The sequence below is a fragment of the Toxotes jaculatrix genome, chromosome 15 (assembly GCF_017976425.1).
Source record: "Toxotes jaculatrix isolate fToxJac2 chromosome 15, fToxJac2.pri, whole genome shotgun sequence".
In the NCBI taxonomy this organism is placed as follows: Eukaryota; Metazoa; Chordata; class Actinopteri; family Toxotidae; genus Toxotes; species Toxotes jaculatrix.
Genome location: NC_054408.1, coordinates 14,672,531 through 14,960,888, shown reverse-complemented (window position 1 = coordinate 14,960,888; position 288,358 = coordinate 14,672,531). Strand labels below are relative to the sequence as shown.

General features: G+C 40.6%; 14 protein-coding genes and 1 non-coding gene across 19 annotated transcripts; 6 read left to right on the top strand and 9 right to left on the bottom strand.

Annotated features, from left to right (window-relative positions):
• Positions 1 to 12,234: 12,234 nt before the first annotated feature.
• On the bottom strand, positions 12,235 to 12,307 carry trnal-cag. The gene has a single exon. It is a non-coding gene; the product is annotated as a tRNA-Leu (tRNA).
• A 22,146-nt stretch (positions 12,308 to 34,453) lies between these two features.
• vwc2l (von Willebrand factor C domain containing 2 like) lies at positions 34,454 to 50,076 on the top strand. The gene is given in 5 exon segments (XM_041057728.1): positions 34,454 to 34,750; positions 34,752 to 34,815; positions 34,818 to 34,870; positions 44,815 to 44,944; positions 49,925 to 50,076. Coding segments are annotated over 5 exon segments (696 nt in total).
• Positions 50,077 to 53,968: 3,892 nt separating this feature from the next.
• Positions 53,969 to 76,380, bottom strand: bard1 (BRCA1 associated RING domain 1). Of its 2 annotated transcripts, XM_041057900.1 has the most exons (12): positions 76,374 to 76,380; positions 76,198 to 76,290; positions 75,281 to 75,337; positions 74,353 to 74,501; positions 72,780 to 73,858; positions 72,130 to 72,210; positions 70,097 to 70,269; positions 64,767 to 64,893; positions 64,541 to 64,673; positions 62,447 to 62,539; positions 58,091 to 58,188; positions 53,969 to 56,192 (listed from the first exon to the last, which is right to left on the bottom strand). In XM_041057900.1, the coding sequence occupies exons 2-12, from the start codon at positions 76,287 to 76,289 to the stop codon at positions 55,845 to 55,847; spliced, it is 2,430 nt and encodes an 809-aa protein (XP_040913834.1). In that variant the 5' UTR covers position 76,290; positions 76,374 to 76,380; the 3' UTR covers positions 53,969 to 55,844. The 2 variants fall into 2 exon arrangements, with proteins under 2 accessions (XP_040913834.1, XP_040913835.1); XM_041057901.1 differs by lacking the exons at positions 53,969 to 56,192; positions 76,374 to 76,380 and adding an exon at positions 56,868 to 56,942 and having other exon boundaries at positions 76,198 to 76,362.
• Positions 76,381 to 77,104: 724 nt separating this feature from the next.
• On the bottom strand, positions 77,105 to 137,911 carry abca12 (ATP-binding cassette, sub-family A (ABC1), member 12). Its single transcript, XM_041057858.1, has 71 exons — positions 137,681 to 137,911; positions 137,079 to 137,156; positions 136,792 to 136,885; positions 134,426 to 134,564; positions 133,243 to 133,373; positions 132,859 to 132,923; positions 132,203 to 132,373; positions 131,839 to 132,032; positions 131,076 to 131,194; positions 130,615 to 130,715; positions 129,943 to 130,089; positions 128,809 to 128,975; positions 128,234 to 128,367; positions 127,521 to 127,651; positions 126,920 to 127,084; positions 125,940 to 126,148; positions 125,401 to 125,534; positions 124,940 to 125,054; positions 122,143 to 124,773; positions 121,309 to 121,421; positions 121,024 to 121,091; positions 120,436 to 120,587; positions 120,108 to 120,238; positions 119,713 to 119,855; positions 118,317 to 118,484; positions 117,866 to 118,083; positions 116,070 to 117,017; positions 115,832 to 115,938; positions 114,151 to 114,257; positions 113,135 to 113,334; positions 112,625 to 112,701; positions 111,311 to 111,441; positions 110,056 to 110,223; positions 108,587 to 108,751; positions 108,090 to 108,285; positions 107,521 to 107,660; positions 106,852 to 106,971; positions 106,578 to 106,668; positions 105,997 to 106,176; positions 105,278 to 105,626; positions 104,226 to 104,340; positions 103,573 to 103,902; positions 102,922 to 102,991; positions 102,696 to 102,830; positions 102,250 to 102,411; positions 101,834 to 102,017; positions 100,906 to 101,124; positions 99,943 to 100,139; positions 97,851 to 98,008; positions 96,719 to 96,952; positions 96,335 to 96,473; positions 95,810 to 96,056; positions 94,723 to 94,812; positions 93,692 to 93,779; positions 93,459 to 93,586; positions 93,025 to 93,112; positions 92,569 to 92,677; positions 90,673 to 90,727; positions 88,323 to 88,500; positions 87,872 to 87,987; positions 86,085 to 86,247; positions 85,588 to 85,841; positions 84,928 to 85,132; positions 84,619 to 84,728; positions 83,818 to 83,968; positions 80,928 to 81,062; positions 80,215 to 80,318; positions 79,878 to 79,970; positions 79,569 to 79,674; positions 78,458 to 78,595; positions 77,105 to 77,981 (listed from the first exon to the last, which is right to left on the bottom strand). The coding sequence occupies exons 2-71, from the start codon at positions 137,142 to 137,144 to the stop codon at positions 77,877 to 77,879; spliced, it is 13,491 nt and encodes a 4,496-aa protein (XP_040913792.1). The 5' UTR covers positions 137,145 to 137,156; positions 137,681 to 137,911; the 3' UTR covers positions 77,105 to 77,876.
• A 1,922-nt stretch (positions 137,912 to 139,833) lies between these two features.
• Positions 139,834 to 145,917, bottom strand: pofut2 (protein O-fucosyltransferase 2). The gene is made up of 9 exons (XM_041057863.1): positions 145,730 to 145,917; positions 144,732 to 144,985; positions 144,296 to 144,440; positions 143,495 to 143,605; positions 142,678 to 142,744; positions 142,403 to 142,528; positions 141,758 to 141,938; positions 141,456 to 141,579; positions 139,834 to 140,569 (listed from the first exon to the last, which is right to left on the bottom strand). Exons 1-9 carry the CDS (start codon positions 145,903 to 145,905, stop codon positions 140,416 to 140,418), a joined length of 1,338 nt encoding a protein of 445 aa, XP_040913797.1. The 5' UTR covers positions 145,906 to 145,917; the 3' UTR covers positions 139,834 to 140,415.
• A 924-nt stretch (positions 145,918 to 146,841) lies between these two features.
• On the bottom strand, positions 146,842 to 149,660 carry LOC121194809 (trans-1,2-dihydrobenzene-1,2-diol dehydrogenase-like). Its single transcript, XM_041057868.1, has 7 exons — positions 149,480 to 149,660; positions 148,892 to 149,003; positions 148,516 to 148,679; positions 148,174 to 148,426; positions 147,848 to 147,972; positions 147,550 to 147,700; positions 146,842 to 147,202 (listed from the first exon to the last, which is right to left on the bottom strand). The coding sequence occupies exons 1-7, from the start codon at positions 149,567 to 149,569 to the stop codon at positions 147,093 to 147,095; spliced, it is 1,005 nt and encodes a 334-aa protein (XP_040913802.1). The 5' UTR covers positions 149,570 to 149,660; the 3' UTR covers positions 146,842 to 147,092.
• Positions 149,661 to 150,179: 519 nt separating this feature from the next.
• Positions 150,180 to 156,949, bottom strand: LOC121194805 (tubulin alpha chain-like). 2 transcript variants are annotated; one of them, XM_041057861.1, is made up of 4 exons: positions 156,889 to 156,949; positions 152,155 to 152,377; positions 151,532 to 151,680; positions 150,180 to 151,439 (listed from the first exon to the last, which is right to left on the bottom strand). In XM_041057861.1, the coding sequence occupies exons 2-4, from the start codon at positions 152,333 to 152,335 to the stop codon at positions 150,465 to 150,467; spliced, it is 1,305 nt and encodes a 434-aa protein (XP_040913795.1). In that variant the 5' UTR covers positions 152,336 to 152,377; positions 156,889 to 156,949; the 3' UTR covers positions 150,180 to 150,464. The 2 variants fall into 2 exon arrangements, with proteins under 2 accessions (XP_040913795.1, XP_040913794.1); XM_041057860.1 differs by lacking the exon at positions 156,889 to 156,949 and adding an exon at positions 156,493 to 156,786.
• A 2,422-nt stretch (positions 156,950 to 159,371) lies between these two features.
• On the top strand, positions 159,372 to 162,325 carry LOC121194806 (tubulin alpha chain-like). The gene is made up of 4 exons (XM_041057862.1): positions 159,372 to 159,469; positions 159,726 to 159,948; positions 160,234 to 160,382; positions 160,496 to 162,325. The coding sequence occupies exons 1-4, from the start codon at positions 159,467 to 159,469 to the stop codon at positions 161,468 to 161,470; spliced, it is 1,350 nt and encodes a 449-aa protein (XP_040913796.1). The 5' UTR covers positions 159,372 to 159,466; the 3' UTR covers positions 161,471 to 162,325.
• Positions 162,326 to 162,861: 536 nt separating this feature from the next.
• Positions 162,862 to 166,111, top strand: LOC121194804 (tubulin alpha chain). Its single transcript, XM_041057859.1, has 4 exons — positions 162,862 to 162,957; positions 164,247 to 164,469; positions 164,704 to 164,852; positions 165,008 to 166,111. Exons 1-4 carry the CDS (start codon positions 162,955 to 162,957, stop codon positions 165,983 to 165,985), a joined length of 1,353 nt encoding a protein of 450 aa, XP_040913793.1. The 5' UTR covers positions 162,862 to 162,954; the 3' UTR covers positions 165,986 to 166,111.
• A 1,443-nt stretch (positions 166,112 to 167,554) lies between these two features.
• dnajb2 (DnaJ heat shock protein family (Hsp40) member B2) lies at positions 167,555 to 177,146 on the top strand. 3 transcript variants are annotated; one of them, XM_041057867.1, is made up of 11 exons: positions 167,555 to 167,823; positions 169,509 to 169,592; positions 170,154 to 170,263; positions 170,480 to 170,533; positions 170,915 to 171,031; positions 171,401 to 171,475; positions 171,706 to 171,838; positions 172,519 to 172,589; positions 173,014 to 173,304; positions 176,640 to 176,704; positions 176,885 to 177,146. In XM_041057867.1, the coding sequence occupies exons 2-10, from the start codon at positions 169,528 to 169,530 to the stop codon at positions 176,666 to 176,668; spliced, it is 945 nt and encodes a 314-aa protein (XP_040913801.1). In that variant the 5' UTR covers positions 167,555 to 167,823; positions 169,509 to 169,527; the 3' UTR covers positions 176,669 to 176,704; positions 176,885 to 177,146. The 3 variants fall into 3 exon arrangements, with proteins under 3 accessions (XP_040913801.1, XP_040913800.1, XP_040913799.1); XM_041057866.1 differs by lacking the exons at positions 176,640 to 176,704; positions 176,885 to 177,146 and adding an exon at positions 173,679 to 176,107 and having other exon boundaries at positions 173,014 to 173,641; XM_041057865.1 differs by lacking the exons at positions 176,640 to 176,704; positions 176,885 to 177,146 and having other exon boundaries at positions 173,014 to 176,107.
• Positions 177,147 to 178,616: 1,470 nt separating this feature from the next.
• ptprna (protein tyrosine phosphatase receptor type Na) lies at positions 178,617 to 195,006 on the bottom strand. Its single transcript, XM_041057274.1, has 24 exons — positions 194,826 to 195,006; positions 191,562 to 191,612; positions 187,974 to 188,084; positions 187,328 to 187,445; positions 187,069 to 187,216; positions 186,668 to 186,869; positions 186,383 to 186,535; positions 186,070 to 186,195; positions 185,919 to 185,953; positions 185,551 to 185,810; positions 185,277 to 185,363; positions 185,059 to 185,138; positions 184,783 to 184,847; positions 182,981 to 183,190; positions 182,362 to 182,628; positions 182,102 to 182,249; positions 181,757 to 181,830; positions 181,483 to 181,560; positions 181,140 to 181,259; positions 180,432 to 180,598; positions 179,624 to 179,677; positions 179,420 to 179,484; positions 178,849 to 178,922; positions 178,617 to 178,729 (listed from the first exon to the last, which is right to left on the bottom strand). Exons 1-24 carry the CDS (start codon positions 194,899 to 194,901, stop codon positions 178,658 to 178,660), a joined length of 2,841 nt encoding a protein of 946 aa, XP_040913208.1. The 5' UTR covers positions 194,902 to 195,006; the 3' UTR covers positions 178,617 to 178,657.
• A 6,471-nt stretch (positions 195,007 to 201,477) lies between these two features.
• Positions 201,478 to 208,790, top strand: desma (desmin a). Its single transcript, XM_041056912.1, has 10 exons — positions 201,478 to 202,156; positions 204,262 to 204,322; positions 204,599 to 204,694; positions 205,664 to 205,825; positions 205,921 to 206,046; positions 206,253 to 206,363; positions 206,687 to 206,796; positions 206,982 to 207,034; positions 207,682 to 207,773; positions 208,599 to 208,790. The coding sequence occupies exons 1-10, from the start codon at positions 201,576 to 201,578 to the stop codon at positions 208,638 to 208,640; spliced, it is 1,434 nt and encodes a 477-aa protein (XP_040912846.1). The 5' UTR covers positions 201,478 to 201,575; the 3' UTR covers positions 208,641 to 208,790.
• A 5,030-nt stretch (positions 208,791 to 213,820) lies between these two features.
• On the bottom strand, positions 213,821 to 227,231 carry tmem198a (transmembrane protein 198a). Its single transcript, XM_041057476.1, has 6 exons — positions 227,093 to 227,231; positions 222,389 to 222,627; positions 221,543 to 221,755; positions 219,642 to 219,765; positions 215,226 to 215,527; positions 213,821 to 214,438 (listed from the first exon to the last, which is right to left on the bottom strand). The coding sequence occupies exons 1-6, from the start codon at positions 227,229 to 227,231 to the stop codon at positions 214,286 to 214,288; spliced, it is 1,170 nt and encodes a 389-aa protein (XP_040913410.1). The 3' UTR covers positions 213,821 to 214,285.
• Positions 227,232 to 251,323: 24,092 nt separating this feature from the next.
• LOC121194382 (myc box-dependent-interacting protein 1) lies at positions 251,324 to 268,230 on the top strand. Its single transcript, XM_041057250.1, has 19 exons — positions 251,324 to 251,410; positions 252,281 to 252,361; positions 252,645 to 252,699; positions 252,855 to 252,949; positions 253,701 to 253,796; positions 253,945 to 254,055; positions 254,213 to 254,305; positions 254,684 to 254,769; positions 254,938 to 255,013; positions 255,471 to 255,526; positions 257,929 to 257,998; positions 258,508 to 258,630; positions 260,226 to 260,309; positions 261,979 to 261,999; positions 264,004 to 264,381; positions 264,938 to 264,997; positions 265,337 to 265,411; positions 265,488 to 265,589; positions 265,666 to 268,230. The coding sequence occupies exons 1-19, from the start codon at positions 251,324 to 251,326 to the stop codon at positions 265,765 to 265,767; spliced, it is 1,851 nt and encodes a 616-aa protein (XP_040913184.1). The 3' UTR covers positions 265,768 to 268,230.
• A 558-nt stretch (positions 268,231 to 268,788) lies between these two features.
• Positions 268,789 to 275,864, bottom strand: LOC121194933 (indian hedgehog B protein-like). Its single transcript, XM_041058087.1, has 4 exons — positions 274,972 to 275,864; positions 273,384 to 273,541; positions 272,919 to 273,022; positions 268,789 to 271,145 (listed from the first exon to the last, which is right to left on the bottom strand). Exons 1-4 carry the CDS (start codon positions 275,275 to 275,277, stop codon positions 270,400 to 270,402), a joined length of 1,314 nt encoding a protein of 437 aa, XP_040914021.1. The 5' UTR covers positions 275,278 to 275,864; the 3' UTR covers positions 268,789 to 270,399.
• Positions 275,865 to 288,358: the final 12,494 nt, after the last annotated feature.

Here is a 288,358-nt window from a genome sequence, read left to right as displayed (position 1 = left end):
TGGAGGTCTTGAGGACTGCAGGGGGTGACAGCTACTTGATGGGAGACATCACCTCAACTCCTGAAATATAATGGAAGAATACAAATGCGATACACCCTTGGATCTACAGTATATAGAAGTTTGAGGGAAAATTCTTCTCCCTGTTGTTAAACAAAGGAACTGTTGGTCAATTTTTGAGGCGTTCTGGAGTCTGTTTTGCTGTTTGACAACTGTACAAAGTGACATGATATTAGCGCTTGAATATTGTATAGTAGCAGCTTTCAAAAATGTAACACATGAGATGCACAGATATAAATTTCTCCATCATCAAAATGCAAATGAGGAAAATGTAAGCTAGCCAAAAGAGAATTTGTCTGAAATAACCAGTAAAATGTCCTCCAAATTAAATATTCACTGTTTGTCCATGTCCTCTCGAACAATACATGTAGCCTATCAACAATAAAACACTGTTTTTCTGTGCCTTCCAGAAAAATAATCAATTTTATGATCTGACAGTTCTATGATTATGGTGAGGTTAAGTTTCAGCACAAAAACAACTTGGTAAGATTGCAGGAAAGATCATGGCTTGGGTTAAAATAACTGTTTTGTTAAAGTTATCAAAACCTCATCATTGAGGTTACACTAAAAAAAACACCTGGTTATGAATAGGGAACAATCATGGTCAGGATTAAGAGTCACCAGCATAGCAAACGGGAAATAATCAGTGTTCTCCTGCATTTAAGTCCCACATTTTGTTGTCCCAGCCATACAGCCTGACCTCCTCCCCCTGTGGACTTCTTAGCTCTGTGACAATGTCGCTCAATTTCCTCCTTTGCTTCTAATGGACAAGAGTCATAAGTCCTATGGCTACTAGAAATATTTTTCACTTGAACATAAATATATCCTTTTGGGACATTTACTGTTATTGGTTACTGTTATTATGTCAACCTTGGAAAGAGATTGAAGCAAAAGAAATCTTTAAGTCCCCCTCCACTCGGTAATGTGTTTTGCTAGTTGTTACGTCAATTGGATGTTTGAGCTTCTCTGTGGAGAATGAGCTGAACACTGGGCTGTATATCTGCTGGAAAAGAAAGGTTTCTCTGTGCTCTCACCTTAAAATCTGAATTGAAGATGTCTACACAACTGTGTGACATCACAACCACCTTGAAAGCCAATCATGGTCCAATGTGCAAGAGTAACATTGAAATTTCAAATTTCCAGACCAATAGATGTAATTGTAAGCCAATAGATGTAACAGGTAATTTCTCTTTTTTGTTTGTTTTTTTTTTTTTTTTGGTGTACAAAATATCTCAGACAGTATTTTTACATGTGTTAAATTTGTCTTAAGGGGCTCCTTAAGAATGGCCTGACTGTTCATGAGGTCTCTAGTGACTAATGTTACAAGTGCCAAAGTGAAAAGCGCAGCGTACTTATATAGTACAGTAAAAAAAAATCATAAGGTGAATAGTTAAACATAGGAGACGCCTGGGATGAACAGAGACAGAGGTTTGTGTCACAGCTCCTACTAACAGTCAGTGTTGGTTTTGCTGACATTAACCAAGTAAGTTTCTGAAAATTAGTTCTCGACCACTGAGCCTCTCAGATAATAAATTATTCCTGATGTACAGTATAATATTAATACTTTTTTGAACACTTGGATCACATAGGTCAATTTGGAAAGCTAACAAATTAATGAATAAAACAACAGTTGTGGTATATTACTGGCATGCACTCAAAGTGTTCTGGAATATGTTGGAAATTTGACAGTCAAATCAAAAAGGGATGCTTAAGTAGAAATTAGTACAAAAAAAAAGCAAATTACAAACCTTGATCGTATAATAAACCCTTAAATGTATGAAATGTTGTTTACTGGAGAACACTGCATTTACATTTAAGCTCAATAATAATTGAGTCATATTTTCATATATGAAAGTTCCTTCTACTCACCTAAGGCAAAAATTAATTCTGCTGCAGTCCTGCGTAAAGACCACTTGATTAAAAACAGTGAAACAGTGAAGTAGTGAATCTCTGGCTTTCAAAACTTCAGATTGGAATTTGAGGGTAGTCCCTCCCGCAGCTAAACCTGCATTCACACCTGTAGAAATGGTAGAAAAAAATAATAGAAAGTATTTTTCTATCTGACTTTCTGTTTTTATGTCAATGACAGACGCCCATGCCTTATAGGTTGTAGGCTGCAGTCAGATGTTGCTTCAGGCACATATGATGATTCTTAAAGCTTATATTAGGTCCAAAAAGTAATCTTCTCTTCTGGATCCTAGTTTTTTGTTCAGTTTGTTTGTTCTTCCATCACTTCAATGTGTGAACTAAATGTCCTACTTTTATCACACCAGTTCAGTTTTAGCCTCAACATGAACGCAGCGTCCCTCATTAATCATTTAGGGGAGGCAATTTGCACAGCACCTGTCCCAAGCAGGAGGCTATTAAGGTCCTCAGTCAAAGAAGAACCAAAGCCCTAATGGTTGAAGAGGAAAGCTCATTTACAAAATATTGCTTTCTTTGGACTGCTTGAGGAGTGAGCTAAGCTACGGGGCAGGTTACTTCTAAAAGAGTGTGGATGCATTCAGTCATCCCCTCAGACATGGTAGCCTTAGGTGAAGTGTTTGCTTAGTCAAGGCACACTGATTGGGATTAATGCTTGTCTTGCTTCTTTTCCATTGCCTCAAAGTATTTATTGGAAAGGCCCTCACACGAAAGAACTGAACCTCTGTTCGCCTAAATCAACACAAATCCTTGTTTTGGTAATGCTAGGCAGTATTTCAGTCCACCAAACTTTCAGGGTGGCAGTTCTTAAAAGACAAAGCTTGGTCCAGCATTTTCCCAGCCACCTCACTGCAGTCTCCACACCCTTTTGTTGCAGAATGCCAAGTTCAAGGATCAAGGTACTGCATTCGGAATTATGGTTCTGTGATGCCAACCCCCTAAGGGCTGTCCAGAGTGTGTCTCCTCTGGTCAGAGTATGTAGGCAGCTCTGTGCTCACTACAGTCCAACAGTTCCATACCCTCTCTGTCCTTCACTTTCTGAGCTTTGAGCCTTTCAGTGGTGCTCATAATGGCAAACACTGTAGCAGTATCCAAGAGACATCCTCCAGACAACCTCCCTCGAGGACCCAGTCAGTAAATCATATAACAGGGCTGCACTCTCAAGAGACAAAGTTCAGTTTGAACTAGCTGCACTGAGATGGTCAAGATACAATCACGGATGGGTTTTGTAAATGAAAAATGAACACATCCGACGCTAAAGTGTTTTCCAAGCAAAATATGAAAAAAGAAAAAAACTAAACCTTTTATCTGCAATTTATTTCTCACCTCTCCTCCAAGGTTAGTGTCACATACTTGTTATGACAGAAAGCTTCTCAGCCTTCTCAGACAAATCTGATCAATGGCTCTTTTCTGACACATTCAGTTCAGAGACAACTATCTACAATTTAAAGAATGTGTTGTGGATAACAGTCTTCAAGAGCCCCTGACAATGTAACCAGTAATATTTTCCCATTCTAAATTTTAAAGCAAGAAGTACACGGAGATGGTTCTACTCAACCGATAATCAAAATATGACCAGAAGTCTCCTTTTAATAGTCTGAAACTTGGATTTTATCATTATTATTATTATTATTATTATTATTATTATTATTATTATTATTATTATTGCAGGGCTATATTAGACTGCATTAGTTTTAGCTAGGTGTACCCAATAAACTGACAACTGTGTATATAATCCCAAAGGTATTTTATTAATACTTTATATATACTAAATAATTATACTGTAATTTATTCTCTATAATCTAGAGGATTACCACTTAGTAAAAAAAAAAAAACTAAATAAATAAAATACAAAATAGGAATAATAATAGTAACACTACAATGATGTAATACCTGATGGAATAATGTCTTTATTCTTTTATAAAAGGGATGAAGACTGGTGTATTAACCGGGTGTTACATGTGGTGATTTGTACTGTTTGAATATCACTGGTGCTCAGCAAGACAACAACAGAAAACTGAGAAACTTTCTGAGCTCCTCTCTTCCTCCAGGCTAACCTACCATATTGACATATGACATGATTTTTCATGCGCTATTAATTACACAGGCAATTAGTACTCATTTTTACAGACTACCCAAAACCCCCACTCAACAGTAAGAGGATAACAATGTAGGAGTCATTATTCCACAGCATTCCAAGCTTTGCAATAGCAAAAAGGAATGCTCTAAAAAGAGTTATAAAACAGGGCACTTGGTGAATGGATAATAAATCTGAACTAAAGACTTAAAAAGACAGAAAACCCCATGAAAGAATTCTGTAAGGTTCCCTGCAGTATCTCGCTGATTGCAAAGTAATGGACTTTTTTCAAACTTTCTTTGTGTTGCACAAAAACAAAATCTCACATAGCCATGCTGGCTTTGAGGTCTTCCAGCACAGACAAATGGAGCGGGTTATCGAGAGTTGCATGGCGCTCTGCATAGTGTTCCAAAGGGCATCTCATGACAAGGTCAACTTAATGCAGTTTCGTTGTTATTTGAGAGTCATGTCACTTGTACACTTACTTCATATGACCAAACCCTTTTCTGACATCTGCATATGCTGCTGAGTGCTCCATTGACATTAATATACAATGCAGACAACAGTCCAAACTGAGCTTTTGTTAGGCATTAACAGTTTATGCAGAAATGACGGTGTCACATTTTCAGGGATGTCCCTGTCGGCAGAGCGGGACGTATCATCTCCCTGGCAGACAGGAGCCGGACAGAGCCCAGAGGAAGGGGAATACTAATTCACCAGCCAATGCGCTGCCAAGCTGTCATTAATCTCCATGCAGCTCTAATGCTTTGGTATTAAACATTTATTCCATTTGCATACAAATCAGAATCCCAAAGAAATCTAATGTCAAAGCCAAAGCTGGGGTAAAAAACTTTTCTTAAAATATCCTTGTGGAACTGATGTGTCAATTCAGGCAATGGTTGGGAATGAGGTCAGTGCCTTCTCTTGTTATGTGAGACCCCTAACCTCCCTCCGCCCAACCACTGACAGATAATTGACGAGCGGGGCTTAAAAATAATCACGCTGAAATAAAGAATTCTGCATATATATGTATAATGGGATTCATGATGTGCTGCAGATTTAGAGAAATATTTATGTCACTTTTTTAATGTCCAGTAGTATTACCAATATTATCATTATCATTTTTTATAGGTTAATGCACGTGTACAATACCTATATGTGAAGCTGCTCATCAGTTCAGTGGATTTCATTGTCTTGGATTCTCATCCACCCATCGCATTCCATTTTATTATTTAGTATATCGTATAAGTACAAGTGTAGTGAAATCCTCCCTTTGGAGACCTTTCAGCAACGCAGAGATGGATGTGTGAAAGGCAGTGAGTGCCTTTGGCAAAGTCAAGAGGTAGACTGTGGGTTTGTGGTCCTGACAAGCTCCACAGGTCTTTCAAGTATGTTCACAGCTCAGGTCAACCATAGGTTTCCATAGAGGTTGGCCTGTAAGCAGTGGCCAGGCCAAAGGAGATAAGGGTGACAAACATGGAGGCCACCATGGGAGGAAAAATGCACAAACACAGCAGGCCAAACAGAGGGCAAAAAGGCTGTGATATTCCTGTGCTGTGCTGAAATGCAGGGGCAGTGACCCTTATGAATTGGATATGCTGCTCTCCAAAGCTTTACAAAAAATGAAGTTCTTTTGGCTGGGTGAGCAGGTAAAATGATGAAAAAATATTGTGTTTGCTGGATGTCCTTTAGCTACAACTCTGCAGCGGCTCAAACAAAGTAATAACTTTTTGGATACACCAGCAGCCTCCTCTAGTTCCAATAAGACAATAAATTATATTTTAAATTCAAACATCTAAGATAGAATAAAAAGACATTTTTCCAACAACTATTAGGACCACTTAAATAACTGCCGAAATTAGGTAGCTACAAGACTTTAAAAACATAAAAACAAGTGAGAGGTCTTCCTGTGGCATTTCCCAAACTCAGCACGTGACAGTGAAAGGCCCTCATGTTTATAAAGAAACAAAAATCTGTACCTACTGCTGTTATCATAAATCCTTACCACACATATCCACACATACCCACACCGAGAGACAGAGAGAGAGAGAGAGAGAGAGAGAGAGAGAGAGAGAGAGAGAGAGAGAGAGAGAGAGAGAGAGAGAGAGAGAGAGAAAATCTTTTATGTAGTCCTGCAATGGTTAAAAAAAAAATTAAATTGATTTTGGGGACATCTGGACACAAACCTGCTCCCTTGGGGTCCAAGGCTTTTGAATCCATCCACCCTAAACTACATAACTACATAACATTTGAACATAACTCATCAGAGAAAGCATTAAATATACGACAGTTAGTGGGATCTTCTTTTTTTTTTTTTTTTTCTCATGGCTGCGTACCTCTGCCAGTTATTTCAGATGGTACATTTGGTACATTAATGGGAGTTGATCCTCATTTGAGTGAAGAGTGTAAGGATGGAGGATGTAGTTTGCTGTACAGATTGTGAAGCCCCTTTAGGCAGTGGTTCACAATATATCACTATGGGTGATATCGGGATACATAAACAAAACTGATTTGACTTGACTTTGTTAACCTTTGTTGTTCTTGTTCTGCTCTGTCTACTGTATGAGTGTTTAAGTTCACTGCAAGAAACAAAAAACAGAGTCAAATTCCTGCTGTGGTCACATGCTTAGCCAATAAAGCTGATCCTAACAGAACACACAGCTGTAGCCATGACAGCAGACAATACCTCAAATGTGGATGTCACTGCAAAGAAGCTACGAATTTGAAAATGTAGATGCTTCAAACACAACTTCAACGCTGCAGCAGAGAAGATCTCTTCAATCACCACTGTTTCAAGGTGGGTACCCAAGATTCAATCCAATTCAGTATCCAATCAGAAAAAATGTGAAATATGGTCCCAATCTCTCCTTCTGTTCCTCAGGTTTGACGTTGAACAATGGCCAGAAAAGGGCTTTTGCTGAACTTTGTGATGTCACAGTCACAGCAACCTAACACGTTCACCAGAGGGAATGGACAACCTAAAAACATAATGCCTACGGCCACAGCTGTCGCCAGTGTGGAGACACGAAGAAAAAAATGACCTCGGAAGTCTGCTGTGCCAAAATCAGCCAATAATTTACCTTCATCAGAAATGTCAAGGTTTTGCCAACATGATCAACACAAAGAAATTTAAAAAAAACAAGTAAACAAAGGTGAATGGATCACTCAGTACTTCAAAGAGAAACGATTAACTTAGCATTCATATCCCCTTTTCTGTTGCACTGGGCCAGTACACTTGGCTGCTGTAAAGGATTTTTCAAGGATTTTAGAATTGAAGAAAAACAAAGTCCTACAGTTTCTACACACCCTGTGGCTAAATCATCGGCTGGCTTAGCAAGCTTTGATAGCTGAGGTAAAGCTGAATACACAAGCAGAACCCTAAAAAGGTACACACTTGAAGTGATTTTTTACACTGACATGGTTTGACTATTGCAATACAAGTTGAAACTTCTGCAATACAGAGGGCAGTGGTTGAGGGTAGTCCCACCTCACCAACTTCAGTCGCCCAATAATAAATAATACCGCATACATACATACTGTACATCATGGTAATCAAGTGGTTTGTCAGCTACAATTCCAGCAACAGCTCCTTTGACTTTATCCTCAGCCTGTTTTATTGTAATTTTTCTCATTAATATGCCTGGTTAAACAGTGTACAAAATGTTTGTGCTTGGTTAGGTGCTTTATATGGTGTCTTTAAACTGTCGGCCATGAATCCTTGCGATATAACTGTAGCCCACCTACTCAGTTTTCTTTTTTCATTTTACAATATGTTGCTGCATACCTGTCCAACACTAACTGTAGGGCTGTAATCTGCAAGTACTTATGATCAGTTAATCATTTCAGTCATTTTCAAACAAAAATAGTGAAATGATGATTTCACCTCTCATTCGCTTTGCAACAACTATAGCCCCATTAGTCGCCAAGCGTATTGCAATATGAGCAAACAGCCTCCCATATCACAATATGTACACTGTAATAGGAGAAATAAATATTTATTACAAAACCTGATGGTTCATACTTTTAAATTCCCCTTATGATATTAACACAGAAAAAAAAGTCTGGGTATTCCAAATTATATTTTTAACTTATTTTATGGTACAATATCATTGGTGCAAATGATGGAGCTCATCTGAATCCTGGTAAAACAATATGCTTCATTATCCTCCCAAAGTATTAAGCTGCAGGATACATAAAGCTGATACATTTTTTTTAAAAAGTAAATAACCAAAACCCCACCAACTTGTATGTGTGTCGTATCATGACAACAGCAGAAAAGACAATCAATCTGGAGAAGACAGAAGTGCAATTATTTACACTAACAGGCCCCAAAAATTTGTGTAGCTTAACCAAACTGCAGCAACAAGTTTCACCAAGGTCCAAAGGCAACAAGAATTAATATCCACAGGCTAACAAACACTGAGTCTACTGTCTCAATCTACTGTATGTGGACAAATCTGACAAATCCTGCCGCTCCTAAGTGGTCTCTTCAACATTTTCCATTGTACAGGTTGCAGTTCAGCATGTACACAAAGTATCAAAGGCAGCAATAAGACACAGTATCAGCAATAGCAAAGCCAAGTCAAGTCAAGTACATGGGTTTGTACAGGTTTGTAGGACTGAACGGTCTCGAGCCAGCGAGAGAACATACAGCTCCAGAAAGCCCAGATAGGGAAAACATGTTATAGTCACCTCCCGCACTGTACAAGGTAGTAAAAATAGTAGTAAACTTGGTCAAACAACACTCAAGTGAGTTTGTTACACTGTTTAAGGCTGTGTATGCTTCTATTTAGACAGCTGACAGTTTGGTGACACAAAGAAAGGCAAAGCTTTTGTCACATCTTTGCCATGACTCTGTCTCCTGGAGGCTGCACGTATCAGTGTAAACTAGCTTCATAATAAACTCACAAAAATATCCACAGAAAATATTGGCCAGCACTAGTCAGTACTTACTGTTCCTTGGAAACTGGGCAAGCCGTTATCCAACAGTTCACCAAATCCTTCCTCCAGCATTATCCAGTCAGTGCGGTGAAGAGACACGTCCTGAGGCTGAATATGTGTCTAGTACAGGCTCCTCCAGCTAGTCCATACACTATACAGAAATCCACAAACAAGTAACAAAGTCTTATTTCTTTTTAACTATAAATATACATATGAATTAGGTGTACAGACAGTGCCCATACTCACTTAGAAACTCGCTGCAAAATGCGTTTCCCACGCAGTTTCTTATCATCCCAGCTGGTGAAGGCCTCAGCTCACTGCAGCAGTTCCACCCAATTAAGTGAAATAACCGACAGAAAATAGCTCTAAACAAATCTCATTTTCACATTTTACAGGGTTACAAAAAACTTCTGACTTATAAGTTAATTAACAAACAGCAATTTGATAGAGTTAACTAAACTTAAAACTTGTTTGAATTCGCGTGTTTTACTTGTTTCCTTAATTTGTCTTGTTCGCTTTAGCCCCGCCCATTCAAGTGTGCAGTGGATTGGAATACTCATCCCTGATTGGCTAATACACACGACTGGCACCTGGCTACAACAGACAAATTGGCCACGACAGGTTCAAGGACTGTGCCAACGGGGGGTATTTCAATAACTGTACAAAACTATACCTTTGAAATTTACCCTTCAGGTTAAGAGCAAACAATCTTAAAAGGGAATGCTAAAATCTCATGTTTTTAACTTTGTTTTTTATTCCCATCATGTCATAGTGAGACACAATTGCATTTTTTTCTTTTTATGAATGATATTTTCATTACCTTCCCTGCACTATTATTTAAGCCACTGATTGTTTTTATAAAGCTGTCTAATTTCCTCAAGAACAAGTCCCCTGACGACATTAGATTTTTAAATGCTTTTAAAAAAAAACATGAATGGCAGCAATTTCATCCTTAGCTCCCTCTCATTATTGTTTTAATCAGATGTGATAATGAAGGGAGTAGACAGGGTGCAGCAAGTCATGGAAATAATTTAGTGAACTTCCCAACAGCAGTATTGCCCTCTGTGTTTAACCTGTCTAAAACAAATTTTGGGTACAAAAAGATTATAGGCTTGGATGAACACATTTGGAGCTTATGAAAGAGATTCCATTTAGCAACCAGCATGAAAAATATCATTTTCTTAACAGTAAATTTCACTGTTTCAGGTGTTGCAGATCTTTTCTTAGTGGGTCAGAAAATGTCTACTGGAGGAACAAAATACAGAAGTATTAAACAGCTCTCTATTCATTTTATACACATTCATTTTGATCATTTGAAATTTAAACTTAATTCTCAATAGTACAGAAATCTCTGATATGAAAACATCATAAATAATGCTACGGTTTGAAATAAACGTCCGCATTTGTTGCCCAGTTTTAATTTTCTTTTCAGATTTTGCTTCAGGGTAAAGTAAATGCACACACGTAGGGTAGCCTACCATGAATTCATAAATCTGAAGCACTCAGAAGTTTCTTGATGATGCATGTAATTTTTAAAATTAAAAGAACAGAGCATTTTGAATAACCTTAGGCTCAATATTTTATTCATCCAAATATGTATGCCTGCGATTGTTTGGGCATAATGTATGCATGAGGTTCTTTGGCTGGACCAGAATACAAAATATTGGAATACTAGAAACACAAAGGTCTTCTGTGAAAATCACAGTGGGATGGAGCAGTTGCAGACACACAGTGATGAGACTTCTAATAAGGGCTGCATGAAGTCAGTGCCTCACTCTCTGCTGAGATGTCGCATGATAAGACAAAGTGGCTTTGACACAAAATAAACAAGGTGATTTTCTCTGACTCTGTTTTCATCTGTAGACAATTTATCTTCAAATCAGGTCTGACTTCACTGAAAGAAGCTGACTTATGAGACATAATATATTTAAAGACATTTAATTCAAAAGGTGATGTATATAAATGCAGGATTAAGCATGAAGAATGCACAGTGTATGGGTTGGACACCTAACACTGCCACTTTGAAATAACACAGACAGTCTGAAAATTCAGCTAATATTATGGACCTGAACCTGTTCATTTGAGGGCTATGAATGTAGCCAGTTTTGACCCATTTGACAGATGCTCACTCTGTGAAAGTAAAATTAATATGAATTGTTTATCATTTATTCATTTATGTTCTTTGCTTTGTGGAAAAGAGTAGCTGAGGGATGTTAAAGTGAAACCAGATGGTCTGTGTGGAGGCTCCTTTTCCTGGAATTGTAATATGTCCTCCTGTGCATGCACGGTTCACGGTTCTTGCCAACTGGTTAAACTTGGTTGTTTTTGGGCAGATGGCCAATCACATTCTGGTCTCGTGTTTCCAAAAAAAACCTATGAAGAGTGAGATGCTGTTTTCCCCTTTGAGACTCTTCTCTGTGACTGTGATGATGTTAATCCTCAACCCATCAGTGTTTTATGTTCAGAGTGTTTTACAGGAAATTTTTCCACAGCACCAGCCAGCAGGCATGGTACCTGGCTGGAGCTCAGCTGAGCCACTCTTTCCACTTGGCCATCAGAGCCTAGAAGCATTGTGACAATCCAATTATTTCGCAAAGTGCAACACACGCCTGATAAGCGTTAAGGCAGGAACTCACCCAGTGCTCGTACACGTGAGGAGGCTTCAGGATGCTTCTTAAGAAAGGGTATAGGCATACATTTTCACAAACACCATCACCTGACTATTTCTTTTGCAGTCAGCCAACAGCTCAACCATTAGAAAAGAAAAACTCACAGTTTGATGCAAAGGTCTCTGATTGGGAAGATTTCCTACTGTGTGGTGGTTTTCACAGGTGCATCCCTAAAAGTGAAAATGTAGAATTAAGGCAGCTGGAGAGGGATGCAGTGATGCAGTGATGCATGTCCTCCAAGACTTGGATGTGTTGTGCAGACAGACAACCAAGCACTGACATTCCTATTTTAACAGGTATGCTGAGGTATGGGGTTGATTGCTGATCGCTTTTCTATCATGACACCCACTCGCAAAGAGAGAATACAGCTATTGTTGGTCCTTGTGACTCACATGTCCAGACGTACACTGCTGGTTACCATGTTCTGTTCTGAATGGCCATGTCATGTCATCATCTGCCGCTTATCTGGGTCCAGGCCCAGGTCGCGGGGGCAACTCCCGCCCAGTCCACAATGCACCGAAGTCCTACAGCACCTCCCACTGGTGGTAAGCCCAAGGGAGGTGGTGCTGTCCGGAGTGGGGCTCAAACCCACGACCCAGAGAGACTGAGTCTCGTGCTCTACCAACTGAGCTAACCGGGCGCTGTTCTGAATGGCCTTGAAAAATTTGGCTCTGAAAACGTTCCAGCTGAGCATGCAGACTCAGTCCACCACCTCTGCTTATGACATAAGGTGGACAGGTTTTCAGAAATAGTGCAAGAACTGGGAGCTGACTAAAAGCTGACAATCCTCAAGGCTGGTTATAGTCCTCCTGCACTTATGTGTTCAGGTAGACAAGTTCAGTGGGTGAATGTTTTGGAGTGAATGAAGCTGTTCTGGCTGCAATTTAAATACCAAAATGCTTTTTGTAGCTTAGTGTTGCTGTAACTAAAAGAATAAAATACAAAATATGTAAGCACTGTGTTTTGCAAAAAGCATTATATAAGCTGCCAAACCAATGGACCACTGACACTGAGTGCAGCTCTTAGTGATGTGCTTTCAAGCACCAGATAAAAAGGAATGATTTCAGAGCTTTAAAACTCTCTTTTAAACCTTCACAGTATGGACTCTGTGATATGTTATTAGATTACACATTACAGCACCCTCATATGGTTTGCATATGCTGCATTGGCATTTAATGAATGTAATTATAACTTAGGTCTGGTATAAAGAAGGCATTGTGCACCATCTATTTATAACTGGGCAGTCCTGCTGACAGAATTGCAGGAGTGTGATTGGCATCTATTCATTTCCTCCAAACTGGGAACAGGCTAAATCAGAGTCAATCATTGACCCTTTCAGACAGATACCAAGGACTGAATGATGCAGAGGATTAGCTGTCGCTGCCATTGCCTTGTTTACTTCCTGCAATCGCAAGCCAGAAAATGGCTGCATAAATTGCACAAAAGCATTAATCACACCATACAATTTTCTCTCCTACTGTAACTCCTTCCCATACAGAGGCTTTCATTTCCTGTTCAATCTCTTGACAGAAATCCAATCAACAGTGGATCATAATTTATTCACACTTGGGAGTGAGAGAATCCACTTCAAGTATATGAAGACATCTCATTATATTTAACACAATACACACAAGTGAGACAAAGCCCATAGTATTGTCTGAGCAGGTAACAGGAAGGGATTGCATTTTCAACTTGAATGACAGAGAAAATGGAAAAAATGGAAAAGAAAAGATATAATTCTTAAGTAAATATTCATTAGTTTTCCTTCTGATAAAAAAAAGAAAGAAAAAGAGATTGTCGGTCTTTCTTTTGGTATTCATCACAGGGACAACCAATAAGTTTCTTACTGACAGCTGTGTTAGCTGCGGTTTCATTAATGTAACCATGATAATCCACTGAATGGCTCATCTCTCCAGTCTGGATTTTGTGTAATGTTTGCTGTGTGGATTCATCATCATGTTTATGACCTCTTATTGCTTTTGTTCCAGCTCCTAAGTTCTTTTCAAAAGAAAATGTACAATTTTCGCTGACCAGGGGTCAGGGTTGACCAGGGGTGTTCACACCACAGTTCAAGGTTTCATGACTGCTGTCCACCATAGTGTGTTTTTTTTTCTCCTTTTTCTGTTGCTATGACATTATACAACATTGATATTACTCAAAGCAGATTTTTTTCAAGTTAAACAGTATAAACAATTAACAGTCTCCTAGAAAAACTTTGCTTGTTTTTGTTTGTATGTTTTTGTATTTAAGCAAAAGAGGTTTGGGAACAGAGGACTGGGTATTTAGCAGCAATGGCCCCGAGCAAAGCTAAGAATGAGGCGTTAGCAAGGTAGCCGTGCAGGCAGCCAGTTGTAATTGATGGTCTTTTAAGCTGTTTAACAATGCAAGCTGTCTGATTAAAAAAAGGCAGAATATGTAGGGGTGGTTGTTTGACACATCTATTGTCAGTTTTAGACCAAAATGCACAGCATCGTTAACTGCATGTTACCTGCCTGGATTTGTTAAAGCCTCTCTTTAACCTAAAACTACTTTGTTTTTCAGTTGCTACATGATATTCATATAATATAATTTTAGTGCTAAAATACATATTACACAAAGTAGCAACATTGTTGTTATTCATGGTGGGCAACTTAACCCGAGGCCACTATGGTGTCCTAAAAAAAACAACCATTAAAAAAACTAAGCAGATATCTCTGTTGAGGCTGTACGATCCACTAATTCAAATGTTGGAATTTTTCAATTTGCATCTGGATCCACATGTAGGACAAACTGTCCCCAGTGCACTTCTGGGAGTCTTCAGACTGTATTGATGCTCTTTGTTTCTATTTCTTGAATCTTGTTTTCCCCCTACAGAATATTAATTAGAAGACAACAGCTTTGCAATACAAAAATCCAGTTCTCAAGCCTTTAAACATCTCTCATGCCAACATTTCAGAAGAATTCCATTTAAGCCGCTGGTGATCCTAATCCTATCTAAGCATCATATTCCTTTGTACACAGATTTAATAGATTAGTGTCCTCTAATCTTGAAAAGTACAGAGCCATTACCACGTGTTGCCAGATAGAATGTACATCTTCCTGTGGAAAACCAGTTTGTGGTGAAGTGCTACACTGAAAAATATTTGAAAAGTTAAATATTACTTAACACATAAACTTAAAGTTGGTGAACATGTTTTTTTTTTTTAAGTGGAGGCTAGAAGGCACTCTGTCGAACATTAAGATTTCAAATGTCATAACCTGCATCCTTCTAAGCAAAATACACACTTAATGCATGCTGCTAAATCAAGCAAATCATTGTGCATAAGCTGAGTATAAGCTAAGAAAGTTGTTTGCTTTTTTATCTTTCTTCCCTCTGGTTAGAGTCTGGGTTGTTCATCAGCATGAGTAATGATCTCGTACGTGTTTGATAAGTGTGTTTACTGCACCTCTGGAATTAAAAAATCAACTGATGCATGAAATAAACAAAAGACGGACTATGATATTGCTTCTCTTTCCTACCAATTACCAGGCAGTGAAATGTAGCATTCATAATCACATAGATGCCAACACACATCACTAACCTTCCATGACTTGAACTCCCCACAGCTTGTCAGATGTTTAAGATTCAACAGATTCATTTACTCATGTATGAGATATGGAGACTCTGGTCAGGTGTGTCAGATGGACACCAATGAGTTTCTGATCAGCTGTATGCACGGCACTACACTGTAAAGCTTCCTGCAGTATATCAAAACTATATCACTGTACCCACTATATTCAAAACCTATATGATCATTTTGAAAAACATATATCAGAACCATTGTCATATGTTTCAAACTTTATCCAGTCAGGTAGTCTCATTGAGGTGGAGAACAAGAAACATTCACCATCAACCACAAAATTCAGACAATTAACACAGAGACAGACGACTACACTCGACAGGGAACTGGTAAAAACAATTACATGGAAAGCCTAGTTTGATTTTTATTTGGGCAAAGGTAAAATGGGAATCTTGAACGTGAGTCTGCTGTCAAGCCAAATTTCTGAAGTATTTGTTCAAGTCAGTAAGAGTGATATGATATGTGATATTGCCTGCCATTGAAATTTTATTGGTAGGATAGTCAGAGCCAGTGGCGACCATGGGAAACACACTGTAGCTGGTTTTATCTGTATTTAAAACATGGCTGAGATTAAGTCCAGTGCACATAAATTGCATCATCTGCATAAAGTAGATGTTGAAGAACTGATTAAGTTGAATAGTGTTATTTATGTATACTTTAAATAGTACTGGACCAAGAACAAACCCTTGAAGCATCCCATTATTGATGTATGACTGCTTGACAACAGACTGCAGTTTGTATGTAGGATATTTTGATTGTTTTTGATTTAATTGTTTAATAGGACTTTTATAGGATCAATAATCAATAATAGTAAAAGCAAGATACATGCAGAATCACAAGTGCAATGCACTGCTTTTTTTTCAGTGGAGAGTAATAGATGGGGTTCCATTCAGTATAATTCAGTTAATTATGATCCAGTTACTTTAATAATCAACACTTTTCCAATCACATCTGCAGAAGAAAGAGGACAAGTCTCATTGCACTGCCAACAATATAAGTTTATTGTGCAATGCGTAGCAGTGCCTCCACAATTGAATTGTGTCTCTCCTTTGAGCTATGACATAAAGAGAAAGGAGACTGAAAACAGTTTAAACTCACACCTCTATTGATTTATCCTTTACTGCTTGAGATTTATGAATTATTGTAAATCTGATGGTGTCTCTCATAATACTGCCACAGGCTTTTTAAATCAAGCTGACAGGCTTATTATTGAGCTCCAGCAGAGAGGGCAGCGTAGCATGGAGGAATGTACCATCCCTGATCCAGGAGGAGACAATATTACCCCACATTCCCTGGTGGTGAGAAGTTGTTGCACCAGAACTACATCCCCAGACAATTGCCATAGCACTCTCCATCACTCATACCAATGAAATAGCATCAGCCTAACAATAATGGAATCTAGAGCCACTCAAACTGTAGATCACTCCCACACATTTAGTTGATATTGCATGACTTCTCTAACACACTAATGAATATTATAACAGCGATGTCACACTTACAGTAGGCCCTGCATGCTTAGGAAGGTGTCAGATGATAATCTATATTGATTCAAGTAATGCATTAATAATAGATGCAAGCCATAAGGGAAACAATGTAATAGGAAATGCATGAGGTTACGACCACTTTTCTGCTCGCAAGGAGTAACAAACTGAAAATAACATTGCAAAAGTGTCTCCTAAAAGCAGCACTGTACAGAAAAAAAAAGACTTACTATTGTAAGTCAAAGTCAGTAAGTCAATTGATTTTTTTGCTTTTTGTTTTATTTTCTTTTTTGGTATCCTTTACTGACTGAGATAATAAAAAAAAAAAAAAATACAAATAATAACAACAAAAATGAATGCACACATGAAAAAAACTCTTGGGAATGGGATGGGAATGAGAATGAATGCTGTCACAAGTGCATCCAATCACTGTCCATGTTTGCATCTCGTTACACTTGAAAAAGCCCCATGCAATATAAGTGCTCGTCTTAACTCAGAAGAACAGCCTAAGCTGCACGCCTCATGAATAAAACTGCAGTCTTTAAAATGTCCTTCTCTCGCTACTCTCTGTCCTTCCGCTCTGTATTTTATGAAGTATTTTTTAAACCTCCATTACACTTGAAGTAGAGGGAACATGTCTTGGTTTCTGATGCACCAAATCTACCTGATATACTGTATCTCTGTTTTATCTATGGCGCTATTAAAAATGAAAGATTTGTCTGTATTATTGTGAGCTGCCACTCAGTTTTATCAGAACTAGTCAGCTGCCCTCACAACACTGCACACCATCTATGCTGTTTGATAATAAATGTTGGGGGGTTTTTTTTTTTTTTTTTTTTTTTTTGGCAGTTCTAATTTATGTGCTCAGACTGAGATAACACAGATTCAGACTGTCTGTTATTCATATTCCAATATGGGAAACACTGCAGATAAGATAAGGGAGTATGGAGAGAACAACATTAAACAATATGGACACGACCCACATTCCCTTATTTTCCAACATGAGATGATAATGCCTAACATGACATGCTTGTGACTTTTCAATCACTCCTAAAAACATTAAAAAAAACATGCTCAGCTACACAAAAACATGATGAATCCTTACTGCTGGAAACATTCATCCGCTTTGAGGTAAGTGTGGCATTTTTGATTAACGCCGAGGTGTTTTTGGCTCTGTGGTGTCAGTGCGTAGTACTTTGGCTTGAACTATTAGTAGATTAGGTTACAACTGTATATCTGCAGAGGGTCTCTCCATTGCACAGTCTGCATGACAGGCTACAAAACTGTCAGACAGAGATACTCTGTGTGAAGCCTGTGTGGTTTCCTGTAAATGGATAAATGGGCATGCAAATCAATCATTTGTCATGCTGATAATGTCATGATGAAATTTCTTCTCCGGCTTTGTCATTTAATTTTACTGAAACATTCTTAGAGATTCTGATTCTCAAGATGTACTAACAATTTCAGCTGGCTGTATTGCAAATGAAATGCGTTTCTTGTCTTGTCTTGTGATTCATTTGTTGAATGTTTGAATTCATACTTTTTTGGTGGTAGTCTGCCACTGCCTCAACATCTATATCTATCTATATCTATATCTATATCTATATCTATAGCTCTATATCTATATGTGTAAATCTAACAACTATAGGATGGATTGCCATGAATGTTTTCGCATTGACATTCATGGTCCCACCACGAGGCTGACATTTTTCTCTTTTAGTGAAAGGTCTTGACAACTATGAGATGGATTACAGTGTAATTTGGTAAACACATTCATGTCCTCCTTTGGATGAGCTGTAATCCCTTTGGTGATTTTCTGACTTTTCATCCACTTCCTTCATTAGGTCATTTTTAATTTGTCTAATACTTTGGTTAACAACCCATCAGCCTCAGCGGCACTTTGTGTTCAGTGTGAATGTTATACTAAGACAGTGAACGCTCTAAAGATTATACCTACATGTTTGCCTGCTAATTGTAAGCATTTAACATCCAAGTACAGCCTCACAGAGCTGTTAGCGTGACTGTGGACTCTTAGTCTTGTTTTCTTCACTGGCAGGTTAAGTAACACTTCACAGTAATGACAATAATTCAACATGCATCACATTTAGTACTATTTTAAATCGCATAAATTAATCCCTGTGGTTACTATGGCTCTGTTGATTTATATACACAGTGACACAGACTAGGTGTTGAGCAGTTTCTTTGCAATTTACCTAAGGAGGAGACATAAGTTCATCCTGAAAGCTCAGTGAGTCAAACACTACATACTAAAAACACTAGTCACAGCTGTAATTTTTAATAAGGTATGATTGTGATGACTTTTAGAAAAAGGCTGTTATTGTCCATCAGTAATTACTCTGTCCTTTTTCTTTTTTTCTTTTTTTTTTTCCCTGGGTCAGCCACAACTCTGGGGCGTAGAGCAGGGGTAAATGCTGATGGGACCAAAGTTGCCACAATCCCATTTGAGCAGTCACTGGTACTTTGCCTTAAATGCTTTTCAATCTGCTGGAGATCACATTAAGCGGTTCCTTCTTATCGACTCATCTAAAGAGTTTATGTCTTCATTTAATTAAGGACAGTGCTTCCTTAATAGCTCAATGCTTAGACTGAGTTATTTCATAAGTGTGTAGCTTGGCTAACAGTCCACTGTGTGCTAGTCCACTGTCATCTTAAAATTATTTTTTAATACCACCTGGGTCCGTCTTGCGTCGTGGTCAACTTTGGTTATTGGCAAAAGAGACATAGAAAGGGTCACAGTCAAGAAGATAATCAGTGTTATCATAATCTTAGTCAGTACATAGAGGGTTCATAACAACTCTATCTGAATTTTCAGTAGTTCTGTCCTGAATTTTCTCCATATGTACTGTAGGCTTACAGTGGTGAGTGTCAGTTTCTTAATATATTGTATCCCCTACCTGGGAGACTTAGTGAATTTGACAGGATCACAGTTCAGGCAGATATGAGATGAGTCCAAGGTGTCTACTGCCAAGGCCTGCCAGCTCAGCCTGTTTCCATGCTGCTGTGTGTGTGTGTGTCACGAGGGCAAGCCTCCTATTTAGACAAGGGAATGAAAGATGGGGCTGAGATGTATTATGCATGTGAATGCAGGGGAGGCAGGCATCTGCACTAACAAGCCAAGTCACTTTCACAGGGCAACACACTGGCCTGTCTTCTCTCTTCACAAATATAGACTGAACTATCGTAACAGAGTTGTTTACCAAGGAACTCTGCATTGAACTAACTTAATGTATTTGCTATAGCAACAGTTTGCAATTTATGAGGTTATTATACAAAAGTCATCAATAAATTCAAAAACAAAGAACTCAACTTGGTTCAGAACAGCTCTTGCATTTGTTGTTCTGGACAGAAGATTTCAGGTCTTCAATCATGTTGTTTGGAATTTCAGGAGAAAACAGCATGTGTTCCAAACATCACCACTCATGCACATGCAGCAGCAGTGAGGCACCATGCAAGGTGATGTCCTGAGCCAACTGGGGTTCTCTGACATGCCCAAGGACACTTTGACACATGGCCAGGAGGAGCCCAGAATCAAACCTCAGACTTGCTATTAGTGCTCAACCCGCTTGTTGAGCAGAAAGCCTTTCATTGTTTTTATTATTTTTATTGTCATTGTACACATATTGATACATTACATATTTTCCTCAGACACTTGTACTTTTGTTTGACAGTACACAGAGTAGAAAGATAGAAAACAGGGGGAGGGAAGTCAGTGACTTGCAACAAAATGCCCTTCCTGGATTCAAACTTTGGATTGTGGTTATGTTGTATGTGTGACCAGGATGTTTTTTTTTTGTTAATTTTCTTGTGTTTACAGGCTGCATGTGATCTTTTCCTATTAATTTTGTTAGTTAGTTTTGAAGTTGCTGAGTAAAGCTAAAGGCCTTTTGGAGAGAGAGAAGGTATGAACCTGAGGCCAGTCCATTTAATGATAAACAATTACCGGCCGCTAAATTATCTTGCTGAAATCTTCAAACCTCCCACAATTTATATAATAAAACTGATTCCATGGATGAGATTGTTGCCAAAGAGCTTGTACATGTTAATATAAAACATCTGCATTTTTCTCACTTGTCTGTACTCACCCTTGGTTAGCTTCCATCAATAAACTATTTCTGAAATCCTTCCAGCTGGGCACCTTTGCAACATGTGAAGTGGAAAGCCACCACTCAGCAGGTTTTCCCTCAAATGAATTAGAGGAGCTCCTGGTGTCAGCCAGTCAGAGCCCACCACTGTGACTGTTCTGCCTGTGAGGACTTGGTTGGTCATCACATTTATAGAATAAATAGCCCTTCAGCTGAACTGGCATTTACTTGCAGAATGGGCCACGTCCCAAAGACGGTTGTTGAGAGTAAAAATAGCAATAAACCAGCCAGTGTGTCATTAAGGGATTGTTCAGAAGTGGAGCCAATCTTCTCTTTCTGTTTGTTGTTTTGATGAGCCTGTTGCTTGTGTTGTCCGCTCACTCTGCTCTGTGACTGCAGATCAGCCTCTGTTAAACCATGCTCTCACTTTGGTCATCCCCACATGTTTGAACAGTACATTTGATCTCAAAAACACAGCAAACCTATACCGCAGGGATGTAAGATGGCATACCTAAAAATCTATGTCACAGCAAGCCTCCGTAGGGAGAAAACATATCATCTTTATTCTTTCTGTTGTCATGGATACAGAGGCTCCTAAATATTTCACTCCCCCCCCCCCCCCCCCCCCCCCCCCAAATGGTGTATACTTAATTATTAAACAGAAAAGACAAATAGTTTATTATCAGCTCTTTATTTTAATTTTCACAAGAAGTTGTTCATCTTTGGGTGTTGTGAATTTATGGAACATGGTACATGACACAGGCATATACATAAGCGTGTTGTGGGAATAATTTTCTTCTGGTCCCAGGTTGGTAGGTAGACCCGCATTATATATTTTTTTACACCAAATTGTTATTGTTAAATGATGATGTGTTGCATTTAATTTAACAACTGCTCCCTCATGTGCATTTGCAATTTTTTTATTTCTATTTTCTTTTAATGTTGGCTGTTGTTGTACTGATATTCCTCTCAAAACATTTCTGTGGAGAAAAACTGATCATTTCATTACTAGTATACAGAAGGGACACTGACTTATTTCATTAGGGTAATAAAGTTGTGAATAATTAATCAGCCAGTCTGGCTTTTGTAACAGGCAGGCTCGTTTCAACCAACTTCAAAACATTAGACTGGCCCTATTCACAGGCAGACATCATATTAGAACCCTGTTAATAGTTCTGCATCAAATTATTCAGAGCAAACACAAGAGCTGGGGAATGCCAAAATAGGAATTAAGAATTAATTTGTAGGATAATTGTGAAGCAAATTAAGGCATGTCTACCCCAAAACAAAATTCACATTTGCTCTTCCTCTGATCTGAGGGCAGTATCCCAATTGCCCAGAGTGATAAAGTTTATGACTGACAGAAACATAACAGACTCTCTGATAGTACAATGGTGATTATTAGGGATACTTGGGAATATTTTCTGTTGAGCATTTTCCAGACTAGTGAACGTAGCATTGACTGAGAAACAGTCTCAGAGATTCCTCAGAGCTCACATAACCACAGATGAAGATCAAATGTATTTTGAGGTGGACTCCCCAGTTAATATTCTTGATTTAAGAGGTGTTTCTTACATGTTATTAGTATTCATGTCATGCAAAAAAGATACACCACAGGAGACAGCATTAAGAACACGTTGTACAGCCGTGTGAAAAATTAAATTCCATGTCCACTCTATTAGCTTTTACATTAATGAGTGCACACACATTTATTGAGCAAACAACATCAGTCAACAGTATCTGTGTTTCTGTGCTGTGGGGTAAGATGACTGGAACATGTATTTTGTGAACTGTGTATGGATAATTAGGAACGGTTGCCTTTGAATGAACAAAATCGGGAATCTGGAAGAAGACGTCTTCTAAACTCTGATTCATTGTAAATGAGCAAATGAGCAGGCAAAGTTTAAACTGCTGAAAGCTACATCTGAGGCCCCTGTGTGGAATCCAAAAGGTCAAGAATACACCAGACCATCTCACAGTGCCCTCTCACCTCAAGTAAAGAAAGAATTCCTGGATTGATATTCAGTAGCATAGTAGAGGGTGAAGGAGGTGAAGTAGTGTGGGGTAAGCTACAAAGGAACACAGTGGTAACTGTGAAGTAATGCCCGTACATTATGCACTGATGCAATGAAATTGCATGCTGATTATTTTACTCCTAAAATACATACATGTATACATACATTACACACATGCATACATGTCTCTGAACAGTCCTCAGGGAAAGCAAGGGGAAAATACATTTACAAATACGTGTTCTTTCAGCTTTCCTATCATTTTAATCTAGTGTGAATATATATCCATATTTTGCCATGATTATTCCCCTCTACCACTTTTAATATTGATAATACCAACTTTGGTGTAATACATGAATCTACAATTACATATGTGATTCAAAGGTATCTTAACCACACCAAAGTGTGTGAATTTTTTCAACAGATCGCAGCTTCGGCTCCCTTGCTAAGCAAAGTACATTAGGTTTTTAGCATGAACTTTAGCTTTAGTTTAGCCGGTGTTATTTTAATTCTCCATCATGATTGGATTAAGCAGCTGCTTACAAGAAGAGACTTTATGGTCATGGTGGCAGCAATGTTCAGCAGTGGAGCAGAAATTAAGATTAGAGAGTACTTAGATTAAGATTAAGGTACTTTATTAATCCCCGTGGGGGAAATTCGTTTGTAAGCAGCAGTCACAAGGAGCAATAAATACACTCTATAAAGTAAAAATAAACTTGATGAAAAAATGGACTTGAACTCGCTGTGGGGTTGAAAATGTAAAGAAGTGAATTAACAAATCTACAGTATGGGCTATAAGATTAACAAATTACTGACACTATCCTTCCTAACTAACTTTGTATATTGACACTGTGCCACAGTGACAGCAGCAGGTTGTTCTGTCTGTATTATGTATAACATACAGCAGTGAAGACCAGTCCACCATTAACTCGTATAATAACAGATAAATGAGGCTGCCTGTTGACCTTGTTCATTATGTAAATAGTGTATGCTGTGCCTGGGGAAAATCTATTTGTCACAGTTTGCTCTCTAGTTCTTGCCATCGTTCTACTCACTGAACAATTAGTCAACAAGTCAGGAATCAGTGGGTGTGTATGTTTGGGAAGTACTTTCATAAGTGGATAAGGGCATGAATATTAATAGCATCCCAGATGCCAGGGCTTGCTGCACCTTACATGCACTTAACAGTTAAATGCGTTTGCATTTCATTTGCAGGCCTATTCAAAATGCACTGTCTCTGTGTCTCTTGTGGTGGAACACCTGGTCTTATTAGTATAGTGCACAAATCCACATTCTGCCATCTGCAGCAGTGATGTCAGCACCTCAGTGGGTAACTATTCCCACTTCTACATCTCTGAGAATCAGTGATGTTAGATGGAAGAAAGAAGCCTGATGAAGAAGGGAATGAGTAGAATGAGAAATAGAGAAGATGAAAATCCCTGTGGTGAGAGGGGTTTGATTTTGCTGGAAGCCAGCGTTCCCATGAGAAACAGTCTCTGAGCAGCAGAGATGGAGAGGATGGAGAGGGGCCATGTGCAGTAACTCTTCTGTATGCTACTGGCTAATTATCAACCCAACAAGGAAGAGCCAGCTGTTCACATCCACCACACACCATTAGACTAATATCTCACATTAGCATGAGGAATATTCGCCTGCTGTCTTAGAAAAGGAAAGCATTCATTAAAAAATGACTAACTAAATTGATTACATATCTTGAGGTGGAGCTAAGGTACGATATGTTTACTCATGTTTAAAAAAAAAATTGAATCAAAGTGCTATCCTGAATATACAGTACTTATCTGTGATCCACACATGATGAATAGGGTTGCCAAATACTTATAATAATAATAATAATCCTGTAAACTGCATTTCATGAATATTAGCGTTAATAATCCTTTTTGTGGGTGATATATAACTGAATAAAAGCTTTTAAACACTGGAGCTGGAACAATAACTGTGAACTGTAATTGACAATTTCATCATTTCTGCATTTAAACTTACAACGTAACTTAAAGTTATGGCTTATGTTGTCATCGCACTTAAAGGGCCAATGTCGGGTGGTTCATTACCTTCAGAAACCTCCTCCCTCCATTTCTGTAACATCCTAAAAACAAATGATCTGACATTCACACCCACTTCATGTAGTGACTGGTCAGCTGTGTGGAGGTGAGGAAGAAGCAAAGGAATAAACTTTTTTTCCTTTGTTACACACCTAATTCTGTCACTTTTCATGCAAACAACTGAGTGCAGCACTATAAATGTCTCTCTGGAGACACTGGCTGAAAATGTGCACTGGCTTTACACTCTCCCTTCGAGTGTAGCCATTCGGATCAGCTATAAACACTTGATTTACAACGTGTTCACACCTCAAGAACTACTTCTGAATGAGTGTAATCCGACTGGTTCACTCTTGGAACTTCCCAATTAGGCAGGGGGAGCTAGTGCACACAATGACCTGAACTCTGGTTAATGTTTCTCTTGGAAAATTGAATAACCAGTGAGATTTATGGTCTTTGGTGAAGGTCAGCACCAACCTGTTGGTTTTTTTTTTTTCTTAATTCAACATCCATTGATTAAAATAAGTCCCTCTTTTTGTCAGTGCAGATGGCTTTTCAACCATGAACCGATACATCACAATAGATTGATTTTTGCATTTACATTGCTGGGAAATAGTCTATATGTAGCCCCTACGTCTAGCCATTAACTTTTGTTTGTTCAGTATTGGTCCACTAACAAAAACCATGTCTAATGCTGTCATCTTAATAGAGGACACATATGGACCTTAACATTGATCAAATGTTCTGTCACTGAGAGGTTACTGACAATCTAATGACAACCTATATGATATAGGATTAAAGAAAAACATGCAACAAAATATAATTGTGTTAAATAGTAGCTGATAAGGCAGTTAACCAGGATAAGAAGGTCTTCAAGTTGAGGCCATTTATAGTAAAAATACATGGAACAGATAAGTGTAGACTTTACATTTGATGTATTAATTTTTGCATTCAGCATGTTTTGTTAATGAGTTTTGGCTTTTATCTATCTGTGACTGCTGCTCTGTTGCCACAGCAGCTGCAGCAGCATGGTGTGCTGCTCCTCGACTTTGGTCGACTTTACTGAGGTTAAAACAGGTTGAAGAATTTTCTCTCTTCAAGCACAGCATCATCATACAGCATACCTGTTCCTATAGGAACAAACATGACAACATGGGGGAGAATTACAGAGGTAGCAGCCCCTGATCATTGTCATCCTAGGGAATTATGGTTATGTTTACTGTGTGAAACCCACTGTTTCTTGCTAACTGCTCATCCTCAGACAGGCTGTAAATCTATGATTACACCAGTGTGGCTATCTTAGTGAAAAAGTGAATGTAAGCAGGCTCAAAACATTAACACAGAACAGTATTTCTATTGACTGAGTAAGTTTTTTGTTACAATATTTGGGCATAATTATCTCTAAATAAAGATCTAACAGAAGTTCCTCCTTTATCTTACAATCGGTGATCAGGGTGCATTTATATGATTGCTTTATTCATATATGCTTTTGTCCAGATCAGCTATTTCAACCTCAAATGCACAAGATCTTTTTCACAGCATGCTAAAGCATGCCTCAGTAATCATGATACAAACTGGATCTGGGATTTGTGGCATGAGCTTACTATGACTTCCTGTTCATTCTCTGCAGATTGTATCAGATTCCATGGTCACAGATATTAAATGTGCCACCTCCACAGGAAGTGAGTAATCAAAATTTTCCTCATTAAAGGCATTATAAGTTTTTGTAACAAAAACCGGTGAAAATTCTGTCTGAGTCAGCAAAGGCCATAATTTAGTGGTTAACATCCCCAGGGGTTGGTGTAATTGTAGATGATTACCCTTGAATACATTCAGCTCCTGACAGACACTCTTTGACAGCCTTTGTGTCTAATGTCAATCAATCTAATTGGTCACCAAATGCTGGGAAGCACTACACCTCCCTGGTGCTTTATAAGTATTGTGAAATGTGAGGAAGTTTGTGCTGTAACGCACCATGTCACTGTGTAAAGCCAACTCAGAGCAGTCAGAACCAGTAATTATTTAGCAGCAGTGGTGCTCAGACTGCACAGTAAGTGGATATGGGTGTCATCTGTGCAAAGAGTTTAAATGATTGTCTCAGATGATTAGAGTGATGCTACACCCACTCCCCATTTAAGTATCATGAAGGAACGTGTGCAAAGTGAAAGAGGGCTGAATGTGAAATTTAATGACAGTACTATGGGTCGGCCAAAGGGTTTGTCCTATCAGCTCTGCAAGGTGCGGATAAATACTTTACAACAATACAATATACAATATATAACATTACCAAGCAAAACTTAAACACGGTCATAGTGACCTTGACCTTTGAACTCAAACCTCCAAAATCTACTCACTTCACTTTTGAGTGACAGTGAACATTTGTGCAAAGTTTGAAAGCCATCCCTCAAACTGTTCTTACAATATTGCATTACCATGAAAAGCATAAATATGGTCATAGTGACTTTGCCCTTTGACCACTAAACTCCTTTTGGATCTGCCTTAAGTCACAGCCAGAGTTTGACAGAGAGACCTCAAAGCATTCTTGATATATTGCGTGTAGAAGAATTTATGTCGGACGGAAGGATGGACGGACAACCCGAAAACATAATGCCTCCGGCCTTGTTGCGGAGACATGAAAATCATGACGCCATGTCCGGGCTTCCTCTGTTCCACTAGATTCTGTTACTCAATGCAATCACTACATTCAACACTTCTCTTATCTGTCTTCCTGAAAAATTAAAGCATCTTCCAGGGGTTTTCTGTCCATGTTCTCAGACAAATCAGCATCAGCACAGAAAAGTGGTGACTGCTTTTTACAGGCAGCCTAAAATCTCTCATAATCAAATTACTCATGATGCACACTGGTATTGTCGGGTATTCAATTCATTCATTCATTCACTCATTTATTCATAAAACTTAGTCTCATTTTACACAGTAATATCCACTATACTGCATTTGATTCATATGCCAAATTGTCCCTCCAGGCCCTCTCTCCACTTCAACTCTATTTGCATGTCTAAAGCAGCAGAGTCATTAAGAGGCAACCAACCGCAGCGACACAGTCTCAGAGCTCAGTACCTCCCCGGAGCTGCTGAAGCATCGTCAGCCTTTGGAGAAAGCGAATCAGAGAGTCTCTACAGGTCCCCTATGGGAGGAGAAGAGAGCTCTTATTCTAACTCGGTGGAAAATGCCAGCACCCACAGGGGCACTGTTACACACAGCTGGGATAATAAGTGTCACAGGGAGACCCACGATCCACCAGCAAACTGAGACCAGAGCACAGATTTCTTCCCCATTCACCATTGCCACCAAGCTGACTCATCCCAAGAAGCCACTGAAACTCTTTCCTCTTGCTTTAGAAGGACTATTTGAATGCCTGAGTCAGTGTGCCATGTAATACAGGATGTGGTTTATAGGACCACAGGGGATGGTGGATGGGGTGAAACAGTGTGGGGCTATGAGACGTACTCTCTTGAAGGCAGGCTGGAATTGAACACTTAACGCATACAATCTATGCAGCACACAGGCTACAAAAAGCCTCCAGTTTGAAGTTAATACATTGTTTCATGCTTATTCTTATTCCATACTTGTTCCATGCTGTCTGACAATATTATACTGTATTTTCTGTATCTATATACGTTTAAATGTGCAAAGAAATTCTTAGAAAATGGAAATGATCTAAAAGTTTTGTGGCATCATTTCATATATATTTCTACCAGATTCTGCCTGACAGAGTTTGTATATTTAGAAACTTGGGGATCAAGAATTCTTTTCATTCTGTGAATACCTTTACAAGTGTCTGATGGTCCATTATTCAGCTTCTGCATATTGATGTTATACTTTATGTACCATGAGAGGAACGTTTCTCAGAAATCATTACGTTTTAAATGCGAATACATTCAAAATGATAAGAAGACCAAAAATAATTTTACTGTCTCAAAGCAGTCTGCAGAACTTTTTTTTTTTTGAGTGTGTGTGGATGAGCCAGAGACACATGAATTCACATTGTTATGGAGTCAAATCAGCAGGGGATTGCAAGAGCTCAAGTCAAGGATTAAATTTGTCACAGTAAAATTGTACTACTAGTGTTAATTTAATGGCAAAAACAGAACACTTAGCAAGTGCTGCCTTGTTAAATGTAAAATTCCCTGCCAAAGACATTAGCACAAAGCCTTTATTAAGCATAACCACTATTTCCATGGAAGAGGAAAAATGTATGCTTCACCCACACAAAAGTCTCGATTCACCTGAGGCCCCCCCTCCCCTCCTACTATCTGTTTCTTCTCTTTCTTCTCTCTCTCTCTCTCTCTCTCTCTCTCTCTCTCTCTCTCTCTCTCTCTCTCTCTCTCTCTCACTGGCTTCAGCTCACTCTGCTTTCTCCCTCTCTGGCATTCAGTTTAATAAGTTAGCATGAATGGCTGTGACCAAATATAATGCCAGAGACCTGCTAGCAGGCTATAAATGTAGCCCTAATGGCTAAACCATTATAACATTTGGTACAGACTCTGCTGTCGTGAATGTATTGCTGCAGGAAAACGGAGGTGGTGGAAGGCTGGGGAGGCAGGGGGTCGGGGGGGAGGGGAGGGGGGGGGGGGGGGGTGAAGAGCTCCCTGTCCATTAGCTGATTGAATTGGAACCCAGTCCTGTATGCTGGGAATTGTTTGCCCCACATCAAACACAACTGAAATGGAAACAACACTGTTAGTAGACTCAGGAAAATGTCATGTGAGAGTACTGTCCCACCAACCAGACAACTTCACCACCCTGCAATAGCACAGGGGTAGTCTGTTAATAGAAGCGGTTGCTTGAGTACATCTCTCAGTACTTGTTGTTTTGTATTATCCACCCCATGTTTTTCGTGAGCCAGAGTGAAGGCCTAATGGACCATGGCGTGCTGGAGTAGCTGGTCGGCTGTCTTAGACAACACATCTCACATTAGGATCCAACATTTACTCAAGTGCAATGTCAGATTTAATAAATGATATACTTGTTCTGGCTCCATTGCAGAGGGTGGTGTGAGAAGAGGGAGGAAGATGAGAGGCTTTACGAACCATAAGTGTTCCTTTTCTCTGTAACCAGGTCAACGGCCAAGATGTTTCTCTGCAGAGAGAGTGTGTGTGTGTGTGTGTGTGTGTGTGTGTGTGTGGGGCGGGGGGTTGTGTAGGGAGTTTGTGGTGCATAGTTAAAGACACACTCTAGTACATCCTGGAAAATGCACGGTTTTATCTTGGATAAAACTTGCATGTTAGGACGAAGTCTTGGAGAAAGACATGCATTTAGAAACCATGAGGGATTCATTGGTTTTATTAACAGTTTCCTACTCTGGCACAGAATACATCTGTCTGTGCAGGAGGCATGATATGAAGGGGGAAGGACATCAGAAAAGGGTACCAAGCCTTGCTAGAGTGACACGGGAAAAACACAGCCCACATATTAAGTTAAATGTAAATGTGAAATTATGACAGAACAGCTGTCAGTGTTAGAGGCGATTAAGAGAAACACAAACACTGTATGAAAATGCAATGAAAATATGCCTTTCTTGATTCTGCAGTCAGTCAAGGAGAAAAGTTAAGAGTGTAACCTCAGTTTGCCCTCTTGTGTTTGCCTGTTAAATGTTTCAGCTGACACAGTAATTATACACTTTGCGTGTGTTACCAAGAGTTTGACAAACCCCCCCGATTGCCACAGGTTTTGTTGTGATTGCAGCTTTGCCAGCATCCGCATTTCAAACACCTGCCATCTTTTAGAGATAACGAACCCCCGCGTGATCCCTGTCAGTGGCTCTGGCTGTACTGTACTGAATTAGATTATTATTTATTTATTTATTTATTTATTTGTTGCCTTTAGATTCCCTGAGATCAGGAAATTAATTGGTGGAGTTTAGGTGACACGAGCTGGCTGCTCTCTAGATAGAGTGTTAGCTGTGGAGGTTGAATGCCATCAAGCTTGAGCTTGATGTTGAATTTACCTGACAAATGTTACCACAGAGCAGGTTTGCTGTTTGCAGCCCAGGACCATGCTCAGAGGAGAATAGACCCAAGATATATCCATGCATGACTTGCTAAATTTGGGATATCTACTTGAAGTTCACACAATTCACACCTTAGCTGTCTCAAACCTTTAAAGGCCTTCCCTAGTTTCTCATTATGTCCATCTCCTCCTCTATTATTAGTGAAGATAGCGAAGGGAAATCGACATGGAATGATTGGTTTTAACTCCTTTTTTTTTTCATTAAATGTGCAAATATGAGATGATGTTTAGCACAGAGCCAGAGTTTGAACACACCTTCTCATTCAATGGTTTTTCTTTATTTTTATTACTTTCTACATTGTAGGTTCATACTGAAGACATCAAAACTCTGAAGGAACACATATGGAATTATGTTGTCAACAAAAAAGTGTTCAGCCAACCAGAATATGTTTTATATTTTAGATTCTTCAAAGCAGCCACCTTTTGCTTCGATGACAGCTTTGCACACTCTTGGCATTCTCTCAATCACTTTCATGAGGTAGTCATATATATATATATATATATATATATATATATATATATATATATATATATATATATATATATATATATATATATATATATATATATATATATAGATATATATATATATAGATATATATATATATATATATAGATAGATATATATAGATAGATATAGATAGATAGATAGATATAGATATAGCTATATATATAGATATATATAACAGATAGCAGTCTAAATCTTTTTTAAAGCTTGTTTTCAGTCAGGTAGAAAGTGGTGGAGTGATTACATGGGAATTCATTTTGGTTTGGAGTTGACCTCCCATGATGGGTTAAGCATGCAGCAGATGTGCAGAAGATGTATCATTTCTAATACTTTATGGCAGTAGAGTTTTGGACTGAGTTACCCTGGGGACTGACAGGTGTTTCAAGCGAAAAAATTCCTATAAAATAGGAGCTTTTAATCATCAGATCAAGGCCATGGACACATATTTGAACAAGACAGGCCATAGGGCTGCCCGTTGATAAGATGTGTGTGATCCCTCATGGGTATAACTAATTAAGTGAAGGTCTTTTGGGTCCCATTCAGTCATCTGTGCTCAGACTGAATGGCAGTGGCCCCCTATGGGCTGCCATCTGTAAAACAAAGCCGATGCTGCTCTGCAAAGCCATACTGTTTTTTTCTGTTGTTGTAGGGGCTGAGAAGTCAGACTCCCTTTTTGCATTGCAGCACTGAATACAAATAGGGTTTCTGTAAACCGTGTGCTGCAAATAATGAGTGACTCAGGGAAACTCGCTGCAGGTCATGTGTGAAGACACTCTGGCACGCACAGGCACACTTGCGCACGCACGCAGACACACATGCACGGAAGGATGATGACACAAACATGCACACAGAGACGTCAGTTCACACTCACCCACATCTGGCAAATCTAACCTACCTCCTCAACTTACCAGCTGCCCCTGCAGGAACCTTTCTGACTACTGACCACTTATCACGTCGTTTGACTTGATTTTAGCCTTTGACTCCTGCAGGACCAGTTCAGGAAACCCAGTCGGAGTTGTTCTGGGATTCGTGAGATGTGAGCGTTGTTGTGTCTGTGAGTGACAGTGTGGGGAAACCGTGGGGAAGCGGGTGTGTGTGTGTGTGTGTGCGCGCACGTGGGGGAGGAGGAGGAGGAAGGGGGGCGCTCTGCTCTGCTCAGTGTAGGACGCAGGAGACAGTCGCTCTCCGAGGTGCTGAAAGTCGGAGCGCTCCCTCCTCAGTCTCGCCTGCTGACGACGAATGCGACCTCTGGCGAAAACCGACAATCGCCTGATGACCGGCTTCAAAGCCTGATGGTTTTCATTTCTTTCTAACACTCCTTAACTTATACCCATCGGGATTTTTTTTTTTTTTTCATGCAACCGCTGGATGTATTGGCTCCACACATATGTGCAACAAGGCTGACTGCTGCCTTTGATTCACCTGCACCGTTGGGAAATATTGAATTGACTCCGGATTCTCAGGGAACGCTACAGAGGATTTTTTTTTCTCGCTGTGCTTCTTTTTTTTTTTTTTTTGTCTCTGTTTTCTCTCTGCGCACCGCATGCCTTTGGACGTGAACTGCGATATTATCTCAAAAAGGTGAGTCCAATGAGGATAAAGATGAAGCAGACATACTTTTACGCGGATTTCGCTTTCTTTGCACTGGAAAAGAGGGAACCATATCTCCAAATGGCTGATTTCTAATTGCTTTTAAACCCATCATCACTACCGAGGGGGGGCGGGGGGGAGGAGGGAGGAGGATTATAGTGTCTTGTGGAGCCTGGTGAATTTTTACCCTGTGGATAAAAGTGAAGTTTCCGAAAGGCTAAACGACTATCTATAATCGACTCTAGCCCTCTATGTGTTGGGCACTCTGGCTTCGGACTATTTTGGATATCAAGCTATTTCAACGCGGTGAGTTTTTTTTTTCTGCCGTTTCATTAACAACCCTGTGGTCTCAGGCATTTCAATTGATCTGTCAAGACAAGCAGCACTTAGAAATCAAACCGTATATGTCTATCTTCAGCTATATGTTGCTTAACTGCCTGGATTTTTGCTCTGTGTTTGCCCCCCCACCAAAGGGTAATGGATTTTGGGTTGAATCATTGCGCATTTAACAATGATTCGGGACATTTACATGTTGCTTGGCTGATTTAATAAGAACAGGTTACTGTTTATCAAATGTCAAAGCGGTGATTTGTATAATTACTGGCTTCAAGGGACTCTGATACAGACTAATAGCTACCTGTTGTCTATGGTCGGTCCCATGGAGTTTGAAATTGTACAAAGACAGCTAATAGGTTGGGTTTGTATTGGATGTGGGGAAGAATACAGTGAAGAACACACTCCACCCACTTCAGATAATGGATGTTTTAACCTTTTCCTCCGTTGCTGGACGTTCAGCTATTTGCTGAGATTGTGCACGAAGAAGATCATTTGTAGGCTGAGCACCACCACCACACACACACGCACGCACGCACGCACGCACACACACACACACACACACACACACACACATTAACACACACACACCAGGGCATATATACAGTAGACTGCATACTTCTTATGTTAACAAATGTTTTTTTTTTCTTTTAATTTTCATTCAAGAGTAATGACATTAGCCTGTTGAGTAAGCCCCATTAGAGAATCCCTCTCGTCTCTGGAGATGGAAAAGGTTAACAATTAAATAAACTTGAATGATCCTAAAGAGAATGACAGCCTAAAGGGAACTGGTTGCAGCAGCAGGACACAGCAAATTAAATATAAATAGGCCTAAGGAGAAAAGACAAAGTCCTGGGAAGGTGGGGTTTTGTAGTTTTTGAGGATGTGCGGAAACTGCAGCAGAAGAATCACCATCAATCACATCATCTCTTTCTTTTTTTTTTTTTCACTGCAGGCCTATTTCCTCAAGTGATGATGATGATGATGATGATGATGACGACGATAATGAAGCGCAGGACGGACCCGGAGAGGATACCGGGAGCCTAGGGATGACATCCACACTATCTTGTTGAATGTGGATATCGATACCGCGGCGAAGGATGGGCCCTCTCCTCCTCTCGACCGCCTTCGTCTTCCTGTTGGCCCTGAGCGCCGCGTCTCCGGCCTCGGTGGGAAACCCCGAGGATTACGCCGCGGACGAGGCGGAGCGGACCGCCGGTGAAAACATCGTCTTCGATGACTACCGGGGGAAAGGATGCGTGGACGACAGTGGCTTCGTCTACAAACTCGGGGAGCGCTTCTACCCGGGACACTCGAACTGTCCGTGCGTGTGCACGGAGGACGGGCCCGTGTGCGACCAGCCCGAGTGCCGCCAAACTGCATCCCAAGTGCACCAAAGTGGAACACAATGGATGCTGCCCCGAGTGCAAGGAGGTTAAAACTTTTGCGAGTACCGGGGGAAAACGTATAAAATCCTGGAAGAATTCAAGGTAAGACCTGACTTGTAAGATAAGGTCCCAACATAGTGAGGTGATTTTAAATAACCTTAGTTTATTGCTTACATTTTTTTTCATTTGATGAACAGGTTCAGGTGGGTCAACTTATAATAACCCAAGTCATGGCAAAAGTCTAGCAAAAATAAAACCAACATTCCCAACATGCACTGATTTTCCAGTCTCATAGGAGGAGCGTTTATGATTTTTTTTATGGTACAGTGATGGTGAAATAGTTTTATTAGAGCACATCTCAACTCCTTTGGGGGCTGATAGTGCCCAACTGATGCTAATGAATTGGTTTCATTTTGCCAGTCAGTCTCAATCAATCTACGATTAGTCATTCTGATTAAAGTCTGGATGTCACTACAGCAACCATCTTACATGGCGGTTTGTCTGGTCTATTTGTATACAATCATATGAACTTTGCATTTTCACGGTCAAGTGATACAGATGAATGAGGTCAAACACAAAGCAGAATCTAATGTAATGACGGGCATGTTCCTATGTCTCATAGGAACAAAAGGCCAGGACTACAGAAGTAGATCAAACACCCTCACCCTGCTTTTGGTCTTGCAATGTGTTGAGAGCAATCGTCTTTGAGATACGTACTATTTAAAATTGCAAAAAATACAGCACAGCAGTAGCATTGACCAGGGTGTGGGTCAGTGACGCTCTCAGTTAGTGTGAGTGTATAGCGGCTTTTGGCATACTGTAAAAGCATCATGAAATGTGTTTATTGGCCAAGGGCACAAAGATGGCTGCCTCCCAGAGTGATGTCACCCCCCCCCCCCCCCCCCCCCCCCCCCCCCCCCCCCCCACCCCCCCAACTCCCTGCAATCATCAACTGAACATTTACCCAGCATTACTAAACTGAAGGATACTATAACAGTATTTTAATGCTCTGATTTGTGGACACTGAGTCATGGCTGGCAGATCCAGTTTTCCTGTGTCTCCTACAAAGGGAGCACTGTTTCTAGTCATACAGACCAGTGTCTCAGCGGCTGTTATGGAGCATGACAGTACTGCCTGATTAGAAATGACACTACGAGCATGACAGCTACAGTCTGTGTTTAAACTGTTGCTGCCCGTGAGGAAACCTCCTCATTCAAATTCCTCACAAGTGGATTTAGGCTGTAAGTGATTGAAATATAATATGACACAATGCTCCCTAAACAATGGTATAGCTCTAATGTTAATTGTGGCATTTGTCTGTGCAAATGCATACATTGGTTAACTGGCTAGGAATAGTACATTAACATAATAGTACATATAACTGTATCACCCAAATGCAATAAATGCCAAATGGAAAACTTCATTATGATTTGTGTCTGCTGTAGTGATTTGACCAACATGTAGTGAGCCCAGTATTTGCCGGGAGAGATGAGCCAGCACACTGGGGTTATGTGGTGACAACAATACATCCAGCTGCATGGCCTATTTCTTTTTTTTTCTTCTTTCTTTCTTTTTTCTTTTCTTTCTTTTTTTTTTTTAACCTCAGATTCATTCAGACGTTGATTTCTGTGAATAGACAAATTCATACACAGCCACCAATTTTTCCAGTATTAAAAAAATAATGAAGAAAAGACAAGTGACATCTCTGTGAGTAATAGGTTCTTCCAATCAGGTGTAGAAAGGATTTACATTGATATGTCAGTGAACAAGAGCAGATTTCATAGTTGTGCAGCCAACTTGAAATGATACCTGTTCTAAGCAAAGCCTACTTGTTAACCTGTAAAGTGTTGCCAGACCCCAATAAGAGAAGCAGCAATTGTCAGCTATAAATATTATGCAAAAACAGGCACTCCAGAACTAAATGAATACTCTGAACTAACCTTTCAAAAGCTCCAAAATTAACTAGCACAATCACCAGCTGATTAAGCAAAGTGTTCAGCACTATTGGGCAACTGCTATGGAGATACCAGAAAGCAAACAAAATGTAAACCCAAATAATAAAGAAAGAAAACAGCAATCTCAGTTATTTATTCAGGAGACCATTTAATGGCTTTGACAAAACTTGTCCCATTTTTACAAAAGTTTCACCTTCAAACAAGACAAAATTTGTCTTTGAGCTAGCTGAATTTGTCTAATCACTCTGCTTTTTGCTCTGTTTTTGGTCTCTCGCAACTTTAGAGAAATACTATGTATCTCTTTAGCAGCTAAATGCTCTGCTACGTTCAGCAGCGATTCACTAAATGATTTGTCTGCTGTTTTGTGTTGGACAGGCAGTATACTGTTCATTTAAAGGAGAGTTTTCACTATACACTGCTGCCTGACGCAGCTTGATATGAGGTTAATGAGCACTGACAGTGAGCCAGAACAGTAAAGTTCTGCAGAGTGTAAAACCAAAACAATTAGCTGAAAGATGCTAAAACGTTCAGAGGAGCTGAGAGATTGAATTTTCTATAGTTATGTATAATTAGACATCTGACCCACTATTCTTTACAACTTATGCTGTATCGTTCCATAAGAATATAATTTGCAACAAAATCTAAACAGTCATCACAAACTCATCTTTTAATATTGAAACCCTCCTTGCAGTTTTGACTGACATAACTTAAAGTTTCATTTTGGGTTTAACCATCCTCCAGTGATTCCACAAACGTAAGGGGAATCCAAAGTAAATTGTGCTTTACAAGAAAAAAATCACACCTGATTAAATTATCATCAGTATGAATAAAATTTGTATCTGCATTGTCTGTTTCTCTTTACCTGCCATGCAAGGCTCCCTCAGAATGTCACTGTGTAATTAGCAGTATGTTTGTTTCAGCTTGGATTCATAATGACTTCAAGGCGAGGCAAAGAAAACCTCTGCTGGGAGATGCTGCAACATGTCACACCTGTGAATATTAGCATGTCATGGCGCTGAAGCAAATTGAAGAAGGCAGGGGGCTGCACAGTCAGTTAAGCCAAATAACATGAAGACAAGTGTCCTTAGTAACCATTCTGCTACAGTTTATCTGTGGAAATGCAATTTTCGAGAAATCAGACAGAATTAAAAAAACCACAACAGGAAAATAAAGTGACTCGTGATTACCCATCACTTAATGGAAAAACCTTTTTAGGTGCTCTTCATTTTGACTTGCATTAATTTGACTCTAGTACATTCAGCTAGATGAAGGGAGAGTAACAGCATTGTGGTTTTCCAATGTTAACAGGGATTTTTTATGCCTCTAGGGGCCATTATAGTAGTCCTAAAACAATTAGTTGATTAACTGATTAGTCAATCAACACAAAAGTGAATACTCACTTTAGATATGAAATTAATAATTTGGGTCCTTCATCAAGGAAAAATATTAATTATTCCTGGTTCCGACCAGTCAGATTGCTTCCTCTTATGCTTTGTATCATTGTAAATTGAAAATCATTGTCATCATAATTAAAAAGACAAACCAGTATAATTGTTAGCCACAGCCCTACATTATGTATTGGCACATCAGCATGAAAGTGACATAGTGTTCCTGTTAATAATAGGTGTGTGGGATCAGCCTATGTACTGAATGGTGTGTTAGAATGTCAAACAGCATCAAGCTCAGTCCTGCATTGGGATGCAAGCCGACAGATTTTTGTAAGGGCTGCTGTGTGTGCATAAGCCATGCAGTTTAATGTGAGATCAAGTCCATCAATAGTGCACCTCACCCTCATACTAACCTTGACTAGTGGCCCTGGAGAGGGAAGGACATCTCTTCATACTTGAGGGGGAGAAAAAAAAAAGAACATTCATTTGTTCTTGCTGCTTATCTTGGTAAAAATGACACGACAGAAATATCTTTGGTGCAGGATAACCACCCTTGTCCATCTAAGACCACACAAGTAACTCTAACGTCTTAGTCCACATCCAGTGTGGAGCTTGAGTCTTTTCAGTGAGGACATGAAAGCCTCGGAACCCTGCAGTGTTCAAGGAAATCAAAGGCCGTCAGTATCCGGGATACAGACCCCTGTTTCGAGATGCCGACAGGTTAACCTTTGGTGTGGGCCTCATTGGCATTTCCTTTGCAGTAATCATGCTGCACAGGGCAGACGACTGCAATTATATTCAGTAACAGGTGATGGACAAGAAGTGCAGAGACGCTGCATCTCGGAAAGATAACAAAAGAGATGTGGTCAGTTTAGAGCTTCTGGGATGCTCGGATGTCTAAGTTTGAATTGAATTAATGTAGCCATTCATAGTTTGGCATCAGCTAACACTTAATTAATTTTACAGTTTCATTATGCTGAAAATCCCATCATGCAATAGGTCGGTCATTACATGCAAGTGGTAATGGGCATTCATTCAACATAAAGCAGCTGACTGCAGTGCAATGTCAGTCAGTCATTTGTTGAATCTAATGCTAGTATAACTCATGCATGAGCAACCTGACAAATAAGTCATAAGTGCATTTCCTAGCACCAATTGGTCCACTTAAATATTTACTTTTAGCAACATAGTGTTTAACGCTGCTGTAGGTTTTGCAGGTGCAGATTTACTACCAGTGGGTGTATTTTCTACTATTTTGTTTTGTTGCCCTGTAAGAGAGTCATGCCACTCACCCTTAGTAGGTGTTTCACCTACAGGGTTCCCCATCAGATGAGGAGGGGACCAGCCCGCCCAGCATGGCTGCCGGCGTGCCTTTGGCCTCAGCGCAGCTGCAATCAAGAACCAGGAGATATAGGGTGAGTTCAGATCCCAGATCGTCAGGCTAGGGCTGGGATGTGAACTCAAATGTGAACAATCCCGTCCGTGCTTCCTGCGATCCCCCCTCGGGAAGAAACACAGAACTGAGAAAGGGGGGGAGGGGCTCCAACATTTTCAGTGATAAAGGTACACACAGGAGATTTCAGCTAAAAGATCTATCTATCTTTTCCATTTAGAAACAACCAATGTTAATTGATTAATTTCCAAGTAATATAACTGCTAAAACACGCAGCCTTACTTTATTTCTACTTACCTTTCCTTAAATCCCCATGAGACCGGTACTAATCTATCCAGTGCACCACAGTTAAGGAGTAGGGCTTCAGTGTTAAGGCAATTTAATTTTCAGTGGGAAAAAAAAAAAATTTTTTACTTTATGCACCTGTAACAGATACAAATCATAGAATATACAGGTTTTTTGTCATTTTTCTTATTCTTAACTTTTAATTGTCTTCTCAGTACAACAAACGTCTATGCAGAACTTGTTGTAGCTTAATTACAAAAAACGCATTGTGAAAGCAATAATTGATTTAAAACAGCACAGACCCACAGCCTACACATCGCACACAACAGTAATTAGTGACTCTGCTTTTCAGCATTGACACCTGTGAGAAAAAAAAAACTGCCATAAAAGCTCTAAAAATGATTGCTCCAATTGATTTTCCTATCCAATTTGCCAGAAGCAACAGGGGTGCTAATTATAAGAAATAATTAAGTGCAAACAATTAGGCCACAAAGAATTTTCAAACATGCTTTTTTTTTTTTTTTTCTGGGTTGAACTTGCACTTAAAGTCCTTTTTAGCATACAACCTCTCACAGTCTTACCTCCTCTCACTCTCTCTCTGTATTCCCTGAGCACCAGTAAAATATTGCAGCATGCAGTGTGACTGTCAATCCATTCCCGTCCCTCCTATTAACCGCATGGGTGGATTTTCTGTGACCCTGTTGTCCAGCCTCAAAGTTCTTTTTATTACCATTTGCCCCAGCTGAAGGTTATTTGACTATTCATTGCTTCCCTGCCCCTTCTCCGTTTGTCTCAGCGTGGGAATGAAAGGCATGACAGCCAATTCATTCCAATACCCAGCCCCCAGAAAAATATGGGGGGGACAACGGGGGACTCTTCTTCACCAAAACATGTGGCAACAAGTCCAAATTCAGTACTGGCACTCCATTTTGTTTTGTGAGCCTGGGCTAAGGCATGACTGATCCTCTTCACAGTAGACCTCACACAAAAGGACGCACTGCAAGCACCAGGCGCCGCTGAATACATTGAAGGAATCCGCAATGTGTCCGATTTTTAATATACTCCTTCAATGGCAGGTTTCTACCTGAGCTGCTTTGCTGGTCATTGTGGCAATTTAACCTGCAGAGAAATGCCACTTCAGCTTTGAAATGATTTATTTTTTAAAGGCCAGTGTGTGTGATGTGAATAAACACCACTGTCTCTCACAGCCAGTCCTCTTGTTTGTACATTAACACCACGTGGATGAAGTGGCACCTATGAGATCAGGACACAGCAGTGGATGACTCTCAGTATTGCATACAGTATGTCAAAATGCCAGCTGCCCATTACGTGTCACATCTGTAGTACTAAAAATGAATGTGAGCCAGAAACAATAAAAACAAAGTTTCGGCTTTGGTTGTTTCCTTAAATCAAATGATTGAATGATTGAATGAATTTTCTATTGCTACAATTAACCAACAGCCACTATTAGTGACAATGCATTTTCTAAGAAAAACAAATGAAAGGTTTAGATTTGGTCATGCATCACTAATGTGGACCTTAAGGACTACTATAAGATGTCTAATCATCTCCCTCTCTATCCTCTAAAGATAGTAATATGCCTTATGGGGGGGAAAGAGATACTGTATCTGTGCCAGATGCAGACACTAGTGAAACTGTGTCTAATTGTCCCCATTTTAATGTTTTAGAGTAATTTCCTTGCTGTATGTTTGGCAGCTGATCAAATATGAATCAAAATTGGTGTTAGCTGGATACTTACCATCCACTTAACTAATTGTCCTGCTCCTACAGTGAATTCATGTTTGTGCAGTGCCTTTACTTATAATTAGATACTTCTAACTGGCACTTAATCGACCAACCACTGCTACAGGTTCTGTAAAGGAGAGGCATGTAACGTTGGTAGCCTGTTGCTTTCATTACCAGTAACATTGCATTCACAAACTGCTGGATGCATGTTTCTGTGTTAATTCTGTTTGGTAAGACGCTATTACTATGTGTGTATGCATACAGAGAACATGCAAAACATGGTTATTCAAATCCTCTGATGTATTATTTCAACAGTGTGCAGGTTTCTGACTGTCTGCGTCAGTGCAGGTCTGTCTGACTCCTCAACATGCAGCCACTCTCATTTCTGCACAAACTGAGCTCTTTCAGCGTTTAAGAATAAGCCCATTTTAGTTTCTGTGCTGCCAGGACTCTGCTGCAATCTGGTCTCAGTTTCTCCATCTTATCAGCAGTAATAAACTACAAGAGCAGCAATCCAATTTATCCTCCGCATTCAGACTTTCTTGCTAGACTTTCACTTTCAGTTTAGCATATCATCAGTTTTTTTGTGTGTGTGTGTTACGGACTAACAACAACTAAATAACTCAAGTTGAGGATATGTTTTCACATATGGTGCACTACGATCCGGAGGATGGATAAGGTGTTTGCATGGCCTCGTATCTCAGTAACTATCGCAACTGTTGTGCTCCTTTTCCAGGTTTCTCAAACCAGAACATCATGTTTACATGGACAAACACATATTAAGGATTTCCCCATAAACCGTGCTAGTGTGCATGTAAACACACTAAGTGAACCTCCATTTAAAGGCTGCAATAAACACACAGTATGCATCTCATTATTGCAAACTACTGTTGCTTCAATTCCCTGATGAGACATATTTGGTATTACCTAATGTAATTGCCTCAACCTGGGTTCCTGCTGCCGGCAGTGTCAATGTAAAGTAAGGTGTAATTGCTTTTATTTGTTGTCCAAGGTTCAGCCTAGAAAGCTCACAGCTAACAAAAGCTCATCTTTACGTATGTAATTTCTGGTCGTAAGACCAAGCGAAATATCTCTGTTAGAGAAACTCGTAGAATCATACACCTGACTCATTACATCATGAATCCAGATCGTATGTGTCAGACGCAGCCCTCTATGCTCCACTACTGACGCTGAATCCCACCGTGCCAGCCCCCACAGGTTAAGCCTGTCAGGTTGACAAAGTGTAGCGCAGGTTCCTTATGTATGCGACGCCGTCTTTCTGTTTAATTGGTACATTTCTGCATGAGCCCTCAAACTGACAGAAGGGCGGATAAATCTGTGGGTGCTTAACTTTGTGAAAAAGAAACCTTTTTGCGGGTGTGAGCAGACTGATGTTGATTAGTTGTGTGGGTCAGATATGAAATGTCGAGATGTCATCTATATGGGTATTTCTTATTTCTTCTAAAGGCCCTAACACTGCCCTTTATAAACGCCCGCCATATCTGATCCTAATTTTTAATCTCACTGAACAGTTGTCTGACATATTAGATGAGGTTTATCTAATAAACAGTTGAGGCAGCTGTAAACATTTTCTATCGCATGGAGGGAAACTGGAATAACAGGAAGAAAGAGCTTTCAGTTCATGCCTGAATCTTCGCTGATCTGACCCTTAAAGGAGCTTTTGGAGATCTCATTCTACATACGCAGATTCCTGTTTTAAGAACAGGAACTATGGGCCACAATCAAAAAATAGGTCATGCACTCATTTTCCTTGGTACTGTTTAGCCATCTCCATCTCTAAATGTTCCTCATATCCAATTTGTGGCTGCAGTGCATCCAGACTGCCATGAATTCTAATAAAGATACGAGCCTGACACTTGCCAGTTTGTGCCACTTAATGCATCCTGGCAAAAGTAGCTGATAAAAGTCACATTGAGGCATCCAGTATAACCACAGTTCTTCCACGTATCTCTACACAAACTGGATTATGAACAGTAAAATTACATTGTTGTTATTAACATAGTTCAATTTGTCACTAACAGATGGAAATATAGCAAACTTGCTTGAACAAATATATTTGGGATAGCTGATGGCATACATTTTTTTTTTTTGGGGGGGGGGGGGGGGGGGGGGGGTGACTTAGCTTTAGCTTGCTTTCTTGCTAGGCCTTAGATGAGAAGATTAACACCACTTCCATGTCTGTGTGGTAAATTTGTAGCCATAGCCAGCTAGCCTGGCTCTGTCTACGGGTAGCAAAATCCACCCACCAGCACATCTTACACTCACTAATAAGCACATTATACAGGAGCTTGTTTCCTTAATGCAAACAAAAACCAAAGTGTGAAAACAAAAGCAACATATTTACCAGTCAGACAGGAGAGCTAATCTACTCATTTAACTCTCAGCAGGAAAGTGAATAAGTGTATTTCTCAAAATGCCAAACTAATCCATTAAAAAAAAAAAAAAAAATGCATACAGTACATGTCAATATTAGATCCAGACTGCTGCAATTTGGAAAAGTTTTGAGAAGAAAGAATCTACAGATTCATTGACCCATCTACCAAATAATTAAATAAAAATAAATATTTTATCTTAAACCCTCTGAGGTTAGCAACAGAGTACTAAGTTACTGGAAGAGCAGACCCAGCAGCCCCGGCGCAGGGAGGCCCTCACAAGACTGTTTACTGTGATGAGCTGAAAGAAAATCTAATATGATGAACAGTTGACCTTTCATGATTTGGAAACAGTTTGTATTTTTCCACTCCATGTAATTGCATTACAGTTCATTTTCCGGTCAACAGACTTTGTAAAGATAGAGTTAAGAAAGAGGCAGTAGCAAAGAGAGCTGCATAGCACTGATTTACATGTTGCAGAGGTGGTAAGATAAGCCTCTGAACCGTTTCCTGAGGCAGGCTGTAGCAGAATGCAGCAAAATACTAAATATCATGAACACCACTTTATAGACTCCCTTATTTCTAGTAATTTTTTTCTAGTAATTTTATTCAAAGTCAGCTACAGGCTCTTGTTTGTTGGCTTTGTGAATAATTTATTAACCCGTTTCTTTGTTTGTTAAGACAGTATGAGATGCATATAATACAAGTATTTTTAATTGGAAAACCTCAGCAAATATGCAAATAGGAGCAGACTGTTTTCTTCAACTGACCAGTAATAAGTCATGTACAGTGCCCACACACACACACATGCACACACACACAAAGGTGAAACCTACTGAATCATCTAACCTAGATTCTCTGTTTTTCTTCCCCTCTGTGCCCACAGCCGTCACCCTGTGAATGGTGCCGCTGCGAACCAAATAACGAGGTGCACTGTGTGGTGTCCGACTGCGCCGTCCCAGAGTGCGTCAACCCCGTGTATGAGCCGGAGCAGTGCTGCCCCATCTGTAAAAACGGTAAACACTCATCTCCTCTGGAATTCAACACACACTCCTCAGAAGTCATTAAATTTTCATTAAACCAATGATGGCAAGTTTATCTGTGGTATCACCATTTGATGGCCGCGCCTTTAGAGGATGAGGAAGTAATTGATGTTTTATGAATTAAAATTATTACCTTGGGCCCGTTGTACACTAATGAGCAGTACTAGTTTTAATTATAAATGACACACTAAGCAGAGTAAACATTAGCCCATTGATTAAAGGCATGGTAGGAGGGACTAATGGGTCCTCGGAGAGCCTTTTATCTCCCAGTGCCCTGGTGCCCTTGTCACACACAGCCAATCCCTAAATTAGAATTATAGGTTTCCAATGGTTCATTGGCTATTTACAAGGCGGGATGGGAGATGTCCCTTTGCCAGCACCAATCCTGAGGGACAGATGGGGCTTTATGACAAAAGTACAGTAACTGCTCTTCTGCAATGTGATCCTGGCTGGGATCATCAACAGCAAAGAGTGCCTGCAGGTCCATATTAAGCGTACAGACAAAACAAAGTGCTGCATTGTCTAATCAAAGATTTTTATTTTGTGATTTTATTATACTCGCACACACTCATCTAAGCTTCAGATAATTAGAGAGCTGGAAGAGGTGGCAAAGAAAGTTTTCTTCGACTCAGCTGAGATCCTGATAAACAATAAGATTTACTCTCATGATTATATGCCTTGGTTATTGCATTTAGTCTCCTCATTATGTAAAGGGCCATGCCAAAAATGGAGGAACTATTTATCCCTTTTGAAAGAAGGCAAAACACGTTTCCTGAAATATTTTTCTTTTTCTTTTAAAGCAGTGGTTGACCTATAAATGTGAGGAGAGTTTAGTTTGAGGGAGATACTAAATGGCCATTTCACCACAACTACCCACGGCTTTTTTTTTTTCACACTTCCTCTCATTTTCTCTTCATCCCCCTTGCTTTCTTTCTTTTATTTCAACACACACACATACACACAAAAATCCACCCACATTAACAAGGCTGCAGAAGCTGCTAGGAGAGAGCTAATCCAGGCTGACAGGACACAGTGACACCCTTGGCATTTCAGGGTAGGCCTGCCTTTTCTAGGCTCCCCAAGGGCGCATGGTCAGGCCCTTACAGCCAGATAAGTCTCTATGGGAATGGATGGCTGAGGACTGTGGGGAGAGGACAATGAATGCTGTTTAATTCCCAAGGGACAGGAGACTGTAAAAGGAAGACATTCACTTATATGTACCAGTTAGACAAGCAATGAGTTGGAGACAGACATTTGGGGTTTTTTTTTTTACCTTACCTGCTGCAAATATTGCTGTTAAATAATTTTGTGAAACTAGTGCAATGGTTTTAAAACATCAGTGTGTTTTGTGCACTAAATACATTCTTCTACAAGGGAAGGATAACAAGAAAGATTTACCAATAACAACAGTTTGCCATCACATATGATGGATACTTAATTTATAATGAAAAGTTTTTTTCTTATTTTACTCTCATTTAAGTCTGTGAGACTGAACTTTGAGCTAAAGGCTAACATCCCCATGCTAACATGCAAACGATAACAATGCTAACATGATCCTAAAGCTGAAATAGTTTCTTGCATTGTGGACAGCATTTGCTAGTTTTATTGCCACATCTGCCTCTTATGGTGAAGCCAAAGCCCAAAAGATGTATTTCAGAGATGCAGACTTCGTAAAACTTTATGCGACGGTCTATTTCTAGAGGCAAAGAAGTATATTGTGTATGGATTACTGTGTCTGCTAGGTTAACTTGTTGTTGTGGTCGACGGGGCCGTTTGAGGGATTTGCAGACAAACTCCACTGCGTAGGAAGTTTAGCTGTAGTAGCTTCACACTGCTTTTGCACTGTTCTAGCACAGGTGAAAGGTCTGGCTGAACCCACTCATTCTTATATAGTTAAAGAACAGCTTTTGGGCTGTTTAAATTTCAAAAACAACAGAATTTTCCAGGGCGGGCCTAAGCCTATGCTAAGGGCTAAAATGCTACTGAGGAATGTTTTGGACATTCTAATTAGCTCCCATTAATGACTGATTAATCACTAATTTGATGATTTGTAGGTTAAAATACATTTAGATATCTGGGTTAAATTAGGGCTAGATGTGGTTGGTGATTAATTAAAATGTTTCAGATAGAGAAGGCAGGTCTGAACATTTCAACATCTAAAAAAACTTTTATAATCTTTCTGTGTATTTTAAGCTGCAAATCTCCAAATCGTTGGTTACGGCTTCTACCTTTTTGTCAAAGCTTCCCACTTTAAGCATGCAGCTTTTTAGTTTCTTGCTGCTTCTTGGCGTCTCTCCCTGAAAACAGCAACAGAGAGCAGAAGGCAGCACAATGGAGTAGTCAGCCAGTGGGAGAGCTTATCCATGAGCTTCACATTCAATGAGTCTGACTGATTCAGCTGTAATCGTTATCATGAATTATATACTGTAAATGCATCAGGGGATACATGTAATTGTGTAATTCTCATGATTAAAATGATAGTAAGAAGTAGTCTGAAAATGGGCAGTGTCTTCTCAGTACAATTGGATTAAACCATTTACAGATCTGCCACGTCTTATCGGTCTGAAGGCTGTTAATGTGATTTTTTGACAGACGTATCATTGAGTAGCACTGCCACAGAGCTGGCTACAGTTGGGTAACATATTCAGATTGACATATTCTGTGGACAAGCTGCAGTTTCTTTTTTTTTTTCTTTTTCTTATGAACTGCAGGTTTTTGGCAGGTGAATGTGTATGAAAGCATTTCTTACCTTCAGGCAAGAATCCTGTTTGAGCCAAATAGACAGTAATGAGTCCTCATATGCATTCACTCCTTAATCTGTAGTCAGGGAGAGAATGATGTGCTGAGACACTTTTGACACAGGACAAACATTTTCTGACTTCACTGAATTTTATTGGCCATGAATTGATCACAAGCTCAGACAGGTGACCGTGTGTCCTTCGAGCAGTGACAGGTAGCTGAAACTGTGTCCTTGTGGCTCCAAATCTATCTGGCTATAAACAATCGCACTTGGCAACAGCGCCAGTCACCCTCTACCCTCATCAACCTCTACTGAGTTTGTCCTGTAACCTGTGCCAGCTGTCCAGAGGCAGATCAATGAGAGTTAAGACTTGGCAAGCGCTCTCAGTGTCTCCTCTAAGCTCAGATCAAAGGGCTTTTATCAGGTCCGAATAAAGCAAGGGACTCATCTACGCTGATGCAAAGTATGGGGATACTAGGTAGCAGCTTCCTTTGTCAGTGTCACATGGATGTTTATGGCCTCCTGTGCCTTATTTTCACTCAGGCCACATTGGAAGTCATTGCCAACCCTCTATGGTTATTAAAACGCTTGGTTAAGGTTAGGTAAAAGTCATGGGCTTGGTCAAACATATTAAAAGCCGGCACGCCACATTTCATGCTTTGAATTTAGTGTGACTTTCTCAATATTTAACCAAGACCATGATGTTTACCTAACCTTAATCAAGTGCTCTAAGCTGCCTAAACATGACCATTAAAACGTTAACAGACCTGTTGCACAGGAGACATTTTGATATGTCTTAGCATTAAAAGGAGACATTAACGACAGCTCTCTTCTATTCAAGTGTCTCTACAAGCCATGATAGTGAGACAGTGAGCCAGTGTGCACAGTACCAGTACCCTGAAAATGAGACAGCTAAATGGAATTCAGCCATTGTGTATTTTCTTTTATTAATTACACCTTTGCTTTTCCTACTGTGAAATGTCAAAATGTCTTCCGTGAAAAAAGGCTTCTAGTGTGTCCAAGTGGAGAGGTTGAGCAGATTTGCATGCAGCTGGTCCGTGTCTCCAACATATTCAGTGTAAGTGGGTTCTTCAGGCCGACTAACCATACTGTTTCACATTTACGTTGCTAGCATTAAGTTAGCCCATACTAAATCAAATTCACTGGGACACTAAGATGTCCATGAATATTAGCCGTGAAAGCTACTGTATCTTCAAGAGTTATGAGACATATGAGTTTTTTATGACTACTCATAGAGGAGTCTTGAATCGGGCAGGTTTTACAGAGCTGAATACTGAGAGCAATCCAAAGTCACCGTCACACCAATTGAGCTGCTGATTGCTTCATTTAAATGATTAAAACTGGGGCAAATTCCTGGCACCTTCTGGCTCTTCTGTCTCAAGAGGCAGAGGAAAAGATACACAGCCTCAAATCACCCCGAGGCAGGGAGAAACAAATTAGATATAATAATTTCAGGTGGTGTTTACCAATAATGAATGCACTGCATTCTCTCAAAGGTAGCAGCATTTTTGGCTTCCTCGAGTACCTATCCTAAAATGTACCCCTCTAATCTGACTCTCTATCTGCTGAGATTATCAAATACGTGGGTATGAGGTGTTCCAGTATTACACAATCAAACATGTTTTGGAATTAAATAAATCTTATCAACGAAAAGGGATCCATGCAAATAAATCCTACAGTCTTATAAGGATAAATCAGATGTCAAAATTAATCTGAGTACTTTATTGTTTTGGAAGTCGTACAGTGTCTGCGTGTGGAAAGAAACTGTAAGGAATTGCTAAGGAGTTCTGTGGCCTTTTCATGCAGACTGAAGTGATTAACACCATCCTCCCTACTGCCTCTCAAAGCAGCTTTCTCTCTCTCTTCCTCTGTCTCTCTGTACTCTAGCCTCTCTGTACTGCCAAGCCAGCGCCTGGCAGGCTTCTCTGCTTGCGGTGCATTAGGATGCAAAGCGCTCCATGTCGAGGGAGAAGGGGAGACTAACAAAAGCGCTTTAGTGTTGCAAAAACAAGCCCATCGGTGCATGCCCGTGAAAAGATCTGTACGTCTGCTCCTGACTCCCCTAACTCCCTGCTGCTCTCTGCATCACTCCACCACCCCTCCGAAAAAGAGAAGCTCTCAGGAGAGCCACATCCATTTCTTGTCGTTCTAATTCCTTCTTTCCTGTCTTTCTCTCGCTTCCCATGCGGCAGGTCCAAATTGCTTTGCTGGAACAACGATCATCCCAGCCGGAATTGAAGTAAAGGTGGACGACTGTACCATCTGCCGCTGCCACAACGGAGACTGGTGGAAGCCGGCACAGTGCTTGCGGCGGGAGTGCCTCAACGGCCAGTCGTTGTCATAGAGAGACTCCACCGGGGATGGTGGAAAAGCTCAGGCAAGGCCCTGCCTACTGCACCATTTTGTATGATTGCCAGGGCAGGAGCACAATTCCTAAGTTACCTGAGACAGCATAGTATCGAGGAGATGCTCTCACAAGCTTCACACAAATACAAATTTAGCCACTGAGAAGAAGACGGAACTCAAGGCTGTTTCCGCCCTCCAGTTTTAATCGTCCTATATATTTTCAGAAGTTGACTTGCTTGACTTGCTGCTCTCACACAAGAAGTTTCTAAGCTCCTGGAACTCTTTCCTATCCAGTGTCGATGATGAATTGCTCATGTTGATTTCTGTATGTATGTCATCTGCTTGTCTGTCTGTCACAATCCACGCAGGTGTTGTAAAATTCCAACAGCAGGAAAAGCAAAACCGTAAGCACACTTAACAGCGCTTTTTTCCTCCCTTTGTCATATGAGATTTGACACCGGTGAAAGCACTGCAACGGTGTGTTTGAGTTTCACAATTTCACACTAAGAGCTTGTTTACAAAACGCACATCACACATAAATGTTTGTGTCTTCATAAGACTTTTTATCACTATGGCAGGAAGTCACCTTTAACACTTAGATGACGCTACTCTCAATTTTATAAACCGCTATAAAACCCCCCAAAACCGTGATTTTGAGACACATCTCTATATAGTAGCAGCACAGGTGAGGTAAGCTAAGGCTCTGTGGAATTAGCAGAAGCAAAGATGTTCGCCGGCTATGAGAATCAGTTTTTTTCAAAAGTACCCAGAGGGGTAAATTAAATATTCCTCAATACTGAATCAAAACAACAACTTTGCGCAGCCCCATCCGGCTTAATTGTCATTATTGTTTTCTCTCAGAGGTCCATATCCTCCAAAATATTCCCACTAACTGTTTGAACTTGTTATCAAAGCAATTAGCCAGCCAAAAGCAGCCTTCTTTAATTTCCCTTAATCAAGGAGTATTCTGTGATAAATCATCCAGCTGGGTGCTTGGCGCTGCCACAGCCTGCATGCTGGGCACACTCGACAAGAACCAGCAGACAAAGGGAGGGGATGTGCATGTCTAAATGCTTTTAAGTAGCATTCACATGCACATTGTCCATGTGAGCGTACACAAGCACCCAATTCATCCACAATCTCATAGGCACAGTATGTTAATCTGCACCCAGTGAAGCACTTAAACCTAGAAGGCTTGTTAAGATAGGACATGGTTACATTATCCCACTGCTATAGATTATCTAATCAATTTTCAGTTCCTCCCCTCTCTGATATGTTAGAATAGCTCCTCCAGTGTGGTGTGACTATGGCCACGGCTATAAGATCGAGACAAATTAATGTATTGTTTTGATATTTTCCCCCAGACCACAGTGGTCCTCAAGTGGTCCAGTCTGAAAGAAAACTCACCCAACCAGGGCCAAAACGTGATGTTTTTTTTTTCTTTTTTTTTTAAGATGATAAATACCAGCTATTAATTCAAAGGTGAATTCCAGGAAACTCGTGCCATTCATCACCAGAATTTATTCCATTTCTAGAAAATCCGTTCCTGTTAACCTTTTAGACCCTATTTCTGGGTGGTGATGGATGGGCTGCTTAATAGCAGCTCCCAGCACTCTGTAATGAGACAGAAATGAACATAGGATAAAAACCGATGACTAAAGAGCTATATTACCTTAAAAAAGGCACTAAAACTAATTTTTTGGAAGAATCTCACAGTCCGTAAAGTCTGCTGCACGGTCTTAAACTGTAGCACATGGGTGGTGGAGGAATCACAAGAACTGAAAAGGATGTGGGTGGAGTCCAATCTAAAGGTGCAACAATGAAGCTCGAGTCATTTTTATCATTAAGCTACAGTGATTTAGTGTCTTTTCAGTGTGAAGAGACAGACCTCATCTATCTAGCTTGAGGTCTGCAGACTCATAAAACAAAACTGACATCTATGGTTTATCAATCACAGCCTCATTGCTCCAGACATTTTAGGATTAATAAAGGAGCTTCATTCGTCTTAATTACTTTAAATGCCACATAATTATTCAGCCCATACATATATCCCTAAAATATATTGGAATTACTTTACTGGGTAGCAACAGAGAAAGACTGAAGTGAGTGTGCCAGTTGACAGGGCTCAGAGGCATTGCTGCCACCACCGATGCCTTATTGCTACTGTTGCAGATAAAATTCACAAAAGCATGGCCTTTGGCTTCATGCTGCATGGAGAGCCCTGACTGCTTTAAGTGCTACTTTGTTTGCACTTCTCTGTGCAATGGTTTACCGTTATGTATTAACTAAAACTAGTCATTGTTTTACCCTTTGACATTCCAGTAACAGCCAGCAGGGTGAATCGGTAGGAGCACGAGGACATGGACAGATCAATCACAGATTAAAAAAAATAAATGCAAATACAAATAAAAATAAAAATAGGGATTTGAATTCACAGATGGCTCTAAAAAGACGCTGTTTTTTTTTGACAGAAGTAAAAAGAGAGGCAGCAAAAATGGCAGATAGAGGTAACCAGGCAACTTGATCCTTGCGACACTGCAACACATTGTACTGCGTAATTGTTCTGACACAGCTTCCTCCCAAGCTTCTGTGCTACACTGGATTTTGGTAAGCTGCTCATCTCCTTAATTTTTTGAGCTGTTTCCATCACATCCATGGATGTGAAGGTAGGAGTGCAGAGGGTGAGGCGGTTGGTGTCAACAGAGAGTCAAACCATCCAGATCAAGACCACGCTCGACTGTTCTTCTGCACAGAAGAGCTGGGTTGTGATTCAGGCTGCTGGTGGGAAGAAAAAAAAAAGAAGAGGGAGATATGAAATAAGCTAATCATATATTCAGAGCAGGTAGTACAGTCAAAGAAAACTGGAAGAATTTTTCACTCCAACAAATGAGATGCAGGCACGCAGCAGGACTCTGGTGCGTATGTTGCTCTGCACTGTAAGTCGTTTGATTCTTTAATCATTTGTAATGAAAATTTCTTTTATTCCTTAGAACTAAAGAGGATCAGTCCGGATCCATGTGGATTAACATACAGTAGTTGCCTGTGTGCGTCATTTGATAGAGCAGGGTGTATTTTAAAAACACAAGAGGCGTTCATGCGGCACACATGCACTATATGCATCTCAGAGAGAACCTCTGCCTGGGCAAACCAGGGGAAATTACATTTCTCCTTGCATATACGTGAAGCTGCACTGTTTCAAGGACGAATCAGCAGCGCAGTCTGTCTTTGTTCATTTCCTGCCAAGAAACTTGAGTCTTTATGTCGGTCTGTGAATGTCTACTCAAATGACCCCATCGGTCTTCTCATCATTCAAACCACAGGCTTGTACATGGGCATTTTGTAAAGGTGAACCATTTGCTCTTTCCATGAGACACCGACCTACTGTAGCTGGAAACTATGAAAGATTGTTTTTTTTTCTCCTTTATGTTTTTTTTTTTCTTTTCAGCAACAGAACTGTTACATAAAGTGTGCCTGAAAACCAACACAGTACTATCTGGAATAGGAAGAGAGAAACACTGTTATTATACAATCAATTGTATTAGTTTCTGGGGCACCAAGGGTCTGTTCATGCGACACTCAAATTTCTATAACAGATTTGAAATTTGAGTTTAAAAATCAAAAGCATCTTTGATTGTATATGAATACATGCTTGCACAGATTCACCCTAAACTGTACAAGAAACAAAGGGTCCAAATTTCAAAACAACCCTTGGTGCTCCTCATGTTGTTCATATGTAAATATCTTCAAACATATAATGTGTATTCTGAAATCTGAGGTGGAGTAAAAAAAACGAAAAACAAAAAAGACATAAGAAATAAGAAATGTGTATTATTCATTGAGACAAAACTATTTTGTTAAATAGACCTGAAAAGAAGTGTGATTCGGCAAAAAAAAAAAAAAAAGAGTGTGGATTTCTTTTTTCATGTTTATCGCTTTTTGTTCACTCAGGATTATGCTGATGTTTGCAGACACGGGGTCAATTAAGATCGCATGAAAACACACAATTATCTACTGAAAATTGAGCAATCTTTTACTGTGAAAAGCACAGCATTTGTGCGTTGACACCTGAATGTATGGCGGGGACAGAATGCGAAGTGAAATTCAATTGAAACATGATAGTATGCTGCTGAGCCACATTCTGTATATTATAATAACCACGCAAGAAACAACAACAAATAATACACAATATGAAAGTTTACAGCTGACCCAGGGTACTGCACCACTCCGGGTAATCTTTACCATCAAGCAGAACATTTCGGAATAAATAAAAGTACAGGACCTTCCTGGCTCACAGCTCTCTGAGAAAGAAAAAAAGAAGAAGATTCCAGTGCTTAATGGTTTTGTAATCCTCAGTGAGTTCAAGGGCATTACTCACGGGTTCATTCCTCCATTCTATTTCATTACAAGTCAGTCTGGGCTTCTATCTTGTCCACACTGCTAATTGCCTTCTCTCACCTCCCACCGTGGACAAGAAAAGGGAAGCAATTTTATGCAGCACATAGCAATCAATAGCAATTAGGTGCATCCCTGACTAATCCCATTGAATCCCATCTTGGGAGATGGCCAGTAGAAGACCTCTTAAAGCACACATACCTGCAGACCAGCGTTGGTGGTGGGTTATGGACACACACACACAGTTAATGGACACAAAAGAAAAGTTTTGCTTTTTCTTCAGTGCAAGTGCCAGAGCTGTGACAGAACAATGAATTGCTTTGTTTTTCCTATTCTACACTTTATATTGAATGTCCATCGATCTTTTTCAGGGACACACTCCATCCATTTGTAACAAACAGGCCTTTTCAATTGGATAATTAGATAATTATTTCATCCTGGTAAAACCATGCAGATTATGAAATGCGATTCTACTCTAAAACCAATCTCAGATATTGCAGCAGACAACAAATTGATTTAACACCCACATGACTCTGAAAGTCATGCAATACAGAAAGGTGGTTTAAATGTGTTAATGATAAAGAGACAGGTTGTTGATCCATCTGAAGTGATGTGGATGTTGTACTGGAATGTCATATGAAGAGGGAGCAATTTACCAGTCAAACTAATTGCTAACTAACAACTAATTGACCTACGGTCATGAGTTTCCTTCGCTGCATGGCCTGGCTCACCCTTAGAAACAGGGTGAGAAGTTTGGAGCAGATTACTGCTCCTACAAAATTAAAAGGAGTCATAGTTTAGGTGGTTTGGGGCATTTGATTAGGAGGAGTCCCAGACACTGTGACAATGTTCTTTATTCTGCAATGAAGGGAACAAACCTCTATCGTGGCTCAACAGATTCAAGCTATCAGACATCAACTAGCCTAATTACCTTGTCTTTCCATAACACACAAAATCACATTGTTATATGGCTGGTTTATAATTGTGACTGACAAACTTTTTGGCTTGTGACCACTTAAAATGATTCGGGAGTTGTAACTGAGACCCACTGTCACAGGCTGCATAATTGTTAGTTGTCAGAAAAGGTAAGACAATGCAATCTTTTACAAAAACTAACCACTAGGGGGGATCTCACACCCTGGGTGGGAACCATGTGTTTACACTGCATATAACCTGCCCAAGAAAGAAAAGAAACAAAAAACATTTCCAAGTTTAGATTTTAACAGCAACATTATTGTTTTAATTTTTGTTTATGTGTGTTTCATTTCAACTAAATCGTCAGATATTTTAAAAAGCAAAACGCACATTATGAACATGTTAAGATAAGTGACAGTGCAAAATTGTTAATATGTAAACAACAACAAAAAAAAGTGTTTAGACCAAAGTTTGAGGATCCGGCACAGGAAGGAGCTGGAAGGCTGCAATGCAGTCGATTATCCAGGTGGAGGGAGCGGACCATACCTTGCCTCGTCTGACCACTGTCGGCTTGTGAGTTCCCTGGGGGTCAAAGATGATGTACTGGGTGCAGAGGGCCTGGTCGGAGCCTAGCTGGGCGTGGTAGGCCGCAGCGCTCAGGGTTTGCGTCACATCGCTGTCGGGCTTGGGCTGCCGACTCAGGAGCTGACCTCCTCCCTCTCGGAGCAGCCTGGTGAGCTCGTCTTTGGTAGGAGCCTTAAAGGAACCCAGGAGGAAGAAGAAACAGCCGTCGAAGAGTGGTGGGAGCTGCAAAAGACGAAGGATCAGAAAGAAGAAATTCACGTATTAGTGGAAATTTGATGATTCACTCAAGCTCGGCCTAAACTAATATTTCCTTGCGCATCAAAAGCACAAGAAGAGAAAAGACCCGGTGTCTATTATCTTCCTGCATTAAAACATGTTAGTCACTGTGGATAAAACCTCAGTCCTTGTGAGAACAGTGGCAGAAGGATTAAAGTCTCTCCTTTTGTTTATGATGAAGCTAAACGCTGAATAATTTCTTTGCCACTAAATCTAGGCTCTCGTATTACCAAGAGGCTGTGCGGACGCTTTGTATTTACTTCTTTACTGCAAAGCCAGAAGACATTTTTATCAGCGCTGTTCTCCAGACGAACTCAGAACCACTCAGAATTGCTGTTTAAAGCAGCAGTGAATTAGGCCACTGGAGACTGTTCTATTCACAACATCAATGAACTCAACTGTTTTGGGGTGTAAATTGGCTCTCTCAAGAGTTTCCAGTGAGAAAGTTCTTTGACTACACTTTTGGTCTGATTTCACTTTTTTGTGATTAAGATTGATGCTTTTATTGTTTTTCTAGAACAGTTTATTCTTGGACATTTCATTCAGCTCAAGAAGGAAGAAAACAGAACAAACCAACAATGGATACATCTTAAATCTATTGAAGAACATGTGGTTGTTATTCTGTCTGCCCAGAGTTCAAACTATAACAAACACTGCGTTATTCTGCCGTCGTAAGCCTCTCAAGGTGCTTCTACCCTTCAGGAAACAAACAGACAAACACAATATTATCTATAAATACATATATAAATAACACAGTACAGTATTTATGAAATATGTTCTACCTACCTTTGGACGCTTACCACATTAAATCACGGAGGATTTAATCATAATTTTTGACAAGAACCAACAGAAAAAGATTCTATAATCAATTCTATAGTCAAACTATAATCAACTTTCTACAATTTTATCTAAATTAGGTACACTAGATATAAAAAAAAATAAAACAAAAAAAACAACAACAATCATTGACAGCATGAGTTTTCACCCCGTCCAAGTCAGTATTTAGTAGAGGCTCCTTTGGCTGAAAACACAGTCTTGTGCGTGTCTGTGTCAGCTCTGACATCCTGACAATTCAGTGCCGCCATTCTTCTTTGTAAAAAGGCCCAAGCTCTGTCAAGTTTCACGGTGACTGGTGAGCGAGCAGCAATTTTCAAGCCCTGCCACAATTACTTGTTCAGACTGAAGTCATGATTCTGACTTGGGCACTGCAAGGCATTAATGCTGTTGGTTTGAAGCCATTCCTGTGTAGCTGTGGATTCATTTGGAGTTTTTGTCTTTCTGGCAAATAAATCCTCTCTCATATCGCAGTTCTCTTATAGACTGCAGCAAGATTTCCACCAGGATTCTGCTGCATTCATTTTACTCTCTGACCTCACAAAGCTTACAGGGTCTGCTGAAGTGAATCATCCCCTTAACATGATCCCTGCAAACACCAGGCTTAAGGTGGGGATGGTGTGTTTCTGCTGATGTATGTTGTTTGAATGACACCAAACATAGAGTTACATATTGTCCAAAAAAACAAAACAAAAAAAAAAACCTCTCTTCCCTAATTGGTTCTTTTCTATTTGTCTTTCCGCATCTGTTTGTTTATTTCTATCTAGATTAGGTAGATTTAAAGTAATTTAATTTTCTATTGAATAGGGTAAAAAAAAAAGTCCAATCACTTCATGATTCATTGTTTGAAAACACAAAAAAAGTACAAGCGTACTTGTCATGACATCTGTGCTGCTGAACAACAACCATGTGCCACTGCTTGGAAAAACAAATTTTTCCAAAAGACAGAGGGTCTAGACGATCTATATTCATCTTTTTCACATATTTGTTTGTTTATGTGTCTCATTTACCAAGCTGCATCTGTTGATGCGACTGCGCTGGGGGCCTTCTCCCGCTTCGTGCTCAGATTCGGGCATCCACTTGCCTGCCTGCAGGCATGCCTCCACCCCTGGCATCAAAGAGAGAGAGAGAGAGAGAGAGAGAGAGAGAGAGAGAGAGAGAGAGAGAGAGAGAGAGAAGAGAGAGAGAGAGGGAAAAAAAATGAAAGCCACAGCTAATTATGTTGACTTGAAAGAGTGTGACAAGGCAATTGTGAACGGAGGATGACAAAGCTCATGTCTGTTTTATCACAAGTTGGAAGATTTCAAGTATTGGCAAAGCCGCAGTTGTTGACAGCGAAAGATGCCCACAGCATGATGGAGTTAATGATGCAACCCTCGTTTTAAGTATCTCGAGCTTAAGCAGGATTCGAGCAACATCATCTCTTTCTTTCTGTCTCTAGAGGTTTTCCAGAGTCAAATTGGAACCGTGTGACAGCCAGCATCCCAACATTTTTTAAAGAAAAGAACCTTTTGTTCTAAATCCTTAAGAAAAGCATCTCTAAAGACAGAAAAGTTTTTTTCTTTAAGTGTAGCCAGACATGGAGGGTGGAAAAAAAAAATCACACATTTTAATGACCCCGTCACTGTCACAAATAAAAAAATGCTTCTGAACACGACACAGATCACAGTGCTGCTGTTCTCAGTAAGCGTATCATTTGTTTGGGGGGGGGGCTCACATTTTAAAAGTTGCACATCTAAACATACTGAAACTAGATTTGGTTTGGTAAAAACTGGATAAAGGATGTCAAATAGACTGGAGCATAAGGCTTGGCCTAAATAGAGACTTGCAGTACAGTACTTTTCACAACACTTCCAAACCATGACAGATGCAAACAGTCCCACAGGCCTAATACTCATCTGCAAGGTATCTACATTTCGCCGCACCCACATAACCTTGTAATTCATTACATCTTCAGCTGCAGTTTAGTGTTCCACACTGTTGCTTCCAGCTGCAAGATACGGTGACACAAACAGATTAGGGTGTGTGTGTGTGCGTGTGCGTGTGTACAGTCCCTGTCATGAAATAGCAAATTACACACACATACAGACAGACACACAGTCTCCAGAAGATGGGGTGGAGTGTAATTACCTTTCTTCATCCCCCTTAATTACAGTTTTCATTTACTGGGACTGCCAGAGACTTGGGCAGAGGAGAGGGGAGATACTGGGGTTAATCGCTCTGGACGATGGTGCTTAGTAGTGAGGAGTCATTAGCATGTTTGTTAATTACCTTCATATATAAAAAAAAAAAACCCAGAAAACATCTCAAACCCTTTCCTTCCTGAGTCGGTGAATGAGTGAACAGCCAGATGAACCCACTTCCTTGATTAGCCGTTAGACCAGCTGGATCTGTGATCTCATTATGAAGACAATCACTGGACAACTACTGGAGACTAAGGTTTGAGGTAAACAACAGCCACAGCTGAGTCATGGGTTCAGACCCAAGTAGCTGTGTCTCCGGCAGGGCTGTACGTGTTTCAGCAGAGTAAGTCCCTGAGGCTTCCAGCTCGCAGCGGAAAAGAAGCAGCCAGAATTTGTGTATTGGGAGGAAGCACATGGGTGCACACACTCTCCATGGGTCAATAGTGGAAGTAGCAGTGACACAAACCAAAGCGTAGGGAAATAAGGCATTACAAATTGGGATAAAAAGGGAAAAAAGTACAAAAAAAAAAAAATTATATTAAAGGAGCAGTTGAACATTTTGGGAATGAAATATGTCTGTGAACACTTCTAAATCCAGCTTATTTACACAATGTGTTTTGCTTGTTTGACCTATAGAAGAACAGGAACATATAAACATCAGTCCGTGGAGTACATCTGTTCAGTATCCAGCTATAGTGCAGGTTGCTAGACACTGTTAGTGAGCACATGTTCATGTTTCAGTTTCGGTATAGGAAAAAAACATAGTGCTGGCAACCTCACTGTGAGAACAAGAGTGCAGAAAATCGCTGTGTCTGGCTATTGTTCACCAAGAAATACACATTCAGGTGAGTAATTAAAGGGAAACCCAACCTAAAGTGTCTTAGTAAGGTGCTGGGCCACCATGTGCCGCCAGGGCAGCTTCGGTGTCCCTCTGTATTGATTCTTGACGTCTCTGTAACTCTACTGGTGGGATGAAATACCGTTCTTCCAAAAGATACCCCCTCATTTGTTGTTTTGATTATGGTGGTAGAGAGCACTGTCGAACATGGTGTTCAGTTGGGCTGAGATCTGGCGATTCCAGAGGCCATAGAATATGACTGACACCTGAGGAAGAATTGCTCCTGTTTTTCCTTACATATCATGCTAATGCACAAGCATCACATTATCAAATGTGCGCCGTCGACCACAATTTCTGACGTCTTCAGTGACAACTTTCCCATAGATCTAAATGCAGATGTCACTTTAGTCACTATTAAAACACTCGTCAGCTGAACAGTCCTCCCTGCACCAACAATGACACCTCTTTCAGAGTCACTTAGATCTTTTCCTCTTGACTTTTTGATAAAAAATCAGAATCAGCTGGGCCTGCTCAGCATCTTAAATACCACAAAGCATGATTGGATGTTAATCGCTTAATTGTACCATGCACTGCACCTGAGTGGAGATATCTACCTTCGTCATGTTTCTCCACTCATTCATTCAGGTTTTCCTTTGTCTGCCCTGTTCACATTTCTGTTTATGCACAGATGAAATGAAACATGCTTAAATAGTGAGCTTCAGATGTGTTGATTTATTTCCATCTCTTTCTAGCCTCTACTCTAAACTCGACTAAACATGTCCTGTCTCCTGTTCGGACATTGAAATTGATACCCATCCTCTCATCTCACTCTCAGAAATAAAGCCAATAAATGTATTTCCCAAAATGTTGCATAATGGACAAAAGGATTTCAATCAACGTTTGATCTTCAGTGAAAGCTTAGTCGAGGCTTTCAGCTGGAATGGAGCCCCATTAGGCAGGATGAAGTTGATTTTCATGATGGGTTTCAAATGTAACACTGAAGCTGCTTTTCCACGGAAAATGTGTTGCAATGAAACGTAAGACAGATAAAGAGGTAAGCCAGGGCTTGGCCTAGTTGACAGCGATGGCATACAAAGGCAGGTGACAGTGAGAACTCAGCTGTGCTCACACACACACACACACAAGGACAGAAACAGATAGGATGGCACAGTGATTGTCATGAGGGAGACAAGCTGTGTCAAGTGCTCAGCCTGCGTGGAGAAAAGAGAAGGGGAGGGGCACAATATGGTCCAAACACACAAAATCTTATACAGCGAAACAGCCACATACTTCAACACACATATTCAAAGTTGAAATGCCTTACTGGCAGAGACAGAGACAAGTGTGCATGGCATTTTACTCTACACACACACACACAGTGAAGAGATCCCACTGACGGAGACACCAGTCAAGAGCACACCAAGGTACCGGAGAAGTCTTTGACAGCAAGTCTCTTTTTGCTTACCCTGAAGCTGACTTCCTCTGAATATGTGCTTGTTGACTTGGCTCAACGATGCCAGGGAGACCGGCGGAGAATAGCTAAAGTTTTCATCTTGGCATAAATCAAAGAGGGAAAGAGAGCTAGCCATCTTTTCATCGCTAGTGATGCTGAAGCCTTGCGGCGCACTGATTCCCAAGATTCCTTCCCCTTGTCACCCACCTGCTCTATTTGGCTGTCAGACACTGAAGTAGGTGTGTGTGCACACACACAGCAGCAGGCACAAACAATTTATCTAAAAATTACCTGTTGCAAAATGTTCTGTTAATGTTTCCCAAGATATTTCATGCATCGCAGAAAATAAAATTATTGTATCTGTTCCAAACACAGTGCCTGATTTAATCTGAAAGGCTGCAGAAGAGAGAAAGTACGAGATCAAGTACACGTCTCAGACTAGTTTGTTACTGAAGAGGAATTAACAGTGGAGCCTCCCTACCTACATAGCAAAGGGCATATTACCTAATACAACTACAAATGTACAAATGGTTGCCTTTTCTGAGACAGGGGTGTCAGGTAAAATGTTCTCTGGGATTCAGAGAGGAACACAATGTTAGGTAGTCTGAAAAGCCTAAGGAAAATAAATCAGTAATTGACATTTGTGCTCTTTTGTCTAATAATAATAAAAATAATAAAACAACCAAAGCTATTTAAAATACTTTTTAAATACATAAAACTCTTTCTACAGCCATAGGGTGCGTTTGACATTCAGGATATTTTGGATGAAATCTGCCTCAGTATCACTGCAGCAGGAAGTTACCCAGGTTCCAACAGCAACATTGTCTAACATGACATCCAAAAATAGCATCTGCAGAGAACTGCTCCAACCGACGGCTCCCTCCATACTTACAGCTGTATCTGACAACCCAGCAGCCAGAAAGAAGACCCAGGAGGGTGGAGTAGGTGGTGGGCAAGTGTCCTTCTGGCACCACGACATGGCTCACTGGAGGGAGAAGACACACACACACACACACACACACACACACACACACACACACACACACACACACACACACACACACACACACACACACACACACACACACACACAAGCCAAACTGAAAAGGTACAAATGAGTTGTTCTACACATGCACAGATAGCTGCTGACTGCTCCTGTCCTCCTTGAGTCTGTCAGACTGTTCAGCTACACAGTGTGTTGTTGCTGCAAATTCAGACAGCTACATACTCTATATAGATAACACATCTGATCACATTACAACTTTAAGTCTATATTCCACAAGTCAGATACTGTATGTTACTTAAACATACAATTTGAAGACCTGAATCTTTCAACAAGAGACATCCATGCTGAGGCCCAGGCCATGATAAGTTCTTGTAGTAAAGCAAACTAAGCCAGGGCTGATATCAAGATACAAAAAATTTTAAAACAAAAGACAAGATTAAGAGTCTACATTGAGGGTAGGCAAATGCTATGTTAGCATGCTAACATTTGCTAATTAGCATTTGTCAAGTTGAGGATGACGGGAATGTAGTTTTGCCAGTACTTGGTCAGACACTAAAGTGCAAAATTTTGATTTGAAAATTAAAGAAAAACAAAACACCGCAGAGATATACAAGTACAAATACAAGTCAACCTTAGGTGACATGAACATCTATATCTTTCAATACACAATATTCCACTATGTTTATACCCTATACACCCGTGTGTGTGCTAATTCAAAAGACTGTGTCCACATTACATCAGACAACTACTCACGTCTAAAACATAAACTCAATAACTCTTTTGTATTTATATAACTCACTATGACTACAGAGCTTAGTAACAGGATAAAACAGCACAGTTCGACTTAAAGAAGATACTGATCGATGATAGCAGCCAACTAATATTTATGTTTTTGTTTCCTGATCCATCCCATAAATGTATTGCCTTGCTCGCTGTATTAATAATTCACTGGTGTCCATTAATTCACCACAGAAAACAGGTGAGCTTTCTGTAAACCTGTCAAACAGTTCATGGCAACACATCAATAGGCCACGCAACAGCTTATTTCATAAACTGCTTCTGACAGGGACACATAATTATAAGTTTATTAAAATTTAAATACAGGCTTATTGCCTCTTTATTCAACAAGTGGGTGCAGTTGACAAGTGCAAAATGAACATAATTATATCTCCAGGGCAAAACCTTCTTACACTGTGCATTGACCGTGGATTTGTGTGGATTTGTAGCTTTGAATTCAAAATGTAAAAACCATTCTCTGAAAGCACCAACTTTCACCCCTCCGGTCAGAGGAAGGAGAGTTGTGAGAAACGCTTCTGTTTTTCATTAGTGCTTATTCATCACCCTGACAGTACCTCCAAACATTTTATGAGGAATGATTTCAATTACTTTTTTTCTCTCTGGTATTCTCCCAGCCATTACTATGCAACAGTGAAGGAGCTGCTGTATCACAATGATGTATACGGCTCTAAAAGCACTTGTTAGTTACTGTTGAACTTTCATGAGTGATAATGCTCATGCACCCACTGTTGGCTTTTACAATACAAAAGGGTCTATGTTAGGTAGTAAAACTTGGTTCTGTGGGTATAGTAAAGGACCATCCAGTCTCTAAGGTAGTGGACATACTCATACATTATGATTCATGTTGTCATCATTGAGACAACTATGACTACACAACCCATTGGGTGGTTGAGCTTTAGATTTTCCCATCTAATACATCTTTCATTTGAACAGGGCGTCCAAATGATGGTTGATTACTTATCACAGCGTTTGGCAGTGAACAAGCTTACCAGCCATGGTCCCAGTGTACCAGTAATTGGCTGGTAGCTGCTGTTAATTTGCAGTGTTGCCGAGAGCCCATGTGTCACAAATAACAACATTAAAAAGCAATCATATGTGACCATAATCTAAGTGGCTTCGCTTGGAACACTGAGGAAGTTTAAGTAGCCTGAGGAGGTTGTGTCTGAATCACACAAACACTACCTGAGCCAGAAAAGGTGTCAGCCATCCTGCCTCCCAGTAGCTTTCCCAGTTTGGCTAGTCGAAGCTGTGCTTGCGGAGACAGCTTGCTGGCAAGAAACACCACCTTTTCATCCCTCCTCACACAGTCACTCACCTAAGACGGGACAGAAGAGCACAGCTTAGAAATGTCTTGGTCTATGATGCGAGAATGTAAGCATTAACAGTTCTAAGGGACATGTAGACGTACCACAGAGAGACTGGCTGAGGGGCTAAAAGATGTATTGGCACACTGGGTTCCTTCAGAGACTTCCTGGAAAATCTCCAGCATCTCCAGACCCACTGCATAGTCTGCAGGCCGTTTTCCATACAGATTACTGTGAAAGAAGAACATTCAAAAGATGAAGTGTGTCAGTGTTTCATACACATTTGCAGCACCGCAGACCAGCTGGTGACCATATGACAGCTTACTGACAAAAACAAAACAGTTTAGTAATAATATTTACTTAGATTTGTTCAACAGAAGTACATCAACACAACTTAAAAGCAGGTCAAAATGTGCAACAAGGTTTTGTGTTGCACGGTTGTGCATATCTTGTATGTCACAGTAATTATTCATGGCAGGTCTGAGATCTAAAAGCTAAAGTAAGTTAACATTAGTTGTCAGAACTGATGGAAAAACATGCAAATACTTAATTGTTTTTCATTTCTAAAATGTCACTTTATACATTATAACAACAAAACCTAATGCAGACAGAAATCTTATTATTCAAGGACTTTTCAAAAGCCAAATTACACAGTGCTCCAAAAAAAGGTGACGCACTGACAAAATGTTTTCAGATGGCAAACAAAATACTCAAGATTAAAATGAAACAGATTGGCACAAAATTCAGTGCATTAAAACAAAGACACAAGAAGAAAACTCTGATGAGTTCAGGCTAAACTCCCCAGTGAACGCACAGTGTAAGAGGAGATTTAAGAAGACGACACTGACTCAGGTGACATTATTTCCTTGATCATCCCAGAGTCTTGGGGCCCTGACAGCAAAGGCTCTATGTGCTGTAGTTTTAAGGAACTTTGGACCCTGGACTAGAAAAAAAAAGGTCCCTGCCAAAGGATCTCAAACATCAATCCTTTTCCTTTCCTTCGGAGAAAATCATGTTTTGAAGAAAATCATGCCTCACCCTCATAATCTGTATGCTGTTCTGGACAGTGAGCACTTGAGCTATCTACCCTTTCAGAATTGTTTGCTCTGTTCTCATCTCTTTGCAACTTGGCAAGAGACTTAAAAACCTAAATCTAACTAGTTTAATCATTCTTCTAATCTTCATAACCAAACTGCTGCTGTCCTCAACTAACTGCCTATCTGACAAAGCTGTCACACACTGAGACAGTGCTGATATTATCACATTATGAATACAGTCTCCTCCAACCAGACATCCATTCTGTCATATCACTTCATCACAGTTCCTGTAGATTTGGGTTGTTTTTTTTTTATGACTGGCCAAGCAGGACATTAAAAATCAATATTTGCCAGTCCAAAGCTCAGAGAAAAACAATTTGGCAATGTCACACCCCACTTGTTCTGTGAAACTGTGCACCCATGTGTGTCGTTCACTTGTTGGCAGCATAATTGTTTGATATGAGGTTGAGCTGAAATCTGTGCTCTACTTCATTCACAGGTCATCATGTCCATATACAACACACCAGACAAAAAAAAAAATCAGATATCAAAGGGTTGCACAACACCACTGAGAAGTTTTAAGCTGGTGAGAAATCCACATTCCCTTTACAGAATCAGTATAGTAAATTAACTGTGATACACAACACCCTCAGTATGTGTAATGCAGGCTTAGCATCATCTTAAAAGCAGCATTATGCATACAGGCTCACAGTGAGGAAACTGCGACCACTCCCGAGTTGTAGTTCTTGAACTGAAAGAAACAGCTTCAAAGTATGACTCTTTAAGTTTGAGAGAGCTGCAAGAAACAAGGCGCTGGTCACCTTGAGGAAAGAGAGGGAGAGCGGAAAAAAGTCTGAAGAAAAGTGAAGGAGAAGAGGAGACTGAGAGAAGAACCAAGCCCAGCAGGTCGTCTCTAAAAAGATTAGGCGTCAGCAAAGATAACACCTGGGGGACAATTAATAGGTCCACTGGTCCATAAAATATTTCATTTGGATTCATACCCCCAGCCCCATGCACGCACACAAATACAAACAAAGATAAAATGTCCCTAACACTTACACATACATACACACACACACACACACACACACACACAAGCTGGTTTATGCAGATGCACGTGAGAAGAATATGTCAGGAAAAAAAAACGCGTGAAAAATTGCGCAGGAGGTAAAAATCACAAACACTCTCCCACAAGCCTCTGCTTAAGTACACAAGTGGGAGGACGGCGGTGGTGGCTCGAGTGGATACCCACTGTAACCATGACTATTACTCTAACTGGGGGGGGAGGAGATTCAAATATTAATTTCAAGTTCTACACAAATAGAGAAGTGTTGCATACCACCATCCCCTCACACCTAACACAACATCCCTTCTTTACCAATAAACAACATAAGTACACCCACAATAATAATAAGAGCCTTTTATACTACACAATTGTTGTAGACATACCTTAAAGTACTACTACTGTACCTGCTCTATAAAATTAAATTAAATTAAATGTATTTAAATCTCTCTTGTCTTCACGGAGACCCATATGCTAACATTATGAGAAGTCAATTCAAAATTTAAACCATCGCTCAACAGCTTACAGAGCTTTTAAACTATGCCGGCTCAGCAGTAAGTCCTAAAAGGGAGTAATAAGTCTGATGATAGAAACACGTGGCAAGCAACTGATGAGGCAGAGGGCAAAGCCTGAATGCATTTTTAATCAAAAGGTTCATTAGTTACATTTCTTTCTCAAACAATCCGCTCTGATTTTGTCCTGATGATTGGATCAGCTGGGTGATACAGCTTAGGCTGATGATACAGTACATGACTCAGCCCCCGCCTCCATTTAACTCTGTGGAAGTACTGTGTATTGTACTGTAGTTAGTTGTTATGCAGACGCTGTTCTCTGATGCCAAACTGAGTAAAATCGCAAATAATGACTTTGCTTGATGCCCCCAAAAATAGCTTTATTCGAGCCAATAACAGTGTTTCAAACGAACAAAAAGAATAGTCCAGTGAGTAAGGGCCAAAAATGATCAGAGCTGTGCACTTCAACAAGAAGATGAAACTATAAACACTGACAGTATTCATCATGCGGTACATTTTGAAGACTAGAAGAAAGGAGACACGAGTGACATCCACTCACTGGATGGTGAGAGTACTGTCATATCCGTATTATCTTAAAGGTCCCCCGTGGAGTTTTCTGGTGAACAAACAAAATTCTGTGCTTCTCGCTACAACACACTGTGTGTACCACCGAGAGCTAACAAACATTATTTTCTTTCCTTGTGAAACATTTGCAAAAACCCACCTTGTGGCATTTTCAAACCTACATTGTTTACATCCATGTTTATTTGCACAATTCTTCTTCACTGCCTTCGTTGGCACATTGCTGCATTTTTTTGTATGATACCCACCAACTGCGAATCACCGCAATAATGTCTGTCAACCACTGGTTGAAATGTCTAAACCCACACCAAAATATCTAACGTAATGTCTGTGTTTGTGGAACGTTCATTACAAACACTGCACTATAATCCAGTGTAATGGATTCAGTGTGAGGCATGTAGGGGGTGATAAATGACATCTGTATGGATTCAGTGCTTCAGGCTTAGAGCGGTCATTAGAAGTGAGCAAAGAGCAAATTCAAATGTATTGGGCGTCTTGTTTCCCATATCTCACAAACAAGTTAGTTTTCATACCGCACTGACATGACATCTAAAAGCCCGTGGTATGAGTAGGAAAATGGTCTGCAATTAATTATAGTATTCAAGGTATAAAGTGCACGAAATAACACCGTCTCCCAGTTTGTGAACATAACATAGGCTGCCAGCATTTTGCAGACCTCATCTTGTTTGTCCAAATGTGCCGCACCGGTAGGTATTTGTGCTTACAGGCCTGAGACTTCTAGTCAGGAGCCCAGCTGTGTAAGCTGCATAGCTTCTCAGAAAATGCTTAAACCTGTTGTTTTTTTGAGATAACAGGGAGTGGTCGCTTGTATAAAACATTTTAGTATTCATTTAAGAATTTGCCTCTAGTAAGACTTCCTTCGGTATTTCTGATACTGCTCAGCAAGTCAAAAACTTGAGCTGGATAGAGCTGGACGACTTGACAGATGACAGGACCAAAACAATCGGGGAAAAAAACGCAGTCTAATCATTCAGCCGAGGTGTACACAAAAACAAACATGACAAAGATCTGCAAAACCTGTATTTCAATACCCCAAATTGTGTGCCAATCATTCTGTTAGGAACTGCTTTGCCTCTTTTGTGTGTGTGTGTGTGTGTTTGTGGTAAGGGGGAGGCTGGGGCAAGGATTGGATTTTTCTTGCAGAGCCCTGACAAACTGTCCCAGTCACTGTCTCCTTTTTTTTGCCTTGCAGACCAGTAATAAAGGTAAAGAGGAGAAAATGTAAGACACTGCAGCTGGGACCCATCAAATCAAAGAGGCAAATAAAATGAAATGAAGACAAAGGATGGAAATGGCCATTTGCGACTCTGCGACCATTAGTATCTCACGCAATGAAGGACAAATGATCACAAAGAGAGTGCTAACTTACCAACACACTGACCCTGATCAGCCACTCTATTGATTGCACTGATTAACCAGCATTTTCTCCCGCATCATGGACATCATGCTACATATTTACCCTGCCCCCACAGGCCAGAAACGCTGATACAGCATCAACTGATTGGCCAACAACTAATCAGCATCAGTCGATTTTCTTACATCTATGCACCTTCGAACTGCACTGACACAGGCCCTTTCTTAATTATATAGAGCTGAATGCCTGGTACAATGACTGGTAAACAGGCACTCAATTATTTATTCAAGAAGTGGAAAATAAGCTCCAGTCCAGAATAAAAGAACCGCCTCTATGACGTGGGTTTTTTGTTTGACGCAAATCCTTATAAAACAGTCACTATTTGAACAATTACAAAGAAACATGCAGAATATATAACAAGTTTATGTGTCATGTTTTCATTTGGTGGCTGCTGCATCCTACATGGTAGTGATCAAAACTAAAGCTTGTGGTTTTTTATGTACTCAGGTTTTAAAGTGGCAAGGGCCAGAACTGTCATTCAGTGCCAGGTTAAAAGTTCTGTTCCTGTATTGATCATAATAATTATAAAACCTTGTTTTCAGTTCAGCCCTTCAGCTCAGGATCTTCAAAAAACAACCAAAGCCAAGCAAAATGCACCGTCACAGAGTGACCCACATTCCCTGTACAGGTCTGACCCTGATGTTGTGGTTGCATCTGGTCCATGCGACATGGAGCACAAGTCTGTTTGCAGTACTGTATGTAGTGTGCAAGTTCTTTAAAAAAAAAAAAAAAAAAGCTGTAACGTAGCATTTCACCTGCAAAACCAATAAACTTCAAGTATGAGAAAACACTTAAAGCAGCTTACAGTACGTTCTGTGAGGCTCCACGCTGCAGTAGCAATTTGACAACGGCTGGGTGTCCGTTCCTCACAGCATCATGGAGTGGAGAGTCGTTTTCATAGCCAGGTGTGTTCAGCAGGGCTCCCCTTGAGACCAACACCTCCACAACTGCCACGTGACCCAGGTTACACGCTTCGTGCTGGAACGAAAAGCAACAACGTTCACAAGCTATCATGCTCTGCTTTGATGTCCTTTTTCTCTCTTATGCTAAAAAAAAAAGAAAACCCTCATTCTTAGTATGGATTCTAAACTCACATCTATTTTCAACCACTGTAACATTCATCCTTTTTCCAGATAATGCCGTTTTAGTGGGGGAGATGCTTCAAAGAGTTCAAAAGAATTTGATTATCAGTATGGCAATGTTTTTGATCCCGTGTGTATTTCTTCCTTGTGTATAATTTATAAAGGTAGTCAAACAATTTCAGAACTGCCAATCAGATATTCCAGTTTAATCATGCTTCATTAGTTATGTAGAAAAGACCTCACCCTGAGCAAAGTTGTCAGAGGAGAACATTTAAATATTATTGTGCTCTACTTCTCAACTTTTCTAAAGTTGATATGAATGAGTTAAAAGAGCTGTAGTCCTTTAAATAAGCTGGGGAACTGCAAATTTTATTTGGAAACCAGTTTTTGTTTCAGTTCAGTTTAATTTAGCTCAAGTAGCCTAAGCAGCACCCAGTATTCTTTGTAGCCAAGAGCTGTGTGGACTTATTCCCTCTCAGAAACTGTGTAAAGAAACACAACATGAATCAGCAAATATTAAGAAGTATATGCAGCTGTTTTGTATTGTGATTATTTGTCTAGTAATTAAAACTTGCCTCTCCCCATATTTCAAGCCCATACAAACTAAGAATGGGGTTTTGTGACGACTGTTTCATGTACTGTTGGGATACTACCACCACTACTGCTTTCTTTACTGACCATCTGTAGCAGAATAATGTTTATTGTGCTCACAGTTAGGAACCAAAATCCATGGATTTGTGAAGTACATAACAAAATCTGTCTTTTTCACAAATTGCACACACAAATGCTTAAGGCTCCTTAAACTTTGTAACCCTAACATCATAGATAGTAACCCTAACTTCATTGATAGTGAATCCATGAAAAAAAAACACATCAGGGAGGTCTAGATGATTGTAGCATGTCAAGTCAGTCAGCTCCTCTGCCTTTTTTTAGATACATGCAATCAGTCAAATTTTTAAAATCTCAAACTAAGCTCATTGGTAGCAATTTGAAAGATCAGCTGCAAACTGTCAAAACTCAAATTGAAAACTCAAGTATGAGTGGGGCATCTTGACAGCAAGTGGCCATGTGAAGTGCTGCAATAAGACAGTGGCAAACACTCATGGTCGTTCTCTGGAAAAAAAAAAAAAAAAAAAAAAAGAGTTGCTCTTGCAACATTTCACAGTGCTTCATGTGGACGAAACTTTAGGCTACATTATTAGAAGAGCACGGACTATATGTTTTGAGGTCAGGTAGGGTGCATAAAAAACAGGATTAGAAGCCTTTATTTCTGGTATGATATAGTTTACCAGCTAAAATAAAGTCAAAGCAGACTGTTGCTATCTGACCACTACAGATTTTTAATTCTTTATTTTTACTGATCAAACAGACTGACTTAAACATGTTTTTGGTTGCGGCAGAAGAAAGGCCCTGTGTATAAAAAAAAAAAAAAGCACAAACCCCGACTCACACAACAGAAACAGGTGTTCGATGCATGCATGCATTCTCATAACAACATAATACACACCTAATGTGCCTGTTTGTTTACCAGAGAAGATATAAACAGTAAATGGCGAGATGTAAATTTTGCAAGAGTTGTCCAGAGAAGTAAAACTACAGCACCACTGATCTCTTTCATCAAAGTGTAGAAAGAACTACTGTAGTCTAACAAACGTGTTGCTGATGAAACATTTTGTCACTGAGAGTTCCTCCACAAAACAAGTAAAGCTTTCAGATGTATCATTTGTTGTATGAGTATTAGTTGTATTAGTCTTACCAGAGGTGTCCACCCAGCATTATCCTTCAGGTTAGGGTCAGCCCCCTGATCCAGCAGTTCTTTGACAGCCTCTACATCTCCCTGCAGCACCCAGAGAGAACAACAAACCTGAGGTCAGAATCGCAGCCCTGTAAATGCAACCCCTCAAATACAGCAGCTGATCCCAGCGTTACCAAAGCCCCGGTGTTTATCAATCACACTCCACAGTGGGCCATTGATCACCTTGTCTGAGATCCAGAGGGGGATTACGGCGATGTTTACAAGGATTACTGTAAGACAGTTTATTCTCAACAGACCGGAACACGGCTGTCTGATCATCTGAAGACAAGCATGTTCAGCTGGGGAAGGGGGAGGGGGTGGGGGGGTATTTGAACCAGCAGATTTGTGCTGGATACAATTTGAAAGAAATTAAAGAAAAATAAGGAACATGAAAAGCCAAGTGTGCACCTTGCACCGAAGACATTGGGGGTATTTTTATTTTGAGGGACAGCCTAATTTCATTTTATTTAATTTGGATTTGACTTATTTATATTTGTTTATAATTAAAATACCTAATTAATTTAGTAATGTAGTTTAATGTAGTTTTGTAGAATTAAATGAAAGCAAATGGAGTAAAGAAAAAAAGGTCAAATATTCAAAAACCTCTCTACCTTTATAGCAGCTAGATGCAGAGGGGTCTCTCCCTTGTGATTCCTCTTCATAACCGCAGGGCTTCCTGGACTGGGCCGTCCAACAGGTGTACCGTGAGTACAGGGAGAGTTTCTACCAACAGTGGTTAAGGCAGAGGGGCTGTCTCCTTGCTCTTCTCTGGAGATTTTGGAGCTCTTTCCACACCTGGGGCTAGTGCTCTTTCCACATCTGGGGCTGGTCAAAGATGGAGGGTTAAGGACAACTGGCGACATCTGACCCAGCGATTTTCTCCTCCGGCCTGGGGAAGCCCGGGGCCTTTTTGGTGTAGTCTCCAAGTTGCCAGTTTTCTCCAAAACCCTGGTTCTTTTTGAGGAATGCTTTGGGGGAGAAACATTGTCCTGTTTTTCATGATCATCAGTTGGGTTGAGGTCGTTTGTAGACAAAGTGTCTTGCTGGATGGCACTGTCCGACATGCTCTGACCACCTGTGGCTTGGTAATTTGCGTCAGTGATGTTGCCTCCTGAGAGGCTCTCCCTTGTGGCACTCCTGCCAGGGCTGAGTTCATTAGTACTGCCCTGAGGCACATCAGGCTGAGGCTCGGCAGAGGTGACGGGAGGGCTTAGGAAGGAAACCCTTTTACTGGACCTCCTACCCCCTTCAGCACAGGGCTGCTCCTTTTCCTTTAAGGCATCTACCTCCTCGGTGATCCCCCACTGCTGATTTATGGCCTCAAGCCTCCTCTGCTTCATCTTCTCCTTGGTCTGCTTTCGTGTGGTCCTACTGGCAGCATTTTTCTTGGCTGACTTCTTCTTCCTGTTTCTGCTTTCACTGATGCATCTTTGAGAAGAAGAAGAGCCAGAGTCTTGGGAGGACGAGGTGAAACTGAAAACTGACAAGTCTTGGCTCTGAGCAGTAACGGTGTCTGGCTGTGCTGTAGCTGTTTCTCCAGAAGACCTGCTCTCTGGTACAGTGACCTCTGAAGGCTTCTCCACCATGCAGCGTACCTTGCGGCTGCGGGGGCTGAACCAGATCTTGAAGTTCTTCTTGTGTTTAAGGACAGGGCTCTGTGGTTGTGTCTGAACCTCAGAGACAGAGGAGTCTGCAGTGAATCAATGAAAAAAAAAAAAAAAACATGTTTAACAAAACAAAAACTTCCCCTCCAATGCATACTGAAACTTTTTTTCATTCTGAACTGCTATCAAAAAGGCTCTTTGTAATAACTACCTATTGAGATGAAGAAAAGAACACCACCAGTTAATAACACTGACATTTGACAGAGGCAGAAAAATCCCCAATCAACTGTTAACCATTCGACACAAGAGTTGTAAAGAAAGAAAGAAAGAAAATAAACCACAGGAACAATCCACTAATACTGCCATTCAGAGATTACATTGGTGGAAGAAAACGTTAAAAGTTTCTGTCAAAAACTGATAAAAGGAGGTGTGGGCAGATGATGATGATTGTGTGTGTGTGTGTCTGTGTGTGTGCTGGGGGGGGGGGGGGCAGGTAATGAATAAGACACATGAATTTAAGAAGATAACTAATTAAAAACTAATTATGCTTTCAAGCTGCAATGTAACAGCTACCATCTACCTGGTTGTTCTGTGGGATTGAGCAGGGACTCCAAACCACAGAAGAGCTGTGTGATGCTGCTCAGCTGCCTGTTGATTTGGATGTCCTTTACCCATGCAGGGCTGTGACACACCACGCAGCCATCTCCTGCCCGGGGGCCAGCACAGGACCTGAGCAATAAATATTTCTCAGATTAGGTAGCTACTTCACTGTTCAATAAAAAAAGGAATACAATGAGATTATCGATTTACTTTTTAAGACCATTCAGTCATGAAGCAAAGGCATAAACTGAGGTTGTAATTTACGCCTATGGGGACATTAATCCCCTTCAACTTTGTGGACACTTTCAGCAATGTAAACTATGTATTGCAAGCAACCCGTGCCATTGCCATGGATATGCAGTATTTTAACTAATTACCACTTATACAAATTGTGCCATGAAATTGTTTTATTTTCCATGTCCCTCATATGTATGAAATACCTGTTACTGTTAAATCTGTTACTCATTATAAACAATAACATGAGGGCTAAAACTATTACTGATTTCTTATAATAACTCATTGGCTGACTGTCTGAACAGAATATTAATCTGTTAATCCCATATACTTATAATTATATAATTACTCAATTTAATCTATTTTTTTAATATATGGGACATAAAATCCAGCAATAGACCCTTCTCACTGTGGGCATTTTGATTTGTTATAGCAGGAGAATCATACTGCAGGTTTTAAATACGAATAATTAATTATGGCTCCATTCCATTTCGGTGTGCCAGAGAAGCAGCATGCACAGTATCAGAACCCTGGCAGTAGCAAACCTAAATGTGATGAGCCATCATTTGAATTATTATTTACACCTGTGTTTGACAAATAAGAGTCCACCATGATACAGGTCTACAGTTAATGAGCATGTCAGGGTAAAATACATTTAGGTGATGTTACAGTACCTGCACAGCATATGCTCACAGACTCCTAGACACACAGGTTCCTTCATTAAATCTGAGCTGAAAAACAGGACAAAACTTTTAAAAGTGGTCAGTACAGTCAGAGTAGGTCACCTCCATCACAATGAGTATCAGCGCCATCGAGGAGTGTGAGCTCAGTCCACTGCTGTGACCGTACGTGTGTGTGCGCTAAGGTAAGAATGGGTATCTGACAGTGTTATATGCCATTTACAGGTGGCATATAACAAGAATGAAAAGTCTACTGTAAGTTGTGAAACTCTAAAGCCATCTCCCAAAACAAAGAGCCCAGTCGCGTCTGCCTGAAGAGAGCAGGAGTGAGGAGAGTGAACCTCTCGATCCATCATACTATCGAGTATCCCGAGCAGCTGCACTGCAGCCTAATCTGGTAACTGCACTGAGAGATCTCAGACCCTGCACAGAGTATATTTACCATAACCCCTTCATCTCAACCCCCTGGCACAGTGAAGGACCCCTTCTCCACCTACAGACGCTTCATCAAAACCCACCAGGCGGCGACAAGAGGTTAGCTTTAACTTCGAGAGTTAATCATAGCGAGGCAGCATTAGCGTTTTATTCAGACGCCTGGTATTTTCCAGTGGCTTTGCTTTTCTTGCAAAAAAAATGCTTACGTCTCCACGTAATTTCTATCACCTGCTAAAACAGGTGCTGTTGAAAACAGCTGTTGCTAACAACTATAACATAAGTGAGCTAACTATTCATAGTCGATGCATCTTCCTGTAGCGTTTCCAAATAAACCCAGTTCAGTTTGACAAAAAGTGTGAACGGCAGCAGTTATAAAGTTTATATATTCTTCAGTACTACCGTTAGGTGACTGAGGACGCTCCTCCATTACACAGCCAGTCTCACTACTCGCTTCGATAACCGCAACATTAACTTACCATTTGGAGCAAAGAAGCAGTCGTCGAAAGTTCGCGACCGCCTCTTTAATGTTCTTCCACTCGTTTGTCTGCACCGGGCCACCATTATCCATTCTAAAGACAAATTTTGTTTATTTTCTGCCTCTTCAGTTTTAACTTTGTTTGCGAATCAAGGCCGCAAAACAAACCGTACTTACTTCCTTGTTACTTGCATCTCCCGCCAAAAGGAAGGAAGTCATGGTTGCCATAACGACAGTGGTGACGTAGTTTCGTCCCTCCCCCGAAGTATGGTGGTAGGTGGTTTTTTATTTATTTATTTATTTATTTTGCTTTTAACGACATTTAACGTGCAGCGAATGTTTCTTGAACTGAACTGTACACAAATACACAATTAAACATAAGAAGATAACAACTAGTACCAATTGTTTATTTAGTATCTCTTGAATTCTTAATCTCTGTTGCTTCTATTTATTGTAGGTGTTTTGCCATTTAACATCTGATACTTTTGTAATTGCTAGTGTGCTTTATCAGTCCAAAGTAAGGATTGTAAAGATGCATTTGTTTAATGCATTAACCAAATGCTACTGCAATTAACTGAAGATACATTTGTGTGCAGACAAATGAGCTTGAATCAAAAAGTGCAAAAAAAACCCCCCATATCCTCTCTTTTTAAATTCATAATGTGTACTTCACTGTAGCTGGATTTCCTAGGCCTCTCCAAGGAATATTAGCAAGGTTTGAGAACATGTTTGCATGCATTTGTTTTTTCATAATTTCTATTTTAGCTCACCCTATATATCCATTTTCTCCACAATTAAACAATGAGAATGGAATAAGACTGAAATCAACTGGTGGCTTATGTCATGCCAGCAAAATCAAAGACCCTTACACACAAACAAGCACATACAATAGGCAAATGAACAACAGCTGCATTTGAAAAATAGCTTTATTAGAATTATATAAAAATGATACATTCAAGACCATTTGGAACTGGTTCATGAGTAGGAAAGAGTACATTAAATATTCAGTTTATTCATTCTACTAGTTAGATATGCCTTTAGAGGAAGTGTTAATGAGTAGGGGGAAAGTGCATATTGAGGATTTTCTTCTTTGTGTGGAAAAAAATATATATTTGTTAAATTTCATCCAGTAGGCGTGATGACATGTCCCTCAGATTTTTAAAAAATATATTTTTTGAGACACATTGTGTATTTAGTGTGAGCACTCTAAGATGATGTAAAATCAAATGAAAATGATTAAAAACATAAAACATAAAATACATACTGTTTTTGATTTGCTGTGGTATAACATATAGTGACCCACCCACAGAGAGAAATCAATAGCCAATAAGATTCATTTTTTCCTTCATAAATAATAGGATCTTGAGGTAAACGTACATGTGCTGTCATGTTAACAGCAAGATAAAGGAATCATAAGACTTCAGTTGTGCAAATGTGAATGTGCTCTTTTGTTTTTTCGTTCAGAGTTTAATTTGGTGATACGAAAGAAAGTTACCCTTCATATCATTTGTCAAGAGACGTTAAAGAAATAACAAGCATAAGCCAATGTTTTTTTTCCACACACACATGCACACACTCACACAGACATATATATTAAGGGCAGATTTATTATTAACAGATACTGTACTGTGTTTCATTTCATAGTGGACAAAGGTGATAAAGAAAAGATGGCAGCCAGCTCTATGTTTGTACTGCCTTAATGAAACCAAGGTCATCAGTCTCATCTTCACTGTGAATTGGTATGGTTTCCATGCCAGTTGTTCCCATGGCAAAGTTGATGAAGACCTGTGGACATACAGCAATAATATAAGAGCCATGCAAGTAACAAAGGCACTTATTCTTCTCTGAGTACCATAAATTTTAGCAAATGTTAAACTGCTGGACGGTCCACCCCCCTCTCTTTCTTCTACCTATGGTATCTTCCAATCCCAGAGCCCCAGAAGGGTAGAGTGGTTGAAGAATATCAGCACTGGCTGCATATAAAGCTCATGGATTCTCTCCCTAACTCATACTCCATTTATTTTCCCTCAGGCATACCCTCTGTCAGTTTCCCTCTGCCTCTTTTAAACTTTCTCTCCTCAGTCTTTCACTCCCACTCAGTTTTCTTCTGTCCCTGCCTCCCCTCCCACCCTCTCTCTTCGTCTCTCATCTCCTGTCCCTTTTTTTTCCTCTTCTGTCTCTTGCTACCATCTACCCACCCATACAAAACCTCATACTAGTTTTCTTGGTCTCTCTGTTTGTGTCCTGTCTATTTTTCTCACCTCATCCAGTGTGGTCTGGCTCACAGAGAAGTGTTTGATCTGCAGAGCATTCTTGTTGGACTCCAGCTGGTCGAAGATGTCAGCCACCCCTCCTGGAGCAACTGGTACATGGTACTCCAACATAGTAGAGTGCTGGTCCTATGTGTTGGGAAAGAATACACAAGTAGAGGGGTAAATATTCTATACACAATTTATAAATACAGTGAAAATATAATATCCTAATGAGTTTCTTTCTACCCTTAGTTGAACAAATCAAGGGAATTTTCAATAAGATTTTGCCCACATGGGTAGTGAGGTATTAATGTCAATACCTCATAGTGCATTTTATATAGATTCTTTAAAACTGCTCTACCCAATATTGTCATATTAACAATGTTCCAAAGCATTTGTAGCTGCAGTTGATAGCTGTGAATGAATGAATGAATGAATAAATAAATAAATAAATAAATAAATAACCCTCTGATAAGCCTACAGCACACACCCTGTCCAATACCAAACAACTAAGGAGGAACATTTAACAGCTAAAGAGCCAGATATTTCCCTCAGGAGTTGATAGAAACAAAAACAGAGCCAAAGGAAGAGTGAATATTGGACTTAGATTTGTCGAGTTGATAGAAACGCCTCCAAATTAATGTTAATCCCTGTCTGTTGGATGCGTAAATAGGAAACAGTGTGCTAGCATGTTGACCTTAACAACTTTACAAGATGATAATATGTCAGTGTTGTGTTTCCAGCATTTTTTCACTGCCCTTAAGTGGCCCAAAAAAATCTATTCATGCTGCTTCAAAGCCAGGAATTGTGGCCAGCTCATGTGAGGGCACACTACTGGGATTTGACAGTACAGCTAGGTCTGTTGATATTTTACACAAATTAGTCAGACTCACTGTAAGTGAGAAAGAAATAATGCCATCCAAAAGCTTATTTTAGAAGCATATAACCAGAAAACATCACACGTTAATGCCTCCTATACTCTTTAGCAAGAAACATTCACAAATACTCACAACAAATTCTACAAAGTTCTATTGCAGCATCCCATTGCAAGGTATACTTAGTATTTTCTCTCTTCTCTTCCAAGTACTCTTGGCTACTTCAGATAGCTGACAAAGCTCACCTTGAGATAAGTGCTGGGGAATCTGCCCTGCATGAAGCCAGTGATTGCCTCTGCATCACAGGAGGCCTCGGCCAAGTACATCTTCACAGTGAACCCGCTGCCGAACCTGCTCAAAGGAGATTTTATGAGCAGAGCACTGTGTTATTACAAGTCCGAGGGATGGGGGTGGGGGTGGGGGCGCACTGTTCTTACAAGTAAAACTGAGCATTCAGTTGCACAAAGGACCATAGGGGGAAGAATAAGAGGCCAGGGAGGCAGAGTCGGGAGAGCAGTAATGGCTGGATTGGAGAATGAGCAGAGGTCACTAACCTGTTCTTAATGTGCTGCAGGGAGCCCAGGCATCGGAACTGACCTTTCACCATGATGGCAAGACGGCTGCACAGTGCCTCACATTCCTCCATGCTGTGAAACAGAGATAAAAGGTCACACAAGGATCCTTTGAGCATAGAGTAATTAGCAATGCCTGCTGTCACACATACTGTGAATACAAAATACATTTAGTAGTTATGGGATAGAATGCCGAATGTCTCCTTACTTTTTACCCAACTGTAGCCCAGTCCCAAGTAATTTGTGTAATTTAGCCATGTATTCATCAAATAATTCAAGATACACTTTATTAGGTGTACGAATGTGATTCTCTCCTAACCTGTGGGAGGTGAGGACCACAGCACATTTTCCCTTGACTTCTTCAGAGATGATTTTCCACAGGTGACGCTTGGTGCGAGGGTCCATGCCAGAGCTTGGCTCATCCTGTGGAGAGAGGAAGAATGAGAAGAGGGTAGCAGGGTGTGTGAAAGAAGGAGAGGAAGTTTGAAATCAAGATAGAGAGATCAAGGGAAAAAGGGAAGTGAAGGCGAAGGCATTGTGTTGTAAACAGTGTGCAGCACACATGGGGAGAGAATGACAAACCAAGGGCAGGGGGAACAAGAAAGAGTAAGCACAAATGCATAACTGCAATATCAGATGGGAGATGGGAGGCCCAGTGTTACGGACAAAGCAAAAAAGGGGAAGATTAAGAAGAAAAAAAATGAATACAAGGGCAAGAGGCAGAGGGGAAAATCCAAGTAAGAATGGGAAATGAGGAAGTCACAAGGAGGAAAGGAAAAGTATGGAAAGATTTGAAGGCAGGAAGAAGGAGAGAAAGGGAAAAGAAGATTCGATCGACTACCCATTGGGTAAGCCTGAGCAAGCAAACTCATTAACTATATGAGCTCTGTCAAGTCTAGTCTGTTAATATCGTCGTAACATCAATGATGCATTCAGACACAGGCGTGTTCAGTTAGTTGAATATTTGTTGTCTGGTGGCCAGGTAGGGAATTAAGTGGGTAGCTACAGCGGCATGAACAGGTGTGTCCTCACCAGGAGCAGGATTTGCGGATGCCCAATGAGAGCCAGCGCCGTGGAGAGCTTCCTGCGGGTGCCACAACTGTAACCGTCAGTAGTGATGTTTCTGTGGCTGTTCAGATGCAGCCTCCTCAGTAGGTAGTTCACCACCTTCAAGAAAAAAAAAATTACAGGGATTATGCATGAGATAAACAAGATGAAAAAACAAAGTTTTCAATGCACTAATTTTCATGTTTACTGGCCAATTACAATGTAGCCAAGCAGCATATTTCTCCTTTTAAAGTGAGACTATGTAACATTTGCTGAGCAACAGTCACTGAAGCCGTAAATGGCAAATACAGGATAATGGTGAATACCAAAACAGTTTAACAGAGGCACAGAGAGGAGTCATTAAGTCAGCGAGCTGATTCAATAAGAGGAAGAATGTGTTTTTTAAATGTGAGTTTTCAAAGCAGCATCAGCCATTCATCATAGCCTGGGCAACCAAGTTAACACATCTTGTTAGCTCTATAACATGCTAGTGGATAAATACCAAAAAAAAAAAAAAAAAGTTTAAGCTCTGCAATATAAACACATCAAAAGCCAACCCCAGCAGTCGGCCATTTTAAAACCACTTAGGATAACAAGGTTAATGTACAAAGATAGATGATTGGGTGTAACAAGGATTATTGTAAATTATAGAAAAAACATAATAACATTTATTAACATAACATAATATTTCCTTTTTCTTTTTGTTCCTCCAAGTAGGTTTATATGCGGAGAAAGCCAAAGGGAAACTGCACCACGTTTCTGCTGCAAACTGATAATCGATGTTGTAGATGTGCAATGGATTAACTGTCATCCACTACGTGTCAATAGGTGTAATGATTGCTCTGCATGGTTGTGTGAAGATCGAGGAATATTGGACAATTCCACAGACCCGCATGCTGTTTCCTAGTTTCGCGAACACTAGGATGAAGTCAACCACCCATCTGTGGCTCCAGCAGACCTAAACGACACGGGACCTTTACAAGAAGCTGATTATCCATCCCTTTAATCCATCAACTGGACGCCTTCTCTCTGGAGGAAAAGTCCAATATCCCACTACACACACAATTCAGAACCTGATCACAGCGGGAAAAGGTGGATTTACAGAAAGCTTATTCTGAGGGCAAAAACTGGTCGGCCTCCTTCCTGGCTGCTTGATATTCATGTTCATTTCTGTTATTCCCCCCTCCTTTTCTGTCCAGTACAGCGGCACAGCAAATAACTGAGGTATCTGTCTATCCGACTCCCATGCATATTTAATTTTGTTTGTACAACAAGGATGACTTTACTTGGAGAGTTTACTTTATCTAAACTCAATCCTGTCCTGAGGCTGCAACTTTCCAGAACAGCAACTGACACAGCATAATTCTGTGCCCATCAGTTTATCCTGTGTGTTAAACCACATTGACAGCAAGAAAAGAAAAACCTTTAATGGCTCATAACAATTTCAGTCACTTAAAAATCTCTATGCTTGCCTATTAATCACATGAAATAGTGTGCTGTAAATACTGGTCCATTTTCCAATAGCTTGGAGGTGATTTCCCATCGGTAAGCTTTAGCCTTTTTCCCCCCATCAGCTGGCAAGTTTGGAAACCAGATCAATGAAGCAAGCCAATGCAATAGATGGCTCAGTTCACTTAGATTCTTTGCTTTCTCCCTGTAAGAGGATTTGCCCTCACTGTTGATTTATCTGTACGATTCTAAGTTCACCGATCCAGGTTATCAGAGCACTGTGTGGGATGTTACATACTTTAGACAAATACACAGTATCAACAGCTAAATTTGAACGATTAGCACTGGAAGCGCAGCATATTCCTGACTGGCTCAGATCAAAGCGTGTTGTTTTTTTATGTTCTCTCATAAAAGCCCCTTTCTATCACCTTTGATGTAACAGCTCATTAAGCCTGACAAAACCATGTCAATGCGAAATGACCCCATTAAGGCTTGTCTCATTATCCACAGCTCGGGCACTGTCAGTGGGAGACAACATAAGAGGAACTCTATATATAACCTCATCTTTGTGAATTATCCCAATACTGATGCTGTGGCCATTATAACCATTGTTGTCACTTCCCTCACCAGAGAAGATGAGCTGTAACAATAGCAACCATGACAATTAGGACCAGGCAGACCCATTTCAGTGCCTCGCTGTCTGCGTAAGTGTGTGCGTGTGTGTGTCTGTGTGCATACTTGCTAATATATGTGTGCATTTCTGTTCTGAACAGGACTGTGACTGTCAGAGACAATCAATATTTTTCTACTTCTACATCCTAAGTTGTAAAACAGTAAACAGAGAGAAACAGATAAATGTTTTCCCCGCAAAAAGACTTTAAGATTTGTCATTTTTTCACCTACCTCAGAGCTGTTTCTTTTCTTTTTGTAAAATAAATAAATAAATAAATATAAAAAGATGGAAAATCAGAAATCACATCATCTTTTGATTGGTTGCTCTGCAGATTCCTCTCATGTCAGCAGCAGCGAAAGACAGGCACACTCAGTAATCACCACAGAAACAAGACTGATTAGTTCTCAGAAAGATAAATGGGAAGAATGGGGGCTAAAGTGACATGTCAAATTAGATCCTCTCATCATCAAAGTAAATTTGTCTTCACTGAAGCATATAGCATCAGCTTAATTCTGAAGTTTGGATTGCATGAGCTGACAACAAAAGCTTTTCCATTTTGCCCCAGATGGTACAGCTTTCAGCACACGTCACTCAACACTTCACACCCTCTGATTTAGTATGCATCAACAGTTCAACAGTCCTGCAGAGGGAGTGCATCTTTGAATTTATATCTGATCTTGTGTCATTTCATGCATGCTGTTGTCACTGCCCGAAGCTCTGAAAGGCACCACAGAGTCTGCAGCTCCTCCTTACCCCTTCTATCTCCCTCTTTGAGATGCCTCGAATGCGACCGTAGAAGTATAAGTGCTCCTCTCCAGTGAGCAGGTTGTCCAGTGCATCCACCTGGGGACAGTAGCCGATGTTAATTCCCTTGTTACGGCACTCCATGATGTCTACCAACCGCCTGGGGAAAAAAAACACAAAGAAAGACAGATTCTCTTAAATGGCATCCATCATACTTTGTCGTAGAGATGGACATGTGAGGTGCTTCAGAGGACCTGTTGTCTGTAGTGTGCTGTGTTGGGAATTCCCACGATATAGCTTAACAACAGAACAGGAATTGGGAGCCTGGATCATGAGTATGGTTTCCCGTTATACTTTTATAGGGAAGCTTCAGATACAGGGGTAAGATACAGCTGCTCCTTTCTAAATCCCAAACCATTATGTTTTTTGGCTGAAGCAAAGCAATAATATCCCTCATTTGTGGATATTTGTGTTTTTCAAATTTAATCCAGCCCAAATTCATTTGGCAGTGCAGCTTGGGCACCTTGTAAAAATTAAATCAAAGCAATGGGTTTGCTTCTGCCTTGTCCTCTATAGAGATTATCACAGATCCCATTGAGTTTGCAGGACTATGCTTTGTGTCAGAGTCAGTGTTTTTCTGACTAACATTATTTTACATCTGCCTGACACCTCCGTGCCTTCAGTGTTTTCATATGATCCATGTGTGACAAAAAGCTAAGGAAAGCATTCGAAAGCACACGTTTGAAATGCAAACGTGGTTTTTGTCATGTTTGCATGTAATGTGAACAAATAAATGAATGTACGGCTTACCCGTCCCGGTCCCTGATCTGTGCTGTGCCGTCGGTGGGGCTAACATCTCCAGTCAGCATCTTGAAGGTGGTAGTTTTACCTGCTCCGTTCACTCCCAGCAGACCAAAGCACTGTAAACAATCACTCACTTCTTATTAACCCTGAAGCATTCAACCACTATACAGTCTTATGATACAATAATTAGATAGATGTTCGTGTCAATATTAAGATATTTAGTCAGTAATTACACAATGCCCCTTTTATCATCCTATCATTTATATATATATAACTGTTTATTTCAGTCCCATTAGTAATCCATATTAGGCTTACCTCTCCTGCAGGGATGCCCACAGAGAGTCTCTTGACAGCATGGACCTTCTTCTTTAGGTGTTGATAGACCTTAGTGAGCTGGTTGACCTGCAGTATGTCTGAGCTGGCTGCTCCACTGGACACCCGTAGGTGCTCAGCTGCCACATCCTCATCTTCGTCCTCACAAGCCACCTGTGGCACCGTCTTTCTTCCACAAATCAGATGCCTGCAAAGGGAAAAGTAACAGTTGTTCAAATGAATGTGAGCAACTGGCAGAGACACAGAAAACGCCCCCTTAGATCTGAGTTTGACTGAAACACGGTGACAGTTTTTCAACATAAATCGTTCAGGCTTCTGATATCTTTGGGGCTTATTAAAATGTATTGCTTTTATTTCTCAAAAAAAAAAATGGATATTCATCTTTGTTCATTTTGAACTTTCAAAAATGAACTGCAATTTCACTTTTTTTTCCTTTAATTACTTAAAGTGGCTCTGAAGCATATTCAACCACTCATTTGCATATTTCCTGCATTTTTATCTCGGTTTCATACTCTGGGCCACATGAGTGCTAATTCCACATTCTGTACATGCAGTACATTCTCAATCCAATTACAAGGCTGGATGTGTACACGGGAGTTCCTGATTTCATCATCAACCGTCTCTGGCTTCAGTTTTCCTCACCTGACTTTACGCATAAGAAACTTGTTGAGCAGGAGGCGCAGGGTGAAGAAGACCACGCCTTGGATGAAGGAGGAGATGAACATCCAGCCCAGGGCGTCTGTGGAGAACGGGTTCTGATAGGCGTCAATGCCGTAGCCACTGAGGATCTGAACCTCTATGTTCATCCTAGCCAGCTGCATCAGCCCGTTTCCAAAGTTGAACTGGGGGAAGATGAGGAAGGCTTGGCTCAGCCTATTGAAGATGTCCTTGATGATCTGCGGGAGGAAAGGACAGAACAGAGCGCACTGAGAAACTGTACTATAATCCTCACTTTCCTGTCATTGGATAAGTGAGGTATGCCTGCCCATCTCACTCCTCTGCAACTCAATATCACCAGAACTACAGAGGCTGACAAGATTTCATTCCACATTTAATGAACAGTCGCACATTTAAGTGTGCACTGAAATAATAATTAGTTGCTAACAAACAGTATCTTGAACCAAGCAGTTTGTGCTGACCTCAGGGTTTCGCATTGAAATCTGGCCCAGAAAGTAGAGAATGGAGGTGGACATGATTGTGTTGACACTGATGAACAGGTTGATGCACACATAGGTGATGAAGGCCATTTCTGCATCCTTGAAGACACTTGATAACAGATACATCCAGGGGAAGGTAGCAAACCTGAGAAATTGACAAAGACAGGATACTTGAAACGAAAGCATCAAATAAAAATAACTCCAAGCGTACGCCTTATAAATAGCCCTGCTGTGATCTTGCTGGGTTGATTTCAAATACAGAATACACACAAAGACAAGCACACTAAGTGGATATCGAAAATTTATACACTCCTTCTCACAAAAGCACCTCCTAAAATGACAGGACCTTGCTTTTTTTTTTTTACTGAAATGGTTTAGGCCTTTAACAAGCTAAACAGAGTAGCTGTGAGATGAAAATAGGAACCAAAGAATACTGGAAAGGAAAGGAGGAAAAATACCATGCAATGACAAGGGTAAACATTCAGTCATGACGCCAAAATAGAGCAAGATAAATTACTTCTTCCTTTATTCCCCTGCTGGCAGAACATTCTTTTTTTGTTCTCTCTTTTCTCTCACATAATCTGCTTGTTCATTTGATTGGGGTGTCTGGGTCAGAGAGACAGAGAGGAAGAGAAGAAGGGAGAAAGAGATGGAAAAGAAAAAAGTGGGCAGGGAAAAGAAAGAAACAGACACAAACAGATAGAGCCAGACAGAGACAAAGCATCTGAGTGCCGTGCCCAAAAAAAAAAAGGTGCTTGGTAGGCAGACTGTGGGTGCCAAGCCATGACAAGGAACAGAACCAAGAAGGCTGCAGACCAGACCAGGTGGGTGCAGCCTGACAGATGGAGCGCTGTGATTACTCATTGCTTGGGAGGGAGACATCTGTCTGATAAATGAGAAGCAGAGTGCTGACTTGGCCTCCTAAGATCTAGGGCTCAGGACGAGGCCTGCGACAGCAACGGCATACACTGGAGCCAAAAACCTCTGCTACAGCTGGGAAATGATGTAAATAATCCCAGTGATCCACATGCAGGAAACATGACACATCATTGGTTTGACGCTTTTCCAAAAACGTAATCTCACAGTCACGTTGATTTGAAATCCTCGGTATTTCAAGACGATAACTAGCCTCTTTCTCACACCAAGTCATATTGTATTGTTATTGCTGCAACTCCTGTTGCTTCCTGATCCCTCCCCTCCCTCCCTTCCTCTCTCTAGCATCTTTGGCTTGAATGGGATAAACATGTTGGCAATGATTTTTCTATCAGACTTTCAGTCCTACCACCATCTGTCTTTGCAAGAAATTCTGAAAAATTGAGCTGTGTTGTTTGAAAAACAGCAGCCTCCTTGTGCTCCGTGCTGTAAACCCAACCTGCCGGTACGCAAAGAAACATGCGGCTAGAAAATACAGTGAATGTGTGTGGACATTGCAAAATTGATAAACCTTTGTTTGATCAAAGGATTTTGATGAATCCTTTGCAAGAAACATGTGGTCAGCTCAGCTGAGGTCAGATGATTGACTTGGTCTGTCCAGAACATTTCACTGTTAGGCCATAAAAATTCCTTGAGGACGACCGTCTTATCTGCAGAATGAAGCACCATTCACTGAGCTACAGAGTTTTGAAGAAAAGATTTTTCAGCCTAACGATGGCCTGATGCTTCATCAAATGAAACCAATAAAACGGGTCAGCAGTGTCATGAACAGAACAAGCCAAAAGATCAACAATGTCATAAACTGACAGTAATTTCTCAGTAGATAAGTTACTGACCCGAAGAGCACTAGAAGGAGAGCGATGGCACCCAAATTTTGCCGTTCTGTGAACGCTGGAATCTGGAAGGCTGCAATCACACCAACAGTCAAAGTCACAGGGATCAGATAGATGACCTGTCAAAAAAAAGATAAAACATGATGTAACACCACAAAGGGATATCATTCTCCCAATTTATCATGAATCAGTCTGTTAAAAATATATAAAAGCTTTCATATTTAGTGAATACATTTGTTTTTATTAAGCATGTCTATCTTCTGAAAGGATCTAATGAGTAGGACATGTTTTTCATGTACATTTACAATCTAAAACACAGGGCAGTGATACACCATGACTATGTTTGGTTTTGCTTTTTATTGAGCATAATTGTGATCCACAAGGATTCGACTACATTAACTAAGTTAGTGAGATGTTCATTTGGGTCTGCCGTTAAGCAATAAGATGACGTTACCATGTCATAAAAGAAGTTCACAGCCCAGTAGAAGGGCTCGCTGATGCCGGCAATGTGCTGGAGCCTCTTGGAGCCACTGTGGTGCTCGCTCACTTCATAGATGGCGAAACTGGCTGTTGTGATTGAGTAACCCGTCAGCACACACATAGCCACAAGGATGTGGAGCATTCCCTGAACACTGTGAGGAAAAAAAAATAGGATCATTCAAATGACAGTGACAACACTGACAACATTAATTATCAGGCACATCCATAATCTTCCATGTTTATCATCATTCACCTGCATAAACTCTATTAACGGACAATATATTGTGTTGTGCTCCTGTAGTTTAACTTTTTTTTTTCTGTACTTACTGTAGGAAAGTTCTATAGCAGCTACAGGTTCAGATCCAAGGATTACAAAGCGTGCCAATCAATATACTCTGGTGTGCTGAGTCACTTTGAATGAGGCAACCTGGTGTAATTCTTTTCAGAAAACAATGGTCCTCCTACAAAGTATCATACCGTTGCCTACTGGGACTTGACTCATTTGAACTATTAAAGTGGCTCACAATAAAGTGAATTCCATTAATAACAAACCGCTCTGTTAAAAGAGATGCTTGTGCCTCAGCCCTGACAACATAATGACTGCAAAAGAAACAGATGGCTTTGAGTTGAGAACAACTTCACACTGCTGTTGCTCTATAGTCAGTGAGACGAGTGGCTCTGCTGAGAGGCTGCGGAGCCTATTGTCCAGACAAGACCCCAGACAGCAAGCTGAGGCTGTGATCCTTCAGTTACTCTTAACCCAGTGCACTCATTCAAACTTTCTTGATTCCACTAACTGTTCATCTCCCATGCTCATGTGCCAGCCCTGCATGCTACTTTAGTACTTTTACCTCTCTCCTATGACTTGGACACACCACCACCAAAAAACAAAATACACTCCTCCTCAGTTCCCCTTGTCCCTCTGTCTCCAGCCCCTCTTGTCTTCTCCCTGGCCACGTTTATCGCTTCAATCTCCCCACACCTGCCATTTTCTACCACCCGCCCACCAGATGTTCCCAGACTTCACCTGTGCTTCGCTGTTCACTCACACACCTGTTCCCGTTACCTCATCACCCCAGCCTCTATTAAAACTTGCTGTTGTCACCAGCTCCTTGTTGGTTCGTCTGTTCATCTTCCTATGTATTTTCCTATATGGCTTCTACCTGCGTTTGGTTACCTGTTGCCTGCAACTGTCTGCCTGTCTACCCACCTGTCTGCTTGTCCACCTGTCTACCCGTAAGTCTGGTCTCTTCCACTCCAAACTAACTTCACTGCATCAGCCTGTCTAGCGTGTCTGCATTTGGGTCCTTCTGCCTGTGCTGTTATCAGCAACTGTGACAAAGCTGGCAGAGTGACCGAGTGGGAAGGAGAGAGACCAGCAGAGGAGGACATGAGCCCTGGCTATCCTCTGTAGCAAGGTAGCCAGCAGCAGCAACTACTGAGCGCTTGTTATCAGTATGGCCAAGATAGCCTTAGAATTTTTCCCATGGGCACAGCTACCACACTGTGAGAATCAAGACATTTGGAGTAATAAGCCTGCTGTGTCTTTAACACAGCTCAGGCCAAATCAATACATCTAGTGAGGCAGCAGAATCAGCCAAGATGGAGGGGTAATTGTGCACTTGCAGCTGCTGCAGTATCTTAGCAGGCTAACAGCTAATAAATGCTACGCACAGAAATAAATGTGGAGCATGTGGAGAAAGTGGAGGCCAGTAAACACCAAAATGGTCAGTGAGGTGCTTAGCGGTAATAAGGCTCTGGAGAGGACGGACCTTCTCGAGGCCGCAGCTTTGGCTCAATCCACTCTCAGAATGATTTCATTTGATCCACTGCAGCACACACGTTTGTATACATACATGTGACCACACACAGACCTGCAGTCTGGATCTCTAAAGCAGAATGTGGAGTATTTTAAATAAACCCATTTTGGGAAGTGGGGTAGAAACAATCCACCTCTGTGCCACCTTCAGGGTAAACACTCATTACATTGGGACTCTAATCAATAGTGCAAGCTCAGGGAAATCCATTTAGAAGATCAAATATGGGTAAATACTGCTGTCATGTGCCTCCCTGCCCTGAGTCCACCCTGACTTTAATGTCCTGAATTGAAAAGTAGGATGCTTCCATAATTTATCTTGGACTCAGCCAAACAGCAGTCGATAATATTCATCATGACGTGACTGATTTTGGAATATGTTCACCAATTAGAATGATAATAAGGATTTTATTTATTTATTTATTTATTTATTTTGCAAGAGCAGCCATTGATATTATTGTAAACTGACACTTCAGCAGAAGGAAGAATTTTTAAGAGTTGCCCTTACACTGCATCTTCATCATCCGCCCGACCAAAATACGGGTGGCTGGAGACTGAAATGGCTGTAATAGGAAAAAGCAGAGCATTATGTTAGCAATAGAAAAACAACGGCATACACACTATTTTTCAGCACAAGAGCTAAATGAGCAGTGATATTCTCTTAGCCTGGGACACACTCAGTTGAAAAATACAGTGCAAGATGATTTCATTTGCCAGTGCACACAAAGGAAATTGAATTTTCTTTATCATTTTTTTCAGGGTCTTCTAGATGCTCACAGACACGAACTGCCTCCCCTACATGTCCCTGCTTACATTTCCTGATATAGAAGAGTATGAGTTCACCCAAAGCACAGCAGCGCCGGAGGAGGTTGCAGGTTCAGTGCCTTGCTGAAGGACACTTTGGTGGAATTGATGGGTTTTATCAACTAATCCATGGATGGATTAGTTGATAAAACCCTGGATGTTCCCTAAACTGGTTTGTATCTTTTCCAATGGAAAAACAACTACTGCTGCAACTAACAGTGATATTGATTATCAAAGCATCTTAAATTTCTTGATGAACAGATAAATTAAGTCTGAAAAAAGTCAAAATATTGAAAAAAAAAAAAAAAAAACATCACAATTTGAGTGCCCCAAGTGATGTATCTAAATTGCTAATTTTGTGTGATCAGAAGTCCAAATCCCAAATTTATTATTTATGCTGTCAAAGAGGGCAAAGAAAACCACCAAATACTCACATTTGAGAAGAACCAGTGAATTTCTAGTCATTTTTGCTCAAAAATGACAATTAATTGATTATGAAAGTTGTTCCTGATTTTTTTTTCTTTCCCTTGATTGAATAATAGATGAACTTACTAAATGAGGAAAAATGGGTCATGATTTATAACATTTTTGTAACATTTTAATTCTCACTGCCTCAAGCTAAGGCTGTTTTTCCCTTCATTTTTGAAAGCATTAAATAAGGATTATTTTCTGTTCACATCCTCTAAAGGTGGGCTTATTAAACACTTGTGTATTTTCTCTGGATTATGGGGCAGATAGACTTTCAATTCTGCGTGAAAGAGTGGCATGAAAAAACAGTTTGACGCAGATGTCTGTGGGGTCCCAACCCAGGGTTGATACTGCAGGACACAGTGTCAGGGTTAGGACTTCACGTTTGACAGAGAAATGATCACCTTGAAAAGTAATCTCCCTGGATCTCCACCCCTGACACTGCTGGGAGTTTGCAGGTAACATTTAAATGATTATACTCTACCCTCAAGCACTTTTATCATCGATCGGGGAGGAAATATGTCGTTAGGTGTGTGCACTGTATGTTTTTATGAGCATTTACATTTACATGCGTTTGTGTGTGTGTGTGTGTGTTCACATTTGTGTACTCCTGCCCGCAGGCAGATGGTCAGGGTGATGCTCAGAGCTGAAACAGCACTGAAAACGTGGGCCAGCCTCGTTCTCTTTAGCATAGCTCCCTAGTGAGCAGCATTCATCAGTATTCACAGTGCATAGTGATGTGAGTCTAAGGACACACAGCACCCCCTGGCTTTAATCCAGTGAAATGAACCATGAGTAAACACACTGTTTACAGCCTTCTTTATATTTAGTCTACAAAATGCACTGGGTGTTCAGTCAGTATCACCTTCAACTAATGTGCATCCCGTCTGCACAATCCCAGTCATGTCTTTTTCAAGTGTTTGAGAGTCTGCATGAATTCAACATAATCCCAACAAATATAATGTGTATAGACCTTTTCTAAAATCACTAAAACAATAATAAATAAGAGTAAGCAGAAACAAATGTATCTTACAAAGTCAAAAAAAATTAGATAGCTGTGATCTTTACTTTCATTGCCTTTGTATGTTTAGAGTTCTTGATCAGTTAAACTGAAATCTCAGACTGTGTTTACCGTATTTACGTGGATCCTTGTCTGCTGGAAGATTGGAGCGTAGGATAATGTTGTTGAGGCTGTTTAAGTATGCTGGCATTGTGTGATGGCCCTCAGGATTGAACCAGACCTACACCCATGCAAGCACAAACACAGACAGGAACACACACACACACACAAATGGAAAACAATCACTCACAATGCTACAGATTAGGGTGTGCAAGTCTACTACATCTCTACAAAATGCAGACGTCATCATCTGAGGAAATTTACACACTAAAACAGAGGCACAATTGCTGCAGTAAAGCATATTTATGATGACACTGATGGTATAACAATGCAGCGCCATCTGCGAGCCTTGATCTTGCAGACAAACAACTTTAGTTAGGATGTCATGTTTTCACTTTAAACAACTCATCAGTACAGCAATTAAAGTGATAATGAGACAGGCGGCGGGGAAGCAGGAGAGAACATTACCTTAGACAGACTACGGTTTTTGGGCACTGCTCTTAGGTCCATTTGCAAGTCCGGAGGAAGCTGCATGCCAAAATCAAAGCCACCATATCTGAAAAAACAAATGGGACATATATCGATCAAAACAAAGAGCTCCCAGTGCTGCTGAGAAATTAGACATGACACACTGTGTGTCTTGCTTGAGCCTCAGCAAATATTATTTGCAATCAATAGCCATTACTCTGATGGAATAAAATAAAATAAATAAAAGTCATCATCATCATCATCAAATTAGGCTAATTTATCAAAATGATGTAATAATATGAAATATAATTCTAAAATGGGCAAAAGAGTATCTATTACCACTCAGAGCACAGCTTTATGCAACTATAAATGATGCATGGGCTGAATTCTCAATGTGGCTACATTAAGAAGATGTAAACATAGGCTGCATTCACCTGTTCCTGATGAAGTCATTGGCTGTGGCCACCAGGTAGTTCTCCACATTGATGCCACTGAGGTTGTAGACAATCTGAGACGAAGGGATCTTCTCATGCGGCGGCTGGAAGTTGTCCCCATTACAAATCTGCAGCATATGGAAGAGACAGGGACATCACTCTTGTCCTTCTTCAAAGAATCATGTGCAAACACACACACACACAAACACTGTTCTCTGCGACCCAAGTCTCACCTGTTCCTCACTGGTGCATTTACAGATGCTAAACGGTTTGGAGCTGTTCCCTCTGGAACTCCACTTGTGTGTGTTTCTCGTGCAGACCCTTAAAAAGAAACATTCGCAAAGTGAAATGGTGGGAGTCTGCAGTGCATGATAATGCCACAGGCCTATCCTTACACACACCCAAGAGCCCATCTCGAAACTGAGTTAATGATGTCCTGCACCAATACTAAAAACCTGTCTACACATCATAACAAAAAAGGAAGACAAGGGCAAAATCTGCAAGCATTCACAGAGCATTAAACAAGCTGTTTAATCTGTGCTGTAATATCATATTGTGTGAAATTGTGTGTGCTTCTGTGGTTTGATGTTCAACTCCCCCACATTTTGTTTTCTGCCAAATGTTTTCAGGGACACTTTGTGCAGATCAAAAGCATTTGTAGCAACACACGTCTGCACACTTGCACACTCAAATGCATCCTGTTACTTTAGATATAAATTAGTGGACAACAAAGACCCACGGAGGAAAGTCATGGGACCATACAGTGTTTGTGATTAAGGGGCATCATGAGCTAAACATGCTGGCTCTTTTGAACCATATGTTTTTTTTTTTTTTTGGCAGGGATTTTTAAAATGCCTCTGAGGTCTGGTTTGAGTGCCAACATTGATTTGAGTGCCTGTAAGGGGAAAATCTGTCCTATAAACACTGGGTGTTTATGGAATACAAATGATGCTCTCACATCACAGAGTCCTGCTGCAGGCTTTCAGCCACATACGTTGAGTTGAGAAGCAGAAAAATCAAGAGGAGGGACGTGAGAGAGACCAGAAACAGAGAAGCAGGAACTGGAGGGAGACAGACTAGTAAAATGAAACAAGGTGAGAGAGGAGGCATGAAAAGAATGACAACGAGCGAAATACGAAAACACTGTACCTGCTGAAAAGGATGGAACACTTAGAGAAACCGAGCAAAGGCACCCAGAGTATTGCTCACAAATCTATCACTTTCAGGGAAAAAAACAGCTGGCATTTGAGAAGCGATTACGTACGGGTTATCAGACTTGTCGAGGCAGGCGTTATCGATCCCAGGGAATGACAACATGGTATCCACCAGCTGGCTTGAGTTAGGATTTTGGTTACTGCGGAGACAGAAAACAATAAGTCAACCTCGATTCCAATGTAAGGCAGAAATTTTATAATAACAAAGAAACACAGACAAGAAGTTGGTGTATAAGATGCTAATGTAGCTTCGGCAGACAGACAAATTTGGTTTTATTTATTTCTTCATTCCTGAGTCTGGACATTTGATTTTCCAATTTGCATTTAAGTGGTTTTCTTTTATTTGAGCTCTCCACTGCCTTCAGACACAAGCAGAAGTATACTCATAAATAAATGTACAGATCGCTATGTTTGCATTGTTCATACAGGCAAGTAAGAACACATAGCGCTCTGAGAGAGGTCATAAAATTTGACACTCTAGTGTTAGAATAGCAGTTAAAATAGCAGAAGACTGAAGAATATTTGACCCTCAACTACTTATAGCCTCATTCATCAGCATCTGCCCCTCAGCTCCATCACTGATCTAATCAAAGATAAATAAATAAATAAATATCCTTTTACAATATCTTTTGTATATCAGACTAAAGAGAACTGGGTAGAGTGTTGATACAGTCTTTGATATGGATTGGCACCTAAGCATTTTCTGCCCTGCTGCATATTCCCTTGATCAAACAACAGCACTTCTCAAGAATGAAGACATCCTGACACTCTTAATCTCTCTAACTTTGATCTTACATCTCAGCCATCTTCACCACAATCATCTCTCTCACTCTCGTTCTCCCTCACTCCTCCCTGTCCTTAAGGTCCATCTGCCCTTCAACAAACTACAGCTTCAAATTGGTTTTCTGAACAAGTGAGACATGCCCCCCCTCCCCACACCCACACAAATGACGCAGGAACCCCACGGGTCAGCCAAGTAATGAGATGCATCAACCCTCCATCAAAGTTTCATCAAAATCAGACAGGGGTGTTGCAGTTAGTGCCTCCACGGTTTCAAAACTTGTAACTCGCTGTATTTACTTCTGTGTGCTTCCCTTCTCGATGCCCCCTTTTATTTCCCTTCCTATTAGAACTGACCTGAAGAAGGAGTAGCTTGGTCCGATGTTGTACAGCGCAGGGCTCAGCTCCAGCTCAGGGTAGTGTCGCAGATCGCTTTTGATGGATCCCAGACCCATTGCAAACACCACAAACAGAACAGGAAGCAGGACCTGGGAGATCAGGCCCTTCCAGTCTCTGCGGCTGTGGTGGAACCTCTTGATCAGTATGGCCGACATCTGCTGCCAGGCCAGCGCCATGCCGCACACCATGGATGATCCGGTAAGCTCTAAAAAACATAGGAGGGGAAATGGAGATAAGATTTTTATCATTTTGGTACTAATGTCCTTACTTTTTTTACTGTCTCGCTGACTTTATGATGCCTGCTGTTTCTCTCTAAGGCACACAGAGCTAAAGGTCAACAGGTAGATAGTATCGCAAAAGAAGTCAGCGCAATCCTTCAAGATGGGTGTCCAAACTGCACCTGTAGAACCAGGTTAGCTGGGTAAAATAAAAAGAGAATGCTTCAAAAGGAGAGAAGAAGGATGGAAGAAAGGAGGAACTCACTGATCCTGTCACCAAGGCTTTCACTGGGGTCTGAAGGGAAGCTGTCAATGGAGCCTGTGTCACAAACTGTCTCTGAGATAGACAAGGGGCCGTTGTCAGCCCCATTTTCTGTGTTTCCATGCGTCATCTGGAGGAACACCTACAGAAATAAAAACAAAACGTCAACATCTGTGTTTGTCAGAGAGCTTATCTAATATAATTTTATGGCTTATGACATGTTTACATGTCTGTGTGATAAAAAATTTAGGGGCACTGGCACATTTGCACAGGGAACACTTAAATCTCCCTCATCAGCTGTACATGTTTTCGTTTTTTTCTTCTTCTCTCCTCTTTGACTGCAGTGTAAACCCGTGTTTTCGTGTGGGGGTGTGTGTATGAGCATACCTCCTCTAGGGTGATGTCAGAGATGCCATAGCCCCCTAGCTGCAGGGCCTCTAGGTTAGAGTCCAGCGCGGTCAGGAGGGAGCGGTATGAGGAGGCGTTGGATGACGTGAAGGGGGGCAGTGAGTAGACCAAGTCTCCCCCCTGGGCCTCCTTCAGCCGTGCTTCAGGTATATGGGCTTGGATAAACGCCTTCAGTTCAGCATTGTCAATTTGTTCAGATTCTAGGTTCTGCATCTGCAGATAGAAAAACACACAGAGACACGCTTTATTTTCAACATTACGTAGCTTTACTCTACATTACATAGACTGCAAATCAGCTGCTAGTGACTTTTCTTTGTCTTTTTGCTCTCTGGAAACACATTTTGCCTGATTTTATCTGAGAGGTTGTTCAAATGACTGAGCCCTAACATGGAAACCTGAAACAGACGTACACAGAGAACACAGAGCCTGAAACTAATGCAGGAAACAGCTCAGTTACAGGATACTGAAGGAAACTTTGAGTTTGACCAAACTACAGTGTACGGCTGGGTTAATCAAAAAGCTTCTCACTGTGCGATCTCAGGTGCATCTTGTTGCCAACGCTGACACTGTACAGACGTAATTCATAAAGAACACTTATCTATTTGTCAAGATAAGGGAAAAAAAACTGTTTTCAACTGCTACATTGGGAAAACAGCTGAACAAAAAGTATGCGGAAGTCTGCAGCAGTCAGCACAGCACCATTTGTGTAGGGATTTAGTCTATCTAGCAGTTTTCCAATCAATGTGATACAATTCACACTGTTACAATATGTTGGGGAGATATAACTTAGAATTTATTTACACACAAGTAGCTCTGCCATTGTAATGCACTGTGAAATGTTTATGCTGGCTGTGCATTGTCCAAGATATGAACATCTGGGTAAGAACATCTGGAGATATGTTGTTACTTTCTCCCTTTTAAATGTTCTGGCAACACTTGCCTACTGGGGAAACATGGAATGTTTGACCTGAAAGAATATTTTAAAAAAATGTCTCTTAAAAAGGAAAAAAAAAAACATTTTCATAGTAATTTTGTGTCATTGAAAACAACATGCTGTAATTCTAGTCTACACAGTCAAACATGGGGACTGGATGCATGTGAGGATGGATACCTTCTTGGTGAGGGTGAGTTTGTAGCCCTGACCCAGCTTGTCTTTCAGGTAGAAGGGGGATCCGCAGCATTTTAATCCGCCTCTCTCCAGGAAGGCGATGCAGTCGCTCAGCACTTCAGCCTCATCCAGATGGTGGGTGGACATGATGATGGTGCGCTCTGAGAGGACACAGACATACACACATCTGCATTATTTTCATGTGCATTATTATATCGTTCCCTCATCAAAAACTACAACCAAAATGGCAGCTGCATGGAAATGTGTGACTATTATGGAACTCTATTACATGAAAATCCTGTAATTCTATGTCAGTGAAATGCACACAGTAAGATTATTTTTAATAGCCGAGCTAATCACGGAAGCTTTGTAGGAGTTTCAGGGCTTTGGAAGAGTGAAGGAACAACACACAAGCAATATTTAGATATCTTATGTCAAAATTATTCTGGATTTTCCTCATTTTCCCATCCTAGTGAGTATATTTTGGCCTTTTAAGTGTGGCTGCAGACACAACACACTCTATACACATCCAAATAAACAAACCCAAATCCAGGCATTACAAAAACCTAGCCACGCACAAGCTGTGTGAACACACACACACACAAAAAAAAACATCAGAGAAACAGGCGCACAAAGAGCAAGCGATGCAAAAAGTTTATTTTGAACTAGATTCCCCTGGCACCAAACTCTCACTAACATCTGAGACAGGGCCAATTACACAGGATATTTTCTACATCTACAATTATATGACATTTAGCAGTCTCCCTGCCATTAGTGCTGCTCCCCTTAGACAGCCGAAAGAAAAAGTACGTCGGGATTTATTTTAGATTAATTATATGCTAAACTTGAAGTAAGAAGCCTGAGCAACAGAATGCCCTACGGGATCGGTTCCAGGTTCATTGTTCTATCAGCGACTTTGGTGGAAAACACTAGAGCAAGAGTTTGTATGATCTGTGCTATGTGAATTTTAGGATTTTTATACAAGGATTAGGTTGATAATCTTAATAAAAAATAATTTGTCCATTTCAGTGTTACTCGCTGGCTGGATGTTACACAAGTAAGTAAGAAAGTAAGTAGACTGTAATTTCGAAAGCAGTTTTAAAAGCCAGAGTTGCAAGGTGCTTCACAGGTGCACATACAATACAATAAGACCCCTCAGGAGAGTAATCAAACACAGCAAAATAAAATAAAGTATTAAAAAAAGAACACATAATAATTTCTATTTTTAAAAATACCAGCGAATATAGGTGGCTTTATAAAAGCTTTGTACTTAAGTCAGTGTGATTCAGCCATTACTGGAAAGATACTGTATGTTCTATATGTCTATTGTTTGCCAGAAGCCTTGCTGCCACATTCTCCACCAATTACAGAAAATTACCAACCACTGCATCATTGAAGCAAGAAAAAAAATTATTTGCATTTGACAAGGCAAGGATGTGTGAATAAGTTGGTTGGCTCTGTTTTTCAGAAGCACTAATTTGAAACAGAAATATCTCTGATTTACAAGGGAAATTTCTGAACTCCTAGATTTCTCACTGAATCTGTTAAGTTATTTGTCAGTGGTCCAAGATGAGGGGGTGACACTGTTAGAAATATGATCAGGACCAATTACCCGAACTTCAGTTTTATCAGTATTCAGTTGCAAGACGTTAGAGGCATCTGCTCTTTGAAGGCAGGAAGGCAGCAGTGCAGGGAATCCTCATTGTTAAGATTTTTAGAAATAAACGAGACGAACGACTGGGAATCATCGATGTAATGACTGAAGAATGTTTTGAAGTGGCAAATAATGTGGCCGGGGGTTGCAGGTACAAAGTGAATAAAATCGGGCCAAGTATCAAGCCTTGCGGGACTCTGCATGACGTAAAAGAAGTGAGTACTTCTCTTATTTTGTTCTGTTCTCTTTTTTTCCTCTGCTGCTATTTGTTTCCATTCTATTAAAGGCAACAGTACTGGTATGTGGTTATAGGAATAATAGCAGCCAAGTAGCTGTGGCTTGGGGTTCAGTGGAGGGCTTGTGAACTCAAATGAACAGGAATGAACAACATCCTTTTTTTTTTTAAGTATTCATTGCAGTGTGTGTATCTGAGACACTCACGTTTCTTATGCTGGATAACAATGTCCCAGATGCTACGCCTGGAGCAGGGATCGACTCCTGTGGTGGGCTCATCCAGAACCACCAAGCGAGAGCCCCCTATGAAGGCGATGGAGATTGACAGCTTGCGCTTCATGCCGCCCGACAGGGTGCCCACCCGCTTGTGTCTGTGAGCGTACATGCCTGTCTCCTCTAGGATCCTGGCAGGGGAGCCAATGAAAAGCATTTAACATGGAGCACATGTTTTCTATGCATTACAGCCCAGTTTCTGAGTTATAGTTCCATCCATGCCATCATTTACCCAGGCTTTCTGAACTACAGGAACCAAAGGAGAGGTACAGCTTTTTGCCTTCAGGTTCAGGGTTATTGCTGCTTCTCTTTTCGTGCAGAAACCCTCCAGAAATAGTCTCATGATGCAACTGGGGGTTCAACCCGCAGCTTAATGATGCCACAGAATGAAAAATGATTTTTCTCATGCTTGCTCCCATAAGCTTATCCAAAAAGATACAGAGGAACAAAAGGAGATCAAATAAAATATTATAAAATTCTTATGGAAAATGTGAGCCTGAATCATTTCACAGCTCTTGAGAAGCTAAAGTGAACAATTATTGTGTCCTTACCACAGATTACTGTGGCACCAAGGCTTAGAGGTACCTGTGAATTACAGCAAGTCTAGCCATAAAATCTGTTTGAAAATGACCATATTTGAACATTACATAGACTTTTTTTTTTCCCCTGTATACCCAGTTCCTGGTGCAGAGCACTAGCTAATGTTCAGTATTAAACTCTTGTAGCCTCTGTCTATATTTCCTTTTTATTGGAAGAACCTGCCATCGACTGACCTAAGGACACCCTTCTTCAGCATCGGCCTGACAGATAAAATGGCACCGCCGCATCATGCATGACCCCTGATATCATCTTAAAGACACAATGATTGTGATATATTGAAGGTGATCTCTTGCTTACGTTCGGACTTGCTCATGCAGTTCCCTTCGTGACCAGTGTGGGGCCTTGATCTGGCCGTACAGCAGCAGGTGCTCCTTGGTGGTCATGTGGTCAAAGAGGACATCGTACTGCATGCAGACGCCCAGCTCTTTGCGAACGTCATCAATGTTGGTCTGCATGTCTCTGCCATACACCTCTATTGTGCCAGATGTTGGGGCGAAAAGGCCAGTCAGGAGGGACCTAAACACAGGGCATGATCCTTTATTATGTGAGGCACCAGACTACATACTAGACAGATTTATGAAATGAGATTCTGGTTCATGCAGAATTAGTTATGATCATCTCAGAGCAGTTTTTTTTTTCTTTTTTGTTTTGCTTATTTTATGCTTCCTAATTGGGGAAAGGTTAAAATATAAAATCAAATATGTAGTCAGCCAGGTTTTCAATTTCCTTTGCTTATATTTGCTACCTGGGACGCAAAAGGTTAAAAATGCCCTTTCTTTTTATTCTATTTTCTATTGTTTTATACTTTCTCACCAGCACAGCTTTGCTCTTAAATGCTGATTTGTTGGTCCCAGTAATATTATAGGTCACGAAATTCCTTCTTGGTTTTGGTTGTTTTCGACATTCTTCAATCTTATTCTGCTGCTGCACTTACTGTGCATTTCTCTGGATAAGAGCATCAGCAAAATGAGTCACATTTAAAATGTAAATGTAAGCGCTCCAGTAGATGAAGACCCGTCGGGCTAAGCACTACCACTGTTCACTTGCTGTGCCAGATTTGGACAAAACAATCTCCCCGTCAGCAGCAGACCCTTGAGATGATTAAAGGCACGCACAAATCAAATTTAAACGACACTGCGTACAGTACATGAATGGTCAAAATGCATTTGTATTCATCTTAGGATGCTGATAAAGTGAAATCTGACAAAAAGTGTGCCACACATACATGGTGGTGGTCTTGCCAGCTCCATTGTGACCAAGCAATGAAGTGACATGGCCCTCGTGGAAGGAAACATTAAGGTTTTGAATAGCTACTCGGTCGCCATATATCTTGCTGAGACCGTGGAGGGCAACGCCCACTGGGAACTCTGAGAAATCCTCCCCGGCCTGGGAGGAAAGAGTGCTCTGACCTGAGAAAAACATGGAGACAGAGGCAACCTGTAAATCAACGGGGGACAGGAATTAAATAAAGAGTGAGGGGGAAATATAAATGTAGCGAGACATCCGTGTTAGAAAAAATACATGACAGACCATGAAAGGGAAGACATCATGTTCCTGCTTCAAAACACAACAGCGGAGGAGACAGCATCGCTTATTGTTATCTGCCGCAGGATAATACAATGTCATTTTTTTTTTCTGTACCTTTTCCTTTGTTGTCAGAGAAGACAGGCTGGTTTTTCTGCATGATGTTGGTGAAGAGAAGTCCTTTGCCCGCCTTACTCTTTGGCTTAATGCAACAGCACAGGTCGGCCCAGAAGGAGGCTTTGAAGGGGAAGTACCATGGAGCCGGGATGCCATATTTTCCTGATGGGTGAAAAAAGAAGCAAACAGACTTCTCATCAGTACATGGAACATTATTTAGAGAAATGTTCCAAGCAATTCTTAAACTGCTGCATTCGCTTCGACTTCGACTAGGGGTTTAGCAATGAACACTTGACATTTTTTTAAGATAATCTCACCACTGTGAAAGTATAGAAAGAGTTTCAGTCAATGGTTTGATGATACTTTGATTTATTTACTTCTTGATTTAAGACCAATTTGCTTCCGTTTTTGAGGGTTTCTTTGATTTTTAGTGCTATGGGTTTTACCTGGGAAGACCATGCGGATGTAAGCACCGATGATGAAGTAGAGGATGGAGTCAATGAGCATCAGCCAGCACAGCCAACCGAATGAGGCTGTGTCATCAGCTATGGGTGAGGTGTATGAGTTGCTCCAATGAATTCCTAAGGACAGCAACAGCAGAATAGTTTTATATTGCCTTCCACTGACTCATTTGACTTGTTTGATGGTAGTCAGATGTCTATATGTTCATACCTTCTCCTTGGGACTCGTAGCGAGAGACGTATTGACTGGCGTAACTGAAACAGGTCGGGGAAAACAAGCTCTGTAGTAAAGTGAGAGACAAATTAGACAGGATACAGAAACAGAAGCAGCAAAAAAAAGAAAGTAGAAGAAAAGAATTTAAAAAAATACATCTTTTTTTCCACAAAGCCTTTGTGTAATTCCGCTCGTCTTTCCTCTTGACAACTTTGTATTATATGAAGTGATATATTTCAAAAGGGTTTCTCAACATGATATGAAGAACTTTGTTCAAGGCAAGCAAGGCTTTAGATGTGAGCACTGATGTTACGTTGAATGAAAAAAAGCCTCACAACGGAAAACCACTGAAGGCAAAAGCCAATGTTTATCCAGAAATTCTCATAACAGAACTGGCCTTTTTTTTTTGTTGTTTGGATGTGCTAAGATCAGTAAGATGGATGGCTTTTCTAAGATGGATAGAGTAAATAAAAATTTGGAATAAAATGAAATGACACTATATCTCCTCCCACGCTCCTTATCTCTTCATTCAGTTCTCCGCATCTTTTCTGGGAGCAAATTATGTCCTTAGGCGTTTGGAGTTGTTAGACATATCACAGTAGTTTAATATACATGATGATTGATAAAGGAGGTTGTGAGGTTCCTCACCAGAGCGCTCTTCTGGGAAAAGGTGAGATTCGTCTCCAGGGCCATGACCACGATGAAAGGGAAGAAGGAGAGGATATAGAGGAGGCTGCCACTCAGGCCGGCGATGTAGGTCTTGTCAAAGAAGGAGCTGACCAGGTAACTGAAGGCCAGGATGCTCAAACCATAGTCGCAGAGGTACAAGAAAAGGAGGAAGCCATCACTGTTGGGCAGGATTTTGCCGTACTTCAGCACCAGAGTGAGGATGAAGATGGTCAACACCAGGTAGGCAGCGCATTCCAGGAACCAGGCGAAGAAATGGCTGAGTGGGTTGACTCCCATCATCTTCATGTACTGTGGAACAAGGTAGGATATAAATGGGTGTGAAAACAACAAAGACCGTTTTTGTGCTTTCTTGGTACGAGTGTGTGATCATGTTTACAGCAGTGAAAATAAATGTAACAAAGTCTGGAAGTACAAGGGGAGAGGAAAAGTCGATTTAACATTTGCAGAGAGAAAAGTATTGCTTTTCACACTGTTCATCAGAAATGATTTGTTTTTGTCAATGAGTGATTAACACAACCAGTGGACCCTGTCATAACAAGATGTCATGGAAACCCACAAGTCTGTGTTCAGTGCAGTAACACAGTGGCAGGTTTGGTCATCTTCAGCCTCACCTCATGCAGTCTCAGTTCTCTCTCATGCACCAGTTTTTTCACAAAATCAGCCACGAACAGCACCCAGGCTATCATCAGCATGAGTGGGAAGACAAAAGAGATGGCCTCCAGGTACCTGGAGAATACAGAGACGCCAATTATCAGTCAAATGTATAGAAAACCCTAACGTCCAATCACTGCCAACAACGGGAGATGAAAAGGTCTATCATTCAATCACTGGCTTGACAAAGAGACAGAGAGATGCAGAGTGAAAGAGCAATATTGAGAGAGGACTTGGGGATTTTTGACAGCCATGTTCTGATCCTCGTGTTGTTCAAGCAAAATGAATGCCTCTCTTATTTATTTATTTATTTGTTCATTTTACGTTACAATATCTTGAGCCCAATACATGGGAATTTAGCTGCTCGGAATTTTTAATACTACGCATCCATATTTCAGAGCTATTGTGTCAGAAATTGAGTTGAGTAATAAATCAGAATGACAGAGAGGTGAGGATGATCATATCTTACAGCTGGTCTGAAGGCAGCCAGCCAAAGACAATGACCCGCTGGTGTTTCTTAGATGAGATATCAGCACTGTCTTAAGTCACACTCGAGGGCAAGCACAAACATAGGCATTACGTTCAGGCGTGATTTATTGGGCACAACGTCGTGTATCGAAGCACAAGTTAAATCCACGTTGGCCTGGATATACATTACAGAGATGAGTGGTGTTCTTTATAGATGGATATTAAAGGCCTGAAGGGAGTCTGAGTGAATGTATGTATGGTTTTCAGAAATAAATGCACAACAACAGGGAATAGTTATTCACATGATATGGAGCCAGTTATAATGTGAAAGGTTCCTGTGAATGAACCCAAGTGGCAAATGAATAATGACAGAGCATACATTATTCCACATCAATGCCTGTACGTCCGCTCAGGGACACTGTGTTTCTTTCCACGTTACTATGCATGCATTCATATGGGAGTATGTTCACACTATATGTGTGTGTGCTTGTTTGCATGTATGTACTTGTTTGCCAGTGTGCATCCATGTATTTAGAGGACTCACTCATCACGGAGATGGCACGGATAGGGGAAGGGCTGCAGCTGGACGGCCAGATCTGTGACTCTCTGACCGGTCTGGGTCTCAATAATAGCCCGATCGATGTTTTCCTGGAGGTAGACAAAGCCCCGGTTATAGCGCATCGTCTGCCTGGCCAGGATGTGCGTGTCCTTCACAAAATAGGGGTCCCGGACTCTGTCAGTACGCATGACATTGTCCATGTGCATCCGGATAGTGTAGCTAACTCTGGGAGGCAGGGAAGATGTGGTGGAGGACGAGGAGGAGGAGGAGGACGAAGACCTGGCCTGGCGCTTTCTGGATGAGTCCTCATCTTTGGGGAGCTTGAAGATGACACCTTAAAGACAGATTGCACCATCTCAGTGCGTGAAGTTTGTACTAAAGGGTCAATTTTAAAGATCAGAATAACTTTTTCTAAGTTTCTTGTCCTAGATACATTTGCCCTGAGTCAGATCTCCCAAAACTGTTTTCAACTCAGCTCATTATCAACAGTAAATACACTTTTAGAGAAACCACCATAGAAAAAAAGAAAAACGGGCTGTAGTCCTCTGCTATGTGGACAAACCTAATGTGTAATGCCCATTAGGGGAAAGATTAATCGATACCCTACATCTTTTTCAAATAGTTGTATTACAGTGTACATGATTCAGCTGTCAAGTATGCTCACTTTACACAAAGCTTGTCCATTATACCTCATATTTACTCACTTGCATAGAGATCACGATTTTTGGCAAGTTCCTGAGCGACAGTGTTGAGCTGCTCGGCAGAGTCGTAGCCATGATAACGGTCAAACTTGATACAGGAGGAGAGATTCACCATCAGGGTGGACAAGGTGGTGATCTGATTCAGTATGTGTTTGTTCTTCTCCAGCATCACTGTCATGTTTGCTTTAGAAAAAGAAAGAAAGGACTTAACTAACGACGCGAAGTAAAATTTTAGCGTTGATTGCTGTAAATCCAAATTAAAATAATGATATTTAGTTTGTCTTTTCCTGTTATGTCACATCTTAACTAAGACAGAAACATGGCGTGACAATTCAAGGTAATCTAATTAAGTACCTGTATGTCAAAGTCAGACCTTGTGGAAAAATATGACATGTATAATCACATCAAGGAGAGACACTCTAAGAAAATCATGTTGAAATGAGTGTAATGTGTCCTATAAACCTATGGAGCAGTCCCATTTTCTGGTAGTGTGGATATTTTACAGGCAATAAGTGAGGGAGGAATATAAAGGTAAGCCTGGTATCTGCAGCTTACAAAAGTAAGACCTTCAAATGCTCACTCACAAAAGTTGCTGAGCGTCTCCTTCATTCTGTCGACATTGATGTCTGTCTGCATCTCAATGAAATTCTTCACAAAGGAATTGCCGAGGGAATTCTGACAGGAGGGGAGAGAGAGAGAGAGAGAGAGCGGAAGAGATGATGCACAACATCAAGATTCAGATGCTGAAACTCGTTGAGGACCACTGCAAAGTTTATCTCTAGACTTTCAGACGACAGCAAGCCGGCGGCTACAATAATCAGATATACAGAAGAAGAAGACAGCTCTGAGTTTTCATACCTGCAGCATTGGCAAAGTGTGGCTGAGCATTTCAGCAGACTTTATGATGTAGTTGGAGGATTCAATCCAGTCTTCTGAGTACTTCCGCAGATTTGCAAAATCCTGCAAGGTGGCATTGGCCTGGGCAAGGTGAGGACAAGGACAAGAGCATGTGAAATGGCTGGGTATCAGCAAGATTTCATCACCTGCTGCGTTTGTTTGTGTTTGTGTGGCTGTTTGAAACTGTGAAGGCAGCAGTATACTAAAAACAAAGTCAAGCCTGCACAAAATAGAACCTAAATAGAAGATGGCAGTGCATACAAATATGCATATACTCCCTGAAATGGTTTCGCTTACTACATGCCAGAAAGGCCAGAGGTTACTGTAGTCTAGAAAAGCTAGAAACAGAAGAGACCAAAAAAATATTGAAAATCTGAGGGATTTTGGAGGATTTACAACATAAAGGTCACGGACGCACTAACCCCCAGACACTCTGATTTTGGGTTGTTTGAACTGATAACCAAAAGAAAAGAAACGACAGAGAAATGCCCTCAAGGACAGTCACGATCATTTTCATTTTCTGGTTTCAGGGGTGGCAAGGATCAAACCACCAACCCAGGGATCAGTAGCAAACCCCACCAGAGGAGGTAACTTGCGCATGTGTTAATTTATACCGTATGTACTGTATACCTTCTCCATTATGGCCCTAGTGACAGGGGTATCGGGGGTGTACAGGATTTTTCCCATCAGCATCGGTTTGAGGAAGGCCCAGGCGATGGCTCCTCCTGTGGTATTGACCATGTCCAGGTACATGTTCATACAGAAGGGAGCTACACAAGGAAAAAATGAGAGAAGAATCTTTTTTTTTTTTTGTTCAAATATTTAGACAGTTTGAGGATCATTTTTAAGTTTAAAGGATAAAGCTGTTGTTTTTTGATATTTTCTTACTGTCAACAAATCCCACAAAAAAGACCAAAACCAACAAGCGAAAGTCAGTCTCTAAATGCTTAGCAACTTCCCTGCAGTGTCTGTAGCACTCAACCTTAAGCCCATTCATTCCTAGGACTAATGTTAAGGTTTCAACAACAATTGATGGTAGGGTTGAATAATTTGTTAGTTTTGGTATTTTCATGGGATTTGCTAATAGTAAAAAAAACTGAATATCACCAGCCTTATCCTTTAATCCTTGTGTGAACTGTGAAGTACACAAACAAAGGGGAACAAAGGTAGTAAAATATTAAGCCATCCGCCCAACATACTGGCATTTCGTGGAATCTTGAACCTCTCAATCATCTCCTCCCTCTGGTGGTTATCGGGGGAGGAGGGGCTTGACTCTGATGTGGTGGGGAGCTTGGAGAGTCCAAACAGAGCCAGGATACCATTACTGCACAAAGCTCGAGAGAGGGTGACGAACGTAGCTCGGCTAGAGATGGTGGACCTCCGTCCTCTGGTCATCTAGGGAAAAACAGAGCATGAGACTTTAGATATATTAAACAGATATTTGTATTAAATTAATCATTTGTCATGGAAATGAGAACACCAACTGAAGGCTTTAAAAAGCCTCAGCAAACCACGCAAATGTTGTCTAAACCGGTGCTGTGCATACAGCAGAGGAGAGTTACAGGAGTATTTTAGAGCACCAAAATATTTGCATTCATTGTTTTTGGCAAAGTGTAAACTGAGTGATCACATGAACATAGACACACGCATGAATACATTGTGGGTAATGCACTGTACAGCAGTAAAGAGTACACACTTGGTTAAATTCATTGTTGGCCACCAGGTTGAGGTCTTCGATGGAGAGCAGGTAGCTTTGTAACTGACCAATGGCGGGAATGATCTTGTTCATCATGTCCGTAATAACCTCTGCCATCTGAAGCATGATTCCCACCAGTCTCTGCATTTCTTCAGACAGCACCATCTGAAAGAAATCCACATCCACATCCAGGATCCACATTCAAACACATTTCCGTTGCTCTTTTTTTTTCTTTCTCATCTTTACATTCATCAATGTGTTGACATTTTTCATGTTTCTATAACCGTATGTCCTTTGCCATGTATTGCTTTATATGTCTCACAGATCCTTTTATGTAGCTTGATACGTTGCACGTTATGAACGACAGGAGCAAAGTGCTCTTTCAAAGTAAAAATCATTTGCATGAAAGTGATTAAATGGGGAAGGCCTTTCCTCAAAATGAAAAATGCTCGACTAACTTAATATCCTAAGTTTCTATTACAAAATCATACTTTCACATTTCTGTCTTAATCATCCTGTGGCACTTGTAGTTTTTTCCTTTCTGCTCTTGTATTACTTCATGTTTTCTCTCATTCTGTGTTGAAATAATATGATTGTTTCAGTCGAGGTAACAAGATAAATAGAAGTTGTTTCATCTGATATTTAGCTGATGACTTTAGAGGACATATCAACCAAAGCCAGTCTTTGTTTATCAAATTGTTTTCAGTAGCAGTTCACAGTGCACTGCCACCGATATCTGTAATTTCAGTTATTATGGAAAAATACATACTGCCTTATATTTTACCAGTACCACAGAGGTAGCAAGTAACAAGACACACAATTCATTTGGAATTGTGTTTCTGGCCACTTGATGGATGAATGTCCCTTTAGCTCTATTTTGGCTGCCACCAAATCATAAGGGAAAAATTGCCATAAGGGAACTGAAACAGTAAAGCTGCAGGCTATAAAATCAGAAACATGCTGAAAACATGCTAAAAAGCTCCATAAAGCTGAGGGCAACTAATTTTATGTGGGTTCATCACTTCCAGTAATTCCTTTTACATTCCAGTTAGTCATTTGAATCAAAGAATCACTATGTAAAGGTAAAAAAATAAAAAATATGGATGAGGTTTTTTTGGGGGATAGATAGTGTTTCCTGTCTTAGATCAAACGGAAAAACATCAATTATAGTTTGAAATACATTTTTATAAATGTGTGGCAGAAGGAGCTTTGTCTGGTGAACAAACGCTTTCTTGAACAAAAGCATTTCTCTCTGACTTACATGTTCATCACACAAACAGACCGAATGCATCAAACATGTACTGTGACCGACCAACAGAAACAATTTGCTTGTCCGTTCAGCCGTTACAGAACAATGTGCAATCATCAAAATCAAACATTCTTTTCAAAATGAAGACAGTGAGCTATTACAGTTAACTGCTGAAGAAAGAAAGAAAGCCATGCTGTGTTTCTATGGACAAAAGACTTACCCTGTAGATGACTTTTTCCATGTTGAGATGGCGAGCCATCAGCAGTGAAAAGCTGTACCACTGTTCAACAGACATGGAGCAGAAGGCCTTTAAGACCACATCTGTCTCTGTCATGTTCATGGATGCTTTGGAGCTGCATTGACGCAGATTCACCAACCAGGACAGGATCTGTTCCAAAAGCATCAAGACAGTTATGGAAACAGGTCATACTGGAAACAGGAGCACAGGAGAAAGTACCTCATGCACTAAGCTTCAACGGTAGAGCTTTGAAATTACATCACTGACACCAGATTCCTATAAAGACTACCTGCTTTCATGGTAGCCTTTATATGGTGGCTGTAAGTTCCCATCCAAAAAAAACTATGTGTTAAAAAACTATGTTTGGGGACAGATCTATTTTACATCTCCGAATACAAGAATGGTGGTTAATCAAACATACATCAAAGAAAAGTACAAGCATAAACCAGATCTAATTGTTCTTTAAGCTGGCAATAATGGAAATGTGTTTGTTCCGATTAAGAGAACATTTATGAATCACACACAGGTCAGCTACAACTCCATTTATTTGTAGCAAAGAAAGTGCAGAGAAAAAAATCACATTTAAGTGATTACACATCTGCAGTGCACTAGCAAAGACTTTCAGACGACAACCTCTAATTCCACTAAGTCATGTCTGCTCTAGAGAAATGGTCCATGGAGAGTGGCCAGCCACTGAGTGATTTTGATTAGACCTGTAATTAAGTATCCATTGTACTGTGAAGTCAACAGTTTAATTTCTTTTTTAGCCTGATTGATACGGCATTAAATAGAACAAGCTCACTTTACAAAATGCACCATTAGCTGAAGGTTACAGGCACCCCCCCCCCCCCCCCACCCCAATGAAAGTGAAGCCACATTTACCGTAAGTTGCACCATGTCGCACCACCCTTAAGCAAAGTATATAGGCTACACAAGGCCTCATGAAAAAACAATGCAATGATGCAAGACTACTGTACATGCTAGTTAAAAAAAGGGAAATATGAGACAGTTTTGAGGCTGTAGAAGTTCTTCTCTTTAAGGGACCACGATGGGCCTGCTGAACCTGACAGCCTGCAAACCATGAGACATGAAAACATGGACCTTGTTCCACATTGTTTGCTGAGAAATTTAGGAACATGATTTGTCTGCAGCATTGCAGAGCACTGACCGCATGTTGGCCTGCACACTTACAGTAAGTACTATATGTGGATGCATAATGAGGGTCAGCCTGGCTCACCTCTAAATTGTTGTTTGGTAGAGTGGTTTCCATCAGCACGTACAGAGCTGCTGGATCAAAATCCATGTGTTGCTGAATATCCAGAACAAAGGCGGTTTTATTTCTCAGCATTTCACCGACTGTCACCACTCCTGTGAAGTATAGTCATATAAGTACCAGCAATAAAGCAAATATAGAGTCTGTATATTTAGTTTCAGAATATTTCATAATTTATAATGCAGCCCAGTATCCCAAATGTATTCTCTACCATAGAATGAGGGCTACAGCTGCCTATTCCCATGTAGTTTTCTTTTATTTTATTTTAACTGGTATTTTGCCATTACCAGTTTTATGCAGAAATTGCTCTTTAAAAAGAGCTACACCCGGCTGCCACAGAGAGGACAAGAAACAAACAAAGTGGTAACATCAGACACAAGTGAACAACAGGTGAGATGGAATGAGTCGGTTGTTATGGAAACAAGGTTTGTGATCTGCTTTTTTTTTGTACTCATAGCACACCAGGCAGCACCCTTTTAATACAAAAGTGACCATAGCCTTAAATCAGAATTTCGGAGAGTCATACATCTACAGACAAAAAGAGCTTATGTGTCCATTTCTGTGTAGCAGAAGAAAACAGAAATGAGGGGAATATCTGGTAGGTCTACTCGAAAACAGTGCAGGAATGTATAATATTAGGGATGGGGAAAGAGTTGCTGACAAGACAAAGCCTTTCTGTAAATAGTGCAAGATGACAATGTCCTATACAACAGCAAACACAACCAACATAAGCAGAATCACTACTGCTACCATGAAGACATGACAAAGGAAAGGGACAGGCCAAAAACACAACTGCTCTTCCACAGACCAGACTGAGATCTAAAATTGGAAAGTCAAACCAAATCTCTGTAGAGAGACAAGATATTATGGAAAGCTTAAAAGTGGCTAAACGCATTTTACTAACAGCAGACAGATGGACCTCCCACACTACTCAGAGTTATATCACAATATCAGTGCACATCATGAGGGGGAACGGGGAGATGGCTAGCTAGGTGTTGCAAACTCACACTCTTGCGAACTAATGTTGCAGAGGTCCATAAACTGACTTAAGATGAATGAGAGTTGGACAGGCCGTAACACAACATTGCTATGGTGACAGTATGAGAAATATTACATATAACAGAAATATTGTATATACAGTAGTAAATGTATTTTACCCTTTACCAAACTGGTGCCAGAAAAGGGAAATTAAGGAATAAAGCAAACAAACATCGTCCCATCCATACATCATAATCTGAAAGTAAACAGAAACTGTTCTGACACAGAAGAATGCCTCACCTGGGGAGGTGATGTTAATGTTGAGAGAGCTCAGGCTGCTGGTGTCAAAATCCAAACCTTGACTCAACACAGAGGTCCTGTAATCACATACATTCACCCATGCAAACACACACACACATACAGAAACACAAACTGATAAATGCAATTCAGTCAAGACATTTACTAACTCTGCCCTCGTTTCAATACAATGAAATGCTGCCAGGCGTCCTGCAAGCTAAATGGGCTGAGGTGCAAATTCATTTAAAACAACACAAGGAAACTTCGCCTATTAGGGTCCAAACAACAGCAAGAGGTACATACAGTACAAACATATAATACTATTAAAATCCTGTGGGCTGAGATTTGTAAAGTGCAACAGCCCGAATCACTCCCTGGTACTTTTTTTAGCAAATTATAATATAACGGGGGTAAAGATCTAGACAAAGGTGAGAGCAGCTTTGTGTGAACAAATTGCTGTGAAAGAACTTTCAAAGCAAAAACATTTAAGAAGGATTAAGTCAATGCTTGTACCAGTTTGCCTGAACGTTGTAGGTCCTTGGGTCTCCGAAGAAGGTCTGGAAGATGGCGTCGGTCAGAGTGGTTGTATTCATCATCAGACTCTCAACCAGGATCTGCAGGCTGGGCAGAAAAGTGTGACACAGCTGACCAGGCTCTATGGCGAGGGACCACATCAACAGATGCAAGGACTCTGTACTCTCCAAGGCACACACCTACAACAAATCAGCCACATTAGCACCATAAGGAGTTTCTGGCCAACACATTTGCAGCAAAGACTGGTTGGTTTGTCATAAATTGCAACCCACTATGGCAATTTACTTGATTGTTCATTTTAGGACTTTAGGTTTAGGGTTAAAGCCTGCCAAAAAAAAAATCTGTCTCACTGTGCTTCAAAGAACTCTCCTCCAACTAAAGAATTTGATTAAGCTGGATCTTCTGAAAAGTTTCCTGTAGATTTTTCTGACTTCCAGGCTTTCCCTTCAGGTTTGAGAAAAATGGTAAATACTTTGATGATTTATGATTTGCAGCTTTTTTTGGTATGAGCCCCAAATAATTGTTTTTGGCATTTAATAAAAAAAACAAAAAAACAATACAAAACATCAGCATCACCGTCAGCCTACAAAAATCAATTTTGTTCAAACTGTAACCAAAGTCAGTGGTGTTGTTGTTATTGTTGAATGTTGCCTGTGTTTGTTCAAATTTGTCTGCCAACTGACTATAAGACACTGGGTCAACCACTGTCAAACAACACAGTGTCATAACCACAAGACAGATTGACCTCCCTAATAACACTGGACGCTTTTATCATATTAGTACATATGAACACATATGAGCAGGTCTAAGCCCTGATAACATTGCAATAACATTCGGCAGTATCAAAGCTATTTAAATTTTAAGTATATGTCATTATAAATCTGCTTATTAAAAGATTTTATCTTTCAGTGTTTTCAGAGAATCTGAGGCACTAATATTTTTCCCCATTTTGATGAATGATAAATGTGTAAAAATGGCAGGGTTAATGCAGAGACCTGGGACCTCAGGTGGCCAAGTTGCTCTGTGAATCGTGGGTCTGTCACGCTGATTTGGAAGAGCTCAGTGGCTGTTTGGATGGTCTGCTGCATGAGGATCAGGCTCTCTGTGAAGACAGGAAGAGAGCGGGAGGGGGGATGAGGACGAGAGAGGTTATTAGAGTTAGACAGAAAGATGGGATGGATGCGACGGGAAAGGGAAAAGAGGGCAATAAGGTCTGTAAGGTGACAGAATAACATGACATCCCACTGGGCTTCATTACGACTCACACCATTACGGGCAGCGTCATCAAGCAGCAAGCAGCAAATGATGTGCTTAAAGTGAAGCCCAGTGCGGGACTGATGGGGCCAGAAGGGCCAGCAGTACTAGATGCTGTCGTGCATTAAAACACATCTGACAAGCCCTAAGAAAGGCAGCACCTCAGGTAGCAAGATGTGATGACAGAATATTTAATTAGGCCAAAATTAGACAATGGTGATGTTTAATCTCAGGGTGCTCAACACCTAGAGGCATTTGCAATTACAACAGTTCACTCAGTGTATGTGTGTGTGTGTGTGTGTGTGTGTGTGTGTGTGTGTGTGTGTATGTGTGTATGTGAAGAATATGAGCAGGTTTGCGGAGAAGTTAAGCTGCTGCTGCTTACAAAGTGATTCTATGCGCTAAAAACATTATCACACAAACACAGGCGCCAATCAAAAGGAGGTCATAGATGTCCACTTGTGTGAGTGCGAGGGGAGACATTTAGCGAGGGCGGACAGGATAAGTGATTGAATTCTACTTTGCTAATGAGATTTAAAAAGGTGCTGAGTGGCTTTCTGCTGGAGAAGGGCCATATGGCCCTGGGCTCTTTGGGAGCTCAAGCTAAGCTGGTGTGAAGTCTTATTCCTCATATCTCCAAAATGAATTATGCCGCACTGTAATCATGTATACAATAACAACAGCATTAACAAAACGTTTTATGGTCTTCCCATGGTCTCACAATAGCTATGAAGGTCAGAAAAAAAAAAAAGGTGGCACCATTCCAAACTGTGTGCCTCTTTAATGGCGCAGGACGGCAAGACTGTGATCATACGCGCAGCACATTCAGGAAACATTCAGAGACACTTTTTTTCACACTTTGTTATGTTGCAGCCTTATGCTAAAATTGTTTACCTGACAGTGTAAACGAACATCAACCTGACAAAGTTTTAGAGCATCTGCAGGGAAGAATGGCAGGAAATCCCCAAATCAACAAGGTTTGCAAAGCTTGTCGTGTCATACCCAAAAAAGACTGGAGGCTATAATCGTAAGTACTGAGCAAAAGGTCTGAATACTTATGTCAATGGGATAGTTCAGTTTTTCCTTCTTAATAAATTTTAAAACATTTCTAGTGTAGTGTAGATGATAGATGATGAGGGGGGGAAAATGAATTCAAATGATTTTCGCATGTAAACACAAGCTGCAGCTTCAGTGTGACCTCCACCGTACAGCAACAATTAGACCAAGAATGAGTGGGAGGGAATTCACTGCAGAGTCAGTAGGTAAAGTTAATTTGGAGAAAGGATAAAGCATTATTCATTCGGGGATTCTCCATTTAATTATTGAGTGCACATTTCTCATTATAAAGCTGCCCTGGGTCCAAGAAGCCTCTAAATGTCCAGACTGAGTCAAAGAGACAGTAGATCTGAACTGTAATGTTACCTTGAGATTCACTGGCCAGAACTCTGGTGATATTTTTAAGCACAGAGGAGAATGGAAAGCCATCAGGAAGCATATCAGCAGCGTTCGTCAGGAGATCCATTGATGACCTGGGGAAGATTAAACAAGGGCGGTTTATGAAACAGAGGCCAATGAAGACAAAATAATGGTGAAAAATTGGGCAAAAGGGCAGAGAAAAAGGTGTTATGAGTATATTTGAACCAGTGCAAATAATACTTACATCTGAAATGCACTAGGTAGAGTGAGAAAGGAGAGCACTCCAAGGGCAGCATTTATAGTCTCTTCCCGAGAGGCATTCAAACCCCACGGCATGCCACTTGTAGCTCCCTTCAACACAACACTCAGATCAGGATTGGCAAAGAACATATGGACTGTCTCCATAATTTCTCCTGAGGTTGGAGGGGCAGAGATGGCTTTGAACATGGCAGGGTAGTTGATGTACAACAGATCTATAAAGTCATCCATGGGGTCTCTTGTTGGCATCATAGGGGCCTCGCGTCTGTGTCGGGTCCTCGTCGTGTGGTTACCGCCCATCATCGCTGTCTGAAACATACCCTGATGTTGTTCCATGGGAGCCAGAAGGCCGCCGGTGCTCACCAGCTGCCTCAGCATTGCAATTATGTTTCCAGCGAGATCTTCAAACAGCTCCATGTTTGCTGGCACATCCATATTCATGTTGGTCAGGCTGGACAAGAGAGACCTAAGGATGTCGTATATTTTGGGCAGCACCTGGGTCAGTAGATCCAGTCCAGACGCGTGAGTGGACGCTAACCATGCAGACATCTCAGCCACTTTCTGCATGATCAAGCTTGTGTCGTTGGATGTCAAGAATTGCTCCAAGGCCTGGTAAACCATAGGCGCATCCCCAAATATCTTCAAGTCAGTCATCAGTTTGACGACTTCCTTCATCATGTGAGGAAGAGACGCCACATCGAATCCAGAAAAATTTCCCCACATCATAGGGAAGAGGTCATTCGGGGTGATGTTGGCAGAGGTTAGGAGGATCATTGCTGCTTGTTCAAAGAGGTCCTGGGATGAACTGCTGTTTTGAACAAGATGGAAGTTGTTCACAATGTGGGTCAGTGCTTTTTCTATGCCTCCGATGTAAGGCTGGAGGAATGGGGCCACACTAAGCAGCTCGTCTGAGAGCAATTTGATGGAAGACAAGCTGCAGAGGGGAGAAATTCAGGTTAAGTTCATTCAGGTGTTAGGTCAAGTTCATTCTTCACATTTAGCACCGTGTAAAAAATTTCAACATGAATTAGAGAAGTTTGAGGGCATTGTAAAATTCTGATTCATTTCCTCAAAATAATGATTCCACAGAGCTCTAATTTCTAATATTAGAGGAAGTAAAGTTTCTTCATCATCAAGTTTCTTCGTCATCGTGCTCTATATTTATTATTTCATCCTCAATAACAGACTGTGGAGTCTTTCCACTGTGATCAATGATCTATAACTCATGTAGTCAGACCTGATTGATTCCCTGCGATATGCAGAATGTGATCATTATCACCATGCTCGGCTCATTATTGCAGCTGGGGTATAAAGGGAAATCAATTTTAAGAGGATGCTGCAGTTAACTGAATCATGGTTAAGCCACTATCTGCACAGGCCCGCCTGTTTTCAGCCAGACTCGCATTAAATTAGTCAAGCTGAATGCAAATGTGGTGACTACAGTTTCTTGTGTAATTATGTATGAATCAGACTGGCTTGACTGGTGCACTGTGGTCAACGCAAGTGGAGCCTCTGAGTACATGTACAGGTGAGTCTCTGTCTGAGTCTGAATTCTAACTGAAGTCAATGGAAACGTACAGAACATTTCCACAATCAGACGCTGTTAAACACAATCACATTGTCATGTTCAGTGGGTCTTGAGGCTGCACTTCATTTTGATATGACTGTAAGGCCTCTGTTGGTGGGGGGAAACAAAAGGAAACTATGATGGGTGTTTCATCCCGCAACTTTTGAACGTCACGTCAGCTATGACATAATCTGATTGCAGCTGTAGATAGTCACCTGTTTTGTAACTGCATATCCTGGAGCTGCTTGTACCAGTAAAGCTGTGCCTCAGGGCTCAGAGGCTGGCCTGCCAGCATAGAGAACTGGCTGGAGAAAGCCACGATAAGCTGCTCTGTCACACGTGTTTGGTTAACATCAACTTGGTAGAGAGACTGTATGGCCTTGACAATCCGGGCAGCTGTGGCACTCACAGTCATTGGTCCCACACCCATGTGCTGTGCAGACAACATAAGGCAGACATGGACTGTTAGCAACTGGCAGCTTTCTCTGCGTGTCAACACTGCCACCAAGTGGTGAGACTGTTAACTGTGCTGGAATAAGTATTACATTTCTGGCACACATTGTAATATTTTAGTCTGATCTGACAAACAAATTCAAAATGCAATATCCTTGATATCAAATTAGTTTCTTTGCAATGTCGTATTTAATTTAGCATGCATCTACTCACACTCGTGTTCGGGTGAGAGTAGACTGTCTGAGCTGAAGCATGGGCATCCAAAACAGGCTGCAGGTTGATGTTGCACCACATAGTCATGGCAGCGTGGCTTAACCCTGCTGCTTCTCTTACCGGCTCCCATGCTTTGAGAGCTTCACTGCACTCCAATGTACCATTAGCCTAGAGGGGAAAAATGTCAACAAAAGACAAACAATCTCATTGTGTTTCACATGCATTGTTCAGAGAAAACCAGATGAAAGACAGTTATGGACACAGAACAAAGTGTCTGGGAAACAAAAGCCAGCGACACGAGGGAATTACCATAATCTCTCTGTTCTTTGCAATTTCCAGAAAGCAAAGAAAAGGGCAGAAGTCTCACACAGGTATCATCACTTCTCACACACTGACACACCAGGTACACACCCACACATACTGCACACAATGTATGCGCACAAACACTGGGTCAGCTATAGAATTTCTTTCACATCAGAAATCTCCCTCTAAGGGAGACTTCAATAGTGTTCTGCTACACTATACAGTGTACATTCAGCATGGTGTGGATTAGAGCCCATCTGATACTGGCCTTGTTGGGCTGATAATATCAGTGACTGAGAAAAATGTGTACTGAGGCCTGATAAAACATGATGGTAACTGTGAATGTAATAGTATATTTTGTACAGCACAGAGAGCTGAAGTGAATTAAAAGAGCATTAATACTAAATTTAATGTAATAGTTTGACACTTCAGTAAACACACCCGTTTGCTTTCTTGCCAAGGAATGAGAAGCTCAGCGTCTGAAGAGTAAATAAGCTACTGCACCTCACTGAAAAGTCTCACATGGATCAGTGGGTGAACAAAATATTAGAAGCACCTCTTAATATACCACCATCTATTTTTTGTTTGTTTGTTTGTTTTTTGCATGTCAACACTCATACTGACATATCAGTGATAGGTCAATATTGTCAGATAACGTTCAGTCAACTGCTAGATCTTGATTATGCCATTTAAAGTGTTAGCCAGCCAAGTCATACCAACATGTGATTTATGTCCTGGTATGAGAAAGAGTCTGTCAAAGGTCTTTTGAAGGATAAACAAACACGCACATGCCTATGCAGGCAGGTGGAACAGGAAAGGTGGAGCAGACAGATTCCACACCTACAAAGAACAACATGCCTCCGCTATGCTCTTGCATCCACTGCTATGAATGAATGAGGTGTGACGTCAAGATGAAAGATAGGTTTTGTTAATTGCAATAATGCATGAAGATTTATGCAGCAATGCAGTAGCTCCCTGTCGCTCACAGACACATGCGAACATGACCACAAAAAGCAGAAGCAAATGACTGTGAAGGCACTCAGTGATACGGTTTGTACAAATAATATCTCAGAGAGAACAGAGGCAGTCTAACCTGCTGAGCTGCCTGCACCGTGTGTTCAATGGCAAACTGCATTCTTGCCAAGACCTCAGACACGTTAAAATGACTGGTGTTCACAGACTGTGCCATTTCTCTCATCAGGGTCAGCACAGGCATCTGAAGGTTTAGTATCATCTCTGAGAGGAAGAAGAGACAGAGGGTTTGACCAATATGAGTGGCTTTAGTGAAATGTCACTTATGTAAGTTCAGAAAACAGCAACTAATTATTTCAATAAATCAATGTGTGAAAGGTGTATTTTACTACTGCAGGTACAGTAGGAGCTTTGTTCCCTTTTACTGTTCTACTACAACTGACCACTGAACAGCTTACCCTTGTCCTGGCTATACAAATGTAAGACAATAGCCTTGCTGTGTAGTAGTGTTCTTACCATTCTCTGCTTGCATGTTGTTCACCATGCTTCCGATGCTTTTTTCAAGCAGTGGGATAACAGATGAGACATTGTCCCATAGTTCTGTTCCCTCAAGAGTTGACAGTAGGGTTTCTAGCATCTTTTCAAGTCTGTAACAAAACACAGGGCATTTGGTTTAGGGCAATCAAAGAGGCAACCCAACAGCGGTCTTTATTATGACATAAATAAATGAAGAATTAAAATTCACAATAATTATACAAAGCATACAAATTAATATTAACATGGTCTCTTAATGACACAAATTAATTATTTGTTTGACTCCACTACAAGCAGTGGCTAAACTTACTTATCCCACAGGTCTTGGTCAGCCTTCCCAGTCATCATCTGCTCCAGGAGCAGAGGAAGGTCAGCAAAGTCCTCCAGAGATGAAAAAATTGTGTGATGTGGGCCTGGGCTTCCCATGAAAAGTGGCCAGAGCATGCTCACGAGTTTGTTCATCTGACAATAAAAAAGGGGGAAAAAATGGCAATAATAATTTTTTTTTTTAAAGTTCTATTTTTTTCACACACTGATTTCACACACTGATATATGACCAAGGGTTATGTCGCGTGTGCTCTTTGAGCCATCAAATATGACAAGAATGCTGACACACAACTCTGATAAATGATAAGAGCATATTTTTGTTTTGTTTGTATTCGACGTTTAATGATAATACATTTCATTTTCCCCGTAACTAAAGTACAAGTTGTGGTTTGTGACTTGTGACTATTTTTTTATGTGCATTTTATTTTTAATGTAAGGTAATATTCAACTATTAGATCATACAAATGTCTTATTTCCCACATATTAATTCCCACTAAACTTATTTTAGAAAAAGATAAAACAAATGTGAACAAAAATAATTAACTTTTCACACACACATTTTAAGCCTTACCTGGCTAATTATCATGGGCACATTTTCAATTGATGCACTCTCAAAATTTGCCCAGAGGCTCATGTTGCCTGAAATCACAAGAAATGTTATTGACAAAGTGGATTTCAATTTCACAGTCAAACATATAAACACAGTCCTCTTGGAGGATTGTGCTACAAGCACAACTTGGACCACACAAATCTCTTAGGGTGTCTGGCATCGACGCTTGAATAATGAAGTGCACTCCATCAGAGTTCATCAGGATGCAATATGTTCACCTACAGTGACACTGAGAAGCTGACTTGCCTTGGCCGGACTCCAAGATGAAGTGAGTGATGTTAATAAATACAGAAACGTAGGCCTGGGCTGTGCTGTTTGGCGGCAGAAGGCTCTGGACAGTCTTCATCTCATTCAAAATCCTTAAAAAACAAAGCACATCAATAACTAACATCTGAACATGTCGGACAGACGGTGCAACAGCATGCATTCTGTGCTTCTGTTTGGGTTAAATCATCTGTCTGGACCAGGGGATGTTAATTAAGATCACTGGAATTCACAGGCCTGATGGGTTTCATTATAGTTATCAACTAATACCATTTTTCTGAGATTTGAGATGAATACAATAAATTTCCATAAACTGGATGGTAGGATAGTACACCCAAAGGAATACCAAGAATAACAAGTTGACTTCCTTAATGCAGATTAAAGAATGCTAGTGTTAATGTCTAAAATGTCCTGTATAACCGAGATCATTTTCTTATACTGTACTGTACTGCATATTTAAACCTGTAATAAAATGTTTTTTGTTTGTTTTTTTGTCCAAAGATGCCAAAATGCTCCATAGAGCTGAAGGGTCCTTCATAGTGTTCTGTGGGTTCATCACTACAAGTTACCCTTTTCACATACAAGTAGTCATGGGATGGGATTTTTATTCTGGAGTATCATTTTAGTTATCATTTCAAGCCCAGCGATAACATTAAAATACGAATACTGCACAATAAGTGAGAAAGTATCTGTTGTACAGTGACATTAAAGTGATAGTAACATTTTAAATGGTTTTATTTAATTATTATTAAATATATAAATAATTTTGTTTGTTTGTTTGTTACAGCAAAAAAAAAAAAAAGCAGCATCACTCACAAGTGATTCCAGTTGTCTGGTCCACCAGCTGTGGAGATGCTCTCAAAATATGTGGTTGCTACTTTGAGACCAGAAAGCAGGTACACAGCAAACATTTCTGGCACTGTCTGTTGGACGACGCTCTCAGCTCTCTTGAGGATAAGCAGGGAGATATTACGTGATGAGGCAAAACTCATGTCTGGCTGGACAATGAGCTTTAATGAGTCCTGCAGAATGTCCAAGATGTTCTGCTGTAGAGAAAGTGGCAGGGGGCCTGTGGCTCCACTCAGGAGCGGCATAGCACTTTGGACTGCTTCCAAGATGGCAGCTAAGAAGTGATCACTCTGTAGGCCACCTGGTTGCTCTGCCACCATTAGGGCTTTGTTGAGGGAATGGGTGATATTGCCAATGATAGAGAGGTAGGCAAGTTGATCATCACTGAGAAAATTAACCATCGTTTGCAGCAGGTGCTGGATGTCTGTCACAGGGGTGGATGCATTCATGGAGGAGTTTCCCCATTGGAGCATACTAGTGAGGACCAACGGGACACTGGGTTGCTTCATCCACTTCTGTATGAGGTCAAGGTATAGTTTTATTTGGGACTCAATGGCATTCAGAACAGTTGTGTTGAACATCGGCTCTGAACCTGGGATGTTATTCTGAACCTCTAGGTTGACCTTTATGAAGTCAAATAGGCGCGTGAGAATCTCAGCAATTGTCTGGCCGATTTTACTCAGCCCTGCACCATCTATTGGATACTGGAGGCTTTTTATCAGGACCTCGATCTGGTTACTGACAAACAAAGAGAGATCTGTCTGTGCCAGCTGTAATGTTACCTGCATTTGTGTGAGGTAGAAAAATGGATGGAGGAGCTCTGAGACCGAGCTGTTGCTGGTGATATTTTCTAGCCTTTTCAAGTACCATTGCACAATCTCCAGATATACTTTCTGGGCATACATGGGGTCCATCATTAAGGTGGTGTTAAAATTGTTGGTAAATGGCTCCGTGTTGGCGATTAGTTGTATCAGACCCTCCACCACTCTGATTTCATTCATAATCTCTGGAGTGTTCAGTTGGTTCAGCTGGAGGTTCAACTTGATTTGGGCCAGTGTGCTGTTCAAGGTGTGCACGAGAGCCATGTTTGGATTGGAGCTTAAGTTGAATTGGACGACATCTCTGAAAGTTGCATTGACAATTAATGGGATAAGTGAGAGGATGGGTGTCTCGTTGCGAAGATCAGGCAGGTGTGTCAGGAAACCGCTGATCCCGTTTATCAATCCCATAACACATTGGGCTGTCACCGTTGGGTCATGCTGTGGTTCAAAACACTGGCGGGCATTGATAATCTCCATTATATTAACCATCAGGTCATTTATGTTTGCAGCTCCAGCTTGTGCTGTAAAGTTATTCAGCTCCTCAAGGGTTAGGTTGGACTGTCCCAGAGCATTCTGGACATCAGACACAGAAATATTTGGTGTGGCCATGAGCAGTCTGATGAAATGAAGACTCTGTTTGAATGTTTCCACAATGGCAGCATCATTTGGGGCCAGGAGGAGTGAGACGAACATCGACGCAAGTTCCTCATGTTCCCATTCCTCCAGAGCAGAGCTGGTTAGATCTATTTTGATAGTGACATTACCGTTGGCCGAGAGCATCATGTCTAATATCTGATCCAAGAACGTTAAGATTTCTGAGATTCCAGCCAAACAGTTCTGGCCTGCTGCACATTTGGTCATCTGATACTGCAGAGCTTTGAAATCCTGGAGAAAGTGAGTAGCTTCTTGCTGGGTATTCACTGGCAGGAACGCTACAAATTTCTCAATAACAGCGTTCTGGGCAGCATCTGGTCCAGCCTGAGTCAGGTTCTGAATACTCTCAGGGGTGAGGAGGTTGAGAAAGTCCTTGGAAAGCAGGTGGAGGTCAGTGACTTGTGCTGCACTCAGCTGCCCACTTGGTAACAGGAGATGTTCGATTTTTCGTAGTCTGTACATTGACATCACCAGTTCTTGAAGCTGGCGTATATACCCAAGAATGACAATGGTTGGGTCACCACTGGGGGAATCCATCACCGTCTTCAGTATCTCCATGGCACTAAGGATGGCCTCTACAAGGCCTGCTGAAGTTTGGTTGGTGAAAGGCTGGATGGCTTCTTTGAGACGGGCCACATCATCAGGGTGGAAGTATTCAGAATAGGTAAGCAGACTGTGCCCCATGATGTGGGGGAGAGCCAATGTGAGGTTACCCTCCAAGGAAAGGAAAGTCATTATCAGCTGCTCAAGCTCAGGCATTGTTGGGTCTGTCTCACTGAAGGTAAAAATGTGCTGGTTGAGCCTGCCAAGCTTTGAGGCGACATCAAGCACTGTGGAGACATTAAGGGGGCTGCCGCTAAGGAACAGAGGCAGCATTGGTGCCAGACCTGTGGATTGTAACAGGTTACTGAGGTGGGGAAGCATGACCTCAGGGTTAGAGATGCTGCTGTCAGGAAGGGTGGAGACAGTCTTGAAAAAGAAATCCAGGTTATGCATCAGGTTAATCAGGTAGGCAGACAGTGCATCTCCGCCTTTGATTTCTTGCTTCAAAAATGATGCTGCCTGATGTTTATAGATGTCGCCATAAACATGCTGCAACAGATTCAAAGTTCCTTTCAGACCACTATAGAAAATAGAGAAGAGTGGAAAAGAATATGTCAGAATCTTATGAACTGACTACGAGTTGTGTATAAAAAAGGAATAATAATAAAAATGATACAAATTCTGGTGTTGTAACTCCACATTCAGTGAAACATTATTCAGTGAAACTAACAAACTTCGTGACTTACTTCAACAGGAAGTCTTCGCTTGGTGACATCAGAGTCTGAGTTATTGCTTGAACAAACTGTTGCCAGTTCAGACCAGTATTGCATTGAATGGCTAAGGTGAAGATGTTAACAGAACCTAGAGGGGAAGGTAGATACATAGGGTTAGGGGGTTAGGGTACACACATACTTGAATTGGTTATATTTTTAATTTTTTTAATTTTTACTATGTCAAATTAATCATTACTTGTTTTGGGGTAAACTTGTTTTGGCACCTATAATTTTGAATCTGAGTGCATTTTGCATCTAGCTTAATTAAAAGCATTTTTACGCATCATTTCCATGCTGGATTGTCTTGGTTTACACAGCTGTTAGCTTGGCACAATAAAGGAAGAGAACAGGAGAGGAGAGGAGAAGAGAAGAGAAGAGAAGAGAAGAGAAGAGAAGAGAAGAGAAGAGAAGAGAAGAGAAGAGAAGAGACTCACAGTTTGCAGGCTGAGTTGTAACACCAGGCCTGTAGTTCAGAATCCAGAAAACCATGTGGAAGTAGCTCTTTACTTCGGGCCACAGTTGACTCTTCTCAATCTTTTCTCCCAGATTTACCATGAACATGAAAACACTACAAGAACAGCAAAAGCAAAAGCACAACACTGTTGAATGAACTGATAGCAAAAGCATGAAATGAGACAATGTGCATGTTATCTAAAACATATCATGGTGGAAAATTGAATCTCCTTTTCACCTATTTTTATTCCTTCCACTAAATTCACTGAAAAGGGTGATTTACATAGCATTGACAAACTTCTTTAGTGGAAAATAAACTTGCTGGGCCTGAGTCTTAAATCTTCTAAGTTACAGAAACTTTATTTTGAGACTTTAAAACTGTTCATTTCTAATGGAATATTTTTAGAGTGAGATAACCTGTAATCAGTCCTTTAGATCAAATCAAAAGCAGACATCCAGAGCACACTACCACTTTGGAATGAAGCCCTGTAAGTATATTTAAAAAAAAATATTTCAAGACCTTTGTTGAAGAGTCTCGATGACATTATGAGTACTGTTGTCTGGCATCCAGTTCATCCAGTAGGCTCCACCCAGCTCTGTGACCAATCTGTTCAAAAGCACTCCAAACTGCATACTGTTATTGTTCAGCTTGTGCCACTCAGAGAGGATCATGGGAAGTGTTACGTTGTAGTCTGCCTGGCCTGTGATTGTGCCGTACACCTCTTGTGCCTGTAGAAATATAATGTGAAACAGATTTAAAGACCCCCTGACACCTGAGTTATATTTACTGAATCACACAGTTGGCTTAAAAATACAGTGGTCCCTCGCTATAACGCGGTTCACCTTTCGCGGATTTCTTTAGTGCAATTTTGCATGCTTTATTTTTTTTAACAGCGCCTTGTGTTCTACGTCCTGATTGGCTGTAAACCATTGTCAATCAATCTCCTCCGTGCCGTGTCTCCTATACAGTACAGAATGCGTTCAGCTTGCCAAATTTACATAAATCTTCCAAAAATAAATAATTGTAAAAAATAAAGCTGACTACTTCGCGGATTTCGCCTATTGCGGGTTATTATTAGAACGTAACTCCCGCGATTAACGAGGGACCACTGTAGAAGGAAGTACATTAAAATCAACAATAACAGAGGACAAAAACATATCTGGGTGTTTAACACTCAAAAACTCAACTAACTTTCTTCATCAAGACAGTGTCAGTGAGGTATGATAAGTTTTGATTGACAGCAACCAAACAACCTATCAACTCTGACCAGACTCTGATTCAAATATCACTAAATCCTGAATGGTGCATGGAAGTACCATGTAGTACGGAGGTATACCCAGAAAAAAAAAAATATACAAAAAAGTGAGGAGCCTAGCACGAAGTTGGAGAAGGATTCATAACATCACTTCTATAGTTTGCACACAGTAAGGTAATTTCAGGCAGCAGTTTTTGTTGTCAGAATTGGTACAAATCACTTTCAGATGGAGTTAATCTGTCACCTTCTGAATCAGTGGCAGCCAGTCCGTCAGCAGAGCTTGCTGTAGGGTAGAGCTGTTTTGGCAGATCACTGATCTCCACACGTCGATCTTTATGCTCTCAGTGCTTAAGAGCCATTCAAAGGGACCCAGGAGATCTTCACATGTTAAAGACTCAGATGTCAGACTCTAGAAAAAAAACAAAAAGGCAAAATAAAAGCAACTGATGAGTGTCTGCTACCTTTAATACTTTCTATACATTGATCAAAAGCCTCAAATATGCCATGTCCTGAAGTCATGTTTAATAAATAATACTGAATTTAAAATAAAGCTGTGTGAGTCTGAACAATGCCTGGTTACTCAACATGTCCTTGTTTTGAAAATTTAACCCATGTTTACAATTTACACACCATTTTCTGAGAATTGCGAATGCAACAATACTGGCAGCTATAGCTCCAAAGCTACTGTGAATGAGCTGTCAGAGAACCAGACAGATTTAAAACTGATTTCAAACAGATTTCCAAACAGATCGCCTGAAACTGAATTGCCTGAAACTGCAAAAATAAGATCAAGGTTGTTAAAATAATAAGCCTGTAAGAGATTAATGTGCAAAGGTTTAACATACCTTCATAACCATTTCCGTCACACTGTCCAGGACACGACCAATCCAAACGCTTGCTTCAGACTGGTTTGTTAGCAACATTAAATAAGTCTTTTTGAGCTGACTGGCGTCTTTCAGGACATTGGCCATCATTTCTGCGAACCAACGAGAGTGTTAACAAGTACAGCAGAGGCAAAGCCAGGTCAGTGACATGTTAAGTGATAAAATGGAACTTTGGTTTAATTGTAAAGTCACCCACATGAATAACATGTCTGTTGTACAATACATCCCAGGAAGTTTTATTATTATTATTATTATTATCATTATTATTAAGTGTTATTTAGAATTTTCCTCTGTGTCTGTGTAAGTTTGGGTGTATCTGTTTCCTGCATGGTAACGCCTCTAGTCCTGCTTTAGTTAGTTTTCATTCAGTCTCCTGAGAAAGGGTGTGAAGTGGTTCCATTCACCTTTAGGTTACACAGAATACAGTTTCTCTCTGCTCTGATATCAAGAGTTTGTGTTTACTTTTAGTTTTTTTAGTGTTTTCTATCAAACTCAATTTTGTCCTGACAGACTCTATGCTTGTGACAATACACCGTTAGGAATACGAAAGCAAGTATGTACCGAAGGCAAAAGATAACATACAGTATGTTGAAACCATCACTGTAATGAGACATTTCACATGATTACTCCACCGGGAGAGACCCTGCTGTAAGCAGGATGTTGCGCAGTCTTACCTTCTACAGTGTCTAAGGTCAGTGTTGCTGACATCATGGACTGAAAGCCAGTTCTGAGGATGCTCTGGACAACCATGTCCACCTCAGGCACAATTTTTGTAATCTCCATCACCACTTGACCGACGCTCAGAAACCTGCCAAACCACAAGGCCAAACTCAAGATAAAGCAAAAACTGTTCATATTACAGTGAACGCTAGACTTCAGGGAGAACTGTTGCATTGATTTGTGTACAAGTCTCTTATATTACGCTTTTGGTGTTTAAGGAGAATTTAAGATTTTTGTAAAGTTTGGTTAACTTTAAGTTGGAGAAAGTGGAAGGTGAGAAAGACAGGTAGGAGATAACAAAAAATTGTTTCCAGTATAATCTTCCAAAGAATAAAGCCTCAGATAAGTATAGTTAAATTGATCCAAATTAAAAAAAAAAAAAAAATTTTTGTATCACAAAAAAACATTTTTAGGAAACCCATTTGTTTGCTTCAATCCAGTTTGGTTTTTAGTGTTTAGCCTCTAATGGATTCGTCTCTAATGGATTGGCAGTATGCAAGATATAGACAACAGAGGATACTGTACTTACAGCTCCTCTTCGATATTTTGTGGTTGTGTAACTACGCTACGGCGGCCCCTCGTGATGTTGGAGCCTCCCTGTCCTCCTGGGGATAAACCTCCAATCAGACTGTACAGCACCCCTTTGGCGAATGAAACATCACGTGGAGCCACATGCTTACTCCATGCCAGGAGAGCCTGGGAATAATATAGTTAATGAGGAAAAACAAAGGAAAGAGATGCCAACAAATCAGAGTTGCAAAATGATACTCATCTAAGCCTAATGCATTGTACATTAGAATTCTGTTTTTCTGCTGTACTGCTTTCTTCTTCTGTCATAAGATTCCTTACCCTAACCACGCCTACACATTAACAGACTTTTTGGCATTATGAGATAAACAAAAAAGGTTTAGTTCAATACTCTATGCTATTTGTTGTCTTGCAATATTATGTATTTTGTAATTAAGTAACATTTGTGATACGTACATTAAATGCAAAAAGTCAAGCGTGTTCACTGTTATGATATCATGACTTAGAAATCATCATCCTTTAGATGTTTAATCATCAGGTACGGAAGCAGAAACCTGAGATCAAATAAACCAGTTAATCCCTAGTACTACACTGTACTCCAATTCATTAGCACATATTCACCATGGCACTGAATCTGTATGACACATCCTCATCATTGCTATATGTCAGCATCAGATCACTAATTGATGTCCAGCTGACTGTTTGAGTGAGTACACCAAGTAATGGCATCGTTAGCTAACTGCTTCTGATTGGGAATCATCTAATCAAAACACATCTACCGTGGTGGCAGTGCTAATTGGGTATGCTTGAGGTTTCTGTTCCCCAGGTGCGACCTGGGAGTTGCAGTTGCTTGTTGCCATGGCCATCGGCTTTCTTGTGGCTTCAGACTAATTATTTGGTGTACCCTGAATCTAATTACGGGCGAAGGTGGCACTTGAGAATGTAAATTAGGAGCTAAGACAGAAGAATACATACAAGCAGCATGAGAGACAGTAAGCGTGAGATACAGAGAAAAAGAGCAAAAACAACAGGACACAGGAAAAATCCCACCCACACATATCAAATAGCTGACTCATATCTGATGTCCGTGAGTCTCTCTGTTGATGATAACAACATACATATCATTCAGTCCTACCTGCTTTGCCACTTTATCAGGGCTGATCCAACGCAAGAGCATGTCCACAGTGCCTGTGCTGCACGCTGTTGTTACCCACAATGGGTTACTGCTGTTCTCACACAAGTAGAAATGCACCATGTCCCTGTCCAATGTCAGGAAAATAGCCTAAGAAAGAGAGGACAGTTACAGCATTTATAATGGAACTGTCATCCAACCCTTAATCCAAGTGGTGACTCACTGAAGAAATAAGTACAAATAGTAAAGCTATAGCAAAAGAGTGGTATTACTCTTGTCATCTAACACTCAGCAAGAAAGCAAATAAGTATATTTCCCAAAATGTTAAAACTATCCCTTTAACTTGTAATCTCACAATTCACAGTCCTTGTTTCATATCCAGTTTGTGAAGTCAGACTAAGACTCAAATGTTGCACAAGAGAATTCTGTGCCAGAAGGCAGAATTACACAGGACCGGTTTGGCAACCCTGGAACCAGAGCTGCTGTTTGTTTTATTTTTATTTTTTTAATCTTAAAATTTCCAATATATAATGTGAAATTACACAGATTTCCGCCGGGAGTGCAAACTTTGTGTGGAAAGGCATCTAATTTATCTGTATCTGTATTTATTCTGTGTGATGTTTATTTCTCCGACACACCACATGAGTGTATACGTTGACTTTGGGCAACACGTACCTTATCCAGTGGTATCTGGATGCCTTGTAGAAGAGGTTTCACCATTTCACTAAATGTGACATTCTGCAACGTGACAACCTCTCCGAGGGGAATGGACACATCTAGGCAGAATCAAATCACATGGTCAGATGTAACACCCTAATGGTGTATCAGCACAGAGCTTGACTGCCAACATTTCTCTGGAATATTATTATCAAAAGTTAAAGTTATTGTTACCTTCATTGTTATCCAACATTTTAAGAAATTATATAATAAACATATCAGTAATCAGCAGTTTATTTACCTGCATATATATGTATATGTATATGTATGTGTGTGTGTGTGTGTGTGTGTGTGTGTGTGTGTGTGTGTGTGTGTGTGTGTGTGTGTGTGTTAAAGCCACTTAATTAAAAACACTATAAAAATGACAGGGTCTTTGTGAGTGACACATAGAGTATGTACAGTACAGCTGATGGTGTTACCTTTGCCAGGCCAGTTTTGAACATAGCGGATCACGTTGATGCCTGCACCAAGCAGTGGATGCACGGTGGAAAGTGAGGCACCAGCTTCAGGGAAATTGCTCTGGATGACATGCATAGCGCTGGAGAGAACACGAGGGAAAAACATTTAAATCCCAAAACAAGATAGGACCTGCAGCAAACACCTGACAGCTCTAATGATTAGACAAACACGCACAATTTTCCCTCCTGCTGCTCTAAATGACTGAGTCCCAGATATTGTGGGTTACAAACAGGGCTAGTGCTTGAAAGCTGACACCAATACAGTCACCAAGGGCCAGTTTTATTTGACCGGCTCTGGTCAGCTCTGTAAACAAGTGTATTTATACCAAAACAGTAAATGTTCCCCACATGTTTTTTAAAGGTCAAAAATGTTCAAACCATGACATTACAATTTATCGTTAGTCTTGCTGCTCTTTAGCAGGGAGATTGCCCTCACCTATTCTCTGAAAGTCATCATTAGGAAAACACAGGATTGGGAACGAAAATGAAGAATTAATTACATAAAGTGTGAATAAATTTAATTGTGAAAACAAAATCTTTTGTTTTGGTAATTGGTAGACAGTTTACATTGGCTTCCATTAAATATTCAGTGCGACACAATATAATTGTGCTATTTCTTTTATGAGTTGTTGCTGTTTTTTTTTTAAAAACTATACTAAATAAACACCTTGATACAGCTGCTGTTCACTGACTTTGAATTCCTTCATCATCGAATGTACTTTACCCTTGTATGTTGGTCAGTAGAACCTCTGTGCTGCTCAGCACTTGGTCAACAGAACCATGAGAGAGGAGCTGGGGAACAGCTAGAAGGCTTTCCCACAGTGAGGTCTGATTTTGCAGCTGATCGAACACCAACACCACCATCCCAGCCACCGTCACTATCTCATCTGGTTCTGTCAGCATCAGCTGCGTCAGTATCTGACAACAGGAGGTCATTTCAGAGTTAACAAAGTAATTGTGACAGAACCAGAAATGAAAGAACGAGAAGTTTAAAGTCGGCATCATCGCACTGTGCTGATAAAAGGAAACCTGACACATGCAGGCCAAAACCCACTTTTATGTATACACACACACACACACAACCATACCTGGTTGAGTGTGTCGAGCGAGACTTCAAACACAGTGTTGTTGGACTTGCAGAAAGTGACCACAGCATAGGTGAGGGGGTCGGGGGAGGTTGTGTTTATCATGGGCAGTGTCACAGTGCAGATGACCCTCTTCAACAGGTTCACTGACTCCAGCATTTTGTCCAAGGTCTCCTGCAAAGGATTTGATTTATATGGACTCAGGTTATTACTCAATCAAAAACCCATTAAGTGAAAGTTTTCATTTGAGAAGTCAATTTATATAATAATAGTAGATTTTCTGAATAAAAAAAGGCAGTTGCACCTTCAAATCACCATGTTTACAGTTCCAATATCAACAGTATTAATGAACTATTACAGGAAACAATCACTTACACATGTTTGATTTTATCTCTTGTTACTTTGGGGCAGTTTTAAAGTTGGCATTTTCATTTCATTTCAGAAATAAGAATTACAACACATTTTTTTTATTTTAAATAAACCTTCCAGGGCTTTCTATGAGCCTTTTTGTCAAAGAATAAGCGTTCATCTGCTGTTAACAATGACCCGTAAATAAGAGAACCCACAAGGTTTCAATACCATGACATTTGACCAAGGAAACAATCTCTTCCTTATTCTCAGCTCTTTTGTACCTTTCAATGTGTCGTAATTATACCCACCTGATCTCCCAGAAGAGTGCTGTTCTTGAGAGAGACATTATGAGGGCGTCCTTGGTCAGATGCACCTTTAACAGAAGAACATAATGTTGAAAAACTGCCTGACTGTAGGAGTTACAGCAATACCCAATAACATAGTTACCTCTTAATGCAAACACAAGAGGGACAAAATCCATATTTTTTGGACCAAATGGTCAAAAGAGTTCATGAAGTGTCCACAACATTTTAGGAAATTGCTGCTTATTTCTTTTCTTGCAAAGAGTTAAATGCAAAGATTGACACCTCAAAACAGCTCAACCCAAAGTTCCAAACTATTCCTTTAAAGAAGTTCTATGGGGTCTCCATGTTTAATTTTATTAAACACTGATTAAAAAAAAAAAAACATACCCAAAATATTGTTCAGGACCTCAATCAGTGCTGCAGGATCATTTCTGGAGTCATCGGGGAAAGCAAAGTTGAAAAAATCTCCCCCTTGAACCAAGTTTGCCAGTGGGGAACTCTCCAGCACGGCGGTCGACCTGTCATACAGAGTCAGGTGAGGTAATGAAGACGCAATTTTAAATACAGAAAAAAAAAAATCTAGTTTTAAGGATTTTAAGTATATCTTTCTGAAAAGCTGACACGTCTTCCAAGGCAGTTCATGTCCTTAGCTTGATTTTTATCATTATATATGTTCTGAATAATAAGACTTAAACATCATGTCCATTTGACAAAGGTATAACAACAATTATTTTTGTTAGCATTTTTTTCTTGGTGAAAATGACAAAATTATTGAATTTTCCTATCCACTGCAGTTACACATACATATTTAGCTTCTTATAAAGACAGAAAACTCCAAGAATATTTTTCATTTTCCCAGAAACACCACTGAAAAAACACCATATAAGAAAACCCACTGAGCTACAAAAGTTAGTGGAGCAGAGACCAGCTACACTGGGAGGAGGGACTTTGGTTCTATGCAACCAAACAAAAGCTTGACTAAAATTAGCTGAGAGATTTGCGCAAACCATCATTCATCAGCAGGTGGAAGGTCAGACAAACGGGTTTTTCTATCAGCCACCTTCATTCCTGCCTCTGAACAACAGCATAATAACAAAAGAAAAAAATATATTCTATGGCTTTTCCACTGACTGACGCTGTTTTTGACACTTGAACTGCAACAAAGTAGACAGGGCAGTAGATTAGATATTTTCTAAAAGACTCATGTGTTTTCAAATTGCTGACTGAAAATATGATATTGAATGAATATTGCTTTATAAAACTGTGGTGGTTAATGATTAGGCAAGGGTTAAGTAGTCTTCCCTTCCTCCACAGGGGGATGTCTGTTGGTATATTTCCATGAACACACTGTGATGTTGTTATGCTCAGGTGTGTCCCTCTGTGACTAAAGGGTCTTCTGCACACCTTATACAGCATGTGCATAAACTACATACAGTACTGATGGACTGATTCTGACAGAAATGATTACTTCAGTGATTAGCCTACCCATTTGTTCAAGATGATAATGCATAATTTACAGATAATATAAGACATCAGTATACACTCTGTAGAACCTGATGAACAGGGTTACCTTGCATTCCCTGAAGATTTCTGAGTAGCTGGGTCCACCAGACGTGATTTGTTATGACAGTTGCTGTCTGTGTTGCACATGAGGGTCTGCAGGAAAGGGAAGAAACCTGTGCTGGGCAGGTTTCGGGGTGCCACATAACCTGGAGGAGACATGACAAAGTTGTCACTGTGGTGAGGGTGCTTGAAAATGTCACTTCCATTAAGAACTGCTTCAAAATCCCAGGAGGCCGTGTCCTGAATTATGTTAATTTGGCAAACAACATTCTGTCAGTGGCACCACTTTAAGAGAGTTACAGGTGGAAAACAAGCCCAAATATTACATTCATTTCATTGTCATATCATTGTCATATCATTAACTACATGTAAGCAGTACATAAATATCATTAACACTACATACACTTTTGAACAATAACATTACAGAGAAGCCAAAGAGGAAAAACATGCATCGGAAAAACGCTTAAAAGTTGCATTGTGGGTGGTTTGGTTGGTTGTGTTTTCTTTCAAAATATTTCTATGAATTGGTCCAATTTGTTGTTCATTTCTGTTTGACAAATTGTTGACTATAAAAAGATATCTCTGAGCACAGCATCAGGAACCTGAGCTAATCTCTGTATCGCTGCCAGCAGGTAACTCATTCCATCTTTTGTCGGAAAACAATCTCAGCTATTGTTTAAATCCAGGACAAAGGAAAATTAGACATAAAAAGCAAGATCAGGGTGTAGTCAAACCACTGACTGCGTGATACAGTGTGTCTTTGGTATTCATTATCTCAGAAAGTAATGTTTAATCTTGGCTCAACAGATTTCTCTGAAATTTAATAAAGAGCCCAGAAAACAGCATTTCACTGAGCTTAGTCATGGCAGTCATGGAAATCATTATGAAACCTAGATTGCATAAACTAACTCTGAAGAGCTGAATTACATCAGACCTCACAGTTAACATCTACATTTGCTCAGCCAGTTGTGCAGAATTAATGTATATTTACATAGCTAGAAACTGCAAAACACTGACTCATGAGAGTTAAACAAGAAGAATAAAAAGGCAAGTATTTAAACTGGAATCCAACAAAGGCAGGGACTTTGAATCCATACACTCGAAATGGCACTGCAAGAGGCGCAAAACCAATAATGGGAACAGCTTTGTAATTATTAATTTGCAATGAAAACGCGGAAGGCACTAAAGTAGATCGGGCAGCAAATGTTATGTTTAAGCATTTAAGAGCATTACTACTGTGAAACAGTGGCAAAGTTTTGCTGCTCAGAACAACATGATTCAAGGCCAATGCTGGTCAATCGGTCAGATCAGATACTGAAGATAGTTTTGTCACCTGCTTTAGGTGTGGTCCACAACTGTGCCTGTTTCCAGCATGTATAGAAACAAACAACCCACCAGAAAGCACTTAACAGGGGAGGGAAGGCTCCATTGTTCAGATTCACTGGATAGTTTCAATATTAGTGCTCACTGGGGCTATTACATTACCAGTGAATCCCTGCATCTGTAGAATCTGATCCATCAAAAAAAGACTGAACAAACAAAAGTGGGAGGGTTAACAGGTTACAGCTAAAATCAGGTCTAAGTAACACGGCCCTTCTAACATTTTTCATTTTACTGAAGCTGTTTAAAAAGTAAAACAAAACATTATTACAAACGTTGACAGAAACATAGGAGGATGACATTCTTTTGCTGTGATGTTACAAAAGCTTATCTGAAGAAGAACTAGGCTTACTGGTCAGTGAATGGCTTAGGGTATGTTTTTCCAAACCAACTGGTTGCAAATCCTGCCCCTCCCTCTGTCTAACACTCTCTCTTCAAGCAACCTTTATCCTTAGTAATAGCAAAATAAATAAATGTGCTCTAAGTCAATTAGGTTCAAATAAATAAAGGAGGACAAACACCAAGTCAACAGTGAGGGGACAAGCTCATAACTGAAGGACCATTCGTGTTGAACTTTCCTTTTATTTACTTTGATTGTGAAATTGGAATGTGCGTGGCTCTGCCGTTCTTTAAGATGCCACTCAGAAACACTGCAGTCCGTGTCAAGTAACAATGTGTTAAAGCAAACTTTAGCTAACTGGATCTTCCCCTTTAGTTTTTCTGTTTTAGACTTTCCTTTACTCTTTATGAAACATAAATGAAACATAATCTCAGAATCATTTAAACAGCAGGCAGCCAAAACATCTTAACAGTAATACTTGTGCTCTGTATATAGAGGGAAACTTATAAGATCATTTTTTCATTGTTTTTTTACTGAGTGATGTTAGCTCTAATAAAGAAATTCCTTAGTGGTGAACGGTTATTGAAGTACACATCGTTAACTAAGCATGTACCTGGGTCAAGGCACTTTTTTCTGTGCAGTTTTACACTTACATGTTTCTCTTACTATCGGTGGAAACTGGTTGCGGGTCACAGCAATGATGATGAAGATGATCAGAGGCCAGCTGATGAGAGTCAGGGACCATAACTATAACACAAGATATCATAAAACACTGATAATCCAGAAATATGGAGTGATTGAGTCTGTAAATGCGCAGTTATTTATATCATATATTCCCCACAATCTGTCTTGGGTAGTGGTAAAGCTGATATTGAACAGGATTCTGTGTGCTTACATTCAAAGTAAACAATAGTTTGCACTGCATTTGAAAGTCACTCACCGGCTGTCTGATAACCGTCAGCCCATTCTTCCAGAGAAGAAGTCGCAGCTGTTGAAAGAAGGCCATTGGTCGAGGAGGCTGAAGTGAAGACAAGTTATAAAAACATTTTAAAAACCAGTCTACTGACAATTTTTTTTTTTTTTTTTTAATGACCATACACATAAGAAGGTGAATTTTGTTTCAGGTTTGTATCAGCATGATTCCACCATATAATGAATACATGTTGTTAAGATTTGAAGTTAATGGACAGTCCTTCAAGTGCTTAGAGGACTGGAAATTTGACTCTCTGCAGATGAAGATTGTGTGATTTACTTGAAAACTGAAGAACAACTACTATGAGGACTTAGTGTTTAAGGGACTTTTCCATTAGTTTTACATTACATCACACAAAGCAGTCTGACATTTCACAAATAAAGGACAAATGTTTATTTTTTATCAAACTTTCACTGACATTAAATGTGACTTAACTGTCCACACACATAAAGTTGTGTCTGAATGACTTAAATCTTGATGAAACTAGTTGAAATTTTAAGTCTGAGTATCTCTGCCACATGCACTCTTAATAATAAATTAACAAAGTTGTAACAAACCACCGGACCTACCTGCCTGCGTCTGTCCTCTTAAATGGTCAAATGTATTTTTTTTCTTTTTTTTTTATCTCACAGTAGCTCTCGGTCTTCCATGAAGGACATGTCGCTAGGTGGCCCCTAGCAGGATGCCCTTTCCATCAGTCAGTTATGGGAGTAAAACAAAATAAATTCACACTCAAAATCCTCCAACAGTGACGCCACAGTAACTGCAAAGGCTAAACAACCTTCCCCTTTCTGTCTCCGTGCCTCCTGGCTTATGTGGGTAGCTCCACCTGTGTGTGAGAAGGTAAATCTGTGGAAAAGGGCGTGTACTCTGGCTGCAACCTGTCAGCCCAGAACAAAGGAGAAGCGAATTACTATACATGTACCGGGACTGGATGTGGCTGCAGGGCCTAATCATTTACATAAATCAAACTAGCTTAATCCAATCATTCCGATGGACTTTTATATCAAAATACTATTATACTATACTATATATACAAAATACTGGCATTCTTATTCAGGACTGGATGACTTGGATAAAACAATGAATAAGATAAATCTATGATAAAGACTATGGGCTGCAGGGTTGCAAAATAATTTTACATTACTGTTCTACAAGGGAGAACATGAATTTAGAGGTGATGCAGTAACAGCGAGCACCAGATTACATGCTTCATTACACAAGTTTGTAAGATGTTGTTGGTGAGGTATAGGTCTCCACAGGGATAAGTCACACTGTTATCGTACGGGGGATCCGGAGGGAAAACAATACCATAAACTCTCATGAGTCATAGTCATGAGATTCGCACATCTCATGACTATGTTGAGAGTTATATCGATGCAAAAATAATAATTACTGAAGCTTGGTGTGCCTGAAGCTAAAGTCAGTTTCTCCCTCATCCTTATACAAGCACATACATTACAAGAATGCAGAAATGTAACTGCACATAGAGACAATGCTGAATGGCATGACAGTGTTTTCCATTCAGAGCATGAACTTCCTGACAAAGCATGAGTACACACAAGTCTGTAAAATCTTTTTTTTTTTTATAATATAATATAATAGTATAGTATAATCTGCCACGCAGGCAAAGTAATGTATGTGACTTTCCATTACCAAACACAAATCAGTGGACAGTAGGAAGCCTTGGAGTTAGGCCAGAACAAAGGCACTGGTGACATGTGACACTATTGTATTGTTAAACAAGAAACATCAATAAGAATTACATGATCAAGGTAGACATACTGGCTTTCCATCTTGATCACATGGGAAACAAGTGTCTGGTACTGATAGGCTCGACACAGAGGCACATCTCCTTGGACTTAAGTGAGTCCGTCAGGTTGGAGAGGTTGATCCTGAGGCAAGCATATAATATTATATATATCATTTTCAAATTTCATCTGCTGACTTAACCTGGTTAACATGCACATGCAAGTGTGTGATATTGTTGTGATGGTGGTATAAATAGACCTATAGAAATATAAACAACACAAAGAAGCCTTCACTCATCTATTTTATCTCAAAACTCTCCTTAAAATTGGCTTTTATTCAGCACCAAAATCGAGCAGCTACTGTACAATCCAAGTCATATGACAATACCCATAACAGAAAATTGGCAGAGGAATGCACCTATTTTGATAGGTGCATCATCAGTAATGGAAACACAGGGTGTGTTGTAAGATAACAGCTTCATTGTTAGCTCATGTTGACAGGACTCTGTGGCTCTTTTGTGTCATTCCAGTTCCTTTCATTAGTAGTGTTATAGAGGTAGTATAACACTATAAAGATATATGCCAAATGTACTGTACAGTTTGTGGTTTCAAATGAAAAGTTAGAATGAATCGGGCATCACTGAAATTCAAGCACATGTTTTTCTATTTCAACATCATCAATATTGTAATGCAATCCCATGTAACAAATGTTAAAGCTGGCGCTACAGGAAAATATGACGTAAGGGAAGAAAGTTATTAGACACACTAAAATACAATGACTGTAGATGGGAAATGCACCTCTTTTCAACAAACTGTGAGCTGATAATCATTAGGTTTGGTTTGGAATTTTACTTTAAAGGTACCCTGTGGAGTTTTTAGCCACTTGTAGTGCTATGAAGCTGTGTCTTTGTGAGCGGATCCCCTTTTTGTTTAGACTTTGTACAAAGGCAAAGTGATACGTATGAATGGCTTACTCTTTCTTGCCACCAGTTTAATGAACTGGTACTTTCTTAAATGACTGATTTATCAACAGTTGGCAGTGATAGACTAACAAAAGATGCACTGGACCCTTTTATCAGAAATGCATTGTGGTGTCATTAAAAAAAAAAAATCTTAAGTTATATTCTTAAAAATATAATAAAGTTTAGATGTTCAACATTGGCACTGAACAGCAACCTTTTCATTTCCATCTCATGAAATGTCAAACAGAGAATGCTTTTTTCTCACCAGTTGTGCTAGGGTTAATAATAAATATTAGAAATCATGTAAAATGCCAGAGCGTCACAAAGGAAACCACATTTAACATACCACATAAAAAAAGAAGATTTAATTGTTTAACATTGCAGTAATACATGTTTGGCAACCCATTCTTGGCCTTTTGAGCTTAAGGTTGAATCACAGTGGTCACAGCAGACCTGACTGCACAACTCTGAAACCATAAAAAATACACCATAAAACCTTTAAAATATCTTCCTACTATTTTACATACAAATAAATGTCACTTAATACTGCTTTTTTGGCACTTGTGTGTGTCAGGAAATTCATAGGTCTCATCAATAAACAATTTTCCAGTGCGTGGGCTGTTCGCATTCTTTCTCAGTGTCCCCACAGAAACGACTGTATGTAGCTTTGGGGTCAAAACCCAGGATCTCCCTCTCTTCATGGATCCGGAAAGAAAAGGTGGACACAGATGTTCCAATGAAGAATCTGAAAATAGAAATAAATAAATGAATAGGTATATAAAAACAAAGCAAAAGTAAACTGCAGCAAAGGATGTGCACTTTGGAAAGTTATATGAGCATGTAACATACAGTGGGAGTAGCATATAGTCACCCTGACAAGTTTTTCAAGTTGAAATATTTTCCAAGGGCAGGAGACAAGGCTGAAGGTAAAATACGTAAGGTATTCAGCGTTGAAAATCCTTGCTTCATAGTTGCCCGTGGGACAAAATAAAATGAACTTTTCCAGTCCTTGGTTGACTGTCCTGAGTGTTTACAGTATGTGTGATCAGAAGACATCCTTTACTGTCCCTACTGCTGGGAAAGGTATTTATGGCATACTGATTACAGGTATAAAGAGTCATACTATAGAACACACTGTGAACTGTATGTCTTGTCTCCATGCTGCATGAAATTAAAGACTTGATTCACAACACCCGGTCTGAGTTTTCCCTCTGCAGGATTACACCCTCACATTGTTTTCACATGATTTAAAGATTTTTTTTAAATCAATCTACACACAATATTCCAAAATGATAAAGATATGCTAGCAGCTCTGTGAGGCTGATGGGAATAGCATTAAGTAAAGCAACTGGACAAACCTCATATTTACAAGAAAACTCTAGAGGGCACTTTAATCAGCAAAGACAGACGGCCACTAGTGTGGCTACGTTTATTTTTAGAAACTCCTGATCACACAGGACAGGACAGAATTGTTTAAATGAAAAAGACAGGGCTCTGAATAAATAAATAAAGTCATAAGCATATAAAATATGTGCCATCTTGCTGTCTGATACAAGTAAGCTGACTAATGAACTGCTATGCTAATCACTGTGTAATGAATACATGCAACAAAACCATTAAAACTAATTTACCTTGCATGAGCACATATCCACTGGTCAATGATGGCCACTCCTCCATCTTTAAGGAGCTCTAGGTCCTCTGTGGATGGTTCAAACCGCACCATGTCTGGCAACAACTTTTTTAGCTCCCTCAATTCTACAAGATTCAATAACATAGGATTATAGTATTATTATTATTATTATTATTATTATTATTATTATTATTATTATTATAATCCTACACCTCATTATTATTGTTATTAGTACTATTATTATTTTTTTATTATTATATCTCATTGGGCCAAAAAAAACAGATTTGTGCAGTATGTCATTACCTTCCTCATCCGCATCTGTTGCAACAAACACTTTGTCAAGTTTGTGCTTCTTCATCAAGCTGCGCATTTTTTTGACTGCCCCCTTAAGGCTGGGTACATCCTCTCTGTGACCCCAGATAAAGTCCTTCCTGCGCAGGTGGACCCCCAGATATGGACCACCTTTAGCTGAGCCCAGCTTGGCCTGAGGAGGCAGAGAAACGGCAAACACTGCTCAATTATTGTTTAAGATTTAAAGAGACTCAATCTTCAAAATGCTGAAGTTAATAGTTGTTTTCAGAATTAAGTGATCGCAGTGTTGAGTGTTGAGCTCTGAAATTGGAAACTCTATAAATGCAGACTCAAACTCATAGAGTTTAATGGCAGTTTTCTTACAATACTTGATCATGATTGTGGGGTTTTGTGAAGATGTGCTGGACGTGAAAGGATTATACCGACTGATATGATATATTGTGGTAATAACCTAAAAAAATACAAACTGTAAAATAAATCAAGAACTCAATTAATGATGCAATTGCAGTTAAAGCATATAGTACAATACCTATATGATAAACACATAGTAACTGGCACAGTCAGAGGAAATGGATCGCTTTTCCAGAGAATCAGTGCAACCACATCGTTATGCCATAGTCAGACACACTGACTCACTTTCATGCGAGTCCAGTCCTCACTGTACATGGTGTGGTCTCTGTCATCTGTAGAGTTCAGGTACTTTGCTCTGAAGTCATCTCCGATGAGTCGCAAGTGCTTGGCGAAAACCATGCTGCGGCGAGTCTAAGTAAAGAACAGACAATTGCCGAGTCCTACGTCAGTTTAAAGATGGTGTGAATCAAACTGCTGGCTGAGAAGTGGAAAAATCCAACATCAGGTGTGACACCAACATTTCAAATAAAGGTATGATAATAACTCATTCGTTGACTTACATCCCAATAATCCTTTCCAGCATAGTGATCATGAAGGAGCGTCTCCGCTCGGTCAAGCATTACTGATCTGCAAAAAAGCAAGAGCACACAAATGAGTTTATCCCTGTAAGTGTTACCGAGATCTGATACCACAACCTGAAGTGATACCACACTTAAATAACAATGAAGTCAGATCATCGTTCAGCTTTTCATGAACTGTCAGGTGAACTGTTTTATTAGAGCATTCTAAGCTTAATGTTTAGGCTGCTGTAACTAAAGACTGATTATTTTAGACTCAAGTGTCATTCACTGTCATTACATCACTAAATTTACCTGTAGACATATAAAACATTTTTTTTAAATCTCATGCCTCCTTCAACCTTGCAAGGAGAAAGTAAAATTAAATTTTTATTAAAATAAACTCTGTTTTCAAAAAGATATGAAAAAAAGGATACAGAGATTTGTTAGACAATTGTGGTACAATATACAGGAAAGATATCTAATTACTATAAATAAATCCAGATTTGAATTTATGTGTGTCTGAAACTTTACATTTTAGGATCACTAACAAAAGTCTGCCAAATCTTTCAGAAGTTCCCAAGAGTAACTGTGCCAGCCAAAATATTTAGTTAAGTTAAACTTTATTTGCAAATGAGATCAAGTTTGATTATAACCATCAAGATCAACAGAACTGAATACAACTGCACAATTCAGAAAAAAATCTATTGATTTATCTCCCACAGACAGACATTTTACCAGCTATTGGTGCTTGTTAAGACACTGTTTGTATGTGCATAGGCAGTGCATTTTATTTCAACATGTTGCTCTGTAGACTCACGTCACTGTGATGTTTTTCTGAAGAACTGGGGCCATGATGGAGGCATGGCCTTGGGCTGATATGCATGTCACATTTCGAGCTCTTGTTTCCTCATAGCCCCAAAACCAGCCCCTTACAAAACACACACACACACACACACACACACACACACACACACACAGACAAAATAAATTAGACAGTTGATGATGAATGGGAAGGAGAGAGATGTGTGAGCAGGAAGGTAGTGGTAGATATTATTAATAACTGCAAATGTGAGCCACCACTGTCTGAAGGTCTATTTAGCTACCATAATTGCAATTCAATTTCTTTGGCAATAAAGTGTATTTAATCTCCTTCATGTAAAAACAATAAATTGTATTTTGTCTGAGTTTCCAAAGAAACTTGTGACAGAAAACATTAGACCCATGGCAACTAAAGCAGAATATTGTCAAAACAGACTACTGATATGAAATGGGATGAAAACCCAGTCTCTTGTTTCAAACTCAAACAATCTTCCAGGGGTGTCCAAACTGTTCCACAAAGGGCCATGTGGCTGCAGGTTTTTGTTCCAACCAATGAAGAGCACATAGTTTGACCAATCAGCTGTCTGAAGACTGAGATCAGTTGATTAAATGAGTCAAGTCTGGTGTGCTGCTGCTTGGTTTGAACAAAAACCTGCAGCCACACGGCCCTTTGTGGAACAGTTTGGACACCCCTGCTTTACACACATCCACCACACAGACTTCAACACGCTTGGTTTAACTTTTTAAACTTTTGTGCTTTAAAATAATAATGTGAGTTTTGCGCATTGTGTTGAATTACCTGTAGTAGTCCTGTTTGTCTTTGGAGTACATCAACTTCTCAATGCATGGGCGCTCATCAACTTTTTCCTCCCATTTTCCATCTGTCCATCCCTCAGCATAGTTCTGGAGTACTAGAACCTGGTCTATGAATGGGCCTCCATTCTCTGGAGAGGAATAATAAAAGACAGGAATAATAAACAGAGGAATAAAACACAATGACTGAGTGTTTGGCTTTAACAAACCTAATACACTGTGAAGGAGCACTCTGTTTAACAGCTGATTAAAAAATGGAACTGAACCAAACTGTGAAATAGAACCACTGGTGTAAAAAGACCAAAATATGTTCAGCTTATTTAAAATCATATACAGATAATTAGGTTTCATTAGGCTCACAGGCCAGACAACTCTTTTAATGAATGTAACCCTATCCTGGGTCACCAAAATAAAAAGCTCACCAGCGATGAATTCCTCATACTCAATGACAGGCACATTAGCCTGCAGGCTGGTGAGGCTGAAGAACTCTCCCCAAGGAATGCGGATCTGGTGGATGTTGGGGCTCTGCCAGTGGTAGAGGCGACCCCATGGAGGAAGCACCAACACCCAGTCATCCCCCTCCTTCCTTAAAGTCTTCACCAGGGAGGCCATGCGGATATACACATCTCTCCGCAGGTTAAAACCCTCAGGGGGGTTCACGTCATACAACAAATACCTACAATGCCCAGAGAGGACAGGAGATCTTGAATTCAAGAAGCTCTAAATGAAAAAAGGCAACATCTTCAGGCACTCAGTGAATGAGAATTAGAGTGAAGAATAGTCTTCATCAAACCTGCCAAATACAGCGGAAAGGCAACTTTGATCCCATTTAAAATGTCAAACATTGTTATAGCAAACAGTATTAGCAAAAACAGATACGTGAACCCATGCATAGGTATAACTATCAGTAGGTAACCCATCACCTTATGTCAAACCTCGAAATCTCATTCAGTACTGGCATCATTATGAGACACATTTACATATCAGTGTTGCAGTTAGCAACAACGTTATTGCTACGTGCGCAGTAATAGAGTGGACTAAATAATTGAAGACTGTGATTCTATAAAGCACCATTTATGCGCCGAACTTCACTACAATACAATAGTGTTTTGCAAATCCTGTTTGGGTATAAGTTTTCAAAGGGAGTGTGGTTCTTATACGCAAGAATTCATTAAATCGCCAGCTTTTAGAATGGAGTCCGGTACACCTTTGCGTCTCATCAAAATTGCAGCACTTAATACAGCCGGTCACGTTTGGAAAACCGGAACGAAATATAGCCTTAATAAGAGAAGAGTGTAACTACAAGCTGTGTTACTGTAAAAAATAAACATGTTGTTACAGTTGAACAAAAATCAGTAAATGTTAGTAATTTTACGTTAGCATGACTAGCTAATGGTAACGTGTACGTGTGTAAACTCACCGTAGATCCCTGGCGGCAGCGACGGGTACAGTAGCCGTGTGGCTTGCACTGAACACACTGTCAGTGTTTACTGTTTCAAATGTTGCAAAAGCTACGAATATAGACAAACAGAATGTGGTAAAAGAATAGATTGAAACAATGAATATCACTGGTTTATGCACTAGTCTGTGCGCCATGTTTTCCTCAGAGCCACGCACTTCCGGAAGGGTAAAAAGCGTCTGTGCTGTTGCCGAGCAACCAACGATTTAAAGGCTTAAAAAAAAAAAGCAAGCATAATTAGTGACTTTTGTGACTTTTGTGAGTTGGGACATGACGTGCCAGCCGATGCCCAGGCCCTCATGAAGAGCCTGGGTACAAGTAAGTAGCTTTGTGCTTTTTATTCCCATCTGTGTCTCCTGCTGAGCACCTTGCCATCTGAAGGAGGTCTGTTTGTCTGACCTGCATCTCCTGAGGTTTCCCCCACTGAGGACTTTTCCAAGCTTTTGAACCTTTGATATTGTGGGTCTTAAAAGATGAAAAAATACTAATTCTGTATCTGAAATCTTTCATTTAAGCACATAAGCTGTGTCATATTAACCTGATCTGATATAGTTATGCAGTCACTAGTATACATAAAGCTTCTTCTCATATATACATTTTTTACAAATCTGTGAATGGAGCCTCTTATCATACTTCGACATGTTAAAAACTGACAGCATTCGGCTTAGAACATCATGTCCACAGAACTGAAGGGAGTTTTTAAATTTTAAATTACAAAGATGTGATAGGAAGCTGCACCTCCCTAGAATTCATGACCAGGGGCTCCTCAATCAGCAATTAATTAGATGCAGAGGTAGCCACAGTTTAACAAATGAGCAAAACAATAAAAACCAAAAGGTAATTTCACTCATTACCTCATACATTTCAGGATGTACAGGAACATTTCTGCACCACCTGCTCAGTAATGCTAACAAAAGTACAGTGGATGAGTTGTCCAAACCAATTCAAACCTAGCCATTAAAATGATCAAAGAAGTGCAATATTTAACCACATTTCTTACTAAGATGCATATTCTAAAAAAATCACAACCCAGCAGTTGGACTCTTTTCACTTGAGTTTAATTGCTTAAGTAGCATCCAAGACTCAAAACTGAAAAATGAAATATGCACAAAAAACCTAAAACTGAAAAAAACAAATATCAAAACATTAAATGAAAGAGGTTGGTATTACAGTAGTAATAGGTTGTTTTCAGAGAAGATAACTTGACATGTAACCGAAGGAAAAGTGCAGATGTAAAAAATACAGTCTGTAAATACAGACACATTCCAACATTCTGCATGTTGAGGTAAAGGTCTGCTCACTGGTTGTCACTAAGAGCATATCACTAGATATTGTCCTGGTCATATGTCACCCCCAGTTGTCTTCTGGCGTCGTCTATAACTTCTGCTAACAGGCTGGAGTGAGCCCATGGCATCCCTGGACTCTCCTTTAGTCCTACAGGGGAACAAGAAGATAATCAAGACACCACAACAATCTCAGCCTGAGTCATGTCACTTTTGTAACAAATAATATGAGTGTCTTGCAAGGTATTTTTACATTATATTATTAGCACAGCACTGACAAAGAAGCTAATTACACTTTTTCACACTGAATAGTTTGTCACTGAAGGTACACTGAATTGTTGATCAGTCAAATAAGCTATTTTAATCTGAAGTATTACATTCACATTTGTACATACTGTTAAAAAGGACCGAATATGTTAAATAAAACATATCAGTTAAATATAGATCACTTGTAAATGCTACAGCTGTTCTACTTTCATGCATCAGTGCATGTTGTACCTTTCAGCAGACAGCGGCGGACCTCCTCAGCCTCATATCGTAGACCAGCACTGTTGGTGAAGTTTAGTGGCATGCCAGCCTCTGGCAGGGGGAATTGCATCTCTTTCCCATTTACCTCCAATGTTGTGGGGCACCACATATGGTGGGGTACCTTAGGTGGGAAGTAGTGACTTGTTACTCACCTTACATAAAGTGTTAGACATTATCATATCAACATACCTGCATTTTTTGATCAATTAGGTATTTTTGTGGGGATAAGTTTCTTTTTTTTCTTAATGCACATTGTGTTTGCTGTTACCTTAATGGTGCCTTTGGTCCCAGTGATAACCGCGTCACAGGTCAGCATCATGGTGATGGAACAAGTGCAGATGGCTAGTCTGTTTCCTGAGAACTTCAGGACCAAAACTGTAGTTCCATCAACACCTGGACAGTGTAGATAGAGCTTTGAATTTACTGGGTTCTTTAATGTCTTGTCATTTCCTTGATAAAAGACTCTGGACTCTATGTAAGAGTAAGTATCAGGATTTTACATTGGTGAATATTTAGAGTATTAGTATTTATACTGTATATAGTCATCATTCCAGGAATATTTGCTTGGTAAACTGACTTTCTTGAGATAATCACCTGTGTCTATGCAATGCCCTGTGGCTTGGATGGACTCAGGTCTCTCGCCATTAAAAACCATGAAGATAAACTGCAGACAGTAGATACCCAGGTCCAGCAGTGCCCCCCCTCCAAGCTTCTTCTCAGCCAGGCGGGGGATGTGAGTGAGCGGAGCCCCCAGATCAGCCCTCACCATCTGAACTTCACCTACTTCCCCTTGATGCAACAGTTTCTTCACCTCCAGGGATACGGGAAAAAAACGTGTCCAAATTGCCTGGAAGGAAGACATGGGGATTGACTGGACAGATAAAAGGTAAATGTGATTTTGGTGGAAAGGGGATATATTTTCATGCTATATGTTACCTCCATGAGAAAGACACTGTTGTCTCGCGCTGCCGTGATGAGTTCCTGCACCTCCCCTGAATTCATGGCCAGGGGCTTCTCAATGAGCACATGCTTTTTAGACTTCATGAAGAGCCTGCCAGTGCTTAGGTGGTAAGGATGGATGGTGCCAACGTACACCACATCTAGAGACACAGACGCACAAAGAGACTAGTGTTTAGAAACATTATTTAATATTTCACTTGTATCCAAGTCTGTAATGCAGAGTCCACTACAGATTAACAATCCCGTAGCAGGTAGAGATTCAGTGACAGGTCTAGAGACACTTCAGCTGAGTAGAATTTGTTAATTCGCTTTGGACCCAAACATTATGTCATATGCTGACAGAGGAACCCACCAATGTCTGGATCTTTTGCCAACTCCTCATAACTTCCATATGATCTAGGGATATTGTGCTTTTTGGCAAACTCTTGAGCATCCTGCAGCTTCCTGGCTGCAACAGCTACAATCTGAGGATAAAAAACAGTTTTGTTACAATAACATTGAGGATTAAATTAACATTTAATTGTTTGTATTGGCTGAATATTTACTAAAATTGAAATATCAGTGAGCAATATGAGCAGAAATCTGTCACTTAATGAAACGCTGGCATCATCTCACAAGTACAATACATTGCTTTATGGGGCTCAATTGTACCTTAGCGGTTGTAATGAGGGAGGGGGCAGCTGATTATTATGGGCGTACATGTCAAAGTTCGGAACAGCTGTTGAAGCTTATGTCCTACATAGTTATATGGCTGTTTTCATACATGTGTGTGTTTTATGTCTAATTTATTAATTTACACTATTTTTAGGATACGCCATGTACAAAGGGGTTGATACATATCTGAACGCAGAACTTGTAACTTCCTTTGTTAAATTTTCACCTTATGCAACGTTTTGGTTGATCTGATTTGCTGAAATAAAAAAGGCAAGGCAAAAGTTACCTCGTGGTCCTCGGGATTCAGGGTCCGTAAAGCGACCGAGAAGTCGTGACTAATTTTACCTGCACTGCATATTCCCCAGCGTGTTGCCATTGCAAGTCGCTGTCGGTTTTATTCACAGCGTAAGTAAACTGGGGCTGGCTCTGCTGTTGTATGTTACACAACCATAGTGTCGTCGACTTGATCTCTGCCCCCGGAAAAACTTTCCAGCTGCTAGATGCGCAACAACCTCCGCTAGGGGGCGCATCTTTACTGGATATGCAGATTATTTGAGAGACAGAGAAGACAAAGCCTTTAAGTTTTCATATGCAGCCGATAGATGAGCTGACAAAGTAATTTTTCAGGTTGAAAATTTATGAACAGCCCTGAATGAAGCCATGAAAAGTTCCTTCTCAGTGGAAGTAATAAAAATGGCTCCATAAACTGGATTTGACTGGACCATTAAACTACATATTATATAATTTTAAAAATTAATTATATAATATTCAGAAAGGGTTTGATGAAGCAGTGACACAGTAGCTCAGTTTTACCTGTTTGTTATAGAAGGAAGTGAGACTGGATTTAAGAGGGTGCAATATCTAATAGAAATGAGCTGATGATCGCCCAAATTATATATAGCCTATATTAAAAAAACAAACAAAAAACAAAACAGTTCCATGCTTCATAGAAACAGGGTCAAAGAATAAGAAAGCAGAAGGCAATATATTTGCAGGGAAGATTTATTGAGCATCATTTCATTTTGATAAAACAAATAAACCAGTAGAAATTGACACAAAAGCTGTCAAAAGTAAAAATTTTCCTGGCAAAAGAAAGAAATAACTTCAGACCTTAAGGCTGAAGGTAGAAGTTAAAATTAAAAAAAGGTAAATAAAATCAAGTATTTCTGAATTTGAAACCAACACACAAAACAATGTGTTCTATTTTTTTCTGTTTGATAAATAACTAATTTTGTCCCTGAAAACAGTTGGCAAATGACAGCAAAATCTGTCTAATATTCCTCTCCTTCCTCATCCTCTTCAAATGAGTCAATGCCGACCTCTTCATAATCCTTCTCCAGGGCAGCCATATCTTCTCTGGCCTCTGAGAACTCTCCCTCTTCCATGCCCTCCCCAACATACCAGTGGACAAAGGCCCTCTTGGCATACATGAGGTCAAACTTGTGGTCCAGACGGGCCCAGGCCTCAGCAATGGCTGTGGTGTTGCTCAGCATGCACACAGCCCTCTGCACCTTGGCCAGGTCTCCACCAGGAACCACAGTTGGAGGCTGATAGTTAATGCCCACCTTGAAGCCTGTGGGACACCAGTCCACAAACTGGATGGTGCGTTTGGTCTTGATGGCTGCGATGGCCACGTTGACATCTTTGGGCACCACATCACCACGATACAGCAGACAGCAGGCCATGTATTTACCATGACGTGGGTCACACTTCACCATCTGATTGGCTGGCTCAAAGCAGGCGTTGGTGATCTCAGCCACAGACAGCTGCTCATGGTAGGCTTTCTCAGCGGAAATGACCGGGGCATAAGTGGCCAGAGGGAAGTGGATACGGGGGTAGGGCACCAAGTTGGTCTGGAACTCTGTCAGGTCAACATTCAGGGCTCCATCGAAGCGAAGTGATGCTGTGATAGATGAAACTATTTGGCTGATAAGGCGGTTTAGGTTGGTATACGATGGGCGTTCAATATCAAGGTTTCTACGGCAGATGTCATAGATGGCCTCGTTGTCCACCATGAAGGCACAGTCAGAGTGCTCCAGAGTGGTGTGGGTGGTCAGGATGGAGTTGTAAGGCTCCACAACTGCAGTGGAAACCTGGGGGGCTGGGTAGATGGCAAACTCAAGCTTAGACTTTTTGCCAAAGTCAACAGAAAGTCTCTCCATCAGCAGGGAGGTGAAACCTGAGCCGGTGCCTCCACCGAAAGAGTGGAAGACCAGGAAGCCTTGGAGGCCAGTGCACTGATCAGCCTACAGATACAAAGAAATGATGACACTCAAGTAAAAAATACTGAGTCACCTTTATATAATTTCAATACACACACATATGCATATATCCTTACCAGTTTGCGGATCCTGTCCAGAACAGAGTCAATGATCTCCTTGCCGATGGTGTAGTGTCCACGAGCGTAGTTGTTGGCTGCATCTTCCTTTCCTGAGATCAGCTGCTCAGGGTGAAAAAGCTGGCGGTACGTTCCTGTGCGCACCTCATCTGGAAAATTTTAGACAAAAGCAAGAATAATGAAAACTTATTCATCTGATATACTAAGCGCCATTAGTTAAGAAAGAATTTCATCAGGCCACTAAGACACCTCTCTTCTTTAAGGTATTACATCCTGAAATGTAAAGGGAACATTTGGAAAATATATTTTTCAAATACTTCAGTCAGTAAAGTTAGCTTTATAATGACAATTACTGTTCCTAAAACACATACTTACACTGTGGCATCTGCTTTCATGATTGTAAATTTTGTGTTTATAATATTTACTGTTGATGTTAAAACATTTATGAATTATAAGCTTAAAATTGTATTCATGCAAAGTTTGTAGGCCGATCAGTTCAGGAAAGTTGAGCTTTAAAAATTTAATGGACTGAGTTTTAGGACCTTTAGGAAGGCTATTGACAACTGATGACTGATGATGAAGAGGATTTTCTCTCTGTTTTCACTTCAAATCACATTACTGACCAATGACAGTGGGCTCCAGGTCGACAAAGATCGCTCTGGGGACATACTTCCCAGCCCCAGTCTCACTGAAGAAGGTGGTAAAGGAGTCGTCGTGGCCTCCTACTGGCTTGTGGCTGGGCATCTGGCCGTCAGGCTGGATGCCGTGCTCCAGACAGTAGAGCTCCCAGCAGGTGTTCCCCATCTGAACACCAGCCTGGCCTACGTGGACAGAAATGCATTCACGCTAGAAAAGAAGAAGAGGAGAGGTTGAATAAGGGGCAGAAAAAATCCAGAGGAATGGAAGGAGGCAATGCAAGGATGGGAAGGGATTGTATACTATAAGCAATTATGTGCTATTCTTTTCCACTGAGTTAAGGGAAATCTAAACTGTTATGACTCCAGACTGTTACAAATGGCAAAACAAGTTTTATAAGACATAATCAGATTTTAAAAACTACAGTTGCAGGAATCCAGTGGAATAATTCAAGGACTCTGCCACTAGGTGGAAGCAAAGACATAAACAGGGGAATGAAGGTTGAAGTTGAAAGGACAAGCAAAACAGATTTGCTGCAGCTGTCACAGGATCTCATGTGACTGTCTATGAGTAAATCTCATGAACTAAAATGGAGTTCAGAGAACAACTGAGCATTTAACATTTATGCAATGAAGATGACCTAAATAAAAGGACACCAGGCTTTGCTCAGACCTGTACCTCAAGTCAGATTATCTCTAATGCTAGTATCGTAGGTACATCTAAACTAAACTGGGAAAAAAAACAAAAAAACAAAAACTGAATACAGTTAAAAGTAAATGAATACTGTTTGCACTTGTGCTGGACACAGACTGATTTTTATATTTATTTGGCACTGACTGGGGCTCAGTGGAAGGTCTGGGAATGTGATGATATAATCAAATTTGTCAACCACCAGGGACTTTGCCATATAATATTATGAATGAACTAAAAAAAAAAACATTTTATAATAATATAAACCAGAGAAAAACAACATGGTGTAACAAGAAATACTTTTTGTTTTTTTTGCTGATCAATTATCAAAATTACTGGTCACATAAATATCACCTATTTTTCAGAACCTAAACTGAAATATCTTTGTTTGGATTAGGAGTTTAAATAAGGAAGCACAATTAAACAACACCCCTTTTTATTCATTTTATCTCACTGTTAAGAAAAGTGACAACTTTTCACATTCGGTAGATTTCTACCTTGGTCCCTGTCACGCTGCTATTTTAATCCTTCTTCCCCAACTTTCCCCTTCTCAGTGATCAGACAGACAAGGGTAGGTGCTGCTGGGTGAGGGATGGGGAGGGGGTGGGGGCAGTGGTAGGGAAAAGGTTTAGAGAACCTTATCATTTTACTTTCTGTTAAATCTCACTAAATCTACAAGGATCAATTTTGAGATCCATTTTGAGATGTATTCAATGCTTCATCCAGAAATTATCCAAAGCAAAGGTGACCCCCAACTCCATGAGACTGGCCTGGGTTTCCAGGTTAGCAGAGCTCTGGGCAGCAGCTATTTTAGGTTCCTCATGCTAACCTGACACCTGGCACTAAAGGCTGTTTCGGTAAACACTGACAGGCAGTCCCCAAAATAGTGGTTGCTGCCAGGTTACATTTTCTTCTGCTAAAAGTGTTTTGCAACAATAATTTCTTCAATGTTAAGGTTGAAAATGAAGAAATTACAGGCTACAGATATTTTTTGTCACAGTGATTGCTACTTGAACACAGAGATTTTTTTTAATTGCCACAAGAAGGAGCAAGTGACAGCAAATGCAGGGCCAAATGTGTAGACAAAGTACTCTCAAACTCAAACTGTCAAAATTTTCCTCCCCTTAATATGACGAGAACAAGGGCATGTCTGAGGCTCCGCCTCATGGACTTGAGATTCCAGTTTTGTTTGTGACTAAAACGATTAGTAGACATAAATACACTAGATCTGGTCAGAGACAGAGTGGGAGAGGAAAAGTGAACAAGGTAGAGGTGAAAAGAGAACAATCAATTTGTTAAAAGCTTTTTCAGGTCAGCAAACATGGGAACAGAGCTCCTTTAATGGCCCATCATCACAGGACATTCTGCCTCTATAACAGGAAATAGACATGGCTTCAGAAAGGATTAAGACCTCTTCACTTTTTGCACACCTTGTGTTGTAGATTTGCCATTTTGCCCATCCATTTACAAAGACTTAATTCAGGACTTCAGAGAAGCCCCACTTGGGAGCAATTACAGCTACAAGTCTTCTTAGGTGAGCCTCTACACCTGGATTTAGGCAGTTTATCCCAATCGTCCTGGCAGATCCTCACAAGCTCCGTCAGACTGAATGGGAAGCATCTATAAACTGTCATTTTCAGGGCTCCATCAAAGTGTGTAGACTGATGAGCAAAAATGGCATTTTTATCCATTTAAAATTTAATCTACAACACAATAAAGAGCGCAAAAAGTGAAGGGGTCTGAATACTTTCTGAAGTCACTGTATGTTGGTCTAGACCAATATAATGGTTTTATAGACCCTGACCATTTGTGTAGCGTCACCATCACCCAAAAATCTGCCACTCTTAGATCAGAGTGCCATTTTTTAAAATTATGGATATTCATAATCCCAAGTGTGCAGCTGTTGTGACGATCTTTGGACCCTTCTCCTGTTGCCACCTCAGGCCAAAACCTCCCCTCGAAAGTAATTATGTGAAAATCTTATTATGAGATTACTATAAAATTGAAACACTTTCAAGGACCCAATGTGACCTCAGTCTGCTCCATGAATGACCTTTTCTCCAGTGTCTTTACTCAAATTATAGATGTTGTAAAACACACTATTGCCCAGTCTGCCGTACAATTTCACATGGATAATCATGGTCAAAGATTAACATTGATGATCTCAAATACATCTTGGTCTTTCCTGCGGTGCCAATTCAGTCTGGAGTCTTGTGCAACAGGCAATACAAGACTAGAACCACATTTGCACACAATACTCAGAAAGTGATTGGCTATCCTGACCTTTGCTATGCACATTCATGCTCCCAAGGCGAACTTCTCTTTTAAATTAAACGCTATCATGACAGGCTTCTTGTCATGTATCATGCTGAGGTAAGACCTGACTTGTATCCCGCTGTACTACTACAAGCACAATGATGCCAATTATTAAAAAAAAAAGAAAGAAAGAAAAAACAATCTTATACATGGAGTGGGATGGCCACGTGAATTCACTTATGACCCTTGGTCTATTCAAATTTTGTACCCTTTCCTTTTTAGGAATAATATAATTATTTAAGACTAACTGATCAAGTAAAAAAAAAAACACTTCAACTCAATGCTGAAAAAGTTTTATGGATCTGACCTATTTGATCAGGGCGGGTATAATGTAGTAGTTTACTCAGTACACAATGACACCATTTAGTTTTTAAGGACAACGCTAACAAGCTGTGTTTATACTAGACTGTGCAAACAGAACACAAAGGTTCTGTGTGTGTGCACACTAGTTCAATTCCTAACTCTGAAACAGATGACTTACCATGATATATGAAAACAAATTATTTCAATTTTACCAGTAATGCTCCCATTCTCAGGGTCTGCAAGGTTTTCTCTGTTTCATTTGAAAGGGACTATACAGTAGCTATTAGTCCCACTTCACTATGAATAACGTCAACTGTATGGAAACCATTTTAAAATTGTTGTTAAGGTTGAATAAGTCTGGCAAATGGCATGGTTTACTTTCATTTCATCTGCAAATCACTCCACACAAGCACAACATGGCCTTTTGAATTTGGAGGGAAAAAAATGTCTCAGTCTGACCTGACTTGTTGGTAGATTTATGATGAGACACACCTAAATTCCTTACCGACATATATGTATATACCACATACACACAACTAACATACCCGGTAGCCTATGATAAGGCATTATAAATAAATAAATGCTATTTTTGAGAGTCTAGCAGTGTTCTTTCATTAAAACTGAGGAAAAAAATACTGGATTATTGATCCAATAAATGCAAAATAAATAACACTCTTTCTCTGTTCAAGTGTTTAAAATGTAGACTAATCATCATCATCACCTGCTCAGCCAGGCCTGTAGCCAGCTCAGCTTTACTGCCAGTCAGTGAGTGAAAAATCTATTTCTGACACGGGGGGGTACCGCTATAGGAAGGCACAGAGGGAGCGGTTCAGAGCTGCTGCATTGCACCTTTCATCTGGCACACTTTTCAAAAATTTTACTGAATATTCGCTGACGCACATTATAAAAAAAAAACTTAAAGCACCGAGGAAGTTTTCGTTTGGAAGCCAAACCAAACAAAACTTTGGAGTGGAAGTTTCTCTACAGTCAGAACGAAAAAATATATATATACTCACCATTGTAGCTTCTTAGCAGAATGTCCTGTAAAACAAAAACAGTGCGAAGTTGGCTTTAGGTTTTCAGTAGCTTCTCACAGCGGCCGTCAATGTGGTCCGGGTGAGTGAGTAATGCAAGGTGGGAGAGGAGCTGTCACGCCACATTCAACTGCAAACCACTCCCACCTGTCTCGTTGACGTGAACGCGCACCACGAACGCGCAGGTCACAGTGCTGCAAGATACTGTGACAGTTACAGTTGTTTACCGCGCAAACTCATTACAGGTGAGCACACAAGGATACAGTGCGCATATAGAGACAGCAATGCATCGGTTGTTTGGGGAAAATGTACAGCAATAGCACAGTTTCAACTGAAATCACAGAAAATTAATTAAACATTTGTTGTTTATGTCCCCACCTTATACTTTATGTCAATAGCATGGTCAGTTCCGCGACTACGCAGTCACTTTCCTTGTGGGTGGGACGGAAATCCTGTAAACAAAACCATAACACTAATCCTCAGGCTGCCACTGGGTGTGCTGTCTCTGAAACTTTTCAAAAGCTAGAGGTCGTAGTTGCTTAACCACGAGTCACTGAGTGAGTTCAACAGTGTGAGGATCATGCGACGCCTCAGAGTAGAAGTCACTTTTTTTTCCCCAGTACAGTGGATCCTGCAGAGTGTTTTTGTATTCACATCACTCTCCAGCTTCCCTGCTTTCTGTTTAATTTGGGGTTTTAAGTTTGTAATTTGTAATGCTATAAACAACACGTGGCTTGTTCAATAAAATATGCAGATATTTTGTTGTTTTTACAACACATTTGTTTCTCATGACCTCAAAATTGTGACAGTTATGTCTTTATCTTATTTTTGTTCTTCTCTGGGTCTCTTTCTTTCTTTCTTTCTTTCTTTCTTTCTTTCTTGCCAGCACTAGCATTATTCAACTGCAATTATTCTGACCCATTAGTGAAAAGACTTAACAGTGGGGCACTGGGGACCTATACTATCAAACGAGGGAAGTGGGTCAGACCTTTATGGCTCACACAACACCTATGAGGGCAAAACACAAAAGAAGACAACAGCAAGGTGTGTGCTTTCCCATTGATATTTCAGCTTATAGAACATGAACCAAACCTAAAGATCTGGTAAAAAGACACATTTGCGTAGAATTTGTAGAATAAGTGCATGATTGATTATGTAATAATCACCCCTGTCTTTTCTATAAAGTAATAAAACATACAAGAACAGGTATAAAGCATCGATATAAAAACAAAAATTTGTAAATTTGGCATGACATTGCATACCATTTACACCTACAGCTTTGGGAGCTTTCTGTGAAAAGAATAAAATACCAACATCAATTAATGTACTTGTTACCTATTAGCATCACAGCCTCAGGAGAGAAACTCACCTTAAAATGAATAGTGGTGCAGTTGACGCTGTGGTAACACTCTTGTTCTTAGTCACCCAGGATGGTCTCTAAGAGAGAGTGAGAGAGAGTTTTTCTTAGTACTGAATTAATCAATAATTTTCACTTTTGGGTGACTTCCACTTCTTTGTTGGGCGAAAATAACTCTGCATACTGTTAGAGATAAAAATGGCAATAGCAAGGAGGAAGTCAACATACATGTGTTCATTTCATCATTGCCTCAGTGTTTTATCACAAATGAGTTTCAACGTTCCCATATGGTTTGAACACTGATGTTACAGTACTTGCCTGCTGGTCTTGAAAGTGGTTTGACTTGTTTTAAATACCACAGAGCTGGGCTTTGTGCCTTTGAGCCATGCCATTGTATCAACAGTTTAGGTTATTCCTTCCAAGTGTAACAGGCAGCTATGGCACTGCTACACAAATAAATGTCATGTTGAATAGAAGTGTAAACAACTATACAACCTTTTCGATGTGAACGGCTTTTTGGGTTTAGAAATCTGAACTGAGTGACAAGGTCACCCAAGGCGAATTTCTGTTGCATGTAGTAAAACCACTCTAGCAGGCAGTTGCTGTTTACTCAATTTAGTCAGCTGATGCCTTATGAGGCGATTCATATGTATTCAGTTTCTCTCCTCTCCCTAGGGGTTGAGACTGATAGTTCATTTCAACTCAGTAAAAGAGTGTGGGAAAGTAGTAGGCTTGAAAAACAATGTTTTACTTTAAGAAAACATTACATTTTTATTTGTTTAAGGTGCCACTGGGATTCAGAATAGATGTCATATGTTTGAAGACTGTCTTTCTTTATAGATGCATTTTTACAAAAATGCAAAGGCTCATTGTACATTGTACTCATTGCATATTTGTAGCAGGCATTTTGTGTGAGTATCCCGTGAATATTCTTTACAAAAAGAACAGTGATGAATCTGTTTGAAGATTAATGTCTAAATTTTGCTCAGATGATTTCTTGTTATCAAAGTGGAAGCAAAAAGTTGATAGATTCAGCAGATGTGTTCAAATGTATATATTTAAGCTTCAAATTCTCATGTATACATACATTAATACCAAAAAGTCATTTGATAATGTGACAACAAGAGATTTAAAAAATCAATAAGGGTAAATAACTACATTCTTTTCCCCATACTTCAACTCCAGATTTTTCAAATTAGTACACATTTCTTTGACAGTGACACAACCTGAAAACATCCTATCAAAAACTACTGATCATTAAGTCAGGCATTAGAAACCGCCAAGTGAAACTACATTAGGTTACCCTTCCATCATGTAGGGTTCCGCTTCTGCTTTCTGAAATTTGAGGTGCACATATACACCCGTACAAAACACTAACAGGCTGACACAATGAACAGGGTGTTGACCTCCTTTTGCATTGTGAGTATGTCAGTGAAGCGGATGATCTTATCCTGGTCCCATCAGAAGGTTCTCTGATTACAGCTCAGATTGAATCGCTGTTCACCTTAAGCTGAAGGTATATAAGCACTGAGTAACACATCTGCTTTCAGTACTACTTCTTCTTGCTTATACCTGGACATTGGAGAAGAGCGATAAACAATGGTAAGACATGGTTTGCCAGAGTGAAACTTAAGTACATTCTACTGTGTTTATTAACACTGTGTGATGGACTGTATATGATCAAGTGTGTGAGATACTCTACGTGAAGACAAAATGAGTTTTTCTGCATTGGTCCATGACATACAGAGTAGAGTAGAACAGAAGTAGTTAAAATAACATAGAAAATCTAAAAATCTGTGTAATGTAGAAAATATATTTCTGTTTTTGCAAACTGAATAATGTTGCTTACTCTTTGCAGCGCGAATGTATCTCCATTCATGTTGGCCAAGCTGGGGCTCAGATTGGCAATGCTTGTTGGGAGTTGTACTGTCTGGAACATGGGATCCAGCCAGATGGACAGATGCCCTCAGACAAGATTATTGGAGGAGGAGATGACTCCTTCAACACCTTCTTTAGCGAAACAGGGGCAGGAAAGCATGTTCCTAGAGCAATATTTGTCGACCTGGAACCTACTGTCATTGGTCAGTGCCAGTTAATTAGCTGATGACCTCTTACTGGATGTTTTTATTCATTCAAATCTATGTGTGTATTAGACACTGAATATTGGGTTGGGGTTGTTGCATTTTTCACCTGTGTATAAACATCAACCTCTTAAAATGCAAAACACCTAAACAACCATACAGTATTATCAGTTCCTTACCATAAATGCATACATATTCACAGTTTGAAAGGAAATAAAACACAAGTATTGCGTTATTATCATTTTCATTAAACAAAAAATGATTTATCATTATTTTATTGCCCAGATGAGGTGCGTACAGGAACCTACCGGCAGCTGTTCCACCCTGAGCAGCTGATTACAGGAAAGGAGGACGCTGCCAACAACTACGCCCGTGGACACTACACCATTGGCAAGGAGATCATTGACCTGGTTCTGGACAGAACTCGTAAACTGGTGAGACTGCCTGTACTAAGTTTCACTTTGTGCATGTTTGTGATATATTAAAGTCTTTTTTCTTCAATCAATTATAAATTGACCTAAACATTCCTGAACTGTTACATTCACAGGCTGATCAGTGCACTGGCCTACAGGGATTTCTAATCTTCCACAGCTTTGGTGGAGGCACCGGCTCAGGTTTCACCTCCCTGCTGATGGAGAGACTCTCTGTTGATTATGGTAAAAAGTCTAAGCTTGAGTTTGCCATCTACCCAGCCCCCCAGGTTTCCACTGCAGTTGTGGAGCCTTACAACTCCATCCTGACCACCCACACCACCCTGGAGCACTCTGACTGTGCCTTCATGGTGGACAACGAGGCCATCTATGACATCTGCCGTAGAAACCTTGATATCGAGAGGCCGACCTACACCAACCTGAACAGGCTCATTGGCCAGATTGTGTCTTCAATTACAGCCTCACTTCGCTTTGATGGAGCCCTGAATGTCGACCTGACGGAGTTCCAGACCAACTTGGTGCCCTACCCCCGTATCCACTTCCCTCTGGCCACTTATGCCCCAGTCATCTCTGCTGAGAAAGCCTACCATGAGCAGCTGTCAGTTGCTGACATCACCAACACCTGCTTTGAGCCAGCCAATCAGATGGTGAAGTGTGACCCACGTCATGGTAAATACATGGCCTGCTGTCTGCTGTATCGTGGTGATGTGGTGCCCAAAGATGTAAATTCTGCCATAGCAGCGATTAAAACTAAACGCACCATCCAGTTTGTGGACTGGTGTCCCACAGGCTTCAAGGTGGGCATCAACTATCAGCCTCCAACTGTGGTTCCTGGTGGAGACCTGGCCAAGGTGCAGAGGGCTGTGTGCATGCTGAGCAACACCACAGCAATTGCTGAGGCCTGGGCCCGTCTGGACCACAAGTTTGACCTCATGTATGCCAAGAGGGCATTTGTCCACTGGTATGTTGGGGAGGGCATGGAAGAGGGAGAGTTCTCAGAGGCCAGAGAAGATATGGCTGCCCTGGAGAAGGATTATGAAGAGGTGGGTGCTGACAACATGGGAGAGGAGGACGAAGGAGAAGAATACTGACTTTACTGAGGCATTCACTTAAGCCAAAGTAGACTGATATTTACCCCTATTTTAAAATGGGGCATTTAGTTTTTATAGTAAAGACATACGTATCAAACGAATGATTAAATCAACAAAACTACAATTTGGCTCAGAAAATAACACATTTTAATATCCTGTGTCTGTGATGCACATTCATACAACAGACCTAATCCAAAATCTTACCTGATCACTTTAACATTAGAGAGTTAAGTCCAAAACCATGAGGGTTAAATTTAGCAGAATCATTAGTTATGGTGCAGTGTAAAAACAGTGTATTTAAAGCCAAAAAAAAAGAAACTTGTGGCCAAACAGATCTTGTTCTGGGCTTTTAAAGATCCTTTCTTACTGCAGTATCAGACTGAGAAACTTAGGCCAAACCCTACTCGTTTGTGCACCTCCCCCCACTATTCTCTCCCATGTGGAATGTAAGTTATGAAAGGGCTCCTATGTCAGTTTCTATATGCCATTCAGCTGTGACTCTGTGAGAGCAGGAGAGAGAGAAAATGACTAACTAACTCACTGCTGGGTGTTGTTTGTGTAGCTCAGACAGTGGCCCGCAGGAACAATAGAATCCCAGTCATGTATGAATCACACCTCTGTGATCCTAAGAGGGCTGTTGAAAAGTTGTACCAAAGAAGAAGCAGAAAACTGGCTTTGACATTTCTTTGTTTTGAATCTTTAACATTTCAGTGGTTTGTCGGTTGTTAATGTCATGTTCCTCTGTGTATTCTGAATTGGCCGATTTGCATAGTGCAATGTCTTTTTTTTTTTTTCAAACGTACATTATTTTAATTATTCGTACTGCTCACTGTTTTCTTTTCCGATCAACAATCAATTAACAATAAAGAACTTCACAGACCATTCCATCTTGTGTGATTATTCATTTAATGATTTAGTTGATGAGTGTGTGGGTGCAGATGCATGTATAAGGCAAGCATAATCGCTCTTCCAGGCCTTGTTCAGTGGATATATGTTGAGAAATGCTTGGGAGCAACTACTTTGATGCTACAGGTCATTTCCCCTACATAACAATTCATACATGCTTCATATGTGATAAAACTAACTCTGAATAGTGCCTCAATGCAAATGGTCTCTCTCTCTCTCTCTCTCTCTCACACACACACACACACACGCACACACAGACACACAAACTGAGAAAGGGAAAAACTGCTATAGAGAAAACAAAAGGCGGTTATTTTTGCATATATATGCATAAAGTCTCATACTGAAAGACAAAGCAGATAAATGTTAGGGTGGATAATATGACATAAAGTAACAGGGACTTCCCTCTCTTTTTTTTCAAACTGCTGTTCCCTCCCGCCAATGAGCTATGCAGCTGCTTGCTGTGGTTTCCTGCCTGCCCCCTCCACATCCTTGCCTATATAAACCCTGACTCTCTCTCTCCTCCTCACTTCTGCCTTGTGTCTGAATCCTCAACGTCAGTCGAAGGACAAGCAGACAAAATGGTGAGTAACTGCTGGGCTGATGACGTAGCCTTAAAATTTCCATTCTCTCTTTCCTTCATCCTCCCTTTGTTTCTGTTTCTTAGCATTAGATGGATTACACAGTTAGGCCTATTTAATGCTCAGGAGGCCTCTGCTTTGAAGTTGAAGGTTACTTATACAAAAGCAGCTTTATCCTGTAAGATAGTAGTTTTGAGCTGAATTTATGTAATGAAACTGAACAATCTAGGTCAGTTGACAGTCTCTAGGAGTTAGACTGCTTTGACATTTTCATACTTGTTTGATATATTACAGATAGTCATAAAGCAGGAAACAAATGTATCAAAGGGAAAAAAGTAACTTGAAGTACAATTGTCTGTTTGTTGAGAAATTAGTTATATATAGACTGGGGTATCGTGGCAGTGGGGGGATGGATAGAATGAAAAAAAGAGGAGTGGTCTGGCCCAGGCAGTATGAGTTAGTTGGCAGCCATTTTGCAGCTGTTAGGAGTTTTTGGTTTGAGGGAGAGAAAAAGAGAGAGAGAGGGAGATATCCCTGACTGTTACACTGCTCTGTGCAGCTGGACAGGATGGGGGAGGAGAGAGGCACAAAAGGGGAGGGAATGAGGAAAGGGAGGAGATACAGGATGGAGAAATGGGGGAAGGTTTTCCCATCTTCTTGAGGCATGGCCTTCCTGTCTGCCACATACTGCCTTGCTTTGTATGTTCCATTCTTTTTTTTTTTTTTAAACACTCATAAAACTTACTCTCAGGCAGAAGGGGGCGGTTTCAAAACTGCATTTCATCTGTAGCTACATGCCCTACCCATGTATTCTGGATTCTACTGTGGCAACAATGCAGGCTCTGAACACTCTAATAGCTGCTTTCATTTGAATGCTGACTTGCTTGCACTTTGAGCAGCTGAAGGCTTTATCATTCTTTTCTGGCCTACATCATACCAAAGACTGGTATAAGACATGAAGTTCAAAGAAAGATCATCGGCACCACAGAGTAGGAAGGAAATACAATAGATGTTCTATGTTCCTTTGCCTCTGTTGTAACAAATACCATGAACCCACTCAACTGAACATACTTGTGAGCTGACCTGTAATACAATGGTGCCCTCTGAATAATGCCCAATAGTGGATTTTCCTGTTCAGTGGTGATACAGTTATTTCAGGAATCACTCCTGGGGACAGGCTGTACTTCTGCTAAAATGTGCAGTAGTAAATAAATTTTGGTGGTAAATGTATATTTGATAACATATTAGCTGGTGGTCCTCTTTAACCAACCTCTCCCCCTTCCATTACTCAGCGTGAGTGTATTTCTATGCACGTCGGCCAAGCCGGAGCCCAGATGGGCAATGCATGCTGGGAGCTGTACTGTTTGGAACATGGGATCCAGCCAGATGGACAGATGCCCTCTGACAAGACTATTGGAGGAGGAGATGACTCCTTCAACACCTTCTTCAGTGAAACAGGGGCAGGAAAGCATGTTCCTAGAGCAATCTTTGTCGACCTGGAACCTACTGTCATTGGTAAGTAGTCCACATTAATTTCCATTAGTATTTGTTTCATTTTAACGTGTACACATAAAAGAGCTATGTGTACACTGATGACAGGCTACTCTAACTTCAAACAAAGCATCTGTACTGCTTTAGCATATTTAATTATAGCATCAGTGCAAGTCCTGCAATTACTAAAATGTTTAGTAAATATTTTCACATAGGGATATTAGTTCTCAGTCTCATCTTTAATTGTTCCCTTTACAGATGAGGTGCGTACAGGAACCTACCGGCAGCTGTTCCACCCTGAGCAGCTGATTACAGGAAAGGAAGACGCTGCCAACAACTACGCCCGTGGACACTACACCATCGGCAAGGAGATCATTGACCTGGTTCTGGACAGAACTCGTAAACTGGTGAGAGCTTATTTTTGCTTTAGGTGTCTTCATAAAAATGCAAGAAAGAAAAGGTATTCCAGTTTTTGGAGGATAAAGACAGTGGTGATTACCTTTGTAAAGACTGTGTAGCTGGAGTAGGATTTTGATTAATCAAAACCAAATTTTCCTTTCAGGCTGATCAGTGCACTGGCCTGCAGGGGTTCCTAATCTTCCACAGCTTTGGAGGAGGCACTGGCTCAGGTTTCACCTCCCTGCTGATGGAGAGACTCTCGGTTGATTACGGAAAGAAATCAAAACTAGAGTTTGCTGTCTACCCAGCTCCCCAGGTTTCCACTGCAGTTGTGGAGCCTTACAACTCCATCCTGACCACTCACACCACCCTGGAGCACTCCGACTGTGCCTTCATGGTGGACAACGAGGCCATCTATGACATTTGCCGTAGAAACCTTGATATCGAGAGGCCGACCTACACCAACCTGAACAGGCTCATTGGCCAGATTGTGTCTTCAATTACAGCCTCACTTCGCTTTGATGGAGCCCTGAATGTCGACCTGACAGAGTTCCAGACCAACTTGGTGCCCTACCCCCGTATCCACTTCCCTCTGGCCACTTATGCCCCAGTCATCTCTGCTGAGAAAGCCTACCATGAGCAGCTGTCAGTTGCTGACATCACCAATGCCTGCTTTGAGCCAGCCAATCAGATGGTGAAGTGTGACCCACGTCATGGTAAATACATGGCCTGCTGTCTGCTGTATCGTGGTGATGTGGTGCCCAAAGATGTCAACTCTGCCATCGCAGCCATCAAGACCAAACGCACCATCCAGTTTGTGGACTGGTGTCCCACAGGCTTCAAGGTGGGCATCAACTATCAGCCTCCAACTGTGGTTCCTGGTGGAGACCTGGCCAAGGTGCAGAGGGCTGTGTGCATGCTGAGCAACACCACAGCCATTGCTGAGGCCTGGGCCCGTCTGGACCACAAGTTTGACCTCATGTATGCCAAGAGGGCATTTGTCCACTGGTATGTTGGGGAGGGCATGGAAGAGGGAGAGTTCTCAGAGGCCAGAGAAGATATGGCTGCCCTGGAGAAGGATTATGAAGAGGTGGGAACTGACAGCATGGGAGAGGAGGATGAAGAGGGAGAGGAGTACTGAAGGGTCAAAAATCATCACACATTCCAAAAGTTATCATGAACATCACACATTCCCAGCAACATCCTGATAACCTGTGGTGGTGATATGTCAGTATTATCAATAAAAAGTTCTCATGAACCTTTTAAATGAACTTGTGATCATTTTTGCACTCTCCCAGCATGTAGGCAAAATAAAATCATTAGTAGTGTCCAATGAAATATTTAAATCAAAGTAAATATACAATAAATTCTGCACTAACATTGGCACTTCATAGAGGGGATTTTTCCAGCAGCGTTTTGCGGAATACCGGAATTCTTTTTACATACAGCTCCTATTCATTTACAAAGGAAATTCCAGTTTCTGTACTTTAGCCAATTTCCTGCTTTTTTGTGCCCTGTTTATCATTAAGCCACAAGGCACACAATGGGCTGAGCGGACCTTGTTCCTGCAGTTGCTGTCTTCAGCCACCAGATGGAAGTAATGTGAACATTTAGTAAAGTTGTGGGAGTTGGTTTAGTCCTTAGACTGTAAGGTATTTAAACAGGCTCAGTCATCACTGACCTGTCCAAATAACTATGACTTCATGACATCATGAGCTCATCTTGTGATCTTGACTAGTGACTTCTCTGATGAGTCACACAGTAAACCTGTAGGTTACAGTAAACCTCCATCACAGTAAATGTAGGAAGAAATGTAAGTAAAAGTACGTACAACATTTAAAGTATCAAAAATTCTCATGATGCAGCAGAAGGCCCTCGGCAGACTTGTATAATCAGCAATTTATTATTTGATTCTTCTGATAATAATAATAATTGTGTAAGAAGCATACTCCAAGGGTCCAAGGTTGTGCTATTTTATATACTGTTGAGCAGTTTTATCTTATACATTGCATCACATTTTTAAACTGATTTGTAATTTGTAGTACAGGAATAAGTATTTCTATTCTTTGCTTAGGATAAGTCAGAGCGATTTAAAAGAACGAACAGAAGTCTTTCAGATTCTTACTCTAGAAAAAGAGCAAAGGCATTTTGGGATTATTGTTACTAATTCATTAACATACAAGTAATTAAACTTTTAGCGTTAACTACAACAAAATGTAATTACTATATATTCAGTTGGACATTTTTTACATACGATAATGGTTAATATGTTTTGAATGTATGTTTTTCATCAAGTACCTCATATTTGTATTTAAGTACAGGACTTGAGTTTAAATTCCACCACAGTTTAGTTCAGTGTTGTGAAGAGTGAAAGTGAATCCATTTAGGCCTTACAGCTATAGACTGAAAGGTGATATTCATTCAATGACGTTTAGAAATATCTGCAAACGGGTGTGATTATTTGCTTTATATGTGTACCCTGAGTGTTTAGCCATATGCAGACACCCATTACTACCATTAGACGTTATTGTTTTTTTTTTAAGTCCACGCTTAAATGTCTGCGGGTTAAGCCACATTATCACAGAGCAACAGGCAGATCCTGTGGCAGGGCGGGTCCGCTCCAGCCACCGAACACTAGCATGTTCTAGACGCGCTATTTTTTTTTTTTTTTTTTCGGTCAGCTGATACTGACGTAGCGCGTGCAGCTTAGAGCAGCACACACGGGGCAAACGGTGTTGACCGTCCGTTGGTTTTCCCGGCGGGGACCGTGGAGCGGGACCTCAGAGACATAACGGCGCTGTGCAGTGTTACTGTGTTGTTAGGAAACGGAAACACTGGTGTCGGGGGCGGCGAGGAGGCAGACTCTGAAAAGGGAGAGCGCATTCCAGAGGCACCGCTAGCATAACTAATTCATTGTCGCTCCAAACCGGTGGACAGACGGCTGAACTCCTGATTAATTAGGCCGAAAAGACTCAGACGGTAGGTCCAAAGCTTTGGCAGGTCGTGACAAACTGTCGCTGCCTACAGCCAGAACACCACACAACCACTGCTGTTTATTATACACGTCTAACTTTACCATAATAGGAAATATTTTGTCACCGAAATACGAAGTAATGTTAATGGTACTCTGAATGTTAACGATTGAATATAGCCAACACTTCTGCCTGCAAGTGCATCTGCCCGTGTATGTAAGTTTGTGTAGGCCTACTGTCATGTCAGCAGCAGTTGTCAGATGCCATAACGCTAGAAATAACATAGTAATAATACTTGTGTGAGCGCATGGCTGCTCCCGAGGGGGCACAGAAAGTTAAGTTTAGTTATTTTACCTCAGTTAGGAAGTCCCCCTCAAACCCAACACTGGTGCAGTCCACTAATGGGATTGGCATGGAGGTTAGCATGTTGACTGTGACTGTGGCTGTAATGGAACCAGTGACTGTACTGGGGTCTTACCATTTCAAGGACACTTGATAGTTGCACTTTCAAGTGTTTATGCTAAAAGTGTACATTTATTTATTCTTTTGTTAAGTTTTTTTTTTCCAACATTTTAGCCTTGGTGGGACATTAATGGTATAAATGTTCCTCTGTCTGCAACTGATTTAGTGTCCAGGACAAAGAAATCCTCTTCTTGTGTGTAACATTAAAGCCATGTGTAACACCGCAGTGCTAATTGTTACACAATCAGAGAAATCCCTTCATCTTTTTTATTAACCCTATGTAAAACATTTGATAAATTGTAATCCCGAATTCACAAAAATAGTTTTAGAAATAGTGTTATCTTATTATCATAATCCTAAATAGTATATTTAGGCCAAAACTCTCCACAAACCGTTTTCTTCCTCTAGTTTGAATAAAGTTACATTTTGGAGTCTTTTCTTGCGTGTGTTTCAGATAACTAACAGGTTTTTTTTTTCATGGATAAAAATGAAAACAGTGCTAAGCATACTGGCTACTACCTTTATGCTATTTTAAAATTATAGCCATAGATGTGAGACTTAGAATACAGTACTGATTCTAGCCCAAATCAAAATGGCAGTCTACCGTTCATTGTGGGATGCATGCTGACTCATGTACTACTAAAAGACTGTAGCTTTAACAAGTGACACCAACCAGATACTGACATAACTTAATGTTGACTTGAATAAAATTAAGATTTGTTAACTCAGCAGATGTTACACCAAATAAGTCATGGCCGAACAGAGCAGTGCTTTTTCACTTAGCAGCCCGGTCTTGTACACACAGTACATTTGAAATTTAAATTACTTGATGATGTGTAAACTGTCTGACTTCTTTGGGAAAACTTCCCCTAAAAATGTGTTTTAAAATTATTTTGTCAGAGCCGTTACACAGGCACAGGTTCAGTGGAGCTGAATTTCATGTTTAGTGAAACTACAACACTAATAACACTTAGCACACAGGTGTTTTCAGACACACTGGCAGATTAGCTCTGTAGGTTGGGTGAGTGTGCTGGCAGTTACAGGATGTCATTAAACAACATGTAAGAATAGTGAGAATTGTCCTGACCTGACAGATGCAGCAAATCTCAAAGGATAATGATGGAGATGTAAATCAAGTTTAGCCTGTGCACTCCTACAGACGGAAATAGTCCAGTCAGAGCTGATTATGTGCCCTACTCAAAAGAAAACTATGTTGTATTTTCTTTTTAGAGGAGTGACAGGAGGCGACATGGTGGATTACTACAATATCCTGGGAGTGTCCAGAACGGCCTCTCAGGACGACATCAAGAAGGCGTGAGTATCTTGAAATTCTCTGAAGGATATGCAAGAAATCATAGTCCTAAACAAGAAAGTAATATTTCACTTGAGCAGAAAATATAGTCTCTGAAAATATATTTTGAAGTGTAACTTCTTTCTTAAAATTGTTATACAAGTCTTGAAAAAAATGAGGCTGCTTCAAAACTGGCAGCTTCTTAGTTTTATGTGTCTGGATTTTATGAACTTCCACAGTTGAATTTCATTTTAAACAAAAACATCCTCGTTTCAAAATGTGAACAAGTATTTGAAAAAAAAAAAAAAGACAAAATACCAAGAATATGCTACCTCATTATACATTGTAACTAAACCAGCTTATACCCATAAACAGAGGTTTGAGAACCACTGGTATGAAAAATACAGATTTCTCAAAAGAGAAATGGAGTGGTGTCATATTTTTGCTAAGGTTATCCATAGGGTAAACCTGTTTGTTGTTGCTGAAGAGATCATAGTATTAGTACATGTCTTTGTATATATTTGTTTGCTTGTATGTATGAGTCCGTGTGTGTAGCTGTGCCTCTGTTTGTGTTGTGTCTTCAGGTACAGGAAACTGGCTCTGAAATGGCATCCCGACAAAAATCCAGACAACAAAGAGGAAGCAGAGACAAAGTTCAAAGAACTGGCTGAGGCCTATGAAGTCTTGTCTGACAGTAAGTCGTAACAATATAAATGTTTTTATATATGCATCATGGATTTTTGTATGACGATGTCACGCTTTTCAGAAAATATTTAAGTAACACATTAGTTATATTTTTTATTTAATTTAATGTGTGTGTTTAGTGTTTGCATGAGAAAAGGCAGGTATGAATTGATGCCTGCAGGGTTTTGATTCCATTATTAAATTGTACTCTGTTCCTTTGTCACAGAGAGTAAACGTGATGCATATGACAGATATGGAAACGACAGAATGCGAAACACAGGTAAATAAAAACCTGCTGCAGTGCTATTGAGATATTCTTGCATCCATTATCATAATAGTTTGAAAAATCATACAGGTTAGGCTCATATAAATGTTGTTGACTTCTGAATGCTAAATTTTAAGGATAGTGTGTGTGGTCTTTCTTTTTCTTTTTCTTATTCTCTTTCTCTGTCTCTTCATCCTGTTTGCTCCCTCTCACGTCTTTCTTTGGCCATCATTATCCTTCCACCCCGATAACACTTCTCCCTTTTTCATTCCTTATTCTTCTCTTTTCTCCTCTCGCTCTTCCCTCATTTTGCTGCGCTATATAATACTCTCCCTCTACCCTTTCTCTTTGTTGTTTGCTCTTCACACACCTGACCCTGACGACTTCATTTCCCAGGTTCCTCCAGCCCAGACCTTTCATCAGATTTCCCAGGATTCACTTTCACATTCCGCAGCCCAGATGAGGTGTTCAGAGAATTTTTTGGTGGCCAGGATCCCTTCGCTAGTTTCTTTGGTGAGCTGTACACGATGTACGAGGCATGTGGGGTAGTGTTATGAATTTTTCCAGGCGTGATGTTTAAAATGTTATTTAGTGAGGAATTTAATTTCCTACAGTTTGCATTAAATGGGGTGATGTAGTCTGTAAAATAAACACTATAATCAAAATAATTGTTCTTACATTCAGTCAGTTTCAATAAATTAACCGTTATATCTTACTTTGAAAATCAGCATTTTTCTATCCATTCACTTGTGATGCAATAATTAGCCATAGTCCCTGAAAAGAGAAGATCCCACTGCTTGGCTAAAGTTTAACCTTTTAAAAAAGTACTGAAATATTAGTTCTTACCTGACAGGCAGATTTATGTGTCTTTGTCTCAACCAGATGACTTCTCATCATTTGGAGGCTCATCTTCTCGCCTTGGCCCCAGTCGGTTTTTCTCTTTCCCTTCAACCAAAGGTAAACAGTTACATATTGTATGAAAAAGCTAATAGAAAACCTCAAACATAGTGGCAGTCTAATGTTTTCAAATCAGGGCACCGTACTGTTCAGTTCTACTAACTTAAATGAAAACTTTCTGCAGGGAAAACAGGAGTAGTATTTCTTTTGACATGGATGCTGAAATGATACAGCCAAAACAAATCACTCTTTTCTTCTCTTCCCTTTCCTGATCATCTGTCCTCACCCAGTTGAATTTACCTCCTTCTCCTCTTCCTTGGGTGGCCTGGATGGGATGGACAGCATGGGTGGAGGGATGGGCAACTTCAAATCAGTTTCTACCTCCACTCGCATCATAAATGGCAAACGCACCACCACCAAGAAGTATGTAATGTCTTTTCCAAGTATTGTACTTTTAAGACAGAAAAGTGAAACTTTCACAGAAAAGTATCTGGAACCTGCCATTGTTTTACAGTTTTACTTTCCAGCTCTCTGGAAAATTTGAAAAAAAGGATCTCGACAAACCTCACTTCCGTTAGGTTGAAACAAACATTACAGTAACATTATTTTGCAGCTCCACATGGCAGTAACAGATCTGGACAGTACTCTTACATTTCTCGCTCTCTATTATCCCTAGGGTTTGAAGGGATTTTGCATGCAAATGTTATATAAGTGTAAACCTGCAAAACAAGTTTAGTGCTCTGCTTAACTATTTCATTTTCTTTCTCATTGTGTTTTAAATCTTATTTGAATGAAACTTTGAGTTTGAGTTTAAGTTATTTTTGTTTGGGATTTTATTTGACTGACTGTCCTCATGACTTAGAGCTGTCTACAAACCTACACTAGTAAAAGAGCTTACGTTACTGTAATCAAAAGTCAGTACTGTCAGTACTGAAGGAATTCATTGACCTTCTTCTACAGGGCGATCTTTACAAGACTGAATATGCATTAATGTTTGATAAGAGCAATTACCAAACACAATGACACATGCACACATGCACAGAAAAAAAGTGATGGAGTCATTCAAACACTGTCATTTATCTCTGTGTTTGTCTTCTTTACAGGATAAGGGAGAACGGGCAGGAAAGAGTAGAAATTGAGGAGGATGGGGTGTTAAAGAGTGTCCTGATCAATGGTAATCACAATTTTGTGATTTTGAAATGTGAGGACAAAAGTCCAAAATTTGATGTAAAAATTCACTGGTTTCAGAGAATTGTCGTGCTTCCACAAAGGAAGCATGAAGTCAAACAGCAACGGCCAAAATATCTTCATCTGAAACCAACCAAACTAAACCACTTGCAAAATAAGAGTAACAGAGCTTTGAAAGGCATTAAGTACATTTGCTTATCAAAAAACTGTTTGGGGATTTTTTTCAAACTCTAGTATTAGAATAGCAGAAGTTTTGGATATTGGTACTGAAGTTAAATTTGTGGTATGATGACAAGGTACACAATATAACTCTTGTTGCCTTACTTATGTGTTTCTGCATGTGTGTGCATATTCTACTTTATGTTGCTTGTGCACGTACACACCTGTGTTCTCGTGTGTGTTGTTCCCAGGTGTGGAAGATGAAATGGCCCTTGCTTTAGAGCTAAGCCGACGAGAGGGACAGTCCCATCAGAAGCCACGAATCCAAAATAGATCACCTGCTGAGTCCGACAGATCCCACCCCAGCCCTTACTCTGCAGCCACTCATCGGTCATTTAGCTCCGCCCCTTACTACAATTATGGAGGGACTGTGGGAGGCAGCGAAGATGATGAAGAAGACGAAGACCTGCAGATGGCTTTGGCATGCAGCCTGTCAGAAATGGAAGCGCAGCAGAGAGCAGCTGCTTCTGGCTTCATATCAGGTGCTGGGGTTGGGGGCAGAGGCTTTAATGTCAAAACTGGTGGCCATAGAGGAGTCGGGGTGAAGACAAAATATGTAAATGTGGGTGGTAATGTAAAGGTTGTGGTAGAAGAGAAAGGTGAAGATGGGCAGTTGAGTATGGGCTCAGGGCTTGGAGATAGGTGGGAAAAAGGGGGAAAGAGAACCAGGGAACCAAGCTTCTCTCCTGAGTCACCCTCAACCACCAACACTACGCCGCTAAGCAGGTGCAGTGAAGAACCTGCCGTAAAAATTAGTGATGGCAGTGTGAAAAAGAAAAAGAAGTGCGGGTGTATTGTGTGCTAAAGCAGTGTGTGTGTATTTTTGGGATAGTAAACCAGGCTCAAATGTAACGTGATTGCCAGACTCTTAATTTGAGGCAGTGGCCCAAGTGATCACGAGGCTGTCATGTAGTATTAACACCTCTAAAAGAGACAGTGAGTCAGCTTTGATCGGGTTTATGGTTTCCTGCTGGTTTTCTTTGTTGATAGCCAGCCCAGACACTTTCACTTTAACCTGCCGATACAAAAGCAAAAGTTAAACAGTTTTGTTTTATGCATGTGAAGCAATACAGAGAATTGTTTCCGAAAGTATGTAAATTTGCCAAATATTTACAAATTGCTGACTGACAGGGACAGGGGTTTAGAGGTGGCCGAGTTGGTAGTGATTTAGTGTTTTGTGCTCTCAAATGTTTTTATGTACGAGTGTGCGTTTGTTTGTGGTGAGTGTGCGCGTGCACGTTTTTCTGTGCGCGTCTCTCTGTGTTTGGGTCAGTTGAGACCCCGCCATAGAATTTTCTCATTCAGACTCTTTGGCAAAGGGAATGTATCAGAACTGTGGGACTCTCAGCCCAGTCTGAAACAATAGATTAAAATCAAAAGTAGGCCGCAGAACTTTCTCCGGTGTTGCAGATACAAATTCTTTGTAAATACACTACATGCGATCAGAACAGGTGGCCCAGCTTTTGTATTTTTATTAAATTTGAGCACATCATGTCTTGGCCTTAAAGCACTTTTACTGAAATACCATCACAATTTTTGGTCAGATTGTAGATTGTAGTTTATGAAGGCAAAGCACGACGTAGTATGTTTACAGCATTGTGACTGATTGTAGAACAGTTACACGTAATCACACTAATAATATTTTATATTTGATCCTTTTGGTGCCTTTGCACATTTGAACCACTTTAAAAGTTTACCATTCTTACATTATCTCCTCAAATGTTTGTTCACAAAAACAAATGTATTTTAAGCAAAGCACATCTATTTCAGTCAGCCAGCTGCACGGGGTATTTGTGGCTTTAGGTTAGCTTAAGGATCGCCAGCTTTTTAATATTTCCTCCAATAGAGGAACATGGCAAAACTCTGCACTAGTGAATGGGAGTGTTCTCGGGTGTTTTGAGGAAGAATTGTAAGTGATCAAATTTAACTTCTGTGGTTGTGTAAAAGTACTCTGGTTTCCTCGAGTGCACCTGAGAAAAACACTAAAGCCCTATCTGCTCCAGCTGAGCTGTGTTGTGTGCAAAATTACCTTGATTGTCATCCTCCAGGGCAACTCCAGAACTTTGCCTCCACCTACACTTATTCCCTTCACACTTTTGCCTGAGAAAACAAAAACATTAATGGTTAAATAAATATTTAAATCTGCCAAATGAAGGACATATCTTAACAAACTGAAATGGCAGATAGCATATGGGAATAAACAGACCGTGTATTGTATGGTATATTTCTACAATTTACAGACTTTCCGTTACAGGCATATCAGCTGCAGCTACTGCTGAGCTGGTTTAGTGTCTCACTGAAACAGTTGCTTGTTTCCTTCTTTTCACTGGAAATCGAAGCACTACAGTAGGTGGAAGGGTGCATTTTTCTGTGTGGAGTCGTAGAAATGTAAACAAAAAACAAACCATAGAGCTGCAGACCCGCTGGAAAACTATTCAGCTTGTCTGCCCAAGGTGTAGGTGTGTGTGTGTGTGTGTGAGTGAGAGAGAGAGAGTGTGTGTGTGTTTGTGCATGTGCGAGGGGGAAGAGAGAGTTGTTGAATGTTAAGTTAGAGTTACCATAGTGCTGCTGGATGAAACCTAAATGTGCCTGACTGTAAACCTCTAATGAAGAGAAAACAAAATGGCAATTCAGTCTGATTACCAGGCTGACCTACTAATAGCGCGCACGCACACACACTCACAGAGTGAGAGACCCATGCACACATTCACATTTCACAGTGGAACACTAATTACCGTTTCGAATGTCGTTGTTGTACCTGTGAAATTAGGCTGGAAGTAACATAAAGTCCTGTTGGTGCCAAAACACAAAGGTGTTAAAAATAAATACTACCAGTAATATGTTAACTTAATTTTTTTCTTACTACTGTTCAAAGACATACCTGTCTTAGTAAGTATCTTACAGCAGGCAGTGTCCCTTTACTTGTCCTGCTTTTACATTGCTCATAGAGCACAGTAGGTTTGTTATTTGGTTGTCACATATTTTCCACGAGTCCTTGACTTATTTTATTTTGCATGGGTTTTTGCTTTTAGCCGCCGTCACTGGCAAAAATTAACTATACCTGTAAGAATATATCATCACTTTCAACAAAGTCATTGTTGATTCTGAGTTGTTAATCATATATCCTCTCCAAAATGTTATTAGGTGTGGAGAGGGGACGAGAGAGGAAGAGGCAGATGGTTTCTCAGCCTGTGTTATTTGTACTACGTTGAACTGCCAAGTGTTATTGTTGTTTTTATTTTCAGATTGTTAAAAGGGAAAGAACAAATAAAGATTAAACCAAAAGAAGAGTTGGGATATTTGATTTTTTCAGAAAATGGCAGTAAAAGTCATGCATTTTTCTCCACCTTACACTAATTTCATCCTCTACATTGACTACTAATCTCACTATTACTACTTCATGATAATACATTGATTTTATAATAAAGACCTGACATGCATTCTGAATGATTCCCTCGGGTTTTCAGGCGCTCCATAACACTGCATATGTTGAAGAGACATTATAAGATTAATGCATATAATTTCCAACAGTCTGCTTACATTTATTTTCAGTCAGTATCTGATCTAAACCTGTGTTTCCATTTATCCACTCAATCCCTGTACATGTACACTGTCCCAAAAACTGCCCATGTATGTTGAGTTGTGTTTAACACAAACCTGATTGTTTCGCATCTGCACTTCTTTCCTCTTCTCTCCTTTAATTTGCTCTGATCTATGCTGTGTTCAGGTCTCCATGTCTAGTGAAACATTACTGGGATTGTTTACTGGGAAGTTGGAATTTGTGGTTTTGTCTTACACTTCCTGCTTCCTGTTTCAGACTCAGACTTTGAGGCCTTCACAAGCTAACCTGATTGGCTCATGCTGCTCTAGCCCCGCCCTGAGGTAAAGAACCAGTGTGAATCTGAAGTATCTGAAGTTGTTCATTCATTCCTTCTCCCTCCCCCTAGATCAGATCAGATGATTAAATCCCATCTTTCTCACAAGTCTTTTTTGTTTTCACAAATGGTGCCTATTTGCATTACTGTTAAAGTGTAACATGTCCTTGTACATCTACTCTTTCAGGTCAAAGGTCAGTGCCCCATGATGCCCACCATGACTCCTACATGCTAACTGACACTCAAAAAAAGATATAAAATGTGTTTATATGTATATGTTTGAGTGTGTGTTCATTGCTCACTGTGCAGCAAAAGACTGGAAACCTTGTATTTTGAAACTCATGGAAATAGTTCTAATCATTTCTGCATTAAACAATAATATTCCACTGTGTTTTAATTCATTTTGCTCTGGGAAAGCAGGTATGGTATATGTAATTATGAAAGCAGTTTTAAAAATAAAGCTTTTCCTGCTGACTACACCGAATCAGTTTGTGCTAGTTCATCTTCAAGAATATTGAAGGTTAATATAAAACAACTGAAAATAAAAAATACAAATAACAATTTAAGGTAAAAATCTTCATGACAATATAATAGTATATTGTTTTGCTGTTCCACATGGAGTTACAAGTCTGAAAAAGGCATAGGTGTGACTAGTAAGATGGCCTCACAGGTCTTTGAGTGTTGAATGACATATTGATTTCCTATGAATAGATAAAATACATTAGAGAAAACAAACTTTAAAATTTACACTTTAACGTGTGTTTTTACGAAACATATAGTAAAACACACCGAGAAAAAAAAGGACTCAAACCTGTTTTGTCTGTTTTCTGCTGCATCACATCACAAATTTATTAAGGTCAAGTCAAAAATACATTTTTATAGATATTTTCTATCTGTCTGCTACATGAAATAAACACAATCATTAAGATGGATTATTTACATTAATCACAACGTAGTACACTGAGTCTAGACAAAAAAGAAAGATCCCAAACAAAGCTACTATGTGTGTGCGATGTGTACTTTGTGGTCAATCTACAGTACAGCATCTTTTACAAAACAACCTGTGCTTTAAGCAAACAATCATGATGTCAAGGCAAAGACGAGCCTCACAAATTAAAAACTTGCTGGAAATCGACACACACTAGACAGTAGCATACAGTATTCTGGTGGACACATAACACCACACTCAGAGAGCTAAATGGAGAGGAACGTACTGTATATCAGTAAGATGGATGTGTTAGAGGTTTGATAAGTTTGTGCGGAGATTTAACTTTAGTCCAAGAAAATTGTAACGTTCAACAGAACAGCCAGAACAAACCCTCAGCACTGGTGGCAAATCATTTGTTGTTTAATTGTTTGTTTAATCGTTTGAGGTAATCACGTCATGATGTCCAGTAAAAGAGTTGATGAGGCAAAGATGGAATCAAATGACAGTAAGATAGGTAAACGATTTTACGCTTCCATAGTATGTCATTACAATCACACAGAGGTCTATCCTGTGCTCTCTGACTGTATGTCCACACGAACAAATAGCTCCCTGTTCTGTACCCAGGCAAATGTTAAGTTTCATCAATGAATTGAACATCAGCACAGTGTACGGACATTCTTACTCTTTGAGGTTCAAATCTGATCCCTTTGTTGTTGTCTACTTAGGTAGAAATTTCAGAAAACAAAGACTTTTGTGCCATAATGTTGAAAAAAAAAACTATCTTCTTCTTCATATTTAAATCCTCATCATTTAATGAATTTCTCACAAAATTAAGTTCCAAAATTTTTTAAAAACCCAGAGAATGAGTAGATGGCAAAATACTGCATGCTGAAAACAAGTGTGGTAGAGCAAATTCTTATTTACAGTGATTGCCAGACATACATGACAGGATTGCATGAATGTGTCCTTTGGAGCGTGTATTTTTTTTTTCTTTTGTTTGCATGTACTCAGTGTGTCCTCGGCTGCTGCAGCTCACTGTGGCAGGGCCTTCAAGATGGCATTCACCTCCTCTGCTACTGCTGTCAGGGCAAACTCAAACTGGTCCTAACAAGGAAGGGAGCGAGAAGAGGGGGAGAAAAAACAGAGAGTGACGGTTAAAGATAGGACAGAGGGAGACACGAGATAATACGAAAATACTGATCGCACACACAGATTGTTGATACCTTGGTGTGGACCAAGCCAGGTCTCTGGTCTCTGATGTGCTCCAGTGCGGCGGCGATGTCAATCTCCTTCACTCCTAATGACAACAACAGGAACAGTAACAGCATCACTCCCACAGCTTTGAGGTTTCCTACCACTATTTTGATGCTGCAGTATATAAGACCCCTCAATCTAAATCCACTCAACCTATAAAAAAGGTAAAATTAAATATCTGAATTTCCATCTGTTAATGAGCGCATTTTCTAATTCAAAAAAATAAACAAAAATTCATTTATCAGGACACTTTTTAAAAAACTTTTCCAGATAACTTGTGCCTCTAAGCCACTTAAAAGTAATACATGTATTTACGCACACCTAGAGTGGAATAAAATACAACTCCCACTGCTGTCCAAAATAGGTAACGTAGCTTTGACATAATTCCACTCTCACCCCAAAACACAGAGCTTCCTAAATGTTCCATGACCATTTTGATCATCTAAGGTCATCTATGGGCTCCATGTAAAAAGCTTTAATTACTGAATTATGTCCTATGTAGACCTCTGTAAAGACTGTGTGTTTGAATGCGCGGCTCACCTTTGGCCATACGGTTCAGCACCATGTCAATGAGGATGTACGTGCCAGTCCTGCCAGTGCCGTCACTGTGGGAGAGTGAGAACACACAAGGAAACTGTTTCACCTCAAAGCACTCTCCAATTATCACATAGTATTGTACTGTATGTTTCTGTGAATTATGGTGTTTCTGTGACTCATCAGAATGTTTTTTTTTTTTTTTTTTACCTGCAGTGAACGATGATTGGGCAGGAACGACCTCTGTAGCATTTATTCACCTTCCTAAAAAGCAAGGAAAGAAGGAAAAGTAGAGAAAGAAAGCACTACTAAATCATACAGCAAAGGATAAAAGGTCTCTTGTGCCACTTCAGGTAACTGTGGGTTGTGGGTAAATTAAAGGCAATGAGATGAAAGCAGGATGTGACCAAGCAGGAAGAATGAGAAATGGAAAGACACGTGTAAATGTCAGATGGAAACAATAAGATCAGGAATGAGGATGAAGGATAGAGAAAATAGGAACTGCAAGAGGCTGTGAAGGACAGAGTAGGAAAGAATAGGTGAGGAGAAAGCCACAGATTCACTGTCTCTCTTGCAGTAGCCAGTCACACCTGCCAATGCTCATTTTTGTGACTATGCAACTGGAGCCAGAGTACTAGCTGCAAACCACAAAAATGACACTGGGAGATGTTAAAATACAAACCTATCAACCTGCACACTTGGAGAGAGAGAGAGAGAGAGGAAGAAAGAGTGCAAAGATGATGGATAAGGCATGGAATTAATAGCACAGATGCCTTATTTGATTATATACAGTGCAAAATGACAGGGAAGATGAGAAACAAGGAAAAGAGGTGGATGTGATTAAGATGATCAGGAGGATTCAAACCCACTGTGACCACTGAGTCACCGTGATATTCCACCCACTGTTTACTCCATTTTGTGTTAACAATTGCTGAATCTTGTGGCACCGGTTGAAATCAAGAGCACTTGTCGGGGACGGCCTGTGCGTGCGCATTTGTGTAGCTGTGCAATCTCTTACCTGCGGAAGTCGAGCAGCGGTCTCGTGGAGGTGGGAATGCCGTCAGCCGGCCAGCTCAGCAGGTGGAACTGCGTCAAGGTTCTGGTCTCCTGCGTCTGGACGTTCTTCAGGTAGAAGCTGCGCACCAGGAAGTCCTTACACCAGATGTGCTCTGACACCAGATTCACCTGATATAGAGAGGAAAGGGTGGCAGACAGAAAGAAAAGAGATGTGGATGAATGACTCATTTATCAAGGAAAGTAGTACACCCACTGAATTTGCGCTGTGCAAGTTCCCAAAAATTCATCCTACAAGGTCTTTGTCTGGGAAACAAGCAACCAAAAACAGTCAGTGAAACACACAGACAAACAACTCCACCTACACTTAGTGGATCACAAAACACAAAATTATGATTTGCATCAGACATTTCTTAGAAAACAAGAAGGGGAAAAAAATCTGAAATTAGCCTCAGTCGGGCACCAGGGGGAGACAAACCATGACAGTTTCACCTTTCACACCTTTTAAAAATTTGGCAGAGCCATTATATCTAAGGCAGCCAATGGTATGGTGTGATCTGACTTTGTTCTCAAAATTGTGAGATTAATCTTAGACCCTGATCTTTTATTTATTTGTTTACATATGTCCCTGTTCATTTTTATATGCGCCTTTTGAACAAAACTGTTATGACAACAAGGCTGAAGCGGGGTTGGGTGACAACATGAAACTGACCTCGTAGATGTGGTAGAGTGATGAGCCTTCATCAGGCCAGTATCGCTCGCACTGCTTCTCTCCATCCTCCACCAGGGCCGTCATCATCACTATCACTGTGCAGCCGTTTTCCCAAACCATCTGCAGGTTGGACAGAACAAGTGGAGCAAACACGAACATTCAGTTGTCACATTAAATTAAATTTGTGTCATCTGGCTGTAACAAGGCAGACATCCTGTAGCTGGCCTGAACGGCCCAGTGATCTACACCGTTTTATTATTTCTATTTATCACTGATTAGAAAGCAAATTCAGCAAACTGGAAGGAAGCCTGGAAAAGGAAAGTAGAGGGAAGATTGCACCGACCTGCCAGAAATCAGCCACAGTGTGGGGCAGAGGTCCCTGTGTGGCAATATAAGCTGGTTGGCGGGGGTCATGATCAAACTGTTGGTTAGAAAGAAAAAAAAATCAGAGCAGAGTCTCTTAAGTTTTTTTTAATAGTATATTAGATATGAAACCAATTAAAGCATGGCATTATTTAAATCTTCATACTGGATTAGGGGATGAGTCACCATGTAACAAACAACTAATTCTTATCAAATACTGTACTGGTTTTTGAAGTGTTTGAAGAATTTCTTACAATGATGCTTGCGTTGATGTAATCTTGTTTATTGGGGTGTGCTTCAGTCTTCAGCTTCACCCGAGAGTGATCATCTGGGAAAGAAAACATGTTAAGTTAGGATTAGTTAATTATTGACATACGGATTGAATGCATGATGCTGATTAGATTATGTTTAGGAAAAAAATTCAATATAAGGAAGGTTTAAATCTACTTTTTCTGCTTGACACACAAATGCATAAAAATATCACCATGTTGTACATGTTTGGATATGAGATTAGAATATTAAACTGGATGATCGATAACTGAAGGATGCAGGACACATGACAGAAATGATTATACAGGGTGACACATTGAGGAACTAACAGGGGAGGGATTCAGCGTGTCTGTTTTTGTCCATGTTGCTTGGGGCTTGAGCCACAGCTACTGAACTGGGTTCAGCCTGGTAGGAGCACAAAGCTTCCCACTCCTTCTGAAGGCGGTCCTTATTACGCAGGTGATCCTCCATATATGCCTGCGGGAGATACGGCACGCAAGACGTTAAAAACTGCACATCAATAACAAGGAAATGCGGGAGAATCTCTTTGCTACACCAGGAAGTACGTCCTGGTTGTGTATTCGCTCACCAGTATCATGTGACCAGTAGAGATGTCCATATTAGACTGGGCTGGCTCTTCGCTCCAGGACGGTGTAGAGCTGTGGGTGGAGGATGGGCTGTGCTGGGGCCCATCACTGAACTGAGAAGAAACGCTGCTGACACGAGATGTGTCCGTACCCCGTCGACCACCAGCACCCGTGCCTATGGCAGACCCCGCCATGCCGCTGCTCACCCCGCCCACACAGTCCTGGCGGCACAAGGAGGATTTGGAAGCCATGTGCTGCCGACATAGCTCCTGACAGAGTATTAATCAGAAACAGGGCTGTAACTAAGGATCACCATCAACACTGATTTACTGAATAATCAATGAAAACATTATTTATAAGCATAATATATACTCTAACATATACATGCTCTACCAGATATTCACAAATAGATTGCACTTTTCACTGTCCATCACCTGGTTTTTATGTGTTAAATTATTTGCAACAGTGGCAACCAGTTAGGAAAACTCAGCATTAAATTTTACATACAATATGGGAGAACCTTCATACAAGTATGCAAGGACAATGCACTGGTAAATAGTTTAAAATATAAATATAGAAAATGTTTTTTCCTCAGTCCTGGGTGTCTTTATGTTGCCATACCTGGTAGTCAAAGTGAGTTTCTGCTCCTCCCTCTGGCCCCAGGCCAAGCTTGCCATTGGCCACTTGCTGAGCATAGTGCCTGAGACAAGCTACTGCCATGGCCAATACCAGCACGCCTCCTACGACTGCCATGGAAACAAGGGTGATAACTGTCCCACTGGAGCCCTGGGAAACCCTGGTTACCTGAGGAAGACCCCGTGCATCTGTCCTCTGGGAAAAAGATGATAATAAAGAGCAGTGAGTAAGACACGGTGAGAGGGGAAGGAACACAAAGAGAAAACAGATTATTACAAGCTAAGTCACCCCAGGGAATCCGCCCTCACTACTGGAATTCAAAGGTCATTCATTTCATTTGAACAGCAAATTTGTTTCTCTGCAACTGCACATGACAGCAAGGTGCGCTCAACGAGCAGCTGAAGTTGAGTTTTAAAGACAGAGGTCTGGAGGGTCAAGGTGGTAAGCTCCAGGGACCCATTAAAAAGACAGCAGAGGTTGGTGGAGATCAGTGAACCAGTGCACAGAGCATGCCGCACGTTGATGCTTTAAGTTTCGGTCTGCTCCAGTGTCATTCCACCAACAGCCTCTGATATAAATTTGAACAAGTAAACAAATAATAAATCAGATTACATGATCTTAGTTAGAAGGCGCTAATGTTGTCTGGTTGCTGTTGTCCTTGATGTTTTTTTAGTTTTTGTATGGTGAAATGATAACAGCTGCCAGTAGTTAATTTCTTTTTTATTCATGTTTGTACTTTTTCTTTGTTCACTTTTGATATGATATCCCTGTGTGTATCTTGCATTTTAATCAAATACTGTACTTCCGTCACTGTCTGGGGAACATGATTTTATCTTTATATAATAGTTCAAATTTTTTTCCCCAAATTAAATTAACGGAATTAATCTAAAAAACACATTCCTAAATGATTTAATCATAATGACTGGCACTAAAGGGAAGATTTCACTATGTAGTGGTTAAAAATATTCTGCCATCTCATTACCACACAGGACCACACACACACCATTAATGTATTGGCAGGACAATTACTTTATTTTTTTTTTGTCAGCCCTGAATTCATTTGGTGTGTTTGTGTGTGTAATCATAATATTCATTCAAAATGGGCACTTCACTATTAATCCATTACACTCAAAATGTGAGATGCAAGCCATGAGTCAGAGGCCTGGAATTAGGCCTCTGTGTGAATAAGAGGGAATAATCAGGTTAATGACACCTGTGACTGTTTCCATAGCACCTGGGATCAGGAAGCCACAGTGAGAGAGGGGGGGGGGGGGTGCCATAGCAACAAGTGAAATGCTGGTTGTTACGAGGTGTCGCCTTGCTGATTTGTTCTGGCCAGTTGCCCTCCAGGTGGCCCACACTCACAGGTGTTTACATGTACAAACGCTCACACACAATATGAAAAAAAAACAGCTATGTAGGTGAGGCAGATGTGCTGCCTTTGTCTGTGCTGAGCTGTACAGCAGAGTGCTCTAACACTAAAGGCCTTGTGCTTGTAATGTCATTTTTCTTACAAAAAAAAAATTTGAGCCCATTTTCTGAAAAATGACCTACCAATATGTGGTGACTACAATGTGAAATGTGTCTCATTTGACACTACCAAATCTGATCATCCGTGAAGCTAAAACCAATGAATGAATGAACAAAGTGGAAATGGTTAAGAATACAGAGGGGGTGATTATATCTCTGTTGCCTTGACAACTGTTCCGTATGCTACCGATAGGAGGGATTACAAGGGAAATTTTCCACAGAGGCTGCGTAAGAGTGTCCGTGTGTGTAGTAAGTACCTCTCCCACGCCAGTCTGTACAATCTTCAGGCCTGTCTGAGACTCCAGGAAGTTCTTTTCAGATACTGTCAAGTTGAAAAAACAACAAACATTTTATTACTGGATGTCAAAAAAATAAATAAATAAAAAGCTTTGGTAAAATGGAATTTGAAGAAAAAACTGTGGTGAGAATGACAGAATAGTGTGCCCACATACTGTACTTTTCACTTCATGCTTGCGTGTATGTATGTGTGGGTAGGTAAGTGTGAGTGTGTCGGGTTTTTTTTTGAGCCTCACCAGCCTTAGCAGCCACCTCTGCAGCCGTCATGTTGTGTTCATTCTGCCGGATACGGAACGTCAGCGCCGGACCCACCACACTGGAAACATACACACACAGGGGCACACATTTGATGCTTTAAAACTGTGCAAAAATAACTTGAGTGTTTAGTGTAAAATAGCAAAATTCAAGACTCTATCACATACTGACACACACACACCCATAATGGTGGTGTTACCTGATGTTGATGAAGCTGCTGGTTGTCAGGTGTATCTTATCAGCCAGTAGCTCCAACAGCTTCACTCCATCATACAGACTCAGATGACTGGGAAGCAAAAAACATCATTATCCTCTATATCAATAGCATGTTTTATTAATCTGCTCTTTACTGGCAATTAATAAGGCATGCGGTGATTTCACCTACTGCCAGTTCACGACAGCCTTCAAACACAACTTTAAGCAGTGTAACAACAAACAGAAGAACTCAGAGCACAGTTAGCTTGAGTGCTGACCTCTGGTTGGTGACAATGTACCCATACTCCTCCTTGGCTCCTGTACCATCAATAAGCGGCGGTCTCTGCTCCTTCAAGCCTTGGCCAGCTTCTGCAGGAGCGGCCTGAGGACGCTGGGAGGCAGAGGGAGGAAGGCTCTTGGCTGGAGGTGTAGCTGGGACTGAGGCAGAAGAGGGGGCAGGAGGGGCATCAGGAGGACTGGGAGCAGGAGCGGGCTTCTGTGGCTTATTTGACACAGTGTCTGTTTTTAACAGCTGCATCTATGGAGGGGAAATGGTAGAACACTTGTTGGTTAAAAAAAGGAAAGAAAAGAAAAAGTGCATGATTTGTGAATTTGTAATCACTCCTAACAGCAGCTGCTGCCATACCTCCTTAAGGGTGATGAGGTCTTTCTCGACTGGATCTGGGTTAAGAGAGACAAACTACTGTTTTTAGACAAATATTAGAGTAAAACACAATTAAGTTTTAGTATGATTTATTCTCACCCATGCATCCCATCTTGTAGCTTGGGGACTGTACCTGTTTTGTCTTGGGCCTGCAGCAGCTGCAGTATGAGGGCTAGCTTGTAGAGCTGCTCTTGACTGAGCTCTCTGGGGTCAACTCCATACCTCTGCAAGACTCCTGACATCCTCTGGAGTAAGCCATCTAACATAGGATAACACAGTTACCTCCATTTTTGTCCTATTCAGAAAATATCCACGTGTTGAATGTGCACATACTATGTAAGGGCTCCAACAGTGTAAATCTAGTGTTATGCCTGTGTTGCATAGCATCCTCTCTTCAAGACATTATTCAAATTAAGTATAAGTAAGTTTAAGTTCCTCTTCCTCACCATTGTTTCCAGACAGAGCGCTGAAGTCCTGAGGAACCTTCTTGTTCTGAAGCATTTGTTGTCTGCCTGCAGTACCAAGTCTCTCCTCTAGGGTGTAGTCTTCCACATAGTCCACTGGTATCTCCAGTCGCAAGTCCTCATAGTAAGGCAGACCTGCTCACAGCATCATAATAGGTTATGATGGTAAAGACATTGTTTAGTGAAAATGTATTGTGTAATGTTTTGCCATTCCTGAGTAACTTCTATTTTGAGTGTTTTATTTAGGAAATTTGAAAAAACATCTACCTGCAGGAGCCATGGAAGAGGCCCCTCTGTGGCGATATGAGGGCTGCGCAGATGCCAGGTAGAGAGACAAGGCTTCCTGTAGCAGCTGCCTGTCACGCTCTCGCTCTCGCTCTCTCTGATTGCTCTGGGACCTTGAATAAGGGCGGGCATAGCTGCCTCCTGCCCCTATGAGGGATCTCTCTGCTTCATCTTGGTACCTATGCTGTGATTGGAAGAGATTTTACGTGCTTACTTGTCACCTAAGCTCTAGACAGTGATGTATTATTGTGAGCTTTGATTGTTGTATGAATTAGGATTTAATGAGTGACTTTTTGTCTGCTGTATCCACACCTGTGCAGTAGTTTTGTAAAAAATGACACAGAGCTGCTTTTGTGCAGTCATGATATGTGAGTTTTTTCTACCTGGTGGTATGTATATGGGTCCATAGATGCTGTCTGCATGCGCAGCTGGGACTGGGGAGGCTCAACAATCATGTAGTCCACATAGTTGCCACCAGGAGGTGTGGACCCCGACTTGGAACTGTGGTGATGGGGGATTTGCTGTTTAGACCTGGCAACCAGGAAAGACAAGTTTAGGATGGGTACACAGGGGTTGCACGGACGGAAGGATAAAGAAGTCGGCATGGAGTGAAAAACAAGGTGGTAACTGGAGAACACTTACTGAGGTGAATGAGAAGAGGAGGAAGAGGAGTTCGGCTTAGAGGGGTGGGTGGTATGGGGAACTCTCTTCAGCTCCTTTGATAAAATATACTGGGTGATGTCATCCTGCCATGAAAGCCCTGCACACACACACACACACACGCACACACACAGCAATTAAAGAAAGCCACAAAAGCAGAGAGTGAAAGTGCAAGGAAGAGTCAGGCAGATTCTAGGAGTTGTCTTCAAGCACTTGTATTATTAATGGATTTCTGTCCATATTCATAAAGGATCCATGGATTTGAGAATTCATGTCAGAACAATGGCCGTAACCCTAACGTGACCAAATGAAGATGTACCAGATGTGCCTTGTGTTTTTGTGCTAATTAGCAAATGCTAGCATGCTTAACTAAGATAGTGAACATGGCAGCAATTAGATCTGGTTAAAAATCAGCATGTTAGCATGCTAACATTAGCATTTAGCTTAAACCACTGCTGTGCCACTGAACAGCACTGAACTAGACTAAAATTTTAATTTTAGGCAGAAAAAAAGAATGCAAGTCAAAGCTAATTCATGCTACAGTTCACTACAGAAAAGCAATGGGGGATTAACTCTAACAGTTTAGGTGTTGTAAATGACTTCTGGTGCTTCTCATGTTCTGTCTTACCTTGTAGCATGAGCTGTTTGAGGACTTCCTGCATCCTCTTCAGAACAGGAACTGACACCTGGTACTGGACCTGGTCCTGCTTAGAGCTATGACACTGACCAAATAGTCCATCTGGAATAAACACAAATGCGGCTGTAAATATTTTTTTTTTCCCAGGATGGTCGCGGGAGGATTATTTTATAGTGACTCCTGGTCCCAAATCCAGCACAGTTTGCCACAAGACACAAGTTACACAATAGGCCATTTTTATGAAAGATGTTAAAGCACAGGTGTAAATAATAAAAATAAACAATGGTTTAATTTCACTTAGATGCTGCAGGGGCCCTGGTATTGTGCATGCTTCACAACACTTGAAATGAGCAGAGCCATTGTTAATGTTATATAGTTTGTCACATATATCATAGATATGTGGTAAACCAAAAATGTCTGCTGTGAGAAAGGGAAAAAGAAAGAAGGTTCAGTACAGAACAGCAAATATACAGTGCAAACCAACCAACAGAAAAATATTACACTGTATCTGAAACTGTGCACATTTTGCCACAAATGGCTCAGTGATGTTGCCTGTGAGGTGCAGTATTTTTGTAATAACCTGTAATTCTTATGGTAGCCCACATCACACAAGCCCACAGCAGTGAGTCATGATTTTTAAATACAGTCCACACACTTTATACAGCTTGTCACAGTCCTTTTGTCAGGGTTATGCCACCGTCAGTGTGCGTGCTCTTGAAAGTTTTAAACAGCTCCCTTTTGAAATAGTTGCAAACCTGCAGGCAGCCTCATGACAACAGACGTATTAATAACATTTGATTATCAGAATAATTTTCTGTTACTTGTTCTCTTTCAAGGTCATAAAATAATCTTTTGAACATCTACAGTACATGAAGAAATGTTTTCTGTACACGCCATCCTCAGCCAGATGCATCATTCTAAGCTTGACAAAGTTAGTATTAGCTTTACTGAAGGTCAGTTGCATTGCAGTGAAATATATAAGTGTTCACTCTCTCTAAATTATAAATTAATGATTATAATTTAATAGACTTTGGATATAAGCCACATTGAAAACTGGCCGGAACCAGAGGATTAATATGTTCATACTGGAAAACTCCTGATCCACTCAGTGTTCTGCCTCCGCATCAAATAAAAGAGTTGGAAGAAATGGAGGAAAGTAGCCATCAACCACAAAGTGCAGGTTATTGAAGTGAGCTAGATACTGAGAATCTGAAATTTCTAATGGATAAAAGAGTTAGAAGAGAAGAAGAATGAAGAAGCCATCAACCACAAAGTGCAGGTTATTGAAGTGATTTTGATACTGAGAATCTGAAATTTCTAACTTTATTACACTTAGAAAAGCCGAGTCTCATGTATAAGGCTGAAATTTTTACTCTGAGCTCTAAACTTGAGATGAGATGAACATATGTCTACAGAAAGAAACATGGTCAGACTGCTAAGTGAAAGGAATAGAAATAAAGCAGAGCAGACTACATCTATCTCTGACGCACTGATGAGTCACCACAGTCTTTGCTCCTCTATGTATTGAAGATTAAGCAGAGAGGCACGTTTTTACTTTATTTCTGTTTTGCATAAGTAACTCCCTCTGGGTGGGTGGGTTGGTATGCAATCAGGTAAATGTCTTGTGTTAATGTTATGACATTACCAAAGTCTGACAAGTAACACAGAAAACTAGCTAGATATAGAGAGATACAGATATAAATTTTTCCCAAAATGAAGGAAAAAGACACAGAATATTTTCCTTTCACGTTTTCCATCCCAGTTGTAAAACCCCTAATCACATTATAAATAGCTGATGATGATGATCTGATTATGACACAGGATATTGTATCTTGGCAGTGTATTCCACTGGTGAAGTACAATTGTCCCTGTTATTCCTGGTGGTGAGCTGACTGATGGTAAAGAGACAAAGGGGGAATGAGGAGGAGGAACAGGCGATGATTGGAGAGAAGACAGAAAACTGCATGCTTCAATGATTCATTCAAAACGAACAGTTTAAAAAAACAAATCAAAATTGATGCTAATAAACCAGAGATATCAACATTTTTATTCCATGCATTCTTCTTCCTTGTCAAGACATGGTGCCCATGTCACCCACAGTGCAACTCGACAACTGACAGTTCACCCGGATATCTGGGTGAGTTATGCTTGTGGTGGTTTATGTAGCCTCAAGCAGAGATGGGGACCTCAGTTTTTACTAACTCCACACCTTCAGATTGCAAACAGATATTTCAAACTTGTAGTCTACAGCTCCAGCTGATGCTGACTCAAGTTAGCATCTCAAGGAACAACAGGGTGACAAGGTCAGGGTGCTGCACCTGTGTGCACAGAACACAGGTGACAATGTTGTGACCTCATTCTGGTTAACATGTAACAGGCTGTATAAACTTACAGAGAAGGCGCCTGCAACAACAGCATAAGCATCATGACCTCAGTCCATGCATAAATGTGGACCTATCTGTTTTAGCACGATGTTCCATAGTTGAGGCTGGAAAAGGACAAAATCAGACCAGCAAAGCCTGGACTGTACACAGTACCACAAACAAAACACAACACGACAAACCCTGCATCTCTACCTGTCACTGGGAGGGGTATAAACAGAGGAAGAACCCCGCCGTACTACACTCTCTGCTACTCCTTCCAAATATATAACGACTGCAGACAGTGACTGCCTGATACACAGCCAATTCCATAAGGGCCACTGGCACAACCTACCACAGACACAAATAAACAATATAGCACACCAAGGTACACACAACACAGTGTTCCCTATCACTAGCAGCAGGAACCACAAGAAAAGAAAAATTTCAGCTATTGTTTCATTTTTTTTTTAAAAATTTGAAATACAGCGTTAGAACATTTCATAACGTGTTTAATGTATCGGATGTGAAACATAATCCAACAAATAAAAGAGACTCAATATATATGTGATGCATTGTACAGTACAAGTGTTGGTTCAAGGGGACTTTGTACTGAACAGTATAACACCTCCTTGAACTCTTCATCTAAAGTCAACACAATAGCAGTGTATACTTTATAAGGTATTAGTCACTGCGAGGCAGAAACGTAGCTGTGTCTGCTCTCGAGCTGCAAGTAAGTACGCCAGTCCATTTTGTATTCTGTCCAATGGCTGTGTGTGTGCGTAAGTGCAATTTCCACAGAGAAGTGCGTAAGTGTGTGTCAGTGACTCATCACTGTATTAGCACAACAACTGTGGGGGTGTCGACCTCACCGTGATGTCAGTGTTGCTATGGAGACAGTGGAGCGGGGGAGGGGCTTAGATAAAGATGAGGAAAGGGAGAGAGGCAGGTGACAGAGAGAGAGAGAGATAGACACATGTGGATGAGAAAGGAAAAATCCTTGACTTTTATATTTTTATACACAGCTTTTGTGCTAGCATGCTCCCAGTGACATAATGTGTGTGTGTGTTTGTGTGTGTCCAGCTGCAAGTAAATAAATAATTTAATATTCTGTAGAGGTACAGAAAGGATTAAGAACGTAGTCTGTCTTAAAAGTTTAATGTTTAAGTTAAAAAAAGAGATTGTTGTCACTGTGTGTGTGCGTGTGTGTTGTACTCACCATCTGAGCAGAACTGATCCCTCGTGCACAGTTTTCTCTCAAACAGGCAACCTGAGGGAGAAAGACAAAGAGATTACTAGCTAGCAGGTACTCAGGGTAAAATCTTTCACAGCGATTTCCATGGCAACGACTGCTTTAACTCACATTTAGAGGGCTGAAATGAGAACACAACAAAGTGAGCTTAACCCTGGCTTACTCATTATAATTAGATTCAAATGTACTGCACAGTGGTAACCAAAACACACAAACCACCAACAAAAAAACACCCACAACCTTCACCGTTTTTTTTTTTGTTTTGTTTTTTGCGCCCATCTGTTATACAACTTTTCTATAACAGCACAGAGGCATTTAAAAGTCCCTCACCCCAAGTGAAATCATTCGTAATCCCAAAACCTGGAACTTCTGAAAACCTTGAAATAAAAGCTTATCTTCATTTAGACAAATTTACTCCTGATCAGATCCCACAGAAATGTATTATATGCTGAAGAAGCTATGTTATATGAATGTAAAGTATTGATTTCACACTCACACAGGGAGAAGTTATTTTTTGGCTGCTGTGTTATGCAGATCTGTGACTGAACAGTGTTTTTAGTTATGTCTTTGTAATTTAGGTTGGTGAGTAAGACCTTGGAGGGTATGGCAGTGTGGGAAGGAGCAGGTGGTTGGCAATAGATAGGAACGTCACACAGGAGAATATGCATGGATAGCTCTGCCTGGCTGGCTGTCTTTCTTTCTTTCTTGTGTCACATCTCATGTCTCTTTTTGCTCCTGATTTCCAGAGTCCATGTGAGCATGTAAGAGACAAAAAGCAAATAAATATCAAATAAGTGGCGTAAAATCTGTGTGTGAGTGTATGTGAGCAAAAACGGACAGAGAGGATTTATCTCCAGTTGAATCCCAGAGATGGCAGGTCACTAGCTTGTTTATTGAACTGATGGATCTGTCGATTCAATGTTCACCTGAACACAACCTTGGAGAGAAAGAAAAGACTGAGAACTACTTTCTTTACCTTTAAATGAAATGACGCAGTGCCTAACGGCGTTTTCTGTGACTCACCTAAAACACACATACACACTGCAATGTCTTTTCTATTTCTTTAATGCTCTCTAAAAAGGTGTTATGGATTTAAATGCATGTGAAGTTATTTGCACAAAATCTTTCTCTCTCTCTCTCACACACACACACACACAGAGAAGAATTTAGACTGGGTGGCTCTGAGGATGTAACATATACACCATCCAAGAAACCCATTCTTGCCAATCTGTGGAGGGTTGTGTGAACCTTCACACAAGCTTCAGCAAAAACACACACCAGTGTAATTATATTGAGACACAGCCAAGAGGTATCTGAGTAATTGGGGCTTGCAGGGGGACTGACATACACATCACAGGACATTGTGCGTAAATGTCAGTCCTAGTCAACAAATATTGATTGATTGTGGAGGAAAGGGCATCTGGCAGTGCGTTTTGACCTATGTGAATGTCTGAAAGAGACACGCACACCTGTTTTCAGATTAGAAAAAGGACAGGAGTCGAGTTCAGATGCTAAAACTCCCCTTTGGCGTGTGAAATAAGTCACCAGCCATTCCAGGTGTATCAGAGAAAGGCATGTTGTGGTCTACATCCTTCAAAAGCTTCAACAGTTGACCTGGTAGTAGAAATAACAATCATTTTTTTTCTTTAATAATAACGATTCTCAGCATTTAAAGCTGAAAAATGTGTACCCTAGCATGATAAAGTACAAGGGTCTCAATGAGTGAGTGCTTCGGCAAGCAAATTTAATTTTGTCATAGCAACAGGACATCTGTCCCTTGGGAAAATGACTGGCTGCACAGACGTCAACTCAGACAGGAACATCAAATTGTGTGTGTGAGGATGGACAGTCGGACATACGGACGGATGGCTAATCAAATGAACAGATGAATGGATGCACAGCGGTTACCAGTTTCTCTCCATGGTGCTGAAATCGCAGGCACTTGCAGAATGGCTTTCCATTGTGCTGTGCATTGTTCATTGTTGTTTTTTTAATGCAATCTTAATTTCACAAGAATGTCTTTTTTTTTCCTCAGGATGATTTTTAATGGCAGATTGCTAAGAAACACAAGCACAAGTATATACAGAGGTACAGAGGTCTTTCAGCTGTAACCAGATGCTTCTAAGCTGTTCATGAGTCACATTTGGGTGACTGCACTTAAAAGACAAAACTGAAGTAAAAAAAAAAGCATAAAAACTATGCATAAATATCTCTCTCTCTCTCTATATATATATATATATATAGAGAGAGAGAGAGAGAGAGATGGAGGGAAAACAATGGGGGTGGCAGCCCTTTCTGTTAGAACAGAATCATGCTCTCTTGTTTACATGGGAGAAAAGCTGCAGAAGAGACCTTTCCTGCCTTTCTCAGACTCAGTGTGAATAACTCACTGAATTCACTCCCTACTTCACAAATCTCCACCTACAAGTCAGACAGGCTAGTGTTGCCACAATTCACTTGCTAAGTCACTGTATCAATCACAAATTTATTGCATTATTTACTCAGTGGAGAAGATATCTACAGTATATCCCTGATTAAAAACCATACATGTTTATCGAAGTGTTTGTATCATGTATAATTTAGTGAAACATTATCTGTTGTCTCTTATTATAAGTTTAAATGGTTTCTGCTGTTTACTCTTTATCTTGTATTGTGTACACTTGGTACTCTGGGTGCAATTTATTTATCCCCAACACCTGGGTTTGGTGGCTGCTTGATATAATAACATTATGTCAATAATAGCATTTGGAAGTCTGGGGAGGAATGATATGGGTCATAATTCCCCACCAAAAAAACAACCCTTTGCTCTACAAGAAACCAAAATACAATGCTCACTAGACTCAGTTTCCTCTTCCCATCACTCTTTGCATCCTCCATCTCTCCTCCACCTCTGTTTAATCTCATTAGACTTTCATCCTCTACATTTACCCACATTCTGTGCCTTTCTCTGGCAAATATGTTTCATAATATGGTTCATTTTGAAAGGATAACACACAGTCTACTAAAATGGCACATAAATTCAGTTATCCTTAAATTTAACCTGGAGTATTTACAGGACCGTGATACGATGCCACAGGGGATAACGTATCTGACAGGAGGATGAAATCACCATGAAGTCATTACTTAGACACGCCAAGTAGGCCTACCTGTGGGAATATTACAGGAGTGTAACAGTGATTTCTGGTAAGGATCGTGCCATCATGAGTATCATCATTATCATTATCATCTTACCGTATTTGTCTGAGTTCCCTGGTTGGCACATCACCGTCAAAAGGAGCAGAGCTCGCCATGGTTTAAGGTGTTGCATGATCCTCTCCAGCCTCACAGCAGCGCAGGAGATGCAGAGAGAAAGATGCGAAGTCCCCCTTTTTTTTTTTTGGCCCCCGTTTCCCCCTCTTTCTTTAAATCCCCATAATGTTGAAAGGAGCTGCAGCCAGTGTCGACAGCTCACACTGAATCCAAAAAGCCCATGTGACGGAAAAATATAAATAAATGGCAGAAAGAACTAATTCCTCACAGTGGAAAGGCGGGGCGTAGGAGGAGGTTCAGGCTGTGAACCTGCGACGACGTAGTATCGACTCACGACAGCACAGCTGCGGAAGTAACGTGCAGTCTGAAGGAACCGGGCGGGAGGAGGTGGGGGGGGGGGGGGGGGGGGGGGGTATCTCTGAGGTACAAGAAATCAATCTGCAGCAACGTCATCGCGAAATCAGTGAGGGAGATGATCGCAAGTGTTCATTTCAATATTCCACCCATTCATAAACGTCATGGATTTATTGTTCGTAAACGTGCATGCAGGCACACAAAACGTGCAAATGTTTCTATCCCAAACAATTCAAAGGTGTGCGCAGGTATATTAACCCTTCATCAGTTTTTTTTTTTAAATCCCACAGGTGCTTATGTTAAATGTTACACCCAGGTGCACCCAGATACAATTCATGAACACTAGCCTGCAACTTTTAAATCAAAGAAGCATTTCCAGTGTTTGTGCCATTTTACTGGACATGTCCAGTACTCTGACAAATGTGATAATGTGCCTGCAGACTGATTTCTTCCTAGAAACATTATTATTGTCATTGTAAATATTGTAATATATGTCTCTCAATCTGGCATGGACGTTATCTTAGCCGATCCCTTCTGATTGGATCCCTGCTGAATATAGCAAGAGCTTTTTTCTTTTTTTTTGCTATTCCCCTGGGGTAGTGGTGTCACAGCAGTTCATTTTATTTTGTTGTCCTATTGCTCCCTCTTGTGTCTGTTAAAACCAGCCAATGGGAAAGGCTACTTAGTGTCTTTGACTGAAGATTGATAGACTGCAACTACTGCTTCATACACTAAAGGTTACTTTCTCAGCCTAGACTGCCCCTGGCTAAAACCTAATGCACCTAATGTAAAAATAAATAAATAATCAAGGTACATACTGTCACACCATCTGTTCCCAGAGCACAAATACAGATAAAATATTCTCAATATTTCATGTTCTTTGAATACAGTTTATTTTCAAGGAATCTATGAACTTCCTTTTCCCCATAGTGTTGTGGATATCGTGAGGATACAATAATAACAAAATAATGTAAATAGTAAAACTGGGGAAAAACAAACAACAACAAAAAAAAAAAAACAACAACTGAAAACCAATCAGTTCATTTTATTTTCTGTAGACTAATATTAACAAATGTACAGACTGGTTTTGGCTCTGCTATTCAGACAGTAATCCTATACCAGAGGCAGCATCCAGTGAATGTATGATAATGTCGTAGGATTAGCATTGCTTACACTCCTGAGAGTTTATTTCTATTGAATATTAAGTTGTGCATTATCCAGACCTCTGTGAGTAAAACACAGTTCAGATTACTGACAGAAGTCTGAGGCAACTGGACTGTAATAAAACAGGAAGTGGCCTTTCTGTCTGGCGTGACTCATGAACCACATGGTCTGATTTGATGTCCACTGCTCTCTATTTCAGGCACATTGTGCTGCTCTTGGCTTTTGATATCCTATCTCTCCTAAGATAGACCCAAAGTAGGTCCTCATAAAAGATGACACGTTGGTCTTTCTATAGTTGTGAGGACCCTGACTGACATTGTGTACTCCTTCACCGCTTACCCAAACCTTTACCATCACAACTAAATGCAGACTTAATAACCCGAACCTAAACCGAATTCTAACCAAATCTGAACCCTCAAACAGCTGTTTGAAGTTGTGGGGGCCGGTGGTTGCAAACTAAAATTTGGCCTCACAACGACAGATGGACATGTACACATGCACATACACACACGCAAAGTCCATTTCTGTTTCTTCCTCTCTCCTTTACTCTCATCCTTTCGTCCTTGTGTCACTCTTGTGCAGCAACTCAGCTCATTGGTATGTGTGTACGACTGTTTGGTCAGTTGCCGGGCAACGTACATTCAGTGTTTATGAAGGATGAAACCAGCTGAACGCCCCTCACCTATAGACACCATTTAAGTCATATTTAAAACACTATAGGATTTTCACCATCTTTCACTTTGCTTTCACTCGCTGTTGTTATTATACGCCTGCTCTTATCACATTCTGCAGATTTAATGTGCCCTAAGTCTGACTGTATCACTTACTGTTTATTTACCCTAACACAAATACATATAGAGGTATCTGTACAATGAAAACACACAGATTGTCTGTGTTGGTTTCTCATGTTCAGTGGTTAAATAAAAGGTGTTGTCACACAATGTCCCATCATGCCACTTTCCCATCGTGTCATCCACACTGCTTGGCTTCTGACTGCCCCAGCATTCCACAGGCCAGAGGCCCCCACCCTACTCCGACTACCCAACCCGTACAACGTGGTAGTGAGTGAAGATTATAGAACAGATTTTTTTTTTTACATTTTTGACATCGTATACATGTAAAGTAATTCAAAATTTAATGTTTGCCACTGATAACGTTGGAAAGAAAATCTGATCTCTGATCTCTGAAATCTATTTTCAGTCTAGACCCATGCAGAATGAATGGCAGTGATCAATGAGGAGTGGTCTTTAAATGAAACCAAATTAATGTGTGAAACCGTTCTCTGACTCATTTTGTCATAGTTTTAAGAATCAGGACCAACACATAGAAATCTATAGTGTATAAACTAATTTGGTTAATCAGCTTTTTTCAAATACAAACCTGAGGAAATTACTGCTGATATTTTTAAATTGCAGTATTGCATCCTATCCTTAAAATATAATCGTGACATGGCTGAGTAGGGTTTGGCTGCTATGTACTCTCGATATTCTCAGACTTCGTTCATGCATGTGTCTGTGTCTATCTAATTACTGTTTTCCCAGCCGTGACTGGAATCTGGCTGCTAATTTAAGAGTTTTTTTTTTTTTTTCTAGGCTATGGGTCAGGTATTGCTTGTGTGTCTGGGGTTGTTAGGCAACCTGTAGGTAGCTCATTTTCTGTCCTGCGCTGATGATGTGTTCTTCAGCTGGGAAACTCCAGGATGACCGCTCCAGTCATATCAGCAGATAGCACAGTCAAGTCACACGATGCTCATAACGTGTCATTTTAGATGATTTATAACAGCAAAAAGCCCTTTCATCATTCCTGGTACATGAGTGCAGTGGGATGGGAATTTGTACGGAGCAGCAGTTTGAGGATGTGACCCTAAAACTCATACCCGAACCCTGAAGTGAAAAAAGTGAAGTCACAGTCAGTGGAGTGGCAGCGTCGCAGTTTTTTCCAGATATGAGCAGTGGTAAGATAACAAACCACAGGACCCATGTTTACTTGTGCCAACATTAGAATGTGGTGGAACTGTCTTATGAAAAGTATTCCTGTGCAAGTCTACTCCGGGATCTTTCCCTGATGACATGAGCCTTTGGCGTTAGAACAAACAAAGTGGTTCTGGAAGGAGGCCTGATGATATCTATCTGACTGATGATAAATCAATTATATGTGAACACTGAGTTAGTAAGGTTAATTTCCAGAGATATATAGGACAGGCAGGTGCTATTATTATTATGTACTTATATCTGTTTACATGTGTGAAAACAATTAAAAAATAAGTGAAAACTGAAAATTAATTTTGTTTTTTACAGCACATATATCAGGTTGAAAACTTGATTTAAACATTATATAGTGTCATGTTTTTCTAGTTTTATCTTTCAGGAAACAATTTTTAAACTATTTAAACATTATCCTTATTTTTAGTGGGGGTGTCAGACTCTGTCTTCAGTCCAATGATCCTCTGGGAAAGTGACTGGACAACAGAGTTCAAACGGAAAAGCTAAAAATAAAGCTGACACCGGCAGCAGCTGACACACCCACTGCTCTTTGACACGCAAATACACGTATGACCACACACAAAGACCCCTGCAACTCCAACACATACACACATGGACGGTCACACATATGCAGTATGCTAACACAATGTTTCCCATTTTGTGTAATAGGTCCGGGGATTGATGTTCATGTGGCATGTGCCTGTGTGAGCCTCTACATACCCATGGTCCATCCATACAGGTGTTTCAGCTGTTGCCTAATTAGACCTCTTTTCAGGACTGTGTGGGCATGTACAAACTAGGCTCAGCTGACATCCTCCTCTTCGTTTTGTTGCACCTGTTAGAGTGGGACAACTTACCCTATTTCCATTCTTATTGGTCCGTAGTGTTTTGCGACATCACCAGCAAAGCTCCATCCAGCTTTAACCTGACTAGAGGTGTGATCAGCCCAAGTAACTGAAAACACCTGTGTATAATTGTATAACTTGTGTAGGAAGTCAGGGAAATCTTATGGCTCTATTCAGCTGTCAGATCAGAATTTAGCACCTTACAGATCTACAGTCATCATCATTACCACCAACACATTCACATAAAGTAGGTCCAATGACACAGGGCAGGGTAGAGATGCCTCACGAGTCTGGGTTTGCTTTCAGTTGTAACCCTGGATGTCTGACATGTCCGTCTGTTATAGATATATATAACAGCATTCGTTCATGCTCACGCACACATGGAAAAACACACACAAATTTGTAGTATGAAACTACTAAGGCTCACTGGCTGCTTAACCCAAACCCTTTGTCTAACTTTAAGTCTAACCATTTTTTTTTTTTTTTTTTACAATTAACATGGAATCAAATGTAATGTTATCAAAAGTAATCAAATAATAATCCACCGACTCTGCTACTATATGGAGCCCTTATTTTAGGTAACCTTATGTTAAGTTTTTGGTGTTGCAGTCACACATTTCCTGTTGCTAGGTCTGAGTCTGAGCTGCCTAACCCTGTTTCCAGCAGCAAATGTTGCTGCATGGGTGCTGCATGTGCAGCTGAAACACGCTAGCCATAACAACTTTATATTGTGATAGCATGATATTAATTCAGTCTCCATATGAACAGAAGCTAGATGAATATACACACAGACTGCTAATTCATATACACTATTACAAAATGTTCAAATCGTACATTTAACCAGATGGTTTACATGGCTGATGCACTGACATTTGTACACTCACTCATGGTGTGAGTAAGTGCAGTGGATAGCCCTTATTAAAAAAAATGCAGCGCGTGACCTTCCTGGCAGCAGCTCTATCAGTCAAAGTGTATTGCTGCTTATGTAACCAAGGGTAAATACATAACTCTCCTGTAACTCTATAGCTACTGGCCAAGCAGTAAATCAAACATTGTATAAATAAATTCTGATGTGCAGCATAAGAAAATTGCTAAACATCCACGTTATGTGCTTGGAAATGATCAAATTAATTACATTTCATGTTTTTGAAAATGACAGTAAAGCTGAGAGAGTAAACCTGAGCAGAAAGACCTGTGTGCTTTTATAAGCCAGTTCCTTTAGCTGAATTACAGTAAACATGCCATGGCTATTTCAAACATGCAAAGCTATTTTAAGATTACTTATGGTGAGGTAAAATAGGCTCTGATCCAGTTCTCCCTCCATACAGATGGTGTTTATGAAACAAGCCTATACTGTCTCGACAACAACTTCCCACATTAGAGTTCCTGCTCACAAATGCTGAGACTGAGACTGACTGACTGACTTGCTCACTCACTCAATCATGCATCCATCCAAGAACACACACACACACACACACCATCCTTCCCAGCAGTTGAAACCAGACCCCTTCAACAGCTGAATCGAGGGCAGGCAACAGGAGTGAGGGGCAGGGGAGGAATGACAGCATATGTGGGGCTGGAGAAAAAATGAGTGGCTGGAGAGGGGGAGGAGATGTAGAGGAGAGGTTTGGGGAATAATGGATGACCTGTCGAGAGACTGAAATAAACTGATTACAAAAATGCCATCTAAGTAATATGACTTTTCCTGAAAATCAAATGGAGCCAACTCTTGGTTTTCACATGGCAATCACTTATACTAAACATTGCTGATAAAACTGAATTCAAATTTCATTTGTCAAGTCAACAAAAAGAGATTAAATTAACTTCTTAAGCTGTGGATTTCAGAGGCAAAATAAAGCCAGAATGACCAAAAATAAGACTAAAGTTGTACTTTGAAGCAGCCATATGACGTAACAGTTACTTCCTCTGTGTTCAAGTGCCCACATGGTCTCTAAAAAGCACCATTAATGCTAATTTGATGATTATATAAAAGTAACCTGTAGTACTAATAGAAAAACCTTCATTGGCAACACCTTAGCACATGAGGAAACGTTCCAGAGTTGGTCCAATGTGATCTTTTCTCAGTTTTAGGCTTTGATTTAAAATGCTGACAAAGTGATCAGTAAAAGGAAAATGGGGTTGTGGTGGGCGGTGGAGAAGGAGGGTAGTGGGATTTCAGACGTGGGTGAATGGAGACAGATGGAGGACAGAGAGGAGGGGCTTGGGGCAGGAGTGGGTGTGGGTGTGGTAGATCTACAAATAGCTGCGCTCTGTGCCTGGCATTTCTTCACTTAGTATCTCTCCCAGTTGCCCAGTGGGACAGTTGGGTCTCAGCACCTCAAGCGGCTCCATCAAAACCACAAAGCCAATCGAACAGTCATCCAGCCATGAGCAAGTCCTACTCCTCCTCAGCCCAGAGTGCCTCCTCGTACCGCCGCACCTTCGGCTCTGGTGTCGGTTCATCCCCAATGTCTTCCCTCTTCTCCTCTCTAGGAGGAGGCCGCAGCTCCTCTTCAAGCCACATGTCTTCCAGAGTATATGAGGTCAAGAGCTCTGGCATTCCCTCCTATTCCAGCTTCAGGGTGTCCTCTGGTGCTGGAGGAGCTGGGTTCGGCTCCTCTACAGCCGTGCGCACCTATGCCGGCGAGAAACTCGACTTCAACCTGGCTGATGCCATGAACCAGGACTTCCTCAACACAAGGACCAATGAGAAGGCCGAGCTTCAGCACCTCAATGACCGCTTTGCCAGCTACATCGAGAAGGTGCGTTTCCTGGAGCAGCAGAATGCAGCGCTGACGGTGGAGATTGAGAAGCTGAGGGGTCGCGAGGGGCCCGGGCGCGTGGCTGAGATGTATGAGGAAGAAATGAGGGAGCTGAGGAGGCAGATAGAGGCCCTCTCCAACCAGCGTGCCCGAGTGGAGGTGGAGAGAGACAACCTGGCTGATGACCTGCAGAAACTTAAGCTGAGGTAACATGGGATGGATTGAACTGTATTGTGGATGAATGACAGGAAAGGGTAGAATAAATTAGGGTGTGTAATGCCTCCGGATTTGTATAAATATATATGTATGTATGTGACACTTACATCTTATGATCTTAAGAGATTCTAGAAAAGGGATGCACTTTGGCAGGAGTGAGCACAAGCCTGATGTTAACTCTCACAGAAAGATAAATAGAGAGTATATAATTCAGATCAGATAATCTCTGATACATGGTAGTTCTATAATCTGCCTACATCAGAAGTTCGCAATCTTTTTGGCCTGTGAATCTTTAAAGTGAAGCTATTTCTCTCCCTCCTACTAACATATCTGTGAGTTCTGAGAAGTTCAACTTAGGAGTGATGCTCCCTTGTTTCATTTGAATAGTTTTTAGAAGCATGGACAGGTATAACTCTTCATGTTCTGCGTTTTTGACACATATAAGCTGGGTTCTGCAGAATGAGAAAATGAGAAGTTGTGGAAAGCAGAGGACAGTCAGAGTTAAAAACACCGGCATGTGGCTTCCATGACAACTCACTGATTTCCAAAGGTGTCGCTTCTCTTTTGGAGGAAAAGGAAGCAAAGTAACAAAGGAGGGATTTGAGGATAGGCTCACTTTAATGAGTGTTATGGTCCACCAACTCTTCACAAAGGTGTTTTATAATTTATTCGCAAGAGACATGGCAGCAAAAAAAGAGTGAGACTTGCAGACTCATAGGAATAAAGTTGAGAAGAGAGACAGATGAAAGCAAATAGATGAATGCACACAGCCCGTGTAGTGTGTGTTTTTACAAAGAGAGAAAGACTTAAAAAGTGAACAAAATTTTTAAAAATACCATCAAATACACACAGCTTGTGTGTATGTGTGTGTGTGCATGTCTGTGTGAGACATAGAGAGAGAGAGAGAGAGAGAGAGAGAGAGAGAGAGAGAGAGCAAGGGAGCTATGATGTGGGTCTATCTCGGAACTGTCTATTTGTAGCTACTAGGTCAGCTCTGTGAATTTAGAATTTCTGTCACTGCAACAGCAAGCAACATCACTTAAATTTAAGTGTGTATAGAAGTGCGCACGCACACACACACACACGCAGAGCACAGCACATGCACAAGCACTCACTTTCTCTTCAACAGCCCTTTTCAAATTGCAGTATTACCTGCGGCATTGAGTGAGGCTTGCCAAAGCACCTGCTGCTCCCACTGAGATCAAAATACTCACAGAGACCTCCTGCCTGCCAACAGTTACAATGCACACATGCAGACACACATAGACACGCACACACACAGGCTGAGGATGACAGCAGAGTTTAAAGACAGCACCTGCGGCTAAATTCTATACTATAAAAACAAAATTATTTGACCAATTTTTTTTTTTTTCCTGAACCACATTTGCTACATGCACAACAGCAACCAAAACAAGATGCTGCAAGGACGAAAGTGTATGTTAAGTGAATCACTATGTCACCAGACTCACAACTGTTAATAGCATGCTAATGTGTGTTCATGGAACATTTTCCTGAATACTGCATCATACAAACCTGCAAAGCTGTTTAAATTAACATTTGACAAACCTTAGAATGACCAGAAATAACCAACCGGTGACTCCTAAGCCAGAGATGCCTTTGCAGTTTGTGTTTTCTACAGTTTTCTACAGATCCCAGTTGTTCAGGGTGCATAGGGAGATGCTAATTCTGGAAACAGTACTAGCCAAGGGCAGACCTCTATACCTTTCACACTGTTACCCTTCTGACTCTGACAGTGTGAGAGCAGCTGCACCACAGCTTGAGGACTCAAAGAGCAAGTGCGCTGAAGTATGTGTTAGTGTGTGTCTATGTATGTAAAAAAAAATAAAAATGAAAACCTTGTTGTCATTGTGATGTGTCATTGTCTACTCGGTTCTATTATTATAAATTTACTGGCAGCCAAAAAGAGCAAAGAGCAGAAGGCTAGAGGGAAGGGAGGTGGTTTATCTGTCTAATAATTGGTCCATGGGGAAGAAGCCATTCTCTAAAACACAGTTGTTGTGTTTGTATTCACTTATGCTCCAACTTTCCTGTTTCTTTTTGCTGTTTTCCTCTTTGCTGCTCTCGCTCTCTCCAGACTGCAGGAGGAGATTCACCAGAAGGAAGAGGCTGAGAACAACCTGTCTGCTTTCAGAGCCGTATGTCTTCTATTTCCATAAAAATTACTCCTGCTTACCTAAATCTTTAGTCATTTTCTCCTTAAAGCTCGAAGTAAAATGTAAAATTTTCCTTCAGATCTCATTTTCTTTTGGTTGCCCTCATTCTTAGGCGAGCACAACTTTCCATTTTATCTCTCATCAGCTACTTTTTTCCTCTCTTTCTTCTCAATTTGATGTTCTCACTGCCCCCTTTTTTTCCTACCTCTTCTGTCGGTTGTCGCCATAAATTATTTGTGTTTTCATGTTTGTATCCAGGATGTTGACAATGCCACGCTGGCCAGGCTGGACCTGGAGAGACGCATTGAGAGCTTGCAAGAGGAGATTGCCTTCCTCAAGAAGATCCATGAAGAGGTTTGTTGATCTTTTAGTCAGGCTGACCTCAATGAGGCCACCACACCTACAGCATACTGTCTATATATTATGTGTGTCAGTAGGGTGGTGTGTGCTGTATCATGTAACCGTTCTGTGTGAAGACATACTGTAATATCAGATCTGAGCCTCTGTAGGCACGCAGCTCTTCAAGGGATCAAATATTTCACACTTACACACACCCGCTGATGTTAAAACCTATTTATTATACACATTTACACATTCTCACTCTCTCTTTCTCTCTGATCTCCCTCAACAAAAATGTAACAAATCGTACATCGAGTTCTTATTCAGAGCAAAAGCAATAAGTGCGACAGATGCATTTGTGCACATTCACTTGCAGACATCAAAGGACAGTCACACACACACATGTTGGCACACTTGTCATTTTGTCTTCCCTGCCTCAACTTTGACCTGTACAAAATGCTGAACTGATGATAGGTTAAAGAGAGCACGTCAGCTGTTGTGTCTGGGTGTGTGTGTGTGTGTGTGAACAGATGCAAAGCTATTTATATCCTTTGGTTATACCAGGAGACAGCTGAGTGGGCCCAAAGCTTACCAATTTGAAACTAATTTTACAATGCCAAAATCAGCCCTGTGCTATTCTGGATTTGTAATAATGTTTTAATAATGTTGGATCAGTACACCACTGGGCAAATTAATGGTTTGACATTTTATATTTTCTCTTATTTCCATGTAAATGTCATCAAAGCACAATGAGCCATGCTGACTTTCTTAATTAATGTTTCAAGCCTTCCCTTGTTTGAGTTCCAGTGTTAAGTTAGTTATAAAGTGTGATTGTGAGAGGGACAAGGTTTAAATGAGAACTTTGCTGTCTTTCTCTTTATCTTTAAATCCACACAAATTCATTCCTTTCTTCTTTTTAACCTTCCTGTCATCTTTTTTTTTCTTGTTTAAAGTGATTTTCTTTGTTCTCTTGTCACCTTGCAGGAGATCCGTGAGCTGCAGAGCCAGATGCAGGACACTCAGGTCCAGATCCAGATGGACATGTCCAAACCCGACCTGACTGCTGCTCTGAGGGACATCCGCATGCAGTACGAGGCCATCGCCGCCAAGAACATTGCAGAGGCTGAGGAATGGTACAAGTCTAAGGTATGATGGAAGCGCACACACATTCACACACACAGACAGGCAGTCTCTCTCTCTTAGCTGCTAAGCTGCTAAAACTTCACCCCCTCTCTCCTCAGGTGTCTGATCTGAACCAGGCTGTGAACAAGAACAATGATGCACTGCGTCAGGCCAAACAGGAGAGCATGGAGTACAGACACCAGATCCAGTCCTACACCTGCGAGATCGACTCGCTCAAAGGCACCGTAAGTATTGGCTCCAACTTCTCACACTTTATTCCAAAAATTTTAATCACTTTAGTTTATTTTCTCTTTCTGGTCATTCCATTGTTGTGTTTCCTTCTTAATAATACTTTCTGTCAGCACACACCTCCCTTTCCCTTTCCCCTTTTCTCTCTGTCTCTCTCTTCTCTCTGCCCCACTCCTAACTTTGTGTCTCTGTTCACTTGTAGAACGAGTCTCTGCTGCGCCAGATGAGAGATATGGAGGATCGCATGGGCCGCGAGGCTTCTGGTTACCAAGATACCATCGCACGGTTGGAGGAAGACATTGCTAAGATGAAGGTAATTAGCATAGAGAGTTTTACACTAACTCCTCCATGAATTATCTAGATTATATCAAGCAGTATGAAACTGATAGAGAATTCAGGATATTGCTCACTCTGCTGAGGATCTCTAACTACAGATAATAGATTTAGCCACTCTATCACTGAGTATGAAAATGAATTGATAGAAACTTGAGTGCAGCTGAAACCTCCAATGGGCTCACTGTCTGTGTTTGGGATTTTACAGCTATTACATAAATAAAACAGGTCTATTCATGTTTTTCTATTTAATTTGTTATTTGGTGAGAAGTGTATTTGAGTTTTTTATGTACTGATTTAAAGGATGACATGGCCCGCCACCTGAGAGAGTATCAGGACCTCCTCAATGTGAAGATGGCCCTCGATATTGAAATTGCCACCTACCGCAAGCTGCTGGAGGGAGAGGAGAGCAGGTGTGTGTGTGTGTGTGCTATTCACATTGGAATGTGGACAAAGTCAGACAGTATTAGTCCCAAAGTGTCTGTCCTAAAGCTATGTGTAGGACAGTCTCACTGTTCTCCTTTGTATCAAGCTGTGTATAGACTTACCCATCATTACTGACTTATAATGCTGCATCATGTGCTCATCCTTTTAACAGGATCACTACCACTGTGCCTGTCCAGTCTGCTTATTCCTCCATCGGATTCAGAGGTAGGAAAAACGCTACACATTCTTCCCTTTGTGCATAAATACCCATAAAATCCATCTTACATTCCAGATGAGTCAATGAGGGCATAAAAAAGACTAATTATAGCTTGTGACTTTATATGGTAGGTGCTATTTTGAGGGTTTTACATGTTGCACATCTGCAGTGTCACATTCTGACCACTGTGTGGTGATATATCACACGTCAAAAACCTGTGTGCCTTGTTGATTCACAGAGGCAATCATCACAAAGATGCACATCAATCGACTCACGATGTAGTCTTTTCCTTTGATGTATTAAGAGTTGAAAAGTGCAATTAATCTCTGCCCATACCTCCCCTTGCGCCACTTTGCTTGAATAAAAAAACAATGAGCAGGAATTACAGATGATGTAATAGGTAACAGTAGTGATTCATTAGTACCACTGACTTTGACTAGTTTGAATATCACACTTTAAAGTGGCAGTCATAGTAGTTCCACAGACTATTTGATGACTGCCCACCTTAATGTGTAATGCCTTTCATCTTGTTGTTCAGTGCCACTGCAATATTATTACACTAACATCAGTGTCTCCAGACTTTCTGGAACCGTAGCAAAGTTTAATGTGTGAGTCTATGAAATAGCGTAGGAGCTGAATGAATGTTTTCTTACAGAGACCAGTCCTGAGTCCCAGCATCAACGTTCATCAGAAGTTCACTCCAAGAAGACTGTTCTCATCAAGACCATCGAGACCCGAGATGGGGAGGTTTGTACACACACACACACACATAATTACAACATAGTATGTTGTTCAGCATGTACTTTACATGTGAAGAAGTCCGTACACGGGCATCCCAGACTCACATAAAACATACACACATCCTTACAGTATATAATTCAGTGGAACTGTGATACCACAATACTTTAGCTATTAAGAGATAACATTAATAATTACCTGGATGAGTTGTTTTGATTTTTTTTTTTTTACTGTATATTTTTATCCAGATGAAGTATTCTATGAGCCAGGGCGCTAGTGCCCAGTGTGTAAGTCCGGTTCCAGTGTCCCACCTACTTTTAAACATCTGTTCACTATGGGTTTCAGCAAACTACCAGATTTAAAAAGAAAATGTCTCAGCTAAGTTTGATTTATTCTCCACCTTTGCATTTCCATCTAAAATGGGTTTAAGTTCACAAGTGCATTTGACAGCATGGAAACAGAAAGGTAACAGTTTCCTGAAGCTGAAATCTTAACTGCAGCAACATTTCCAGTCTCTAACTGAACGCCTGAAATCTTGTAGTTTGCATCAACCCCGTATAGACAGTGTTATGTATGCAGCAACACTCCACACTGGCATCCATGAATATACAGCTTCACTGTCAGTGGCTTTTGTTGCCCTCTGCATGACACTTCACTCCAAAAAATACCTGCACTTAAGAGGTGAACATCAACAGCATCACTATCAACCTGTTCACTGATGATAGAGAATATGCTCACGTGTCATCTGCAACACTCTGCAGACCTTAGCACAGGTAGTGAATGTTGTTTACTTCTTTTGTTACAATTTACACTTTCTCTTTTTGTCCTCCCCAGGTGGTCAGCGAATCCACACAGCACCAGCAAGACATCATGTAAACAAGAAGAGACAAAGTTAGAAACACTATAAATTAATAAAAATACAACAACAAAAAAAAAAAATTAACATTTTCCTACCACTACTATGATGATTAATAAGTTGAGCTCATTTTTAGATACAGAACGCTGAGCATTTCAGCCAAATTAAATGGAAGCACAGAATTATTTAAGTGAATGCAACCAGTGAACATAATGTGCTCCACACATAATAAATGGGATTCAGGCACTATGGAGGGACAATGCACTGCCTTTAGCCTGGTTTTAAATAAAGGGCATTCCACGAATTTATACTTTATTCATGTAACTTTTCATCTCTCAAAAACACCCAAATTCATCATATCTTGTCTGCAAAAAATAATTCAAAGGCAAGAGTGTAGTTTAAATTAAAAACAAATCTTTTGTGTAGCCGTGTTGGCTCAGTATCTATAGGGATGTTTACGAGGTGCAAGACACATCAGGGGCCTTGAGACACCATGGTCAAAGGTAATATTGTAACAGTAATTTTCACTGCACAAATTCCAAGTCTTTCTGTGCAAAGTGTATGACTTGATCAAGGAAGGCTTTTATTTGTGTAACTGATTTAAGGAAAGTGAGATGTTGGTCTGAGGTTTGAAATACATCAGAAACATCTAATGAAAAAGGGAACTCAGTCATGTTTTAAGTTTGAGCTCAATAGCATGTGCTGGGTGTTTGATTGTATTTGTATGGGTAACCATGGTATGGTGTGGCATCACTGTGACAAAAAAAAAATCTCAAATAAAGACATTTGTTATCACCATTTGTCACTTGAGAGTCATACAGTTTGTTCAGACTTTGTAACGTCTTTGATTTATGTGTCTGTACATAGCCCAGAGAGCATACATGACTTTTCGTTGGTTCCCTTATGAACTGTTTCCACCCTCTGCATTCATCATCTGATGTGGACCGTATTAGGTTTCTAAGATGATATTAGCTTTCCCGACCAAGCGTAACACTCTTCTGTCAACATTTAATTCGCTTTCATAAAGAAAATAGGAGTTGTAGTTCTGTTGAAATCAGTAACGCGACTGGTGTTGGTGCAGGGAAAAGTGAACAATGGCTTGTTAATGAGCAGGTCCCAGTCGGGCTTTGTTTCCAGCAGAAAGCAGATTAGCACAGCAATAAAGAATTACATTCTGTGCAGTTTGTTTATGAAGCCACTGGACTGAAAATGTCAGTGGAGATAAAAAAAAAAAAAAAAGTTGAGGTGGAGGAGGAATGAGAAAAGAAAGATTCAGAGCAATAAATGAGTATGCAAGAAAGAGAACTAGACCGAGAGGGTGGCAAAGAGAGAATATGAGAAAAACAGAGGGAACAGATGTAATGAAAAGGTCATTCAGAGACACACAGGAAAAGAAACAAGAGGAAGATTTGACAAGAGATAATAAGACACAACTGAGAAAGAAGCACAGAAAGTGAGAAAGTGAAAGAAAGTAATTTCACTGCTATTCCAGTAATTAGTGGAGCCGTGGGGGTCAGAACTTTCTGTCTCTATCACTGTTTCTTTGCACTGCTGTCAACGGCAATAGCTTCCTAGTCATTATGGGTCAATGAAAAAGAGCAGCATGTTCCTCTGTTCCATTTCCTTTGAATGAAGCCATTTTTCCCTCACTGACCCTTCCTCTAACTGCTGGTGAAAGTACATATTGACGGCATTCACTCTGGCTCACTTTTTGTGCTGCTTAAAGCTTTTTATTTATTTATTAAAAAAAAAAAAAGCAATTTGTAGAAAACGCTTCTCCTGAAAGCACCTCTGATTACATTTATAGTTGACAGACACTTTACAACAAGGTGTACCACTTGTAGTTACATAACTGCTGCACTGTTGTTTGTTATCAAGCTGCAATGCAAATGTAGCTTGAAACCTGTAAGTCAGAGGACATCACTGCAAACATCATGGAGATGAACAGAGCTGCAGAGCAAGGGCAAATGAAGAGAGGAAAGCAGAATATTGAGACTCAGGCAGATACTGGCATCAGTATTGTGTGATAAGTTGTGATAAGGATATATCAATGATGTTTGTTTTTTTTTACATGTGTCAATGTGTCCCACTGAAGTGTGACCAAAATACACACTAAGTGGAATATTTTACAAGTGAAAAGTTCAACATGTCAGTGCTCTGTGGTGGGCAAACGTGATGGTGAAACTGTGCCTGAATTAGCTCAGCCCAAAGTTTGGCATTCCTGTGTTGCAATTTATTTTTTACTTACACCAACACCTATAGATCTGCAATTACCTCATACCTGCCAATATAACATCCAGGCTAACTACTGGGATAAACACAATATAGTATCTGATTTTACTGTAGTATTTAGCTGGTTCAAGTATCCCGGACCACTCCAAGCAAACTTTATTTACTTCTTTGAACTGTGATTGCAGTGAAAAGTGTGTTTGTCTGCTTGTGTATGTAAGAGCATCTGAATATATGGCATTTGTGCTGAACGCATGCATGAATGCACCTCTGTGTGCGAACAGTAAAAACACGACCATTAGATTGTAGAATCACAATGTTTATCATATTTTAGGTCCATATAAATTCATGCTCATAATAATAATAATAATAATAATAATAATGATGATGATGACCAGGTAATTTATACAAATTTAAACAGGGTGGTTGGAAAATGAATTGCTGCCTCGCAATCATTGAATTACTGATAACTGCTGATAATCAGAGTCAAGGCTCAGTATGTTGATTTTCAACATCACATGTTGAAACACCCAGCCAAATGAAACCAACTGGACATACAGTAGTAACACAATATAAAACAAGTCTACTCCGTTTTGTACATTTAAAAACTATTTACAATTCATTATCTACAATAAACATGTTTCCCCAACATATATTCAGCAGTGAAAAGCAAAAAAATAATAGAAATGGGGAAAAAAATGAAAAGAAGAAGAATGAAAGAATTATTCATTTTGTGCCCAGACTACAAGCAAGAGAGGGGCCAATGTTTAGAATTAACATTTTCTTTTCAGGTCAGTGATGATGTTACATCTGCACTACGATAAAACCACAAAAATAGAACCAAAATAGGGCTGAAATGTAAGCAAAACCCAAACTAACACCTAAACAGCCACTACTGCAAAACATTACTGGAGTATACAACAGAACAGGAGGTGACTTAGCATAATACACATCAAGAGGAGGGAAATGATTCAAATGCCTTCTCAAAGCCCTTTACCTGGACAGTGTAAACAGACAGAAGAGAAGAGAAGAGAAGAGAAGAGAAGAGAAGAGAAGAGAAGAGAAGAGAAGAGAAGAGAAGAGAAGAGAAGGTGTATCTCAGCAGTTGGACCTATTCACTGGGACTGAATAGTTTGGTCCTTTCAAAGATTCACTGATGTTATACTATAAATGCATGTATTTATTATTGAAGAAATGCACTGTGGTCCCTGAAAACAATCGGATTATGATGCTCTGCATACTGTTAGTTGTGAAGCACATCATTTTTACTTCATTCAGTCAGTGTCAAACATGCTTTGTGCACCCTGGGGACCAATAAACTAAACTGGAAATCTGAGGTTTTTTACATGACAACGGTGACACACTGAAACACTGACACATTGGAAACAGTTACAAAAGGATTCTCATGCAGTAGTGTGTTAATTATTCGTCCTCCAGTCCCAAGTCCATCACACAAAGCACTGCAAAGCCTGCTAAATCTAAGAAACACCTCAGTATTTAGCAGCACTTTAGTATTTAAGTATAGCAGGATTGTTTTATCTCAACCTCAGAAATAAAATCTTTAAAAAAATTACAAAAAAATTCAAAAGGCCATTATTTGTTTCCAATTGAAATTAAGAAAAAAAACATCTGTGTTGAGGAATTCATTTTTGTAATTTGGGATATTCTGTATTTTTACACTTAATCTCACTTGAGTAACAGTAACAGTGTCTCAATTCCAAAGAGGTTCAAATAAAAAAAAAAAAAATAGTTCTGCTGTACTGAAAATACTTCCTTTACAAATCTAACTCCCTCACTTCTCTGGATGTTCGGTACAACAATAGCAATGTTAGCACATTTGAATTTAAAAGCGAATCACACGCAAATGCATGTACACATAAACATATTCACACAGAAACAGTAAGTCCAGGAAAAAAAAGGTCCAGTAGTAAACATTAGAGGGCACCATTTGCAAATGCTTTCACCTTTTTACTATATCTCATCATTTACAGGAGATTATCTTCATTTTAAACCTCCTCCTTATGATCATTTAATTCTTCATCCAAGATTCACATTTTAACCAGACTAGTATAGTGGTGAAAAAGAGTGAAAACAACAGAGCGTGTTCTACATACATTACATTGAATCCCCCCCCTCCCTGGCCAATATTTGGTACAAGCCATCCCTTGCCACAGGGCTCATATGTCCACTCACACACACACACTATATTTAACATTTTCACTGTCATGTATCGTCCCCTCCAAACTCTCAAACTGATGTCATGTCAACAATCAAATTCCTGGATGGCCAGTAAGCAGCTCATTGTCTTTGTGCCTTGACAGCATTTTTGTTTTTAAACAGCTGGCAAATTCTGTAAAGGTAGATTGTTTGCGGGGTAAGAGGAGGAAAGGGGACATGAGAGCACTTAGAAGCATGTCAACAAACAGAATTACACACAGTAGCTTTCAGGGAAAGAGGGAAAAAGAGGGGAGGTATGGATGTGTCTCCTGCTCAGAGTCGTAGTTATAACAGTTAACAGTCGCATAACAGGCGACTGAGGGCACAAGGGAAGTGACGAGATCTAGCACTTCTTTCTGCTTGGAAAATGGCAAAAATGTAGGCAATGACACGTGAAGTGTTCACCGGAGAAATGACAGAAAAACTGTGTTCGGTGTGAGCTGCTTAATGCAGTGCACGCCTAAAACCGGCCCCATTTCTGCATTTTGAAGCAGCTGAAGTCTTGCGCTGCTTTGTCTGGATTCATAGGCTGTCAGTGAAAATAACAGGCTGATTTCATGAGCACCTTGCTATACACGATGACCTTTCAATGTAGAAAATGATGAAGAAGAGCTGCCTTTCTGTGCTAGGGTTGTTTTGTGTTGTTTTTCTGTCATTTTCCTCTGAGTGCTCTAGGAATGGAATCCTTAAAGCAAATCATTCCTTATCTTGACTCCATGAATGCCATGTGACACGTTTTTATCTTAAATGGCACAGCCTCTTGTGGAGAAATTAGTGTTTTGATTTTTTTCCTCCTTCTGCAGTCCCACTGGATATTACTTCTTATTGCTTGAAGCAACCAAAATACGTCTTTGAATCAAAATTCTCCACAGGACAGGTCCAGGTTTTTCCGATGTTGTCCAAATGAGAGCAGTAACGGAAGAGCCAGGTAAAGTATGTGATGACTCATGATGTCTGAGATCAGTTCGCCTTCAAAAACAATCAGTTCTGGCTCCTTTTGTCTTGACATTAACAAAGAGCAAAACAGGACCAAACCGACCTAACAAATACACAAAAACCAGTGTGAGACATAGACTTTGAGACTGAGTTGATCCTGGGATAGGCAGTTGATTAGGTTGGCACAGTAAGGTTAGGTTTTCTATCCCTAACTGTTACAAAGAGTTTTGAAGTAGATTTATGTGATTGTGCGATTGTGTGTGGATTTGTGCATTTTGCTGCTTCAGATGCGAACTTGGGGTCCGCTGGGGGCCGTGAGGGGCACTTGAGAGCCGCAGTCATAGTCGAGTTCAGCCATCCGGGTGCGGCTCATCATTCGACTGTGGGAGTACGCCCGTCTGTCCGTCTGTCTGTCCCTGAAACTCCTGATGTAGCTCTGTGGACAGACAGACAATACAGGGTTGACATAGGAATCTTTAGTGAACGTGTATTTCTAGTTTCTAATTTGCTTTCTGGCCAAGATTTAGATAAGAAGATCATTACCACTCTCATTTCTGCCCGTTTAATATGAAACTGAAGCTAGCTGAAGGTTAGCTTAGCTTAGCTTAGCTACCAGAAACAACTTGCCTGGCTCTGTCCAAAGGTAACAAATCCACCCACCAGAACCTCTAATTATTTCATAAATGTATGCCTTGTTTGTTTAAAGTGTAAAAAAAAAACAGTTTGTGATTTTGCCAATGCTTGTGTGCGGGCCAGTTTCTTGGCTGGGAGCAATGACTTTCTGCTGGCTCACTGAGACAACAAGACTTTAGGAAGTCACTGCTCCTGCGCCAGAAATAGTCCCACACACAAGCCTCAGTTAAGACTGGACATGCAAATTTTACCTTTGTTACCTTTAACCGGGGTCTGGCTTGCTGCTTCCAGTCTTCATGCTAAGCTTAGCTAACCTGCTGTTGGCTCCAACCTCATTTTGAACAAACTACGTGTCAATCCTCTCATTCAACTCTTGGCATAAAAAATTAGTGTATTTCCTGACTATTCCATCCAATGTAACACTGAATAAAAAATGAAATATGAAAAAAGAAATTGATTAAAACAAATATAAACACTGAATACTATTACTACCTTACGAGCTTCGTTATTTCTTGAAATATGTTTTGAAAGTATGAGATTTTGACCTATGTAGCCACAATCTCAAGAATAAAGAGGCTATTGCATCTCACCGGTGACAGCACATCTCCATCAAAGCGTCTTTTAGGGTTGGCCTTGCGGTGGTAGCCTGGCTCAGTCTGAGGAGGAGGGACTTTAGGAGGCTGAGAGCTCTGGACTTGGTGATGCGGGTGGGATGCCGCCGGGTGGTGATACTGCTGGTGGTGGTGGTGATGGGTGTGGGCTTTTTGCTTGTGGCTGGTCTTCTGGTTCTGTCGTTTTTTCTTCTTCTTGTTCTCCCTCTCCTTTTTTAGCCTTTCTTCCCGTTGCCGGATGCGCATGAGCTGGACCCTCCGTTGCTGCCGACTCAAAACCACTGGAGATGGAGAGAACAGAGTTGTGATAATATGTGGAAAGAAGGAGAGAAAGAGAATAATGGATAGTCATGAGGGAGTGCGAGGACAATGATGAAAGCTTTCATTTAGAAACAAAAGTAACTGATTAAGTCAAGAGGAAAGGACACTTTCAAAATCACTGAGACTAACAAGAAAAACAAGAGACACATCCAATCAGATGAGACTCCTTTTGAGTATTTTTAATTAGCTTTTAATTACTGATTGCTGGTGAACTATTCCCAGGGGGCTTCTTGGAAGTACAGGCTGCAAAAAGTGATGTCCATTTCCTCATTTCCTTCATCCTATTCAGTCAGATGGCAGACGGATAATTTCCCTCGCTGCATGTACTCGTACTGAGCTGCTCAGTCTCCTGACATATTGTGAGTGGGTGAGTGTGTTCGTGTTATTTTCACACCCTTCCCAGCAAAGGATGTCCAAAATCCATCCTGTCTAGCTGTCCATTGATTACCCATATGATTAGATTTGGGAGTGTATGTTCGTATGTATTTTAATTCATTGGTTTAATATGCAGTGCAGTGTGTTCAGTCAGGGATATGTTTCCTGTTCATTATGTGAGGTCAAAATGTTGCCATAAATGCGAGGACCCTGCTGAATTTCATGATGACAAGATTTACTGTATGCATCACAGTTATTGTGTGTGTATGTGAATGGGTGGGTGTGGAAGTGATATGAGGTCTATTGTTGTTACTTTGTGTGGGCAGACAGCTAACGAGGCACCATCTGCCAGGGAAACTGCTTAATGATACCCCCCTTTTCTTCTCCTCAGCTCACCCCACCTCAGGCCCCTCTGGCCACATGCTACTGTGTGTGTGTGTGTGTGTGTGTGTGTGTGTGTGTGTGTGTGTGTGTGTGTGTGTGTGTGTGTGTGTGTGTGTGTGTGTGTGTGTGTGTGTGTGTGTGTGTGTGTGTGTGTGTGTGCATGCTCTGGTTTGTCTTTGTGAGGGCCAATTTGAGCTTTCAACCTTGGGACTGAGGACATTTTGGCAAGTCCCCACTTCCTTAAAAGGCTATCTGAGGGTTTAGATTCCAGTTAGGGTAAGGGCTGGGATTAGCATCAAGGGCTACTTATGCATTATGTCAGTGAGGGTCCAAGTATAGAAGTACAGTTGTGTATCTGTGTTTTATCATTGCCCACACAGGCAGGAAAAAAATGAAAAGACAGAGAGACGAGCAAAACGTGCAAGCTAATTCATTCATGTCCTGCATGCTATTCAATCAGCTGACAGACAGATGAATTTCCTCACTGCTCTACTTGGGTGCTCCGCTTACCCATCGTGCCCCAGTTTTTCACCCTCACCCTGCCCTTCCCCCCTCAGTACACCTGCTCCCTCTTTACTCCCCCACATCATTCCCCATCCTCCTTTCTTTGTCAATACAGTGTTTGTCACCATAAAAGGGCACTTTCAGAAGTTAAAGATAAACACACTGACTGGGGTTCACTTGCAAGTGATTTTTTTTATGATTTACTGTATAGCTTAATTAAAAGGGGTATAAAAGTAATGCAAAAAACTCTTATCACCAACCAGCAGGAACTGCAAAAACATTCAAAGTTCTCTTGCTAGAGCTTTTTTTCTTTCATTCATCTTGCCAGTCACAAGCCATAGGCCGTATCTACGGCAACAAGCATGCAACACACGCACAGCACATACAGAAAAGCAAACATGTTTTTGTTCTCGTTTTTTTCTTTGTTTTTTCATTTTTTCACTATTATTCTTTGTTACTTCAGTATGTTCATGAACTTTTGTTCTTTCTATTTATCCTTCTGTGTGGACAGTGTTTATTCTCTGTGAGGTGACAGGTGTGGAGAGGGAAATTGCTGTGCAGATTTCAAGAATACACACTGATCTAGTTTTTAATCATGTAGATAAGGAAGGATTTTTAGGAACTTTTGTACTTTAACAAAGCAGCGTTCTTTGAATTTTAAGGAATCTATTTCCTTTCTTAGACAGTTTTTAGTCTACCCACACTTCCTTCATGTCTCTATCTCGTTCTAGTGCTTTTTTCCCCACACACGGAACCGCACATTTTTAAAAACAGCACTAAAAAGCTTCCTCTATATCTTTGCCCACACCCTCTGAGTGGAAGCCCTGGCAGCCTGCTGTTTAATCTCATTATTTGAGGCCATGTGTGACTTTTTCTAAGATGCTGTATAAATCTGCACGTCATATGCCAGCAACTGTAAGAGTTTATGTGTGTATGTGTGTGCGTATAAGTGAATGAGATGTGTGTGTTTCATCTTTCCTGTAGCTATTGTGTGAGTATGTCCCAGTATATAACTGTCTCTGTCTGTATTATGTGTGTGTGTGTGATCTTGCCATCTGTGTTGTGGTTGCTTTCAGAACCGATGCTGTTTCCGTCAATAACACATTCTGTTGACAACGCTAATGTTAGTGTATTTAGTCTCTCCCTCACACATACTCAAACACACACACACACACACACACACAGACCCACACACACTGTTCCTGTTATGTTTTCTAAAGCAATGAAACTGCCCATTTAAGAGATGCAGGATGGATCTGTCAGACCAGCTTGTAGTGGCCTTGGTGGGATCAATACTGAAATGAGTCTCATCACTGTTCTGTGAACTACACAAAGTGTCCAAGACTAGACTTTAAATCAAATTCTAAAACAGCACCAGTGATGTTGTGTTAAAGTGACACAGTCCTCCTTCATTTGCAGTCACTGTCATATACTGTAAAATTAGTTAAAATAAGCAGCATTATCCAAGATACGTAAACGTTCACCCTTAACACCAAACTAAACCACAAATTGAGGCTGCAAAACAGACCTTGTAGATGATCCCTCCCTGCCAGCTATGATCAACAGCTCTTCAAGAAGTCTGCACCAGTGTTCCTCTTGCCTGAAGCTTGTTGGCTATGGCCTACATTACCATAAAGCTAGAGCAGCGGTGACACGGTGAGGAACTCTTTTTGTGAATCAGCCATTTCTGTGCATGTCCTTCGTGGATTCACAAGCTCCAGGTTGGTGCAGAAGCTGTGTCTGACTGTGGCTTTTGTGCATTTTAATAAGCCTTTATGATGATTATTTTTTTAAACTAAGCACCAAGGAAGAGATCAAAGTCTTGGCTGGTGTTGTGACATGTCGTGTGGACGTGTTCTGTTCCTTTCTCAGACATTCTCACTTTCTGAAGGCACCTGAGTTTTTAATGGATTTTTTTTTTCAAACTTGACATTCCCTTTGTCCAGAAAATGTCCCTGATGTGTTTCTGCCTTTCTACTTCATATGACCTCCACGCCCACCTGCATACCTGCTTCCCTCATTGGCACCCAGTAGGCTTTGGCAGTTGTTTCCTGTCAACACTGTCAATTGTTACCACATATCCGTCCTTTCCAAACACTCTTCTCTGCATCTGTACCTGAACCTGTATTTACCTGCGTGTATCCTGTCCCTGTCCCTGTTTCTGCAAATCTGCCTGTGATCAGCAACAGTTTGCTTTTTTTGGGCTGACTTCAAAATGCTGAATAAGCCTGTCTCTGACAAGAAATTCTGGTAAAGTTCCTTTATTCGTCCTATTCTGCTTGCAAGAGTCTATATTTGACACCACAGCCTTGTTTCCAGTACATGAACTGTAGAAAATATGTGTTTTTGGATAATAACTAATTGCCACTGTGTTAGAGTATAGTGTTCTGTAAGGGAAACTAATCTGTTGTTCTTTTCTGGTTGTACATACTTTGGTGTTTTATTTATTAATTTCTTTTGTCAAACATCATGTTTTAGTTCAATATACAATAAAAACAATGGAACATATCTGCTATTTCAAAATATCTTGGTGTGTTCCGTATTCTTACTGGGTAATTCTACTGCTTCAGCTCTCTAAAAAAGACCTGAACAAATAAACAAATCAATGAAAAATAATCATGGTGTTCAACAGATCACAACCAGCAGAACTATGCAACAGGTGATAAGGGTTGCAAACAGACATGGCTTATTTTTTTAAAATGGTCACAAGCCAAAAAGGTTGGGAAATATTGTTCCTGTGTCCTAAATTGGCCCTTGAACCTGGTAAAACGAGTCTGGATGTGCATGTGTGTGTGCAGCAGCATTACTCACCCTCTGTGTGGGAAAATCCCTCTGCAGTGACTTTCCATTGGATCAGCACTCCGAGAAAGGCCAGGACAGGCCACACCCCCAAGATGACCCAAGTAAACCAGCACACTGGCTTCTTAGGCGCCACCTGCAAAGATTACAACTGCAATTTTACAACAACTGCTGATGTTGCTATTACTTTTATTATTTTTTAAAACTCCTTGGTATTAACATAATCATTATTTTGAATGCTCTCTATTTTTGTATTAATTTCACTGACTAACTCTTCTTTTCATCGTTTTTATCTGTAATTTTATCTATTTTGTTGCCATGTTGTTGATGTTATATGGAGGCCGCATAACATCTCGCATGTGACTGCATAAATTAGGCTTTTGGTAACTGGTGCATTTACAGAAACGTTTATTGATGTACACTAATCCTGTAAATAAATGAATTAAGAAAAAAAACAGTTTCTCAATATGTCTTAAAAGTTCTCATGTACATTCTTGGTATGACAGCACAGTGCGTGATGAAATACCAAAAAGACTAATATGAATAAATCTGCTTGTTTGCATGCAAAATACTACTTCTGAATATGAAACCACCTCAAATGTAATACTTTCTCCTCTGGATCTGAGCGTTTCATTTGGAAACCTCTGAACCAAATTAAATGTTAAACCACAACTGCTCCAGCAAGCTGCTGAGCGTCTACACGCGGAAATGTGTGGGTTTAGTCGTAATGCATTTCTGACTAGAGCTCATCGTCTCCCCTCTGTCAGGGCAAATAAAAACGTGCTTTCTGAATACTTTGGTTTGCTTTTTGAACTCTTTTGTGGACATTTGGAGCTTCTGGGCTCTTTTTTAAGTTTCTTTAGTTCTGTTAGTAGTTCCTGTTGTATTTCTTTAGTCAAGCTACTCTTGTTTTGGGTGTTTGAGTTTTGGTTGTGTATTTCCTGTTTTATTTTGAAGTCGTAGCCCTTGTGTATCTTCTCTTAATCTACTTCCTGTCTTTGTCGAGTTTCCCTCTTTTTGTGATTGCCTCGCAATAATTGGTTTCACCTGTTGTCTATTACCTTGTGTATCTACGTCTCGTTGTTCCCCAGTGTTCTTGTCAGTTAGTCTGTTTTAGTTTTATCCATCTCACCCACCCTCAACTCAGCCTGTCCCTCGTTCACTAACAATTTAAATGCACAGAGCTCCATGTTCGCGGATAAACTATTGACCCTCTCTTCTCTCTTAATTACAACCTGCAGGCACACCCCGAGCTCCAGGCCAGGTTTTGTAGACAGAAAACCAAGGTGAAGAGTCTAAAATCGCTGCTGTTGGCTGCCTTATAAAAGTGGTCAATATCAAAAGGTTTTATCTGTCAGTCTGTCCAACTGTCTGTAGGTCTCTCATTCTCTCTCACGAACACACACAGACGCCAACATCGCTGATGTCACAGGGTGACTGTGTGTGTGTCTAAGTGTGCGTGTGTGAGAGAGGTTGCGTGCGCACCTACCAGAACTAACTGAACACCTGATAAGACACAGGTGTGTGTGCACAGCTTTTCTTTGTTAGCGGATACAGGCAGCGGGAACTGAGCAGCGGACTGGAAAAGCAGCTGAACTGACTCCGAGCAAGAAACGGCCGAGGACGCAGCCGCTTACTGACGGAGCTGCTCTGTCCATGCAATGTCGGATTTTTTAAACAGAAAAATGAGACGAAATAAAATTGTAGCCTAGTATTCCCGCAATAAACGGACTCTGAGAGCACGGAGCGCACCGCAACAGCGTTCCTAACATTAGCTGCTCCAGTCCTCCTCAAGGTGATTTTAAATAAATGAATAGCATCTTCTCTCTCTCTCTCTCTCTCTTTCTCTTTCTGTCACTAACCATTTACGCAGAAACAGACAAACACACACACACACACACAGATGAGCCTACCTTGAGTCTCTCATAGACATAGTGCACCAAGGCAAACAGCTCTATGAAATAATCCACGGTGACAGTGATGATGGCGGAGCCGAAGGTGGCGGTGGAGAAAGTGACGAAGCAGCACTGCCACTGAAGGGTGAGGACTGCAAATAATGTCCCAGAACCCAGGAGGATACCCAGAGGAACCCATACTGTTTTGGGGTGGTAGAACTCCTCCATGACCTTAGAGAAGGGGAGAGAGAGAGCGGCAGATGAGGGAAGTGGGGTTAATTTGACTTTGGCAGTTGGTATTTTTTTATGTTGCATTTTCTTGAATTGGGGCCTGGTCACATCAGCATTTATGCCAGCAAAAATGTGTGTGAAATCAGATTTATTCGAATGGAATCGTTAAGAAAGGTAAATCCATGCTGAGTGTTTGCCTACAGTTTAGCCGTGGTGAACTTTGACATGCAAATCGTTCATAGCTCGCCGATGTTTTTCAAACCCTAGTCAGAGTAAAAGCTGTGCAAACATGATAAAAAAGTCAAATCCTTTAGATATTTTTACATTGTTACTGAGCAGATTTACAAATGAGTTTCCCACATCAGAAATGTCTACTTGTTGACATCCTCCTACAAACCAAACTAATTTATACACAATCATAACCACACATGCTACTTTCTGGCTCAACAAGACTTTCCTGTGATAACAGTACAATGCTTTGCTCATTGAGTTTATTTGCATGAACACAGGAAAAAGTGATCTATTACTATAACTACTCTGTGGTTTCATCATTTATCTTAAGGAGCTCGTTGTACATGTTATTTACTTTGGGATACTGCAAATGTATAAAAATAAACCAAATGTGTCTCTTACCACCAGTGAAGCCACTCCAACCAGCAAGCCAAGCAGCAGGCCCACCATAAACAGTCCCACACTGCGAACCAGCATGGTCACTAGGCCACACAGGGTCCCGATGCCCAGGCCGATGCCGACTGAGGCCTCTACGCTCAGCTGAGTGTCCATCACTCTCTCCTTGTAGCACAGCATGAAGATGACCACAGAGCCAAACATTAGGCCTGTGAGGAACAACACGGCCTTGAAGCATCGATAGCCTGGAGGAGAGATGGGAAACAGACTGCTGTGAGGCCATCACAGGCATACAAATGGTAAAGAACCAGTGCATGTACACAAAAGCCAGGCACATCAATTTAAAAAAAAAAAAAAGAAACAAAAAAAAGATTTTATTTTTGTTTCATGAATACATCGTACTGTTGTCTCCATTCAGTCTGATGATTAAAGGCAGGTTTTGTGTTTGCTTTGTAAAAGGTTCTTAAAATGGTGTTATTATATTTAAAAGATAAACTACTACAGGGAGGATGCATAATTAACACCAAAAACAATGGAGAGCCGTCTTCCTGTGGTGGGTATGTGCACTCACACAGAGGCATTTCCTCATTTCCGAGGATGTGAGCCGATAAACTCACTCTGTAAAACCCTTATGGAAGTGTTTTAAAATATGATAATCATCATATTATAAAAGGTCATCCACATTCATTAGTCCACAGGCCTGCTTAAAAGAACAGCTGCGCTCATTCCCATTTCTTTTTTCCCCCCATCATCTTGTCTCTCCTTCTTAGCTTTCTCTCTCTTTCTCTCTCTCACCAATTTATTTCCATTTTAATTTGCTGAAAAATGAAAAACTACTTCAAAGCATTAAAAGCTCAATTTATCAACAGTTAAAATCTCCTTGGCCCCTGCTTCTGTGTTTATGAAAGTCTGCGTCTCCCTTTATTTTTTCTCTGTACATCCTTGATTCTTTCTCTGACTGGACTGTGTCTCGGGGGGGAACCAAGATCAGATTGTTATCTTTGTGTAATCAGGCATTGCACAGCTGAGCCGAACAATACTCTTCCTCTCATCCGACCCACCATCCATGCTCCTCCCTTATGACCATACCTCATTCATTTGATACACTTCTTGTAGCTTTTTTTTTTTTGAGTGTTTTCCTAGATATCTTTCAAACACCATGCCTTAAAGTGAAGTGAAAGCCTCTGTATTCTTCACAGCTATTTGCTCTTCTTCTGTAGAAGAATGCCTGAATGAATGCAAATCGGACATGGAGTAACTAGAGCATTTCCAAAGCATCCACAGCCACCTGAACATTTGTTTGGTCAGCAACCATCACAAATTCCCAACACTGTTTTTCCATACCCGATGGCGTCCACCAATCAATTTTGAAATATCACAACTCTCCTTGACTGCTCCTAAGCTTCGGGTCCATGTTCATTGTCCACTTTTTCCGTCAACCACCCTTCCCTCGCCTCTCCTCTCAGTCCTTTCACTCACCCATTGTTCCACTGCTCCACTCCTCTGCTTATCCCTTCTACTCCCTCTTTTGTTCCTTGCTGCTTCCCTTACTTTTCCCCCAGCCATCAAACCCTCCATCCCATCTGTTCACTCTGGCTTTATTCAGCTCTTCTCTCTCTCTCTCTCTCTCTCTCTCTCTCTCTCTCTCTCTCTCTCTCCCTCTCCCCCTTCTTCTCTCTTTTGCCTCATCCATCTTGTTTCTATAACATCACTCAATCTTTTCTGCTTCAACTTTGTATTTCTGGATCAAATAAGTGACAGCTAACCTTTTATTTCCGAGACTGTGGAACTAAACCAAAATTTTCAGGGCAAGAGGCATCTATCAGCGGAGAGAAACAATTTTCCTGCTGATAACCAGCAGAAATGTCTTTTTCCTCAAATCATTCAAATGTGACTGTGGGGTTTCTGAGACACATCAGCAATATGCATTGTGTCTCATTTGCAGAACAGTGATTTTGTTTGTTTATAAAGCAACATCTGGCACTGAGAGAGAAAATGCACCTCTTCATCTTTTTCTCTTTTTCTCAGAATCTGCTGTCAAACAAAGAGGCAAACAGACACCAGATGGCGATGGACTGAGGAGCTAAGGTATTTGAAGTAATTGATGCCATTCTGCTTTTGATGTCTTGTCTTGTCATGTGATACTTTGCTATTAATTTTTTTTGGCAGCATGTATGAAACAACCTTTTTGATGTGTGTGAGTCTAACTTTGAAGTTTTTGTCAACTAGAGAGTTTAGGAGCTGTTATTAATTGAGAAAACATTAACAGGATGACAATCACCTCGCTAAATTAAAGGATTCTAATGTTAGCATGCTAATGTTAGCGCAGCAGCTGAAGCTGATAAAGTATATTCAAAGTATGGTCCTTTGTCTGACAAAACCCTGAGGGCAAACTTGACATTTTCTGTCCTACTAGTGTTACGAATAGCAAAATTCTCTCTATATTATTAATCCACCCAATAATTTTATTTCAGGACCACAAGCGCACAGCCTCAACATACATCAACATTCATCCAAATAAATAAATAAATAAATAAATAAATACATAGCAAACCTGTTGCTATTTTCCTAAAAATGTGTTTCATGTAATGGGAGTTTTATGTAATATTGCTTTTTATTTTATTTGTTTATTTTAAACCATCCTTTGTCGATTTTCTTTGACATTCTTACTGCATATGGCAGAGTTTTGTGGTTTGTGTGACTGGCATTCAAGGTAAATCAGTCAAGAACCTAAACTGTGCAAGCTGTGATTTTATAGGCTATATTATAGTTTATATACAAGTCTATAAACTTTAGCAGTGGGAAAGAAATCCAACAAAAGATTAATGGATTCATCAGAGAAATATGCTGTATTAAATGCAGACAAAGTGCCTTTGTATAGTTTGAGGTTAAGGTTTAACTGAACACATTTCTGCCTGCTCCTGTGGGTTGATGTATGCCATGCTCTACAGTGTATGTCATACTCTTGTTTGCAAATCAACTCAGTAGTATTGTAGCACGTCCTGTTGGTCAAGTAGTTACTGATGCATACCCATACCGTGCCACTGTGACATTGACAGTTCAATTAGAAAAGAGCTGATGTCTACAGTCTGGGAAAAAAATGGCAAAAAAAAGAAAAAGTGATTAGCATGCACCTGATCTTGTGTGCCTGCATTCCTACAGCTACTTACAAAACCATCATTAACTCGCATAAAGACAGCAAGATGAAAATCTCTGCCTCTGCCACTTTAACTTTGAAAACTGCTGCAAGTAAATAATTATACATGCCCGTAAGCTGACCCAAGGCAATACACAGAAATTAATTGTACCTTTGGACAGAAATGTACCAGACTTCATAAATACAATGTCATTATTTGAGTGCGTTTATGAACTGTTCCTGCTCACTATTCAAGTGGAGATACAATTTTCAACCCATCATTTTTTTACCAACACAAACAACCCTAATGTAGAAAGCCTGTAACCATCACAGCAGAACTCTCTCTAATTATATATTGATTGCGCTTCGCTGTAATGACTTTACATCCAAACTCATTAGGATGAGCCCTTAATACTTGTGATGCAATCAAATGCAGTCACTCTCGGGGCAAAAAACAAAAGCACAAGTAAAGAGATTGTGTCTTAACATATAAATGGATGCATGCACACAGTATGAGTGCAGGCATTTGATGGCACAGAGGAATTAAAAAAGAAAAAGAAACAGATCAAGGGGTCCACTGCCAGCTTGGCCTGGTACTTTTGATTACTTGTACTTGTGCTTCTTTTTTCTTTCAGCAGTGCTGCTGCAACATTTAGATGTAAGAAACAAACAATCAACAGCAGAAGATAAAGTGTTTTTTTCTTTAAAAGACAGCAGGCAGTCCAATCTTTTTTTATGATGACAGCAATTTGGAGGAGGCTGTCGGCTAATGGAGATGCAAGGTTTTCATTTAAGAAAACATGAGTCTGAAACCACGAGTTTACTACAGTGTAGTTCAAATTATTCATTAAACGAAATACTGTATGTTATAGCAATGCCAGTAGCTTGATCTGTAGGAATAAGAGAACCACTCTGTGCTTCTCTTAAATCAATAATATCCTGCACCAGCAGAACAGAATTAACTAAAAAGACAGAAATGTGATCAACAACAGAGATTTCAGGGGTTTTTGGCTACATGTTTTTAGAATTTTCCAATAATTTCCCAGCACTTGCATATATGGAGAAGAAATCGCCACATTTTTCCCCTTTGGATCAACTATTTAATGCTCAGGATCACCAGTTTTGTGTTTATGTAAATGAATAGTTTCAAAATCAAAGCAGTGTACAGTAGGTAAAAACATCGGGATAGTTATTGGTGAATGATGTGCATACATTTGACATCATTCTGTCAAGCTAATGTTAAATGTTAACTTATGACAGCAGTGTGACTGTCACAGTGGAATAAAAAGGCACTTGTTGCTGCAGAACAGAACTCGGATGAAAAGACACAGAGGACCTCTGTGATGCCAGCAGTCTTAACTGATGGTGATTAGTTCTTTTCAGCAGGCAATGACAGGCACAAAAACATGTCACCTAGGCACCAGGCTCATAATTTATATGAGAACACAGTAAAAGCATTTCCAGGCTTTTTATAAAGTCACATTTTTCAGTGATCCCATTTAATGCATGAGAAATTTTTAGATACATTTTAGCAGCAGCTAAGGACTTATGAGCACAGCTCTGACTACACTTACCAAAGAAGCAGTAGATGATTCCAAAGAGGCAGCACATCGAGCAGACCACTGAGGGCACGATCTCGTATCTCCTCTCAATCTCCTGGTCGCACCTCAGCCCCACCTCCGCCAAGCCAAACAGCTGGCTGGTAGAAGTCATGATGACTGAAGTGAAGGAGGGTGGGGTGGTGGTGGTGGCAGTGTTTAGAGGAACAGAGGAGGGCACGGGTGAGGGATAAAGAGGGTGTGTAGGGTTGTTTGGATCAGTGGGCCTCACCCATGGAGACGTGTCTACCTGCAAAGGGGAGGCATAGAAAGAAAGTGATGGAGAGAGGGGAAGGAGAGAGAGAGAGAGAGAGAGAGAGAGAGAGAGACAGACAAAAGAGAGAGGAGAGAGTGATTATTGATTGCTCGTTGTAAGTACTCAGCAGTGAATGCTGACGGAGCAGTAAACATGCTCTATAATTTTGAAAAAAAGAAACAACTCAGCACAGGGCGGCCAATCTCACAACTCACAACTACCACAGCAGATGAAATGACTGCATTATAAAAAGAATTGCAATTCAGCCACTATCACTCACTTGGATATACAGTAAAGAGGTAGCAACAAATTGCTGCCAACAGTCAGGAAGTATCTGACCGGCAGCAGAAGAACTGCAGCATACACATAATAGTTGCCATGAAAGTTAAACAGAACACATTTGCATGAATGTGCATGGTGTAGGACATTTGTAACACAAGAACTAGACTGTTTGCCAGTCTTGTATATGTGCCATTTTAGTTTAGTTTAGTTTAGTTTAGTTTTATTAGAAGAAGATTTCTGAACTTTTCAGATCACTCCCTGGAAATAATACATTAGCCAATACTCTGCTGTTGTGTTGTCAAAACTGTACATGGTACAAAGCAGTGCTGTGGTATTGACTGCGTGTAATGTTTCACTGTTGTCTGAGACATGCAGGACAAACAGAGTATTATTGATTTCTCATGCAACAATTACATTAACTGCAACGTTATCAAGCAAAAAATTAGAACATGATAGTTGAGGTTTTACAACATGAGCTGCAAGGATGGCAAGGGTTTGAAGATGCCACCAGAGTGGGTCTGTCTCTGAGACAAAGGAATTTCTCAGATCAAACTTCAATATAGGAATTACAATGTGAAGGAGACGCAACTGGAATGTGTGCTAAAGTGTAAACACAAGGTAAAAGCACAGACAGTTAAAACAGTCTATTTTGGCTTTGAGTGTTACAGGAAGTCAGGAACAAAAACGCTTGAGATATATGTATTTGTTAACATAAACAAACATACAGCATTCATGTAAAAACATGATCCTGTTGCACCCATAATTCAGCATGATATAATTATACTCCCCTGACTATATTTAAATGACTTTCATTGGTAAATGTTGCCGCAGGGAAAATGGAGCTTTTGCTATTACACTGTTTGTCAGTTATGTGCAGCTACTGATGTCACAATCGTGTTTTTAATTCCCAGTGTGTAACGTGTACCTTTCATCTCATGAGATGCTGTCTAGAGATATGTACTGTTACATAATGTACTGTAGCCCAGGATAACTTTAGTCTTAGCTGAACTCCTTGTGTCCTTTGGGTCACTGAGAGAGATCATGGAGTCATCTGCAGACACATGGACTGGAAACTCCAATCCTTTGCTTTTCACTAAAGACAATTTTGAAGACCCTGTGGGATTTGTCCTTTTTGTGGTCTTCCTACCATCAGCTCATAAAACAGATCAAAGTCAGCTGTGTTTTACATATTTTATGTGAAGATACAGTAGCTGAGGGTAAATTCAGTCAATCACTGTGTCACAGTGATTGACTGTTGTGTAATAACAGATTACACAACAGATAGTCTTCATACTTGCAGTAAGAAAAAACAGGATTAAACTAAATTCTACAAGCATGTTATTAAAGTGATTGTACACAAAACCACACTGTGTAATGTGTGCGATCCAAGGAGCACAGACTCATGGTTTCATCCACACACCCACACACACTCATTCAGGCACAAAATCCCAATGGTTTAATTTCTATCTGAGGCCCAAATTAAAACCTACTAAGCCTATAGACTCATTCAACGATGGAGACATTTAAATGGAAGCATAAATGTCACTATGTTACTCCGCATTATCATTATTGCATGAAACAAGCACTGTACTACATCTTTTATGCCGTCTTCACAGTGGTTCACTGTTTCCATCACGACATCTCTTGCAAAGGCTTTTTCATTAATGCATAGGTGTGAACGTGTGCTCACACACTTTCTCAAGCTATTCCCAATCTTTATACAGATCTTTCCATTTCCAACACTTCCGGATCCTGACATAAAATTGGGACATAAAATCTTGAAAGAGAGAGTTTACTGATGGAACAATTGCAGCCTGCTGTGCATTTCGTTTGCACAATCTCTTAACTGCTGCATGAAACTGACATTGGAGACTCCAGTGATTATACTGTATAGTACCCAGGCCTAAATACACCTACTTCACTCAAAACCTACTGATCCTTGAGCAGTTTCTGTGTGTTAGAGATTGCACCTGGTTTTTACCTTTAGGTCAGTGCACTTGTCTTGTCAGAGTACAGATGACAAACTCGAACGCTCTCTCTGTGTGTCCCAGTCTGCCTGTACTGGACGTACACTTGCACATGCACACACACAAATGTACAAAGTGTACACACGAAAACGCCTGCATGATTACACAGGGGAGGTATTGTTATTCCATATTGACCTAGTGGGTGATGATGTACTGTGGCGCACACACACACACACACACACACACACACACACACACACACATATATACATATATACAGACAAGAGCAGCTGTGACTATCACATTGTGACTAGCTGGAGTAAGAAGAACTCAGTGGCTTGCAGATTTCAATTTATCCTGTTGCTTTATCGACTGCCACAAGCTCACCATCAGCTCTACACACACACACACACACACACACACACACACACACACACACACACACACACACACACACACACACACACACACACACACACTCAAAATCCTCACACTCACACTGTGGAAAGCATAGGCATCACCAGTCGGACACACATCATTACTCAAGGTCTTTCAGCATTTTCATCTTTTGCAATAAGTTATCACACGACAAAGAAAGTAACAACTGTCATTCAGTGAGTTATAATATGAATGGGTGCTAGTATCTAATTGTCCGCAGTCTCGATAAATGATTGCTCAAATTTCCCAACCGTCATTAAGACATCTAAATGTCAGCTGCTGTGTTTGAGAAACTGCCCTCTCACAGCACCTTTGATCAAATCCCTTCCTGTGTCAGCAACACCCACCTGAGTCTGTGCCTCTGGGCTTCCCTGTCATCACTAATAGGGAATTAAAAGCATTAACATAGATTAAGACAAACTGTAAGCTAGTATTAAACATTTTAATGATATGGTGTAAACGATGCTCCCTGTGGGAGAAGTCGGAAGCACGTGACTCAGAACTAAATGGAAGCTGATTAGCATTAACACGGCAGTCTTCACTGACAACCACTTTAGCATACATATCCTGTACCATACAGCCATGTCAACGATGTACGATAGTACTCTTAGGAAAATGTGTGATGCTTAATTAATTTGTGAAGTTAAATCCTTAAGGTCAGGTACAGAGTAGCACTCAGAGGACAGAAAACTTGACAACAGTAGAAACTTATTGTCAGGAGAATCTCAGCTGTCTGGGTCATTGAGTGATCTCCAAACATATCCTGCCACCCTGCAGTCTTGTGACTCCATAACATATGATTTTCAGTATAAGGTGATGCAGATAAGGTAATATGATAAAACTGTCACTAAACTGATAAGGTCATACAATAAAATTAAAGATTCTTTACAGCATATATTAGAAACTTGAAAGTATTCACAGAGAACATACCTCTGCCAAGGTTGTACAATCCCCTAAAACAAAATTAAAATCTGTCTTTGTTGCAAGTTAACAAATCCCTTAAAAATTCTGGATATGCACCCCATTCTGATTTGCAGTTTCAAACAAAAAACCTGCACCCGTTTGTGTTCCAACCAGAGCGGGTCAAAAACCTGAAAAGCAATTGGAGGATTTCCAATTCATAATTGCTTGACAGACTCCAGTGGTGAAACAGATTGTCAAGACTGCAGCTTAGTTACACCACAGGCACCCTGACTCAGGCGGAAGATCCAACAGAGAATGCATGAGAAGAGACACTACTGCACTGCCAAAAAAGAATAATGACAAAGGGAAATATGCACAAATTATTTGGTATCTAAAGCTTTTTCTAAATTAAATATTCAGTCAAGACATTGTGAATCATGAGGGAGTCATGTTAACTCAGCAGTGATTTACAAAAAATTGTGGGTCAGGTTTGTTGTTTTGTTTCCTCTTTTTCTAAGTCCCTTGTATTCAGTATTATGGATGGAAACCAAAACGTCTTTGCAACGCAAAATCACATAAATAGTTGGAGAAAGTGGTAGGTTGCTTAGTTACACAGGGCTAACAAGCAAGCTACTTGCTACATTTGCAGTTACTGACACCCCCACAGGCACAAGCAGACTTCAGGGAGAACATGTAGAAATTGTTTGATTCCAGTGGGATTTAAAACAATTCCAACTGGGAAAAAAGGACAAAAAAGTAATTTAATAAAGCACGGAGCAGTGATCATTATACAGTTTGAGATTTTTTCACTTACAAAAAAAGAGAAAAGTTACAAAAAAGTTATTAGCTGACACAGAAAGTCAGAACAAACAGGGTAAATGATACCACTACTTGAGTACCATGCCAAATGCTGTGTCCCAAGCACAGCCCCAATGCATATTTCCATGACAGCTTCATCAGATAAATAGTAATAGTAAATAGTAATCATTCTCAGTGTACATTGCACAATTCTTCAAGCTGAATGTTGAATACAGCGTGTGAAGATTTTGTCAATTCACACAGTGTGGTGACCTGACACTGCCTCTGCTAACTGCTGCAACCACAGAGAGACGACATGATCAGAAAAGAGTCCAGAAGGTCAGAACAAGAAAGAGGAGGAAAAAAAAAGCAAATTATGCAACAATGTCACGTCCTGTCTGTTGCTATAACAACCAGCAGCGGTACAAGGACCCTGCAATTGGGACAGGGGGCTCGTCTCTATGGGAATGTGCATAATAAGAACCAATCCGTGATGGTTTCTTTGAGGCTTCTGGCACCAGACGGCCCTGACCTCTGACCCCATTCAGCTAGTGCCTCTTTATAATTCACCAACATATAGTGGTATCCACTGAGCCAAATGCTAGATCTACAATAAGAGGAGTGTACTGTGGCATTAAAGGGTCCCTTCTTTGAAAATTTTCAGCCATGCATAGTGGCATGGCTCTTGGGCGGCAGTGCTGGTCTGTTGGTCAGCGGCTTCACCAGTTTGCATCAGCCTGAAATGTCTCAACAATTTTTGACTGGATTACCATGAAACTTTGTACAAACATTCATGGTCCCCAGAGATAATTCCCTGACTTTTCATCTTACACCATCACCAGGTCAGAGTTTCAATTAATGTGTGCAATATTTTGGGTTATAACCAGATATGTGCAGAACTAATGACATTCTCATCACACTCAGCAGTACTTTGTGTTAATAAGCAATTGTTAGCATGCTAACATGCAAAAACCCCATACCTTATAATTGCAAAAAAAAAAAAGTTGTAGGTTTCAGCAGTGACGATCACTTCCCCGTTCAAAAAGCTGCAGTTCCTCGGCTGCCGCTGGGGGTTGGCTCCAGAAGTGAGCAATTCTCCATTGACCCCCATGTTAAAATAGCCAACTTTACAGCCTAAAAAAACATATTTACATTCTGGTACATTTTGTGTTTATTTAGGCTTAAAATTCTTACATAAATTAGGGCGTGGTTATGTTGAGTGACAGCTCCATAGACAGGCACTGGTAGTTAGCTCCTTGCTAAAGCATCGGCTGGGCTAGGTGGCTCCATCCAGAGGCCTCTGGCTACCTTCAGCGGTTGACAGGGGTTGCAGCGTAGGTGTTTGTTTGCCAATGTTTGGATAGGTTTTTGTGACAATATGGCTTGTTGTAATGTACTGTACTAACAGAAAGATTTCTTCAATTCAATCAGCTCTACTTGAGAGCTTTAACATGGAAACTCTGCAGTCTAAATGGTGTTTCACAGGCTCACTTTTGCTCTCTGCTGACAAATGTGGGAGTACTGAATCACACTGCCGTACCTCTGACACTGATCACAGTTCACATGATGATTTTCTCAGCCATATCCTGGTTTGCATGTCTCTGTCAGCCGAACGAGCCAGTAATGTTGGGTTACATATCAAAACCCCTGGCAGTGTAATAACCATTCAGTGTGTTGATGTGCTCACTGTTGGAGTTTCGCTTCTGTTCCTCTCTCCTGCAAATGGGTAGAGAGTCTGAGGTGACAGATCAAATCTGAACACTGCTGGCACTATAATAAGGTTTTTATGATTTGTTTGGTGGTTGTGGTATGCCAGCTTGTCTCTCTGGCCTAGAAACTGTATTTGCCATTAGTTCCTTTCACCTTTTACAGATCCATGATCTTTACATGTCTGATATATAATAAATCCATATCTGCTGCAGAAGACTCTGTCCTTATAATTGATAAAAAGCTGACATGAAAACCTGTTACTCTTCCTCAATGACTATCATGTATAAATGTTTGATTTTGTACTTACACGTTATATTAACATGATTATTTCAAATACAAACTGAAAAGATATAGGAAATATCAAACAGTGTTCATTAGAAATTCACGGGAAGTGTTTTCTGCCTTTACTGTGACACCCAGTGACATGAGTGTGTGTGAGCTTGTAGTGTCGTGAAGTGTAAAGCTTTTCCTCCCCAAACCTGCTGCAAGATAAATTATATATTTTTTAATCTTCTACTGATATGGGCTAACTAACAGGAAAAAAAAGATGAAGGGTTTAAAAGTGTTTGTGCCTGTGTGTGTGTCTTTAGGTGTGTGTGTGTGTATGTTTGTCAGCATGAATATTTCAGAGGCCCCACACTGAGTGGTGGCGACAGAGCATCACCAGAACGAGGACACAATGCTCTCTAGGGTGGGGATTGGAGAGATTGAACAGAAAGAGAGGCGAGACAGAAAGAGAGGCGAGACAGAAAGAAAGAAAGACAGAAAGAAAGAAAGAAAGAAAGAAAGAAAGAAAAAAGAAAGATAATTAGAAAGTCTCTAAAGGCTATGACAGTATGACTGTGAACCTCATCCTCTTTTCAAAAGTCTGTCTACAGGGAACAACAAAGTTAAAATGAATGTAACCACAAAGATAGTGCGTCTGACTCCTGCCTTTTCAGTGTTCAAGGAGCAGCGTTACCCTATACAAGCTCTAATGCCAGAAATCAAAGTCCTAGCAGCATCTAGACATACACGTAGTTTTGGTTTCATTGTCCAGGGCTTGAGATATTTGTCTCTGAGATTTCCCTGTAAACCTCTATACAACGGCTGTGAAATGATTTTCCAGCAAAGGTGTGTCTTTCCAGAAACACTGTTTTGATCACTCGATAATAAACAGACCTCACCATTCTCCGTGAACACTGTTCATCTGAACTACTTTCTGCTGAAGAGATAGTTTCCAGAAAATTCTGGGCAGTGTGTTCTGTGGATTGTCCAGAGCGATAGGAATGCCATGGAATTTTTAAAATTTGTTTTGTGTGTTTGTGTGTGTGTGTTTGTGTTTGTGTGTGTGTGTGTGTGTGTGAAGAGTCCAGTGGGTTATAGTTCAGTAGGCTAAAGCAGGATGGAGATTTAGTCTAAGGTGAAGTGTTTTAGAGGTAAACCTTTCTAATGCCACTAAAGCTATTATGGAGATATCAAGCTTGTTTCCCTGGTAAGGTTAACAAGATACTACAGAGAAGATTACCAGATAGTAGGAAGAGTAGAGCGTGACCAATAAATTTGGCAGGCAGCTATTTCAGCTGATATTAGCTCACTGCAGATAGACTGGTATTGATGTCAGCTGATAAATGACAAGAAATTGAAGCACAAAAATGCTGAATGTTTTAAGTAGAGACAAGTTTACTTTTCAACTGTAAAATGTTCTGCCCATTACATCCCATTACTTTGGTTCAAACTGAAAGATCTCAACAACTGTGCAAATAGCTATGAAATTTGGTTTCGATATTTGGTCCCAAGAGCATAAATTACAGTTAATGATGATGAATTGTAACTTTGACTTTTCATCCAGCACAATTTTGAAAATATCAGTTTGTCCAATTTTTTGTGATTATGACCAAACATCCGCAAATATAATGACATTCCTATCAACCTCTGTGCTCCCTAACACACTAAACATAGCAAACACTGTATGTCCTAATCAACAAAATGATAATATTGCAGTTGTGAGCATGCTAGCATGCCAACTTTAGCGTTTAAATGGATGTGCATTCCATGAAAACTTTAATATACTGTATGTGAATAATGTTTGTGAATACTGGTATGGCAGTGTTGAGGGCACAGCCTTGCATGGCCTACCACCAATCTCAAGATACTTCCAACTACTTTATTCATTAGCAATGAACATTAATAATGAATGTAATGTTGCCTGAACAAGAATAACTGTTTATTATATTATTATATTACTAGGAGAAAGAGACGCAGATAGTCAGTATTTCTGGGTAGCTGATGTGTAATCCATTGACCGGAATCATTATCTAGCTTTCAGTGTAACAGTCTTTGTACTGTCCAGCTCACCATTTGTGTGTTTGCACAGATACATAATCAGACTTCCTTGCTGTCTGTCTGGCTTTTTATCTAGTCTCTCTGTCTGACCATTCATGAGCCCATTTCTCTGTGCCACACTCATATCCCAATAAGATTTAGGATCTTGATTCTGAACAGAGAGACAGTGATGGTCATGTCATGGTTACTATCTATCAGCACCTTCGCCCTTCTGTCCTGTTTCCAGTTTAGAAAAATAGAGAGAGAGAGAACATTTGTGTGCATGTGACAGTGAGTAACAGTGTTACTGATGTCATGGTTACTAACAGGATGACTGTGTTTCCATCTAGCCCATCTGTCACCAGGGAGACTACTACTGTGTGTGTGTGTGTGTGTGAGAGAGAGAGAGAGAGAGAGACTTAGAGAGTTAGAATCTACTTAGCATTCAACACAAATCTAACAAAGAAGTATAGCAAAACTCTCCAATCTAACGTGCTCTAATGCAAACTAAAGAAATGATGTGACTGGACCAGTGTGTAGGGTTTATGGGGACCTTTTGGAAGAAGCTGAGTAATATTCATATTTAGGTTTTCACTAAAGTGTAATTACCTGAATCTAAGAATCATTGCATTTTTGTTAGCATAGAATAAGCCCTTCGCTACCTTATTATTTTGATAATGAGCTTGGCAGATATGCGACTATATACAGCTCTATAAGTTTTTTATGTAAAGAGCAGTCTATGAGCACTGGTTGCCCCCAGGGTGAGGCTCCTCCATGTGCCTATAATATAGATATGACCGTGACTCAGTAATATTCAGCATTTGTACCATATACCACTATATTTCCTACAATGGTTACCAACATGTGTGCTGTTTAAAATGCTTATAACAATTTTAAAACCAAAAGCTAATCATTCAAGTTGTTTTGAAGGAAAAATTCCAAACAGAGTTTTCGTCCTCTCAAATTTGAGTATTTGCTTGAGTGATTATCTCTTTGATTTGCTACAATTGTATATTTGGGTGTTTTGAATTGTTTGTTGCACAAATAGCAATTTCAAGTGATTGGGCTTTGAGGATGTGAGATTAAGCACTGTTTTCTGACATTCTGGACTAAATTATGAATTCATTCATTGACAAAATTCTCTGACAATGGTGATGATCGCTTATTGCAAGCATATTTGCTTGGGAAGCCACAATGTGCAGTTACACTGAACTAGCTCCCTGGTCACACTGTTGGCATAGTAACCAGAAAGGCACAGATAGCCTTGTTTTATTGGAAATACGTCCACTGTTGGATCTTTGATTAACTGGACTGTGTAGCTGAAGGTTCTGCACCAACTGTTTAAAAGCTGCTTCTACAGAAAATACAAGTGTTACAGGTCAACAGCGTAACTGAATAGTTAATGGTCATTTGTTCAGATATTTGATGCTGACACAGTCTGAAATAAATCACTCATCAGCACAGCATTCTCATCTTAATTTTGCTTTACACGCTCAAGAAGTATTGACTGCCTTTCTTTTGTTTGTTTCTAAATCAATTTCCATTCTGCATTTGTCCTTAGTACTGAATTTTATTCGTCTTTTTCACATTTTGATCCATTTGTGGTACTTGATTTAAAAAAAATATGAGTTCCAATGTTTCATAAGCACAGAAATATGAATTCCCATTCCCATAGGAAATGTCACAGCACACTCTTAACAAAATATGATCAATAAACCAGAAGAAATGTTAATAGCACAATTTTTCATAACCTGTGTAATCAAGTGAATGTGTAATTTAAAGCCATTTCAGTGCCAACTTGCACTAATTCTGTGATTTAACGCTAAAAGAGTAAGATTTTAAGTCACACTTTCAACAGTTTAAATGCCTTTCACTCCCTACAGTCTTCACCTCATCATTTCCTTATCTGCATCCATATAAGCTCTTTAGTTTCTCAGCCCTCTCCATCATTCATATATGCATTTCATATACTTTTTTTTTTTTGGTATCTGTAAAGTAAGACTCGACTGGAGGACACTCTCAGTGAAACAGCCTCGGCCTGGGTCCTTTGGTCGTTCAGGTCATTGGGTTTAAATGCAGGAGGGTGATTTGTATGGGAGCTGAGAAACTTTGTCCTCACAGATTCTCTTTCTCCCCCATTGAGCTGCAGGTCTATTGAGATGTCTGAGTGACCTATACACCCCTCACACATACAGCCACCCACCCGCCCACCCTCCCACACACACACACACACACACACACACACACACACACACACACACACACACACACACACACACACACACACACACACACACACACAACATGAAGACAGAGAAGTAATGTCCTCATCACTAGCCATTTGTGCTCTTACCCATTCCCTTTTTATGCACCATTTCACCCATCAGTCCATCCTTTTTGTCCACTTATTAAGTGCCACAACAGAGCATAGTTAAATAAAGACTGCTTTGCCAGACAGTGATCCCCGATGTATCTTGAGTTGTTCCATGTGTACCATGGTCAACCTCAGAGAACTTAAAGTGAAGTGATCTGAAGAGTGTATATGTGTATGCGTGTGCATGTGCATGTGTGTGCATGTGTTGGTGGCCTCAGCATTGATCCCCCTCTAAGCCTCGGTCAGTGCATGTGGCCTGAAGGTGAGGTGACAGGGGAGTAAAGAGGCTTTCATCAGATTACAGCTCATTCTCTGTCTTTCATCGTCTCTCTTTCCAACATCATTTATCTCACTGCTGCTTTCAACCACTTTGCTCTTTCTCCCTCTTCCTCTCTTTCTGAACACTAGACCTACTTTGAGCAACAGTGTTAACACACTGTCTCCAATCCCACATGGATCCATTTGTCTCTTTTCAAATGTCCCCTATGAGTTGATAGTGGCTGTTCCGAACTGAATTTCTGCACATCAAAACAAAAACTCAAAATGAAATGAAATGAACCTTCAGGTAACTAAGATCAATTTGCTGCTTCAAATAATCAAGGCTAATTTGACATTTTCCTACATAATTATTTTTAAACTGCTTTATTATGGGGTTCTTTTCCATTTTCTATGAGCAGCAGTGAAATTTAAAAATGACAACAAATATAAAAACAAAAATATTTGACCAAAGTACAGGTAACTCAAAATTGAGCACAAAAATTTAACAAATATACTTTGTTCCTTTCCACCACGGCCAAATACACAGTACATTTTTGTCTGTGATGGTGTGGACATGCTGTTAGAGGCTGTGGCACATACTGCAATCCAAAGTAACACACACACACACACACACACACACACACACACACACACACACACACACACACACACACACACACACACACAGTTCCTCTGTATAAAGCCTTGACTTCTATTTTTCACTGTTTCTATTAGCCGTGCAGCTCACAGCTCTGTCTCTCTGTAGACCCGTCCTGAATTACTGAATTTAATTGTAGCTCTGCTCTCCATTTGCTCTGTTTGTTGTGTTTGTTGATGTTTACCATGTTTGCACACACATTCATATACATGCAGTATTACTTTACGTTACGCATGAGGAGCGCCCATTGACCTAGCTGATTCAAGTTGAACATTATCCACAATTCTCATGAGGATAAACCCATATTTCCTGTTCCAAAGAGTATTATGCCAGAATTTCTGTCACAGTCAACACACAAAGTTCATACATAGCATACACACAACACATACATGTACATCTGTGCACACGTGCCTACACACATGCATTTTTCAGATAGTGCTTTAATCTATGACATAAATGTTGACAGATACAGAGGATGTGGCTGCCAAAACAGTATGCAGAGAACCTATCAGCTACAAACTACCACGAGAGCTGAGCACAAACACACACACGCACACACAAAACGCGACATTGCCAGAGGGCTCTTACATGCTGTGTGTCAGATCTGGTTGAAACTAGTGGCTCTCAATCTGACACTGTCCTCATTATGCTGATGGAGTACTGACGACTATACATTTAGTGTACAGAGATGCTCAAATCATTAAAGGGGACGTCCAGGCAGCATATTGGTGAGCCGAATAACAAGCAGCACTATATCTGACCAGTACTTTAAAACATTATGTGTATGCGTGGTTGCGTGTGCACGTGAATACGCCGGCGGGAAGGGCAGCACTGGTGTGTATTAATGGGATTAGGATCGACTTTACCCTTTCTCTTACCTCTTCTCTTCCACTCATCCTTCCTCTTACCCCCCCTCTTTAACTCTTCTCCTCTGTCTTTGTTCTCCATCTGTTTCTACTCTTCGGTCATTCTGATTTAAGTCTATTCCCCTAATTTTATGTGGGTGGGATTTTCATCCCAGTCTCCACTTTTCAGAAGTCATAACCCTATCCCCTCTCCCTTTTCCCTCCTACCTTCTCTCTTTTTGCTTCACTCTCCATCCCTTATAACTCACAGTCCTTCCTCACTATCTCCTTGTCTGCCCTCTTCAACCCATCATCCATCTTCTCCTTAAATATATAACAAAAACACTGAAGCCTGTTGCAGACTAGTTCTGTCAGACAGAGAACCCCTGTAGACGTTTTGTGCTCCGTCTTGAGTCTGAGTCTTTTTGGCTTATGTTCACTGCACTTACGTAACCCGTCGTCAAAGCACTGTGAAGTGAGAGCATTGCAACACAGGCAATCCATGAACTGTATCTCTCTGGTACCCATCCTCACCTCAGCACTGAGCTCATTAAAGCATATCTATCATGAAATACTGGATGATGAGGCCAATATTACAGTGTGAAGGCTGAAAGCTTTCCTCTCCATGCCAAACGTTCTCTGTTTGTTTGCCTTGAATGGGCTGTTTTCTTTCAAGTATTTAAAAGCACTGGAATGATATTTTTTGAAGCGGTTGACTCTGAAAACAAAGACATTTTTCATATGTTTGTATAAATCTAAAGGAACTCTCAACAAACGGAGACAGAATTTTTGACTTCTATTCAGACAAAGGCAAAGAACCATATCGGGGTCTCACTGACTTTTCAAAGCTGTGGGATTCAATCCAATTGCACATTAGACATTTCTGTCTCCTCACTGTCCTTCTGTCTATTCACTCCCTCCTCATCTATCTTATCTATCTCTTGTACATGACTGGAAATTAAAGTAAATGTTAGACACCCTCCTTTTGCTCAATAACTCCTGTTTCAGTGCCTTTTAGGGTGACCTCCAGGAGCTCCTGTGAAGCAGCGCGTTTGCCAGTAGTAGAAGGCTTGGTGCATAATGAGCTGAATGTAAATATGTAACTGTGAAAACTGGATGTTCCTGAAAAACAACATGCAAGCTTAGCCAGCATGTTTTAGCTGATAAACAAGGGTGAAAATATAATCGAGAGCTCCGCTATTCACTTAAGAGTTCTTATGTCACTTCATTGAGCAATTTATTTCCTGAAACACAACTCAAGTTCATCTGTGGTAAGACCACAGTTTCAAAGTTCAGCCCAGGAAATGATTTTTACAAACCGGAGGCGAGTCTTGTTGAAAGATTTAATAATATTACCAAGTAAGAAACCCTGTTGGTCGACACCAGAGCACTCCGATGCATCAGCAGCACAGTGGTTTCTTAACACTCTTACATCCTCCATCTTACTCATGCTCCTTCCCATGGAATCCCTTCCTCAGCATCTTCTATTCAAATACCATGCAACCTTTCAAATGTACCACTATATCTCAAGAGATCTCCAGGTCAGGGATGTTATTTTTCATGTTATTTTACTCTTTTCTAGAAGACTGTGCCTGGTTATTTTTCATGCTTGGGGAAGGCCAAAATGTTCCTTTATAATCTGTCAAGAAGAGCTGGAGCTCATACCGGCCAAATAACAAGTATAATAATATGTATAATGCTTTGTATTTTTTGCTCTTTGCCTCTCCCACTCTTCTATCTCTGTGTTGACATTTCCTTGCAGTAGAAGGTAAGTGCAAAATGTAAATGTCTGCAAGTCTTTTCTTTTGATGGTTTATGTGTCTCTTCATTGCACGCCATGGATAACTATGCACACATGCACTCACAAACCAAACACACACTATTAATAAGCCTTACAGTTTTGTTTTAAATTTTTATGTTGAATGGTTTTGTGAATCATGCTATCTTAAACCGCAGAAGTGGGAAAGAGAACACACAAGTTCAGGCTTTGCCATTTTCAGAATAGAACTAGTATGTGGCACTAAGACAACATTTGCACGTTTAACAAAGGAAATAAAAGAAAAATGCCGGCACACTTAGCTCAGCAGGCTTGCTGCCTATAATTACCTCTTCTTTGCTCTGGAAAACTACTAATTATGAAGATGTTTCATGTGCTATTACTGTAACCCGGAGAAGAGAGGACGTGGAGAGAGACAAATCCAGGGAGAGTAAGAATCCCTTTCTCTGTCTATGTTTTGTTTTGATTTAGATAAGCTCCAAACATAACTAACAGATAGATAGATAGATAGATAGATAGATAGATAGATAGATAGATAGATGGATGTGGATGGGGCATGAATGCACGTGACTTTCCGCGAGTGCAAATCAATTTGGCTCCTTGTGTTTACACGCTGTCCAACCCAGTTATGCAAAGGGGTATCAAATTCAGAGTTTAGTCCTTTAAATTATTAATTCCAACACATCATGAAGGATTCATCTGGCTGTCACTGATATGAGACCGCTAAGAGGTCTCCAAGTGCTCGTGTTCTTGTTGAAGAGCACCAAATGTTCCGTTAAGCAACGGTTTGAAAACAATAGAGGGAAACAATAGCAGGGTTGAGGCTGTCCTCCGTGTGTCTAATTTTCAAATGCAATTACAGTGATCGGCATAAGGCTGTGGGCAGCGTAATTGGCTTTTGGGAACCATTTTTAACACGAGGAAATGCGGATGGTTCTTCGTTTGGGCTCTTGGATGATGATTACGGGACAAAATGTTACACTTTGGTCCTGATTTGTGGCGCGCGTCAGACTCGTGTCAATAAACATCCATGCACTGTAATTTTAAGCTGTGATTTGAGGGGAAAACATAAAACTCACTCACCTAAGAAATGCAACATATTAGCGCGGTGTTCCTTTTTTCACACTCCGGTCCAAAATAACAGCGACAAATAAAAAAAACATTTAAAAAAGAGAGAAAACATAAAAAGAAGACAGGAAAATCTCCAGTTGTCGGCTTAGTCAGCTTGAAAAACCCAACATTATGTCTCAGAGAGCCGGATTCGGCCCAAAGCCAGTGAGCAACTCCAGAAACCTTTGAATCGAAGATGAAACAATGCCCAACTCCTCTTTCCTCTCCTCCGCTCTTGGCTTCAATTTCTCACTTACTGCCTGTCTCCCGTTGTCCAGACAGACGCGTTGTTGTTAGCCAGTACCTCATGTAATATTGAACGCCGATAATGGACCAGTGCGACGGGAAATGGAAATGCTGCTTTGCGGTTTTTATTCCATGTTTACATCATGCACCCAATTATATCCCTCCTAAACGGCCGGTATATGCGCTTCCTTTGTGCTCCCTGTGTCTCGCTCACTCTCAACGGGTTAAACCATTCCCGCAGCAAGGGGGTGTGTGTGTGTGCGTGTGTGTGTGTGTGGAGAGAAGAGCTATTCATGTGATTATATGGGAACGAATGGGCTTGGTAACTCGTGGCCAAATGTTGTTATTGTCGGGGATAAAGGGACGGGGTCACGGGAGAGGAGGAGGAGAGGAGGGAAAGGGAACGAGAAGGAAAGGGAGGAGAGGGGGAGAGTGAGTGAGAGGAAAGAGACGAGCAAGAAGAGCAGGGACAGTCTGTACGGATGTGTATCTGAGGCGATTTACCAAAGAAAATAGATTTTTGCTTTAGTGTCATCAGTCTGTTGCAAAGGAGAAAAAAAAACAAGTGTGTTGTGAACAACATCCTTCATTTGTCACTCCCTGTATATTTCTTGCTTGTTGTTGTGGCAGACTATATCACATACTGAGAACTGAAATAATCACCCCTCTCTGAAACCCAGCCTCCTCAACACGAAAACATTTTTTTCTTCTCACACGCCAGCAGGATTTCTCGTACGCACGCTCTCGTGCTAGATTATGCAACAGAAACATAATTAAATCCCGTGTAATGGTAGGGGGGAAAATACACACACACACACACACAAACACCAAACAAAACTTAAGTACCGACCTGTTCTATTGACAGCCTTGTGTTCTGCTGCCTGTTAGTCTGCTCAGCACCAACAGAGTGTTATGTTAGTTCAGGACCTCGGAGAGCTCCCAGCCAGCACAACCTGAGACAATAAACAGCTGTTGTTCGTGATACAATTTCATTTCCTATTCCTAAAATGTGATATAAACTAATATCTAAGAAGAAATTAAGGGATATTTTACATCAGGAACAGGGGATTTTTGGCAAATGTAGCCAACTTGTAGTCCCGACCAGGTCACTGTGAATTCACTGGTAGCATCACTCAGAACAGCCTGCTCTGTGTGATGTTCGTCTCTCCTCTGTATGTCTGCAAGGGCTTAATCCTTCGCCAGGCTGTTGCGGCCCTTGAGCAAAAACAGCCAGATTTGAGAAAGTGGAGGACTCAAAGCTCTGTGGATACTGTATTTCTTCAGATGTGATGTGAGCCAATAGCGCCATCTCCCGGACTTCAGAGTAGCTTGTAGCGGAACGGAGAGGAAATTAACCAGATAAATCCTGTTGTAGTCTGGTGGCACGTGTGCTTCAGTGTATCCCGAGGGAAAAGCCACATCTGGGTATCAGAGTTAGTGAAGTAGCCAGTCACAGTGGGCTGGTTCGTTTTAATAGTTTACTGTCACATGGTGTTGATTTGGTGTTGACTTTCTTTACAGGCCTGCACCTCTGCTGGTTCACCATCTTACTGGTGTAAAACTGTTTAAAGAAGCATTGATTCAGAAAAAAAATCTATTTAAATCTGTTCATGCGAAATGTTTTTTTGATCTATTACACTCCAAACCCATCCTACACTGCAGACAGCATTAAGCCATTTCATCTTTAAAACGTTAGTGTCTTGCTGTATTGTTATAACCATATCTGTAGGAGTCATGAATGTATTATGTATTTTTTCTATTAGTGGTAAGGTTAAGGAATATTCTTTGTGTGTTTTTTTTTTGTTGTTGTTTGTTTTGTTTATTAGGATATTGTTTATGTGATCATGTTGATTGGGGGGGTTAGCGGGTCACATGATTAGGGGCGTGTATATTAGTTGATATCACCTGTTGGTCTGTTTTTTTGTTTGAGAGAGAGAGCGGGTGGGACGCCGTATTTTTTGTTGACCGCTGATTTTCTTTGATCACTGAGATTATTTTTGGTTCTATTTTGGAGCACGTTATCATGAGTTGATTATCTGCGAAGTCGCTACATTTGTCAACAAAAAAAGGCATTAATCTCAGTCAAAATCATCAAGTCATAAGCATCTGACGGAGCAACGGAGCCGAAATCAAGAGGACGAAAAGAAGAAGAGGATGAAATACAGACATCGGATTCAAAGTATGGAGGTAGGCGCTGGTTGTGAAAGTGAAGTTTAAGGAGTCGCTGTCAAAGCGAACTACTGCCAGGTGAGCTCACCTGTGGATGTGCGCGTGGAGGCCGCGTATCAATGGAGGGATTGCGGCCTGTATGTTGACTGCTGATTGTTCAGTGGGAACGATTGTCTGGTTGATGGAGGATTGGATAATTTCAGCATCGGATTCCGATGCTGAAATTATCTTCGAGCTGTAAATGTAAATCAGCGCTCTGTCTCCGAAGTTGATGTTGCTCCGCTGCTGCGTTCAATGTGGATGATCTGTGTTGGATAAATTTAGCTTTTGTCTGTGGATGTGTTTTTAAATGCACAAACAAGACATGGATGGAAAGTCAAACGGAAATTAAAGAAGGACACGTGTAAATAAATGCTGATGTTGCAAGTTGTGGAATGGATGTGTTTTAGATGCATAAGCTGAGAAACAATCAAAAGGAAATCAAGGAAAATGAGTGAATTAAGTGTGGGAGTGTGGGAAAAGACAAAGCAAACTCACAGCCAAAGCCTGGGCAAATAAAATCGAAAAGCTTCAACATGAACGCAAAATCATTGTGAATAAAATGAAAGCACTCATTCCAGAAATTAAGTCTCTTATGAAAACAAAGGAAAGTGTTTCACATGTTCAGTCCCATTTTGAAAAATTGAAACACCTTTGTGAAAATGCTACTGTGTCACATGAAGTTTTGATTCCTTTTCTCATGGAGGATGAACAAAACAGACAAAATGAATGGTTTTCCAGCATCATGAAATACAGCGACAGATTTAGATGTTATGAACTGGCTGAGTGAATCAGGGGAATCACAACAACATAACATCCTCAACCCATCTCAATCTGAGATGGGCTTCAATGCCCAACAGAGGATGAACCTCAAGTTCCAATTCAGGCTGCATCAATACTCAGCACAGAGGACATGCAAGATGACGTAAAACCAAATGACAGTGTGTCAAATGTGGGAAGCAAAAACTCTTCTACTAGAAGAAAGTCTGCTGTTTCTACTGCTTCTTCTGCACGTCTGAAGGCCAAGGCTGGCTTGGCAGCATTAATGGCAAGACAGAAACTGCTAAAAGATAAACATGAATAGAGGAACAGGAGGAATATCTGAAAAGGAAAAAGGAGCAGCTTCAAATGGTTGAAGACATTGCAGCACACATGGCAAAATTAAATGTGTTAAGGTCTCAGAGTATCCTTAGTGGAAAGAGCATGAGAATGAACTCGTATTTGGGAAAAGGAAAATCAAAAGCTCTCAATGCTAATGCAAATTCCTTTATTCCACAAATGCCGGAGAAACAAAGGGAAGCTAAACGTGACTGCTTGCATCCAGGGAAAACTGCACCTTCATTCACTCAGTATGAGCCTGTGTCAATTAAGGAACCCAAACATCATTCAGTGAATCACCAGGCAAATGATGTCACAGAAAGTCAATATGGATGCACTTTGAATGCAGGATTTGGGTCAACAGATGACAATCAAAACAATATGCTGGGAATCATGAGAAAGCAAAATGAAATAACATTACACTTAATGCAACAGCAATGCCTCTCATCATTACCAAAAAGAGAAACCCTAGTTTTTGATGGGGATCCATTAAAATATCATGCTTTTATGGAAGCTTTTGAGAATGGTGTGGAGAGAAATACAGAGAACTGCAGTGACAGACTATTTCCTGGAACAGTTCACTAGGGGTCACCCTAAGGAACTGGTGAGAAGTTGCCAACACTTTGACCCAGAAAGAGGCTATGTCAAAGCTAAAGTCTTGTTATGTGAGCACTTTGGAAATGCACAGAAAGTTGCTTCTGCATACATGGAAAGGGCTTTTTCATGGCCTGCTGTTAAGACAGAAGACATAAAGGCTCCCCAGGACAACAGCCTTTTCCTTAGAGGCTGTTCTAATGCCATGGAAGCAGTTGAATATCTGCATGAGCTTGATCTGCCTGCCAACATGCTTACCATTATAAGGAAATTGCCTTACAAGTTCAGAGACAAATGGAGAACTGTAGTCTGTGAACTGCAAGAGAGACGCAACCAGAGAGCTACATTCAGTGACATCACCGATTTTATTGAAAGATAAGTGAGAATTTTAACTGATCCAGTCTTTGGGAACATACAGGATGCACCCTCAGTGACAACTAATAAAGGCACGAACAAATTCAAACCACAATCTCGTTCTGGAGCCAAAGGAACAAGTTTTGCCACCATTGTGGGCTCTATGGAGAACAAGACACAACCAGGGATTAAAAGAAAGGAGCAAATTCAGCCAGTAAATACAGCCAGGGGGACATGTCTTTGCTGTGGAGGAGGACACACTTTAGATTCGTGCCTCCAGTTGGAAAAAAGAACCCACAAACAGAAGATAGGCTTCTTAATAGAAAAGGGTGTCTGTTTCGGCTGTTTGTGTATTGGACATATCAGCAAAGATTGCAGAAAACGGATTTCCTGTGTAAAATGTGGTCTCCAACATCTAAGCATACTTCACATTCCTCCAAAGGAAAGGTAAAATAACTCCAGTCAAGTCAAAATGGAACCAGAGGTGGTAGTGGACAGCACCTTTGTGTCAAGTGGGCTCGCTGGTGATAATGATTGTAAACTCCCTATTGTTCCTGTGCAGGTTAAGTCCAGGAAAGGCGGCATGATTATCAACACATATGCGTTTCTGGATCAAGGGAGTACAGCAGTTTTCTGCACTGAGGCACTGATGTGCAAACTAGGCCTCACAGGAAAGAGATCACACATTCTCTTGTGGACTATGGGCCAAGAGAAAGTTGTTAGAAGCCACATTGTTTCAGGACTGGAGGTTGCAAGTTTAGAAGGTGACAACTTTTGTGAACTGCCCAAGACTTATACTCAGGAACGTATGCCTGTCCACAGGAGGAATATTCCCACTGAAAGGGATCTTCATAGATGGCCTCATTTGAGATCTGTGCATCTGCCTGAGATAGATGCAGATGTTGAGCTGCTGATTGAGACAAATGTTCCAGAGGCTTTGGAACCACTGCAAGTCATTCGCAGTGTAAATGGTGGACCTTATGCAATCAGGACAATGCTGGGCTGGACTGTGAATGGACCTCTAAAAGTGGAAAGTGAGGGAGCACTGGATTGTGAGCAACCAGAGTTATTGGTAAACAGAGTTTCAGTTGTGAATTTGGAGGAACTTTGGCTGCAGCACTTCAAAATGGATTTCCCTGAATGCAGTGTGGATGAACAATCTGGAACATCAAGAGAGGATCAAAAGTTTATAGAACTGGTCACAAACTCAGCAAAGATTGTGAATGGTCATTACCAGATTAGTTTGCCATTAGGGAACATGGACCTCAACATGCCAAACAACAGGAAAATTGTTGAGCAGCGTGCTTCATACCTGAAGAGGAGGCTGCAGAGAGACTCAGCATTCCATGCAGACTACATAGCTTTCATGAATGATCTGGTCACCAAAGGTTATGCAGAAAGAGTGCCTGAGGAGGAGCTGGAGAAGGCTGAGCTGGAAATTATAAGGTTCTGTCAGAGGAAGAGGTTCCCAGAAGAACTCGCCAGGCTGCAAAGTGTCAAAACGGTGAAAGGTTGCAGCCGCATTTATAAACTCTGCCCACTAGTGGAAGATGGTGTTCTGAGGGTTGGTGGTCGACTGAGCAGGTCAGCTATGCCAGCGGAGGCTAAACATCCCTTGATACTGGCAAATGATTTCCATATCTCAGACATTCTTCTAAGGCATATTCATCGTTAAGTGGGGCATGGTGGTCGTAACCACATGTTCCAAACTTAGGGAGAAGTACTGGATCATTGGTGCCAGCACAGCCATAAGGAGAGTTTTGTCCAAGTGTGTGGTCTGTTGAAGACTCAATGCTCAGCCGGTGTACCAGCAGATGGCAGACTTGCCTGTTGAGAGAGTTACTCCGGATGAACCCCCATTTACTCAGGTTGGAGTAGATTACTTTGGACCGTTTGAAGTCAAGAGCAGAAGGAGTGTAGTGAAGAGGTATGGTGTGATCTTTACCTGCCTGGCCATACGTGCAATTCACATTGAGGTGGCGTCTTCACTGGATACCGACTCTTTCATAAATGCACTCAGACGCTTTATAGCAAGATGGGGTCAAGTCCTGGAACTGCGCTCTGATAATGGGACGAACTTTGTTGGAGCAGAGTGTGAGTTGAGAACAGCCATTGAGCAGTGGAATCAGTCACAGATTAATGATGTACTTCTTCAGAAGGGAATCAAATGGAGCTTAAACTCTCCAGCTGGCTCACATCATGGAGGACCTTGGGAGAGGTTTATCAGATCTGTGCGGAAAGTTCTGAATTCCACTCTGAATCTTCAGCATCTAGATGAAGAGGGTCTTCACACTGTTCTATGTGAAGTGGAATCCATTATCAACAGCCGGCCAATTACCAAAGCTTCCACAGATCCTAATGACCTGGAAGCACTAACACCAAACCATCTGCTGCTATTGAAAACTGTGCCATCTTTACCACCAGGAGACTTTCAGGAGGCTGATGTGTATGCTCGGCGACGATGGAAGCAGGTGCCATACATGTCAGAGTTATTCTGGAAAAGGTGGGTAAAGGAATACTTACCTCTGCTGCAGGAGCGTCAGAGATGGTCTGGAGTGAAGCGAAACATTATCCCAGGGGATATTGTGCTTGTCATGGACAACACAGCACCTCGAAATTCCTGGATCATGGGGAGAGTTCTACAAACTTTTCCAGACAGAAGAGGATTTGTGCGTCAGGTCCGGATTAAAACAAAGAGCAGTTGCCTTGACCGACCAATAACAAAGATCTGCCTACTACAGGAAGCTGAAGCTGGAGAAGCAGTGGCTGTTACACAGTGATATTTTGATTTCCATCTTGATTTTTATTTTGACTGACATAGAATGATGGCTAAAAAGGACTGTGACTGTCAGAGACATTTGATTTTACTGACTTATGACAGAAGAAGCAATAAGACAAAATATGAATTGTGGATTTTGAATGTTGAACTTTTAGCAAATCATGTCTCCTATTAATATAAATGTGGGTAATTATTATGTATGATGAACTAATAATTAGGGGCTGGTATGTAGGAGCCATGAATGTATTATGTATTTTTTTCTATTAGTAGTAAGGTTAAGGGATATTGTTTGTTTGGGTTTTTTTTTTTTTTTTTTTGTTTATTAGGATATTGTTTATGTGATCATGTTGATTGGGGGGGTTAGCGGGTCACATGATTAGGGGCGTGTATATCAGTTGATATCACCTGTTGGTTGGTTTTTTTGTTTGAGAGAGAGAGCGGGTGGGACGCCGTATTTTTTGTTGACCGCTAATTTTCTTTGATCACTGAGATTATTTTTGTTATATTTTGGAGCACGTTATCATGGGTTGATTGTCTTTTGTTTGTTAATAAACTGTTAAATTTAGGTTAGAAGTCTCAGTGGATTGTTTTAGGTAGCGCGTCAGACAATAGGGCCCATCCTTCTGTCTCTCAGCGACTCTTAGGACTGCGAAGTCGCTAAAATATCATATCAGGCAGACAGACAGGTCTGAAGCGTTAATACAGAGCATGCTTGAGAGTAGGCTTAGCCCAGCTGTTTGTTTGTTGCACCTTGCTCGCTGTACGCTCCTGGCGAGTTATGTATGTTTAGTACGATATTTATTTATTTATTCTTGCGAATTAAAGACATCTATCATTTTAAGACGACTTCATGATCACTGGTTACAAAGATTACCAGAAAATATTTTAAAAAACAGCACGTTCTTCAGAAACACCTGATTGTGTTCGTGTGTTTAGCTTGACCAGTTCATGTACTGCCTCCTGTGCGCGCGGCAGGATCTGTCCCTTTAAGAGCATCTCTCGCAGCATCCTCCTCCTCTGTCACGGACGCGCGCGCAGCGGCTCAATATTAGAGAATACAGCTTATAGCTTTCTGCACTCAGATTATTCAACAGATACACCATAACGTCACATAATTACACTTATCTACGTTATTTCTCCACTGGACATTGATGAATTTGCTTCAACCGTCGCCGTAGCGGTCCATCCGATCGTTATTATTTTTTATTTGCTTCCTTCTCGCATCCAAAGACTGATCTACGCTACAAGATGGCTGAGTTGAATTTGGGGAAAGGGTTGACTGCAGGGAAAGTGGCCAGCAACGTCCAGAAAAAACTAACCAGAGCCCAAGAAAAGGTACGAGGTTCTCCTTTACGTTTTAATGTGTGTTGGGGAAACGATGCTTCAGGCCTAAAGGGCTGCGAAGCAGCAGTGCCGCATCCTCCACCAAGGCGCAGTGTCGCATCACGACATCGTAATAAAAAGAGCAGGGTATAGCTGTATTTTGGGACGGGGATGCCCACTTCAGATAGATCCTTCCTTAGTCAATGTCATGCAGCGGACACGCTCATAATGCGGAGAGATACACCGTAGGCCTGCTCGTAATTTAGTCTGATCCTCAGTGATGACTGATGTGCTTCTGGCATTTAAATGAATACCTGGGTATCTTAATGACGGGTTGCCACAGATTATGACTGCAGCCCACTCGCTAGCACCGGGATCGTTTTAAAGGATCATGCTGCAATGTATGTAAGTGGTAAATATGGGGCCTAGTCTATGCGTTCATGCACCTGCGGGTTGTGCGCAGAATAAATGGCAGAGGGCGCCACTTGTCTATCAAAATGCACCATGCACTGTTGAGCTAAACAGAAGCAGAGAAAACACATGATGATGCTTCTGTCAAGCCAGTGTACGTTATACATGTGTGAATGTGGCAGAAATACCAGAGTGTGCAGTACACTGTGGATCTGGCTAATTTCTGACATTGTTCATGTACTTATTACTTTAAACAAGATTTTCTTTCTACAGTACTTCATTGTAGGTTTGTGTGTGTGTATGTGTGTGTGTGTGTGTGTGTGTGTGAGTGTCAGATACTGCTTTTACGACCAATTAACTGCCCTGATAAAATGCCCTCTTGTCTTTCATCTCAGAAACTGAAAACTGAGTAGAATCAGTTGCTACAATCACCCTTGATGTTGTCGCTAACGTTATTTGTTTGGTGAACAGGTTCTCCAGAAGCTTGGCAAAGCTGATGAGACCAAAGATGTTGCCTTTGAGGAGGGAGTTATCAACTTCACCAAACAATATGTGAGTGCAGTCCAGTGACACATGGCAGAGCTGTGGCAGAGCCATGTTTCCAGTTTGCCCAAAATTCAACTTTACTGTTACCTCTACTGTACTGGGAGATCTAGATTGACTTTCTAGTCATATATGTACTCTCTGCGTAAACTAACTGAAGTTTGCATTAGCTCAAACAGGTTTGACTTTGCTGAGTCAGATGCATTTTCTGCCTCAGCAGACTTCTCTGTACTCGTCTCCTCACACTTTGTGTTTTGTGTTCCAAGCCTCATGTTTTCTGTTTCACCCACAGGCTGAAGGCAGCAAACTGCAGAGGGACCTTAGAGCATACCTGGAAGCAGTGAAAGGTGACACACACACAAGCCCATGCAAAGACACACATGATGAATACACTCATGCATTCAAACCACACGTGTAGACACAATGGTGCATACACAAATACATACTTCAGTCCTGCAAATATAAATGTCCATTAATGTACAGTACATGTGTTTGTCCTCAGCCATGCATGAGTCTTCCAAGAACCTGCAGGCATGCCTGGCTGACATGTATGAGCCAGAATGGTACGGCAAAAACGAAGTGGATTCCATTGTGGAGGTCAGAAACACTTCTGTAAATGTCTTTAACATACAGTGATTGTCTGCATGTGTCAGAGTGTGAGGACGAACTGGCTTCCATACAGAGGTCAAAACCACTTTACTAAATTGTATAGTAGTTGGCTGAATGTGTGTGTACTAGGGCTGAATGATTTTAGAAAAAGATCTAATTACGATTTTTCTGGCACATATTGCGATTTTGATTTGATTCATGATTTTCTTCAAATCAAGCTTCAGTGCAATGTTCACAATGTACAGTAATATTTACAAACATGACAGAAAATTACATTATGTGTAAAACAGTTGACACAGCAGATCCTGGGTCAGTCAGTAGCACTGCAATAAACCGCATCTTTGGCGATCACATGATCGCGTTGTCTGAAATCGCAATTTCAGTTCAGCTCTAGTGTGTACTGTGCATGTGTGTGTATTTGGCTCCTGATTAGCTTATGGATCCCAGCAGCTCTTTTTTTGTGAGGGAGCATAATGGAGGATAGAAGGACGTAGGCCTGAAAATCTGTTTTGTTCGTGTCTCCTTTATCCTTTATTATGTTTGCTCTTGAAATTACTTTTGGATTAATGGTTCTTGTCTGACGAAACTACCCCAAGCTAGCTACAAGCTACAAACACTTTAATTAGTTAAAAGGGTTTCAGTTTATTCTTAATTTAGATACCGAGACCATGAGCCAAGACACAGCAACAGAGCGACAGGAATTAACTTTATGGGGATATTATGTTAATCTATGCCGCAGGACTGTGATGTGCTGTGGACTGATTACCACCAGAAGTTGGTCGATCATGCTCTCATCTCCATGGATACTTACCTGGGCCAGTTCCCTGATATCAAGGTAAGCTGTGTGGTCATGGATGGTGGAAATGTAATAACCTCAGGTTAAAATTATTAGCACTGAGCCCTCATGCAGTGTCAGCAACGTGGCTTTAGAGACACTAAATAAAACTATTATTTGTTGTCCTATCTTCTTCTTTTCCTTTCAGGCTCGTATAGCTAAGAGGGACAGGAAATTGGTCGATTACGACAGTGCCAGGCACAACTACGCTGCTACGCACAAGACCAAGAAAAAGGACGGGGGCATTAAACTTACCAAGGTAAATCAAACACATTAGAGTTTGATACCTAAGTAGTAGCACACTGCTGATGCTGTTTATGATCACACTTATGTAAAACTTAACAGTTATATTTTATTATTTGTCTCACAATTTAAAGTGTAATTAATAATATATGAATTTGTTCTCCCTCTTTCAGCCTTCGTCTTTGTTGGAGAGGGCCACTCCCGGGTGGGCTCAGGGTATCTTGTCTGCACACAACGTTGCCCAGAGCAGTCTGTCCAGGAACCAGGTACACAGCCATCTTATTGTGCTTCTCCAAGGTCTGCTGACTAGGGCAAAGTGATAAGGAGTGTCCTGGTAGCCCGGCAGTCAAAGACACATGGCATGTCATAAGGAGGTCCTCGGTTTGGAGAAGTTTTTGGCATGTCATTGCTCTCTTTCTCTGCACAGGTTCCTTGCTACTGTTGAATATCTAGTTAAGGCATAGAAGAAAATAACAACAACAAACAACAACATCTGTAGCCAATATATGTTGAAGTATAATCATAAGTAGCAGGGGATGTTTAACGCACACATACTGCCTGTAACTTATCAACAGTACATCAAACACACCCTAATATGTAGTACCAACACATTGTGTGTGTGTGTGTGTGTGTGTGTCTTTCAGGCTGAGGAGGAGTTGGAGAGAGCCCAGAAGGTGTTTGAGGAAATTAATATTGACTTGCAAGAGGAGTTACCTTCACTCTGGAACAGGTGTGTATCTGTTTGTGTGAGTGTCTGTGCAAACTGATTTTTGTGTTGATGGATAGATGCTATAATTACATTTCACGTGCATCTGTGCTACATTTACCCTCACAGGATATTGAACCAAGTCAAGCCAGTAATGCAGTCAATACTGTCTCTCTTTGTCTCTCACTCTAGTCGTGTTGGGTTTTACGTCAGCACCTTCCAGAGTTTGGCGGGTTTCGAGGAGAAGTTTCACAAGGAAATGAGCCGGGTGAGACTCTTCTATAGACCTCCAGTGGTGCTGCATGTAGACAAAGACCATAGAAAACAAACTGACAGAAAATATCAGATAACAGCTCATGGAAAATGTTGACAATGCCGAACTGTGCCGGTGGCTACATTAGCAGGGGCAGTGATTTAATCTAAAAATGTAAACTTCTGTTATAGTTCATTTCTTGGTCCTGTTAAGCAAAACTAGGACATAGGGCTTTAACTGACTGCAGTGGGATTATCCCCTGTAATACTGCTGTAGCTTGAGAATTGCAAATACTGTCTGGTTTGGACATGATGATAAAGACAAGCTGTCGCAAACAGACAAGGATAATATGATTATGTTAATGTTTATGTCAGAGCAGTGTAAGATCATGGGATTTAATGAAATCAAATCAAGATCTTGGGTGACTTATACAGTTTGAGAACTTACACCCTCTTCTTTCCTTCCCCTGCAGTTGGATCAGGATTTGTATGACGTCTTGGAGAAATTGGAGGGAACAGACACAACCAGGTTAGTGAGCAAAGATCTATCATTTTAGACTCTCTCATGGCAAAACTTTCCACTTCTGAGTGTCCTGCAATACATTGTGTAGCTCGTGAGAGATGGAATTAAATGTCAAGAAATCTTTTCAGGAATCCATTGAAAGTTATGAGCAACAAAAGCAAACACCAATAAACCTTTTCTCAACAGTAATGCTTTTCAGACAGTACTTGGACATTGTGTTAGGGTTTTGCCTTTCTATTTTGTTGATATTCCACTGAGGTAAAAACCCAGTAATCTCAGGGTTTTGCCATTCTAAAACAAAATCCCCTAGTCTACTTGAAAGCAGCTGTTTGTGTGAAATCCTGGGAGTCCTTTTAGAGTGCAGGGCCTCATCATTCAGCCCCTGTGGTTGGTCATCTTAGCTAGCAAAGAAAATACTTGCTATGTTGTATGTCTATGGCTACTTCTACTTGGGCAAAAATAAATCTTTTCAGAAATGTTCGCAAATATTTGAAATTCTAGAGAGGCGTACCTCGTCGTGCTTGATGATTGTAATGGTTTGCATCAGAAGTTAGAAAAAGCAGTATAATTAAGTGGTGAGGTTGTTTTCAATGGACTCTACCCAAGAGGTAGAAACCCGCAAAGTGTTTTTTTTTTTAATCTTTCATTTGAACTTGAAGTGCCCACAGATGCTATCACAAAAGCAGCATCTTAGACTGCTGGCGCAACAAGCCATAGAGAAGTGGTCCACACAGTTGTCCACTTATTATACATTTTCTGTGTTGAACATTAACAGAATACGTTGTTGGCTTCTGAAGTGCTAGTGAAGGAGAGATGGTAGAAGAGGGCATTAAAGAAATGATCTAAAGTACTGAACTGATTATTTTACTGATTAAAGTTGAAAGTTGATATTTCCATTCCTGATTCTCTTTGGAAAATTTGAAACCTGTAGGTTAAAACACTACATTTCACAAACATTTTAAGCTACAGGACTAGATGGACAAAATGACATGCATTAACCTGGAGTCCCCCCCCCACCCTTGCAGAAAGACAGGTAACCGCGGCGCCTCATCGTCAGGATCAAATAGGAGGTAACCGGCAGCAACAGTGGTAACCATGGTGACACAACTCTTGTCTGTCTGTCCAACTGACGTGTCTGTCCAGCTGTCTGTTTGTCAGTCAGTCTGCAGGCTTGGAAGTTTTCCGGGATTACTAGTGCTTGGTTATGCAAGTGAATTCACAGACACACGGTCTGATCAGAGAGTTGTGCGCTCAGAGCTGCAGATATACAAGAGCTGAGCAAACCTGTGTCTTTAATGCTGCACCAAGTGAGACTGTTACCTAATAATACAGTCCAAATCTAAAAGGTTCATAGCATCTCATTTCCACTTAACTGAGGCATGAAGTTCCTTTTTAGTCCTGCCTCCCAACAGTTCTCCTTTAATTACCACTGTGAGACCATTTAACTCTTTCTCCCTTAATATCCCCATGTAAACAGAAATCACAAATAGTACATAAATAGTAAACACAAACAGTAAGTGTTCTGTGTTAGATTTTTGGTTAACCGTTACACCGTTGGATTAATTCACTTGTGAGCCCCCTGGTAAAAATTGGTTGCTGGGCCCTTATCAAATCCCCTGCTACTCCACCTCTCTGTGTAGTCTCATCATTTGACCGAACACATTCACACAGAGACGGTAGAACCACAAAACTGAATTAAAAATAAAATAATGAAAACTAGATTAAGCCTCAAGATCATGTAATAAAGTAGGACCCACCTTAGGGCCATTATCATGCCAGTATGATTTCTTAGTGCTGCATGTTCTCAGAGAAAGTTAAAAATATATTAACACAAACCTGCTGACACACAATAAGCCTGGAGCTTTTGGGGCACCTGGACTTCTGGGGCACCAGAGTATTTGTCTAGAGTATTTGTCCACTGAGCTTGATTTGTCATGTAGTTTTGGTAATGCAATACCTTAATACCTATCACTGCCATCTAAACCCACCAATGTACAAAATTGCCTCATGCAGCAATAAGTTGCAGGTATGTTCCAAGCTCTTTAAATATCTGCAGATCTGGGGTGTGCTTTTGTCAGCTTCAGAATATCATCTGTATGACAACAAATGCCTCTGCTCGCGTGTGAGGATTTACAGGAGGCATAGAGCCTGCTTGCATGGGATGGGAAGGATCGAGGGAAGGGAAAGCTCACTTTTCTTGCATGATGTCTCTTGCCACGACAGCTTCTACTTGAATTCTTGTAGAGCATGCCTTGTAACTTCTCTCTAGTTGTGTTTTAGCTTTTAGCCGCTGCCATCTTTAACCTTTGCTGCTCTCTTCTCTCGTATCGTTTGCCAACCTTGCTACTTTCTTTGTAATCTGTTTGTATTTTCTTTGCTCTCCATCTCTCCCTCTCTCATTCACCCAGTGACAAAGAACCATCTAACCACACTCTCAGGCCAGGAGGACCACCCCCAATCCCCAAATCTCCATCCAAGGTAGAGACACACACACACGCTCTTATTTCAGAAATGCAAGAGTCCACTGAATTATGTCTTTTTAACTGGTGACTGATGATGGCTGCATTTCGTGTAGAAGCCATCTTTATGTAACCAGTTATACTTGTTATTTTCCTTCTGTAGCAAGTCAAAATATGTTTATTGTATAAGTTTGAATTCTACACTTGTTTTTCAGCATTTATTATATTATTACATTTATTATATAGTTTTCATTCTGGTCAGGTACTTGCATTTGTCAATTAATGACAATTTGAAACTTTCTTATTGAATTGTGAAAAAGACAACTTTGAAATAACTAAATACTAATTCGGTTTTCAAAATGCTGATTAAAAGTATACTGTTCAGTTTTGCAATAGACTCATATTAAATCTTTGCACAAAATCCAAAACCTGAAAACAAAATGTAAATTCAGAGCACTGAAGTCATATTCATTTGTCTTCTGGCACAACTTCATAACCATGTTTTGTTTTTTTTTTTCTCTATCCTAGCTAAAGCCAGCAGTGCCTCCTCCACCCAAGGTGACCCCGTCTAAGGAGATGAAAACAGAGAACATCATCAACCTGTTTGATGCTGCAGCTACTCCCGATATCAGTGTCACTTCCCCTACAGAGGTCAGTGAGCACAAACTGTGGGATAGCCATTTAACTTTCTCCTTTCCTGTGCAGGTCAGAACTATTAAATACTCCTTCCTCTGCACTGAAAAAAATGTTTTGTTGAATTTATTCAACTTCAGTATTGAAAGTGGTTGCACGCAATACATTCATCTAAATCTAGACATTTTTAAGTTGACTGTACTTAATATTTTTGAGTAATCAAATAAATTATATAAGCAGTTTCAGCACAGTATTTGTTACTCTGATTTCCTTAGTAATTCTAACTAAACCCATGTTTTATTTACTTAAATTCATATTGAAATTGAAATTCAATTCATATATTGTGGTTACCTAATTTGTTATTGTGCTTTAAATTAAATTAAATTAAATTGTTTTATTCTACTGTCACGGGGAGACCCCGTGCACTAAAGTAAGGCACATGCGCTACACACTCTTTCTCAGTTAGATTTTATCAGAATGTTGATCCTGGTGTGAACTGCTGGTGGTGATGTGTGTGGTATGAACATTTGGAGGAGGGGGTGAAGGAGAGAAGTCACACTGTGATTGTGTATTTGAGTTATTGAATTTAAATTGTGTACACCTGTCTCCTTTCTTGCACTCCTTCCTCTGTCAGACCAGGAACAGCCAAACCTGGGCTGGAGCGGTCCATTTGGTTAAATAGGGGGGTTCACAGAGGAAGAAACCAAGTGTGGTAGAGGTGGAGGGGTGTTTTGTCTTTTGTGGTGAAATTACCTGTATAAGTATCTTGTTTAAAAAGAAATATGTGTTTTTAAAGTAAGTTTAACTGAACTTCTATTTGATAATATGTTATTTAATATTTGGATTATTGCAAGTGTGCTGGAAAAGATAATTGATATCCATTTCTTGAGAAGGTGCAGTCCACCAGTTTAAAAGTGAGGAGGCTTTGGTGGCCGGAGGCTAGAGGAGAGAAGCACAGCTCCAGATTGTAGCTCCTGCCATGGGCCCAAACTTTAAGGGTATAGCCAGAAGGGCAGTTTAGAGTGAATTCTTTTGTTGTGTATTATTTTGATTCTTCTTGAGAAGTGCTCTTGAGAACCCAGTATACAACTCATTGTTGTATACTGGGTTTCTCAGCCACCCCCACATCTACATATGCATTTTGATTGTTTTAAATAAAATTGTGAATTGAATTAACATATTTTACAAATACAGAATAAAACAATTTAATTTAAAGCACAATAACAAATTAGGTAACCACAATATGTGAATTACATAATGAATTTAAATAAATTAAACATAGGTTTAATTAGAATTACTAAGGAAATCAGAGTAACAAATACTCATAATTTTTGTGCTGAAACTGCTTATATATTTAATTTGAAATTACTCAAAAATATTAAGTGCAGTCAACTTAAAAAAAATATGTCTAGATTTAGATGAGTGTATTGCGTGCAACCACTTTCAATATTAAAATTGAGTAAATTCAACAAATCATTTTTTTCAGTGTGGCCTGCTCCTCCTCCTAGTTCTCCTATTCAACTCTTTTCTATTCTATTCTATTCTGTCCACTTCCTTACCTCAGCTGTTACGGTCAGTTAGCCAATGAGCCCTCCTATTCCTGTTGTTATCAGTTTGACAGTCCTGCAGTGAGCACCCTATTGGACATGGACCTGGACTCTTTCGGTGCAGCAACCAAAGCCTCCACGGTCACACAGGTGGATGAGTCATGGCATGAACACATAGTTATAGACGCTCAACTGCAAGAAATGCCAAGCTTGACAAGAGATTTCATGTTCTATTCAGAACGTTTTTAAGTTCATTTCATGATATTTAAGTGCAAATGAACTTTTTCATTAATTTGTAGTTCTGGGGTTCAGATCTTTCACTGTAGTATGACTGTTTCCAGTTCCATAGATGATAGAGTATGTTGCCAATTGCCAGTGCAATTGTTTGACTTGAAATGATCTGAAATAAACTTAAGTCTGGATGCAAAATGAAATCACTTGGTAAGTTTGGCATAGTTTGAGGTGTTACCTGCTCTGCTTCTTTACAATTTTCCAAACAGAAGGTGGATGATGGCATGATGATCTGTAGAAAACTGTCTCTAGTGACCACTTCTTCCTGCTTCAGCACAATCCACAGATCACTCATGGCATGAACTGTAGGACTTATAGCTCTGCTCTGACTTCTTTCTATTCAGACCTGGACAAAAGTACAGCAGAATGTAAATCGAAATACTGGAATAACTTGAGTTGTGCTTACTATGTCTTAGCTTGCAGCTGAGTAGACTAAAAGTTGCTCACATTACTCTGAAGGTGTAGCAGCAGTGTAGCATTCCAGTACCTGGCTGATGAATGGCACATAGCCGACTGTACGCCTTAACGTAGCAGGCAAACTGGTGCTGTCATGAAAATTTATGGGGTGAGGTGAGATAGTTAGGTCTTTTGTGTTTGTGAATTTTCATTCTGTGATTGTGGGAAAAAAAAGCTAAAACATGCAAAAGACATAGGTAATTTCCCCAAGAGTAGATAGAGATCAAAACCAGAGATTGTACATATTTATATCAATTGAAAAAATAACATGTTATGACATATCATGACAATGATATGGGAGTCTAATAAAAAAAATAAGAAATGTAAAATTGCTGTATTGCTAATACAACCAAACCTCAGTTAAGCTCATGTTTAGTTTTTGTGGATAGAGCCCTCATACTTCATGACAAATAAATATTTTGTCTGTCTTCTCTAAAAAGAGCACTGCCCTTTAATATTAAGGTAGTTATTAATTTTACAAGTCATTTTTATACAAAAAAATTGAGATTTTTTTTTACGCTGAAAATGTGCAGAGTGCGGTTCAAAATATTTTTTCAGCCCTAGGTAGCGTCTGTAGTCTTCCTCTCAGTCAGCAGATACATCTTCCATCTTTCAGAGAGTAGGACATCAGCCTGTATGTATATATAGCCTCAGAGGTGAAATCCCAGGGCAATACAAACACTGTAAATCACTCAGCACTGCAGCTTATTGCTGTGAGCACAAGATAATAATCTCAGTTGGTTTATGAGAAAGACATATGAGAAGATATTGTTTTCTTTGCTCTTCACCTCTGGTGTTAAGATACCAGTGAAATTATTTTACCTGGCTGCTGGGAATTAGACTGATATTGAATAAAATTAGCTTTTGTACAAGAAACATATGATGAAATCTGCTACTTCAGATTTATATCACCAAGTAGTGCCTGTACTCTTGTTCTGCTATGGGCTTGTAGGTTAAGAGCATGGGACCTGCACTGGAAATGTCTTATTGAATGCAGCGGGCATAAGTGAGAACTTTGTACTTTGAGTTTTGTTCTGTGTTCTCATTCTGTTTCTTCCTCTCTTTTCCACAGCCCGCAAACTGGGACTCATGGGTAAGCTTATCATTCTCAGCCTAAAGAAACGTGTAAAAATAATGATAAAAATATATTTGTCATTATGATCATCATCTTTATCAGCGCATTCTTATTTCTCTTCATAACTACCATTAGTTCATTTGTCATTTGTTTGCATTTACTTACTTATGTATATTGCCATTATACAAGCCCCACTCTCATTGTGTTTGCTGCTACACACCCAGAGGATGCTTGAAAGTCCAGCTCTACTAATGCAGCACATGCTGGGCAGGGACTTCTATAATGGTCATTTCTGTATATAACCAATCTTTCCATAAATGGACCTCTTTCGTTTGTCTGTCCCAAATCTGTTTGTGCGTTGTCCTTGTGTCTGCAGTGCTTGATGTGATAACACTAAACACTGAAGAGATTGTTGTACAGCACAAATAGAACTTGGGAATCAAGTCAATTCAGTTTGAAATGGACATTTTACACAGTTAAATATTTAATCAACAGAAACGGTGTCATATGTAATGCTCTCTTAAGAGTTAAGCAGGATGCACAGTGATATACGACACACTGTAGTATGTGTACAGATGTACACACAAAATCTCATCTGTGTAGAATGATTAGCAACTGAATTGACCTAATTTCTTTCTGTTTCCCCTTGTATCCCTGTATGTTCACATGTTACATGTTACAGTGTCCATGTGACGCACAGAGAACGGTTGCGTTATGAAAGTTGAGTGAAGTTGCTCATCTTTGCAGTGGATTGTTGTATAGAGCTGAGACTGAAGAGTTAGTGGGCAACTTCACAAAGCCTTGCTTGCAACTTGGCATCCTGACCTTTTGTTCATCCCTGTCACTGTAAGATGGATGTGTCACAACAGTCATACAGTCCTGCTGTATCAGAGCTTGAGGCAAAGCACTGATGGCTCAGAAAGAAAAGACACTTCTGTTCTTACAAAGTTTCCTTCCTCTTTCTCCATCTGAACATAGCCGTGGTAATATAAGCCATGCTTGCTAACTACGCACAGAAGATCCGACATCTATCTTCTGATGGGAAAAGGCTGACTAGTTTTTCTTTCCTGCCTTCTAGTGCCACCTTTCCTTATCTTCATTTGTCTTTTGATTTAATCTGAACCTTCTTTGTAAAGGTTCATCCTTCTGCATCAATCTTCTTGGGTCTTATGATGATGATGATGATGATGATAATGATGGTGATGGTGGTGATGATGCCTTGCTGACATCTCCTGCTGAACTCCTACCATCGGTGTCCATGGCATCTTTCATAGCCTCCTTTCTGCTCATGATAGCAAAACTGCTCAATTTTGCCCTAAAAACAACTAATACGTTTGATCTAAATAAAGCTTGATGCCAACTCTCCAAACCCTCATTCATGTTCAAATCCCTTAAAAGACCATTCTAATGGTTTTGCAGGTTTTAGCCCTTTAATTAATCAGGCAACTTTTTTACATCACTGCCAACCATTTTCAGACGGCTGTAAAACTGTACGTAGTCACAGCAGTGCTTTGAGTGGAATGCTAACACCTTGGTAACATGCTCATAAATCACAATGCTAACATGCTGATCATTAGAGGTATAATGTTTACCATGTTGACCATCTTGTTTTAACATGTTAGCATGCTAACATTTTCTAATTAGCACTAAACACAAGCTGCTGATGGAGGAGCCATGCTGCATGTATGGCAAAAATGGTGTAATGGAATATGGTCAGCATAAGATATAGCAAACGCAAATTTTTAGTTAATGGGATAAAACGTACAAAATCACTTGTATGGTCCTTTAATGTCTGAACCCCTAACCTGCCATTCTGGTAGCAAACCCTCATGCACCCGGTTAGTTCCCATTTAATATACCTATCAATTTGCTAATCCCTTGCCCATCAAAAATATTTTACTTTATTTTGTTGCAATAAATTTTTTCTCAACCATCTGATTTACAAAATCCCTTAATAACCCCCATAAGGTAAAATATCTCTTATGACCTCTGATCCCTTGAAACCTGACCCTTGTCCCTCAGCCTGAGGACAGTGATGCCCAGGAACAGAACATCCAGGAGCACTATGACCCCGTAGCTGCTGCTGCACAGGCCTGGGGGGATGATGGTTCTCAGCCCATCCGCTATGACCCCATAGCAGCTTCCAAGGAGGGCTGGGGGGATGACGGATCTCAGCCAGTTTGTTACGACCCTGTGGCTGCGGCTCAAGAGGGATGGGGGGATGATGGGCGCCAGCCGGTTGGTGATGACCCTGTGGCTGCGGCTCAGGAAGGCTGGGGTGATGATGAGAGCCAGCCAGTCACAGAGGTGCCTGCCACACCTACAGCTGAGGCTCCAGCTGACACCGCTGAGGAAGAAGCCACCCCAGCTGACGCCACGTTGGATAATGAAGAGGGTCAGGTAACCAAGGAGAAAAAAAAAACGCAGACAGATGCATCTGGATGAAAACTGTGGATGCATCAACTCTTGAGGAGGAGGTTTGAGCATGGGAAAGAAACATGATAGAGAGAGAAACTGTAAATGAAAGATGGAGAAATCTTGAGATGGAAAGATTTAGGATGCATCTGAGCCAGCAGCATGGATGCATCAAGTGTGACACAGAGGGCGAGATGGAAACTAATTGTCGAGGGAAAGAAAAGAATGGAGACATCTGCTTCTCAGTGTATGCAATTAATCCCAGTCACTGCTAATCACAAGTCTATACACACACAGTGTCCTGTGCAAAAGCTTTATCTTTACAGCGACTGTGCAGTAGTATCTAATCCTGCTGTCTAACAACAACATGCCTGCATTAACTATGACTTTGCTGTTCAGGCTGTGCTGCTTGTATTTTCGTCTGTCTTTGTCTTGTCTGTCTGTTCTTCTGTCTTTAATTCTTCCCACCTCCTTATTTACGATTCTTATGTCTCATTCTCTAACCTTTCTCTGTTATTTCTCGATGTCTCTCTGCTCTCAGGATGAGTCTGCAGCTGCTGCTGCTGCTGCAGCAACACCAGAAGAAACAGCGCCAGAAGAGGTGAGTGATATTAATGTAATGCTTTGGGTTTTTTTTTCCCAAAACAGCAGCAAAGCAATAAAAACAAACTATATGAATTTTGAAAAACATTGCAGATGGTTATGTTTTAACTGTAATTAAATTAGGAATCTTTTGAAGGTTTGAGATACCACACAAAAATCCACCTTATCCAGTCATTCCGTCTTAACCCAAATAAAGAATTTTAGATATAGAATTTGTGGATTTTCTTTCTCATCTTTTAAGAAATAAGCCTTAAAAGGTTCAATTATGTGTCTTAAAAGATTTAGAAGTGTTGCAGTGTGAACATCTTGTCAAACCATGCCTCTTTTTGTTGTCTAGACACCTGCTGTAGCAGAAGAATCAACAGAAGCAGCAACAGAGTCTGAAGAAATGCCCCCTGGCTTCATGTTCAAGGTAAATCAGGATACAAGACAGAAAAATACTTTAATGTCCTGCACATCTAATTCATGTTAGTATTTATATGATACAGGTCCAAGTGATGCATGATTATGCTGCCAACGACACAGATGAACTGGAGATGAAGGCTGGTGATGTTGTGCTAGTAGTCCTCTTTGACAACCCTGAAGAACAGGTACACACACACACACACAGGTGTGCTCTGTTGTGTCACAGTGACGGTGAGTTGATTATTTGCTCTGTGTGTTTAGGATGAGGGCTGGCTGATGGGAATGAAGCAGGTCGACTGGCAGCAGAACAAAGAAAATGCCACTAAAGGAGTATTCCCCGAAAACTTCACCCAGAGGCTGTGAATGAGGTGGACCAGACGTCATTCCAGCTTCTCTTTTTATGTCTCTCCTCTTCTTGCCTCTATCCTTCATACCTTCTCTTGCCCTGATACTGTATCTTTACTAGGACTTTGGCCATAGAAGCAGAGCTGTCACAGCCCTGGCTGAAACCATGCATTTCTAAGGTCTGCTACACTGTGCTAAAAGTGGATCTTGGCATTTCTGTGGATTTCCGCCAACATTTACAAATTACAGATGTACGTAGCCATTTCACAGGTGCCAGTTTGTCATGCTGCTATGTTGCTACTCCATAACAGAGGAAATTATTAGAGAATCCTGATTATACAGGTTTGATGCAGGGATGGGGTACTCTGCAATGGCTACCACTGTAATTTCATTCTAATGTTTTATTTTTATGTCTCATCATACACTCTCCAAGGAATATTTCACCACCATAACAGAGAAAATGTCTTTTGAGGCGTGCTGTTGTTCATCTGATACTGAGAGATTGAGAACTGTTTGAAGTTATTGAGACAATGCCAAGTGTAGCAGAGTATCCCTCACACACATGAACATGTGTGTATATATATATATATATATATATATATAAAATCAGTGTCACAAAGGTTGAGGGGTATAATTGCTAAAACCAGGCTGAAAGGCCACCAACACACACTGAGTAGAGCCTTGACTATGTTTAAAAAGTCCTAGCTGGTGGCAACTTAACCTCAGTCTGTCTGCAGAAAGGCCTTTGAGCACACAAGGTGCCAAAGTCTAATCATCTAAACTGCACATATTTAATTAGTCCTGGCGTTCTCAGACTGGTGATCACACTTCTGACACAATGCCTTTTGGACACATCCAGCCAATCCTTTATACCTACTTTAATTATTGACTTGTGAAACATGGGCCCTTGGTTGTTGTATTAGTTTAGATTCTATGGTGGTGTAGGTAGAGTGTAGGTGTTGTTAAATCTTATGCAGTGATCTGGTCATCAAACACCAGCCTAGTTAAAGTGACAGCAGGAATTCAGTATGAAAATGTTTTAAAAACTGGTCTCAGAGCCCTATAGAGCAGAAAAGAAACATGGCTGTCTGAATTATTTTTTGACAGGTGTGTGTGTTTTGACAGTCATCTTTTCACAAGGGATTCCAAATATGCATTAGTTAGTAGCTTGCTAAAAAGCAAGCCAACAAACTACACCAATGAGAAGCTGCTACTGGTTGTATAATAGTTAGGCAGATACAGTTACAGTTACTCCCTGATACTAATCAATATATAAAAACTGAGCCAGCCTCATTCGTTTAAAAAAAAAAAAAAAAAAAAGTGTGCCGAAAACAGTTCCTTCTGTTTGCATATAGACAATTTAACTCAAATGCAGATGATTCAGAATATGCACCAGAGCAACTTCTTTTATTTTTATATGCTGCCGAGCAATGATTACATATAGCCTAATGTAACTATGTCAAAAATAATTGCCAACTGAGGATGGTATGGAGTGTTTTGTACTTCTGTCAGGTTTACTGCTCTCAACATAGCCGCATACTGTAGGTAGTTAAAACTATCTAATATTCTGTCATTCATTCAGTCACTGACTCAAAAGAGATTCACATTTCTCATGATGTTATTAACATGTAATAAGTGTGAGAGAAAATGTATGTATGTGCGATTGTACCTGTGTGTATGTGTGTGTGTTTATGGGTTGTTTGGAAACATAAATTCTTTATCTATAGGCTATTGTTATTGGACGATACCACCACCACCACTTACCAGGGGATGAGGCCGTCCGTTTTACAGGAAGCTTTTCTGACCTGACAAAGACAACTCAAATATTTGGGTCTTTTTCCACTGGCTGGTATTATGGTTCCAGGTGTTATTGTGCATTTGTTGTGTATAAGTGTAATTTTGCCAAGCTGTGATGACAGATACATATTCTATAAAGACATTCATATCTGTATGTGAGTTACTGTGAGCATGCTGACTTCTCATGTGTTGTTGTGTGAACACCCTTAATTTATGACGATGATACTTGGGTCACTTTTGAGGCAGTTGAAACAGGCAACTTTTATTTTTTATTTTCTTAATCTTAGTAAGGGGGGTTGTGGGCTGTATGTTTTTCCACTGCTCCCCCTCAAATTAGTCCTGATTATAATTGCTGGTTGTCCATCAGCTTTGCCTCAAAATGTTGCCAGGGTATCGTGGTCCAAACGGAGTTAAACATGATTACACGGAGACGGGACACATAGAGATAAATTTCAAACCACCAGACTCAGGTGGACAAATTTTCTAATGATTTTCAGTGTTTTAACTTCTTGACATGTGCATGATTTTTCATGTGTATTTAAAAAGCCTCACATGTGAGAACATCACCTGCACATTCAGGTAAACCAATCACCTCTCACATTTTGCTTTCAAATTTTATGTATAACTTGGTGAGTGTTTTACCTGGGTCTGGTTCTCTATCTGTCTTTGTGGATCGGTCTCCTGCAATGAGCTATGGGATACAACAAAAAGGTTTTTCCTGTACCTAACTGACCGATAATAATAAAGATTACTTAGACTCTCCTTGTGCTAACTGATTATTTGTGACTCTTGTTCTTGCTCAATCAGCATGTGAACAAATGGATAAAACATCTCCAGTCAGTACTTATTTTTTCCTCCAAAACAAAACAAAACATTTCCTGCTCTATGTGCTGACCACTTTTTTTATGTGTGGCTTCTGCTCTTTTAACATCCTCTCTGCAGATACTTACGCCTCCAGCAGGGTGTGCTGTGTTCAAGGACTAACTCTCCATCCTGGAAAAAAGAAAACACTTTCGGGCATCAAGATGAGGGAAGAGGAGTGTTGCTGTGTGCTGCTGTCCGTGGTACTGAAACCAACCAGCAGCCCACCCTGTAACCACAGTTATCCATTCTGGATCCACAATGTACGGCATATAACTTTTTTTTTAATTACTGCGAGCAAATAATGCACAGAGTGGTTCTGGTTTAAAAACAACAACTTTATGTTTCAAATACAAGTTGTATGCACAGAGTTGTCAAAAATAAGAATAGTTTACATTATTTTCTAAAAATAGATCTTTAAATAGTCTCTCCAACAATAGCTTAATATACATATTTAACAAATCTTTGAGCAGGCATATAGAGAAAGCCTTGGAGTTCCTAGATCATTGCAATGTTTGAGTCTTCACAAAACATGCTCACCAAATGTTTTCTGAAGGGACACTTGGGCAATATGAGCTATGTATGTGTTCATATCCTTTCGGCAATATATCACAAGATTAGATTTGCGTCTCACAGAGTTAAAGATCAGCTTTTTGGTACCCCTGCCAATCTGGGTCTTGGGTGATAGATGGAATACAAAAAAAAAAAAGGTTAATGTAAAGGAGAGCTATCAAACAAACTCTTACTATTCAGGATTAAAGATAACTGTTATTTATCATGATGCATAGCTGTTGCTTAATACAGTAGTTGAATAGAGCCTGAGTTTTGTGGATGACTTAACTAGATTCTACTGACCTGAAAACTGAAAACCTGAAACAATGAAAAACGTCACAAAAAAAACATGTATGTATAAATGAACCATATGCATCAGTCTGAGACAATCAAGTTGAATGAAAACAGATGGCGGACTTGGAAGAACAAGACAGGCCGTCACAGCACCATGCATCTATCCCGCATCAGTACTTCACAAATTTTGTTACGCTGAACGCAAAAACACGGCAACACAATTATCGTGTCCATCATCACTCCCTGCCATTGAATAGTTTCCCAACAAAGCCCTTTTCAGACATGAAGCTACACTGCAACACCAGCACGTCGCTACACTGCATTCAGTAAATACATAGGATTTCACCAACCACATTTCAATGAGCTTTGTAAATTTTCCAGTTAAATATTATTTTGTAAGTGATTTCTCATATACAGTATAGGTTCTACAGAGAAGACTGAAGCATCAGTGGATTTTCTGCAATGATTATTTTGACAGTATAAAGAGCAAAGTTCATTTGTTGTCTTTCTTTCCTTCTTAACATTACTTAACTGTATAAATACCTATGTACAAACAGAGCTTTAAATCACACCCGGTTTTCTTCATGATACTTTTTTCCCTCATATGTTAAAATTACTTCTAACTGTGTCAGTATGACCTAGTTTGATCTCAAAATGCATAAATGTTGGCAGGTTATGGTAGATACAGTACAAAGGAATGATTAAACCTGGTTGTTTTACTTGCTACCTACAATTTGATTTAATGAAAGCTATTGTTTTGAGTCACAGTCTTTGTTTATTATCTGTAAGGTGAGTGGATTGAACATGGTGGTGACACTTATTCCGGTATTTATGTTGGTATTCAAACTAAAACTTTTATTTTTGATTTACGCTGATTTTCTTGCACACCTAAACTAAAGCAAACCGTCTCCTCTCTTTGTCTCCTGCACAATTTTACTTGTGCTACAAAAAGGAGTTTGTTGAAGTACAGCAAATACAGGCAAGTAGAGTGAGTACAAAATACATTTACACTATAAAATCAGTTGTCTTTGGTAGTCCCTCGATCACTTTCTTCTGTTGCGAGAGACAGCAGTGTTCTGTGCTTTGGTTCTCCTGAATACAGGTAACTGAATGAAGTCATCAGTGTGACACATGTCTCTGTGGCTCCTATCTAAGTCCTTGCTCAGTCCCCCAGGGGTGGAAGTGTCCAGCATCCAGCAGCATTTGCCCTAGCTTCTGTAGAAGCCAAGGATACCAGTGCAGCCCATCAGTCTGCGGTTCTGAAGGCCCTATCAGACTGTAGAAGAATCTCAGTGGGGCCAGGGCCTTGTGGGCCAAATGGTGATTGTCCACAGCGGCGTAGCAGGATGCCAGCACGCCGTTCACCACTATAGACCCATGCTGGGTGAGTGGGGCATACAGTCCGGTACTCCTCTGTTCCTCCACAAAGGTCACAACTGAAAATGTTGTCTGTGACCCCACCTTCCCTTGTGGTGTAAGTACGCACTGTCCTGGACGGACCTCACTGGCAAAAACTGTCCTCAGACCTGCTTCCCAGCTAGGCCTGTCCCCCGGTGTGGAGCCCAAAAATGGCTCTTCAACTGTCTCTTCCCTCCCCAGCTCACTCTGCCCTCCAGTGCAGTCTGTGACAAAGATCAGGTGAGCTGCTGTGAGAGTTATATTAAGTCCTGTGTCGGTGCCGATGATGTAGAAGATCTTGGTGACGTTGGGCTGGCGGTCCAAAAAGGATAAGACTGGGCTGTAGAGAAGAGCACCGTGGCCATCTGTTGTTGAGGAAGCTAAAACACAGTCACCAGGGTGAAGGTCACGCATCTGTTTTGTACCCCCGCCCTCAAGAATAACCTGAGCATCGCCGGGGAAACAACCACCAGTTTTGGCTGCCACAGAATGTTCTGCAGAGATGATAGAAAGAGAAACATGATTATCTCATTTGATTTAATTTAGCCCAGTTTTATTTGTGATTGCATTGTTATCATTTTTATTTTTATTTTTTTGATGCTGCAAGAATGAGGAGACAAAACACAATGACAGAGGACTACAGTTGGAGCCTCTCCTCTCAGGAGTGTAGCCACAGTGCAGCACCAGCACTTGGACTTCCACATATGCGGGTCATTCTAGGTCACTGAGTGATCTATAAAGCAGATGAGACTTTGACACTTACTGAAGTGTGTGTATATGTGTACACACACACACACAGACAGACATATGCTATCCTGCTACTCCATTTAGTTTGAAAGCCATTACAGCCTGGTGACATGAGTATGACATGAGTAATACAGCATCATTAGAAAAACATGTTTGTTTCTGTACTGTCGGGCTATTGTCATTCACTTGAGCTGCCAAAGTTTCCACAGGCTGTGCATTTGATCTTGTTTCAGCATATCTGTATAAGGTGGCCCTTTAAGACGCAGTGAGACGAAGTGGCAAGAAAAGGTAGTCAGCAAGAGCTAATGGATAACCAGCTGATTGTATCACCACAGTCAGAGCACAGCCTGGGGTCAGAAAGACAGGAAAGTACACAGACTCAGACCTGGGCCTGGATATTGTTTGGATTACAGCAGAGTTTGAGTTTTAAACTGAGTCACATGGTCATTCATGGGTCCACACAGGGAAATGAGCTTGAATCTGCTAATTTAAGAAAAGACCTTAAAGGAACTGGGAAGAATAGAGTAAAAGAGAACAGAATAAAAATCTTTTGCTAAGACTGGACGCAAAATCAGTTTCAAACAAGAACTTCATCACTCTTCATCAAATGAGGGTGTGTGTTTTTGAGAGGGCTGTCTTAGGACAGTCTTAGGGCAGCCAAATATTTGTTCAAGGTGTGTGTGTCTGTAAGCCTGAGGGCTGCAGAAAAGGAGGGCTGTGACTGGGAAGTGATAAGACTCAGATAAGAGAGCTGAGAGAAACCTACTGAAGGAAAAGCAACGGCAAAACAAAGAGAGAGAGTTAATCATCTCACAGCCTACTAACCTCAGTGGGCTGCTAGAATGAAGTTTGGCATCAAATAACTGGTGGTACCAGACATGAGTAAATGGACATCTAAAATATCTCAAAAGTTAAAATAGCTTGAGCTGGAGTGTGGTCAAGTATTGTTTGTGTAAGGACTGTATCTGATTTGTGTTTCATAAAGTATGCATGTGTCGGAGTCACAGAAATGCAGAAAGAGTCAGATGTCTCTTTGAATTATATTTATTTGATCATTTTATCCAGTGGATATCAGTATTAGTTTTCACCAGAAATGTGTTATTGCATTCACAGATTTAGTTGCTGCACTGTCCCAACGCTAAACATTGTGTAGCCTTAATCCATGTCAGATATGGGAGTCTTACCCTGCCTTTGTCTGCATTACGGATACACGATATAGCTTAATGTTCTACATTCACAAAGACTGATCACTTAATGATGACATCTGACCAAGAAGAAGGGAGACTGAATACAGCAAAGAGCACAGGTGCACGCCCTGCTTTGATTGGCTCCCAATAGGCCACACACACAAACACAGACTGATGATACAGGAACAGAAAGGAAAGCTAGCGAATCACCAACAAAGGGTCTAGCATCAACCTCATTAGAGGTAATGACAGGTGGTCACAAAAACAAACACACACACACACACATACACACACACACACACGCTCACCCCGCAGCTCATACCCATCTCTTACCAGACTTGACGCTACAGTGAATGTGGGCTTTGGACTCGTAGAAGACCCAGTCAAATCCAGCTTCTACAGCCAAACGGGCCAACATGGCATACTTATTCCTGTCCCTGAGAAGAAGAACAAAAAGACATTCTTAACAAATATGATTAAATCAGAGCTTGACTAACATGGAGTATTTCTCCAAAAAGAACCTGCAGAAGACCATTATTTTTAGACTGACATTTATGTAGATATTATATTGCTCTAAAAGGTTGTAATTTCAGGAGGAATCCGGTCACACACTCAAATTTTGATTTCAACATTTTAATTTGCTGTCAGTACAAAAACCTGGCTGGTTTGCTGACTAACTGGTTGACTCATCACATTACTGATAAGCTGATCGACTGGCTGACTTGTTGACTGTCATAACTAACAGATAGAACTGTCTGGCCTATTTACGTCACACGATCTGCTGTCTTAAATGCCTACCTGTCTGACGTGGTGATGTCGACAGCACGTCCCTCATAGTGCAGCGAGTCCTCTGAGTGATGGCCATCCTCATCCCAGCCCTCTGTCACTCTCAGCTTCACACCCGGCCACATGTTCATCACAGATATGGCCAGAGAGTTTAACTTGTCTTTACAACGCTAAAAAGAGAGGTACACAAAAGAAGAGAGACGACAGGCTGTTAGAAACAAACAATCAAGATACCAAGAAGCCAGCTAGTCCCAATAATGCTCAGAAAATAGCCTAATGTAGGGAAAGGTCAACTGAAGAGAGAAGAAAAGAGGCACCGAGTGAGAAGAGTTGGTGTTATGAGTATGAGGAATGGTTACAGCCATGTGATCAACAAAGGGATACTAAGTTTAGATTCAGGGAAAAGACACACGTTCATTGTGCACAGTGTGTGTGTGTGTCTGGTTGGGCAGATGGAGCAAGACATCAGTTTAATCACATTAAGGCGGGGACAGGGAAGGTGGAACTACAGAAAAAGGAACAGCAGAGCTCAGACAGATTGAGAGGAAGAGAGCAAGAGTGACTAAACAGCAGAAGACATGACCAATCAGGTACCAAGACAGAAATGATGAGGACATTTGGTCACTCCTATGGTAACTATATAACAATTGTGTCAGGGAAATTTTGTCAGATGAATTGGACAAACTACACACAGCTGTCCATGGGTGCGTACTTGGGATGATGTAGCAGTTTTCCAGATATCTGCATAAGGTTTGAGGTGAAGATGCCCCTCAGCAGTGGAGATGTATTTGCTCAAATCTCATGAATGCATTTGAAACAATTAATTTTTAAGGTAGTTCATCTTAATGTCCATCACTGAATGGATAGATAGATGGGTGAAAAAATGAATGAATGAATGAATGAATGCTGGGTTTGTTTTATGTATCACCCAACACAAGGCTGGGTAGAGATTTATGCTGTGCTTAAAGGAGCCACTGGTCCAGTTATTAGACTTGCATAAATGGGTGAAAGGTGTCTTATTGTGGGCCAAACCAACCATAAGACTATGAAATCTATAAAATGAAAGGTAGATTTAAATTACTTTATTGGTAGATTAAATGTGGTCTCCAAGCTTAACGCTAAAAGAAGTGATTTTACGCATCTCCATGTGCCTAGCCTCATGGGAAATCGTACGCATTGACGATGACTGGGACTGTTCAACTAAATAAGGCATAGTTTGAGCGTAAGAGCAATCCTTCAGTTTAAAAACAGCAGCTTAGTATGTCAGGAAGAAAAATCCAGAGGTGAAGCGAAGGTCCGAGAGTCGATGAAATCAATCATTTTGGTTTAAACATTTAACTGACAGCAAACATTCAGCAGACAACTGGATGCAGCAGAGAGGCAAATCTTGACTGAAATGACTCAGTTCATTCAACCATCTGACAGCTCAGGATTGACAGAGTGAGCTCTAAACAACTACATTTTTGTCACTCTAGCTCATGGACAGTACAATGGCAGATAAAAAGCAGTAGCAGTCCGGACCAATGGTCCATTTTTGCGCATCTAAGCAAGATGATCTGCATCCATTTACTCCCTGTACCCATTGATCTCCCCTCCTCACCTGGGTCATGAGCCTGTCGGCTCCCGTGTCCTCCTCATCTTTGAAGATAATGTCTGTGTTATAATTCGGCGTCAGTTCTTTAAAGCGCTCGGAGTTGCGCGTTATTTTGCCCTCGGGTCGCCCGCTGGCTCCCAGGGTCTTCTCGGCGACGTTGGGGCTGAACTGCTTGTAGGCAAGCGGCATGAGTTTCTTCGGGAGCCGCCTCTTGCCGTACCCCCTCCCCGGCCCGCAGCCCTCCGAGGCAGGTGCGAGGAGGAGGACCGAGGCACACAGAGAGGCGGTGAGAAGGAGGAAGGAGATCCGCATCGCCTCGGGGCGGGGGGAGAAGGAGAACTCTCCCTGGGGAGAGAGATGTCTTCAGTACCTCCCCGGTTCAGTTCCCGACTCCATCGTCCGTGACAGTCGCAACATCACGTCACAACAAACTCGAGTAAAAGAAGCCCAGCACCTCGGCTGCGCCGGGCACCATGAGGACACCAAAAAAAGTTTTTAGTGGCTCCAAAAACCCGAACCCGAACTGAGAAACTTCGCTTCCTCCGTCTTACAGAACCAACAGTAGGCTAAGTGTGCAGGCTGTAAAGTCCGTGTATTTAAACAAACAGGTTCAAAGTCGATTTGGTGGGTGAGAGAGTTAAAGAGAGAGCGCGGTTACTGATATCCAAGTTGCAGTGTTGTGGTTTCTCTCCCTCTCTTTCTTTTGCTCTGGGAAACTGTCACAACATCAGCCACTTTCGCCTGCTGTTTGGTTGGTGTCCTCTCTGGATTGAAAGCTTTTCCTCTCCATATGCGGCCGGCGTGCAACAAGCTGCAGCTTTCCAGTTGAATTGAAGGGATTTGAGTGATCCAAAACGATCTGTTGCCACTTCAGACCGCACCCTGCCAGTCCTGCCCTCCTCTCTCCTCTCCCTCTGTCCCTACTCTGCCACCCACCCCGCCCCTCCTGGGCACAGGGCGCACTGGAGAGTCCTGTCCACACTCTGCTGGCAGGCAGGCAAGCAGCAAACATAAGCTTTGCCCTTCACTGCTGCCACTTCACATTTCCAGTGGCTGTCTTTGTCTGTCTGTGCCCTTGACAGCTCTGTATGCTGACAGTCCCGTTTTTAGTTTTAGACTGTAAACAACAAGCAATCACAATCAATTAAACCAATCAATTTCCTGGAGTATGCAGCCACTAGTGCTTTTTTTTTTCCACCAGCTGCCTGACTGGGTAATGGGGTAATTTACTAGCTGTGAAACAAACTGATTCCTTGGATGTTTTACAGGTGGACTAGCCGAGGGATTACTTGGCAGAATAACAGACTGGCTGACTGAGTGACTGACAGTCAAAAAGACTGTTTGACTTGCTGTCTGGCCGACTGACTAAATCTATGACTGGCTGGCTGCCTGAATGACTGCTGACTTACAACTGTGCCAATTAGTCTAGACAATCGTCCTAATTAATCGACAAGATTAATTACATTATGCCAGTTTCCTCATACGGACAAATTACATATTTAATTTATTAACTTTTGGCTGTCTGGCTCCCTGGCTGCAGGCTGTGCGTGGCTGACACACACACACACAAACACACACACACACATACACACACACACACACACACACACACACACACACACACACACACACACACACACACACACACACACACATACACTGTTTAACACCAGCAAAAGCAGCCCCTCTGAATTAGCTCTTCAAATATTTGCCAGCAGAAAATCAGTGGTCTCACCCCTATTTCTCAGGGCAGGCTCCTTTGAATGAACTGAACTGTACAAGGCTGATGGTTTCCACAATTTATGTTTTATTATTTGTGAGTGTAAACACCATAAAGTATTTTTGCCGCGCCACCGCTTTTCATGTCTCTTGGTGGAACAGAGCAAGGCAAAGAGCGAGATTCACCCACAGTAAACAGCCATCTATAGCTGTGTTTACCTTTTAGCTGAAATAGAACATCAACTGACACTTGTGTAAATTCATTAGAACCATCCTGGTATGGAACATACAAGCCAGTTAAAAGAAATCAAAATTTGTCATAATGGTGTCAGTGTTTTACTGAATTTGTTTACAGCTTTGTAAGGCAGAAAGGCTGTGATAATGAAGTTTCACCTCATTGTAGAAATGGAACCTCTCTTTGTTCTTTAGTGACAAAAAGGGATGCAGGAGATATCTGTAAACTTTGTGTCCCAGAAGTCACTATTTTGCTGCTCCATGACCAAAGGTGTGTGGAGGATATGGTCCTCGACCACCTTTTGGAAAATCCCTCAGCTAAAAAGTTTGTCAGTTGGTTTTAGTGTATCAAGTGACAGAGCATGTTGACCATTAAAGCAATCGTTTAACTTGACCTGTCTTTATGCTAAGCTAAGTTAAACAGCTGCTGGCACTATATTTACCGCAGAGAAATGCAAGTGGCATAAGTTTTCTGATCTAATTCTGCAGGAAAGAGAGCACATTTCCCACAATATCAAACTATTCCTTTAAGGGTTGGTGGTTCAACCTCTGTTTCCACTTGCCTGTTTTAAGTGTTCTGTGTTAAGACACTGAACCCCAAACTGCTACAGATGTGCAGGCCAGCGCCTCGCATGCCAGCTCCACTACAGTCAGCACTGGTTCATTTAAGGCATTGTCAGGTGCTTTACATTTCTCTCAGGTTAAAGGTGCTACATACTTTAAGTGCAGGCCATTTACCAAATAATGCTATTAAACAGCCATAGAGGGGGCTTTTCAGTTTAAAGACACAACTGCAGAGCTGCTGTGACCCAATGCATGAGTGTAAGCACTCACACTTGTGTCTTCCTTATTCAGTGTTGCTGTATGCAGAAGAAATCTATATGCAAATTTGTGTGTACCCACGTTTGCACAGGCACATGTTTTCCTGTAACTATCAACATTTTGTGGGTGTGCGTGAGTGCGTGTCATCCTTCCTTTGAAGATCATAAATACGGGCGTGGCTCCAGGCAGGCCCGCTGCCTATTCAGCGTGGCTGTCGACAATGCTTCAGAAGTGGTCACATTCTCCCATCCATCCATCCCTCCCTTCATCCATCCGTCTTTTAGTTCCTCGTTGCCTCAAGAAAGGACAGCACGGCCTTTCAAGCAGGCGACAATCTGATCAGATCAAACCAAAGTGGAGCCTCATACACCCCCTACTCCCCTGCAAAAAAATCTTCTTTCTCTGTTACTATTCATCAATCTGTCAATTCCTCTGTCTGACACTATTCCTGTCAGCGTCTTTCAGCGCTTCTGACATGGTTCACATAATGTAAGGTATGAGCTCAAACACACATGCAGGCTCACAAATACACAAGCAAATACACACATAACCAGGCATGTGTGCAAAGTACAAACTCATATGTGCACAAATACACACACACACACACACCAGGCCAGCCGACAACCCAACCAAGCATCAGGCCTTTGCTCATTGATGTTTGTTAAAGTTATTAATTTTCTCTGTGAAATAAGAGGCCACGGTGGCAGGACAGAGGGAGATGGGTGCCAGCCCCAGAATCTCCCTCTGCTTTCATCTACTGACACTGGGGCTCTATGAGTCCACAGCACAGGGCCTTTACATGGGCACCGGGGTTACCCACGCATACCCAGGGCTCTAACCAACAAAGGCTCTGAGTGGGGCAAAAGGAGGAAGACACAGATGAAAGGAAATGCTAAGAAGGAGATGAAGGAAAAGAGATGGGGAAGATGTGAGAAAGTGATACAGAAACACAGAGAGATAATGAGAGAGGGCGAGAAAATTGTACAAAGGGATTGAGGAGAATATATTGGGAAATGAGGGAGCAAGATGTGAATTGTGAAGATGGTAAAAAAAAAAGAGAACAAGGAGAGAGGGGTTGAATGAGTAAGAGAGAGTGAATGGCATGGCACATTAGCTGGTAAACAAGTGAGTCTGGGTTGTTTTGCAGTCCGTGGAAGCTAGCGTGTTTGTGGCTTGTGGTGGATTGCTGTAATGGGGGTTAAAGTACGTTATGCTCAAGGTAACAACAGCTGGTGGCTAAAACCACCATCCCTCTTCCTCCTCCTCCTCCTCCTCCTTCTGTCCTTCCACACACTCCAGCGCCCAACCCCAGACCACAATAAACACCTAACACTGCTTCTTTATACACTAGGTTTCTAAGTATCCGAGTGGTTCTGTCTTAAACCTTGTAAGCCTTAATCTTCCAAGACAAGGGAATAAAACTTCCTGGATGTGCTACACTTAACTGTAGCCTTCACACTTTTTGCCATACATTTTTGGCAGCAAGTGCCACTTGGCCAGTGCAAGCAGTTTAGGAGCTAAGCCGGAGCTAACATGGCAGCCAGTGAAAACCACATTGACCAAATCTGTCTATCAATGGTTCAGAGTGGCACCGATACTAGTCTTGCTAAAGGCCAGTTTAGTGCAGCGTGTTTGGTCAGAGAGCAGACAGAAGGAAAATAAAAGCAGGATGATATAAAAGTGGAGCACAGGCTAAATGTGTCTTGGAGCTAGCGGGCTAGGCTAGCCACCGCACGGCTAAAGCAAACAAAGAGCTGCCCAGGGGACTTAAGTACGCTGTGCTCTGACACTAAGCACATATGCATGGAGAGACGGAAGCATGCACCAACACACGCACAAGTCACACATGTGAGCATGCAGGTATTCACATGAATAGACCGTCAATCATACACACAGGAATGCAGTATACAGTAAAACATGCAACATTGCAACATTCAGTTTAGCATCAATGCATGCATAGAAATTTAAGTTATTATAAGCATACAGTCTTATACTACCACACACACTAAAATGTGCAGACACATAGCTTCTTGGAATAATTCTGACATAGAATATAAAATAATGCAATTGAACAAACAACAATAGAATGAAAGAGTTTTCATTAGTCGCATTGCCAGTACAGACACTGCAAAACTATTTGGACACTTGGAAAAGAAGAGAAGAAGAGAAATTCATGTTGCTAATGATGACTGTACTGATACCAAATACAACAGTCTAAATGCAGCTGCAAATCAAATCTCTGCTTCAGAGAGTAGTTGAACTTCCCTCATAAGTGCACTTGAACTGCATATTTATTAATTACATGTGGATAGTTTTTTAAAGTTCCTTTAAAAGACTAGTCTTAAATTAAGACTTGAGGGCTGAGTGAGACTCATGCTCAAAAGATTGGAGACGTGCTTCAAGATTGTTGACGAAGACTTGAGGCAAATTTGTATGAAGTGTCCTAATAACAAGTCCAGTAGCTTGGTAATGCCAACAATAATGCAGTCAGTGCTCCTGCTGTACTCTCTCCATGTCAAATGAGGGATTTTTTTTCTCCTCCCTCTCTCCATCCCCCTCTCTCTCTCTCCTGAGTGTGTGCCACATCTGCGGGCTCTGTGGTGATGTTTCTCTGCTCAGAATGGATTCACCAGCTCAAAAACGTCCTTATTATATTTATATTTTACTACACCACCAGAAAACCATGCCAGCTGGGCTGCAGAACTTTGGGCAGAAAGAGGGAGAGAAAGCAAAAGGGGAGGAGGGCAAGTGAGAAAGAGAGAGAGAGAGAGGGAGGAATGAAAGATGGAGAAAAAAAGGAGAGAGACAAACAAGCAAAAAACTGAAGAGGCTAGAGAAAGACAGGTAAAGACAGTAAAGAGAGAAGAACTTATAGTGTTCTTCTCTCTTTACTGTCACTTCATATAGTGAAGTGAAACTGAGATGAGGAGGGAGGAAGCTGTAAAGAAGAGAGGGATGGAAAAGCACAAGAGAGGCAGAGAGGTGGATAGAGAGAGGCTGAGTGGGCACCCTGAAATAGTCTGTGACAATTTGATTACCCTGGGTGCTCAAAGGTAAACACAGAAATGGCCTAACGAATACATGGAGGGATATGAAAATAGTGTTGAGTTACGTTAAACACTCACGTGCAAACACGTACACATGCATTTACACAGATGTCTAACCGAAATGAGAGAAAAACAACAGTGACCTCTGATGATTGGAGGTGGAGGAAGGACAGAGGGATGTGGCTTTGAGAGAATGCAGGGACGGAGAGTTGATGAGAGACAAAGAAGAGAGGAAGTCCACAGATGAGGGGAGAGGAGCTCAGGAGAGGATGAGCGGGATGACAGGAAGATTCAGTTGAGTTGGGGGAGAGAAGGTAAACACAGTAGGAGGGTATGAAAAACACGAGAGTACAAAATTAGGTGAGGAAAGAAAGAGGAGCATAAGGACAAAAAATATTTCGTATGGAGATGTGTCAGAAAACTAGTTACATGTTTCTCCTCCCCTCTCTCATGTATCCGAGGATAGGGACAATGCCTCCACCTCATCAGTCAGTTGGTTGGGAGTACTGAGAAGAATAGCTGGATGTCATCAGCATAGCAGTAGGTATTTATAAAAAGAAGAACAGAACAAAACTTTCTTGTGTAGATGAACAAGAGGACAGTGAACAGATCCCCTGCTAGACCGTTTGGTTCAGATACTGATCCTTTTCTTGTCACCTGTCACCTACCTGATGTATCACTCCAGATACATAACTCCTGATATATGAGGTAGGAAGCTAGCAAAGAGAGTCAACCCTTCAAAGGTCCGAGGATGATCTGGTGGCATGCCAAACTCAGGAGTTACGAGGACAGAGGAGAGTAAGATTGCTGTACCTTGTGGTTTACATTTGTTACTGCAAGAAAAGCTTTTAACTACTATTCCTCTTATATGCTCACATGGGCACCAATTACTGATCAGCAGCTCAAGCACTGTAGCTACTAATATCAACAACACCTGCTTTAAGAGCCAATAATAATCATCGTCAGGGGAACCATGTGACTTACACTCAATTAATATACAATCTAACACTTACCAGTAACACTTTACATCTGTAAATGTGTCTCTCCTTATTCAAATGTCATGGTCAAAGACTATCTAGTTGATAACAATCCCACAAAGTCTCCAAGGACAGAATATTTGAACATCTTAAATAATGGGATAGATCTTGTCTAATCAAAATCTAGTCCATTCAGATTTGAAGGTTTACATTTATAACAGCTTTACAAGGTTCTTTTTAAAAACTTGCAATAGAACTTAAAAAAATTCCACCCTACTTGTTGCACACAAAGATATTAATAGAAATCTACATCATATTCACTTTCCCATGAGGCTAATAATTACCAGATTGGAACAGCTACAACTGAGGAAGGAAAGTGGGACATTGGAACAATTTTATTGAACAAACAGCAGGGTTAATCGAGATCATTATCAAAAGGAAGTGATACTGGCTACTCCCAATAAAACTAGGACCACAATAGCCACAGTGTCTGGTGTGCTAGTAGATTTTGTTGTTTTTTGTACCTCAGACTTTTTTCAGTAGCACATTCCTACACATTGAATTAAGGAAATACGTCCACATTGGTACAATACTAAACTGCTTTTGGCATTCTTTATCCACTAGAGATCAACTATCTTGCTCAAATGCTCATCATTGTTTTTTACTGGGACACTGACTTACAGTTTCCAATACTGTCAGTCGATCAGCACTGATCCTCCCCAGTCTGGGGATTCAAACCAGCTGTTCATTCATAAGACAGTTGCTTTGCTATTTGTGTTCATCGGGATGATAAATTCACATGAACTGTTAAGCATATGGCCAATAACCAGTATCAATGAAGCAAAGTCAGAAACTGTCATTTATGTCCACATGGACTTCCTCGGTTCACTTGTTGCAGCCCTTTGCAGAAAACCTGTTTATTTACACAAGTCTGTGGGAACAATCTGCCACAGACACAATTTTCTCTAATTGTGCACAAATTTTCGGAATGGCAGAATGAAAGGAATCAAAAGAATAAAGTAAGAAAAAGAAGAAGGAAAAAAGACACGTTGAGAATCAAAGTTGATACCAATGAAAAGGGAGCAAAAAAGAAAGAAGAATAGAGATAAAGAAAGCAAGAGAGTGAAAAAAAGAAAGAGGTTGAGAAAGAGCAAAAGAGAGAGATGGATGGCTATGAAGACTGGTACTGATCAGTAGCTCTTTCTGTGATGCGGCTTCCAGCTTCCAGCCCACCGATTGGTCAGCTGCCTAACTCGGAACATGCGTTCCCACAATCCCTCAGCACCACTTCAATCCCACCACACTGGTTCACCACTCTGCGGCTCAAAACAGTGCCTGCTGGCACGGGCAACATATCAATAAATTCATTACACATTTATACTTAAATATTTATACTGCAGCCGTGTGTTTTGCACAGGGATGGTATTTATAGTGTGTGTGCGTATCTGTTTGTGTGTGTCTATGTGTACGCATATTTATAGCACGGTGTCACATCGTAGCTCTGTGCTGCGGTGAGACAGCTGTCTGGGGTGGGGGTGGGGGGGCGTTGACTTTTAGGCAGGGTAGTGATGGGGGGGGTTATATGCAGTGTAACAGAGAACAAGTGGAAAGATTGGGGGACAGGCATTTAACAGAGATGTATAGTAGATGAAGAAAGAGGAAACCCAAAGGAAACAGACATGGCCAAGAACAAAAAGGGGTGTCACGCAGCAAGGAAATGGGAAAGTAAAAATTAGTGAGAGATTTCAGTGAAAAATAAAACCAAAAAATATAAATAGCTGATAACAATCCATACTGTTACTACTACAAAACAGTGTCAAAAAAACTCAAAATGAAGAAACACAAAAGGGAAAATAAACTTAAAAATTAAATATTCTTTTATTGGCACCACCAGTGCCACCACCCATTGACTCACTTGGGCAAAGACAGAGAAATATTTATTCTGAGGAAAACAGAAACTAGGGAAATTACATGGTGTCTTATTGTTCAGCTGTTTATTGAATGAAGACATTCCCATTCAGAGGCCCTTTTAGATACTTCACTATTGTTCAAATGGTTACAATGGTTTTTATAAAGTCCATTCAAAACAGTAGCAAGAGACTACGTGCCATCTAGAACATGGCAAAGAGGGTGAAAAGGACACAGAGACACAAGCAAGGCCTCTTAATGTGGACCTGAAAAATAACTTAATAAAGACACACTGATCTAATGTTGGCGGAAGGCTTTTGTTAGAGCGAAACTTAAATTTTGTTTTGAACTGTCCTGTACCTGTACTCTACAACCCAAGGGTGAGATTCACCAAATCCAATTAAAACTCATGTAGGCCTTACACATGGAAGTTGTAAAATAGATTTTTTTTCATCACTTCAGCTCCTGCTATATCAACCAAGGGCACTTTCCTATAGGACATCTCTGCTCAGGGTCCCACTTCAACCAAGCTCTGTAGCGATGAATTTGCTGAGATTGTTGCTGGATGTGTTGACTTGTTAACTGCACACATGGTGCATGTTTACTCAGTGAGCCAGCAGTAAAGCAATGGAACATACATGACCTGTGTGTATATACAAATAGACAAATAGGTATGTGCATGTGTGTGTGTGAGAAGGGTGGAAAACATGGATTTTCCTCCTACAGTATTATTGTAGAATACAGACGGCTGAGCCAAATTAGGGCTATTGATGATCTTCCAAAATTCACCACATGCCTGAATATTAAATATTTTACCCAGGTCACTCATCATCTTCTGTCTCAGTGTGTGGACATGTTTTCATGAATGAATGCATGAAATGTGTGTGTTCATGTCGGAGTGGTGGTGCTCGTTCGTTTACCACACCCCCCAGCCCCCTTCTGTTCAAAAAACATGTCTGTGGCGCACACATACAGAGGCCTCACTGAAAATAACACCCCAGTCAACAACGTCTTCATTTGACTTCATTCACCATCAACAGCCTCATTTTACCTTACCATAATTATACCTCAACCAGCCTCCATTCCCCAGCAACAACATCTGCACTCCATTTTCATCAAGCATCTCAGCTTTGAGATTACATTGTTGATGAGTAAAACGTCCATCTTGGAATTAATTAACACATCTACTTTATATCTTAATTAGATTTTTGTGATGTTGACACCTGGAAGTGATGGATTTCCTGGTGTTCTAATGTTACTTTAAAAAGCAAACAAAACTGAGTTTATTGCAGCATAAATATAGCATAGTTCTAAGAAACCTTGGGAACTCTACTTTTGGTCCACTTTTTGTCCGATCGGACACAGTACAGTCACAGCATTATAATGTGTGCAGCCAAACACGGCAGTGGTCCAAAAGGGAGAAAGAAATTAGCATAGCTGCTGCAGTGAACCATAAAGCCTCCTAGTTCATGGTCAGTAACGTTAACTTTTAACATTTCCCAGAGTCAGTTAAAGAAGAAACATCCAAAATGTGGAACCAGTGCTCTCTCAGTGCATTGTTTGGGGTCTTCATCTTGTTGCCTTGTCCACATCCAAAAAGGATGGACATAGCTTTTGTCACCCTGCTGGTTAGAAGACCAATATTGACCAACTGGAACTCAACAGTTCCTTCCTCTCATACCCACCGGATAAGAGAAAGCCTTTAATTTTCATTGTTTAATTTTATTGTTTAATCAGCCTCCTCTTGATTGAAGCAACTTTTGTGGTTTGGAGGGGTGTCAGTGCTGTGTTTGTTGTGGCTTGGGTGATATTCTGATGTATGGACTATTAGTGTCTATTAAGGTCACATTTTTAAATTAATTATTATTTATTATTATTATTTGTTTGTCTGTGGTTGTGTTATTTTAGTTTTCTCAGTCCTTGTAAGCTGTTTTGGTGCTTCACAATATGCCACCTGTAACTTTTTATAATGTCCTTTTATAGACCTTTTTACTTTTTATAAATGCTCTGATAACACAACTGTATATTCTTGCAAAACCCAATGGAACAGGAATATAACCAATGACATTCTGATCTTGTAAATCCACCATGAATACACCCTGACTAGGTAGAAAGTAACTAAAGCCTAATTTACAATGTTCATTTTCAAATTTATGAGAGAAAAAGCACAGGACAGAATGTTGTCCCTTGAAAGCTGAGCACAAATCATGCCATAAGATATATATATAATGCATGTAATTTAGTGAAAAGTTTAATGTAATGCACATTTTAGATTTGTGAATGCATACACTCTTGGCTCAGGTCAGCACAATGACCTGGATGAGAGGGCAGCAGTTTTTAGATGTGTGAGAGAGAGCAGAGTGAGATGATGTGAGAGTAAGAGAGGTTAAAAGAGAGACAGAAACAGGGAGACAGCGACGGACAGACCGAGAAATTAGGGGCTCTACTGACCAGAAACTGCTCTGAGTCAGACAAAGTCAACATCTTTACTGACATCACTGACCATCAGCTCCATCATTTCAACTTTAAATGCTTTGATGGCCCAAACAACCTTCATTTGTCTAAACCCACAAGGGTTTTACTACTGCCAGTGAGACAGGGGTAGCCCTGTAGCACTGCAAAAAAAAAATGCCACAGCTACATCCAAACACAGGTTTTTAAGTCAAATGATTTCACAGCACAGCAAAATTCTAGTTTCAAGATGTAAATATTATCCAATTTTAATAATGAGCTTGGTATCTCTGAAAGATGCAAAAACATTTGCCAAATGTGTCATATATTTGCAGTGACTGCCTGCCTGGAGAGTGGTGTTCTGAATAAGAAGACTGTAGTGTGAGATGAGAGAGGTAGACAACTGACCACAGGCGTCCTGCAGGCACCAGTCAAATATACACCGTCTTAATTAACACTTGTAAAAACCCATAGCAAGGCTGACAATGTGATTCATGATAGGTTTTTATGTATAATGTAACACCACTTGGGGTGAAATGAGGAAAAACATGGAAGATTATGAAGCTAAATCAGGTAATACTCAAAAAAGAAGGGGATCATTTCAAAGATAAAACAGGCTGGTGATTTTCATTGAGAATAGTGAGAATTTGGTGATAACAAATCACAAAAACATCAAACTGTCCATGCATGAAGACTCTTCATGTAATGTAGACTGAAATTGGAGGGAAATAGTAAAATATGTCAATAGGAAACACGTTATTAATTAATGGAAAATGACTTCTCAGTGACACCTGTACTCATTAGTGAACTATCTGTACTTAAGAATTAAATACAGATAGTATTTATTATACTTTCATAATATTCAAAACACATGGAAAACAGGGAGAATGAAGAGGGGTAGAGGGAGTTTAGGGTTTAAGGTTGTGGTTGTCTGCATGGGGGGAGGGGGGGAAAGGGGGTGTCGGGGTTTCAAACCAGCAGCCTTTAATCCTGACACGCTGCCTCTGGCAATTATAAGGCCTTCAAACACGGCCGGTGGGAGGAAAAAACATGACCAGGGAGACCAGACTAGCGCCGGGGCGTATTTAGCAACATACAGGCAGACTGTAATTACATATATGGCCAACAGAGAGATTTAATGACTTTTTCCTCCTTCTACTGATTGACAAGGCAGAAGGGTTGACAGGGGCGGGGGGGTTGGATAAAGCAATGAGAGAGAAAGAGCATGAGTCTCATGGTTTCATTTTGGCAGAATACGAACATTTCTGGATTTTTGTTAAATAGGGTTTATTACTTTGACATAAATGCATTTCCTGTAATGTGAAACCAACCACACTGCCAGAGAGGAAGAAAAAGATTTTGTTATGATGAAAATATACAGTGCGGTGTATAAGTATTTGGAGCTTGACAAATTTTTGTGTTGTTTTTGTTGTGGCTCTGTATTGGAGCGTACTAGATTTTAAATGACTGTTGACTTTCATGACTTGAGCATGGAAGTTCATTCTTGAATTTGGGAATAATGTGTGACATCAACTAAAAGGTCAACTTACTAGCCTTGCTCTGAGCTATCAACTGTATCTTGCAGTCTTCATCCGCTGAGCCAACTCAATCAGGGATCTGAGTTGGATCAGGTGTCATCATGTGACCTACTGTACAATGATGAGATAGTGGTCATTTATGGGAGAGTAGATATTCACCCCTGTCTTGATTCTAAGATGATAGTGTACTTGATCCAGCTCGGCTCACTGATGAAGTCCATGAAATGTGGTTAAAAACTGCTTACATCCATATTAGCTGAACAATGTTTAAGGTTAGGCAGTTGGACAAGTTTTACATTGTGTAACTTAAAGCTATCATAATTTCTATTTGGGTTTAAATCCTTTGAAGTCAATGATCAACTGATGTCTACAATCCCCTGGCATTAGCAGACTCTTGGTTATCTTTCCTGGTGACATACTGTCAGGTTTGTACTGCATCCAGCTTCAGGTCTTGGTTGTTTTGGGGGTTCTTAACCTTCAGTCTGTATCATATGTATCTGACTCATGATCCTAAACTCTCTCATCTAAGAAACAATGTGTAGGTGTTTGTTTAAGTGCTAAAATTGCAGTCTGATTACAAAACCTCAGTTCAACACCACTGGCAAATATGCAGGAACACTCAGCAGATTGGCATCACTCTTTGTTAATATTAAGAATTAAAAATGGCAGGTGACACAGTGACAAGCTCAGCTCAGGT

Coding starts and splice junctions, on each gene's coding strand:
- bard1 (XM_041057900.1), bottom strand. CDS start 76,289: ATGGATAATGGTGGCCCGGTGCAGACAAACGAGTGGAAGAACATTAAA. Junction 72,211..72,779: donor TGCATCTAGCTGCTATAAAG/GTAGAGAGGTTT, acceptor TGGGTGCTGCAG/GGAGATGTAGAGGCTGTCAA. Junction 58,189..62,446: donor CTGGGTTGTCAGATACAGCT/GTAAGTATGGAG, acceptor CTTTGATGCCAG/GGGTGGAGGCATGCCTGCAG.
- abca12 (XM_041057858.1), bottom strand. CDS start 137,144: ATGGCCTTCTTTCAACAGCTGCGACTTCTTCTCTGGAAGAATGGGCTG. Junction 102,992..103,572: donor TTTCCCAGAAGAGCGCTCTG/GTGAGGAACCTC, acceptor ACTTTACTACAG/AGCTTGTTTTCCCCGACCTG. Junction 102,831..102,921: donor CTACGAGTCCCAAGGAGAAG/GTATGAACATAT, acceptor TGCTGTCCTTAG/GAATTCATTGGAGCAACTCA.
- pofut2 (XM_041057863.1), bottom strand. CDS start 145,905: ATGGCGCACAGACTAGTGCATAAACCAGTGATATTCATTGTTTCAATC. Junction 144,441..144,731: donor GTATGAGGAATTCATCGCTG/GTGAGCTTTTTA, acceptor ATTCCTCTCCAG/AGAATGGAGGCCCATTCATA. Junction 143,606..144,295: donor GACAAACAGGACTACTACAG/GTAATTCAACAC, acceptor GTGTTTTGTAAG/GGGCTGGTTTTGGGGCTATG.
- LOC121194809 (XM_041057868.1), bottom strand. CDS start 149,569: ATGGCAACACGCTGGGGAATATGCAGTGCAGGTAAAATTAGTCACGAC. Junction 149,004..149,479: donor TGAATCCCGAGGACCACGAG/GTAACTTTTGCC, acceptor TTTTATCCTCAG/ATTGTAGCTGTTGCAGCCAG. Junction 148,680..148,891: donor GGCAAAAGATCCAGACATTG/GTGGGTTCCTCT, acceptor CTGTGTCTCTAG/ATGTGGTGTACGTTGGCACC.
- LOC121194805 (XM_041057860.1), bottom strand. Junction 151,681..152,154: donor CCTGGAGCCCACTGTCATTG/GTCAGTAATGTG, acceptor AAAATTTTCCAG/ATGAGGTGCGCACAGGAACG. Junction 151,440..151,531: donor TGGACAGGATCCGCAAACTG/GTAAGGATATAT, acceptor TTGTATCTGTAG/GCTGATCAGTGCACTGGCCT.
- LOC121194806 (XM_041057862.1), top strand. Junction 159,949..160,233: donor CCTGGAACCTACTGTCATTG/GTCAGTGCCAGT, acceptor TTTATTGCCCAG/ATGAGGTGCGTACAGGAACC. Junction 160,383..160,495: donor TGGACAGAACTCGTAAACTG/GTGAGACTGCCT, acceptor TTACATTCACAG/GCTGATCAGTGCACTGGCCT.
- LOC121194804 (XM_041057859.1), top strand. Junction 164,470..164,703: donor CCTGGAACCTACTGTCATTG/GTAAGTAGTCCA, acceptor TTCCCTTTACAG/ATGAGGTGCGTACAGGAACC. Junction 164,853..165,007: donor TGGACAGAACTCGTAAACTG/GTGAGAGCTTAT, acceptor TTTTCCTTTCAG/GCTGATCAGTGCACTGGCCT.
- dnajb2 (XM_041057866.1), top strand. CDS start 169,528: ATGGTGGATTACTACAATATCCTGGGAGTGTCCAGAACGGCCTCTCAG. Junction 171,476..171,705: donor CTCTTTCCCTTCAACCAAAG/GTAAACAGTTAC, acceptor GTCCTCACCCAG/TTGAATTTACCTCCTTCTCC. Junction 171,839..172,518: donor AAACGCACCACCACCAAGAA/GTATGTAATGTC, acceptor TCTTCTTTACAG/GATAAGGGAGAACGGGCAGG.
- ptprna (XM_041057274.1), bottom strand. CDS start 194,901: ATGCAACACCTTAAACCATGGCGAGCTCTGCTCCTTTTGACGGTGATG. Junction 186,536..186,667: donor CTCTTCCATGGCTCCTGCAG/GTAGATGTTTTT, acceptor TGCTGTGAGCAG/GTCTGCCTTACTATGAGGAC. Junction 181,260..181,482: donor CTGTGGCTGATTTCTGGCAG/GTCGGTGCAATC, acceptor TCCAACCTGCAG/ATGGTTTGGGAAAACGGCTG.
- desma (XM_041056912.1), top strand. CDS start 201,576: ATGAGCAAGTCCTACTCCTCCTCAGCCCAGAGTGCCTCCTCGTACCGC. Junction 204,695..205,663: donor TCAAGAAGATCCATGAAGAG/GTTTGTTGATCT, acceptor GTCACCTTGCAG/GAGATCCGTGAGCTGCAGAG. Junction 205,826..205,920: donor AGGAATGGTACAAGTCTAAG/GTATGATGGAAG, acceptor CTCTCTCCTCAG/GTGTCTGATCTGAACCAGGC.
- tmem198a (XM_041057476.1), bottom strand. CDS start 227,231: ATGACTTCTACCAGCCAGCTGTTTGGCTTGGCGGAGGTGGGGCTGAGG. Junction 219,766..221,542: donor ATGTCTATGAGAGACTCAAG/GTAGGCTCATCT, acceptor TAATCTTTGCAG/GTGGCGCCTAAGAAGCCAGT. Junction 214,439..215,225: donor ATGGAGATGTGCTGTCACCG/GTGAGATGCAAT, acceptor GTCTGTCCACAG/AGCTACATCAGGAGTTTCAG.
- LOC121194382 (XM_041057250.1), top strand. CDS start 251,324: ATGGCTGAGTTGAATTTGGGGAAAGGGTTGACTGCAGGGAAAGTGGCC. Junction 252,950..253,700: donor AAGTGGATTCCATTGTGGAG/GTCAGAAACACT, acceptor TCTATGCCGCAG/GACTGTGATGTGCTGTGGAC. Junction 258,631..260,225: donor GTGTCACTTCCCCTACAGAG/GTCAGTGAGCAC, acceptor TGTTGTTATCAG/TTTGACAGTCCTGCAGTGAG.
- LOC121194933 (XM_041058087.1), bottom strand. CDS start 275,277: ATGCGGATCTCCTTCCTCCTTCTCACCGCCTCTCTGTGTGCCTCGGTC. Junction 273,542..274,971: donor CCGACAGGCTCATGACCCAG/GTGAGGAGGGGA, acceptor CTCTCTTTTTAG/CGTTGTAAAGACAAGTTAAA. Junction 273,023..273,383: donor GACATCACCACGTCAGACAG/GTAGGCATTTAA, acceptor TCTTCTTCTCAG/GGACAGGAATAAGTATGCCA.